Genomic DNA, 238992 nt, shown 5'->3' with positions numbered 1-238992 from the left:
GAGATGGTAATTTTTATTCTCGGGTCTATAATAAAAGTCTGAAAAAAAACTATCATTTTTATATCTTTTAGATGAAAATTATAAGACGTCAGTTAGAAACTATTTTTTTTTGCTAAAGAACAAGGAAATGACAACTTTTAACTTTGATTTAGAACAAAAACACAATAGAACTCATTAAGAAAGAAAATTTAAAGAAATTAGAATTCGTTTAGAAACAATACAATTCATTTATAAGGAAAAAATTTAAATACTTCTCACTAATACAACAAAAGGTCCTTCAAATACTTACTTAATAATCCCGTGTATTTCAAACCCAAACAAAACTCACAACAATAGCCTCAGGTCGTTGACTATACTAGGGATTATAACATTAAAATCCAGTAATCATATCATTGTAATCATTTTAAAAGAGTTCACACTAAAAGGAGGAGCGTTTGTTATAAAAAAAATAATAACGAAAGGTTTCCAAGCCGTGTAAGTATTACAAAATAATTTATGAAACATATTTGATGCATTTAAAATAAGAATGACGTTACTATAATCGTTAAAGGAAAAAACAATTATTACTACTGGAAATAATAAAATAGGGTTAACATTTTAACTATCACATAATTATATTAACTTAAGTGAAAACATTCATCTTCCACTGCCTAAAATGCTTACCAAATTACTTAGAACTTTCTTTTACAATTTAGTTATAATGAGTCAGTTATATGGTTTAGACTTATCTTTTCTAGAAATTGGCTCTTTGAGAACTTATTGGTGGTGTTTCCTTTTTAATTCATTATCAATAAATGTTTATTATTTTTTAACTAATAATCTTCTGAAAAAATATAAGTTTCTATATCTTAATAGACATAAGGTCATAAAATATCAAAATTCAAGAAAAAATTGCAATTATTTAAGTGTTTTCCTGTCAGTCTGTTATCTGTTTGTTATCGATGAGTTCCCTAGTTGTATTGAACTTTGTATAGTAATGGTTGGAATTATTTGTCGGTTTCAAACAATTGAAACTTTTATTACTGTTTTAATAGGAATATATATTCTTTAAACAAGCGAGGCAATGGAAACATCGAGTCGTTATTAGACAAATAGACTAAATCAAATTTTAATAAATTTACATACAAACAGACGAAAAATATGTTAATTAGTGAGTAAACTATAAATAATTTTAATTCATGAACAAAACAAGAAAATATTTAATAGAGACTAAAAGTCTTTGAAAAAAATAATTACTACATATGAATGAAAAATATAATATGGTGGATGTAGATTTCTTACGTAACTATCGTTATAATTTCCAAATAAAGTCGAAAACTGACAACATAACTAGAACAAGGTAGACATAATAACATTTTCTCACATCTCATAAAACTGTCGTACTAATAACGGTAGGCGGTTATGAAAGAATATTGCATATTTAGTAACAAGTACCAATTTTTTTTTTTTATTAAATAGAACACATCGTGTAGGATTAAAAAGCACGTGTACGCAACGAAGGGATAAAACGTGATCACGTTTGTTATGCTGTAAGCATTCTGGGCCTGAGGATATAGAGATTAATTCTATACAAAATACTATAAACCGTTAAACATCGATATATATGATACAGTTGGATATTGTTACCGCAGTTTTTCGTTTATTGTATTACCAGATATTAAATTCATTGATATTTTAGATTAATTTTATAACAGCAATTTGCATAATTGATAAGTGGTCCTTGATTTCATTTCAGTTTCACATAAAGCAGTATAATGCCGATTCAGTGTTTTTTTATTCATTCATCACACTTAAATCGCAATAATAAAACGATAAACGCGATGTTCATGAAATCAATCAATAATATTTATCAGGATATTGATAGTTAAGTGTTTACTGGAATATTTAGACGAAAACATAGTTAGGATAATAAGAATATGAGATCTGTCTCCATTCATTTTTGTTTCATTAAGTAATATGTGTAAGTGTAGCGAAAATGTATAAACTAAAATATATATATTCTAAAGAAAGCACGCCTTTAAAAACTACATGCACCTTTTTCGCAGAATATCCACGTAATTTCATATTATAAATAATAGAAGTAAACAAAACAAGCAAATAAAATTACGATAGTGTATATTAAAATGTAAATAGCGTCTATGTTCATTTAATAACATGCTTCGATATTTATAAGAGGCTCCGGAAGCTCATTTTACGGCGGATGTGTTGAACAGGATGCGTTCTCTCTAAATACTAAACCGTGATAGAAATGTCTGGACACATACATATGTTAAATGCATATATAGAATTAATATTTGTATGTATTTTAACCATAATATAGATTGTTATAAAACGAAAAATTTATTAAGTTTTATAACATAAGCTTTTTAATGCTTTATTTTCTAGTAAATTTTTTTCGGATTGCCATTTTAAAAAATTAGAAAAATTTTGCTCGAAACAATTATAAATATTTTTTTCACATTCACTTTTATTTGTTACTATTATTTAAATATAAATGTTAATATTATTAAAATAGGCTTCAAATAGTTTTATCTTTAACAAATTATTAAGTCATCAACAATAACTTTCGTGATAGCGAACTCAGCTTAAATAACAATTAGGGTTATGAATGGCCAGCGTGGATTATGTCTGACAAGCGATACAGATAATAAAAATGAATGTTCACTACATTATCACATTAATCCGATACGTGGAAAAGTTTTATTATTACTAAACATTTCAAGCTATTATAAAGAACATTATTTAAATTTCAATTGTTATTTAAACGGTTTAAATAATGTAAAAATGTTCTGTGATTATATATATATTTCTATGAAAACAAATAAAAGTTATAAAAAAGAATGGATTTATTACATAATCTCTAAATATTTACTTTATATTCTATCGTTTATAGATATTAAGTAATGGTTTATTGAGGATCAAAATTCAAAACATTTCCTAGAAGAGAAATCACGTGTATTTCTTGTTCATTTCAATAACACTTTTAATCTTTTCACTATTATATGTTATCTGGAGTATTATAGCATAACCAATAAGGAATATTTAGGTTTTGTTTAGAATGACACATATTTAATACAAAATGGCAGACGTCATCTTAAAAGTAAATTTGACACAAATTGTTCACGCTTCTCATATTTTTTCGTAACAAAATAACAAGACGTTGTAATTTGATAACATCAAGGTGGTTGTTATAAAAATTCTTAAACATAATATCGACTAAAATGCTATTCGTTTTACGCTGTCCCCTGGTTTTACTCGCTTAAATAAAAGTTTAAAAAGAAAATACAAGCAAACAGAGTAAAGTCTTACAAAATAATTTTCATTTTCTGTCCATTAAATAATTTAGTATTAACGATTTAATTGGAGCCCAATATCATTACATTGTCTGAGTACTCATTTTAATTGGTAATACATAGTTTTTTAAATACTCTTCAGAAACAGGGCTATTGCAGTAATTTCTAATGGATCGCTAAGTGCTTTCAAAGGGTAGGCAATAGCAATAAACCAATGTGCAGTGCGTCTTAAATAGACATATGTATATTATATATACATACTTTACTCGTTAAATTATTGCTGAAAATAAAATATATATTCTTAGAAACTACACAAAACACGATTTAACCTTATTGATGATGTTGAATAGATATTATTTATGTAGTAATGAATTCCATTGAAATAATTAGACAACATAACTCATTCTGTGAATTTTTATGTCAACATTTTTTTTTTATTAATTGTTATAACGATATGATAGAATGAAATAAATAACACTCTATACATCCAAAGATTCGTACAGGCACTGATTGAGTCCATTACAACCCACTTATTATTTACGACTTGTAAAAACGATTTCCAGATGCCGTCATTCATTTACCGCGGGATATCAGAGGATTTTTCCACTTGCTAATAAATGTATCACATAAGAAAAGACTAGTGGAATATAGGCAAAAACTATAAAAATATTTCATAACTAATTCCACATGGGTTATATATGTGAGATCTACTATAATTTCAATGTTAACGATATAAAATTTAATAAGGATTTATTAAGCTGAATCTTTGTCAAAATACATAAGCTATAACAATGATATTGTGTATGCCAACGTTGACGACAGTATTAAGCGTGTAACCATTATTGATTAATAGAAATTTTAATAAAAATATGAAACTTTTGAAGAAATTGATATGCTCGTACGGTTATAAACGGCATAAATCTTGTTGAAGTAAGTCGCGTTTATGACAGCAGTGTAATGATCAGCAAGAATTATGACCGATAAAAAGTAAACGCTCAAGCAATAAAGTCCCGCGGCTCTACTTCTCATTCACTTATCTTCCTTAGAAATTCCGTACTAAATTATTGTCTAATATAAACAAGGTAACATAAAAATTAATAAATTTAATGACAATTAAATTTAAACTGTATGTCAAATAGTAAAAAATGTATACAGCTTTTTTTAATTGCGTAAATTCTGAGGTTAAATCTATAAAAACTATCATAAATTAAAGAACGAGAAGCAATAGCAATGAATGCATTTAAGTTTTCGTTTGAATCGATTATAAAATATTTTTGTATTGTGTCAATTCAGACAATACTTAAATCCTAGGAAGCAATGAAATGTAAATTTAACTTATCTTTAGTTTTTGAGGAGTCACTTAACAAAACCTCATAAAGTTATTATCGATGTTTTGGTACTGACCCAACGTACTAAAGATATAGTTACTGTAATGTAATTAAAATCAAAAAGAAGCTAGGAGTTAGGCATTTATGTTGTGTTTATTATTTATATAAATAACAAGGACCTTTCATCATTGGTTAGGTCAATCTTAAAGTCCATTTAAATAACATTGGTGGCTCGTTAAAACCAAATGTCAATTTCAAACTTAACACTTCAAAACAAGTTAAGCGAATTGTAAATCCCGCGGGTGTCTACCTAAACGTTAATTAACTAACAAATTAAGGTACATGTTTGTTACATAATCAAAACATTAGTACAAACAAATGTTATTAAAAGTAAAATTTATTTTCTCTATTTAAAAAATTGAAATTCTATTTCAAACATTGAAAAGCAACAGGTACTATGAAACGCTGAAAAGTTCGAGAGTAGTTCGTATTTTAATGTAGATAGGGTTTAATTTTGGTTTTATTTCGTGTTAGTCGTAAGGCAAAACTTTAAGACGTGTATAGGATAACGTCCAAATAAAATACCTATGGAATTATATTACAAAAAACTGCAATGTTCTGCAAAAAGGTGGGGTTCTGTAACCTAAGCGTGATGATTGAGTCAAAGGTGTGAGATGTACTCTTCTTGTCTGGCTACAAGCTTTCTCACTCGTTTTTGAAAACATTTTCAGAGACGAAACGTTCCACGTATTTGTGCCATACCTCCAATCTCCATATAGTGAGCTTATTTTTTGAGAATTTATTATATTCTTCGGTATTTAGGATATTCCACCCAATTCCCTACCTGATAATGATAATAATCGCCGACCCATGCTTCGAAACAAATATTGAGTGGCACTGCTTTAATGCAATCAGCATTCTTAAAGAACAACAGTCATTTTAGAACCATTCAGATAAGCTACGTAGAGCTTCGACCTCTTCCCTAGGATTCTAGAAGTGAGAATGTACACTTAAACCAGCGGTTATCTATTTGAGTTCTTGATTGTAAATATGAATGTATAGGTAAAGCCAAGTATTTTTATTATATTCTTTATTTTCCACATATGCAATTCAATTGTAATCTGGTAGTTCTTAACAACACTCAACAACTATTATCACACTCGTTCATTTTTTACACCCATAGTTGCTGATGACAAATAAAGTCATTAATCTGGTAACTGACCATGACATAAGGTATATAAAATTCACCCCACTACTTATCATAAAAGTCAATCAAATTATATATAGATATATATGTAATTGATTCTAATATTAAATAAAATCATCCCCAAGTAACTGCTACATGAGTATTTTAAACTTACGACCTCCCCTAACTCAGTTTTGGTTGTTTGATGGAAGCGACAAACTATAGCCAAGGAACTAACTTTACGGGGTCCACTGTGGCCTCATTGTACAGTATCAGTAACGTAGTTGGGAATTTAATGCATATACATATACCTCAATTACAAATTGTCTGTAAAGGTTTCTGACCATTCACTGGAAATACTAGTACAGCGTACAGTAATGGACTCATTAAAAATATTACCCTATCTTTAATGTGCCTTTTAAGTGAACATCTGTATGATATACTATTTAAATGTTTTATGTATCCACTTACATATCTACTATGTATATTGAGATGACACAAAGTCGAGATAAATAATGTTTGCAAATACATCAACTATAAAATAGAGGAATCTGGACCTAGTTTAGAAAATATGTCAACCTTAATTATAAGTATTTACTGACAGTTATACAAGTATAACATAGCATAGGTACAAGTATTGTTACTTGTTACTTGTTGTTATTGTTACAAGGTGGCTTATTATGAATCGATTGCTTATTATTTTGATAATAGCTCAAAGGAACTAAAGCAATATTTTTTAATAATTAAATTATTCAATATATGTTTTTTGATAGAATACCTGTGAAACCAGTTACGTCGGACTGTTGGTTTGATCTTCGATTACTTAGAAATTGCTATGTATAACAAAATCTTATTGTACTTCTAAATAAAAAGGTAAACGAAAATATTTTGTATAATAAAAATGTTTATTTTTTTTAACTGATCCAAACCAATACGCAAAAGCCAGTAAGTAGGGCACTCTTAGTTATCTTTATAATCAGCCGTCATATGGTTTGTCCCATTTTTTCTCCGATGTTTTACTGTAAGTTATTTTAAAAGAAACGTTCCTGTGAGTCCAGTCTATTATTCTTCTCATTACTTTTAACTATAAGCTCAGAAAGATGCAAAATCAATCTTCACCCCAAAAACCTAAAACCAAAATTTAAGATCATTTTCATCATATTTTTCACAATCGGTCCATTTTTTATATTTGAATAGTTTTTGTACAAAACGTTGAAGCAAATTTATTAACAAAACTTTCATTTTAATTCTCATTTCTTGGATTTTCTTCTGGTTGTAGCAAAGTCATTGAATTTTTTCACAATCGATCAATGTTGGAGATGATTAAGCATATTACTCTAACTCGGTCGATCTAGATATTATTATGAAAAGTAGGTATCTTTTAAGCCATAACTCCATTGATTCTAGACGTAGACGACAACAATTTCAACTCGGTATGGCGTGTTTCTCTCTATACATATCTCTATTAAATAATTTTATGTAATAATTAAAAATGTAGTCTTTTCCGTCTCAATAGGCAATAATGACTTTGATGTCAATAGCAGATTCAGTGCGGATTATCATTTAAAACTAAATGGTAGCTTTATTTTAAAAACTTAATTTATTATAATCAACAGTGTCGCCTTGATTAACGAAATCTTCCTCTGATTATCAACAATAAGTAGCATTACTATATTGACCATGAATTGAAGACTGGTACGTACCTAGATCAGATCTTGTCTTAGTCTGTACATGTTGCATAAATTAAATTTTCCACTACATAGATCTTCCTAATTGCTGCTAAAAAAATCTGTATCTCCAAAACGTAATCATACTATTTATATTTGGGTTACGCAAAATTTGACTATTTAATTCAAGTGTCATTAAACTTCAAGAAGATCTCCTCACGTCACTGTTTGGATTTATAAGTTATTTCTCTACTCTGCTACTTATTGTTTCATACTGGAATCAGTTAACTAAAAGTTCAAATTCTTGTGGTCAAATCGTTTAAAAACTTTACCATTTTTTAAAAATTTTGTACAAAAAAAGAAAACATTTAATTATTATTTTTTTTATTTTATCATTCTAAATTCTACTTTCAAAATATTATATATTTTTTAATTACCCAAGAAGGCTACAAGCATTTACTGTAACTGCAACAAGTTTTATTTTATAGTTAGTATTAGTGCTGTGGTATACGTATTGTTTAGTTTATTAATAAATATTTATTTTTTATATTTATATCAAATATTCGCAAGCTCTAGATATAATTTACATAGGATGGTTTAGAACAAATCGTCACTGCTCGATAAGACCGCTTTTTGTTTGAAGTATTGCTTATTTTTTATTGTTATTGTATTTACGTCTTGGGAACAGTTAAGAATATAAAAATGAGTAATATATTATTCTCTGACTCCTTTTTACAGTCACTCTACTTTAAACTAATGTAAAACACGATAAAATTTAAAATAGTATCTCAAAAACAATAATTCAGATGAACACGAGATATGAAAATGCTACCATTTTATGTTTAAAAATATTAGATTTAGATATAATTAAAAAAATAGCTATACATCATAGATGGCCACAACAAGAGATAATTAATAGTCTCGTTATTGCCAGAAGCAATAAACAAATTATTAGGAACTTTGTCATCTCCATACTCCGTCACCAAGACGTACCCATAATTTTTTTTAGAAACAGTAGTTACTCGTTAAATATTCCCGTATTAATTTGTATTCTTTTGTAATTATTACGAAAATACAACTATCGTGTCTGATAAAATCGTCAATGATATGTGAGCGATAGCGTGTACATACTTTTGATATTCGTGGTAAAAGGTAAAATATACTAATATACTATAAAACTTCATGAAATGATTATGAAAATCGATAGTGTCGTAGTCTCTTATTATTAGATCTTGGTAACATTGAAAGATGTATCAGGCTAATGGAAAAAGTCATCTTAACATACCCAGACAATTTTTATTGCTTCAATTTCAGTCACCTTGTTTAATTTTTAAGAAATTCAAAGATATCCTTGTTCGGATGAAATTTTGCTATAATATATTTAAATCAATAAATCCAGATATCGTGTCGCACTGTGATCGAATTATACCTCCGAGCAATAGAAAATCCTATCAAATATATAATTCAAGACAAATAAATACCTAACCGTCTCGATTACCTATTATTACTGGCAACTTATTGTAATACTTACAACTTAATACACTATTGGTATCAAAGATATCGAATTCCGTCGGACTTATCAACAAAAGAAACAGTTTAGTAAAGATTCTTTTAAACAGTTCGCAATTAGTACTTTTCTTAAATCATTTTACATTTTGCTTAGTCACATTATCATTTGTTAAAGTTCGCTGTCTCAGTTTAACAAACGTTTTAGTATCAATTCATGCTACATATTTCATGTTGTGTTTTACATTAGATACTCCCACCGAATCTGTACAATATGCCAGAAATTTGACAACGAAAATTGATTAATTACCCAATGTGACCGCCGTGCTCAGTAAACCGCTGGAATTTTGTTGAGGGTCTTTATACATCGATTAACCTCTGTTATCTTAAATTTGTGTCACAAGAAGCAAAGACATTATCGGATAACTTAAGTAACGCGTCAAGAACTTCATGAAAATTTAATTAAACCAAATTACTTATAATATTTTTGAATCATTAATGTGTTAATGACATATTTATAATATTAAAACATCATATTGTAGTTTCCATTCCATAAAAGGATTTGTATAGCAAAAGCCACGTTTTCCTCCATTTTTCTCTCGACAATAATTATTGTCTGGTCTGAGCTAGGTATTGTACGTCGTACTATTGTGATAGCCGGCTACTTTTGTTCGTTTGCATAAAGAAACCACGGCCAGCCATCATGACGTCCAGCCTTATAAGGAAAATAATGTTGACGCTTTAAGATTTATAGATTGATATACATTTATTGAATCTAATTGTAAGAACAAGTTGTAGATAATCACAGAACGAAAAGCAAAAAATGTCAATCACAATTTCATCTGTTCTGTTCTTCTTAATTTAAAAAAAAGATAATCTCTAGTACTGATAAAACATTACATTAAAATAATCGGAATTATTTACATGAGTACAGTTTATTCTCACAGAAAAGAAAACCTATTTTCTTTGTTGTGAGTACGGAATATAGTTATATCGATAAGAAAACGTAAAACAATAAAAAAAAATGAGTTTTACTTGTTGCTGTATTTCACATTGATTTTTTTTTTATTTAAAAGTAATTCATAGATAATATAAGCATTTTTCATCCATCATGTAACATGCAAATTATTATTTGTCAACTTGTCACCGATGAAAAGCTTTATCTGTTTTGCCCAAGTTACGAAACCCATGGATTATTCATCGATACGGTTCAAGGGTCAAACTGATTTGGTTACATAAATCGTAAAATTTTATATAAACAAATTGAAAACAACATCCAGGCCACTGTATTATTGTTTTAGGATAAAGTTTTTAACAAAAACAATAAGTTTAATCTTCCTAAATAAATATAATATTATAATTTGTTTAAATAAATACTATTGTTTGTTTTTTTTGCCATTTTATACAAAGTAACCTTTTTAGACGAGCTATGCTATTCTTTTCCAATAATTGTTATCGACTACTAGATGGCGCTGGTTTAAATTTGTCGGATAAAACAATATTTAAAAACAAAATTGTATAGAAATATTTTCTAAAAGATTACAAGCTGTCAGACATTAGTTCCACCCCTAAAAACAGCCTCAATTCTTAATAATTTCTTATTATTTGTGTATTAAGCAATTTATAGAAATAACAAAGTTTAAAAGTTTAAAATAAAACAATAGCAAAAAGTCATAAAATTAATTTATTTGTAAAATATAATACTTAAATGGACACGTCGTAATATAATCATACATTAATTCATTAACAACAAGGATTGCTTAGATATGCGTTAGTTTTGCAGCCAAGTAGAATAATGTTTACTCGAAATTACATATGATAATATTTTAATAGGATAACGTATGAATATATTAAAATGGCATTAAAGTTAAAAGCAAGTGATGGCGTTGAAGTAGCATCGCAGTACCCGCCCTCGGCCTGTGCCCTGACCCCGTCTCTGAAGCCCTGACTGTCGAACAAAAATATCAATATCAATTCTTACATGAACATTCATTAATACGTATGTTAAAATAAAATAGTAGGAACTTTTGCGTATTAAAATGTAAGCACATGAAGTATTTATATTTTATTTATATGTAACAAAGCATTCGAACGCAATATACCAATTGGGCGTCCTAATATTGGTACTTTTGATCAAAATTAACAATAACCACAACTAATTGGAAAGCTCTGTAGTTCCTGACGCATAGAGAACTTCTTAGTTTCCTATAATAAGTTTCATAACAAAGTAACTTTATCATATACCTAATTTGTAATATATACTTATGGGTATTCAAATCCCAAATGTTTTCGATCGTAATAACACAAAGAAGTTTATCCGATAGCCTCTAAGTGTGCAACATGTGATTGATCGATTTCTAAAGCTCATAATACTCGTTCAAAGTATAAATTTAATCTTACTTTCATTTTCAGTTTTGCTTGTGGTTTTATATAATACCGTAAAAATGATTTCGTATCTTCAAAATACATAAAATAAATGTCAATTAGTTGGACAATAAACAAAGTGTTGGACATTAAACTTACGAAACGTAATTATACATAATTGAGTCTCTGACAGACATTTAGAATTTTATAAAAATATAGCTAAAAAAAAAAAACTCAAATTATTTTATATAATACACAAAGACACGAAAAGGTTTTATATGTAAGAAATATTTTGATAGCTTGTAATAGGGTGCTAACATGAAGGTAGATTTTAATTTTATTTTTTGAAATTAATAAATGAAGAACAAACAATTGTCAATAGCGGATAATCAAGAACAAATGACTCAAAATCTAAGAGGTCGAAAATGGCAAAAATAATCATTTTTACGGGGCAAACAGTGGTCAGCCGAAATTTTATTATGGTTGAATCTGACTCCCGTCCGACTTTGTCACACTAAATAAATTCAATTAACAAGAGTTGATTGCACTTTTCTTGTGTTAAAAAAATTTCGAGTTCAGGTAGATTTTTTTTCGATAATTCCTCATGAAAAAAGGAGGCACTTAATATATTTTTTTTGTCTTTTAGTATTATAATTTTTCATGGTAAATATTTTTAAAATAACTTTTATAAATAACTAGCTATATGCACTAGAAATAATAAATCTACTTCTGTAGCTTGTAGTCCTATCACGACTTCTAGCGCCATCTCGTAGAACTATTAGATAATATTTGGAAATAGGACGTGATCTGACATTGTATTTTGCGAAGAACAGCTAGATGCCACGACAAATCACCTTAATTGTTATCCACGTCTTTTTCTTTAAAAACAATCGTAGATATTGTTGTTACATTTAACTAATCTCAAAAACTTACAGAGTTTATATTTTATTACAATCTTATTGAGGATTTTAATAAATATCTCGGATATCATCGAAGAAATAGAAAGCAGATAAATAATATGAAGCATTATAATAATGATTAATTTAATTCAAATAAAAGCCTTTACCTTCTTAACTCAAAATTGATATTCATTATCTTATAAAGATCGTTAAGACCTTACGAAAGAAGTGTGGATGCCTCAACATAAATTATTTTTTTAACAAAATCTTCTGGTGTTAATTATTATAAATCACATATCAAAACGAAACATTTTGTAGATAGCTATTTGATTTAATATAACACTGGATTTAATTTGAACGCGTCGGGTTCCCACAAATATTGTTCGGCCATTATTTGCTTATATAACTTTAGAACAAAACAGATCAACTTGATATTACCATAAATTACATATTCGTTTAAAGCGTTTATTGTTTGTAAACATAAACAATTTTAGTTATGAAACAATTATGTTGTAAACAGCCTCCCAGAATATACTAGATATATTTTATCTCTGTTATTTATATTAAATAACTTATTTATATTGTTATATGCGATATATGTACTTTAAAGTCTCTCTGTTTTAATAATAATATTTATTCTGTTGTAGCAATAAATAATATATGATTTAAAAATAAAATAACTTTTAGTTTGTACTTTACAGTTGTTCTGCAAACAGTTTGATGGTTTAATTTTGTCCTGAAGTACATAGGTACGCCTTTTAAATATAAAACTCTCAAACATAAAACAAACAATAAATACTTTCTCAGTTCTGGTAAAACTTATCTGCATAGAGTGATTCCTATTCCAACATAATTTATTTGCGCTCTCATTAATAAAAAGATCATAAAAATAAATCACCCAACAAGTTACTAACAAAACTATTTGGTTGTGAAACTCATTAAAGCTAGGTCAAATAAGCAATAATAATAAAAAAAAAATCAAATGTCATTACCACGTCATTGTTGTCAAAATTGGCTATTCGTAGCGGCGCTGTCCGGGGACCTTCGCGGTCAGTCTCTAAACGCTGCCCCACTGCCTCATCATGGAGAGCTTTCTGAAGAGCTATCAGCAAACGGTCCAGAACCAAAGCTGCTCGCTTCTGAGGCACGATTATTTGCTGGAATAAACCCTTTTACTTCAATTAGTTCTTGTATAATGAGATCTAAGATTTTCGCTAGTTTTATTCATTTAAATGAAACCAATATTTTTATCATAATATCAAACCAACATGTGTCAAAATATCACCTAAAAGAGACATCAAACATAGCGGCAGGATACTCCATCAGGCAAGTAGCGTAGTATATCCGAAAAATATTAGTTTCATTTAAATAGTTCTTGTATATATTTCCAATATATTGACGTAAATTTTGTATCTGATGGCGCTTTCAAGGTGCTGTATTGATTGACGTATTCAAGAAATAAGGCTATACAATGAATTGATTTGTACTGTATTCACGAACAATGTTTTAAATAGATTTTTTGTAAGTCATTTAACATAATTTAGTTAATGTCTAAACAACGTCCGCTGGTGTAGGCAGAACAATAATAATGACGCTACAAATTTAGTAACTATTTTACCCCACGCTATCTTTCAGACTCAGTATTTTGCCACTATATGAAAAGAATATAAATTATAATTTAATAATACTACATATTTAAAGTATAAATTTCGTGTATATATGACCCGACGTAAAAAAATACATTGATTAGAATATTAGAAAATTCTGTTGATTAAGGATCATGTGAAAAATTTATATTTCGTCCTAAAAAAATGCGTTTTTTCTGTATAACTTAGGAATGATTGTATTTGAGCACTTTCATCTAGAAAAAATACATAATAATACTCACATCCGCATATTCTCTCCTCTCCGCGAGAGGATATTCATCATCAACTAGCGGAGCTGGTACAAGGGCAGGAGCAGCCAGTACTGCAGATAAGGCCATCAAGAGTAACGCCAAAGACTGCATCATGATATCATCAGTTCTGAAATTATATATAACATAAATTATTGGTCCGCTTCGTTAATAGTATCTATATGTTTTTTATTATATAGAATACATTAAACGTACTACTTTACGAAGAATAATGAACTGCGGTATTTTGACATGAAAATAAATTAAATTAAAAAAAGTTTCTATAACAAGAAATTTTCATTGAATGAAAAACGAAAATCTTATCGATATCTCAAAGTAACAAACATTATTACTAACAATTATATTTAATTTGTAATTGCGAGTTCCTTTTTTGATATTATTGAGCAAAGTGCAACACAACATGTTCCATTAATTTAACGAAGACTTTTTCAAGATTTCAAAACTATCATACGTGCCTTAAGATTTTTTTTCTTAAAAAGTCCCTTATTAAGTGGGGCCTGAAATAAAAAGCTTCAGAAAAGCAGTACAAGAACTTATCAAAAGATGGAATAAAAAAAAATATAACAAAGATTAAGAATTATTAATATTGGTAGGTTTACAGGACAAGTTAAATAGTTAAACAACAGTGCAGGTCAAAAATTCATAAAATATGATATAATACGTGTCCGAACAAGCCGTTACACGTAAATATAAAATAAATTAAAATATCTATTGGTATTAAAAAAATTGTTTTTGGATTTTCTCCTTCTATTTTATCATTCTACATTTTGCTTGACGTTTCCATTGCTTTACAGTAATAGGGAGCACGGTTTTATTTAACGAAAATATAATTTATATTTAAGCATATCTTATTGTAACTGAACTTGGAAAATAAGTTTCTTTCGTATAGAGATGGTCACTTACAGTATTTTTTTAAATCTTCTAGTGAAGTTTTCGTGTGTAGGTTTAAAAGATTTTAAGCTAAATTATATCTTTTTTGGACGTTTTGTATTTTGTTATTCAAAAAAGTAGGTCCGTAACATTGCAGGGAGATATTGGATTACATCTTTACAAGGTTTCGAATATTTGTAGAGCTGTTACAAAACAATTCGGCGAGTGTTGCCACCTTTCTTCTTGTCTTTTATCAACAAATCAAAGCAATAAATTATTGTCTTTTAAGGAGCCTATTTCCTAGCCTCAAAGATCCGAAATACTTCATGTTGTGTTATTTATTTATGATTTTCTCGTGTACAAATTAAAAATTAAACTATGTTTAAATATAAGATATACTACTAAGCTATGTATTTATATTGTGATTATAAATTTAATTCATCAGTTTTTCTTAGTTTTTTTTTTATATATATGCTAAAACCCATTTCATTTATTATATATATCACACCATAACATTTTTACATGACTATCAATATCAGACATAAATCTTACTTTTCACTATTATGTCTCGAGTTTTGTTTTTGGCAGATTTTTCTAGATCAATCGTTGCAAGATCTAGAATAGTAAAGATTTGACTCAACATACTCATTTCATGATGGTTGCGTAATATATCCCTTTTACTTGTTATTAATTATTTGTTTGCGTTACTTTACTTATACACTACCCATTCCTTGTATTTATTTGAGTAATTTTGAGTAAATCGAATTGTTTATTGAATCATTGACTCTAATCTGTGTTACGATAAACCTGCATAAACTATGACCTTTAATTCTTCATTTACTTATTGAGTGTCAGCTTAAAGGAGGTTTATTTTAAGTGAAAATTCTCTAAACGGAAACTTTGTAACTGTAAAGTTACGGTGAATTCTTTAACAACAGAGACTTAACACAAATAATCTGCAACGCTGATGGAATTTATATTCACAAATATACTTATAAGTCACAAAAACTGTATGATATTTATAGCATACAACAGAATTAAAATAATTGAATTAAATACAGAGATAGTGAATGAAATAATAAGAGTAGTAAAATATGATTTTAAAGCTATATGAATGACTCAATCAAAAACATGCGCGAGATAATTTTTAAATATTCACAATTGCTGACTAAGCGCCAAAATGTTTAAATTCAAAACGAACCAATTCGAAAAAGCCGTTGGCGCTTTAAAACGACTTAACATAAAATAGATTTAAAAATTTGTTCATCTTTAATACTTACTTATTGTAATTATTTTATAAAAAGAAAATGAAAGGGAAGATATCTATATATTAACATTATAAATAATTTAAATTAAATAACATACTATCTTGTCATATGACAATCTTTTTTATTATTTACCCCTTGAACTTATGTCTCATCTTCCTATGGTTTCGATTATTTTAAAGTTACCGAAAAGTCGTGTAAATCATAAAAATATATATATCTTTATTAAAACTTGTTACTAAAATTATTTAGTTGTTTATTCTTTTAATACGTTATATTAATATACTTCTCACTGTTATATTAACAATACATTAGTATAAAAAACATCAACTTCGAAAAAGGTCATCCCTTTTGTTGTAAATAGATATACATACAATACCTTTTACTTCCAAATTCGGATAAATAGACAATTTTTCCTTATATTTGTAAATAAAAGACAACTCAAGTATATTTTCGTCAAAGAAAAGCTGGTTTTTATGAATGTTCGAGATGTGAATTAATTCGATTGAACTGTTAGGAGCAAAATATAAGAAAATAAAATGTTTTATTTTACTGTAATTTTTTTTTTATCTCTATACTCTCAGTGTTTTTATAAAAACTCTATTATTTTATATTTACAGTAAACTTGATGTGTAAGGAGTTTGATTTCACTAAAAACCTTTTTGCAAAATTAGGTCTTGACAATATTAAATTTTTTACAATATCTTCATAGATTTTTAATTTTTTTTAAATTTTATGTAAAACTTATTTACATCCAAATTGAAATTATTTTTTTTATCGATTATATGATTTTTTGTTCAGAATAGCTCGTATGAACTGTTTAATGATTAGTCTTTATTTTGCTGTGTGAAATGTCTTTATCAATTTAATATTATAGTTATTGTAATGCATAAAAACATTAATAAAAGTATTTAAATGAAACTAATATATTTCGAATATACAACTCGAATTTTATTATTTTAAAACTACATAATTTCGACGTTTCAGTTACTTTTCAGCAACCGTGATCTCGTCTCATCTGCCCGTGATAACGGTTGATGAAAAGTAACAGAAACTTCGGGATTATATAGTTTTAATATAATAAAATTCGGGTAGTATACCTAAAATAAATTAGTTTCATTTAAATGAATAAAACTCGCGAAAGTCTTAGATCTCATTCATAAAAGTATTTGATTATGATAGTGAAAAAAATAAATAGTCATATAATGATGGATAAGACTTAAATAACAAAATTGGAAAGTAAAAATGGAAAATCATGGTTTTATTTTAAACTATGTACATAAATATATAATTAAAAGAAATTTATAGAAGTTTTATAAGCAGCCTTGATAAGATATCGTTTAAGGACAATGCAAGAAGGTCGAATAGGCCATAAGTTAAGCTAGACTAAGTAAACTGATAAAATGTAAAAGAAAGCTCGTTAAAATTCCATAGCTTTTCTTTCTTTATTAAATTAAAAAAAGTAAATGTGCTCATTAAAATAAGCTGATGATGCAATAAGAAGTAACGTGAAAAAAGTGAGTGTTCGTATCCTTAAATGTGAATTCAATGAGGGTCTGAGGGGTTTTTCAGGGTAGCGGCTAAAGCCGTGTCATGTACCAGTGACAGGAGGATAAAAAATGACACACTTATTCCCTGAGAGGATCATCGGTGTATTGTTTCATATATCCCATTTAACTCGATATCCCTCTAATGTTTTTTAAGATGATAAATAAATTGCCCCCATCTGATCTCACAATCATCTGTGATTTGATTTTAATTTCGTAATTATCTGTGGATTCAAGCAATTATCAGAGGCTTGCTTGATCACTGTTAAATAAAAATTAATTCATTTTAAATGTTTTAGAATACTCAGATAACTGTTATTGAATACTTTGTCTATATATTTTTTTTATAAATATTAATTCTTATTTTTTCTCATTATACACACACTACACTATTGATATAATTATAATTAATTTGGTTAATTTTTTTACACACTACAGACATTATCAAAAAAAAAACTCACAAAAATTTATAAAAAAAAAATATTCAGAGTGTTGGAAAATTTTAATATGTCACAGTAGCAAAAAGTAGGCCTTATCATCACATCCATTCAGTTTTAATTTTATTTACATTTAGCTCCAATTTAATCATAAATAAAAACAACTGTGGACTGTTTTTTCAGAACAAAATATATTTACATGCCCGACTGCACTATTTTATAAAAAAAAAAATGAAAAACCTCGTTGAATTAATCAAAACGTGTAAATAAAAATTAATTAAATTATTAGTCATAGATACGATATTTTACTTGAATTCTACGTTTATGTAAGAAAGAGTTCCCAAAAATTATTATTTCTAAATATGAAAATAACAAATAAAAATAACATTAATTTGTCTTGAGATTTCTTCTTTGAAGTTATATTACTGTTACCATAGAATACTTTATGACCAACCATACAAAAATATGAGTTTTATTTGAGGTTATTTATTCTAATAAAACTATTGTTACCATATACAATAAAATATAATATATTTGTAGTTAAATTGAATTATGTTACAAGAATATTCAAATTTAATTTGTTTTTCGAAATTTTTATATTATACTTTATTTCAGTTTATTAATTAATACATTTTAATCATAAAACTATTTCAAATTGAAGAGTTCATATTTTCAATTCATAAAATAATTTAATCTAAAAATACGTGTAATAAAAAAAAATTAAGGTATCTGATAGTGATTGTGTTTATTGAATAGAAGCTAAATAAATCAGCTGGGAATCTAGTTTTAAACAGTGTGGCTTTTGAGTGTGACTGAAAAAAAAAAACACTATTGGCTTAATGAATAGGCATTAGACGTTCACATGTATTAAATCTTGTACCAAAGTTTTTAGAGCAATTAAAATGAAATATGTTGCTGAATTAATAAAGATTATAAAATTTATAATGCTGCATGTAGCTGGTGTACACGTAAGTGGTAAAAAAATAAATAAGTTAAACGTAAAATATCTTAAGTCATCGATTCTCATTAGAGTATTAACTTATTAAAAAAAATAAGAATGGATAATATAAATTAAACTATTGATGTTCAAGACGATCATTTGTTAATTTTATTTGTTGTATTATTATACTCATGTTTCAATAAACAATTTGTATATTTTTAATGACACAATGTTAAACTGAAGGTAAGCGTAAAGCATTATTACTCTTGAAAGTGGTGTAGTTTTATATCTATTTTATTATTAAAAGAGAATTAACAGTTTTAGTAATATAATTTAAAAGAAATATTTCGTTAAAAGTAAAATTGGAAGTTCAAACAAAAATATTCAGTTTGTATACATAACAGTGCAAAGCCTACATAACCATCTTATTTAGACCATTATGTATACTTGTGTGTTGCCAGACCCTAATTTTAATTTTCCCGATTGGAACGATGGTATGAATAGTTAGCAATTAATAGGTTTATTTTCGTTTCCACGCTTCCCAGTACTGCCTAATCGTATATCAAATAGAAGGTTTTCACCAGAATAGATAATTCTTTTAAGACACTTGTAATGTAATTAATTTTTTAAAATACTTGTAATGTAAAAAATATAAATATACTCCGACCAGCGGATACTATTACATAAAAAATAGTATTTGAAAAGGTAAAAAATAATTTAAATTTCAATAAACAATGAAATTTTATACTTACTCAAAGTCACAATAATAACACCTCTTAATGTTCAGTGATGAATCTGGTCACGTCGTAAGTTAGTTGAGTGAGCAAGTAACGCGCGCGACGTCTGAACTCTTTGTATAACGTCGTCCGCCGTCGAAGCCTTTATAAGGGAAGGACGAGCGAGTGTTTTATTGCACTTTTCTGTATAGCTAGTAACTACAGAATACACTAACAACATTGAAATTAATACTTGTCAAAATATTTACTTATAACAAAATCGGATTATTATATTTTTAAATTTAAAATTTATCTATCATTCACATTTAACTTTCTTGATTATATATTATTATTATAATTTCATATTAACCAAATAATTTCATTTAAAAGATGAACATTTTTTTAATGTTTGAAATTATATATTAATTTACAATTGAAAAGAATCATGATATTATATATTTTATACAAGACAATACACGTAATAATTAAAATAATTTTAACTTATATGAATAGTTTTCTAAATTTTTATATTATTTTTTTAATTTCTAATCCACTTTCATACAATGAAATCGGTTTGATCAACCCTGTTCTTGATTACAAAAGGGATAGTAAAGTGTTGTAAATTTGAGGACATATTTCTGACAGACCTGACAACGCAAGTGCAATGATTGTCGCATTAATTATTTCTGTATTTGAATTTACGAATTTAATAACGGAATTTTGTGTGCTTGATCAATTTGTCATGTTTTTCTTGGGTATTATCTATATTTGGCATACAGATACATGAAAATCACATTCATCAATGCATTGTTGGAAATTATTCCTGTAAATGTATCCTTCTTCCAGGAAATAATTATACTCTATCATAAATCTCTACATACAGCCTTTCTTATTAGTCAATGAGAAATGTTGACCACAAAATTAACAAATCTAAGTAAAAGTTTAACTGTATTTTCTCAATAAATATTCTTGCAGGTTTGTTTATTTTAAGAACTTCTGAATTACATGCATGCATTTGCAATTACTATCATGCAATATTATATATGCATGTCGTTTTATATCTCTGGTTAGTATTCATATAATTCTTTGTTTATTATTACATAACGTAATGCTGTTAAATGATGACGCATACCTTAATTAAAATTATTACATCTGCCTAATAAATTTACCGCCACACAATTTTATTGCTTGATTCGTCAAAAAAATATTGTAGGAAGCTCCACCTCCACTGTTTGATCTTGAACGGAATATGAAATGTATTTAAAGATATCAGTTTCAAAGAAAACCATTCTGAGAATATATTAAAATATAATATGCTTAAGTTATAAAATATATTCGGTGTTAATAATATCATTCCCTGAGTATATTAATAAGCCCTAAATCCTCAAAGAGCCGCTATCAGTATAAATGAAAAAGTCATGTTTTTATTACAATCACATGCGTGTGAACTATTGTTTATTAAATACATATGTTACTTTATATTTTTTTTGTATCAAAACATATTTTTCCTTTGCAGGCATTTCATATAGGAACAAAGAACGATAGGCTAGTTATCTCGGCCAATGTTAGTGATGCCTCTTACGAAGTGGACTACTATTAATTAGTAAAAGTAACATCCGCTTTTTTTTGATAACTGATCGGACTGAAAGTCCAAAATTCTAGGAGCTAGAAAAAGTATAAAAGTTTCACTCGTATTTCAAGTCGCTTTGCCGGCCCATTCGTTCCAGTTATTGACACTTTCAAAAAAATTTATAAATCTAAAACGAAATAAAATGTTTTTTGTTTGGTCTGAAGAAAATATGTATTTACTTATTTGTTAATGAATAAATACATATGATTTTTTCATTCATTCAGTTTGATAATATTTGTAAATCTATGGTTGCGTTAAAGTGATAAAGCATAACTGTATTGTTTTGACTATTCCGCTTATGTGCTAGCTCAATAGATGACGCCTCACCAACACTCAACGTGAGATTACGCTGTGTATTTTGTTTCAGCCGAGGAGTGAGACATCGGGTTGCTTATTCCTTTATACTATCTTTTCTTTCTCTGAAAGTAAAGGTTTGTTCTGTATCAACTGAACTTTGTACCGCGGGTGGAAAGGAGGTCTCTTTAGTCTCCCATGCCAACTATACATGAAACTGGATCAGTCCTATATATAATATACACTTTGTTGGGGGTTGACATTAGAAGTAACAACCTACTTTGTCACTGTTTTACACATTCATTTATAGTCAGATCGAAAGCTAGAAAAAATAATCAAGAGCAGCTCTTCTCTTTGTGTAGACTGTACGGAGATATTACATTGTAACTTGAATACCGTCCACTACCATCTTGAAAGGACCAAGTCAGTCTTACTATTTCTGTCATAGTCCTCTTGATCTTTCCCTTAAACCACCCTGGCTACATATTAATTTTTTCGACCCGAGCTGGATCTACCACAGTTTTAATTAGATAAGTTTTGTACAGGATGATGAGACATGGGACAATAGAGGACGTGAGTTAGGGCTCTAACTGGAATGAGAGAAAAGATAATATACCTTAAGAAAAGGTGCAAACTACCTCTAAACAAAAAAAAGCGTTTTTTAGCAACTTGTTATTTTTTTTATCTCTCGACAAAGCGGAAGAGAGCTACATCAGTAAGTTTCCCTACTACGTCTGATAAACCCAATGAAACGTAAGTAAATTGTGACTGCAAAAGATTCACCATACAGATAATGGTCAAAGAATTTTATGCACATCGTGCAATTCATGCAGAGCGCTGCAAATCTAGGACTTAATATATCAAATGAGACGGCCATCGTGATTACCGCTCTGCTCTCAAAAGTTATAGAGGATATTATCACTACACAGGCATTAGACTATTTAGCAGAGAATTAACTTATCATTAACCAAAGGCATCGCAAGAGATTGTGTTTTGGAATAAATTTCAATGTAAACCTTAAATAACCCCGAATTAAAATGGGTATCAAGTAGCATCTAAATACTTTTTTTTTTTACCCCAGAACACAGGCGTATCTCAATGCAAAGTATTGTTAACATTTCTGGTCCGGCCTCCGGGGCTCCTCACTAACAGCTACATGCATTGACTTCGTATATCGCCAGGAAATTCTTATAGTAGATAATCTTACACTTGCATAGGATCATCATCATCATCATCAGCCTATAGGAGCCGACTGCTGAGCAAAGGCCTCTTCTCACATGGAGAAGGTTAAAGCATTAATTACTACGGTTGCTCAAGACGGGTTGGCGATTTCGATCTTATAATTTGAAATTATAAGACCAGGTTTCCTCACGATGTTTTCCTTCACCGTTCGTCAGTGGTGTCTAAATACTCTTAGAAAGTACATATGATTCGGAAAAGATCACATTGGTTCTTGCCAGGTTTCGAACCCGCGCCCCCACCTATGAGAGGCGGATCTTTCACCTCCAGGCCACCACGACATCGGATACTCGGTTCTTTCAAAAATCCAAAAATAATAGTCACAAAATATTCGCCATTTCATTTATGATTTAAAAATTCATGAGGTAGAAAACGTTCGGTGAACCTATAAGATTGTTGCGCCAAGAGTTTTGTAAGTACCAAAACTTTTATTAAAAAAGTACTTTAATATTTTAATAATCGGAAATTGTATCTCTCATTTCTTCATAACTAAAAAAGTTTAAATATAACCCTTAATACCCTATGTGAGGCCTGATAACATAGAACAAATGTTAGGAAACAAAGCATATCAAACATTCGGTTTTTATAGCTATCCTAAGGACACTATTACTATTATCGGGTTAGAATTGCAACCTTCGGACAAATGCGTTTTTCGGGAGGCCTCCATTTGACCTTCAACAGCTTTTCCTTTCCTCATAAACTAAGTCTAATTTATGATCCCTCGTGACCTCTTTTCTTAAATTTATGTAATGTAGATAATAAATGTAAACCAAAGCTATTGTAATATGTATAAACAAAAATAAGACAAAACCTTTTTGACATAAACAAAGTGACCTGTGCTTAATTTATAATTATTTTTTATAACGATTCAATTCTATTAGTGGAAAGTATATAATAATATGATAATAGATAATATAAGAAATAAACAGTATCAATTAAAATTGTTAATTTTATATTGCACATGAGGTCACTGTGTCCGCGACACGGTCTCTCAGCATCACTAATGCCTCGGACGTGTAACACAGCGAGGGGCTGATAGCTTTCGGTGCTCAATATCTGATATTAAAACAATATTGATGTTATCGATAAAGATACGAGATGGTTTTGCTTTATAGATTATAAATTTTATTATTTAAAAGTCATTAAGTTTCTACGATTTGGAAGACAGATCTATCAAAAAAATAAAAACTTTAATATTATGACAGATGGTGTTTACATAGAAACCAAATTCTTTGATCATAATATATATTTTTTATTGGCACAATAGGTATGCTTTGAAAAAATTAAATGAATAAATTATTTCTAGCTTAACATTAATATTTCAAAAGGTTATCAAATATATACGAACATATTATTAGAACGTGAACTTAACATTGTTGAATTAAAAAAACCGTTCATGTACCCATCTAATTGAGATTCTGAACTGTTTGACATCCGAGGGAACACAGATAAACAAACCTGCATTCATCATTAATCTCATTTTATTCTACTTTATAAAAATTATACTCAATACATAATATGTTTAATAAAAATTATAATTTGAATAATATGTTAATTAAGACGAAACGTTCTCTAGTGGCATTATTGTTATTATTAAGTCTTTAGATTATAAAGCTGATTAGTAATTTTTATTTAATATTAAATGCTTACTTTAGTACTTTTCAGTTCAATCTGAATACAATTACTATAAAAAGTTTATCCTTCTGATACCAGGTGAGCCCTTATCATCAATTGATAAATGTTCACAGGTCAAGGACAATTTTATTTACACATCTTAGAAGAAAGAAAGTAAATTTACGCGTCAATAATACCAGTGAAAATTTGTCCCTTTCTCTACGAGTGTAGAAAAATATAAAAATACAAAAAAAATATCAAAAATACTACGTATTAAATTAATAATTAGAAATATTTCATGATACGAGAACAAAAAACCAGAAAAAATAATATAAAGATATTAATTAAAAACTATAAAAAAGACAATTTTATGAGACAAAATAGTAATACAAAAAGAATCCAATTAAAAGACTACAACTAAAAAACAATAAATTAGAAAGATTAAGAAAAGTAATATTTATAACCCATTAATTAAGAAAGTGTTGATTACAATGACAATTTAAAATGTGATAAGTGGAATCGAGATCAGTCAGAATATTTAAAAGTGGAAACATTTTGCTTAATTTGTTTTGGCACTGAAAGAAAAAATAGAAATTTCGGGTAAAATAAAAAGTTGCAAAAATAGACATATGAAGACTTTGCTGGGATAGTCAATTTTATGCTTTTTGTTTGTATTAAAAAACATATATATATCTTTAACATTCCTTTTCCTATTATTTAAGTGTATTTTTACATTGTACAATTTTTTAATAAGATTGTTGTACTTTTTACTATGTGGACGTTTATTAATGAAGAAAAAAATTTTTACTCAATACCACATAGGTTTAAGTTTGTAAGACTTTTATTGTATTATTTTACAAATATGTATATACATATATTATCAAATCGCTAGTAGTCCTTCAAATGATAACTGGTAACATTTTAACTGACGCCTCAAAATGGCGGATTATATATTTGTTATCTGTGTGAACAGTAAAGTGCGGTCTGGTGATTGAAATATAATTCTATTTATTCCGTATTCGTTATAGTGAATATTTTATAGTAGACACAATGTACGTTTTTCCTTATATATATTGTGAAGATATTCGACACAAACCGTTTTTTTTATCAAAGTTTAATGTTTTTGTATATACAGGGCACGAAACAAATCTCCTTCAGTTACATCGGAAAAAGAAAAGAAGAAACCAAAGGATAAAAAGAAAAAAGGTGATTCGGGATCCAGCAGTAGTGAAAGTAGTGGAAGGTGCTTATATTTTAAAAGTTTTAGTTTAACGTTTGAGAATTTGTACTAAAATAGGTTATGCGGCTTCTCGTACACGGTCTATATACATTTTTATATAAATATATTCCAGTTCTTCGGAAAGTAGTTCGTCCAGGTCTTCATCGCGTTCATCATCAAGTAGTTCTGGTAGCTCGTCACGATCTTCTTCAAGTTCCAGCTCGTCCAGCAGCAGTAGCAGTAACAATGATAGATCCAGAGCTAAGAAAAAGTAAGAACCTGCTACATATCATATTAATAAATAAGATAATTATAGAACTAAATTTATGGCTTAGCATTACCAAAAAAGTAAATTGAAACACCACAAAATGAAGTCAACTAGCAAGAAGAGATGAAATACATGTATAGTCATTATTTATACACATTGTTCTATCATTTATAGGATTTCACCAAACAAAAGTCCAGTTAAAGATAGAAGGGAGGGAGCTGATAGGGATAAGGCGAGAGATAGATCACCTCTGAGTGATAAAAAAAAATTAGCACCACCATCAGCTAATGACAAGGTCAAAAATAAAGAGAAACATGAAAGGTACTGTTGTGTTTTTACTTAATTTTATTTGATATAATTTATTTGTGATACTCAGTTCATAGAATAAATTAAGTTCCCTTTAAAAATGTAACTCGTGTTGCATTACTATCACAACAATGCTATAATATATAATCAGTTGTAATAATTTCAAATATTCCTGAACATCACTGTCATGTTATAAAATATAGTTGTAGTAATTACAATACAATAGATCTTGGGCTCACTAAATATTCTATTGCTACAAATAATTTTTTAATAATTATCTTTAAAAATATATTCTTCTAGGTCACCAGGTCGTAAAAAACGTGAACGTTCACCACCCCCGCGTCCCACTAGAATACATATAGGACGTCTAACATTAAATGTAAGCAGAGATCATATTCATGAAATCTTCTCAACTTATGGCACCGTAAAAGCTGTGGAGTTTCCCATGGACAGACTGCATCCTCATAATGGGCGAGGGTATGCTTATGTGGAATTCAGCAACCCCGATGAAGCCGAAAACGCTATGAAGCATATGGATGGAGGTAAACATTGTTTCCAAGTTAAATAATTTAAACTAATAAAATATTATCTGGCTCATTAAGTGAATAATCAGGTCTTGTCCGAAAGTAAATATGTTTCATACAACATACATTTTATACTGGAAATACACTTGACTACTTGCCAAATATCATTAAAATCAATTCAAACCATTTAGAAGTGTGTACATAATGAAAGGACGTGTATTTCTATACTGAAGATACACGACACAAAATGTTAATGAAATTGCTGACATTGAAGTTATTCCGTAACAAACATTAGATTTATTTGTATAATTCTATCTTAACATAAAATATACGATCCAATATAATAAGCATCCGTTGAGTTTCTCATTAATCAGTGGTCACCGATTCTGTCTTAAGTTATAATGATTATATTAAATTAAGTTGTAAATAAATTTATTATAATATTGTAGGTCAGATCGACGGTCAAGAGATCACAGCGGCGCCCGTGTTGGTGCCGTCCCGTCCGAGACGGCCTTCGCCTCGTCCGCCGCCACGACACGCTCCGCCGAGACGACACTCCCCACCACGGTTAGTACATTATATTATTTATATAATGCACACGAACCTTTATAATACTCGATTAAAAGAGAGACCAAAATAGCAACTTAATAAAAAATAGAAGCCGGCACGTATCTTGACAAGAGACCATAGATGCGAGGAATACGATTTTTAGGTGTCATAGTTATGATGCGGGAAGCGGGGAATGTGACGGCACGATGCCGTGCGCGTGATTGGATGTTCGCTTCCGAGTACACTTGCGATCACTTACATTGGACCCACTGTTTTTGTTGACGTTAACAGTTTTTGTTATTGATAAATGATAAGCATCAAAAGTGATCACTTTTTGTTGCACTCAGTGTACGTGCGCAAACTTATCCCCACTACGCTAAAACCTTGCCATGTTACGTGAACGGTGAAGCTATACTACATTATTTTAAAGCTATTTTATATGAATGAATGCTGTCCCACCAGTGTGTGACAAATATGCATAAAATATTTATAAGCGCATATTCATAGTTTAACTGTTAATCAAAGACTAACTTCATTTTTGTATTACATAGTAAATATTTAGTTCATAGTAACAAGAACTCTCTTTAGGCCTGCAGCGCCCACAAAGTTCGTTATCACCACTTTGGGAGAAGCTGACCTAGTGTATCAGAACGCCCGCCCGCCATCGGAATCCCTACACCCCCCGGACCTTAATTATGTTATATAATAATGTATGTATGTACTTCAACCTCAGGTACCGTCGTCGTAGTCCTCCGCGGCGTCGCTCTCCTCCTCGTCGTCGTCGGTCTCGATCACGTTCCCCGCGCGTCGCCCCCCGCAGACGACGCTCAAGGTCCTCCTCATCTTCCTCCCGGTAGACATACACACACATGCTTATGCCCTTATTACGATACACACTGCCACATACAACAATAACACTGATATACAGTCCTGACTTGACAATATGAAACAATAGACAGTGTATTTCTTCACTCCAGTTTTTCCACATTGTTGATATTGTAGAATGTGAGACCTCAAATTGTTTACACAGATCAACACTGTTTTCTCCATTTTTCAGTCTCGAAGTAATGTCCACTTTTTCTATAACAGTAAAAATACGTCTTGGAGCCATATTTGGAAGCTTGAGAAACATTTTTTACTCACTGGAATTTGCTAGCTAACCGATTCATAATTTTAACTTCCTGTATGTGCTAAGCAATTCTACATGCAAACAAAGCATTTACTTGACCATCTACAAATTTAAACAAAGAATAAAAAAGCTCAATAGTTTTATGAATGTTTTTTGGTGCTTTTGCCGACTCAGTCGCAATGTTCATAGGGGATTTCTAGGAATTTGTCACAAATGGTTTATAAAAACAAGTCGCTATACCCGAAATAAACGCTATATCAGAAGTCGCTATTACCGAAAGAGTTTCATACGAAAGTATGCTTTAAATTCAAGGGACGTAAGTTTGACGTCGCTGTAACCAAAAAGTCGTTATTAATGAAATCCACTGTACCCTAAAACTGAAGTCAACAGATTCACACATCACACCCGACATTCCAGATACTTATAGGTGAGTATACAGTCAATACACAGATTAGTTTTATAGTCAAATGAGGGCCGGAAGAGGTAAGTATGATTTTGTAAATATGGTAAATTAATTACAATAGGAACATTGACTTGATGATTTAATTATTTGTTTCTTGTTATAAAAGCTTGCAAAATGGAAACTGACCAGAGTGAGTGATCAGTGCAAAATAAACTAGACGTATTATGACAGTGCAGTGATTTATGTATCTTAGTAATTTGTTTTGTAACAATAAATGGATTTTGTTTATAAATTCCGAAACGAATTATTTTTTTTTATTTGATTCCCAGATCTATTGTTCCTGTTACAAATGTCAAGTGACAAATTTTATATTTTTCTAATAAACTATGTTTGAGTGCGATTGTATTAAAAGTTAATGGTAATAATATATTGTTTTATTTTCAATACATTATCTAATGTAATTGGACTAATAAGTAAAAAATAACTTATGATATTTATTTGGTTAGTTTCAACTGCTTATAATCTTATGGTATGTCGAGTAGTCTGTCACAAGTGTCTTCCCCTTATACAAGACATTGGGATCTAACAAAGATAATTCCTGAAGTGTTCTGAAACAAATACAGTTTACATATATATGTATATATATATTAGCATAAAAAATTAAATTATAATATGAAGATTTCAAACAACTTACGGATAAATAACTTTCATGTTTTTTGGTCCTCTCACAGGATTCCAAGCCGGAACAGGTGATTTGTTAGCCAACATAAGTCCGGATACAGCTGTATATAAACCATACTCTTGACAAATTTGTTCCTTAAAAATAATATAAAAACAAATTATTTAAAACCTTACCGGACAGATTAAGCCTTTGAGCAAGGTTATTTTAGTAACATGCATGTGATCTTGTTAAAATAGCAATGAGTTAGACACTTGACAATTTTAATGTTATTAAATTTGCTTTATTAATGCAGAAATTGTCAAAGGGGACTAATAATCAATTTGGGGTTTTAAAAATATGCAATGTAAAATTGAAACTTAGAAACATTATTCTACTCTTTTTCGAAAGTTATTATTTAATGAGTTATAACTTAAAGCATTATTAATTATAATAAAAATTGACCACACTAAAAGGCTACATTTATAATACCAGATTTCGAGGTTCCTCTGAAATACATGATTAAAGAAACAACTCATATTAAACTAATTTCACTTCCTCTAAAGACTCAAACAAGATATATATAAATATATATATATATTTATATGTGTGTGTGTGAATATTTACCCTCCATTCAGCCAACATACAGTCAGCATTACTTAATGCTGTGGCAGCCTCATCAACGTCATAAGTGCCAGAGAAATGCGGCAGATAATTCTCATGGAGGAAGTTCACGAATGAGGATGGATGACTTAAAAATTGCTCAATAATGTCCTTCGGATTATGTGTTAATGTCTTGTGTCCATTTTCTGTCACAGTTTCTAGTAAAAAATAAGACGTTTTGTTTAAGACATCAGATTAAATATCCTAGCAAATAAATATCATACAAGTAATTTGCTATGTGTATACACATTTTTAAAGAGAAATAAATAAAAATTTTCACACACCTTTAGGATTTAAGACTCTGCCTACTCCGTGTAATATACTAACTGTTTGATCTTTCCCTAATGTCATAAACTTATTTGACACATTCTTTTTCCTTCTGGTTGTTGTTTTAGATTTGCTTTCCTTTTCTTTTATTATGCTGGTCTCCAAGTTACATGTAGAACCTGGTAAAAAATAATAATATTTATTTTACTCTGTATTACTTTCAAGCGATATAAGTAAGTTTACCTTTTAAACAAGCAAAGTGCAGATTTAATATTGCTGATCTGACATCACCTCCCGATGAATTTACAACTGAATCTATAATTTCATTGGTTGGATTATTATATGTTGAACTGAATTTACTATTCATGATAGCAGATGCCCTTTTAAGAGCTGCTTTTAATCCTGTTAATGTAACCGCATTAAACCTAAAAAAAATTTAACTAAATGCCATGAATTATACTTAAACAGAATTCAGTAAAAATATTTTTTTACTATTTCAGAAAATATTTACACTATAAAGCATCAACATATGATGTATATAAGACAACATGCAATACTTAAAAGATGTGATACAATACTAATATTTTAATAATTTATGGAGTTCTAACTTTAAATCGATATTTAAAGTTGAAGAACTTACTTATGGTGTAACGATTACGGAAAACCAAAACCAAGTACCAACACTTTTTAAATATTCTAAGTAAAGTGGTTGAAAAACAAACTCGGTAACTAACATATCTTATGTAATAGTAATAATAATAATTTTGTTCACTCTTAAATTAACAGCTGTTAGTACTAAAGTAGATAAAAATGTACAATCTTGCTGTCTTTATCACTAAAGAGTGATCTCTTCCGGACAATCAATAAGAATATTTAAGAGTAAAAGTGTATGTATACTTACATGATATGATGAATTTGAAACTGTTCCTTTAAACTTGAAGAAAACAGGTTAAAAGATGTGTTTTTAGTATCAGTGTGTGATTCCGAACATATAAACACAATTGGAGATTTCGCTCTCTGTTTATACTGACTAAAAGAAATAGCAGGAATTAGTGACAGTGTTTAATATTGCAAGCTTGTTGGTATACATCAACACATACGTCAACACTTCCGTAAACTCAGCGGGAGTTCTCATAAAGATATTTGGAAAATCCTCAACAAGGACCAACTTGCAACTGTTATTATCTACCAATGACGTGAAATTTGCAGAATTGATAATAAATTCTAGGAACTTTTTTGTTTGTGGCTCTTTGAATTCATATTCTCCTGCAATATGAAATACATTTTTAGTAGTTTGACTTATTAACTATAAGCTATTATTACTCTTTGCATTCACATATGAAAATAATCAGTAAAGGTACCATATTCAGAAGGATATTCAATATCTAGGGGTGTTATCCATTCTGTGATCTTTATGTTATATTTGGAAGCCAGTGTCTGAATACTCGCAGTTTTTCCACAACCCACCGGGCCAGACAAAAGTAGTATATTGTTGTTGCTTTTCAAACAAGTATTCTTCATCCATTCTTCAAGTTCGAGTACTTTTTTATTGTTAACTGCTAGATCCTCTATATTTACGGGATCAAAATTTTTCATCCAATTACTGTCTCGAACATTGTTAAAAATATTTGTATTACTTGCAAATTGTAGATTTTTCTAAAAATATTGCTTTGATTGATATGATAGTTATACAGAAAACATAAGAAAGAAAAACTGAACTCTCACCACGTCGTCTTGACTTTTTACTTTCGGCGAATCAAGTGCAATTTTTTTTGCCGGTAAATTATCATCTAAGTCGAATACGGGTTTGAACCACTTTTTCCCCTGAGAAACAAAAAACAATAAATGTTTTATAAATTTATTATGTATCTTACATTTCATATTACCTTGCTAGGTCTAAGCATATTTAATTTTGTTCTTCAAGTTTAATAACCACGTCGATAACGATTATTTTCGCATAAGGTTTACACTTTACAGCTGTTATATGTTATTGTTTTTAAATCTCGTTAGACGTTGGCAAATGGTAGTCTGTCACGTTCGGATAAGTCCTACAGCATTATTTAAATTATAAAACAGAAATATCGTAATGAAAGTTTACATAAAATGATGGATATTACTTATTCATGTATATTTCAAAATAAAACTTATTAATAAATCATAAATATGAAACTACGTAAAAAGCCATCCTTTTTAATTTAACAATTTAATAGAAAGGTTTTAAAATCGATATAAGAAAAAGTCAATCTAAATTTCGACATACATGCGAAAAATATAATTTTATTTTTGTGTATTTTATTTCATTGCTTTGACTAATTCTCTAAAGTCTAAAGTATACATTTGGTGGTATAAATAGTAAAAATAAAAAGCACTTCAGAAAAAATATTATTAATATCAAAATATTATCTACGATATTAATATTCTCACACAACATATGAAATAGCAAGTTGAAGATCTATATTTCTTATACTAATATTAGAAATCTGTACAAGAGCTTTTAATATGAGAGGTGTCATACAATTTAGAAATTATCCCAATATATAGTGAAAAGTTGAAAAGATATTTAAGACACATTGCATGTAAATTCACAAGTTTGGAAGATCTTTTCAACAATATATTACATTCAGAATGGCACAATTATAAATAAAACGTTTATTATAGGTGTAACTGCTATTAACAAATTATACAATGCAGAACAATACTGAAACTGTTATGGCTTATTTTTTAATGTGGGATCATCGAGAATTTTTAATTTTAAATCTAAATTCACACTCATCCGTCACTAAATTTTGTACCTTTCAATTTGACGTAGTATGATCTGACATTGACGTTTTCAGTAAATGCACCTTGTTACGTAAAATCCAATATTTTCTATATTTTAAGGTAAATGTTGTAAAATTGGTGCTGCACGTAATAAAATGACTTTGTGTTTGCAATACTAAATTAAGTTTTCCACAGCCATATTACCTTGTTCGTATTCTGGATCCAAGAAATCTTGGGTTACATCCAATTTTTCTAACAACTGCGTACTTTTCAGTAAAAGATGCAAGCTATCAAGGCTTTGGGGGCTGCAGCCCCGGCTACAGTTATGTCTGTAGTAAAAAAAGGTGCATTCACGCCTGTAGTGGAACAAGTACGTCGTACTCATTTGCCGGCACCAAACCCTAAGGAAAATAGACCATATTCTCCTTTCCAAGATACCAGTAATGCGGGAGAATATGCTGTGGCAAGATTAGATGATTTATTGAATTGGGGAAGGAAGGGTTCTATGTGGCCCATGACATTTGGATTAGCTTGTTGCGCTGTTGAGATGATGCACATTGCAGCCCCCCGATATGATATGGACAGGTTAGTTACGAAGAATAGTCTCTGTCACAGCTGAGGACTATGCAGTAATGACGTTTTAATGTTATAATTAAATTAGCTAATGTTATCAGATACTTTAGTTTGTAACAATCAATATATATTCAATGAAAATGTTTATGTTGCTTAAGTTGAGCAATATTTATGCCTGATAATTATTAAACACTTATAAGCCTATAACTATTCCCTGCAGTTATCGTTTCCAATTGTTCACAATGCCGAATGTATTGATAATTAGTAATTACAATGCAATTTGATAAATGATATTAATCGCGTTATTCTCAGATATGGTGTTGTGTTCCGAGCATCCCCTCGTCAGTCTGATGTCATGATAGTTGCTGGTACTTTAACCAACAAGATGGCTCCAGCTTTGAGGAAAGTGTATGATCAAATGCCCGAGCCCAGATGGGTTATATCTATGGGAAGTTGTGCCAACGGTGGCGGATATTATCACTACTCTTATTCTGTTGTAAGGTAAGAAATTTAAATATATTTTACCATGTTTTTGGTAATAATTTTAATTTGATATCAATGAAAATAATCTTATTAAAATGAAAATATTTTACATTACAGGGTTATATTTCCTTATTTTGTCTTATTAATATAATATGCTCTATTTGAAATTTCAATTTATATATATATATTTTTTGATTTTTTTAAGTTTTTTACACCTTCTATTATCATTTATATCAGGTATTAATATTATATATTTTATTATTTTTTATATGTGAACTATTTTGGCACATGCTTGTCACCCATTTCTAATATTTATTAATTATTTCGTAGTTAAAAATTTGCATTGTATTAAATCATAGCCTAAATTTGTATTCTCCACCGAACATTCTGTTTTCAGAGGTTGTGATCGTATTGTGCCAGTTGACATTTATGTTCCTGGTTGTCCACCGACTGCGGAAGCTTTGTTGTACGGTGTTTTACAATTGCAAAAGAAAGTAAAGAGAATGAAAACTGTTCAAGTATGGTACAGAAAGTAAAGATCTTGTACATTAAGCAAAATCCTACACAATATATAATTTTGGGACCTCCGAATGCCTCGTAATAATTTTTAAGGTAACCCTATAATATTTGTGCCCAATAAATAAGTAATTAGTCACGTCATAAATTCTCTTTGAGTATTTCTTTTTGTGAAAAAGTTACATCAATTAAAACTAATATGTTTAAGTAACAAATCACTTTACTTCTATTACGAGGTGCTAAAATATAGGTTTGAGGTCCCATGCATGGAACAAAAGTCAAATCATTTTTAGTGTTATCCTGTTTCCAAAAAAATCACCGTACCCAAAAAAAGAATTGTTTTGTATATAATATTATTATTTAAGCAAAATATTGTGAAGACTCAACAAATACAGTTGTCATAGAATCATGTAAATGAAAATAGAAATAGATAAAAGCAGTGGTATATTATTTCACTTTACCTTTTTAGTTAGACTTCCATTTAAATTAATGAAAAATATCTTTTTAACCCAAGGAAGAACAATGTTCTAGATGTGTTTCAAAAATGGAACTCCTCTTCAGTAAAACAATTTTTTTTTGAGACACCTATGAATTTTTTAAGCTTTTTTTAATCTTAAAAGTAATTAAGATATTCTTCAAAATAACCAGTTATAATTAAGAGTTTTGCATTCAATTTATAATAGATGTGTAAATAAAAATGTGACTTGATAAAAAAAACATGATGATGTAACGATTGTCCTTTGTATACTTGTAATTTCTGAGCAATTATATATATCTGTAGGCAGTTATTACTAAATTCAGGACTGTTTAAACTCAAGCTGAACAAAATAGAAGACTTTTTAGTTAGGTTTGATGTTTTGTATAGTCACACATTGGTGAGCTTTTCATCTAGAGACGACGTAATTAATTCGTTAACGTATTGATGTTATTGCAAAAACAAAAAAAATGATAATTTTATCTTATTAAATTATTTTATAAAGTAAAAGTTGCAAAACGTGCACCCAGCGACCGTTGAATACTCGCATTGCGCGAGTACGTATAGAGTAGAAAAAGAAAAGCAAGTTGGTATAAAAATCAAAAGTTTTAATGGTATTTTCTGAATCGCACCAAGCTTTCATTTACTTTTAGTATACAGAATGATTTTGTATAAACAATGCATTTCTTTTACCCTTCATGAAGTCATGAGAACACAATCATAAGTGCCTTAAAACAGTTTTCAATAATAATAATCATAATTTTAATTTTGTCTGACTCACGCACATTAATATAAGTCTTTAATGGCACATGTCGAGTTCATTAATATAAACCATAAAAATATCTCACGGAAGCATCGGTAGCTTGATAACTATTAACAAACTAATTTCAAAATAAGTTTAGGAAGTAGATAACACGATAATATGATTTTTATTATTACTGTCTTATATTATCTAGCTGCAAATAGACACTACTTTCAAGTCAGACAAAATGTAATTCACAATATAATAATATCACATATTTTAAATGCATTAAGAAGAAATGTCAACTGCTATTTGTAAAAGGATTATTAAGTAATCAATGTCTATGAACGGAAGAAATTATATAAATAAATAATCCTCCACTGGTACAATTGAAAAACCATTATGAGATTTTTTTAACGGAAGTGTAAATTATAACTCCCGATAGAATAATAATTTATGGGATTTTTTTTCCTTTGTATGACGTTAAATAAACCAATTCTATATTTTAACACTAATTTACAAACTAATATTTACATTTTATTTATAAGGTATATATAAATATGTATAGTTATATCGATAGCGATTCCAATAATCCTATCCTTCACATAATCAGCAATTTAATGTATAATTAACTAATAATGGTCACAATAACAACTCGATAGATATTTTCCATGTAAATAAACAAGCGGTAGTGTACAGGCTGGCTCGCTCTCACGTCCTCGAGTCCTCTTCGTTTATATTGCACATGACACTCGCGAGCTCGCCCCGCCGCCTCCTCTAGCACTCGAGAGCAGGACGCGCCGGGGCGGGGCGGCGAGACCGGCGACCGTAGGTTTGCAAGCGATGTAATAAATAATTTTCTAAAACGATAATGCCGACTACCACACGCGGGAGAATCAGACGTACTCTCACCGGGCGGCATCGGAGGTTTCCGCTATGTACATTGAGGAGCGAGGCGGTCGCTATCATCGCGGCTCCTCTTTCTTGAGCAGGTCGAGGGGCGCGAGAGGCGCCAGGGAGGGAGCGAGCGGCGCCAGCGGGGCCAGCGGGGCGTGGGCTCCGAGCGGCGGCAGCGGCGCGCCCGGTAACGTCCGGTGAAGCAGCGGGCCGGACTTGAGCTGCTGGTGGTGCGCGTAGGCGCTCAACATCTTGGCGCGGTCCTCCTCGGCACGAATCGCCGCCTCCACGAACGGCGCGAACCTCATGTGCTGGAGGGGGTCGAACGCTACGCGGTACGGGTCCCAGTGAGACGGTGGCGGGTAGGCGGGCAGGGTGGGCGGAGGTCGCGGTGGTTCCTTCCGCTCGTCCTTGGTCTGTTCCGGGACGCCGTTGCGGAGCGGTGAGCGTGTCCTCGCCCGCTCCATGTCTCGCTCTCGCTGCTCACGAGCCTTCCGCCTCTCTCTGTCCTCGCGGTCCCTTCTCTCTCGTTCCTCTCGCTCGCGGCGAGCTCGTTCCCGTTCCTCATGTTCGCGGCGGACCTCGGCGGCGGCGGAAACGGGCGGCCGCACGCCGCGCCAAGAGTCGTGCAGCGACATGGGCGGTCCGTGGTGCATTCCGTGTAAGGACGACGACAGCGCCAGCTCCCGACCGTACGCCGAGAGACCGAAAGGTGTGGGCGCGCCCGCGTAAGGACCGGCGCCGTACCTTCCGAATGGCGACACGCCTGAGACGCCCAAATGTCTATCGACGGGCGCGGCCAGAGACACGGGCGTGAGCGACGGTCGCGCGGGATACCGCACCATACCTAGAGGCGTGTGGTGCGGCAGGTACGGTCCCGGCGGTAACTCGTACGGCGAGCGGTAAGTGGGCGGCGGCGGCGCTGGCGCGGGGAACGTTCGTATTTTATCCTTGTCGGACGAGTTGGATGCCACGTTATTTCCGCTGGTTTTCTCTTTTTGCTGGTGGTTGTAGATCTCCCAAGCTATTCTGACGTGCATCGCGTTCCATTTTCCAGTTTTCTGTTCAACAAAATCGTAATATTCAAAATGTTGAATTCAGTGAAGGCTTTACATTTTAATGCCATGCATGAATAAAAGATATAAGCATGCATGTAATGATGTGCGAAAAGGAACCTACCGCCATAGCGGGACGTGGTGGTGGTTTAGTTGCGGACTCGTTTGCGGCGGACACTACGGGCTGTTAACATGATGCGATGCAATGTTAATGATGACAGAGCAACATAAGAGGGAAGCATTAAGCTACATAAAACATAATGACAGCAATAATATAAAAGTACAATTTGCTATATAGAACCATAAAAACCCGGTGAAAATTATTTTAAAAGTTAATCTAAGTTAAAAAATTAAAAATATAAGACTAAAGGAGGTTCTCTATCTATGTAATTGTTTTTATATAAATAGTTGTGAAGTACTATACTACTGTAATTTTATACATATATATGAAGAGTACCTTAACCTCGAGTATATTAAGGAGTATATTCCACAATTTATACCTTCGGGGCGTAAGTCGTCAGCGGAGCGGGTGGCACGTAGGGAGAGGTCGGATGCAACAGACTTGAGGAGTACGGATACCCGAGGCCCAGACCAGATCGATACAATGACGTCATCTTCACATCCTTAAACTGCTGCACCAACAATATATTCATTTAACATTATATGTATTTTATAAATTCAAATGTACATACATGCAGAGTTTGTCGCTTCTTTAAAAATTGAACGGATTTCTATGATTTTGACGAAATAAATGTGAATGTTTTATCGTTATCTGTATCTGTGATTCCCAAACTAGGAGATTAGGAATTGATTAGCGTCTTTAGGTTTCCGTCAAAATTATTTTCCTAGATAAATTCTAGTTTCGATTAGAACTAATTTGATATAGAGACATGCAGTGTGTAGCGTTAGTCTCACCAGTGGCGCGTGCGGTACGAGCAGCTGGTGCGCATTGTGTGGTGCGTGCGGTGGGTGTGGTGCGGGCGGTGCGTGCGGCGCGTGGTGACCGTGGCCGTGCGTGGCGGGCGGGTGTTGGTGCACGTGCGTGTGCTGGTGCTGGTGGTGGTGCAGCTCGGTGCGAACACCGACACCAACAGCACCCGCCGCCGCCAGAAACCGATTGTCTAGTTCTCGTCTCAGTAGATCTGCACCGGGACCTGGAAATTTATTAATTTTTATAAGAAGAGTCTCGTTTCGTAACTATATACCTATTTAGGAGAGCTATTCCATTCAGCTATAGCCATATTATTATTATACTGGTAAAAAGTTTAAAAATTTGCTTTTATAAAATTTTTCCTGAACACTCCGAGGCGATGAAAAGTTCTTGAAGTAGTGTTCTTTAAATCTAAAATCTTTTCTTTTCAAGTTGCGCAACTTTGGAATTATATCCCAGTTTCTTTTTTCTATAACTATCTAAGGGTACTTTACTTTAAATTTCCTCTAAGTAAGTATTTTTCTCAACGTAACTTATAGACAACATTTATACTTACTGTAATTTTTCATAAAATCTTACAATGTATTTATAAAGTTAAAAATTATATGAAGTCGAACTACTTACTAGATTGAAATAGTGACTCTGCAGAGAAAGGATTCGGGTTTGGTGGGGCGAGAGGTGCTCCGAATAAAGGTGGTGCCGGCGCGAAACCAGCACGCTCTGACCCCGCTGGCCTGCTGAATAAGCACACGAATGATAAGCATATTGAAACAAGTAAACCAGACCCATTGATATAAAATTTTAGCTATTAAACGATGTCATGTGTCGTCGTATACTCACGTTACCCCCCAATGGGCTGGCGGTTTTGCACTGGAACTGATACTGGGCACAGTAGGTACAGGGGCCAGCGAGTGTGCTAAATGTGGTGCGGAGGGTGTGGGAGCCGTAGGGGTTGGAGCGGCCAGACCTGTTAGACCTCCCAGTGTACTTAGACCCGTGCTCAGTGGACCCAGTGTACTTCCCAATGCCGAGACTGGTCCCTGTTTTATAAAACGTTAGTGTTAAATTTACTTATTCCAGACGTAATTAGATTTTGTTAACTGTATCAAAGTTAATATAAATATGTGTTGGTAACTAATTTAGAACAGATAAAAAATTTAGGTAAATCATTAATATGTTTATAAGACTAGGTGTCACCGAATTTTTATTTTGTTACTACTACTAAAATCAAAGAAAAAAGAAAAGGAAACCTCCACGACATTAACTTCTTTCACTTTCAGTCCACTTAAAATCAAAACCAATTTTAAAAAAACTTGATATCTTTGTTACGTAAAATAAATAAAATATATAAATACAACTAACAGCCAATGGTGCCGCCAGTGGTGCCGCAAGTGGTGCTGCGAGTGCTGATGACACCGCCGGCGGAGCGCCCGCGCCGCCTGAGGCTGGCGTACTGCGAGACAGACTGCTGATGTTGCTGCTGGAACATATCGCAAACACATTAGTGACCAGACTCTATGGTTTAGACTTGACTTGAACAAAACATTCATCCTGAACCTGAACGATTTTTTTTTAACTTACTATTACTTCCTTTTTATTGTTAAATTTTATTATTATTCGTAAGAGACCTGTTATGTGTTAACGTGATTTATTATCTCGTTATGATAGAAGTAAAGGAAGCAGGAGTGGAAATTCAAAAGGGGGAAGAAGGGCGATTTTACCTGAAACTTTCACGTTCTCTGCTGGGGCTATGCCCTCGGGGCGAGTACGCGAGTGGCGCGTGTGACCCCGCTGCGCCCAGTGACCCCGGCGTGTGAGGTCTTACTCCCTTTGGCGTTTTGGGCGCTACGAGTGGAGACGCTGATAAACTCGTCCTCTGAAATCATTATCGCAAATGTTCAATAATCTACAATTTAACTTTTTTGTTGTTTTTAAACCGTTATATGATATAGTAAGCCATGCTTACCGTGTCAGCAGTATTTCTAGGGGACGCGGCCGCCGGTGGTAGGTATGGACTATGTTGCAACGTAGGGGCGTAAGGAGCGTATAATGTTGGGTAGGAGCTGCCGGTGTACACAGCCGGGGGAGGATACCCGTTTGCCGCCAGAGCAGAACTAACTGTCGCGTTCTCGGTACGAGGCGGCAATTCGCTGGACACCGGTAAATGTCTAGAATCTACAATCGGGGGTATCGGATGATTGCTAACTTGACTACTGCTCGACGTTATGATGGTCGGTGCGCTCGAGGTAGGCGATGGATCTATGTGATTTATAGGCTGATGTAATGATACAGCCGGCGCTAAGGACGTCGGGTGCGGATGAACCGACAAGTTTAGACCTGGATGTTTTATACTCGGAGTAAAACTAGATAGTGAACTAGTGGTGGTCGTAGTCGAATGTAGCGCTGTACTCATGTGGTTTGATGTAGAAGTAGATAAGAGGTTTGAACTACTTAAAGCTAAATTATTTTGATGGCCAATTAGGTTATGGCTGTTTACGGGGTGACTGAAATGTACCGTCGTCGGTGTTTGCGTTGATGTTATGTGATTCGCCGATATATGATTGGCCACACTGAACGCCGTATGATGATGCGGTCTACTCGCATAGGGCGGTTGAATGGAATGTTTCTGTAAACTCGACTGACCCTGATAAGGCATCGAATGGCTGTGAATACTGGAACTTAGACTCGAGTTTACATGACTAGACCCGATCGTCGGGGTAGGATAGTGACGCGACGTCGGCGCCGAGGGAGACATGGATCGGCTCGACAGCGTCTGACTCGGAAGACTGCTTGGAGTAGATGCTGGTGGCGGTTGCAATGATAGGCTCTGCGGCACACCGTTTGACACAATACGATTTGGATAAGAGGTAGGAACGGAAGGATGAGGTTGAGTCGCAGCGGGTACATTCCGCACGTCGTGGCCGGGCATCACAGGGTGAGATTGTGAGTGGGGCAAACGATTCGGTAGACTAGGATGTAAGGGAGGCGTCGAAGTAGGGGCCAGGTGAGGTGGTCGGGGGGCGGTGTGGTGTGCGTGGAGATCGAGAGGTATCGGGGGCTCCTGGGCGGCTGGCTCCGGTCGCGTCTCATGATTCGTATGACGGTAGTCGGGCAGAGCGGCGGCTGCGAGGGACTGGTAGGCGGTGTGTGAGGGGAAGAGGGGGGAGGGGGCGGGAGGCGCGGGCGGAGCTGGAGTGGGACTGTCCGCTGCGGCACGGGCACCCGGTTGCAGCTTATTGTTGCTGGCCGGTCTCTCCGGCGTGTCGGGACCGGTGGCGCCGACCGGCCGCGCTGGTATTTGCGTGGCAGCTTGTCCGTCGATTGCCGGTATATGGGCTCCGTTGGGGCGGTGAGGTGTGTCTGCTCGGAAGGGCGGTGGTGGTAAGGCGGGAGGTGGCAAGGCCGCGGGCGCGGGTGAAGGCGCTGGCTGCGGTAAGGGTGCGGGCGCGGGGCTGGCGCTGCCGCCCACGGGTGCCCTCGACAGAGCCAGTGCGCCACCACTTCCGCCCCGTGCTACCAGCTCGTTCTTGGCGCCGCCACCACCGCCATTACCAGTTACCCGGAATAGAGAGCCGGCGTCCGATGCCTAAAGAATATTTTGCACATTATTGATTTATACAACATAATTTATAGACAAATTGCTTTTAAGCGAATTTATAGTAAAAATTATATGCAATATTGTAATTAAAACTTTAAAATAATCTTACATCATCCATAGATGCATCATGATATCTAGGGGAGGCATTTCTGCTATTTTCTGGACTCGCCTGTAACAAGAAAATTCATAATTTAGATGTTTTATTAATAGTCAACTTACATACGCAATATAAGTGCTATAAAAATGTCTGTATAAAACCAGACAACAAGTTATAATTTAGGACTAACAGCTTGTTAATTTACTGAGTTGTATACACTGGAGACGAGTTCAATGTAAATGCATGTATTTATATTTACAATAGTCAAACTACTGTTTGGAAAGTATATGTTCTAGTGACGTTCATTCTGTAGTCAGTTCAAGAGCTCACGCCAACACCTGGTGTAATGCAGGCATTAGTATTCACAGTTATATTCGTGTATGCCCATTGTTCTTAACTAATACACAATATCCGCTTGTTTGACTGCGCTTACCAGATATATGATACCAAGGCATGAGTGGAATAAGTGAACTCATTCTAGGTCCTTGTTCATACAGATAGATATCTCAATATTTATGAGATGATTAATTGTGAATAGAATTAAACGTTGTATTATGTTAATGTTAAAAGTTATAATCCGACTACATTAAACCGTCTTGAAACAATGAAAACCCTTATCGGAGATCGTTAAATTTAATGGTTTAGTTTATAAGCAAAACATTTCTTTGGATATATCATTTACAAATAGCGGTGAGATGAATTACAATCTCTAAGAGGTAATGAAAAGTAATTACTCGAAGGCATTTACGACTGGTCGAGAAAATGGCTCAATAAAGTTATTTACGTATACGAATCATGGTTTACGGGCGGAATATAAATATATAGTATTTTAAAAACACAATACCCTTTTTAATGCCAATTGGTCATTAAAGGCAACAGTCTCTCGGGACATTAATTAAATAAAGTGATATAATTTTTATTTAATCGTGTTCGTTTAATTTTTATGTCTCTTAATTAATGGTAAGACTGGCGACGGTAGCATCTCAATGACAGGATGTTTAATGAACCCGAGTTCATTATTCTTCAATATAAATGTACACTGTGCAGCATAAAGAAATCCAAGAATCCAACAAATTGTAGGTTCTTTCTTACCCACGAGTAGCGGAAAGAGATAGTGAATCGATTGCGTGAGAGGAACAAATCGTTTTTGGAGCGTACCGGCAATTGAATGTTTAGTCTTATCCGGCAAGGGTGGGTCGATGGTCGACGGTTTGCAACAATGGAGTGATAAATCAAGTATGGAGCGCGCGTGCCGCCGTCGGCCCCGCCGTCCGGTGGCGGCACCGCGGGCACATCAAAGGGAACCGCGAGCGGCGAGACTCAACTGCAGCCCCGCTTTTTGTCATAGACACCCGGCTATTACTTAAACGATCACGCGTACTGCCGTCATTTATACCTTTGATATGTTAATGATCAACAACCATATGATACATTTGTTACTTCTTTTCATTGTTTGTTTGAAGCGCCGTTTAAAAAAAAAACAACTAATCTCATTTATGCATTTTATAATTTTCTTTTCTTAATGTTTGAAAGAACATTTTCGATTAACATACAAAATGTGTTCTGAGAGATCAATATGTTAAAACCTGTACTGTACTGTACAAAACCTGTACTATAATAATGCATATTTACGAGAATATATATTTTTTATTACCTCTCGATCAATAAAATAATGTCCTATAATAATATAAAGCAAAATAAAATTTTTCAATACGTGAGAGAATATATCAAGACATCACAATTTATAATTAATAAAAAAAATATTTATATTTAGCGCAAGTCAAAGGTCAATAGGGTCATTTATATTGAGATTTAGCTGTTAAAAGTTTTATGACTGAATAAAATTCGTTAAATAAACATCGAGCAAGCATATTTCCTCCAACATATGTATAATATATAAATAAAAACTGAATATTTGATGTACCTAAATATATTTTCTGCATTTTAATTATCATACAATATACATATGTATATATAATTTTTATTTTATTCTTCTCATATAAATACAAATACATATTTATTCGTATGTTCCTCAAAGATAAATAAATTAAAAAAAAAAACATGTATATTTTATGAATAGTCTTATTAATAATACAATACGTATGTTATGGTTCTTTGTAACAAATGAATGACTACAATTATGATAAATCACCGCATACATAACACTTTCGTTTTCATGAAACATAATTTGAGCGGAGAAATAAATACATACAGTTGGCTTCTTGTCAAAGCGACATACCATTATGTGAATGTTATTAAAATAGATAATCACACAGATATTAGCGATGAGTGATGTCGTGTCGACAAGCGATAATAGTTCCTCTGCAACCGATTCCGAGGGAAACACGCGAGTTTAAATAGACCAGCAATAAATATAAACGACCTCATTAGTCAACGCTGTCAAAATAGAAAAAAAATATGCTTGTAAAATTAACTTCGCATGACTACAGGTAGAAAAAAAAAACAACGCGGGCGATTTCTCTCAGTAATGAATATTCTACGGAACGCGGTTTAATTTAATATTAATGTTTTCAATATTTAACAAATTGTACGCTGTTATTGTTGACTCAATTTATTTTATCAGATGGGGGTATTTTAATAACGAACTCAAAACAGATATTAAAGATTAATCTGAAAACTTCAGCCGCAGGCTAGCAGTGTCCGCCCCCCACGAACCCCGCTACCTACCATTGTTGAGGAATGGGAGGAATGGGGGGAAGGGTGAGGTTGAAAAAACGACGTGATAGCTTTTCGCCCCTCATTCGAAATTCTAATACTTTTGCAAACTTTTAATAGGATAGGACTTAAAATTCAACGAGAATTTAGATTCGCAGGAAAGTTCAAACGTCGGCTTGTGATCATAGCCTTCGGCAACTTTCTAATATGTTACGGTTTCTCTGTTATGCATTTTATCGCTTTAACAAGCATTTAATAAAGAAGGACAATCAATCATTTTTATTATTTGAACTTATATAATAAAATCAATATCCTAGCGATTAAAGTCTGACTGACGGTTCAATTGAAATTTATACACTATTATATTATTTTTTTTTTAAAGAGAAAATCACGATTTCTTCTAAGATAAAGAATTATTCCATATTTAAATAACGCGGAAAAACAAGAAAAAATACGTCTATAGTAGATTCCAAAAAAACTCTAATTCTGATCTGGTTTTCTAAGAAAAAAAATAATAAATACTACTTTAAAGCAACTATTTCGCGATTTCCAGGTAAGATGTTTTATATGACAAGAAGGTAATAAATTTTGTTTAAATCTCGCGGAAGCTACAGAATACATTTTTACGTGGTATGAATTTTAAATACAATAAATAATTCAATATAATAGACTTCGCATGGCTAGTGATAACTTTGACGAGGTCAGAGATTTGAGTTATTTAAATTATACACAAATAAATTTAAAAGCTCACATATAATTTATTTTTTATGACATATAAAAAATATATATTTTTTTAATTTAATCTGAACCAAAAATACAATGAAGTGGTATTTGTAATACGTATTTTTAATTAATATTATGAACTAAATTAAACGTTATCGTCTTTTATTCCTTAAATATTCGAGATGCACTCATGTATACAAGCTTAATTAAATAAAAGTAATACTACTTTACAATTACCATTCAATAATAATAATTTAAATTTATTTACATCCGTGTCAAAAGACAAATCGGAGCGTTAATTTATCTCGTGTACAAATAAGTGTCATATTGACATCAAACATTGACGTAGACGAGAATTAGTCTGATAACAGAATAGAAAAAAAAATTATATATCAAGATATATTTATCAGGCACGACGTTGACTTTAATAACATTATGATTTCAATACATAACCAGTTTGTACGACGATAATCACGTTTCGAATAACAAAACATTTATTTTGCTTTATAATTTTACATATCATAATTTACTACGATATCTGGCAAAGCTCCATCTAGATGAGATCTATATTCGTGATTATTTATTCATTCAATTAAGACAGACGATAGTTTAAATAACGTATATCCGCGTCAAACAATAAATTAATTGTACACGGACCGGGCACAAATTGATATAATCTTTGGAGTATTATAAATAATTTATCGGTGCGTGTTAGCGATAAATTTAAATTTAATGGCTGGGCAATAGAAAGTATAATTAGGTAGTTACCAGTGCTGTAACATTTGACCGCATTCGAGCGTAATGGCGGTACATGCTAAAATTGGATAGCGCGTTTGTTTTGGATCTTATTACTGAGAGAAGTAACTATACTATAAGGATTTACTTGTTAATTGTTATGAATTAATGTAAGCAGGAAATAATTCGTCATTCACGTTCAAGTGTTGATTGTACAAATATGATGCGATATATTTATTGAGTAGGCGATAATTTACGTCTATACAAGACTAATAGAGCTGAGGAATTTAAAAAAAAACTCATGGTTTCGTAATTTAGTTATGTTATTTTTATTAAAACAACCCTATTAAAAAAAAATATATATATAAAGTTATTCCCGAGTTTATCTAAGTATGACAGTTCATTGCTAAAATGTGTATGCCATATCATTCCTAATGTTCAAATAAAAACTTTATTACTGTCTCTATATTATATTGTATGACATCACTGACACCACTTTAAAATAGAATATGAAATGTGTGTGTAAATAGTAAATGCATCAAACGCTCCCATAAAAAAAAATGGGGACTGGCAACAGATTTATAAGATAGAATAAATTGGAAGCTGTCCAATTTACATCTATGTAGAATAAGTTTGTTTGGAAATCGCATTCATTTTAAAAACGCTGTGCCAACGAATCTATTGGTGTAATAAATTTACAATTCACGTTATATATATCTGACGTGTTAATTTGTACTAGGCCTCTGTATATTTTTTTTAGAGTCGTATTTTTTATTTCTTGATATGTGACCTATACCTCTTTGTCAGTAGCATTCTTGGCAGGTGAAGGTTTCGGATTATCTTTTTCCGTTTTAGCGGCTCCAGGAACTTTTTGGTTTTTAAATGTTATCAGTGGTTTGTTATAACTCTTCTGTTTATTGCTTTTTTTCTTGCCTTCCTTTTTACTACTGCCTTCAGCATTGCTTTTAGGGGAATCCTTGATCCTCACTATGGTAACTTTTAGGAACTTTTCTAAAAAATATTCAGTATCGTCACTAACTTATATTTAACAGCGCATTAAACTTTTAATACTTTTCAAAGAAACACTTGAAAGCCAATAGAAACACTTGTAGTTTAAAAGTCAATTGGTTCGATTGAGACCGATGTCATAAAATTAATTATATTGCACTTTTCACTTTTAAAAAAATCCAATTAAATAACACTGCAATCCTTGGAACACTGTAATCCATAGAGTGGTATCCGTTCAGGGAGTTATGATTGAGTTGAATTAATCAGACAATAAAAATAACAATGGAGCGTGATTAGTGCGGAGACAAAGGCTGTCGTTTGTGAGTTGTGTACGTGTCATTGGTGCGACGGCCGAGGCGAGAGTGCGGTGCAGGCGGCACGCTCTCGGCCTTCGCCCCTCGTCCCGCGGACGTCGCCGCGCGCACGCGCCGCCCGCCGCCCGCCCAACAAAACGCTCCGTTGAGCATTTCTCGCTATACAATACACATGTAAACGGCTTTCGAAAGCCAATACATGCCCACCGTAAATATACCATTGAGAAAATAAATTTCGCGAGACGGGATTAATACCGGATTTGGCTCATACGTACTTTATCGAAGAGATCGCTTCGAACAATATAAATTGGATAATAAAAATAAGAAAACTCCGAGCTGTCTCATTTATTTTATATGATAAAGATTTAATGTGATATTTCTTTGAGAACAGTTCACACAAAGCGCATTATATATTTATGGCATGAATAAAATTTTTAAGTTTCGAAGAAACCATTATTGGCTTATTCACCAATTACATTACGGTAAAGTCGAGTGATTTTCAGGCCGGCACAGAGGTATCGAAAACGATAATAGCATACGACCGTGACTACGCATATTAAACTTCATACATTTTATAGCTTCTACATGGAAGCAATAAATTCAGAGCATATATAATTTATTTATATTTGTTAGTAACCCAGCTGCTTTACGAGGATCATTATTACACTATTGTAGGCTAACCGATACTAACAAAATTGATGTAACGCTATTCGATTTAAGATGCGAGAGATTCGATATGAAAAGCTTCAAAGACTGAATAACAATGAAACCTGAATGGTATAAATTATTCACACAATGGTTCAATTGCCGAAAGACGCAATAAAGAGCTCGCTTCAGATAATATTAATTCCGAATAAATTATTTGAAAGAAATAGAGAGAAAAAAAACCGGATAAAAGCATCCCCCCTCGCTTCTTATCTTCGGGGAAACGTTTGAGTTTTAAACAGGGAATGTTCGTTTCCTTTAGAAGTTTATTGAATTGTTTTGAAATGACTTTTAATGTTATTTGAAGTAACAGAACGGTGTACTTAATGTATCTTTTGACTTATTAATTTCCTTACTACGGTGAATTCTTTATTTGAGTATTAAAACAATAAAAAACTTTACATTGCTATTTAAAATGATCGTTTAAATTATTCGTATTAAAAACGATCATATTCATTTAGTATAATTGAATTACATGTTAAACTTCTTAACATAAAAACTATAAAGATCTATCTACATATCGGTGGGAATCGATCAATTAGTCTGTAGTAATTCATGACAGCTCCAAACAAAACGATGACCACAATTATGGCGATATTTAAAGAGCAGTTAATTTATTATAATTACAGTAAACAACGACTCAATTATCACAAATGAGAAACGGTTGGCTTTATTTATTCATGGATCGGATTACGTTCATATTCATTAACGGATGTCATAACAAAATATCAGTGTTATATAAATCCAGATATTAAATGTGGTCGCCAATTAAAACCATCTAAGACTTATTAATCTTTTTATAAATGTATTCATTTTGATTTATTCAATATCAGGCTATTTAATATTTATATTATATTTTTTGATTATGTATAAATTTTAATATAAATATAGGTATAAATGAAATGAATGCGATTTGAAGAATGTTTAAATGAAAATAAATAAATAACAGAATATGATCTCAATTCAAAAGTGAAAGCTTCGCTGAATGCGGAAATTCAACGTCTAGCTTTGAGTAAATATTTTTTGCCTCACATAAACGTATAACACATTTGAAAGCATTAATAAAATAAACTGGGTCAAACGTTCTACTAACTTTTAAATACGAACATAATCAATGTAATGTACACAATATAAAGATAAGAGTTCGGCGAATTGAACAAGAATTAATATCGCTGTTAATAATTAATTTAACAGCAATTATTTTTGTAAGCGATGTGGATCGCTTCCGGAATCGATTACTCAGATTGGTATCGGTTTATTTCCACCCCAGCCTGTTAATGATGCAATAAAAAGGCTTATCGATTCAACCGTTAAGGACGTGCGGGGGCAGAACAATTTATAAAACAAACAATATAGCTGAGAGAACTTTGTAAATTAGTGTACTCGATTGTGGAGTTATGTAACGACATGATTTGTTAACCGCACGCTTGCGGAGTGACAAAAGTAATTAACACTTACGATACACTAGAGCGCCGCTTTACGGCACCGACCCTCGGGGCCGCGGCTTCTAATATGGGAGGGAGAGGGTCCGTGATAACGATCGCAGCTATTTCAGCAGCCGTTAAATTACCGCCTCCGCTTTATTTGTCCGATACAAACATTTTAAACGTCCATTAATAACTTTAATATCATAAATATATTAATTATAAAGACATCAATTAATTTGACATTACATTTTCAATATAATTTAGTAAGATTTAAAATTTTATTAAATCATCATCAAGCGAGAGTCGATCCTTATCTCTCAATAACATACTAATACAATAATGTGATCCGTGGGTGTGATATCGTCAGTTGAATGTAAAAACATTATAAACAACTCCAACCTCCAACAACAATGTATGTAAAGCATAATGAAATTAAAATCAAAACGTTGATGAATAATTTATTATTCAGAATACAGGCTATGATGTGGATATGGTTCTACGACGGATAATTTTGTTGGGTAAACTGTGAGCATCGCAAACAAGGGGGTGGTTGAAATGCGAATGGGTGGCTGTGGTGTGAGAGCCAAGTAACGACCACCGGATTTATTTCGAACCTCATTCAATTTGCGGCGAGCGTATTGTTGAATTATTTTTGAATCGGACACATTTCACGAGTGCTTGATTTTATGTTGGCATTTAATTAGCCTTTCAATTCGATATCACTTGCTGTTTATATTTAATGCTTGCATGATATTTTTATTATGATCATTAAGTGATTTTTTTAAGAGAGAAAGTGCATTGCGAATGAAGTTGTTTAAAAATGTATGAGGACATCATCGAGGCGACTGCGGAGACGTTGCATAAGACATATTAATGAACGTTTGAGTTACCTTTAGTGCTTATAGAATTTAAATAAGAACCTTGTATTATGTAGGTATGGGTTGTACATTTATAGTGTTCGGGGAATACCGTGCTGTATTAGTATAAATTACATGATTAAATTTATTACATATTAATTTTAGATATAAAAATAACATCAGAACGATTTGGCGGCTTATATCCCTATGTTTAGTATTAGATATGTTAAAAAACTATCGGAATTCATCGGCTTGTGTTCATTTAATTTCTATGCAATTTCAAGCCCATTATTATCTGACACAGTACATTAATAGATTACTATAGACAAACGGGGAGGTGCGGTCTATGCAGCGAGGTGACATAAAATTTCCAACAACTGCGTCAAGTATCCGACGACATTATCTAACCGTTTGCGAGTGCTCTACCGCATCTCATATCTTTTGAATAATATTTTCAAGTGTTATATTGTTCCGCCATTGCGGATTTCTATTTTTAAAAACGTTTTATTTTTTCTATACGACGAATATTACTTAGTAAATGTGAAACATCTCAGCCGACAATTTAAACTTAGTGGAGTATAATTTCCATTTCAAGCTCATAATAGAAAAATATAATGGTTGCAAAACGAGCAAATATGAGTGAATATATCTAGATAGATAGAAATACAAGCGGAGGCGGTCACCGACAATCTCATAACAAATATGAATAAATGAGTAAGCATTAAGCTTCTGGCGAGCAATTCCGAAGCTTTTGTTGCCGACTCTCTGCCGTGCTAAGGATTACCAACGCCGCAGGTCTAATTTATTCCGCTAATGGAACGTTACCTTGCTCGATGTAAATTAATTAAGCTTGAACAACTTGATTATAAAGAATTTTGAACATTTCTATAACAGTAACAAAGTGCTTAATATATCTAAGAGAGTCGGAGTATAGTGACAGACGGACGAGTTTAATCGCGAGAATGCGCTTCAGGGTTGCCAACTGAGTTGCTTATACACTTGACAGCGTCGATCAACCTTGCTTCGAGTAGGAAATTTACATTGTTGAACACTCGTATCAGCTACTGTTAATAGCTATGCGAATTGATAATATATTGTATTAAGTATTGTGTTTAATGTCTTAAAACATGATTCCCCCCGAGTTTATTATTCACGACGCGTGGTATTAGTTTAAGCATTTGGTTGTATAAACATGTACCGCATGTTTAAAAATAAAGCTATTCGCTAACAAAGCACCCGCTGCATAACAGACTTTGGTCAAAGATAAAGAGAATTTCGACGCGCGCTTTGTATGCGAAATTGAATTGAATGTCATATAGAACGCATTCCGTATGCTCAAAGGGAGAGTAATTGCGATCTGGCAGCTCCATTTAAAATGAATTCGTACAAATCTGCTCTAAGCACAGCGTTGAGAGGCGACATAGCGTTGCGATGTTTGTAAGCAGTGTACACTCACTGTGCGACTGTGTAGGGCTCTGTTGGCGTTGCAAATCGTGAGTCCATCCACTCGTGTCGTACTGCAAGACTTGGTCGTTTGCCAGCCGCTTTGTTTTATCGTTCTTGCTAACTATTTGACATAACAACCCATTGTTTATATTTAATGATTCAGAAAAATCTAAACAATTCAATGACGATGTAAATACTTATAATACACTAATATTTGTATTGCATTATATTAAGTAAGCATTGTATTATGTTTGTTTTTAAATGTTAATATTTGGTGAAGTCGACAACGTAAATAAAATACTTACGCTCGTCATTTACACCATCCAATAAAAGTTTATAAACAGTTATAAATAAATTTTAATTTGAAGTTTTTATAGGAAACAAAATTAATTTAATAATCTCGCAAATACTGAGGGTTATTACACATATTACACTCTTAAAAGTACCTAATAAAATTATAAAGCCGTACAAAGGGCAACAACAAACCAAAAGATATAAAGAGAGTACGTAATAAAAACAGTTCAATTTTAGGGGTATTTTGTCGAGGTTATATCCATAAACTGAGCAGAGTCAGGGTGGCAGCACCCGCCATCCCCCACACCCCCACCTATCCACCCTAAAAGCGTTCGCGGTGCCGAGTAATGAATAAACTCGCTAAACACAATTTCACTATGAGAGTAATCGGGCTACTCTTCAACACTATACAAGTGAATTTTGCTACTAACCTACAGCTCTTCTAAATTGTAGTTATATAAATATAACTATCAAAAGAAAAAACAAACAGATATGCACATAGAACTGTAATTAATAATTCAAACATGTTAATAACAACGATATTATGTGATATCGTATTTATTTTGCGCTAGTATGTTAAAATAAAGGAATTAATGTATATTATATAGCAAAGAGTATAAACGGCAAAATGTTACTATGAAAATCCTTTAAAATATACTCTCTGCAAATTGAGTCTCCATTACTAAATAAACATGCATTAGAAGCTGGTATTTACGTGTGAAATTGTAAAACAAGTAAGATTTAAATATGCCGAGTATTTTAAAACGTTTGTTAAAGGATATGTAATAACCGTTTGTTTATCTTAAAGATGTCAGTGTGGAATGGAAAAATCTTTAAATTTAAAGACGCGAAGTAAACTTGAAAATTTCGTTTAACATGAAAGCTGTAAAGCGCTATGGAACAAAGGTATTAAAGAGAATTTTCAAGCTCGTTCCTTTGGAACATATAGAAAAGCGTCGCAATGGCTTCGCTAACTCATTTTGTTTTGTTCTTTGTATAAAAATGTAGTTTGTTTTGATATCTTTTCTGGCTAGCAGAATACTGAATTCAGTTTACGTTATTGTGGTCGTAATTGGCACATTGAGCTGAATAATCAAATTTAATATTCTCTTTATTATTATAGCCTACATGTACATTCAATCCTTAACAATTATTTATTCATTGGATGTGACGTAGATAAATAAAATTGATATTCAAATGCATATGAAAATATCTAACAATAGATTCATGCACAATAATAGTGTAACCGCAGACAAATCGCCGTAAGGAGTACACTCGCTGTTGAGTTTTAAAATAAATTTACATAGTAACGTGAGCTGAAAATAAAGAGGGGGAACTAAGCGAAACGGCGAAAAGCAATGAGGCGATGCATAAAGTCGCTTCGAGACAAAATATAAAACAACAAAGTGGTCGACGCATCTAGCCTGACGGCATAAAGGGGGCAATAATTCGACAACGTACGCTCAAATGCTGCGTACACAGCTTTAGGATACATATGAAATAAATGACCTGTCTTTTCACGTAATATTCGCATTCTGTTTATGACATAGTAAAACACAACATTATATTTTACAAACACCACATCAATAATCGTAAAGCGTCACGAGGGTGACGTCGCAAACGATTAATTGATAAAAGGTAGCGGCAAATTACTTTGTGTGTTTTATAAACTACTTGGTGAATACTTGGTGATCATCGGGCGTGTATTGTGCTAGATCTAAAGCCGTAACAGTGTGATGACACAGATAACAATAATATTTAGATTGTAATGATTAAATGACTTCACAAATACGATCACAATTCATATCAAACAAAAACATAATACTATCCGTAGTAATTGTTGTTCGAGAAAGCCGTTTAGTATGATGGACATGTCTAATGGAAAAACGTGTTAACGTAATCGATCCAAGGTCTGTGTAAGAAATTGCATGCGATTTAGTAGTGACAGAGTCTGGCCGGTTAATAAGATAAACACGAGGCGAGGACAAAAACCGCTTTAATGAGTTCGAGAGAATGTACATTGGTGATATTACAAGATCTCGCGCCACAGTAGGACCGGTTTTGTTTGTTCCAATATACATTATAGTTTTATTTGAAACTGTACGAGTGTATTAAAAAGATAATTTACACTATCTGACTATTAAATTACGCTTACCATTGAAAAGTGTCGTTGTTGTGAAATAAAAATCACTGTAAAATGAATATGAACGTCCGAAAATAGCTAATGAATACTGAAATAGTCCGTTCGTCGCTCTTGAAAAAAAAAATATTACGTTGTTTTTTTTATTTAAAAAGGTATTTCGTGTCGTGACTCGTGACCGGAGGGTGTCCTACAAATTACATGTTTATTATGACAAGCGACGAACGAAGAGCTCGGCCAGCAAGCGTCGGTGGCCAATTAAACGAGCACCGGCTAAGTGACGACAAATGACTTAGTAAATGTTCCGGCAGCGATCGCCTTTACTCGCTGCACTATAACGATGTCATTAATGTAGTAATAAATTTATCTCATTCTGTATTATATTCTTATTATGGTAATGATTTATTCTGTTTCTGTAGGGTAATTGTATTTTAACTAATAAAATTCAATATTGGTATAATAATATTTATTCTATAGCAATTGAAATATGTATCAAAGAACGAATACTCGTTACTATATATACCATTAGGATGAGCGTCTAAAGGTGAAATGTAAGCGTTATTACCCGCTCTCAGAGGGGTCGAGCAATTAATCCTAAAACCGCAAGCACAAACGAATCCGTCTCTCTGGTAATGCGGAGAATCTCTAGCGGCGGGGAAGCGTTTCAACATTTATTTAAACACCTGTCAACCCTCTTATCTCTACGGATCGCCTAACTTAGATTACTTTATAATAATTTTCCGAAATTTTACTCAAGACTCCAGACGGAATATACATATTGGTCCCTGTCAGATGTTGAACATTATTAATGGCTTACAACAGTCCAATTTATTTTGTTAAATTAAGGATACATATTTTTGTCAATATTTATTTATTGCTGTATAAAATATTATAAATGTCTTATATTAGTTAGTTTATTAGTGTTTTCTATATTTAAATGCGTTGGTTAAAATAAATTGGCAGGATATGAGGATAGAGCGCTATGTACGTGACCGTATTTAAAGTATTCCCGAGAGTTTGCGGTCTGCTAATTAGCTCCGGTTGCTCACGCCAACGTGTGAATAGCTTATCTGCTTATCTTCATACGTGACGGGTTTTCTTACTATCATAGTTAAATTCAGGATGAATAAAATATATATTTACATATTGAATACTGAATAATAATACACTAGTAGATTATAGTTTAAGGTCTAAGATCTGTGTGGGGGTGTTTAAAGGCATTTTGCAGTCAAAGCACGTTACGTTGACATGCATTTATCTGAGTTAGAGAGCACACCGCAGCCGACCGATGTTACAAACGGAATATCAGAGTGCATCCAGAGCGTACCGGTGATCCGTCGAGAGATATCTCGACCTCAATGTCGAGTGCTAACTGTCACCCGCCTAGGAATAATTACTACCCTTTGACTAACAGTCTTTGTTTCACATCGTGTTCAAATAGTAAATTTATTCATATGGTCGCTGATTTTTTTAATATAAGAAGTTCGTTTTAAAGCTACATTAACAAACTTTATAACGAAGTGATTAAACTCAACACGTTCTGAATGTAAAATATTTAAATTAAATAGAATATATATCGTAGACACAATATAAAAGAAAAATTATAATAATAGACTACAATAAAAATATTATACCAACTGAGTCAATTGAAACAATAAAAATTCGTCTAGTCAACATTTGTGCAAGGTCGTTGAAAATTTCGTCGGTTAGCCTCTACAATATAATGCGGTTGTTGGAAGTTTTGCGAGCGGGTAAGCCTCCGGACGTTAAAGCAGCGAGACGGGTGGGTAGACTTGTTATTACACCCTCTCACCTACGCGAGTGGTTCCGATCTGAGCCTTACTGTCGCACAAGATTAAGGCGCTCCTCTTACAGTTAACTCTCTGGCTCCCAGTCATTCTGGATTGCATAGAGCAAGCACTTCACTTTCAGTGAAGGGTTAATAGTACCAGTTACATTATATGACATCGTAAGCATTTTAACGAAGACATTAGGTACTTTGTTGCAAGTCTATTCAAGATGTAAATTTATATCCGAAGAGTCATTGAGATCGGTTTTTTTTTGGTACTATGAAGTTAAAAACTGACATCGAAACGTATATTAAAAAAAAAGTAATAATGTAATGTTATTTATAAAGACGTTCACATGTGTTTACGTCTTTAAACTATTATCTGGTGTTATTTTATTCGGCAGTGCCAACTATAAATAAAAGCTGTAAAGAAAATCCAGATAAGACGGAAGCGAAATAAGTTTAACAGACGGGAGAAAGCATTATCATTGGCTGTGAGCGAGGAACAAAGAAAATGTTGGAGAGAGAACGTACGAGAGTACTTTATAGGCGCGTAAATATGTTTTATATCCTTCCAGTGTCTGTTAAAGAGTGGCGCGCGTCCTCATACCATCGCCCGTCACCCCCGCCCCATCCGCCACCACCATCGCCGCCCGGAGGGTTGACTCGCTCTCGGAAATGCCGAGCTTTAATAAAACATATATTTTTCCGAGCGAGGAAAATACTGGGGAAACTCGCAATTTGTTCTTTCACTTTATGCTCGTTTACAAGACAAAAGTGGAACATTTCAGAAACATTATGTTAATCACGCAGTTATGTACATAGTTTGCTATAATTTTATTTAAGTTATTACTTGAACATTTTATATCTTGTGTATGGTGATGAATATGAGTACGAAATTGTTGCAACGGGTGATAACGAAAATAGGTGCGTAGTGTCGTAAAACTTTGATGGATGTCATGTGAGGGTTATGTAGTTGTTATGAGTGTGACAATGTATCACAAGTGTTGATAGGGTCGCGATGACACTTATCTAGCGTAAAGTAGACTCCGTACAGTCATTTATGAGAGCGATTTATTGAGGATCATATTGGTAGACCGCAGAATCAACCCTCCGTCTATGGAACTAATTATAACACGGCTTCATCACTTTTTTTCAGAATTATAGGTATTAAGTTTATTCATCAACAGAAAGAACGACTTGAAATAAGTTCAATCAAAATAAAAGACGTAAAGAAGCTATGAAAATATAAACGTCATTTGGTATAAAAAAAAGTTAAAAAGACATCTATTCAGAATCTAAATATCAGGAGATTAAATTATTTTCTTATTGCCAGGCATATTACAAAGAATCTTAAACGGCAGTTGGTCGAGAGAGCACTAAAGGGAGATTGGCGAATTGAAGTGAAACCACAAACTCCCACCGCAGCGCGCCAGACTCCTTACCATAAAATATTACACTAAATGAAAGAAGCTCTTTCAATTAACCGAGGCAGGTTTGCACAAGGTAAATCCTGCCAAGAGGCGCCCGCTACAACCAACATGGAAGATATTTCTTTTCTCAATATCACTTTCAAAATGTTGTTTATTTTCCATTATTTCTTTACAGCTTCTAGTTATGACAAATTAATATCTAAATAAAATATCTTCGTACTATTCAAATCGTTCTTTTGGTACTGAAAACAAATATGTAAATAATATAGGTCGTATGGGAGCAGAATAGAGATCTGGCCCTACTCATGTTCTTATTAATGCGCCGCCCGCCGACCCTGCGCAGATTGTGTTCACCTCAAAACCCCCGGACTAATCGACCAGAAGTGATATGGTACCTGATGAATGATTTAACAGATCTGCTGAATATAAGATTTCGTTTATCTCCCCCTTTGCAAGGATTACGGTTGGCAGAAACAATGTTTCACTAACAATACAAGTGTTTTATGATAATAGATACATTCAAGTGATTTATGTATCTTCTAATATGTAAATAATGAATAGTTTGTGTAATGAAATAGATTATTAGATGATTTATTATTAAAAAGACTTTTGGGTAGCAGGAAAATATATTTTGTATTAAATTAGTATTTTCCTCCAGAGTAATAAAATCAGTTACAAAATGTTCTAGTAGTTAATTGGTTTTACGGTCATAGTTTATTTCCTTGTTAAACTAATAAAGTTAGCAAAAGCCCACTTCCTGCAATTACTTATTCCTGTTATACCAGGGATGTCTAGAAAAGTTATATCTTGAGAGAAGTTTCAAACAGTAGGAGTATGCGATTATTTATACAATATATGATATAATAAAAGCATTATAATAATCACAAAAGAGACAGTCAATTTCTTGAATTATATAATAAAAAATTCATGACGAAGAAAGCAATTAATTATTACAAAGGTACTAAGACTATCTCTAAAGGGAAGCCGCACAATACGGGCGATTTCCAAGTTAAGTTGTTCTTTTTGTTCTATTAAGTTAGTAGGAAGCTATCAGTTGATTAAGATCCAATCTCGGAAATTGTGATCTTCATTTTCAATAAGATCGAAAGCGATACAATGAATCCGTATTTAGTCTGGAGAACTGTTTTGTTAAGCCAGCAATATTGTTAATGTTCGACAGTTGTTAGTTGTTCTATCGTTTCTGTTAAGCTAATACACGAGATATTCCTGACTGTGGCTAGTTTGTTCAACCAATTTATACAGCTTTCAGCTCGAATAACAGAACACAAATCAGAACTGTTGGATACCATTTAATTAATATTTCGTGTAACGTGACTGGTCCGTTTATTCTATTACTGTCCAATAAAAGATATTACAAATAAATTCAACAGATGTTTTGTTAATAGCTATAAAGTTTTTAATTTAATGCTGCTCCGTAATTTGTCGTTTTCATAGCAAAATGCGAAAATTTATTCTCTGTTTTGTGAAACATTCAAGTCAAAATTTATGCATATTCATTAACTAAGTTTTCATTTGAATTTATAATAGAATTTTATATTGTAATTATGCATAATGGCATACGATTATAGAATATAGAATAGACGAATAGCAATTTTCGATAAATACAGTGATATTGTTTTGTTGCTATAAATAAAGTAAAAAACATTATAATAAAAAAGCGACCTTCTTTGATTACCGACATCACATTAAACAGGACTGTAGTAATAAATTTTTGCATAATTAATCAAACTCTCTGTTATGCCAGTCTCAAATATACCAATAAAACATGGCAATAAAAACAAGAACTCACGACACAATAGAGAAAATGAACAACGCAGTAAACATTGAAGATTCATCGGCCATTTGTAATTCACACATCTTGTTAACATCATAATAAACCTAAATGCCGAAGTCTCGCTATTTAACGTGGCAGGCGTTCTGCAACGTACGGCAAGTCAAATAAATTAATGTAAAGCTCAAACTGACGTTTGCAACGGAACCTGGAAAGCGTCTACGTAATTACCCAAACGCGAACGGATTTGCATATCAAAGTGGTAGCATAATTGAACCCCCCCTCCCCCAACCCGCGTAAATAGCCGAGTTGAATCGGATCGAGTTAGTGGTGCACTTCGGCTAAGTGTAGCCAGCACTATAAATGCTACCTCGCTGGGGACTCATCGCATAAACCGGCCACGTGAACCGACCACTTGAGGATCAGGATGAGATTACTCGATAAAAGGAACGCTTCGAGGACGGTTCGGAAATTATTCAGCTATTTACTTCAATGGCGCGCGATTGACATATCTTTTTCGCTACGCTATTATATTGAATGTCATTTATATTTTATCGATGTAGAATAGAATATATAAAAATCATTACAAAATGCAAATTATATACAATGTTATGAATGATTAAACCTCAACAAGCAAATACTCTTGGGATAGTTAAATTAATCATCACGGCTGTATAGCCGATAGTGATTTCCTTCTCGGCTATCCATTAACTGGAATAATTGTGCCACTCAACTCACAATTCAATTACTTCAGATAACTATGAACACTTGGAGTATCTATCGAAGATATTTAATATATCGGAATCTAAATTATAAATAATCCATCGGCTTATTATCAAGATACGTGATATTGTTTATGTTAAATCGTTTATTGCGATAATATTCTAGATATATATATGGGGATTACAAATCAAACTACTAATACAACGTTTATAAATGTCAGCATAAATGATTTCTTAGTTAGAATACTTTCCACGCTGTATATAGAATGTTAAATTGCTGACAATGTAATAATAATAATGACGGTAAATATTTTAATGTAAAACTTACCCGCTAAATTACTTGTACATTTCTACTTTATAGTCAACAATTGGTTGTAATTGCTTTAGTCATGGCATTGTACTTTTATGAGTACATTCATAAACAAATAAATGTATATCATAGTAATTTATATACTAAAGTGCTATTCGTGATTTATTATTCTCCGTTTTATAATGTTAAAATATGAATATAAATTGAACATATATAATAAACAGCGCGATTGTACCGAGGTTGTAAACTATGAAGTGGTTATATTAATTTTAATTGCCACTTATCTGTTATTAGATATGATATTGGACAATAGTTTTATAATTCGAGTGGTATGAGCGTTCGATGGTCATTAATGTTTAGTACGTAAGTAATATTTGTTACAAGTCAAGCTGAAACGCTCTTTAATACAAAGGGTTGTTCGTACGGAGGCAGCGAAGCGGGCAGACCTAATTAGATTAAGTGGAACGTGGTTCAGTCCGAATTGCCGGCGCTTCAGAACAATGATATTAATCTAAAGGTTTGAATAGACGCCGCACCTAATTTTATATAGTGATTAGAGTTTAAAATTTTGCTTTTATAGCGTGTAATAAAAAACTTAGAAGCTGTTTAATATTAATATGAATAGGAATTTAGTTGAAAGCGACTTGTAGGCATAATTTTATCGTTGAATTTTGTTTTATATATATTTTATACAGCGTATGTTTCAGAGCCGATGCAGAAGGCGTAATTCAACGTACTTAATTACGGGCACTTCGCGACTGCGCCAATCTTGTAATTACAAAACAGCGACGGCGCGTAATCAGCGCCCTTTGCTACGTCGACACGCCGTGAAGCGTTCCACGTTTAACTCTTTTGACTCGCATTTCACAACCTGTTGACGGGTTAGTTAAGCTCCTAGACTGTAGAGTCCGCACAAAGCGAAACTCACTACAACCCTTCAACTACACGTTACAAACAAGACTATCTAGATGTAAATTAATATATATAATATTATTAAATTTTTTAAAATGCTTTGTAGAAAAAAAAAATCCAATTAAATTATAGATAGCTGCTAAACAATTCGTAAACAGGTACTTGAGTCGTCTACTCCCATGAGATTAATCACTTTATACGAGTGTGTGCGCTCGTAATAAACCCTGAAACGAGCAACTTCGCCACTTACATTACACGGACATTTATTTGCAACGTTGTTTCAACTTTCGCAGTTCCGAGACGAGTTAGACGCGAGTTTAATTAATCTATTCGTATGTGTATAATGAAATATTATAATAATTTTAATTAAAACAATACTTGCCTTATCATCGTCGCCTTCACTATCACACTGTAAAAGAGAATAAGTACAATTAAAGAGACATCGTAACATGAAACATTTTAATATCATGCTTGTATTAAATTTAGTTAACAAAGCCAAACATGCTTCTAAATAACTAATCAAACTTTCAATTTATAACATGACTCATAGCTCGTAGATCAACACTAATTACTCGTCATTCGTGGCTGTATTAAAGCTACGCCTACCTCTGTGTTATAATCAATGTACGAGGGGTGATCAATAAGTAATGATAATCGAGTATTTCTAGAAGGCACAAAACCCCAAATTATTTTTTTTCTGCTTGCTTATTTATCCACTAGTTCAGCTTCAAAAAATTTTATAAATAGGACACCATTACCGGAAGATACATTCATTTGAATACGAACTGTCGAAGAGAAAACATCAAAATGGAGAAAAATGAAATAAGAGCTGTCATCAAGTACCTCTGCCTGAAAAAAATGTCTACCAAAGACATACACAGCGACTTAGAGGAAACATTGGGGGAGTCTGCTCCTCCATATTCCACAGTCGCACGCTGGGCAAAGGAATTTAAGCTGGGCAGAACCTCCACTGAAGATGAACATCGCGAAGGACGCCCTTCCACGTCCTTTACTGGAGGAAACGTAAAAAAAGTGGAAGATATCGTGTTGGCCGATCGAAGGGTGACCGTAAGGCATGTAGCTGAGGTCACAGGGATCTCCTATGGCAGCGTTCAAAAAATCATTGTCAACGAAATGCATATGAAAAAGGTCTCTGCGCGTTGGGTGCCGAGAATGTTAACCGACGAGCAAAAAAAGAAACGAGTCGACATTTCGAGGGTGAATCTTCAAAAGTTCCAGGCCGATAAGGAAAATTTTTTGTCGCGTTTTGTGACCATGGACGAGACCTGGATCCACCACTTTGATCCCGAAACCAAACAACAATCAATGACTTGGAAACGAGCTTCCTCACCAACGCCGAAGAAATTCAAAGTGTCAAGTTCAGCGGGAAAGGTTATGGCGTCTGTTTTCTGGGATGCAGAAGGAATTATTATGGTGGAATATTTGGAAAAGGGGGCCACTATAACAGGCTCTTACTACGCAGACCAAATAAGAAGATTGCGAGAGGCTATTAAGTTAAAAAGACGCGGTAAACTGCGCGCTAGAGTGCTGTTTCACCAAGACAACGCCCCGGCTCACAAAGCCGCAGTTGCGATGGCTGCCATTGAAGAAATGGGGTTCGAACTGCTCGAACACCCTCCCTATACGCCAGATCTAGCTCCCAGTGACTTCTACCTCTTTCCTCGGCTCAAAGAACATCTCCGGGGCAACAAATTTGAGGACAATAGTGAAGTGATGGCCGCAGTAGAGGCATTTTTGGAGGGTCAAGACAAAGAATTTTTTTCTAAGGGAATCATGGGTTTAGAAAAAAGATACACTAAATGTATTAACTTGTTAGGAGACTATGTTGAAAAATAAAATAGTTTTTTTTATCTAATAGTTCTGTTTCATATTGATTATCATTACTTATTGATCACCCCTCGTATACTCATTTGCATATCCCGGTACACATCGTGTAACATTAACATAGAATTACATACCAAAATTATTAACGTCGTAGTGATTGTTTATATTAGTCTTATTATAAAACGATTAAGACTAATACAGCTATTAATAATAAATGAAAGCTAACGTAGTACGAATAAAAATGTTACTTTATTTGCTTTTATTTACAAGGTAATATATGAAAAATCGTAAAATACAATCGATATAAACGTTTCGAAATGAATGAAAAAAAGGAAAACGGCATGTAGTATTCATAGCGTTGGTGAGTTATATAGGCAGCGGTAAGGCTTCGACGGAGCTCCTGATTTAGTTGCTATACGAGCCGAATATCGAACAAGGGACGTGTTGCGTGATCGGGGTAAATTTGCACACAGTAATCGAAAATTATGGTTTTCACCTTTGAACAACTCCCCGTTATGGTGTTTACGACTTCACTCCGATTGAATCCGGCTTTTTATACCACAGTGCTGATGGCAAATTTATTTATACTAAGAATATTTGTCGACTATAAAATGTCATATAGAGACGTGACAATAACCGAAAAAAAAACCTGTATCGGAGTTAAATTGGTAATAAGAAATCGAAAAATACAAAAACAGGTGGCATGCTTACTCAGTGAACAAGAAGTTGAAAAAGCGAAGTGGATAAGCTCATGAAAGGTGCAAAATCCAATGTTTAAACATTAGACATAGACAACAATATTTATACTTACGATATAGCCTTTTCCGGAACTACAGCGGCTACTGGCCTGCAGGGAGAAAAGAGAAGGGGAGGTGTAAGTGGAATTTGTCATACAAAAACTTGCTATCTTTACCCACAGGCGGATAAGACTTGTTTAGTGATTTAAAAAAAACATATAATGGGATAACATAATAACTAAATCATATCTAACACAAACAAAGAACAGCGTAACCAGATAGGACAGTAGCATCAGCCGCAGAGTATAGTAAAAAAAAATATAACATTACAACAAGACCTACATGGACGTTGGCGACAGAAATGAAGAACACAAACCTATGCACGATAATTATACACATAAAAACATCGATAAAGCTTGTATCTGTCTGTGGACAAACTTGTTTTGGAAGCGCATGAGTAACTTGTTGGATATACGTACGTCACTAAGACGGTCGCGAGAAGAATCGGGATCTCGGGGCGCCACCGAGCTGCCAGTTAGCCGCTCTGATGCCCGTCCACTATCATCCGACGTGCCAGCGTCTTGGAGCAGCGTTATACCCTGCAGAAGGAGCATACATAAATACCACTATAAACGGCAGCGTCAGATACTATAAATCATAATATCCAACGCTCTATTGGACCGAGAATCCGTCGTGTCCTTTACATACATCGGATTTGAGCGATAGAAACGTTTTACGAAAACTCGATAAGACAGGGACCAAAATGGTTATACCCATAACGTTCCGAGACTTAACAATAAAAAGACCATTCCATTTATCACATTACGAGTCTCTTTCACGGGAGGGTTAGGAAGAAGTCGGGGGGGAAACAAATCTGCCCAACGACGAGAGCTCGACGGGACGGATAAAAGAAAATAAAAGGACTAACTCTCTGTAAATGGATAACTCTCCGACCACCCTCGCTCAGTGAACTTCCATGTTTTTATTACTTAGGATAAGTTAGTCCGCAATTTGATTTTGCGCTCCTTTTGCATTTATGCTCTTTGTGTTACCAAGAAAATTGTTATTGTCAATTAAGTTTACTGAATCGTTTCAGGTAATATAAATTAAGAGTTATAAATTAATTTTGATTAGGAATATATCATCTTTATTTTATACTGTTTCAAAATTATTTTATTAACATATTAAGTGATCTTTTTTTTGGAAATCTCTATAAAATGATATTTGTTTTTTATTCTGCTATTTATTCATGTAATGTTCTGATATCAAACAAAATTAGATAATTTTATAAAGTACGCTTTCCCCAACAGAATACAAATATTATTTTTGTTTATTCAAAAGGAATGAAGGGGGACTTTGTTATTGTCATCTTAAGAAGTCAGCGCGACATAATAAATTCGGATGCCGCATCAAACAACAATAAAACATACGCAAGCGATTATAGCCCCATTCTAATAATATAAGGGTTTACCCGAGACCCTTACATACATAAACGAGCCGAGACAAGTCCCACGTATATCAATTTAATCTATCTTGTGCAAGTAAGATCCAAATAATCCAGAATGGATCGTGTTGCGCAGATTGTAGCTCCGGATGTTAACCACATAATTACTTTCGCTTATTACCGTTCAGCTAGATAATGACGGGCTTGAAGATTCAAGACAGAAACGCAGACGTTGATGATATCTTATGACCGGACTTTATATGTTAATATAATGACGTTATGAATAACAAAAATATTAACGTTCCATGTCAGATGAGTTTGCTACTTTGTTTGATATAATATTATATATAATTAATAAAGCGTGAACTAATATAACGCTTGTTAATATTAAGGGTTTACGTTGTAAGTTTTAGTGGGGGGTGGAAGTGAATCAGTTTATAAATGGCATTCCGGTTGGTTAAGCAGGCGGGTGGCAGGAGGCTATGCCCAGCCGACGACACGACCGCTAATTGAAACAACGACCGCTGCCCCAACATTACTTATTCATGAGAACTCCATATAGCAACGAAACGTGCTCAAAGCGATAAATCATTCAATTACATTTTTTTTTCATAAATAAACCTTCTATCGTGTCACATAAATACGGTTCGTGTTCAAATGACACGATTTTTTTTAAAGCATTAAGTTCAATTTGTATTTACATATTCGTTTACGTATACCTTTTTCTTATTTAATTTGCATCACGCTTTAGCAATAATTTTTCAAAAGCCATTTAAATGTAATGGCTGTACTTTATCGCTGGCATTTCAAGTGATTATATCAGTTACCGACGTGTTTGAAATAAATGGAACAAAAAAAGTCATAATCAGCGTTTAAGGAAAGTTATTTTAAGCGATTAATTTAATATTGTCGATATGTTAAATACGTCATTGTGCAGTCAAGAGCGTCGGGAGGACAAGTGGCAGTGAAGCAAGGTGTGGTGTCAGTAAGTGGCGCGTTGCATAATTTATTTATGTCGCGGCACGCTACCAACTCCCTTGTTGGGATAGTATAGATAGTTGTCAGAGATACCACGCTTCTCATTACAGTAGCTCGGCGAGGCGAACGCGGACATATTTAAATTTATTCACTTATCGTGTGAAACTTATTAATGGTTTTATTTTATTATTTACGAATATACAAATAAAACTACTTACATTAAATTGACAGACCTTGTTTAGCAAGAAAAAAAACCATTACAAATGTAATTTTGAAACAGACACTCGAGTCTTTGACCTAAAAATAACTAGTACACCGGTCGTATAGCATTTTATTCATTTTTTTATATGGTAGTTAGTAACAGGTTTATCGTCAGTTTCGCGATAGATACGATCGAAATAAAGCTATCGGATTTCCGTGAATTCAAACAGTGAAGTTATTCGAGGCATGGTTTAATCCGGGAGCATCACATCACATCGGATCAATCAGGAACGGCGTCGACGTGAACGGCGCTCGACGTTAGCTCGCGGCACTACTAAATGGAATTTCGCGACAGACCGCCCCGAGATTAATATTACACTGCGGAAAGCCGAACTAATGGAACTGTGATTGAATTAACATTTTCATTGCATTGCGGTTTGATATTCCTATCACATATTACCTATTAAATCTAATATCTAAAGATAATAAGTTTCCAATATACCTATTATATATAATGATAGTAATTTTACATATATCTATATAGTGTTTCTTTATTTAATGCACTACGGAACGGTAATTAAGTTAAGTCACGCAATCCATTTAAAAATATAATAGATAATTGAAGGTTGCTCGAGCAAATATGTTTTTGTCTGTTCTATTTTATATTCATATTTACTTCAGAATCCATAAAAACGTTACTGTACATTATTTCACATTTATTTATTTTATAATGGTAAAAAAACAAATACTTTTATATCCTGGCTTACTTTTATACCAAAAATAAATAAATAAAATAGAAACATAAAAACAAATCGTTAAAAATTCTATAATAAACATTAAATTATTTATTACACAGCACGCACAATGTATGGAAGATATGTAGTAAAATTGTGCAATAAAATATTACCGAACACACGGATATGAGTTACGTTCTTAAAATTCCCGATAAGGTAAAACGGGGTCGCAGGCAAACTGTAATATAAACCCGGGGCGTGGTATAAAAACATTCCGGGCTACCGTCTGTGGCGACTCGCCAGTTCAACAACACAATAAGGATGCGCCACTGTCGAAAGCAATCAAGTCCTGTTCACTTCACCGCAACCAATTTCATGGGAAGTACATTTGTGCTTTGTAGATTTATCTTTGTATTATTTATAATAAATATATTTTTCTTATATTACATCTCACTACAAATCAAATATTAGTGAAACGTTTCATATATGTGTAAAAGAAGTATACATCAGAAATGTACACATATAGTGGTTTTGTTATCGAAAACCGTTCGTCGTTTTTGTATTTGAACAAAATTAAAATAATAACATTGCAAAAAAAACAAAAATTGATACCGAAATATTCTCACCATTAAAATGGCAATATAACTTCGTAAACTGTCATCAAAATTGTTTTAGTGAGGCCCGCTCGTACCTGAATCGAATTTACTCGGGATTTATAAAAATAAATTTAAATCTTGTTTTCATTTACACTTTCCAATGTCATATTTTACGTGTCCGCTACCGTCTCGTTCAGTTTGAAATATGTTTTATATTTTTAAATTTTAACATCACAAATTTAAAATTGAATTATGATATCAAACAGCACACCAAATACAGTATAATAACAAAATATTCTTACACAAACACGTGTAAATAAAACAATGCTAGTATTAATTATTACATAACAACTGAGTGCTTACTTTAAGGTGCTATTTTAGCACTCCTTTGTATACTCACGGTAAATCATACTATACGAGCACTGCCATTAATGTACGCTTTTTTTTTTAAATCACTCGCATTTATTTATAAAAAGAACTTAAAAGCCTCTCCGGCTTTTTACGCTCGTATCGCATATAAATTATTCTTAGAAAGAGGAAAGATTTTTCGCTTTATTCCAACAACAGCAAAAGCAGAGGGAGGCAAATTGGATGGGATTGCGACATATCTTGGCTGGCAGCGAACCGTCGAAATGTGGGGGTAAACTGCTCGCATTCCGCCAAACACTCCGCTGGAATCGGGAATGTGAACCTATTTGATGCTTCTGTATACAAGGATACTTACAAGGGGAATATCACTCGAGCATTAAAGAATTTGTTCTACAGATTTTCAAAAAGAATTATGTCCTTCAATTTGAAAGGAAATAAATTGAGCGGTTTTGATTTTTCCTTTGAATTTGGGTTTAGTAGATAATATAATTACAAATATCTTTGCAACCACCGGCTTTTCAGTATCGATAACAATGTTTTCAGCCATTTGGAAATTATAAAATATATATTATGTATCACTTATATCACTAGGTTCAAACACTCTAACTCTAACAAACAAACTTACGAGCTACGTTTATGAAAGTTTGCGAATTTTTGGTAATAATATGAAGTGAAATTTTGTTTGGATGGAATATAATAGGTGGATAGACGATAGTGAGGTAATATCAGCCGCCGCCATGCTGAACTCTCAGCCATTTTATTTTAATATCGTGTCGGCTGCACGCTCTCTACTATCCACAATTCGCCTCATCCTATACAGCTTTATCCACTGCAATATTCAAGCGCATTCTGATTCACAAGCTCCAGTCATTCTTGCTTCTTTTACCGCAATCAAGTATTCACACAAAAACAAGTGTTTTCGTTTTAATTTAGCAACCAGAGTATTCAAAGATTACTTCAAAATTAAAAGAAGAAAATTAAAAATGTATCTTAAGAGTACATTAAGGTCATTTTTATTTTTTTTTATATTTATATATATTCAGTAACTTTATAATGATGATATATATCGTGTGTCGTATTTAACATGCTTCTTAGTTAAAACGGAACTCGTTGACAGGCAGAATGGCAGTTTATGTTTTCATGCATTTGGCGTGAAAGCAAAGCTCGGAAGAAGAATGCCGATGGCATACCGATTTAGTATTGCTGCATTTAGATGTATGAGATCACTAACAACATTACATTAACGTCAGACACGATACGATACACTTCAAACAAAGCATTCGTTTTATATTTGATTTCTATAAGTCTTTTAGATAGTCGGTACTTTCACATTTGACATGAAATTTACATTAAATTTGACACGGTAATTCTATGTTAATGTAGAACTGAACAATATTAAACCATCGTCAAAACGAATTCGATATTTGTGTTTCAAGAACCAATTACTTATCTTTGTGATGGTTTATAAATTTGATAAGATATTTTGATGAAACTTACATGTGAATTGACATTGCTGGTTGCGTGGTTGCGGGTAGCATCGCCTGCAAGAGCAGCCAACGGTAACCTTGGCTTCGTGGACAGCGCGTTAGTACGAGGTGACGAAGCGGTTTTTATTGCAGCCTGGTGATAAAAGGAATAAAATATTTTATATATATAAAAATAAATATCAAGGGCACTAAAGACATACAATCAGACCGTTTCTATATTAACTGTAAAATATAACGCAAAGAAATAAAAAAAAATATTTAAAATAAAATTTTTACATATTAATCATTTACATTCAATATAAATTTCGTTGTTTTACGTTTGATTTAATATTTACAATGTTAATGGCTTCTACAAACGTAATTCCATTCGTATACCGTGTTATTATGAACGTACAAATAGTTAAGTATAAAGAATAAAAGCGAACAGATTATATATTGATAATTATATTAAATATTTCATTAAAATTTCATTTCGTTATTAATTAAAAGCATCGAATAATACAGCGGCATAAAGTAATATTTCATTTTAATAGGCTGGGAAGCTTTTTAAAATGTTTGGCAACTCAAAATGAATATGCATATAGCCGTGTCCCGTTATTGATGGCTAGTATAGAAATTGTTAATAGGTTATAGGTTGATAATATTAAAAGATATTAAACTGGCGGGTACAGAATACATACGAATGAGTTACTAAAAGAAATGTTTCTTTAAGAAATGTTAATAGAAAAATACTTTATTATTACGAGTCAAAGTACTATGACAAAGGTATTTTGAATATGTTTATCCAAGTATTTCTCCCACGGGATAACAAAACGTCGACAGAAAATAGCTCGACTAACTTCTGCGAATCAATGATAACTTTTTATGAGACTGAAATGAATTGTGTATGAAATCTCCCGAAGTTGCGATTTACGAATAACTTTTAATAAATTTCTATAATATTATGTTTTAATATTAAATAATGTACAGCTATATTCATAAATTAAAACTTCGAGAATACATAAAATAAAATTCATTGACGATAGGGCAGGATCATAAACTGAGGTTTTCATACCTAAAACGCTTTATTCAATACGGCTTATATTATCTGTTTGTGCATTTATTAAATCTTTGGTAAGAGATTTTATACGACATTGTTGTGATGTAACATTTTTTGATAATTTGGTATTAATTCTGTACGGACGAGGCTAAATAGTGGTTTTCATATTAACCATCTATACACTATGAAATCAGAGTAAGTGGAACTTTGTCAGTAACATTAAATTGCTATTAAAGACATTATCCAGATAATTTCATAGATAAGACAATCCGATTGTGTTTGAATAAAGATATTCCAAGTTAATAGTTATTGTATTTATTTATTGTAATAGCCATTACCAGGTACAATTCTTGACGTTGTCGTCTGGATACTTATCTAAACAATACAAGTTAGATTTCACTAATAACATAATACAAGCACACATGTTTTAATAATATAGGGTTTTCCATTAAGGGCGCTTGATCGTGCAGAACTTCCATCGTAGCGTGTGCTGTGTGGCACGTAGCGCCGTCCTGTTGAAACCACATGTTGTCCAGATCCATATTCTCGATTTCAGGCCAAAAGAAGTTGGTTATCATCGACCGGTATCGCTCACCATTGACGGTGACGGCCACACCATTATCGTTTTCGAAAAAATACGGACCAATCACGCCTCCGGCCCAAAATCCGCACCAAACAGTCACTTTCTGCGGGCGCATTGCCACTTGGTGAACCTCGTGTGGATTGGTCTCGTCCCAAATACGGCAATTTTGCTTGTTGACATAGCCATTCATCCAAAAATGCGCCTCGTCGCTGAAGATGATTTTTTTGCCAAAATCGGCGTCAACTTCCAACTGCTCTAATGCCCAGTCAGCGAACACACGGCGCTGTCTATGGTCATTAACCTTGAGCTCTTGGGTCAGCTGAATCTTGTACGGGTGCAGGCTCAAGTCACAACGCAAAATTCGCCAAGTTGTCGTCTGCGAAAGGCCGAGTTCCTGTGCGCGACGCGGAATTGACTGCCGCGGGTTTTCGAGGACACTGTCGCGCACAGCGGCGATATTCTCGGCAGATCTCGCGTTACGTTGACGCACGGGAACCGGCTGATTGTTAACTGACCCGGTTGACTCGAATTTGTCCACCAATCGACGGATAGTCGACTCGGCAGGACGATCATCGCGACCGTAAAACGGGCGAAGTGCGCGGAACGTTGCTCGAACTGAAGACCCATTTTCATAAAACAATTTTATGATTTGCACGTGCTGCTCGACACTGTAACCTGCCATGGTGGTTTGGGAGGACGGAATGAATATAACACACTGCATTTGACAGCTGTCACTCAAACAACATGGCCGCAATCAGCTGTCAAAGTTCAAGCGTCCCTATTGGAAAACCCCTTACATGTAGTTTAGAGTGATGGTGAAAGCGTAGCTCTCGCTCAAATGACATATAAAGAGATGTTATTTAATCAAGTCAAGACAAAACGAAAAGACTTTTACTTAAAGCCTTCCATTACGCTGTCAAGAGTCGAGTCTAAATGGAACGTAATGGTATGTTCGGAGACGGCGTTCAATAATTAGCATCGGTCAATAACTCAGTGGGCTGCGAGGTAATCACCCGACCGGCTCCTACGTAGTACGTGGCACACGGTGTCACACCTCGCCGAGGACTGTTATTTACTCTAATTGCTTCACTGACAACAAATTAATCACCGATGTGACAGCCCTGATATTAATATTATGAAATAATGACCTCTTAATACACTGTTACACCCAATTTGTTACCATCTAATTAGCATAATTTTATAATTCCAATGTTTAAACTGGCATTTTATAGTCAGACGTGTGGATAAAATACTATACGCTATAAGATAATATTAAATGTTGATTCCATAAGAATCATAATAAACCGTCTTAGGCATTACTGATAAAAATAAATATTGATTTTAATAGGCAATTTAAAAGTAATAATTAGGTGTGCTGAGGCACAATAAGTGTTTTTATGAATATACCAGAATAAATAAATAGTCTATGAGCTAAATATTGAGGATGATAAATTATATGATTATAGAGTATAAATTTTATGATCTAAAGACGAGGCAATCACTTTGAACGGTTCATAAAATAACTTCGAACTGTTTTTGTTGATATGTATATCCAACTACTCTTAGGCTAATCCCTACCAAACTAAGAATCCGGAACAGAACCTGACATCCTTACCAAATTTAATTTGGATATTAATCTAATGCAGCCGCGGGGCTGAACTGAACTTCAATTTGCCAGAGGTGTTTAATTAACAGCGACACGGCAGGTCATTAATTAAGTCATCAGACAAGCGGCCGTGGGTTAGTACGCCGGATTAGATACTGAACTGTATGGTAATGAACGATTATGGTCCTCAGCTCACTACAGCACATAATTAACTTATCAAGAGAAATGCTTCACTCCCCCTATAACTAGGATATAAGAGGCTTTAGTTTCGGATTACAATTTTCAAGCAAAGACCACTGAATAGAAATGTATACTTTCTTTTAAAGTGAAATACAATAGATATCTTAACAAAAGAAACTAAAGTAAGCAACCGTTACATAATAGCTTATTTGAGAAAAAAAAACGATTATTAAAATAGTGAACAAGTTTTGTTTGTAATAATACAGTAAAATGAAAAAAAGATTATTGAAGTAAAACTATTCTATTGTTACTACAATATTTATTATTGTATTGTGTATCTAAACGTAATAAAATCTATTTGTCCATGTAACATTTGGCCTTTAATAATATAAACACTTAATGATTACACCATACTATCATTGACACACAAATGTATTTAATATTAAATTAGATAAAAAAAATAAACACAGCATAATTTCATTATAAACAACATTATTATTAAAACTAATAAAAGATTTAATTGCCGTCATGTCAAATAAACAAATAAAATCTGTTGAATTCAATGTAATAAATCCAACGATTGTTGATTAATTACTTTTAAAATTGCTGTAATTTTTATATCGGAAAAGGGATTTAAAACAGGGGAATTAAATAAGGGCTCTAATTGGAATATTTTTATAAAATGGTTTCAGTAGGACAGTTGCGTGTCGTCGAGCGATTATGTCGCCACCTATGCCGCCCCGTGTGGGCGGAAGAACCCTATTTCAACTATTACCCTTGTAAACATTGAAGTGATACGATACAATCTATGTAGATATTTTTATTTGTGTATTCCCTAACACGAAAACATATTTCATTTAAATTATAACAATCAATAATTTGAATTTTAGTCATGTTTCTTTTACCCTATAACGAAATATATGTCAACAACGTTATAACGCCGACAATAATAAAACTATAATTGTTTTCAATCGGTCAAAATAAATAGTTTTTAAAATTCTGACTAATGATTGCTGTCTCTTTTCCTTGGACAATGCCTTTCACATGTCACGTGTTTGATTTTTCTTGGTGTTTGTTTTTAGGGTTCGAATTGATAATAATAGCAGGTACTAAAAGTATCGTTAGTGATCATTCAGGTTTAAAACTAATTCAAAAGTTGAAATACTCAATACTTTTAAAATCAACTAGCATAAACATATTTGTTTTTCATTGCTACAGTTTATTATTGGTATAACTTAGACCTTAAGAGATAACTTTAATATGAGAAGGTTATATTAGAAATAGACATAGAAGTCTTGGTACAGTTTCATGTAAAATTATTTATCAGATCGAAGATTCTTCCTCTAATGTCATGTCGTAAATATATTTTTACTTTACTAGCATAACTTAATAGTATTATTAGCATGTTGTACGGATGCTCATACAGAATATAAATAAATAATTAAGCATTGTAATGTGAAATCCTAAAGATTCAACAATGTTAACGTGCATAGCATTAAACAAGTCATTAAATCACAACGCCGGTGAACTTAATTCGGCACTAGTTCGACATACCGATTGTAAAATGAGGTCGTGATTAACATTCTTTGAAACTAACCGAGTTAATTCCTCTGAGGCCGTAAGGCAAAGTTCGAGACGGGAATATTGATTTAAATGAATTACGTTACTTCCACTTACTTACTAATGTTTCTAGTGTAAGCATATTAATAGAAACAGGTAAGCATAAATCTGTACTTACTGCAAATAAATTACCATAGTATAAACACTATTTGATTTTTTAATTGTTTATAAGAGCATAATTCTCTACGAAGTATTTTTTGTATAGCAGTAATTCAAAGCAAAACAAAAATTAAGAAAAAAAAAACAAAGCTAAGTAATGCATATCAGAATATGGGTTACGGACGTATTAGTTTGATCTTATGGAAAAAAAGAGTTCAATATATTCAATTAAGAATTGTTATACAGTATTCAGAACATGTTTATACCTTTGTGGGAAAATATCAAATACAGCCGAATATTCGACTACGCAAACTTTGCCAAATCTATTTCCGTATAATCAATCTTGATACATATATTTGTATTGTCATTGAATTGAAAGGATACGAGCGGTCTGAACTTCATAACTACTACTAAGTTGAGAGTAAACATTTACTTTAAGGTTGACGTATGGCTCTGTTAATAGTGAGATGTATTACTAATGTTTATATAATGTCAGACACCGAATGCTAATGTGCGCTAATATCCACTTCACGAGCGATAATTGATGTACAAGTATTGTCAGTACAGTTATTGTTTTTATAATATGATTTCTAGCATAGTTGAGTGTATAGGTTTTACATATTGCATCGTACTTGTTTTCAACAGAAACAAATGCTTCGTTTACCTATACCTATTAACGATGTGCATTCAATGAGCTAATGCTATTAGTTCCAATTAGGAGCTACGTTGTTTTCTTCAAACATTAAGTCTTAACAAGATACATAACTTGAAAAACGATAAAAATATTTTTTGTAATATTTTATTCTGTTTTTAGGCGAAATATCGAATATGTCGAAAATATGTTTAACTAAATTAAACACGAAATACAAAATGGGTTCTATGGAAATAAACGTTATATTTTTAAAACATAAATTATGTTAATTAATTTTGTGTCCTGTCTCATTTCATTATATTAAGAGTAATGTTTCATTTTGTAAGACAATATATGAATTCAATAAACCCTTCAAAAACACGTCCACCCGTAGACAAGTTTATTTAAAAGTATTTCATTAATTATCATTTTAGTCTACCCAATAATAAGGACTGTGAATAAAATATCAAAAAATATAAATTTTTAATCAAACTATATTCCGTAATTTAATGTGCATAATCACAGGTCACGGCTCGTTTAACAAACATTATTACCCGAGGTGTTACAGAACGTCCTTTGTATATATTATTTAAGGGACATATGTTTGTCAATGAGGTGGCAGAGAGGACAAAAAGCCTTCACTTCCTCGTGCAACTAAGCTAACCAAACTTTATTAATTCCAATCAACCGAGCATTCAAGTTTCGTATTCTATTACGTTCATAGAAATACCAACGGGTAACAGGAAATTAAAGGAATTTTAATGGTTGATTTATTAGAATGTTTAAAATTATCCTTAAATGGTAACGAAATAACATTATTATAAATAGAATATTAGAATTCCAAGTGTCAAATTTTATAAAATATATGCAATTTTAAAATTGAACATACTTTATTATTCTTAAATCTCTTAGGATTATTAGTGAAGTGCGCATACTGACTACTAGTTTTTCTGTGTATCAGTTGTATGACAAATAGAATATTAAATGACATCAAGCAAAAAGCCATTCATATCACGAACAACTAAACTCGATGATACTTTCATAGTTGGACTACAAATTGCATAGCTGTTGCTCAAATAAACCGTGAATTTTAAATGTAAATAGGTACTAACGTACAAAACTTTCCCCTATGCGCTGAGGACAAAGCAATTTTTCTGCAATATTCTTGAAGTAAGCAGCGGCCGTGCAGTCGTGTGGGTTGCTCTTAAAAGCTTGTTCGGATTTAGTATTTTTGCAAGCGTAAGCTAGGGCTTACATAATAGCGCTCTTGAAAATAAGGCTTATAGTAATAACATTTTATATACAAGATTTTTATACATAGAAAGTATTACATCGTGGCTTGGAATTGATGATTAATAAAATACAAATTTTCTTTTGTATACTTTCAAAGTGCTAAATATTAAGTTATGGATAATATACTTTTATTATATTACATAAATTGCACGGTTTGAACGCAGGTATACATATATTTGACATTTAACAATGATTTGACAATTTGATAATATGTGACACAACAAAAAATTTAATGAGATACTTGTAGATAACAGACAATGGTTCTGCAGAAGAAAATACGTTTATCTATTATTATTTTTTCACTTAAATTTATCATTATTTCCTTTAAAGTTACCACAACATTTTTTTATATATCTTTTATGATGTATAATTTTCTGATCATTTAAGTTTTTATACGATAGTCGTTATTTATATCCAATATAAAACGTATTATTATAAAGGTCGATAGTAAAAAACAATGTTTAGACTTGTTTTTGTAATATACCACACTATTATGAATATAATATTCTGGCTATATTTAAAACCAGTTGTTGACAGGGGGTAAATTAAAAAAGTGCTGGAGTGAGCGGTAATAAAAACGGAAGAAAGAGGTTTAAAGTTTTCCCAGGTAAGTATTTATGTCACGGTGTGCTAACATTAAGCTCCAGGGAACACTGCAAGGGGATGGGTCAGAGGGGTGTCTAGGGGCGTCGAGACACTCGGTCGCTGCTCCGAGTCGTCGTGGCTCGTCTTCTAAAGCGACAGCTATTGATTTTGTACAAGCATATACTGTAGCATGAAGCTAGTATACGCTTGTTACGCTCACTACAACAGCTTTGACAGGTATTGCCAAGTGGTAGCTTTGACTACAGCATCCCGAACAGGGAGTTGATCACCGCTTTAACAACGTAAAAGCATTGCTATGCGATTAACGTAGCTTAGTTAATTCCTCTGCTAAAAGCTTGGGAAACGCATCAAAAACATTTTAAGTTTATTTTATATTAAATATATTATTCTCATAATTTTTGTTTTCTCATAGTAAATATCTTTAAATGAAATGTAATGTTTATATAGCCATCTAGGACGAGTTCACTGACAGCTTTCAAATTATGCCTTTATCAATAAAATCCACAAACTAAACATAGTGTTCATTTAATACATTAGGTTTAACTTACTAATAATAATTTAAACGTAGATTAATGTAGAGATATAAAATTTTCATTACACCTTTCGTAAGTTCCATTAAAGTATCCTGTTAAATTCTTAAGTGAGGCTTATAAAGCCAAAAATGCTCTTCAAGTTGATTAAGTGGTATAAATATTCAAGTAGCGTAATCATATAAGAGTGTGGAACAATGACATTCTAAATTTCTGTTTGAACTAAATAAGATTCATGATTCGAAACTGGACACTGAGGTTGTCGTGGGAAAATAATTAGCCTCGAAGTTATCGTCTTTGTAGTTAGCCGCTTTACGGGCTTCAGATGACATGACCGTAGTCGTCAACGTAATCCTTTATTTTACAACCGCTTAGCCGAACGATAACAACAATGTTGATATTAGTGTTAGATACACTTTTATATAGATTATAAGAAGTGGTTATATATATTTTTTAATTCATATAAAACGCAATTATAACAATAGACCGTGTTTATCGCTTTGCATTTAGGTGACTGCGTAAATATCACTTTCCTTTTTTAAATACGTAATACATTAAAAAATAAAAAAATTCCAATATCTTAACCGTAATTTCGCATAATTAAATTAAATACTGAGAGATAAGGAACTTGCTAGAACAAAAACTTTAAAGTTCAACAAAGGATGTCTGGAGGTGTGGCGGCAATTTGTTCCGTATTTTATATTTTTTTGCAACATAGGATTTCAACAATTATGAAGAAACCTCACATTTATTTACCATATGTTGTTGATCCGTGGTCATAACGTTAACAAAAAACCTGTTTTCTGTAGAAAATTTGCCTACGGCTATTGTAAATGAAAATTGCATAAACGTTGCACACCGCATGTGGTGAATTAAATAGGAGCAACGGAACCTGTTTACGTTTGTAATATAACAGAGTACACCTTGAACAGCCAACAAACAGAAAACCCAACATTATATTATACGTTATAGAATGATAACGAGAATTATAGTTTTAATCAGCGTTGAATAGAATTCAATTACAGAATATTCTTGGATCGACTTTTGAGGACGGAGCGATAAATGAGCACAAACGAGCGAAAGCCACTTATACCAAATTTACACTTAGTGGGAGACCGCGAATGAACTTTACTATAGTGAGTCTTGTAGCATAACTGCCAGCTGCTTATTACACAATAAATTGAAGTTGATCTATTTGAAGTAACGCTTTTACTTAGTTTTCATCTCTTAGATCCGTAAATACATCGGGGTTCACTTATTGGGTCAATGCACTTCCGAGACAATGTCCGAGGCGATTACATAGCTACTTTTTGTACTGGAATAACAATATAAACAATTGCAAATACGTACATTATTAAGTGATAACGGACAATATGTTATATTAATAGACTATTTAAATCTATCTTAATTAGTATTGTAATGCCATTTGATTTATCATATTACATATGTGGTCAACGATTTAACTCCTATTGACAACCACTAACAACGTACGTCTCTAAAGAAATAAATAAAAGATCACAATTTAAACTGTAAATAAAACGTCTTAGCTGGGTCTGGTAATGTGAAGATATACTTCATGACGTTTTAAGATTGCAATTGTTTAGTTTTCGTGACTGGTGGCTATCCAAAACTAATGTATGAGTTAGTTAGTTGGTTTACCTCAAGATCCTCATAGGTGCGAAATGCCATTATGGCGAAACCATCAATGATGTCCTCCTCTCCGAGGGGCTCCCTCGACTTTTTCCTCCTGGCTGGAGGACGAGGTGGCTTTTCTCTCGCCGGAGACTCGTCCTCACCGCTGTCCCCATCCTTAACTTTACTCTCTCGCTGTGCTTGCATGCGCTGTGCCCGCTCCCTTCGCCTATTTCTCTGATTGCGCTGCTTTACTTCGTTTTCCATCGTTCGCACATTATTCGAAACACCCGACCACCGTGTTTCACTACACTAAAGTCCGCACTACACTTTTATCACACATGGTAAACCCTTGTTTCTATGCCGAAAAAATCGACTAAATACAAATCTTGCACTCAGAAAAAGACACTAGCTGTTTCCAATGGCGGATCATACACCGTTGCCGCATTGCAAGTAAAATGGCCGCGTAGCACTTGACGGGCTGACTTCTTTCACTTTTACGTAAACGGAGGCATAATTACACTTACACTAAGATATACTACATTACATTTTAACAAGAACTAAGACAATTAAACAATAAATAAGTTTTATACATAATTCTCCGTGTTCAGAATCAGTCAATAGTCAATACAATGAAAGGTGTTGCACGACGCCAACGCTACGTTGCGGTCGCGATGGGGAACTAAAGCAGTACTACCAACCTAAACACACACATTCCGCGATATCGGGCGTCATTGGCAATGTGGCGATGAGATTTACTCTTTCTACTTATATTCTGTCTCTTTCCTTAACGTAAAATGTGATACTGCATTCGTGACCTATTTTAATATTCTCAGTGGTAAGATTATAATATTATTAAACAAATATCTTGTTTCTGCTTTGAAGTATAACATAAGTCCATGAAAAAATATAATATAAATATAATGTTCAAATTTGTACCATTTTCTCAACTCAAAACCATTATTTTCATTATGTTGGACATTTTAATGTCTTTGTTATGTCCAATAGTTTTCAATTTTACATACAGAGTGCGCTAGTAGTATAAAACTAGTAAACCGAACAGCGCTCGGTGTGAAGTTCTTGCGTTTACAATGTTGACATTTTGTTAAGTTGCGTTCCAATTATTAAAATATAAAATTGAAAGATTTCTTCCAAGTAGCAACCAAAGATTCATCAAATCTAAATGTACTTTTATGTGAGTTTATTTTATATGGAAGTTATAACAATGAAATTGATTTAAAACATGAGCATTTCTTTGTTATGAATCATATTTAGCAAAATCTGTATATAGTATTTCTCCAAATTAAGGATATATGCAACTGATAATATTGAGAGTCATTTTACGTATAATGATTAATAAACAAATGTATTTGAAAAGTTTATGAAAATATAATCTTTTTTTATTGCAAAAAATGAATTCATAGAACTAGTAATATACTATATTTGTTTAAACTAGAGTCCTAATTGTTATTTTAATAAATAAATTGTGAAATTGCTGAAGTAAAAAGTAATTTCGAAACCTCAAATATAGCTTTCTTAACTTTCAAGTTGAGCTATTGTTTTGATTAAATTTGAATTTTTAGTTGTAGAAATAAGTCTACCAACATTAAAATAATATATTCTAACAATTTTATTTTCATATCTTATAAAATATGAACAACTAGACATTATATATTATATTGTGTTATATATGTATTTGGTTTTTGTTTAAGTATTTCATTAAATTGCTGTGTTATTAAGGTAATGTATCTCCATACGTAATCTCCTGATGTTACAAACTGATCAGTTGTGATTATAATAATTATGAATAATTTATGACAATGTTGTCAAATTAATTATGTTGATAAGAGTGAGCAATCACGATGGGTGGAGCTTTGTATTTCAGTTCATCGCTTTGGATCATATAGTTTACTTGTGTTTCTAAGATTCTATCGACTTGAAAAAGATCAGAATTAAAAAAAGTGGCGGGAGCTCGTTATTTAAAGAAGATTTTTTTCTATCATAAATGTTAGTGAAGTGCTTAAAACATTTGTTTATTTTTTAATATTTATGCTTATTGAAATTAAATTAAATAAAGTTATGCCTGTCTAATTTTATAAATTTAATTACTTAATTATTTATTTTTATTGAAATTATTTCAATATTTAAACATTCAAAATGTGTCTTAAAATATTGACGTTTTCGTATTTATTTGTTCTTAAACGAATAGCACGAAGTTATAACACATGTGGCAGTATACTTAAACTTTTATTATTTCAACAACTTACTAACCATAACGCCTCGTGTACACGAAAGGGTCTGCATGGAATAGGTGTTCTTGGATTATATATTATTTTATAGTGTTCTTCAAACATACGCGCCCCTTCTCTACAAAATTGATTAGCAAGGGTTCGCGTGAATTGATTTCAGGGATTACCATTTTTATTGCCCCTTATAACTTTAATAAAAATGCAATATTATTTTAATGATATTTTGCTACTTCGAAATTTGTCGACTTCGCTGAGTATTTTTGTTTACATATTATTTATAATAGAGCTGAAGTATCGAGTGGTATTATGTGTTTAATGTTTTATTTATATAAATAAGTAAAGGTCAAATGAAGAATGAAAGAAAGATTAAAGGTATTCTTGAGACAATTATATACTTCGCTTATTATGTAACGTATAATTTAAAACACAAATGTCATTAATAATTATTTTGAATTTTTCTATGTCTGAATAATCGGATCTATATAATTAGGACCTCTACCAAACGCCAATGATGTTTGATGGATTACAATCGTTCAGATTAGTTATCTTTGTAATACTTCAAGCCGATGTAAGATTTACATTATAGCGTAATATTAAATACATACATTTAAATAAAGGTAAAGATAAAATTGACGTTAAAATATTAATTACAAATAGAAATAACGAGTACGTAATTTGACTTTATTTCACTTTACATCGTAAAAAAAAAGAATTCAAACTTTTTAAAGAAGACAGTATAACGGAAATAAAATTTTATGTTAAATATAATAAGACGTATGTGTGCTTAACTAGTTATTTTACAATGCATTTTAAACCATTTGGGAGTTTAAAGACAACTGAAACAATTTTTTCGGATTTCCTAGGCGATTTCAATTATTTTAACTACATATTTCCGACGTTTCGTTTACTTTGGTGCAACCGTGATCACGGCCAGACGAGATGTGAAATTTAATTATATTGAAAATTTTTTTTGATTGCCAATGTAAACAATTTATATTAATTGAATGTTTTTTGGATCTGTGCACAGATTATCAACAATGAAGGAAGCTAATGTGAATCGTGCGATCATATTCGCTAGTTTGGTTGGTATATTGGTATCCACTTACGCCATGTACGTGGAGCTGGTGGCAGATTTGAAGCCAGGATACAAAGCTTTGTGCGACATATCTGAACACGCTAGTTGTTCCAAAGTATTAACATCCAAGTGAGTGTTCAAGTATCCAAGTGATTTATATAATATCAAATTATTAACGAAATGTTTTCAATATTTAACACAAAATGTACCTATGTATAATATTTACACAACTTACAAATTATTTATACGAATCAATATATTTATTATTCACGTATGTTAAATAATGTTATGAAGTTATCGTAGAGTGATTATTAAAATAAACAAGAGCATAAAAAATACCTACAGCGAAGCGTGTTTTTTTTTTAAGAAACAGGGACTGACAATGGCTTTTTTGTCGTAGGTACGCCAAGGGTCTGGGCCTCGTGTCGCAGGACTCACTGTTCAAAGTGCCTAATTGTGTATATGGGATTATCTTCTTTTGTATTATAATTTTTTTGAGTAAGTCCATAATTTTATTATTTCTACGATATAAAATTTACTAAGCGATACCACTTTTAGATGAATGGTATTCGTAACTTGATTACGCTTTATAGGATTAATTATTAAAGTTGAAAACGATGTTTAACTTTGTATAGGATTTCACTAAAACTTTGTCCATAAATTTATTATTATAATGAACTATGTAATTAATTATAAACAGAATATTTTACTAACTATTAAATTTATAAGAACATTACCAAAAAAGTTATTCTAAACAAAATTTTATTTTAACATATTTTTTTTTTTCATTGAATTACGCCCGAATTTTATCGGTATTTTCGTAAACGTCGCCGCCATATTTGTCGTTTTATGTTGTTAAATGACTTGTCAATAACTCACTTACTTAATACTTGAAGGGAATTCTCAAACATCTCATGATTTATTAATATTGTTGTTTTAAAACATCTGCCTGAGACCGCTTTAGCTCGTAAATTGTTGACTTACATTATTTTAAAAATTTCTCATTTATTTTTTACATAAAAAATGTTTGTAATCATCGCCTTTCGCATATATCAAAAGTTTTACGTTTTCTAAAATCCCATTTAACAGTGAATAATTATCTTTTTAAAGCAGACGCTGTAATTAGTAATATGAATCAGTATGCTCATCCTTAGTTCCCAGCGACACGCTAAATGAGAATCGTTGGCAGGGTTATTCGTAAATCTTAGGTTATTGTATGAGAAACGAGAAACGCATCGTATGTAGTGTAAGGTTGCAAACTTGTATTAAGCATACTGACTAAGAAATAAGATTTATATAAGGGGAACAATATAACAATTTCGGCATCTACTATTTAGTAAGTTTGAATATGTTTTCATTTGCTTTGATTCTAGCTTCTGTAAGCAACGCTAGTCAAAAATTACTTCTCCCTATGTTTATTTTAACGACTTTTTTTACAATTTTTTATATCAATACCTCATTGTATTTATACAATATGAAGGAATACATTTAATGACACTAACACCAACACTTAAAACTTCACCCCATTGAACCCCCATCCTAGTAGGCATTTAACTTTGAAAAAGAACTTTAACATACATGTACTAGTTTTTGCCCGCGACTACGTCTGCGTTAGTTTCAGAATTAGAAAAGTTTAGCTAAGAAGACAGTAGATTAGATGAAGAACAGTAAGAACGACTTCCGATTACAGTTTTTAAATATAATAATACGATAAGAATAATACACAAATGCTGTGAAATTCGATCTATTATGGGAAAATTCCTTTTAGATTAGTTCTCGTGATTCAGACATCATGGGGGAGAAATTGGTAAAGCGAATCTCACTATATTTGGTAGTTCACGTTGTTAAAGTTTACAGTTGGGATGAATTCAAATTGAATTGTACATTGAGCTATGAAAGGGAAAATCGTTTTGAATAACAAGAAGATCGAGCGCCGTTTCGTTATTCGATCATGAGTCGTTAAATTATGGAGTAGGAAAGCAATACTTTTTACACGTTTAAATGAAACTAAGTTTATCGGATACTGCGCGTTTTATATATATATACATATATTATTTTATCTCTACATGTTTTTCAAGGTTGTTAAAAAGTGACAGAAATGTAGGCAACGTGTCTTAATAAAATAATAAAAAAACGCATAGTATCCGAAAAACTTAATTTCGTTTAATTTAATTTTTTTCCTCTTGATAAATTGTTATATCATCCAATTAAAAGTGAATTAATATTGGTATAGAAGATTCGGTTTTATGTTTAAAATTTTTCACTTTAAAATTTTAAACACAGTTTTTTCGTATAATATTGTGTTTTTGAGTTTTGAACTAGTTAAGGTTATGCTAAGACTTTCGTGTAATAGTTTTGTGAAGTAAATGAAAAATCTAAATGTAATAACTCTCTCTAAACCCTCCAGATAAAGAACAACTATCAGTTAAAAATGATTTTCATATAAGTTTAGTATCTTTACGGACTAATGTAGTAAGCTTTAAATCTGATTGAATATAATAACATAAATTATTAAATTCTCCATATTACTTCATTTCAAAAGTAACTCAGAGCTGTTGTAAAATAGAACGCGTATAAAATTTACAAATAAGTAATAATTTATATGAACAGTTATTTGATACTCGAGTATTCCACAGCCAGTTCTCATTTCACTCCGATCTACAGAGGCACGACTTTAAACCAATAAAAGCTATTTGAATATATTAAGAAGAGATTGCGTGAGCATTTATTGCTTGCTAAATTGTAAACGCCACGAAATACGGTCGTAAACGTTTGTTTTATTTTGTGTAGTTACCCTTAAAACAAGTCGGTTTAAAAACCTTCTCATATTTGATTGAAAAACCGTAAACCGTGTATGGTTTACGCGTTTAAGATTTTTTTTAAATATGTGAGTTATCATTTTCCAACTGCTTTATGTTCTTTGAATATACATTTTATTAATTTTGATGATGTTTGCAATTTTTTACATCCCATTAACTGAGAAGGTTTTTATGTTAAAAGTCAGTTTTTTTTTTTGTAGGAAAACTGATCGTCGATTTGACATTTCTTTGTTTTTACTAAACTTGACGTACGGCTGACGGAAAGGCAATTTAAGAATCGATGTTGGTACACAACGATATTTAAAGAAACAATTTCGGAACACATTGAATTAAAACATCGTTGCATTAGCATAAATTACTCTCGTAATACCGTTTCAATAACTTCTGTATATGTACATACATCTCACTCAAAAGTCACATGTTTCTGTCTTGTTATACATTTAAAAAATACATTCACAATTAACAATTCTAATTGCCATGTCCTTAACCGTTGTAATTTGTTTTGCTAACATCTTCGTTTTAAATTTACATCGTAATAAAAGTCAATGGATGCCATATGAGACGTCAAATTGATTCTGTCTTTGCCAACGTTTCCGACTGTACGGAATTGAGACTTCCAACCTGTCTCAGGCATTGGAATGTAACATTTTTTCATTTTTCTATTCTCGGTTAATTAATATTACTAGCTTTAAGCACGCAATGTGTAAACTATTATAGTTTTAATTATAGTAATCATGAGTTAACGGCAAGTTGTATATTTTTTTTACTAACGTAAGCTGACACTGTATACGCGGCATTAAAAGGCTGGCTTTTTTAAAAGTGTATTATTTAAAAAAATCGTTTTGATACCACGTACCTTATAACAAATAATAATTTTTTTTTATTAATAAAATTCTGTGATATAAAAAAAATTATAAGTATGTATATTTTTTTATCCCTTTTTCAGGTACATTCAACAAGATTTCTGTTGTAAGACTCCTACTGTGTCTATCTGCGGTCTCGCTGCTAACTTGCGTCTATTTAGCTTACCTTTTGATTTTCGTATTGCGTGATTTCTGCATTGTTTGTGTTTCCACTTACTTTATCAATGCTGCAATCGCATTTTTTCTGAACAAAAAACACGCTTTATTGTGCGCTAAAAAAAGTATTTAAACTTGTTGATTGATTTTATTAATGCATGTACTATTCTGAATGGTCTCAGAAACATTCCCGTGTATTTAGAATATACTTGTAACGCCATCTACACTAATTCATACAAATACTCATTTTGTAACAGTGACATCTTCTGATAATACTTAACATTGTTCAATACCTCCATTACGCAAAAGATGGCGCTGGCCGTATATAAACAATTTTAACACAAATTATTACCCTTAAAAATTATTTAATTTTGTTAAAAGTTGTGTTACAAGTTGAGTATTCGTTAAAAACAGTAATATAAAATATATTATACGTGTGTATTTTATTCCAATATACATATTTATCAAATTAAAAAACCTGTTTTATCTAAAATCCTTACGGAACAAATGGCCTAAAATTATTTAGTACTAGTACTGACTGGGACAGAACACTAACAGGAAAGCCGTCGACAATAAATGTTCGGTAAATATCCTTTGTGTTATCAATTTGTCGTAATCGCTGATTGTACTGAACATGTGCAAAAACGGTGACTATTATCCCATGTACAGTGACACACACAGATTTCCTTGTTAAGTTTTATTGCGTTGTATCGCGAACGTGATCGCCATATCGGTCGACGCCGACGCACCGAACTGCCGATCCTTCTTTGATTACACTTCGTGACGTTATTGTGCACACGGCCTGAAGTTCTGACTTGTGATTACCCTAGCAATATATACTAACACCAACTCTGTGCTCGCAGCACAGCATGGATATGTGCGAGCACAGTCATATTATTTAATTAATATATAATTCATTAATTTCTCTTACAAAAATGAATTTCGTATATCAAACTAATAAAAGTAAGTACGTTTTATATTTGGGAACACGGTGTGGGCAATTAATGAGTATATTGAAAGTTACAAAAAAAACTACCTTCCTTACCTTAACTTTAAAATTCAGTTTAATTAATCTAAACGAGCGTTATAATGATGCTTTTGTATTATTAAAGTTATTATAATTTCGGTTCAATTAATTAGTGTGCTCATATAATTGTGAGATTACGCGAACGTTTTTCACAACGACGTTTCTTTCGACCATAAACTTAAACTTGATGTGTGGGAGAGTCGAACAATGTCTTCTGCGGTCACAACTATTCACAGTTGCGATTTAGATATAGATAAAATCTCGATATTATGGAAACGCGAAATGTCGTACAACTGGAGAACTCCATTTACTTCTTGCGGTTAAACAAAGGATATTACCTACATACCTACATTCCGCAGTGTATTTAGTACTATAAAATATATCAGAATTTAAAAACATTATGATCGAATAATGAGAAGAAATTATCTAACGCGTGCATATTGAAAAATAAATAACAGTTCAACTTCATTTTGAATGTTAGATTTTTCTTCATAATTTATACCTAAATCTAACGAACGATAATGGTTATCGTAATATTAATGTTTTTTTTTGTAAATAAAATAAAAGTCACATAAACCACTAACAAAACCTGTACATGTATAATTGCATATTGCACTCCACTTGTTCGTATTCAGTTCAGTTACCTTTTGTTCCAAATATTTATTGACCTCATTATAGGCATTTAATTACAAAAGAATATGATTGAAACATCCAATAGTAGAGCTATAAGTTATAACATGTTTATGTTGTATTTTATTGTAGAACAAACATTATATTCAACAATAAACAGAAGACAGGAATTATTTGTATTTAAACTTACTTAAAATACTTATATATAATTCCTTTTTCGTCTTACACAATTAATATTTTATAACTATATATTGAATATTATCTAAAAAAAAAAAAAAATTGAATCATGATTTAATTGTATAAATTACGGTACTTGCTAAATACACGATGGATAGTTACATCGCGTTAAAAGACCGCTCAGGACCCACAGTGCCTATTAAATATTTATTGAGCGTGAAAATGAATCATGCATTTAAATAATGTAGTCTTTATAGTCGATAAGCACTTCCAAATTGGAAGTTAGACCCACGCTTCTATTTAAATTGTATATAATCAGTTGCCGAACATTTTGCCAGCACCTGATTTCGTTTATAGTATACTGTATACGCCTTTGTTTGCCACCAACGTTTAACACTACTTAACGAGAGATCAAAAATCCGAAGGCCAGATATTTAATTGCAAAATTTGACATGAATGACATTTGACATATTTCTATTTAGTTTTACGTTTCGATCACATAATAGATGGAATTGAATATGGTAATTGTAATCATTTGTACCGCTTAGTTTAACACACGGTATGTTGTATAAATAAATTCTATGTTAGGAATGTTTACGTATGTATCGGCATGTTTATCTGTCAACAAGTGGGTGATAGACGCATGTCCACTGAACCATATTAAGTAGGGGCAGATTCAATTAAGCGAGAAACACGATCGGCCTGGTGTAATTATTATCATAATTATAGCATATTTTGAAGCATTACGTCGGTTTTATAAACAGGGTTCGGGTTAATAGTTGTTATTATGAGTAGTTATTACATCGAGCTAGAACAATACAGGTTTTAGTTTAATGTGTGTTATGCTCCTGTTATGGTGATAATGATACCTTTCATATTACGCAACCTACCGTTTTTATGGAGGAGCAAATTATTTATCTGCACATAATTTCAAAGAAGTAATATTACTTAATATTTTTTTTAATGAAAAATGTTATATATACATTTTATATAATTGTCATTGAAATCCGGTCTTAGGACCGTTTAATTTTTCTCAGGCAAAACTATAAATATCAATGCCAAATTAAGGTCACTGATGTCAAAAACGCAACCATGAATACCTGTCTGAGAAGTTAAAAGATGAAGTCAATTTTCTGCCCAATACTAATATTCACCGTGTTTAATTACGTTCCGACGTAAAAATATATTTTAAATAAAAGGTTCTCGTTCTATTAAATGCATATTTTTCTGTAAATGTCTGTTCATAATTCAAGATATTAATGGCGCCATACAATATAGATAGTATTAAAGTGAGCGAACAAATAAATTAAGTTTTATATTGATGTAAGATTTATTGTTTCAGCTGTGTGTATAACTCCTGATGAGGTCATGACTCATGACGATTCTGATAAAAACTTCTCATTACGATTCAAACTATATCATTGCGTAATAGAACATAATTCATTGTAAACGGAATTAGCAAATATTTTATAGGATACGTAAAATATAAGTACTGTTACTAAACGATGTTTAGTAATTGATGTTATGAAATAAGCGATAATATTCATGTAGAGCGGCGCCTACGCCTCATTTGTATGCATCTGGGCCCTAAGAGTGAATTGCCTGGAAGCAAGTCCTCCCACCTCACCTCGTAATAATTAATTTAGATCGAAGCTTACTCGGACCGATTTTGAAATTCACTATACAAATTAAGCGAAATTTCTGCATTATGTAAATGTTGGATATCCCATTAGTATTGTAGATAAAAATGGTTACAAGCGGTTTTCGATCAAATGCGTAATAATTAAGGATTTTTTATTACGAAGTATTGTATGTTGTTTATAATTTTGTATTTGTTACAAGAATTCGGCGAAACCAAATGCAAAAACCAATAAAATATTATACTTTATTGTTATGAAAGCTCACTTATATGTAAAAAACTCGTCAAGGCTTGAACCGATACCATAAAAGAACACAATTTTTGAGATATAATCTTAAAAATATATGAATTTGAAAGGTCCATCGAATGCAGCTATTTCGAATTGTTAATTTACACCTCTCATATAATAGTATAGTTGGAATGTTTTTGTTTTTTAAAAGCCTAAACTATAACATCAGTAGGTTGTTTCAATGCAGCTTGATTACCAACATAAATAAGTCGTTCACGTATTAACCGTGATCCTCGCAGCCCCCCACTACAACACGAGCCTTCCTTCTGACAGCCGCACTGCTCTGTGACGGTCGCGCGTCTTCTATCGATAACACGCCAATTTTCCGATCCGATGTACTCACTTTTCTGAATGAAAAGCCAGTGAATGTGCAAGTGATGTTGAATTTATTGATGGTTATATTTGATACTATTGTGTTTCAATGTATGAAGTATTGTAAACAAGTGTGATTTTTTTTTTTTTTGGAGTCCACGTGCCGTTTGTTTTCGTTCATATGAGGTATTGTTTTTTTATTGTTTTTGTTTTGAACACTTATTAATTTTTATAAATTTAATGAATGATATGAATTTAATAATGACTAGAAGAATTCTATTTCGAAGAAAATTTAGTTCGAAATAGTTTTGAGTTGAGTACTATTGTTAGAATTTATAAGATGCTGGATTTATATAATTAAAATTGCGCATGTTTTAAGAAATACACGAAATGATTCGAATTTTTTGGCATGTTACATATGTTTAGGAGCAAAAAAATATATATAAAAATTTGTTAATTTTCTAATATTAGATATGACATAACATCGATGTTACCAGGTATGTAAATATAAGAATGTTACGACGCACGACTTCGAATCAAGTTTATTAAATATATTTATACACATATGTTAAAATAATATTAAGTATTTTTTACGTATGTACATTTTAATTTCCAACATTATACATATAAAATAAAAACTAATTTCTTCAACACTTAAAAGTATTTCATAAAATGTTGCCCTCGGAGTAACCTAGTTTTGAAACGACCAATTTAAAGTTTTTTTTCTTGGATCTCTTACTATGGAATGAGCAAAAAACCTTTAGATAACACTGTCACCGTATACGGTAAATGTGTTTCCCGCAACTTCCTGAAGCAAGGACGTCGGATACAATTAACATATTTGTCATACAACACTACTTATAATTATAAATACGTAGTTTGGAATTTATTAACATATTTTATCAGGGCTATGCTTATTTATTTTGTTGTAAACAGCCTAACTGTATTATCGGGTTTAAAGTTATATACGCCTGTTGATATTTGTTTTATATATAACCATTTTATGTAGACAATAGAAATAAAGTTAGGGTATTCTATGTTCAATTATTTTTAGGACACGAAATGTTAATGATATAATATAAAAAGTGTGAATATAAAATCTATAAGGTTCTATGTATCTAGAAGGGTCGTTTCAAATTTGGTTGGGTAGAGAATGCAGTTTGGACACTGGAGGTGAGCTTTTATAGGGGCCTCTTAAACCTACACCTGGGTCGCAAGTCCCAGCACTGTTGAAGCTCCTCTCCCTGCAACGCGGTGGACCCGGCAACCGCCTGGTGAATCCATGGAATGCTGAGAGGTTTCGTGTCATATTTAATGACATTTCCAATTACAACCGGGTGTTTTTTGTAAACAACCTAAAACAAATATGCCTCAAATGACAGCATTTAATATTTTATCTTGATGATGTTTTGTTTTATAATAACTGCTATAGTCAAACTACTAATATAATGAGATCTAAAACTTTCGCGAGTTTTATTCGTTTAAATGAAACGAATATTTTCCGGATATACTACGCATGCTTTATTTTTGTTTAAAACTACCTAGTCCCGACGTTTCGGTTACCTTTCAGCAACCGTGAGCACGGGCAGACGAGATGTGCTCACGATTGCTGAAAAGTATCCGAAAAATATTCGTTTCATTTAAATACTACTAATATAGTTATAGCTGGACTAACACAAGTTATATTTTTTATTAATTAGTTAAACGGAAGACTTTCATTACAAACCTCGGGATGACAGAGAAATGCTTGCTAAATAATTACGTTATATTTAAACACAATCAATACAATTTGAAGCTGAAATAAATTTACTAATTAAATAAAGAATTATTAAATTTATCTTTCTTTTTAGAAATTATATCTAGAAATTTATTGGACACATTTTTCCTTTACATTCATTTCAAACCTTCGAAATATAAAATTCAATATGCATGTGAACTGATTTGTTTAAATAAAATGTATTTTAATTAATAAGTATTCGTGTTATATAATATATCTTTCAGATTTAAATGGGTATGTAATTTTTTGTGAGGTTCGTATTACCTGGACCTTATTCCCGGATTGCCAAAACGCTGGAATAAAATTTTAATTTCTCTTAAGCGATAGCCAGCAGTTCTTATTTATATCGCTAAAGTTTTGAAGTTACCTTAATTATATTCGGTACCAACTGACCTCATTAGAATATTTATGGGACCAATGTAAAAGCAAAATTGTTTCGCTACAATCATTTTTTTTAAACATACAAGGTTGTATTCAATCTGTATTCTTTTACTAAACAGCCATTATTTTGTCCCGGCTTAACACTGGAGGAATGTAGATTAATGCTATGAATATTTCATGCATTGTTTAATATTTTTCTAAAACCGGTTTAAATTATAAATAAACATTTACACATCACTGTTTTATTAATTATGTGTATTTGCATATTGGAATTGTTTGATGTCTTCATCAGCAGCAATAAAAATAGATACGTGATTTGATTAATTGAGAACATTATTCTTTGCATTCACGATTGCCAAAATATTTAAAATATAAATGTATACAACAATCTAATCTCATGGACTGTAACCTTTTTTGTTACATTCGAGTATGACCCATTATTTTTCTTGTAATTATTGTTTGCGGTTGAATAATGATACTTTATGGTAGATTACAACATTCAGCAAAGAGGTTTATTTGTTCAAAAACAAAATATATAGAAGCAATTAAAATTATTATTTCATAGACCTTAAAGTAAATGACTAGATGATTAGCAAGCGGAGCGTATCTGAACATAGAAGAAAGTATAAGCAAACATATGCTAGATACGCTTTAAAAATAAACTCATATAAAAACGTAAAAGGTTCCGCTTAAGAATTTGTACTAAAAAGTTATTTTATCTGTCTGTGGATCTCTAAAAATTACATAGTCATGATAAATCCTTTATGACTATAATATCAGGCAAAAAACTGCACAAGAAGTACATTGCAGAGGCGTTATTATATTAGATTGTAAAATAATGACAGGTGTTGTTTGTCATTGTTGCGCCTACGCATGCTTTTGTTGATTGGTTTCAAGTTTAATGTTATTGTAAACGACAGACATCCAGATCGTTGATCTTTATGTATCGACTCTGGTTGTCCGTATCATAAGCTTCAATCTATTATATTTTTATTGAATATATACATATATATATATATATATATATATATATATATATATATATATATCAGTAACTGTAAAAAGCTTCGTTTAGAACGGAATTTCTTTAATACTTTTGATGAAGTTATGGGACAAGTATTAGCCTTCAATTTCACCGACGTACTTTATACCTCAATACCAAATTTCATTAGAGAAACTGCAGCTGTTCTTTACAAATACAGAGACATAGTTACTTTCTTTCTTGTAATAGCAATATTATTTCATTATAACTAAACACAGAATACTATAAAACAACAAATCATTGAAAATATGTTTAAATATGTAGTTATATTCGCTTAATATAGCTCGTGTTCATTAAAATATCGATGTACAATTGTCATTTAACAGAAGACCTTCTTGATGGTCGAGTGAGACCGCGTTTTAACCTTGCGTCCGTTTTTGTTATAACAGACGGTTTAAAACATTTATAATAAATATTTTTTTTATAAATACAATTTTAATTATATATTTTTTCTCTCGTAACTCGCAGCTTTATCGAAATTTATCGTCGACATCCTCCTTCTAAGACGTTTATGGGAAAAAGTAATACGTGCTATGACTAAGCCTAGCTGTTTACGTAAAATTCTTGAAGTTTTATAGTAGTTTTATAGTGACTGATTAACAAACTTAAATATACTCACGCAAAACATAACTTTCTCCTTTATAAAAAATAAATATTTTTATACTATGAAGTTTGTATAAAAGTATAAAATATTTTTATGTGCGTCATTTGGAAAGTTTCCCTAAAATTATTAATATAAAATAATACTTTCTTTGTGTCTTGTCTATTCAATCTTTATTAATTTGACTTATGACCGAATATGAAATTTCACTAAGACTTCAAAACATTTGTGGTTTGAGATTCAAGAAAGGCACTATTAAAATAAATTAGTAGTGAAAATTCTTGACGCGTTCGTTGGCATGCTTCCAGTAGCATACAAAGGTATTCGAGGTCGCCCAGTGACCCTAGATGGCTGTAGTTTTTGCGAATTTAACGACCTCAGAACCGCCTGGCATTCGGAAGCCAGGGATGTCATTGAGTGTTGACTTAAATGGATTGATAATAAGTTAATAGTATCAATGACATCTTCTATATGACATGATTTATTATAGTTGGCAAGTTTTTATTTTGCAAGACGCTTTAGATACCGGGTTTTTAATGAAGTTGAAAGACCAAGTTGACTTCGTTGTGAATAAAGAAATTTGTTATAATTTATGACAAGTTCAATGTTTTTTTTTATAACTATACAGCAATTTAAATTTAAAAAAATGAGTTTTTTTTAAATGATTACTGATTTTTGACACTGATTGATTGAAATATTATATATTTATTTGCATTTTCACGGTTTTATTTTACGAAATTCAGGAGGGGCAGTTGGATAAAAGTTTTATTTAATTTCTTCTATTTATAATATTGGAAAATTGCAACTGGAGAAAAAAAGTTTATGCCTACTTTAAAATATTTAAAAAAGATTATCTTTTGCATTTTAAATATTAAATTTCATTTAATAATAAGGATTCAATTAAATTTTGCTTTGGAAATGTGTTGGTACTTTTTTATGATACAAAAAGTAAAATACAAAATTTTCAAATTATAAATACATTTTCATTTATACAATATTAAATATGAATGAAAATAATACATGCCATTAATATTTCTTCCAAATATAAAGCATTTTTATGTTATTTGTTGACAGTTCGTTGACAGATATACTCATAAATACAAAGCCGGATGGCATGAGATATGTCATAGCGAATACAAGAAAATTTACTGGAAACATTAGTCATATTCAAACAATGACTGTATCAATTAATTGTTGGCCCATGTTAGAATTAAAACAGATATTTTTAATTGTTTCTTAGTAAATTATTATGACTGGATGTTTTAAGTAATTATAACAAACTTTTTCAACAATTTTATTATAATGCAATAAGGATATATAAACTTTTTTTATTTTGTATGGAGAAAATGAAGTCGGAAGTGACAAAAAGGTATAAGTTGATCTACTATTATTAGTACAGCAATAAGACGAGGTAAATTATAACATAAGTGAGGGAAAATAGTCTAGAGGAAAACAAATATCTGACCGAGTAACTTGTAAAAAAAAATAAGTAATATATAGTGGTTACAACGAAGGACAGTTTCCATTGTGAGTTTGGTACTGAGTCTTAACAAACATGTATTTGTACTTAAGGATGGCAAGGGTCTCAATTTGTTTAGTGGTTTGTAAACAGATTTATATAGAAAAAATAAAAATAGTTTTTATTTTTTATTTTTCATCAATAAATTAATATCTTTTCCTATGATTATATAACAAGATTTCAAAATGAAAAACTTAGAAAGCGATAGAGTTTAGTTTAAAAATACGCTGGTATGACTTACAAGATCAGTAAAAAGATTAACAAGGATTTTTCTCACGTAGGCTTACTAAAATAGGCGAAGTAAAGCACACGCGACCTTGTGTTGTAGATGTTATAAAAAATGTGTACATGTTTCTTAAAAAGACGTTGCTACAGTAAGAGAGACTTGAATGGATATGTCACGTCAAAAAGAACTTGTCCAAATATTAAGGAAAATTCACTGCGTTTCAAAAAATAGTAATGTAATTAAAAATTTAATTAATTTTTGTTACTGGCACTTAATAAGGAACTATGTGAGGTCGTTTATTATGAAAAATAATTACTTTGCGATAGTCTATGATTTTTAAGCTTCCGAATATTAGATACGAAAGTTTATAGTACAAAGTTTCAATTATATCACTAGTATATTAAGATAGAAAAGTTAACTGAACCTCATCCAGCGCTTAACGGCTTTTACACATAGATTTGTAAATTTTTGTTTACATATAACCCAGCTGTTAAATTTTTCGTAACGTTAAAAAGAAGTTGCCTCAATAGGCTTCGGTAACATGACTTGTGTAAATATTGTTTGTTTAGTACAAGTGAGATCTCTTTGATAATGACCAAATTACATACATTTATTTGTAATAATCATGCTATTTAAATTATAATTTACATTAACGTGGTAAATTAAATTTTATAATATTTACGAGCGAAACTATCTTGTGAGTATTGTTTTTATGAATATATATATAAATATAATTAATAGGGACTATCGGTAAATAAATGATGTCGTAAAGCTATGTGAGTTTAATCATACTTTTTTAATACTAGACTATGGCAATTTTAAAGTGCGTATTGTGTCTTAAAAACAGATTTTCAGTGCAAGCAACTTTTTTTGCACATCGTTGTGAGAATATCATCGTTTAAATGAAACTAATATTTTTCGGGATGATCACATTTGCTGAAAAGTAACCGAAACGTCGGGAGTATGTAGTTTTAATAAAAAATAAAGCACGCGTAGTATATCCGAAAAATATTAGTTTCATTTAAATGAAAAAAAACTCGCGAAAGTCTTAGATCTCAGAACATCATCGTGTTCCGGATCCTGCTTATTGGATATCAAATATGCATGACATCGCTTTATTCATTTACAAATTAAAAGAACGTTATAAATACATCGTACAAGAAATTCTAATGAGAAAAAAATGGTATCAAAAATAAATACGAAGCAAAAGATAACTACAACAAAATTCTTCCTATAACACATCTTAAACACCTTCGTCATAATCACCCAGAACATTCTTTTATGCCTATAAAAAAGTATGTTTTATATGAAAATCGATAAAGTATTTTGATCGATGATTTAACATCACAGCATAATTCCTCGTAATCCATTACACGGAGTTATAAATATCACTTAACAACAGTTTATTAATTCTCATAAATATCGATTCCGCTAACGCCATTGTGCGTTCGGAACATCATGAATTATTTATCAAACCAAAATCTGATATGGACGAGTTAGATACGATTTCGTAAACAGAACCATCACCTACAAGTTTGGATAGCATACGAAATTAAAGGCGTGTTTTTTTTAAATATAATTTATTCCTCGCCACTCCCAAGTTACCGAAATTATATGTGAAATACCTGTCAGAAAAGCATTCGTATGATTTAATTTATGACTCGATCGAAAGATTTCAGTGTTTTGACACTTTAAATTAATCTCGGATAACTTTTTATATAAGAGCACAAAGCATTGTTAGATTTGGCGTACAAAAATTTGATAATTAAACTTAATTAATGGAAACTTAAATTATTTGTTAACCACATAAACCCGACGTTTCGGTTACTTTACAGCAATCGTGTCACAGGCAGTCGAGATGAGTGTCTATATACAAAATACAGTAAAGTAAACATCGAATCTTATACAGTAGAATATTGTTAGTGTACATAAAAAATCAATGAAATTGCTACCAAATTAACAGCTCCCGGCCTTCATGGTCAATTTGGTACTTGATTTGTACAAATAAAGTTGCACATCAGATGTTAACCTCTTAACTATTGCGTCGGATAACGTTTACTGTATTGATATGCGAAGAATTTAACACGCGTTCACTATAAAGAATGTACATATGTTGTGTTATTAATAAACAATATCACTATTGTTATTATCAATAATAGCTTTATATGAGTAATCCGACGTTTAAAGCTCATACGGAAGAACAATCTGAATTTATTTTGTCATAATATTAGTAAATTTAAAAAATCTTTTAATGGATAGCAGGAAGTGTTATTCATCGTATTTGGTCGTTTATATGAAATTTAATTCGCTACGCTTCTAGTTATGGTTTTATAAGAAGACGGATGTTTTTATCAAATTAATTTAGGTGCTATTAAACTTATTGTTTGGAGTATAATATGTATTATCAAAATTAATAACATAGAAAATAGTTGATAAAGGTCACAGGAACAATTTATAGAGAAATTAAATTATATATCCTATTAATAATTTTATTACGATATCTTAATACTATATTAATGCCATGACAGAATAGACTTTTATGTTTTTTTTTCGAATAATGTACCTTATGTTTGAGATAGTATAAAAATAACATATTGAATAATTCGTTAGTTTTCGGACTCTTTATTTCTAGAGGCTTAAGTCTAGTTCATTCATAGTAGGTACATAAAGGTCAATGAAACTAATTTAGCTTATCGGTATTATTTATATGTAATATCATAAAGGAACATATTATTTACAAAGTGCTCATACACAATTCTAACTAACCATACAATTTTTAACCATCGATTTCCTTAGTTTGACATCATGGTTTATGATAGTAAAATAATTTTAGCCTTGAACTAAATAAAACAGATATTACATAACGTACAGTATATACAAATATATGTAGAACGATTAATAATAAAATGCAAGATAATAGATGTGTGGTAATAAGGAAGCAATACGCGTCTTGCAGTCAGACAGTTAGTGTCAAAGGTGAGTTTCCTAAGCAATTATGATTTATGGCTCAATATCCACGATACATGTATAGTGGCTTTGTTGTTTTCTATGTTCATCAAATAATATTTCCTAATAGAAGTACTGTTTGTGTGCCATTGTGTATCAAGTACCGCAATTTTTGTGTTACTTGCAAACAATTTCTTTCAAGATGAGAACACATTTGACACTTTAAAAGTTATTGTGCTCAGGAGTTATATTAAAATAAACACTCAATAGAATTTCTTGAGGTTAGACAACTGTTCAGATTTTTTATTAACTTGCAAAGGGATAGACCAATTACTTTTCCAATTACATCAACTCTAACACGAATAGACAAATCGTTGTGCGTAAAGACAATTTTAGCTCTGGGACATTTCAATACAAATTCCTAATATTTTAAGGCTTATATTTGATTGAAGAATATATAAATTTAACATCTGTTATGTCCGGACATGATTCTCTTTCACGTGTACTAATGGCATGTGTTTACTGACGACACTCAACTTGCAAGGTCAAGTAAGTGTATGTGCGATATTGAGATGTCTTACAAAGACATTTACACACTATCCAATGAAAGATGTATTTGAAACTTTCCTAAACAACAGTTTTATATAAATACGTTCTTTATATAAGAGTATTAAAAAGTATATACACGCCTCTATATCTATGTATGTTTATCTTTATTTCCATTACCATTCCATTTATTTGACTGTTATTGAATAGATCGCGAAAGTGTGTGCAGAGTATTATGTTAAGGAAATCGATAGATAATAATATTCATGATGAAATTGAGATGATTAATTAATATTTGTAAGCATTTAGTTTAATCTTGTCAGTGTGGTCTAAGCTTAATTAATAGAAAACACTATGTCATAATACGGGTTTATACAATTATTATTTGTGGTTGAATTTGAAATCTCTTCTTCTCTTCTAATACAAGAATAAAACAGATGAAATCTATATGTATATACCTTAGGAACGGTATTACTATTGTAATACTAATTGGTGCATATTTTACGTACTGCAATATTATATTAGTACAACCAGTGATCTTTTAGCATCTGATGAAAGTAAAATATATTTAAAATATACAAATAATTCTCTGAAACTTATATTAGTGATTTATTTCTTAATGTGTGTATAGCGTGTCGTAAATATTAAATTATGATAATTTATCGAATGAAACCTGTCAACGTTCGGACATTAAAGAAACCGATTGAACAAGTTTATTCAATGCAGATATTATTATTTGATTAATTAATATTTTAACATAATACCAGGTACGTTAAATATTTAGAAATATTAAAATTATCTTCATATGCAAAGGATTTTTAATTTGAATTTAATGAACACACGCGAATTGATTCAACTATTGCTGTGAAATAAAATTATGCATGTTACTTAAAATATTTTTTTATACAGAATTTATATAAAATTGACTTTTGTTATTTATATTGATCGGATATTTTTGTTTACAGATAGTAATGATTTAAGATGCCGAGCACAGCATTGTACCGCGAAACGTCCGTGTCGCCCGCCGGCAGAACGACGTATGAGGAGGCTTTAGCCATTGTGAGTACCTTATATTGGGTTATATCCATTTTATAGAATCTTAAAAATAATAACACAAAATTTAAACCAATCTTTGTATATGAAAAATTGTTTTGTCTAACTCATTTCGTTATTCATTTAAGTAGGACTAAAATGATACGTAAATAAGGAATTGCAACAATTTAATGCTTTTGTCCGTATTCATATAAATCTCTTTGATTTATTTATACATTGAGTCATCATCTTTTTCACTATCATTTCAACAATTATAAAATAGTTTTACGAGCGATTTATCTTAAAATTGTTTTTTGTCGCATTTAACTGTCAGGTAATAATAAAAATATGTAATAGAAAATTTTTTACTGAGGTAGGATTGTATAATGTTTTTATATGAAATACGAAGGATGACTTAAAACAAATTTAAAGTGATATTACTACTTTATACTTAGATCAGTCGTGGTGGCCTGGAGGTTCAGGTACGCCTCTTATGCATGAGGGTGCGGGTCCGAAACCCGGCAAGAACCAATGTGCTTTTTTCCGAATTATATTTATTTTCTAAGAGTATTTAGATACAACTGACAGGCGGTGAAGGAAAACATCGTGAGGAAACCTGGACTTTTAATATCAAATTATAAGATTGAAATCGCCAATCCGCCTTGAGCAAGCGTGGCAATTAATGCTCTAACCTTCTCCATGTGAGAAGAACCTTTGCCTTTGCTTAGCAGTGGTCACCGATAAGCTGATGATGATGATACTTAGATTTCAGTTTCGCAAGTGTTTAGTCTGATGATAATTTTATTCGCAACATAGCATGTCTTAATATTCTCTGTTAGGTATATAGTTGTTGAGATATACTTTATAAAACCATTTGTAAGTTTTTCCTAGATGATGGCCGTGGGACAAAGGTTTTAACCTCACAAACTTAGCTTTACACTAACATCAGACAAATTCAACCTTCAACATTTCAATGGACTGTTCAGAAGTATAACAACTCTAACCATCTGTATGCACGGTTATCTTTATTGTCTAATCATAAATATAATTTGAAAATAATAACTAATCAATTTAAAATTAAATTCTACATGGAAAAATGTAAAAGAAAATGTAAATATAATACCTATAGTTAAAAATACGAAGCATATTACAATAGTGTTATCTTAAATTTCACAATTCGATAAATCAATCAAAACATAAGTCACAGCTTCATATAAAAGGCATTTTCAAATAAAATATGAGCGATAATTTAATTTAGAAATTTTGTTCAGTTCGGTGAATAAAATACAAATATACTATTAATCTTTTAATACCAGTTCTTGAGTCGGATAAGCTAGAACTTCTATAGATTTAAAAACTTTAATTACATACATATTCAACTATAACCATTAAAACGTTGTCAACTATATATTACAACAAAGTTTTTGGTAAACACGTATTATTGTGTCACATTAAGGCCGGACGGCCATTTAACCTTTATGGTCACCATTCATTAGGAACTATTTACATGATTATTTGAATCTGATACTCTGTGAAACAGTTAATTACATTTCATAGCTGACATTTCTGTACTTAAGGTATCTTAAATTACAAACGGAAACAATTCTTATAAGTCTACGTATATATTAAGATATTATTCTTTTAAACATACTTTTCATTTTTCGAAAAAAATATTAATTACATTAGGTATAAATAATACTAACAATGAGATCACAATGTCTATAGTAAACGGATACCCCGTTCTTAACAGCCAAATAAATGTAATGGTAAAGTGTGAAATCCGGCGAAATCTTATCGAAAAACTTAATAGTCTTTCCGCGGCGTATCAAAAACGAACGTATTGCCCCATTGTGTGAATGGAAAATGTCCATAACAAGGCAAACGGACGTACTATCCGACTGCATACAATGGTTTAGTAGCTCAGTGCAGTTCTCAGTATCTGACGGCTTCGCGTTAATTTATCTTACAATATAATAATCAACAAATATAAGTGCGACAGTGATGTGTGTAGTGCTGTACGTTGGAATGATTAACGATAATTTTCGATAAATTATCGATTTTAAAACTTTAAAACAAGTGTATTTTACATGTTTTCGTTATAGTAACGTTTGTATATATTCTTTATTTCGTGTTCTCACGATTTGTTGTATCAGTATCAGTCACGACGTTATGTAGATATATTATATATCGTGAGTTTTTTTTTTGTCTCGAATTACTTCGCGATAGTGGATCTGTCATGTTAGTCTATACATAAATTTTATCATTTACATGATAACCGTTTCCCGTAATTTCGTATTAACAATGACAAATAAAAGCGTATATACTTTTGCCGTATATAGTTAGTTCTCTTTGGATCATATACTTGTAAAGTCTGGTAAGGATGGGACAAGTATTTAACGAATAGCATTTAAAAAAATCGATTGGTTGGTTTATAATTTGGTTACAAGATCTATATTATAACAGACAATTACTTTAAAATGGTTTTAATTCCTTTAAAACAGATAACAAAAAAGTAACAATTTCATAGCAACAATAAAACTTACGTGCTCGCGTTTTAGATGATGACTATTTAATTTCATTTGAAATGTCCGTTTCGCGAAACCGGGATCAACGTTTCTTAATAATCTGTCAAAACGAATTAAGTAATTAGTTCCAATCGCTAGCAACACTTGATAGATCCCACGCAGGTACGTTCATTACGTAAAACCCATTCAATGATCAGTGACAATAATAACAGCGCACCATGTCCACAGTCTGTGATAAAAACTTTGTCTCCATTGTATCAAAATACCGTGAAAATATATTTAAAAAAAGAATAAGAAGTATTTTTTAATTACACGTCACAGTTCCACGTAGAAAATTATTATAAGGTATCATGAATAAGATTTATATCCGGTAATTAAAAGAATAATTACATTGAAATTAAAACAAAAACTCCTTTTTTTATTTAAATCATGTCTGATAATCGGTGCGTAATTATATTAAATGCAGTACGTAATAGGTTTTGCAAATTGTTAAGTCTAGGCTGAGTAAGGTTTCCTTTTGCAGATTGTGTAAGAGCACATCGATATCCGACAACCCAAACACACTTTGTAAATTTAAGAATAGCCCGCTCACCTTGTTAGTCCGTGGGAGCGCCGTTTTATGTAAATTCCAACCTAACTACCGCATTTCTAAATTATGTTCGGACGTTTAACACATTACCGCTGTTTAGATTTTAAATGTTTATTTTATAATGTCGTGAATATTGTGCTTTTAAAAGAGATAGATATAAATATTATGAGTAAATTGATCAATTATTCAACGAATTGTATTTTTTTTTATATATCAGTTAAGAACATATTTCATCTTTGATACTTTTATGACTTGTGAATTTTATGATTTCTATAGTTATTGAATAATAATTATAATACATAATCATTGGCGTAATCATAACCAAACCGGCAGTTTGGAATACGATAATGAAATATATACGAAGATTTAGAAGCAAGAAATCAAAAGTCACTCATACGAATATGATATTTAATTCACAGCGAAATGTATCGCATTACTTTAAATTTTCCAGTTGTATAAAAAATGCTTTATATGTTCGTTTGTTTGTCCGACGTTCCTTGGTTGGACGTATCGCTTTTCGTCTGCCACACATACGAACTGCGGCTATCCGACCGTATGTTTCCGATCATATCAAAGTGCTTGATCGATCGAATTGATTGATGGAACGGTTAATGAACATCGTAGAATTTTTTGCACCTGTATATCCAGGATTAAAAAAAAATAACTTTCCGTTTTAAAGACAAACTTACTATCGCATTACATATAATTGTTCAAAGGATTTATTAATTTTGTAATATTAAAAAAAAAATACTACAACTGTCATTGTCACTGTCACTGTCAAATCATAATTTTATATATATTTTGTGAACATTTAACAAGTCATAGTTTCATATATACTAAACTGATTAAATAATGGGAACGAATTAATATATATAGCTAATTTAAAAATTAAACACTCAACTGTCAGCTAATATCATAACATTCGACTTACGCACTTACTGTGATGTATTTCCTTAATTTATGATATATATTTCGTGGTCAATGTGATAGAGTACATGATGAAACACTATTGTAATGTGTATTTAATGTATCATTCGATGACATTAAGCGCTTTTTACGATAGTTTCCAATATAAAAGCGAAAGAGAAAGGTGTATCTCGTAAAACATACGCTAAACACATTATGATTTGCTAGGAGAAGTATTTATTGATATAAATAACTTCGTTAAATGGTACGCTAGATTTCATTTGAAACTTATCTGTGAAATCAAATTGTCAAATCTTTTTATATAACTAAATGCTTGCATGCATGCACATATGCAAGCCTGTATGCAGGCATGCACGCACTCAGTCACAAGGATATATTAATAAAATAAGAGAGAACTTGCAGGATAACAAGTGATTACTCAGTTCACTACACCACACCAAACAATAGGTACATAATATCCGTATCACACATAAATTACAATTGAAATGGAAATATATTTAAAACCGCGAGTAAACACGATTCAGTTGTAAATGATGTGTGGAAACAATACATTTTACACTATACCTCCCTATATTACTGTAATGTTGCAAGAGAAAAATTAAGAAAATTAATGTATGCACTTGTAACACTGTCACATAATATTTCATTATATCAGACTGGATTTTAAATAAATAAAACTATTTAGCTTAATCCAATGACAACCATAGATACATATTACCTTTCATATATTGCTTATTTTTATATGACTTCTTTATAATATATGTGATTAAAATATATACTTAAATTTATTGACATAAATAACTGTTACTGTTTATGTTGTTTCATGAAATAGTCATAACATTTGGCCAGACAGATATTTCACATATATATCATATATATAATTAATCATTACTTATATTATAATTATTATGATTATATATGAAAAATATTTACACAGTATAACCGCAGGGGCACTTAAATGAAGTAATCGTGCTTAATCATATGCCATGGGTTATCCGTTGATCGATTCATGGCTAGCGTCATAAAAGGCAACAATATTTGCTGTGTAACCTATTTATGAATACAATAGCGTAATTCGTGAACCTCTGTTATCAAACTGATATATTTATATAATAATATGAATTGCTTGCGTGTAATTTGTACAATTCGAATATAAGTATTATAACTATTGTTTAATCTGAGTGCATTTATCTGCATAGAGTGCATGTCTGCATTGGGTGGTCTAATATTGAAAATTCCATATCATAAGTTACATGAATTATCGGTGTATTTTGAATATAAAATATATTATTATTATTTCGATTGCTTTTGTACAATTAAATATTGTTTTTCCAAACACAATAGCTTTTTAATTGTAATTAGTAAATTAAGAACGTTCAGAAACAGCTCATAAACAATATATTTGAAGATTATTTTCGCACTTTAATATTTTAAAACAATTTTATAAATAAATTGGAATTAAAAGAAGTCCTTAATCATGGTCTAGTATGCATTAGTTACATGTTGTCTTAAAATAAGACATGATAGATTCACGAGTCAAGTCATCCTATGTACACGAGATTATTAACCAGTGTCTATATATGAAGTGTATAGTCTATGTCGTGGATGCAGCCTTGCGGTAAGGGTCAAATGGCCGGTCAGTGGGCCACATTTTTTATTACACATATTTATTATATAATATATATGATTATTTTGAACTTAGCATAGTGATTTTACAATTATTTATTATTTCATTGTATCCCAGTTAATATCGACAGTTAATATCGAACTTAAAGTATTTATGCTTAATAGTTAGCTTATAAGAAAAAAATATTACAATAGAATATTTTGTAGAAACAAAAGATGTTCACTTGTAATTTTTTTCTTTCTATTAAATGTGCTATTTACGTATAATAAAAATAGCTTCAAACCAAGAAGTATATATATACTGTCTATTTTTTTCGACATCACTAGTTTAAAATACTAGAAGATTTATAGAATCTGCAGAATTTATTGCAGTTATAAAGATTGATTAAAATCAGTTAGATGATAAGAGCTTGTAAAGTGTATTATTTCAAATAAAATATTTATTATTAAAAAAATATATATGAGGTATCTTTGTATGACGATTAGGTTGAGGTTAAATAATTCTCTTTTCCTGAGTCCTATTACTGTATCATCTAAAAATAAAAAATATATACCTAGGTAACACTGAAATTTTTTTGAAAATGAAAAAAGGCTTAATCTAGAAAGCTGCCAATACTTTTATTGTTTTTCGAAGTAATCTCCGTTTCTTTCTACACATCGTCGCATTCGATGGAACTACCCAGAAAAGCAGTGGGCCCATTCCTCCTTAGGGATCTCTTTTAGGGCATTTTCGAACGCTTTCACCACATCTTCAGGGCTCGTAAAGCGAATACCTCGAATTTTATTTTTTTTATCTTGGGAATAAATAAAAGCCTCAGGGCGCCAGGTCACAACTATATGGTGGATGACTCATAATCTCGACACCAACATAGTCAAATACTCAACTGTCCATTTCAATAGTCGTGGTGAAAGAGGATCCTGCTTTGAGGGCGCTGCTGTCGATTTTTTTCCAAGACAGCAGACAAACAGCGATTGACATACCATTTTGCAGTAACTATCCTTTTATCTTCTAGCACTGTCGCGAAATGACCTTTCTTATCAAAGTATGAGGCAATCATCTTTTTTCTTCCTTTCTTTATCTTAGTTTGCCGATCCTCGAAAGGAAACACTCACTGAGCTGATAGTCTTTTGGTTTCGGGTTCGTAGCAATATATCCGGTTTTCATCAGCTGTAACGATGTCAAATACAGCATTTGAGTCACCGCTGTTGAACTTATCTAACATTTGGCCACACGAGTCCATACGAAGGTGTTTCTGGTGGTCGGTTAAAGTGTGGGGAATCCATCGGGTTCATAGCTTCCTGACGCCTAAATGTTCGTGTAATATTTTTTGAACTTAACTCTGCCAATGCCTAGGATTGCCCTTATCTGCTAATAGGTCACTCTCTTATTTTATTATATTATGAGTCGCACAGCACTAATGTTATTTACAGTAGTCGGTATTAAAGGACGTCCCTCATGTAGATCATCGTTTAGATTGCTACGTCCCCGTTTTAACTCGTTAAACCAATTGTAAATAGATAAACCAATTGTAAATCGCGCCTCTGCGCGAGATGGAGCTTCATTAATAAGTGCTATTCGCAGCCTATCGTAGCTTTGTTGTTGAGTAAGTCTACAACGAAAGTCATAAAAAGTCATCGACCGAAAATTTTCTCACGTTAGGTTCATTTTCAAGTATAACAAGAGTTTTAGATTTGCCGCCAATTTACAAAAACAAATGACAAATGAATGCAATATACTATATGAGGTTACCAAAGAGTCCTAAAGTTGTAATTGAAAAAAAAATCATTTGCAATGTTTCTAACGGGCCAATTCTAAACATTTTTAGTGTTACCCACGTATATATCATTTGGGGATAAACGATTCAAACGATTTCAAACGATTCAATATTAAAGAACCACATTGTTTGAACCCATATTTGGAAAAATGCTTCAAAAATATTCAAATGTAACACTTTTGAGTATCACCAAATATAAACATTTCGTGCATCCAAGTGTTTTCTCCACAGGTCTTATAAGTAAGGCTCTTTATGGTCCTCTACTCCTACGCTGTAATTTTATTAGTTCATAAATAACTTTGCAATTCTAAAAGGAAATAACAATCACTTTCACTATTCACATTTCACACTTATAATATTTAATAATTTTAAATATTGATTTTCCTAAGCTGTAAGTGACGGCTTTATTATGCTAATACTTTTGCGCATTTCCTTGTTGCTCAAATCGGCATTCTACGGCAATCTTATGTACCTAAATCAAAATCTACTATTGTCATAGGTTCATTTTAATATAAATTTTATATACACCAGTTACCCTACAGTAGTTGTATGGAAATTTGTTATAACTTATACGTGAAAAAAACAATTACTTATTAGTTAATTATTCATTTAGACCTAAGAATAAAACTTTTCAGTACTATTTAAATTGTAAACTTATACTTTATAGTGTTTATTTAAATTTACTTACTTACTTAATCTATATCGATGAATAAATTAAGTGTTACAAATTATTTTAAGCTGATTATTTCACAAGCGCTTAAAAAATGTATTCCTTATTATATTGCAATATCTTAACGATTAAATCTCTATCAATCATGAGTAATTTGCATTCAATTTTAGCCACAATCTGTCGCCGTATTCGGTATGACCTAATTGAACAAGTGTTACTAATACTTAATATCGCAACAAACTCTACAGAGAGAAACAGCTGATCGGCCAAAGATTATTTCTTATTGTTGACTATTAAGGAGTAAAAAAATTAATATTATTGTAACGTTTAATGGAATCAATCATTCACGTAAAATATTTTATCTCCGGTTAGAAATTTCATATCAAATACAAGTGATTAAAAGCGCTGTTCAGCGTTTCTATTGTTAACATGTTGCTGCACATAATTAAGTTTGTAAAGTACTTTAGGTCTGATTATGTTACCCTAAATTGATTTTAACACATTGTTCATATACAGCTGAGACTTCAAAAGATTTTCGTATGCATTGTACGCTGCAAGGCACTCTGTATTTGAGACCTTACACAAATGTTGCCCCACGGTGATATTGATATAATTTTCTGCTATTTGAATTTAATCTCTAAAAAAATCAAAATAAGATTGAGAGTCGCTTAAATGTTGTTAGAGCGTGTCGACAACTGAAATTTCTAAGTGTTCGTATAAATTTGCGTTTTACCAACGTTTTACACGCGCGTGTTATTATTTTTATTGGAAATCTTTGTTTACGGGTCTAGAAAGACGTTTAAAAAAACGCTCACCAAACACGTTACGGTGAAGAGAACTAAACCTCATTGTTTCGAAGACCTGATATTGATTCCAGCCGCTGGCAGTTGGTGAGGTTGAAGGTTGCTTGAACAATAAACTACACGCAAATTAATTGCACAATGGCTCCATATGTATTGAACGGTCATATCAAATGACCGGACATAACTGTGTTGTGCATAATACCTACCAAACATACCAATGTTCTAAATGCGTAGATTTTTAAGCGGGTATTTTTGTGTCAAAACATGTCTTTTGTGAAGACAGTTTCGAACTGAAGGGTTATAGGTTCCTTTTAACAATTGTCCGATTGTAATACAACATATTTCCTTTATATTATCCATAATAGATGGCGCCACTACACCATTAAATAACGGTCACCGTAATAATATTTAAGTACCTACTGATAAAAATGAAACATATATTTAGTTTATAATAAATGAATAAAAATTATTAAATTACCATTCCTATGTACGATAGTGATGATTTGTTTTTATGATTAATAATTAATTAAAGGGACATAAATAAAGGTATTGAAATGTATATCATTCAGAACACTATTGAAATATTTTTTTTTAAATGAATATTTTCTAGTTTTTTATTGCTTTTTTTAATATAACGGTCAGCAGGTTTTAACTTAATCGCCTTTACCATTTATATATTCGTGTGTACAAATATAAAATCTAAAAATATTGATTTGTTAGGCGAATTCTTTTATAAAGGAAACAAGGGAAATCAGCAAATCAATTATTTATAGCAAACGTATACAACAAATTACAAACATTTATTTAAAGTCCTTGTGAGTACAAGAGAAACCTCGAAATTGATTATTTTAATATGAAACACGCGAGCGTGGAACACCTGAAAACGTTCACATGACCCATTTGTGTACAATGAGATGAGTTACAAATACAATGCCTTAATCGTCGCGCTGCGCTGAACACTGCAAGGGCGCGGTCATACTTACTGGTGACATCTGACATCTGACGTTTGACGTATGACGTATGACATCTGACGTATTAGGTGCTAAGATGTCATTTCAAGGCTATTATGTTTAAACTTTTGTCCTCCAAATAATTTAAATTAGATGTAACCTACATAAATTTATAGCTTTTTTATATTTTGATAAAACAGGATTTTGAAATCCTTCGCTTTTATTCACAAAAATGTTGCAATGTAGTTATTATATTTTACTTTCTTTAAATTTATTATTTAAAATACGACTTTAATCATGAATATCAGATCTAACAATTTTTGATATAAAGATCAACGCGTAAACCTAGATATGTGTTCAAAATGGTCGAGATTATTTTAAAGCATGAAAATAAGATTTTAGTCAAACTTAATTACTGTGTTGACTTTAATGTTCCGATCTTCTTTTTATGAACACAAAAACAATATATTCATAACTTCTCTATCTTCGTCCTTCTTATCCCTTCTTTTATTTCACTTGCACACATTGATGGTATATATTTTTTTGTTAATTTTATCTCTCAATAATTATATCCTGATTGCACAATTAAGTGCTTGAGTTCATTGTTTGATATAACAATACACACTAAGTTTAAGCCTTGAAAAATATATAAAACGATCAATATAGAGTGAGTATAATTGATTTATTGAAAACTTCCAAGATTTATTATTCCGATAAATTGTTAAATTACACCGGTTTTCGTTAAGTTCAATATAAAGTGAAAAATATATTGACACATAATTATTACTGGTTGAATAATTTATTTATTAAAAGCGATTATTTTTTCTTTAAAAAGTTATGTAGTATTTTAAAATGTAAAAAAAACTTAGGTAAAATAGAATCAAATGTATTTTCAACATTGATACGTGTATTTTATGTTATTGATTGTATGTAAAAATATATTTATTTTATATGAAATAGTATTTCGATTACATAATTTAATGCATTATGAAAGTAAATATCACGTGGGCAATAAATAATGGCCTACGATTCCATATTTTTGCATAGAAAGGCTCCAAGTCAGTCCCTGTTGGCGCCATTGTGAATAAATTATAGGTACGTACAATGCGTTTTTCATTAGAATCACCGCGAAAACTATCGCAAATATAATAAATATTGCAAATAATAATTGAAATTTTGTAAAAAAAATATAAATAATTTTTAATATTATATATATTGTATGTGTTATTAATTCTATATTATATATATATATATATCTCAAGTCTGAACTGTTTATTGTGATACTGTTTAATATGAAGGGACTGTTCGTGCGGTACCACCGGAAACCGATTATATACGTGGAATACTCATTCAGTTAGGGCTGACAGTTGTATAATATTAAAAAAAAATATCTCTAAATTTTCTTTTTTAATTCAATGAGTAATAAGTAAAATTAAAAATAACAAACTCTTCGTCTCATTTTCATGTCAACATTATATTCAAAAATGAAACTAATATTTTTCGGATAAACGAAAAATATTCGTTTCATTTAAATGAATAAAACTCGCGAAAATCTTAGAACTCCTTATCTTAAAAAGTTATGATTATATCCGGTTGTAATTTCAAAAACCATTCCGATGTCTAAGATTTGTATCAAAATGTATATATATACATATATATATCTGCTGCTCTTGAATTTTTTTAGCGTCCATATTAAATTTAAACGTCTCTATCAGAAAAGCAATTTTGTAGTAAAGGGCTTAATGTAGTAATAAAGTTCATTAAGTTATTTTATTAATTAAACAATTATTGGTATATTTTTGTGTATGGAAATATTTTCATAAAATCGTCAACCCTAGGAACAATGCTCTGCCAAAAGAAAATGTTAATCCGCTTGCGTTGCTGATTGTACACTTCGAGTCCAGTCAATAATCGGTAGCACACGCGATTTTACCGACAATTAAAATAATATTATAGGAAAAACAGTTTTAAAAGGAATATTCAATTAAAATACTTTGATTATTGAGATATAATTATGTGTTGAACATGTATTAAATATTAATTCTGATAATAAGTGGAACATTGAACAAAATTCAGTGAGTGAGTGAGTGAACATAAATAGAATCCTTTATTAAATTATATGTATCTTAATGGTGACAGTTTTTACATATAGTGAAAATGGCGCCATCAAGCGGCGGCCGCGAATACTATTACATTATACCTCCAAATCGCCAAATCGACTTGAAACATATTTTAATAGATTAAGCTATCCGGTAAGAGATGGCGCTGATCAAATTCGTGTTAAAGTAATCTTTTTATTATATTAAAGATATTTCTGGTTACAGGCCGAGCCGGGTGAAACCATAGCCACAACCAAAGAAGGTAATAAAATAATTTTACACCTATCTAAATATTATACAACATTTAACCTCATCTTTGAGTACTATTTTTGCAATAAAATTGGTCATAATATAACACAAAATGCCAAAGAATCACGGAGTCAGTAGTTTCAATATATGAGATAGCATACAGCAATTGCATTAAAGATTTTCCTTTATCTTAAAAATAAAATCCATAAAATTGTGTTCGTAAAATTTAATAAAACATTATTTTTAATATTTTATAGAGGAATGGGTGACTCGCAAGACGAGCGAAGTTACCACAACCAGACAGATTGCTACGAGGGTGAAACGAGAACTGGTGTTGGAAGATGGAAGAATCCTCAGCGACTCCGGACCAAAGATATCTACCTCCGTCAACGAGGACACGCATACAACTAATTATCAACAAACTGAGGTTATAAATTAAACCTTTTTCAATAGGCAGTTTTCCTCACACTAAAGTAAAAAATCGTCATCTTATGAACTGAATTATTAATGAGAGAATGTTAAACTAAACTGATTTTTAGATAATGTTATTGAAGCTTTAATATATAGGTTTTTATTATTCTTAAAAATCATTCGTCATCATCATAAGCATGCTACTTTATGGCCAGTGACAATTTGTTAAACGTCAATTAGCAGATTAATATTCTTATAAACCTACATCGATATCTAATGAGATTTGTATAAACCTTAATTTATGCTTTTAGTATTTTTGGATACTGAGTAAAGGAATATTTTGTTACAGCATAGAGTACCCGAAGATCAAAAAGATGATGAAAATGCGAAGCTGATGAAAGGAAACGGTGGAGTTACCATTCAGGGTATGTTTAGTGATTACGACTTCTTAATGTCAATACGAGATAAAGACAATAAAAGTTTAATATATTTTTAATAGGATTAATAATAAAAAAAAATAATGCATAGAAAATACAAAAGCTACATTTAAATTTGCCTTAATCACCACTCATGGTAATAATTCCTATATTTGTCTTATTTATTACGTTATAAAATTTGAAATGAAAATCCTTTCAAAATAACCAAATATATTTTAGTCTGGATTTTAGAGAAAAAATTAACTTAATAACTTTTGTGTGAACGACAGCACTAGACGAGGTCCCTGACGCGATTTCCCCAGCGGGTACTAAGGTGCTGGTCTCGTCCCTCGTTGTGGCAAACCCCGAGGGGAAGGTTCGAGAGAGTCATGACCGACGCGTCCTAACTAGAAACATCACTGAGAGGGTTAGAGAGACAGAGGAGAGGATCCATCGCGGGGACACTACTCATGACGTGAGTAGTTTTTTTGTACTACTAAAATACTTTAGCAGTCTTTAGTAGGAGTGTTATTTTTTATTGTAAGATTACTATTTTTTTTACTTTTCAAATTTATTGAGCTCGGTGTAATCGTTTGTATTATAAGGCTGTCTCAATAATTGTGTCATAGAAGATTGAATGCATGGGTCTTGATAAACAAATTTGTTTATAAATTTTTTAAAGTAACACAGTTATTTTCTTCAACCACCTATTTTAAAAAATTAAACCTTTTTCTCATTGGTGTCAATTAACTTGCCTATCACTTTGGTGAAAATTAAAAATTTATAAAACTACTGTTTTTTTATATGCTGAAGGTATATGAATACGTTTTATTACGTGTCTTTTCTAATAACTATGAATAAATATAACAATGTTTCCGTAAACATTTAAACATTTCGCATGAAGGTACGCTAACAATGCTTTTTATGACTATAAATTTAGTTCGCAGGTTATTTTTCATCTCGTCTGGTTTTTTTTTTACATTGAAAGCATATCTTGATAGTTGTAAAAAGTACTCGAAAGCCTACCGAGAAAGGGATGAAGAACTCTAGTTTTATACTATTTCTATCAATACATAGGGTCAGACTTTTATCTCACACTATTTCTTTTGATTTTAAAATCGTTAGCAAAGAATGAAAATGTTCAAACTTATATTTTCAACGGCAGTGCAATTTGACGGAGTATATTAATTGAAAAAACTATCGCAATATATTGAACCGAAATTGAAGAATAATTGACGTTGGTTTAACTAAACAATATAGTTAACAAAGAAATTGTGTTAACGAATTTCAGATACATATAATTGTGAGGCGAACAATAACAAGAACACAATAAGTCGATTCATCTAACGTATTATTACCTCATTTATAATTATCTCATCTTATTAATTAATACATTAGTTTTGAATTCACATTTGTTGTATTTGTATTATTAATCTAATGTTCAGCGAGAAGACAGCGTTTAAATATTAGCGAGGTAGCGAGGCGAGGAGAAACCCAATTAATTCTATGTGAAACTGTAAGTAAATTTGTAATTTATGAAAAGTATCTGTCCTCTAAACTCTAAAACATATGTGTACATATAACCGCTGTTACCTTTACTGTAAACGCGACCTAATCGATAAATATAAAACTATAGATTCACGATAGTATTGAAGTCTTATCAGAAGACATATTGATAGGGCGTCAAGAATCCATTCAGAGCCTTGAGCACGTTATCTCAAGCTAATGGATCCCTGGGAAATACTGGACCTGTCCTGTCTTGATTTTTTTCCTCTTTTAGCATAAACTTTATAATATATGCCATTAAAATTATCTAGAGCCGTCAAAACATGCACTATATAACAAACAAAATATCAGAATAATGTAAAGGACTATTATCTGACAAACTCTGTGTATTAAATAAATATTCATTGAAATTACAATGTATAATGTCATGAAGGATAAAGTCTCGGTGATTTCGTGAGTTCCTTTATCTTATCGGAGGTCATCTGAAGCTTTTTGAAGGTAAACTTGTTGATGATAAGGGCGCCCGCATACCGGGCAGTACCTGTTATGTTCCGATGCTATCACAAATGGCATACATTATCGTGATACCAGCTCAACGTTTGCAAGTTATTAACTCATAAACTTCATAAACTATAACATCCGATAATGTTTTCTGATAAGCAATCAAATATAACATTTTGTATCGGATTAAATGAGCACGGGAATTGAGAACGCATTTCAATATTTAATAATGCAAATATCTCGATGTGTGATCTGAAAAGGCGTATGAAATTATATTAAATTATAGGTAAACGGCGTCTTTAGTTTTTTATAAATGTAAAGTTAATTTTACTATTGTTTTTTTGTTTAGCATCGAATTTATTTTATCTAGTTTTTTCAGAACCGACTTATTAACAAGTTATCCTGAAGAAATATAAGAGAATCATATTAACATAAACATTAAATAATAAAATACGTCTCACAAATAATGTTTCGATAAATTATTTAATATACATTGCAATATATGTATATAAATCATTAATGTATTTTGAAAAAATAACTTAATCGTGGCAGTCGGGAACTCACTTCCTTTCTAAACATTGAACAAAATTGTCCATCAAATAACATGTTCACATCGAGTTACAAAAGTACGGGTCGGTAAAACGGCGGCGTTTATTGAGATGAGCGCACACATAAATCGATGGGGGATTTTGAAACTATAATTTGTTCACGAACGAACCGCCGCGGGCGCGCGCCCACGTTACATTGCAACTTGCAAATGTTGGATAAAAATACGTTAATTTTATTTAAATTACTTTAGGAATGCGACTTTGAACGTTTTCGTATTGAAATTATGACCTGACTTTTAATTTTAGACGTCATTTTGAAAAGTAGTTTTAAAACGACGACGTGGATAACTTTATGATGAGTGCTAAATATGTACCTACGAACATATGTATGCTGGTACGTGTTAAAGCTGTTTGTCTATAAACCGCTAACCTCATGACATAACGATACAATCACTTGCACAAGCGCCCGGACGATAGTATTGTTTGTTATTCGGTTTCTCATTCGATGAAGGATTTATATGAATGCAGTGAAAAGGAAAGTGAACTTAAAGCGCAACAAAATAAGTATACTTATCATTTGCTTTCCTGCCTTCCTAATGAAATTAATCAATACAAAGCCTTTACAATAAAATAAAAAATAGAAAACTATTTTTGATTATTTTATTCAAATTGCATATACGTGGTTTGTACAAAAGAAATCAATCGATCTAGCCATTAGTTTGTTTAGTTTTTTCAAGCAATTTGTACACGCGTGCTACTTAGGCAAGTAATTTTCGACTTCAAGTGTTCCAATGATGATTGGAATAAAAAATCAAATGGAAGAAAGAATCCTTTCAGAAGTGCAATCTGTTTTTTTACATCTTTATATAGTTTATGGCTCTGGGAATGCTTTAATGGAAAAAGTATATTTCTATCAGCTTAGGTTGACTTTATTGCGATTTATATTTGAATAAAATAAACAAACAAACATTCCACGCTAAGTTCAAACACCATAGAATGGAAGTTATAGATTTTGTCATTGGCTATAACTATCATAATTTATATTAAGTTATAATTTATAAGCTATGAAGGGCGAAGTATTGAGACAATAATTTAAGAATGTTGATAAAATCTACAAGGTCCGCAAGTACACAGACACACATGTGATCGCAGCCGGATCCAATCTAAGATAGCGCGACACGGAGATGCGAAAAATTATCTTCTCATTCGTGTTCATTGTCAAACTGTATTTACTATTAAGGCTAGGTTTACACAAGTGAGGGTGATAAAATATCTATCAATAGCATTAATAGATTTATGAAATGAGTAGATAAAATCGATGTAATCTATCTGAAACTGTCCTAGCGGGTATATGTAGGTAGTGAATATGAAGTTAACGAATAAGTTATGCTAATTTGTAATACATATATGTAATTATAATATATGATTTGTTTATAAATACTAGAAACTTTATAAAGATATTATAAGTGAAGTCACAAAAAATATTACGTAATTATTACTGATTAAAACCTCTTTATTTATATTTAAAATAAAAAAAAACTTATACTATATATTATAGTCCTTGATTAATATTTTGTTTTTTATTCTTAAAATGATATGCTAATGCGAGATATTATGTTAAATATTGCTATATAGGATTTTCTTAATATTGTCCATATGAAGCAAATATATGTTTAAGATTTTACCGAGACCACTATATGTAAATAAGTTATTGAATTTCTTAACCTTTAACTTTGGACATACAGATTGTATCCTTACATATTATAAATGGCTTTTATTGCCTAATACGAGATTCGACCGATATTCATGTTATGTGCAAGTCAGGTTACGAAACGCATAGAAATATTCATATAAATATGTATGGAATTGTTAATACGTATGTTTCGTATGGCGTGTGTTAATAATTTAAAGTTAATTAAAGTTGTAATCGAAACAGTACTTGAATGACAGGCACTGATGTTTTTCTCTCAATAAATAATCAATATGAATACCGTTTCGATATAACAAAATGTAAAATATTATATAATAACGCTTGTAAATATATAAAAAAATATCAAAGCGGTTAAAGTGTTGTCAAGTTATTGACCTTTCTAACATTGTCAAGTTGAAAAACCTGTTGCTAATTATCGCGAATACGGGGTTTTAGCGGTAAAATCCTACAGGCGGTATTACTTAGTGCGATGGGTGAGAAACTCTTATATTCCACGTTTCTAAAGCATCAGAGAAATAAACTGAATACAACAAATGCTTTAATATTATAAATCACTTGGCCTAGTGTCATTTCATCAGACAGTGTGTCAATTGTCACCGATGTTCTTCTGTAATATAAATTGTGTTTTTTGTTTTTATAAATTAATATAACTTTTGACCGCATTTAAACTTCCAAATATTATGAAATTTTCACTTAAAAAGGCTTTACAAAGATTTTTGCGTTTAATATGTACGTTGTATAAGGATGAAATGACATAATCGTAATTATCACATTTTTGTGCTTTCATATTTGTTATCTCTCTGATAATAGATAAGAGAGATTATTCTACTTGCGTTAACTAAGAAGTGGAAATGATAATCTTCGTCATATATGGTTACTAGCTTTTGCGACACGTTTTTAGTCATTAGGGTTATTCTCTGCCACTACGACTGAACCCAAACACTTCATGGTTCTACCTGTGTGGTTTTGGGATCGGGGTCGAGGTCGGGATCTGTATAGGGACCGAGATTCGAGATTCGGGATCGGTATTAAAGGTAGCCTGTGTCCCTCAGCGGTTTAAGTGTGAAAACGTGACAGACTGATAGACAGACAAACAAAGTTACTTGCAAAATTATAATATTAGCAGGGATACCTACTGTTCTAAGATCTTAATTGAAATTAAGTAATTTGATGGTTTCAATAATAATTTTGTTCACAATGAAACACCGAAGATTAATATTATGTTGCTGAAACTCGTTGGCAAATAATTCACTACTAATTTTAAGCGTCTTATACTTGTGATAACTTTTAAACGAAATGTCTGATTTGGATGAGACAAAACTTTTACTTTTACATAAATATCCTTGATAACATAACGCTTCGTTTTGATAAGGATTTATATAACGATACGCATTTAACATAGGTTTTTCTTCAGACGATTTAACATTATATTTTTTAACACAGAAGCGGATATTGTGACTAACAAACGAAAGTTACATATATGCTCTTCTGGACGTTTTTCTAGATCTTACCTTACCTTCTTCTATTTTTTTACTTTTGCTTACAATAAGGAAATAACACACAAAGCTTTACTGTCTTTTTATACGTTTGTCCTGAATAAATTATATATCAGCCACGTTTATGCCGTAGCTACAAAAGTATGCTGGTTTTATAAAAAAAACTCAGGGTAAATTAGTTGTCACAAACAAACTGCGACCAAAAATGTTATCAATACAAGAAATATTAAGTGAAAAGTAATAGTTTATAGTGCTGCAATAAAATCTAGTATCTAATAGGTACACCTAACTCCGCTATTAAAATTAAGCTGTAAATTTCTCGTTGGACCAGTAGGGGCGGGAAGTTCGCGGATCGAAAGCCGGGTACTGCGTTATTATCCGTTTACAGACAGATTGTAAGATACAGCTCATTTAATAATATAGTCACTAGCCAGAACCGCATTAGAAATAGAAATATTCTTAGAAATTAGATTAGCTTTGGAAAACCTCTTAAAGATACTTGTATCATAAAAGATAGGAATCTGGTTATAAGACTCGACTGTGTAGAATAAATTATGTGTTAACGTGTTACAAAAACTACGTTTGATTTTAGACAATTTATTTTAAATTGTTTATTTTAAACTAGCATATAAAACAATAGTTTAATTTTTAACATTCCAATTATACCTTTTTACATATATTATTATAGGTATATGTTAAATGCCTATCTGCTTTCGTATTTCGCCTCCAAGCGCCGTTAATATACGTCTGCCATACATCGTGCTCTAAACAGTACCTACTGTTAATGTTAAACGTTCTAGGTTCTATTCACTTTACTTCCTCTATCACCTCTACTGCTCTATAATAATGAATTGGCCATCAAATTGTACTCTAATTGAAAAAAAATATAATAAACAACATAACACTAGTTTGATTCGTTTTATTTTTAATTGGATACACATCTCATTGACTTGATTGATTCGAGTTAATTTAATTAGCAAAATTTTCATACATAATTAGAATTTGAATAAATAAGTTAGAAAAAATGGGGGAACCGTATTTTTCTAAAATACTTTCTACACGTCAAGTCCAATAGAGTAATTTTTTTTGTATAGCAAAACGGTACTTACATTTTAATTTTGATACACATATGTAATATAATAATATAATTTTTAATAAAGCAATCCGATCCAGTTGTTAATAAGTTGTGCTATAAAAACTTAATGAGCGACAGAACTGGTGGGATTCGCTGAAAAACTCTTGTTTTGCCTCGTGGCCAGAAAGATGTATCATTACGTAACCCTGCCGACTTATTTCCGTTTCTTATTACTAATATTGCGTGTTTCGCTAATGTAAGCTAATAACACACGAACTAGATGTCTGTAGGTAATTTATGGTTCAATCTTTTTGTTCTGACAAGTCTCGGTTGAGAGCCGTACCTTTATTATAGAATGAGGAATTATAATTTTGAAAGTAAAAACACAGTACATCGACCTTCATTATTTATTTTAAATTAAATAATTTGGTTTTATTTATAATTTAAGATCATTGATCACATATTGTTGCTTTTCTTTTGAGACAGGATTGCTTCTAACTGCTGTTACGATATCCATCTTGAAATCAGAGTGTAAAAATTGATTTTGATTAAGGTGTAAACATTTAATGAGGTGACGAATTACATGAATTTGAATAATAAAATATGCTTTTTATTATTCGCTTATAGTAACTTTGAAAAGCAAAAGTTGTCCAAATATCATGTTGTTGAAGTGAATTTTAAAGAGTTTTTCTTTACTTAGGACGTTTTCACTTCTCCGACCTTTACAAAATATGTACGAAATCAGTTTGACATCTGACTACATTAAATCATCCAATCAATCAATTTTATTGATGTAACTCCGGTCATAAGCAACGATAGATAACACAATAATATTCGAACATTTGAGACGGTTAACAAAATTACCGCATTCAGATAGGCCTACCCTTCTTTACGAGTACTATTAAGATAATTTGCTCTATTCATAATATTGAGTGAAGCATTCAAATCACAATGGCCGACCTCAATGCGTGGAAACTGTCACGCAGCTTTCCTTGACGCGCCTTTCTTGTTACCGCAATTACATACGCACAAAATGACTGGAAACAGGGAACTAAATGATTTAGCAAAAATTCGTAATGAGATACAGATTAAATAATATGAAAATAATTCCAATATAAGCGATCTCCTTCAGAATAAATAGTTTTTTATTTACAATATTCTTTACATCACTTCACATTTCAATAAAAAATAAGTTTATGTGGTAGAGTTTTCTTTCAAAAATCTTATTTTAATAATATATTAGAATTTTTTTTTTGTTTCAAAACAATGTACATTTTTTTATGGTGTTCTCAATACTTTTTTCGTGGACAGAAAAGCAATCTTTTACGCATTTTGTTTACTGTACCTAGTTGTGAAGTCAGTTCAATTTTGTACTATCGTAAAGAAATTGGGCAGACCTACTAGAAAATAACAGGCCACAGCTAATATGTATATATAGTTAAGATTGGTCGTGCTGTCTTTATTAAAAGCCACTGTAAAAGCGAGTTAACAACTCATTAGGAATACTCTTTAATGCCTAATAAACAAGAATTTGCATTTGCTGGTCCTTTTGCTGGTCATTTGCTGGTCCTTCGTATAAGTAATTATTTCATTTCACAACCTGTCTATCTTTTATATTTATGAAACTTGCTATGGTTATTTGCAAAATTTTTAACTTATTCATGGACATCTTGGTTCGGCTAAAGGAAATAGTAAAGACACTTTTATTAGACGAACAAAAAGTTGATATTGCTTTCAAGGATGAACTAATATTAAAATATGTCGATTCAGGAAAATGCAGATCGAATCCTGAATACTTTTTTTTATTTAATAAGTTAATTATTTGTTCATGTTGACCGATAATAGTCGTAAATTTATCAGGTATCTGAGCAACTGTTTGTTAATATTTAACAACTTTTTCAACGGTTTTATTTCAAGGTTTGTTGTATTTTATAAACAATAATAATAATAATTAAGAGGTGATCACGGGAAACATTCAATTTTTTCTTATTGATTTACTTACCAATGTTATATTATGAAGTTTGTGTGTATTGAATATTGATTCCACAGATAGACGATCTATATGTGGAAGGATTAAGACATCAAAGTTTGTGAGTCTTCCACTTATAAACTACGGTATGGGTTTTTATGAAATTTAAATGTTATATATGTTTTAGACCAAATTAGCACAATATATTGCTTGAAACTTGCCACTCGCATACAGCAAAAACTTAGCGATGAATCTTAATAGTGCGAGATATAATCTTCCTCATTCTTTTTAGAGTAACTGCTTAGAAAGATAGGTTCAATGAACTTTGTATTAACACTGTTCATATATTTGAATTAATTATCAAGTCTTATAATTTCTTCAAGGAATCGCTTTATAATTTTTTTTAGTAACGGATAGGCCTACAACTGAATTACAATTTCCTAAATGTTTTAAAGGTTAATGACCCGGCGATTAGATAAGACATAAAAAATATACACTCTTCATTGCCATGATTGCTTTGTTAATATAAAACAAGCCATAACATAAGGTGCTAAGGTTCATTTTTATAGAAATAGTAACTATAAAATGTACTTGAGAAATCATTTTATGACTTTCTTGTAAAAAGCTAACGTTACTGATGTAAGCGTTAATATTAAAGCGTGTTTAAGATATATTGTTCTCATTTTGAATGTTTGACAGTCTTACAATATGAAAATAATTTTCAGGTATTTCTCAGATGTTTTTCGTATCAATTTATAATACGTAAATCTTGAAAGTACCTTTTATCAGCTATTTGGCTGTTAGGTTAGAGATGATAGTATAATAGTATCAAATGCGATATCTGAATAAAAAATTAAATAAACATAATCATATTCAGTACCTATAAATATTTAAACTTATAAATAATCAAGCGACTTTGACAAATTAATAAAGAGACTTTAATTGTAATCTTAACTATTTATTTCATTGTAACATAATATGGAAAGCTAAAAGTTCAGTAAATAAACTTGTGACTTTTTATATTTAACATCAATAAAATTATATAGAACCTCTTGCTTTACAAACAAAATACTTTATTAATTTTCGAAATAATTATTGGTCCAATTACGATGTTGTGTAAGAAACTGTAGGTAATTAATTGATTTTGTAAATATTTACCGTTACTTAAAAATGTCTTTCACTCTGTGGGTAATAGTTTTTTTTAATTAATCATATTAAACTTGTAACGATTCCTTCCGCTTCACTGTGCCGTGGGATAAATGCGTGTTCCGTATAATATGAACAATAAGCAATTGCCTGGTTTCATTGCATGCGGCGCTAACCATATTAACTATTGTATCTTACGCTTCAAGACATCGAGTCCGAAAAGGCTTACGTAGTTTCACTAAAGAATACCATTCTAACATTAAGTCAATGAGCAAATTAAAAAAAAATACATTCATACATAAAAATCATTATATATTAATCAATAATCACAAGGCGATATGAAATATTTAACTTGTTAAATTTATAGTTTATAAATTATTTAAAGGGTACAGCAAAGGTTATAAAAGTATTTCCTGTTATATGTTAAAGGAAATACAAGTGAGAATATGTTAAAATGAATATCATTGTCAATAAATAAATAAGGAATGTTGAATGCCGACGAATTTTATGTTGAAAGTTAAATTAAAATCATGCCGTAATAGCCAAAATTAGATGCTTAACTAATTTGGTGTGAGAGATCTATTATAATTTATATCTAATAAAATCCTGGTAACATGTGACAGTGTAAATACTGTATAAGATGGTTTAATAGTTTCGTAATCCATTCAGGTCGCTTAATTATAAAATTGTAGTATAAATATAAAAATAATATACAAGCAAAAAGACTTGCACCTGCCAATGTTCTGTCTAGATAGCGGTTATATTTAGAATAGCACTTTATTTAATTCATTCCTGAGGTACTCGATAATAACGTCCAGTAAGTACCCTCACATCTTTCATCGGAACTTTTCACTCTAGCGCCCCACAGGATAGATACGGTCTATTTTTTTATAAGGGATGTATTTATATTTTAATTTTATTCACTAATATATACATTCTATAAAACGATTTACTATCTTAGTTTTGTTTTTTTTTTTTTTTTGTAAAAGTAACAAGATAAATGAAAACGTTTATCATAAAGAAAAGTTGTAAAACCTATCCTATCCTAATTAAATCTAAGTTTATAAGACTAAATGGTTATTTGTAAGTTTAAATAAAACCTTTTTAGCACATATATACTATTTGATGTCACATTAATCGTGATATGAAATAAAACCTTCTCGGATGTGAATATTCTGATTTTTTTTTATTTTTATTACCATTTTTGGATACACAAAGCTCGCTAGTTTAAAGGAGGTTCGATGTTATCAAGCTTACAGGAGATAGCATGCTCTGTTCGCAGTGGCTGTTGAGGCGTCGTAGTGAACGCGCGTATTTCGATTAAGGAACTTGTAATTTACGTTGAGGGATATTAGTTTTTATTTTGTGAGTGCTTTGTGACTATTTAGTGAACTTTAAAATAATTTATAAAGGATTGTGTTTTGGGTAAGAATTTGAATATAAATATATATGCACACAACCTATTTTTATTTAAAGCCATGTTTTTTAATACGCTTAATGCAAAGGCGCAACTAAATAAGCTGTTTGCTAGGATCTTAAAACAAATTTGGAAATATTTTTTTTTATAATTCAATTAATATGTTAATAATTTATATTTAGACAATATTATAAGTTTTGTAAGTTTCTAACGGTAAACTTCCAATAAACATGAATGCTTGTTACCAATTATCCTCCACTAAATCTGTTTTATGAGCACTTAAGCAAAAAATATATTTCAAATTAAAATAAGTATAATTTTAAAATGTCATATATTTCATCGTAAAATATACAATATAAGACGCATCTTAAATATATTATATCACTTAATTGTCCTCTATAAAGTTCAATAAGGCTTCAGCGAGTTTGCAGTTGGATATCGAAGGCTGTCCGACCGGTACGAGATGCCACCAGCTTAAAATGAACCCTCCAACCTGTTTACTGAGCACATTCTATCCGAAAAATTATTAAATCATTCTATATTGTATAATATATAAAGACAATTTACCTAATTCCGGATAACATTTTTCATTTCGTTTATGAAAGTGTTTGGGTATAATTAAATATATCGGTCATAAATGAATGCACTGAATTGAATGTTAAATTTTTTACATTATTATTATTCTATATTGTGTATTAGATTAAATTTCAGTGATGTTACCTAATAGTTGTTTGATAAATATAACGGGTTATCTATTTCTAAGAATTGTAGAAATTAAATCTAAGATGGACGAGTAAAAAGCAAGAGATCGACAAGGCTGGATAAAGTATTGATATAAAACTGGATTTTAGCGTTGGCAAAAACTTAACAAACGGCCATATTTATTCTCATTTGGAAAAATGTCAGCTTTGTTTCCATGGCATTTGTTAGATGACTAAGGAGTGGCTAGGGCACGGAAAGGTGAGGAATCACTTTAAAACAGACTTAACTTTGAGAACGAATGTTTTATAGAACATTAATGAATATATTTTTTGTTAGGAAAGTTGTTTCTAAACATAAACATGACTAAAACTTTCTTCAGATATAATAGATTACGTTTATTGCTTGTGATTTTACTTTCACATTGAGTAATGATCAAAAAGCAATAAAATAAAAGCAACCGGTTGAAATATGACCGAAACATTCGAGACTTCGGTAACTATTAAATAATACTCATACTCTACTGTTATATTTTTGACATTATAAAACTGTTTAAAATATTAAAACGTTAATTCTTCGTGTACTTCAGGTCTTTCTGCTTTGAAAGAACACGCGTGAACGGGAAAATTTGTTTCTTTTCGTTCTCTCGAATCACTGATAGCTAAAATGATTTAAATCATAGTCTTTATAATATTATTTTGGAGTATACGACGAAAATTTCCGGATATATTTCGAATATAAATTCTATTGATGACCGATAATTATACCGATTTTGTGTCAGTGCTTTTAATCGAAGAGAAATCAAACATTATAATATATTTTAATTGCCCGATTAAGTATCAAAGTTGTTACGTAATTTGAAATTTGTCTTTAAAGTGAAACTATATTAATACGTAATAATAATATTCCTTTAATAACCTATTTAATGAAAAATGTATATAAACACTCTTAAAATGTCTTCTGAAATAAAACTCGATTTTTAAATCCCTTTAAAAATGAGCAAAGAAAAGCTGAGAAAAGAATATAAATAAAGTAACAAAATGTGTGTAAATCAATTCTGCTAAAAGTTTTTTAACTCGGATTAAAAGATACATTATAATACAAAGGCTTATTTTATTGGAAATACTTTCACAAATATGATTACATGTAGTTATTATAGTACTCGTCGTAAAACAGCAACGATGTTAATATTATATTATAATGTAAGAAAAGTGTATGTATTACAAAATAAAAGTTATTTTGATAAACTTCACCGTTCGGAAACCATTGCATACTCAGATAGCTGCTAGTTGACAACATGGTAATGAGTTTGGAATCTCGAAACTACACATTTAAAGGGAAGAAACCTGAAGGATTAAATTTCATTTCAAAAATAGATATTACGAAATGTAAATAGTAGAAATTCTTTGTATTAATTGATTTTTACCTTAGAAGTTTTATTATTTTAAGTACACCACTTGAAGTTGAACATTATATAAATATATTTTATATTTGTTAGAACTATTAATAATTTTAAACCTACAAAAGAACAAGAAAATACTTTTAAAATGTGAAAAAGTTTTCCCTAACTTCGTACGAGGTAACACTTCGTCTGTTTGATGTTAAATACAATATAGAGCTATTTCGGTAACGGTTACTATAAATCAAAAATGTCAAATATAGATAAAGAATATATAAAGTCTAAGCAAACATGTTTTTTTTTCTTGTAATAAGAACGAAAAAGATATTTTATTTAAGGCTACATAATTATTATAATCTAAAGGAGATTTTTTTATAGAATTTCATCGTGCATATATTACTCAGTCATCGGTATGGTAACATAACCTTATTAGAGATGACGTTTCAACCAGTCACCTTTCACCTACTCTTGTCAAAAGTCAAGTCAAATAGAAAACAACGTGATAATGACCGGGGCTGCGTGACAATTGTTATGCAACAAGGCACAAGCACAGTATTCAGTGTTGGTTGTGACACTTCACTTCATTCACCTGTTTTGGGGTTAATTTGAGAGTTCAAGATACAATAGATAGATACCTTTGTAACCGATGCATAAGTACTTACCTATCTTCGATGCAGAGGCGTTCTGAAGATATTCTTTTCAAACGGCTGGCAAACGTTTTGCGTGATTAAAGAAATGTTATAGTTGCAATTATTATTATTCAATAGTTATCTGGTATGAATATTATATTTATAGGTAATAATGTAAACTGCATGCTCTAATGATCGAAATGGCCTTGAGAGTTTAACGACCAGAGAAAGGTTCGAAGTATAATCTCTCTACTATGCTCTATGTCGTAACAATCGACTTGGTATATATAGATTCAACTATCACTAGTTTCACGGTCTTGAAGGAGAAAACTATACTATTCTTTTAATTTAATTTCAAATGTTTTGTCTTCTTCGTATTCTTTTCGTTGTCCGTTATATTAATTCGAGAATAGTTTAATACATAGGTGAGAGCGAATTTTACGATGGTCCGTACCTGTAACTTAATATTTCTTCGTTTATTTGAAAAGCAAAAATCTTTCACCATTATTGTTAGAAATATACACCATTTGTATATTAGTTTTGGTTCTAAATTCAAAATTTAATGTAAGCTTATATTAAATTCTTATCGAAGGCTTGTTTTCGTTAAAGCGAACTTGGTGTGGGTGGTGTGTGTTTAATTTAGCGAGTAATTGCACAGTTTAGCCGAGTGACAGGAGTCCAGATCATATCTGTCTGATGTATCGGCTGTATGCTGGCAGACTGCGCCTTGGTGCGCGTCATTACTTCAACTACTTATGTTTTAAAGAAAAAGAAAGAAAAGTAATATAAACTACAATTATAAACGTACAGGCGTTGTATTTTTAATTATAGAGAACAGTAAGGCGAAGAATAATTATATCTCATAGAGAGGGCTCAAAGGTTAACCAAAACTAGTTGGCACTTAAATGTTTTTATGAACCTGTAGTTCGTGTCATTTTTATATATATATACATTTCGTTTTATTCAAGTATTAATAATAAATAAACATTTCCATATGAAGCTCGGCTGTAATAACTCTTGTTACGTGCGGATGTGTTTAGGCGTGAAAGTATTCAGATGCATATCACAGTGGGTGTCGAGGGTATGAATAGAAGCTATAATTATGCAATATTTGAATTTGATTTATCTATTGTCTCACGACCTTCTAACACTTTTATATATTTAAAATTTTAATAATATCTTTTAATACTCTCGTATACACATACATGTATTGGCAATTGCAGTTAGTTTACGTCTCCTGTAATTTTTTCCAATTTCAAAAAAAACTCCGTGCAACTTTTGTCTATTTCCAAATAATATCCGTTATCTGAACGTGTAACTAATCAGACTTCAAGGCAAATCCTTATAACAATGACCGTTATATTTCGCGATTACACAATATATTAGCGAACAAATGTTCCTTGTTTTCTAGTTTCATACATTTTGACTCTTAATTGAAATGTGAACAAACTGTAAGTGAAAGCGTTTATGTAACAGAGTAACTAATAATACGTTTTGGTTATATTTTTTAATTATTTTTTATTATAACATTTATCTTTATCTTAAATATTATTTTAATGTATTTTATTACTGAAACGACAGAGAGCTTTGTAACGTTTTTGGATTCAATCATTAACCTATATTATATAAAACAATCGGTTTGTAAATGTAGTGTATTATTTGCAAATAAATAAAAAAATAAATGGAAAATTTATAATTAAATTTTTTTAGGCATAATAATTTTAAGTAAATAATTAATTTAAGATATAGATATTCAAGCTTTTCTAATTTGATTATATGAAAACGAATTCGATTAAAGTTGATGAATCATGATAAAAGTGAAAAGTTATTATAATTTAAATTTATTACGCGTGGAACAATATTAAGGATTTATCACAAAGTGAGAGTGATGAATGATTTCTGTATTAAGTTGTTTATATAAAAAATATTATGATCATTAATGATTATTGATAAAAGATAATTAATTTTTCATATAATTTCATTCATTATACGTATATCATTAAACAGATAAGATCTTAACAAAATAAAAATTTCTTTCTATATAATTGACCTAATATTTCAAACGAAAGTGTCTTGAATATTTGCATAATTCTTATCACCAACACATAGTTTTGGGTAGGCATTTCGAACGCTGGACTACTATTTAAAAACAGAAAATGTTCATATCAATACTGTTCGACAGTTATATTACATAGAAATATATTAAACCCAGAGGTATAGAACGCGAAAAAAGTCAATGACCCGCAATCAACTGTAAAGTTAACAGTTATCAAAACATTTAATTTGTCCAATCTTTGTACAGGTCACGTTTGATATTGAGAAGGTGTAAATTAATTGGGAAACAAGTCTAGCTGTTTTATTGTTCTGTTCAATATCATTCACATCTTCCGCTATTCCATTACATGATAGAATGGAAAATCTCGTTATTTCCTAAAAAAAAAATATATATATATTTTAGTACATTTTTTTTTATAAAGGACGTAATCTTGATGTTTAGAGATTAGTAAACTTTTTTCTAATTACTGATTAGTTCAAGCATAAAGGATTAGTACACAAAAGATTTCACAATTTGTATGCGTTATAATCAAGACTAATACGTAATATGTAATAAAGTATCCCTTATAAGTATAAGGGATACTCTCTATGTAATTTCTTTACTGCTTTAAACAGCTTCAATAAATGCTACAGTCTTTATAAGTAGCTGTTATTTAAAATATCTAAACATCCTTCGGCCAATTTGTTAGCACAACCGCCAGCAATGCAATGAGGAAGCGACGAGTTGTCGCGCCCGTCGGGATCCGACCACTTTGTGGTTAGGGTTGCCTAGTTTGGATACAACTTACATTCTACGTGAGACATTACACCTGAGCTATACAGTGAATTCATGTATAAATATCCCAATTATATATTTTTTTATTTAATGTAAACGAAGATTTCAGACCTTTTTTCTTAAAATAATAATTATAAGTTCTGTTTTCAAAGCCCTTACCCAGTCGTTTCCAATCACGGCTCAAAAGTCAAGGAAGATCTATCTCGTAAGCGAGCCTTTGATGTTATCCTGTGATTATCTGCCATCAGCATAAGACTAGCTGGTTATATTTAACCTTAATATAAATAAATATCAAAATATATTATTATTATTACTTTTAAGGAGTATGTACATAATAGGTTGAAAGTTTTATATCGTTAGGAATTTGATTAGAACATCCCGTTGTTTCTTCTGGTTAATGTTTTAATGATAGAATGAGTAAGTATAAGCAGTTAGGAATTTAGTTTCCATTTTATGTTTAGTATGTTACATTGCTATAAAGTTTACGTAGCATCGAGTAATAAAGAAAGACTTATATAATTAGTAAAGACTCTTCATTGGAGTACTGTGAGATTTACGATTACTCGTAGGTTAAGGAAATTTATATTGTTTTGCAGGTCAATGTTTTTATCGATAAAATCGAACGGATATCGATAAGACCTTCGGAAAACGATTATTGAAACGATATATCTCTAATCGATTGTTAAATTAAATATGTAGGAAGAATATTACATTAATGTTCGTAACCTCGTGGTTGTGAATTCCGCAAACCTATTTACGTAATGATATCCAATTTCATTTTGAAAGCAAATCGTAATCTTAATCGCGACCTTAAATGGTTGACATAATGTATCGTATTTAATGTAAATGTTCGATACAATGTATCGTATTCACAGAGTATAACCGAAAAATTAATCGATTATGACATTTTTTTAACGAGATAAACTCTCGAACATTATCAGAACTTACGTCTAAAGGAATTATATAAATATCGTACTTAAAAAACTAAATTTTTCGATAAATCTAAGGAAAAGTTAAGAATATTCTGTCACTTTAAGATTTAAGACAAATTCAAAAGTAGTAAGACAAAATGTGTACAATAGAGTTACACAGAAAGACGGTAAAAATCCACATAAAGAAATACATTTTCCTAGAAATAATATCGTATTACGTTCTTCAGGGCCCAAGATCGAAAAACCTCTTAGAATATCTGGAAAACTTATTGTATACCAGAATTTATACGCATTTAACAACACATAAATCATTATAGTAGCCTTACAAAATTAAATTTATATCTCAATGTCAAATTTCCTTTTCATAATACGCGTTAAATTAATGAATTTCGTTTATATTTTTTTAAAGTTAAAATAAAAAGTTTAGAACTAAAAAACAATTGTGAGACAGATCTGTAATGAATTTCGCAAGTCACGTATTTAATTTATTTACGTTTTGAAATAAGTCTGATTTAAAAAAAAAAAGTAAAAATATATTTCTATTTCATTGTTTCCATCGAATAATCGAATTGTTTAAAATCTAAAAATTTGAAAATAGAAATTTTGTTTAAGACGACTGTGAAATAATAAAAAAAATCTATACTTTCTGCAAACAGACATGAAAGTTTCTAAGAAAATATTGCAATATAACTTTCATTTTGGAGAGACAAATAACTGAAAAAAATATACGCAAAGTGATAAATTGAAGATATTGTAATAAGACAAGTTGATTAAATTAAAAATTATCAAGAATTAACATTTTAATAATATAGTGTTACATTGTAAGAAGTCAGTTTAGAATTTTTTTTAGTTGTATTATATTGTAAACTTGTCAGCGCCAGCTTCCTACGTTACAGTGGTAAGATATTGAGCTAATATATAGAATGTACTGCCTTTATCATGTACTTAGTTGACAATAGATAATATATGTTCTTCTTATCTAAGAAAGTAATTATGACTAGTTATTTTAAATACATGTTTGTGAGGAAACAAGAATTGATAACATGTGTGCCTTATAAGATGACTTTGAATTTATCGTTATAAAGAACTATTGACAGCCACCTGTCTGTTTGTATGGTGTTAGATGTTTGTCACCCACACAGGCTTCCAAGCGCTTTCATTATACGCCTTTCAGCTAATTATGCAACGTCACATGCGTGCATGCACTGTACACAATAAAGGTTATCGACCAGATGCTTACAGTTATGAATTGGAAAATCGATAATATTGGAAATTATTACATTGAAAATAAATAGTTGCTTCCCTCGATGTTAATATATAAGCGTTGATTGCTTAGATGTAATAGGCTTTCACTTAATTTAATTCCAACCTAAGCAAGTTCGCGTACACATAACATAGCTTAGAAAATTCCTTGAAATAAATTTAATAATTATGTGACATCAATGCGTATATTTCCCTACATTTAATTTCCCGAAGGCAATGAATGCAGAAACAATTACCATACATTAAATCGACCGGAGATATGTTAATTACAGTTTATATCGGAAGGGAAGAGGCACGACATTACACCATTTCCTTGTGAACTAACTCTCAATACACCAACAGGTTTTTGCATATGAGCAATTTTTGATATGAACCATCTTAAATATTGTATACATTCAGAATATGCTTACCTTTTATGTTTAAGTTATATAAGGTTATACATATTTTTTTTGTAATCCATGTTGGGATGTTCCACCATGTTTTTTTCAATTTCTTAGCAGCAACTGAAAACTGTAAGCAATTTTAAACAATTATTAGTTATTTAAACATAGTCGTTTACGAGTTTATAATACACAGTATTTAAAATGAACCATCGTTAATGTTTGACTCTACAATATTATTAACACTTTGAAATCTTTATTTATTTTTCATTATTTGATGTGTGTTGAATTGATTAGGGAAGCTTTAACGCGAAGAGAAAGAAACACGTTACCTTCATTTGGACATCGGCAATAGTTTTAAAAATGTACTCGCTTTAACCTCACTATTGTTTACATTTGACCTTTACTTGAAAATTTGTTCTAAATGTCAGAGACATATTACATTTTTTTTTGCTAACATAAATTAAAAAAGAATGAAGGTTAGCTATTATTTTTGAATTTTTTTTTTACTGAATGTGGAGTTAAGTTTAATAAATACTGGGAATAATCCCACGGGAATCGTAAATTTTCCGGGATAAAAGCGTGTATACTTGTATTTATAAACAACCTATTATATATTATACAAAGCAGGACATAAAAAATAGGTTGCTTTCAAACTAACTGTTCAGTATTTATTTTCTCGGAAGTACACGTACGTTTCTGCAGCCAAAATGAGCAAACAGTTATTAATAAAGCGAGGCCTTTTGAATATAAAGCGATAAATACATTCAAAATTTAATTATAGTGTATGCGGAAGAACATTTAATAACGGGTTCAATATTGCACGGTGCATTTAACGGGAACTATAACGTAATTTTGCTTCCTTCAATACAGTTAAGTCGGCATACGCATTACTATTCAGAAATTCCCAGGTACCCATTGTTCATTGAATCTATACTGCTTTTCTTGAATACTCTGTGGTACGTAATCTCAGTTTCACGCTGGTAAGACTAGAAAATAGAGATACTTCTATATATAATAAATTAGAATAAATATTAATATGGTTTCTATATTATATTTTTCCCGCGGGATCGTTCGTCGTGGATATGAATGAAAAAAGACTTATGAGTTAGTATAGACTATGTATAAAAATATGTATTTACATCCATCCACTGCTAGGAGTGCTAGCATTTTAACTTTTTTCTATAAAATCGATTTAGAAGCTCTTTTCCATACGCCACACGTACAACACATAAACACAAGTGTGCATGTAGATACTGAGAAACACACCAGTTATGGAGTTTTTATATTTCTGTGAAATACTACTAGTTTATAGAATAATTAATATATTTTTTTAAACTATATCATTGTAGAGAAAATTTTGAATTTAGAACAATAAAAAAATACATTATATTTATTTTTAAAATTTTATAAAAAAATAGAATTGTTTTACTAAGAATGACCGAGGTTACGACCAAATAGGTTTCATTAAGATTATAATTTTTGCTTTATATAAATAATAAATTAAACGCAAACTCTGTTGAAATAAAATAATTATATTCCATTAATTCCTACAGTACAAAGGTGTACAAGAAAAGAACGACGATCACACATAAATCATTCGAAGCATTAAATTATGTTCGTATTGATGTGTAACTTTAAACTTACAAATTTAAATACAAAGGTGGTAACTAACAAGTATAACTAAAGTTTGACTGACAATGACATTAGCAGTCCATACACATTCAACGCGACTGCTGAACGCCCATTCACATCCTGTCAGACAGTGCTCCCACAGATTATATTGCCACTATGGAATTCCAAAGTACGTGATATGTTACTTCATTTTAAGTATTTATGTCGGTATTTTATTATATATTGACTACATATCATAGTCCATGATGTATACGAGGCTTGAATGTAACAAACTTTAATATATGTTGTTTTAGGAGTGAGAAAGAAGGAATAGCATTACAAAAATAGAATTATATGTTATAAAAAAAATAATAGATAGTGGCACTTGGAAATGGAAAGTAACCTCTTTAAAAATAAATAATCTGAATGGGTAGAAGCAAACATAACTCTTTAGTGATCAGCTAGGAAAAAAGTGTATTAAAGCTTAAATATAATTTTATTTATAATAGCCTATCAAATATTACTGTTTAAATTAATAAAATCCCACACACTTTATTCCTTATTATATTTAAAAAAGGAATAATTACTTAAAAAAAATAAATAAAGACGAAATTGGTTCAAATCCTTTCCAAAAAATTTCCTATACGGTCATGATACAAAAATTTATAGCATGTAATATATTACAAACAGGTTGTCTTCGAGGAATTGAAGTCCGCCGAGCTGAGACTTGAATACATAATGCTTATCAAGTTCACTTGGACCAGTTGTCAAACCAATGTGTCAGATATGATATCAATTTAATTAGCTTCTAGCAGAAATAGAAATGCAATTCCTACAAGATTTACCGTGCATGCCAAATGAGTTTCTTATGTGTATATGAAAAGTTTGTTTTGTCAAAGTCTTACATTCTCTTCTCTTTATTTGAGCTGAAAAGCTGAAGGGTGACAGAATTAAATATTGTTTACTTTATATTCGTAATATACTTCACTTTAGCATCAAGCTCGTTATTTCTCCATAGCCAAATTCCTCTGCAATTTCAATATTGATATCTGTCTATTCTAAATTCTGCTTTGACAAATTGTTGTTTAGATAATTAATTAATGTGATATTAATTTACCTTTTCAATGACGTCTGCGTTCGTCACTAACATAACAGTCTTAAAGTAGTAGCAAGCTTTTTATTTGTACTATGTACATAAAACATTATAACTATTTGATAATCAATTACTCTCCTTTTTATTTCTATATTATATTTTACCAAAATTTTATAACAGCTATGTATATTATCTCCAAACACAAAAATTAAATTTATAAAAAATTAAAAATATATTTATTTATGATAATAACATCGTAAAAAAAACATTCTATGGTTTTGATTTACATTTTAAAGGTATTTAGGTTAAAATTTAATTCCACAGAGTTTTGATCACATTATAGTAGCTGTAAATGATTATATGAATAGAATTATATTGGTGAAAGGTTAAAATAGTGAGTTAAATTAAGGTGTGCCCACTAGAGCTGCGAAGGTGCAAAGCAATCCGCTGGGAAAAATAATTAATGTACTAAGTAAATCTCATATAATAATTCACGTAGCAAAATCTAAAATTCATTTTTTTTAAATAATAATTAGTAGTGTGTTATTATTACATTAATGGGTTGTTTTTTTAGTTTTTCAAGCGATATGCTGTGATATATTTAACGCAGCAACGTTTATTTGAAAATTTTATATGTGTAATAGAAAAGAGAAAAATTTTATAAAAAAAATTATCGTTGAGTAAAAATTTACGATATGTAACTTTTTTACTAAAACTATGGTCTTCACATTTATAGCATACCACTACATAAATAAAGATAACATGCTCATAGCAATAATAAATCGAAGTGTGTACTATAGGTTAGTATTATCCCATTACTTACTCTGTCCTTATAAGGCCCCGGGCTATAACTCATTAACTTTTCTATTGTGTGCTTACAATAGAAATATTTCAATCCCAAAGTTACTATTCTTAATAAAATATAATTGCTTTACAATAATGTTTTTTCAAGCGCAGTGTAAAAAAAAAATTCCTGCTTCGGCAATTTTTTTTCTTTCTGGTTTCATTTAATTAACGAATCCAAATATAAGCGTATGTTTCAAAAGTAATTGATATATATTTTAGATGTACGGTCGTATATAGTTTTATGATGTGAAAAACAAAAATCGTTAACCTAAAAAAATATATATGAAAAGTCTGAATGTACTGAATTTCTAAGCTCAAACGGACCGGAACAAGTTAATGCGACAAAACTATGACTTTCACGGACATCACCAGCAGCTCGTTCACGTTGCTCAAGTAAGTTACGAGTCGAGTATTGGAATACGCGAATCAACTGTTTTCTTTCCCGTGAAACTATATAGGTTATGATGTTTATATCTCAAGTGTTGATGAAATCGCATTTAAAAAGCTGGTCGCAGCGGAACTTGTTTTGTTAGTTCGTGTTTTTGTACCTTCTATGGTATAATCCGGAATAATGTAAATTGTTAGCCCTTAGGTGTTCTTGTTTCATTCTACTCTAACAGCTTAATGAAAGGTATAATTGCAGCTCAGAAATTCTGGTTGAATGATTGATTGCAAATACGAAAATCTTGCATATAAATAGGCGTCAGTTCAAAAATGGTCAAGAATACTAATATCGGATTGTAAATAACAAGCAAAATCTAGGCATTTAATAATTATACATAAATATTTGTATGTATATTTTAGACTAAAATAATTCATGATATTACCTAAATATGCTAATGCAATCATCTTTCTGATCTTTTATTTCGAATTTACGTTTCATATTGAGCTATTTACATCATTGATCAGTCAGGTTTAGAGTCAAGACTTATTTTATAATAATAGTGATGGCAAAACATTAAACGATAGGTTTAGAGTAGGGTTATTCCGGTTCTCTCGCAAAAATAGCAGATACGAAAGTAGTAACTTCAAGTTGATATTCTATAAGAAAGTGGCACGAACTTGGCAAAACCGGTGGGCTAATCTGCTGGTTCTAAATGGACGGCTCAAAAACTGTTCGAAAAAACAGGTAGAGCCTCAAATAACTAAAGCCAATCGCAAAGTTGGGAACAATAGCTTGCCCACGCTGAATTTGGCTTCATTCCTATGATCTAAAAGTTGTTTAACGTGTAGTTGCAATTTAATATAATGTTATTTAGAGAAATCGGGTTTTGTTTTGGTCTAAATAATTATTCAACTCCAATAGTACCGTGTAATGTTGATACAAGGACGGTTATGTCAGAGGCACCGGCTCGGTTAGCATCTTGAAAGTAGAAGGACTTTGTTCGTAATTATACAATGGTTTGCAATATTTTGAGTAAATTGTTTGTAAAATTTTGTGGAAATAAGACTTTAATGTCCATTAATTAATTTCCTAATTCATTATAATGATTTCAAAAGCTATTAAGTTGAATATTGTATTAGTTTGTTTATTTAGAACGTTCAAATACTGACATTTATTACAAACACTATGTTCTAAAAAATCTGAGATATTTTAAATGAAATAACCAAATGAACAAAGTTTGTTATAAGAGGAGATCAAAATTTATAGACGTCTAAATGCGATGAAAGGGCAAACCGTTGGATATCTCAAGGCCGAAATACAGGTTGCAAGATTGGGTGGGTCTTTTGTAGTTAAAGAATTTATCATCAACATATTTTATTAACAAATATGGATATAAATATAAAAGTGAACGTTAATTTATGCTAAGATTCAAAAGATTTAAATCTTTTTATATAAATATTTATCTATATATAAATAATTTTATACAGAATTTTTTTTTATAATATTAGCATTTGCATTGAAACTATATTTCGGCTACGTTGCGCAGTTTGTAGTTAAATGTTACATTGAATAATTCCAAGTAACGTAACAAGAATTTATCTGACACGTTTATATACAACATTTACAATGAGAATTCTATTTGGCATTGGCTTTAAAATATAATTTCGTATCACGATAAATCTGTTTCTAAATACCGTGTACCTGTTTCATTGTATCATAAACTACGAGTTGGCCGAAGGTCTGTCATTGGAAGGGACTGTTCTGACCCAATAAACAACTTAACTAATATTGAGCCAGTATCACATATATCGTATATCGGAATATGTCTATTACCTCATACGGTTTTGCTCCAAGAAACACGAAACATTTATACGAAGTTTCACTTGGAGTTAATGGTTTTTAAACTAAGGCTATGTAACATTCGACATTTCTTACATAATACATTTTTGAGTCAAGTCACGGACCTAATAATATTCATCCATTAGACGAAACCAGTCTAACAACATGACAATTTATACGGCGAGACTAAAAGCCAGACGTAGAATGATTGTTAGTTTTCCAAGAACTAATCGCGTGTTTCATCTCCAGATGTCGCTAGAAAGCCTGTGACACGGAGAGAGATATACATCGTATTAATTGTTATATCTTGCGCATACGTGAGTTATATTTGCAAAATAATTAAAGTTATTTACATACATGTACATACATACGTATTTATTCTATATATTTAATCAATCTGTGAATTATCTTAACTCTAGAATTCACCAGTAATTCAATAGCCCATTTGCCTGATCGTAATGCTTTAGATATATAAGCTGAATGCACCGGTATTGCTAGATATGAATGAAAACCTCTTACACGCAATCTCCTGCGTGGGTTAGATCGGTCGTTAGATAAAGGGAGTATCTCATTAATATCTCTCTTCCTTAATGGTGTTATGTTGAACGAGGAGGATTTGTTATAAGTAATTTCGCAATATTATATAGAAATAAGGCAATTAATTGTCAATACAATCGCGATGTGCACGTGCGATCAAATCGTCAGTGATATGAATTGTGTACGTTTGTATGATAAATGTCCCTGATTAATAAATATAATTTCAAGAGCTTTTCTATTAGTACTTTTAGTATAGTAGATGGTGTGAACGAACTCTCTACAGACTGATTATAATAACGCACAACGGTTAGATGTTAATTATTTCTCATGATCACTTTAAAATCCAGATAAAGACTGTTATTAAGAATCAATTCCGCTGATAGCTCAGTGCGATTAACCTTTAGGCGGTTAATGCTGCGATTCTATGACCACTTCATTACATTCGTAATTATTCACGCCATAGTAAGACGGAATTGTATTTTGAAATCGAAGTGACTTGGATAAAGCAAAGCCAAAGTTATATAATTCGTAATACACTGAATGAATTCCTGTTCCAAATATTTTGTGAATGAAAGATGTTAAAATTGTCGCTGCCATATTAAAATTACAAAGCTCCTACTCGGGTGCATACATTCATACCAGTTTGTAAGGTGAAGCAAGGCATAGACAGTTTGAAAGTTATATATAATTATTCTTTATTATAGAAAAAGCTGGTTTGTACTCAGCACTGCGATGCCAAGACCGTACAGCATAGACAACGGCGCTTTGCCCAAGCTACTAATCGGTTTTCCGTGTTGTTTGTACTTTTATTTTGTAATGAAAGCCTTTATTTTGTTACCAAGTCAAAGTAGCGGTTCACAATACTTAATACACACAGAGTGTTTATATTATTTAATCTATAATAATAAATATTTATTTCACGATAAGGATATACTTGTTTTAATAGCTTGATATTTACTTCGTAGGCTTTAATGAATCGCGCCTACTTAATATTAAGCAAACGTCCCTTTATATCTAAATCTATTACAATAATAATGTGTACTGTGAAGTACTTTGCAATAAAGATTAGTCTGAATGTTATCTGCGTCAAACAATTTCAATATAAAATTTATGATAAAGGTCTTAGTATATTAAAATATCATTAAATTCATTCATCACTATTCCGATCTTAATGAATGCTTTCGAGATAAAAAAAAGTTATATATAATATAGTATTTATTCTTACTGTAGTTTAATGTTATTTTGTGAACTCAAATCATTAATTATTTATGTTATAGAATGTTTTGCATACTTTTGTTTGCTTCGTAAATTTATTTAAGCATACATATTTTTCATTTATTTACGAATATTTTAAACTAGGATGTGACTTTTGTCGTATCTTCCAAAAAAGACATAGCCTTGTACATTTATGCAAGGACAAATTGTCACCGAGATTTCCATCTGTTGAACGCGTCTCGTTTTATGGAATTCATTGAAACATTTTGTTTAATATTAACAAAATTCTTACTTCATAACTTCATTTTTGGTGATTTGATTTGAAATATGTACGTTGTCAATGTCATACTTTAAAAAGGATGACTAGTTGTTGCTGTTTTGTCAACTTTCGGCTTGTCTTGGCTTAATGTGTAATAATATATAACGTACAAGCTTCTAAAATTTTTAAATATACATACATACATACATACATTCTAAAACACCAACTTTCTTATTTCAATATTAAGAGTGGACATACCGCTATCTTTACATTTGAGTAATTGTGGTGTATGAAATTATGAGCATTGTTTCGAACAATACTTTAAAAATTTCTCTTGACCTCTATACAACTCACTAAAAACCCGATTAAAATGTAAAACTCATTTTTTAAACTTTATTTTCTAAACATATCACATGTTTACTAACTTATTCGCTTCTATCAGGTTCTACTTGCAAACATTTTTCTACCTGATAAATTTTGAAAATGATTGAAAATAAAACACGTTTTTAGTTTTTTATTAAAACAACAAAGAGTGTATTTGAATGTAAACTTAATATATGTATGTGGTTATTATTCTTAGCGACAGAGTTAATTGATACTAGAATGTAGTAGTTTTTTAAAACCTATTAGTCTGAATTTTTGTGAGCCATACCATGCTAACTTTTGGCATTTCATTGCCGATAAATGAATGTGAAGAATGAAAGAACTGAAATTAATGTAAAAATTCACACCAAACGTATAGATTTATAATGGTACGGCTAGGTAATTTATATAACCGTAAAGATAATAATCTAATAATGGGCCAATGTTATCAATTGATAACTGTTCTTGGACGGAACATAAAATTAAACCACGATCATTTTCTAATGTGTTCTTTAAAACAAATTAATAGAAAGTTCAACTAAATTTTAATAGATGTATGCATTGTCATTGTTTTCCTTACACATTATCCAAAAAAATTGTTGTAAAGAAAATTTAAATTGCTATGGAAACGGATAATTAATCAAATGTCACAAAGTAGCCTCTGACGCAATGATTTCGTTATAGCGGTAACGGTTAATTCGCAAATATCATTCTGCTGGCACGTACCAGATCGCATATTATGAACAGCACGAATTCTGCCCACGACTTACCACTTCATCACAGATAAACTTCGTATAGAATGCTTAACATTAGCAACCTACCACAGTGTTATTACTATGAATCTCATCAACTATGTAAACGCTGAACGAAGATATTTAAAATACAAATCCTTAAGTTGTCTGTCGGCGGACTGTCAAGACAAACTCGTATTAATCGCACTGAATATAATTTAGTACAAAATTACATTGACATAAATTGTTATTTGAGAACTACTAACATGCATTAACCAATGTCACCGGGAGTCATTATTATGGAGAGTATTCCGAACATCTAGAATCTGTAATCGATATAATCTATTACTGCAAGAGTAGTTCTAGTTGTCGGAACATTATTGCGTTACTGTTTATTTCAATTGATAGAACGCACCGCTACATTTCGTGTTATTGAAACGGCGCTAATGCAAACATATGAACGGGATAAATATCATCAGGGAAACCACTTTGTATGTCAGCGGCGATGACACGAAGATTTGCATCCTCAAATATTTTCTCCATTAATTTATATGGACGAGTTACAGAGGAATCTTCATCATCGTATTCGATTTCGTCTGATGGTGCTATGTTTTCTTTTACAATAATCACGCCATTTTCAGCCAACGCTTGATTACATCTTTCCAAGAATGTAATTAAATCGTAGTCATTTAAATGCCCAAGCACCCACTGGCACCAAATCATGTCGTATTTTTTTTGTAGCTTAAGATGTTGAAGCCCGATTTGGTACAACGTTCCCAATTTAGCATTGTTTTCGCCAAGCAATTGCTTTGCCGTGGTAATGAACTTTTCGTCTTGTTCCACTAAATCGACCTTCACGAAGTAATGCATCAAAAGATTCTTGCTGACTCTTCCAATACCGGCTCCGCAGTCCAAGGCTAAATTGGTTTTCGGTGGTTGCTCTAGTGACAATATGTAATTTAAAAATTTCTTGGACCCCTCGATGTCAATGTCCGTAATGTGGCCGAAGCCGCCGAGCACTCCGTCTATTGTTGCAGGTACATTAGCCCAGTATTTTGCGGCTTTCTTATAAAATGTTGTCTCCGTCATTGTGATGGTTGAGTGATGACGTTTCTTGTGTCTATTGTAGAATATAAGATAATTTCACACGTGCGTTACAGTTTTTATATCGATTAAATGATACGCTGATTGTAAAATGAAAATGTAGCATTTCAATAATACTGAACCAAAAAAAATTATAATTATGCTTAACATTTATGAATGTCAATAAAATCTCTCATGTTGTTATTTTTGTTGAAGGCCCTCATAGCAGCAGTGAATGAGACAAAGGAAGATGACTTCCGTGATGCTTTGAAGGTCCAGACGGAACAGCAATTGGCGCTGGTTCCGCGGGGACCAACCCTCGTGAAAGACACAGTCGCATACAACACTACTATAACCACTGATGATACGGTATTACACCTACTTAATTTATAGTAAAGAAGCCTAGAGATTCGATGTAAACAAAAACTTCTACCCGTAAAAACCTATTGCTTGTCAAAACAAACGATTTAAAGTTGCCATTCTCTTTGACCATATTGAAACTTGTAATTTATATAACAAAACTTTATAATAGATACTGAATTGCACAGATATTTTTTTTTTGTTGTCAATGAGTTCAAATCATAAATATATATAAATTGTAAGAAAAAAATCATAAACGATAATAACCATATGCTATTAATTAAAATTATAGTGTTGCTAGCATGATCATAATTTCGGAAACCTCAGAATTAAAAAACGCTTTAATATTTTTGTAATTATACATATTCTTTTTATGTTATTTTGGTTATAGGAGGAGCTTCGAGCTTTACGCCCAGACGGCACCATTGTCACAGAAACGAGGCACACAAAAGAACAAGAACGACTTTGTGACGAAGAGTTATCCAAAGACGAGGTACGTGACAGTGATAATGCATTCACATTTATAAGAAGTAATGTGGAAGTAAAACTATACATGAAATATTTAATTGTTGCAGGCTAAATCAATAAAAAGTGACGAAAGCCTGGTGGAAGAAACAGGGGGTACAGAGCGACGTAAGAGAGTTGATCTCGAACAATCCACGGACCTGATGGCGGGAGGTCTAAGAGTTGGTACCCAAATACATTCCAGAACACGAACAGAAGAGGGTATGTATGATTTTTATATATTATAAAAATTAGAAAACTGTGATTGGGGTTGCCCATATAAAAGAAATGGCCATAGAACAAGTAAAATTTCCTATAACTGATAACATAATCCCATATGTTCATAACGACTTTTTCATCCTATTGAAGTAAAACAGCCGATTCATTCGGCAGACAGCTTTTTATTCGTCGCTGCCGATGTAATAAATTAAATTTTTGTTTTTAGTTGAAAGAGAAGGCCAGCCTAATATGGAAGATGACTGGGAAAGTTTATCTGTAAGAATGCGACGACAGCGCCGTCTACGTCAAAACGGTGTGTATTCAGAACTGTGATATTATACTACTCGTCGGTAGATGACGCTGAGAGCTATTGAAGCTTCTATTGTAATTAATGGAACAGTTCGCGCTAGATGGCGGTATCCAAAACTTAAGAATACCATTTTGCTACTGTCTAATGTAAATCAATATATATCATAAAATAATGATACTTAATGAGATCTAAGACTTTCGCGAGTTTTATTCATTTAGATGAAACTAATATTTTTCGGATATAATACGCGTGCTTTATTTTTTGTTAAAACTAAATACTGCCGAAGTTTCCGCTGAATTGTTGTAAAAGGCTGAAAAGTAATCGAAATGTCGGGAGTATGTAGTTTTAACAAAAAATAAAGCACGCGTAGTATATCCGAAAAATATTAGTTTCATTTAAATTAATAATGATACTTTCCTATACCTCTCAGTAAAGTTGTAATGACATTATAATTATAAAATATAATAAAAGTTAATCAAGGTCAATTTATAACATCGTGACAGAATGTATGCTAACTTAAACTTTAACCGTAGGTATTAATTGTGAATATCACAGAATCATTTGATATATGATACGAACATAAAATTTGTCAGTCCCTACTATAATTGTTACACGCCATATAAAATAAAGTAAAATAGCAACTCAAGTGAGATGAATCATTGAAGACACCGACATTGACATAAATCTCACGATTTTAATCGTCATACCAAGATTTCTGTTATAGAAATTCATTATATAGCCAGTATCGTGCTAATCATCATTCAATTAGCTTGGTGGAAAACAAAAATAATTAAGTGTTATCGAATACTATGCAATGCCAGCGACAGCGTCCGTGTTACAAGATTACTGGGTACCTCCTTAATTTTAGATATTTTTTGGATGATCGCAGACGCGCATGATAGGTCGGTGTAGAGAGTCGTAGGTAAGCTTATGTCTGTCTTATGGCTTATGTCTGGTCCTAGGCTGAAATGCTGATGATCATGTGCATTAAAATTAAATTTATAAGTTGATTTTATAGTTTAATGAAAAAACTATGGACTCCCATACAAAACTTCGTCTCTTATTTCAAACCCTGCAAGTTTTCTGTCACAAAAACAAATAAGGATTGTTTTTTTCCAAGCTCCGGTTAATGTTTATAATTCATATTAATTTCAACAAAATTTGTTTCGTGGTTTAGACTTCCAAAAGTTACAGACACAGACAAACGTATTTAAACATAATTTCAGCATAAAAATTCGCTTTCCACGGTTTTTTTTTTGTTACCACGACATGTCTGCGCTTTTGCTATTTATGGAGAATCCTTATCTATTTTCAGAACATGGAACGTAACTACGTAATAATTATAATATATTATTTCATAAATATTAATATTGAGAGTATGTTATTCAATATCTACCCACTAATCTGCTCCGCTGCCATTTAAAGTAACTTGCAGAAATTTATAATAATTCGCATAAATTATATTTATACGCACTTCGACAATTATATGGCTATGAATAAAATATTACGTCTGCTAGTTTTTGTTATGTAACTTTATACGGAACTAGAGACTGTGGAAGTTTTATTGGCGTTTGTTGGATCGCTTATATGGTTTTATACGCGTGAAAATATATTTAATAGCTTCGAAGATAAGCACTTAAGAAGCACATACAGAAGCACACATAAAAATATCTTTAATTTTCAATTCCTTTTTCATAGTTCTTTGAATATACAGCAAGGTATGAAAGTGCAAATTAAGAGATTTCTTTCAACTGAAACATTTTTATTTCACCATTGTCTTTCACTCTGATTAGATTAATAAATGATTCTTTTTTACTCTAACTATTATTTCTTGGCTCTGTATTAAGTTCTTGTTCGTAAGATCTGAAGTTTTTTATTTCTATTTCAACATTATAAATGTTATCTGTTTATAATTTGCCCTCCCTATCAAATCGCCTTTAATAATGTCGTCACGACATCAACTAGTATTTTTATTTATTGTATCGTATAATACACTTCGTTCTGTTAGATATGCCCTCGATTCTTTAGAGCAGAGCAATTAAACATTGTCAACTTACAATATCTTAGAGTCGTTACATATTTTGACCTCGACTTACAATGGACTTGTTTCATACCAAGTTTATAAAACCCATTGTATCTATTATGGCACGAACATAGTATAAAGTAACAAGGAAGTTTGAAATTTAAAGACCTTTGTAAAATTTACTATAACATAGTCAATGCCTTAAATGCTTGAAAGCGCTAAGCCATTTCTACTCGATTATTACTCCATTGAAACAGAACTTCAGAAGTCTTGTTTACTTTTTAAATGTAGTTTGGAAATTTAATTGCTTTAAGTTGTACGTGAACGAAAAGTCTGTGTCCATCAAATACCTTATATGGCGTCTCATTGAGCCTACGCTAGGATCTGAGGTCAGGCGGCTTGTGACACGCACAATTAGACGAGATACTGGTAGAAAATATTGTGCTTTTGTGTTTTGTGCACGTTTTTGCAAAACGAGAGTTATTTGGACATTATTTTGCAACGATTCGTAAGTCAGCTTATATTTAATTTTAAAATATTTTTGATTTTACAAATTATGTTTTTTTTTTTAATAATATAGCATGCAGGTTCTTTTTGATATTTAAATATATTTTTACATTATAAAATAATTGCTTCCAAATATAAATCCGTTTTATTTTCATTTAGTAAAATTTTCTTTATGTATTGAATTTCAACCTTCAATTAAATTTTATATTTTAATTATATATATATATTTATCACAAAAATTATACGAGCTTTACTAATAACGGAAACGAAATACATAAAATGCGACCTGGGCGTAATTAATTTGATTTTTATTAATATCTGTGAAATCTCTTCTCTTTAAAAAGCCGTACGTTAAAACGACTGTCGCAACATCAACTTGTAGATTTTGTTTATCGATGTTCTTGACGATTTGACGACGAAAAATTTAGTATGTCGAAAGTCGTCTCTCACATTGATGTTGGTTAATATTTTAAAATATCTTTTTCATCGATAACGTAACGTAATTAAAGTACAATTTTCTTTAAAATTCCTAAATTTAATCTCATTTGACATGAAAATATAATATACCTGTATTTAACGTTCTTTCATTTTAACGTAACATACTATTTTGGCTTGCAATTAAATATCAAGTTATTCTCTGACAATACTTCAATTTATTTTTCAATGAATCATAAACAAGATCACCTCTAAAGATTATTTAACTTTGTTGAATATAATATTAAAGATGTAAAGAGTTGCAACACCAAAATACATATTTTCATAATTGTTTTTTAAGTAAATTTAGTAATATCTATCTAAAAATAGTAATTATTTTTTTTAAATTAAAATGTTACTGTTATATTCTGAGTAAAGTTCATAATTATGGTGTTTCTATTCATCAAACTATTTATCATAGTTTCCAAATTAATAACAAAATCATATCCAACTGACTTGTAACTCGTAATTAATTTAGAATCACTCATTGTGTTACGTAATGCAAGTACAGTGACCTAGAAACCATAAAAGACAACAAGTGTTACCGCTACTCGTAAATGATAAGTAAAATGTTTCAGTTGTTTGCATCTCGCATTGACCTTCAGCAGTTTGGCAAACTTATTGACTTATAATTACGCCATGGCATGTGAAGATGCGAGGTGCGGCTCCATCACTTCACTCGAAAACGCCGCGCGTGCGCACGTTCCCGTCGTACACTATTAACACGTCGTGTATTTTCAGAACACGATAAAGAATACGCAAAACGACCGCTGGATATTGACATTGAAGAGGAAACGCGCAAGAAAGAAACATCTAAGTGGCTCGAAAGTCATTTCGGAAGTGACTCCCGTTCTTCGCACGATTCCATAGCTGAAGAAATAGGACGGCGACCAGAGCCTGGTTATTATGTGAAGAACAAACCTGAAGACGAAGGATATTACGGTAAAACGTCATCAGTGCCTCCACCTCCTGTTTATGGGGATCGAGTGCTTCGAAAAACAAAGTCTTCAACACCATCGGATGAGCGGCCAGTTGTATCAGGAAACCGAACAGGAGGATATTTTAAAGGTGTAGCGGATTGGTCTCAGCGACGAGCCAGCAAACCAAAGATGCCAGAACCACGAAGCTCATCTCCATCGCCTCCGGCAGTACGATCACCATATGCTAGCAACGACCGACTGATTGACTCCCCGAGGCAGGTTTATAAACGTGATTATCCCCAAGGTAGATCATCTCCTATTCCAAGGCGTCAACCTCCCTCACGTGATGACTCCGCCTACGTCTCTTCTTCTACTATGCACAGTCCACCACGTGGATCACCTTTCCGTCCTGTAGAAACAGATCGGTCATTCCGTGAACCATCAATCGAGGACGAATACAGGCCTCCCAAAGCACCGGAACGCAAACGTCAGTCAAAGCAACGTTTATCTGAGGACCATCGTTATGATAGTGGCTACAGAAGTTCCTCACGAAATGATAATTCAGGTCGGTCAAGGGACAGTCGTGATGAAGGTACTAACGAACCACCACCAGATTATTCTCCCCCAAGAGATCGGCGGGGTAGTTCAGACAGAGATAAAACGCCACCACGTAGACGAGATAGGGACGAGCGTAAACAAAATCAAAAGACGCGATTCGCTGACAACAGCAGGAGGCCGTCACCGCCTCGCAAATCAGTTGGATCAGCAATCGGTAACTCCATAAGAAAATTAGTAGGCAAAATTCGCTCTGCGTCTGCCGAAAGAAAACCTAGGTGGCGCCAATCGCGGACTCCGTCGCCGGAGCATTCATCGCGAACGTACAAACAGTACGGCGGTGAATTGGCGCCCCCCACCGGCCCCCCGCAGCGGTACTACCTCGGCGAGGATCCCTTCGCGCCCAGCATCTATGGCCGCGAACACAAGTACGAGGGCAGTTCGAGACGAGCGCCTGCTGCCGACGCCCGTGACCAACGAGAAAGGTAAGATTCTTATAATTACTCAAATTCAATACTAGAACCCTATTCCTTACACATAAGTGATGCAAAATATTTTAGTAAGCCTTAGTTTTTGTATAATATACCCACATGCTTATGATATGAACCTTATATAGAAATCTTGTTCTACAAAAGTTTCGTTCCAATTATTAGTCACATATTTTGTGAGTATAATTTAATTAATATTTCCTACTTCATAAATCTAAGGAGTCCAAAACGAACCCAACAAAGATGTAGATACTAAAATATTTTATTTTCTTTACATTTATTCGAGAATTAAAACTGGCGCTGCAATAGATTTAATTAATTTTCCTTGTGGCATTCTGTTGTGGTATCAATTACAATTTATAATTGTGTCTTTGTATAAAGTACTATTCAAAGACTAGAATATCATTTTAAATTATTAATATGCGAACATTTGAAATGAATAGTATTTAGATTGACAACCGCCGGCAAATAATTCACATATCAAAAAGCCAACTGCCCAAACATTTAAAACTCATATTATTTTTAACTTTATCTAAATCTTAAATAGTTGGAATACATATTTGGTTGCCGCGTAAATTCAAAGATGTTCCGAGTCAATAAAATACGGATATTAAGTTACATAATTAAGACTTTCGTAAATGTAACTCGAAGGTATAAGGTGAGTGAAATAATAAGCGTTTCAAATTCCGATACAAACACTTAAATAACCAGAACAGCCTCAAAGGCTTTCTTTTTGTTATGCAAATTTTAAATAATAAACAAATGTAGAATTTTAACTCTCAACGTTTCTTGCTTATTTTGAAAACAGCGACCAAGTTGCATACTAATTAATCTGTTCTAATCCATATTCTGAAACCGTTTCGTTAAATTGATATTTAACTGGCACTCCTTCAGACTAAAGTTATTTGAAAGAGAAAGTTTAATATTTCTGTATAAATATAGCTTTAAATATTTTAATATTCTACAAAAGGATCAAGTTAGAAAATAAATTTAAACTTTTATATCAGTATTATCTGCTTCGTCAAAACAATCTCGATTAAGGTTAGCTCAATCGAGTTGAGTTGCTTTTCCGGTATCTTGCCATTTTATTCTGCTGTCGTCCTTGCCGTTGACTCGCCCAGTATGGTAAAATAAACGTCGAGCAAAACAGCCCTTATTTAGCTCACTGTGCTGAATTAGTCATGTTTATCTGAAACAGTGAATTAATAAGTATTTGTTTGTAATGACGAATGACTCATTGCAAGAAAATGTTTCCGACAGGTGTAGGTTTCGGTGTCGCATGTAGCCTGTTAGTATCACTGCTTGTTCTAAGTCAAGCGTAATTTCCTGGTTGTTTTTTACAATAAAATTTTTCGTGTCATTTGTAATTGTAAGTCATTAGTGATGGGAGGTAATTTTTTAAACATAAACTTTGATATATAATTATAGTTAAAGTCATAATATTCCCTTTGTATGTTTTTTACTTAGACGTTATTAAGACATCAAAGTCAAATGACCCTAACGTATTTATGATTTTGGCAGCGAAGTGACATAGATGTACTCATTATAATGCAGGTAAACAAAGAGATCGTTAGTGGTGTGGGAGGAGATTCCCCATTGAAACCAATTATATACTAAAACACAATTTATGATTACATTTTTTTATGATACAAGACGATAACAATGAATAATGCGTGGGCGGCTGTATTTTGATCGTAGTTGTTAGATAAAATTTTGATGATAAATTGTTTTGCTACATTACAGGGGACAGTTCTCGAGTACGTTAGGACGGTTCAGTCATTCGACTAGCCGATTGAATCCTAACAGTGAAGTCGAGGAAGATTATATCAGAAGTGCACAGACGCTCCCGCGGAAACTGCACGAGCGCAAGGAAAAGACTTCGGATAAGCCCAGTTCAAGCAAATACTGGCAACGACTTACATCGAATAAACGTTCAACCAGTGCCATTAATATTTCAAATAACGTAGGTTCATCACCAGACGGCAAGATAAACGGGTATCCGCCAGGTCCAGCTAAACCGGCAAGGACCTATAAAGGTCTCAATCGGAGTAAGAGTTTTGCTATGGGAGCTCCTGAACAGGAGACTCATCCCCGATACGTAACTGGTATGAACAGAAATTATTCAACTATGTACAAGTCTAACCCACATCTGAGCAGACTCGATGAAACTCCGGAGCAACTCAAAAGTCCCGGAATAGTTTCAATTATAAACCGAAGTCAACGTGATCTCGCTGATGCTGTTTCCCGAGAAACTGAACGCAGACGTGATGGCTTATTCGGTGCTCGTTATGGTAAAACAATACCAGTAACAAACGGTCATACGAACGGATATAGTAAGTCTTTCGAAGAGCCAGATAAAAAAAAGATTTTCCTCAAAGGACTTCGTGACAGGGCACCGGAATTGTACCAAACATTACATGCGGACGAGGATTCTGATGGAAGCCGTTTGTCTCCACGATACAATACTCCATCACCACATTATAAGGAACGTACTTCGGAAGAGCGTAAAATACCTATTTATAAAACGGACTCAATCAACAGAGAAACGAGTCCTTTCGTGTCTCGTTTAGAAACTAGATTGAAGTCTCCAGCAAATAGGCGTGAGAGTAACAGTAGTGATAATTATTCGGAGACATATCGATACACAACCAGATCCGGAGATCCCGAGCGACCGAGCGTTACGGACACTGTTGAAACTATCAGCAAAAAAGTTATTCCATCAAGAGACGGTCGATCCAAAGAGATCATTGAATCAAGGGAACTCAATTCGGTTACAAAAAGCCGTGGATACAAGGAACCACCGAGTGTAAAATACTATGAAAATGGTTTACGTAACTCGTCCGTTGGATACGAATCTAGAAATGGTGCTGCTCCACTCTACACAGAACGAAGGAGAAGCAATTACAAGGTTGCTGAGAAACTTAGAGATTATTAGATGCTATGAAATGATATATATGTATATATATATTGCCATATTTTTCATATAACATATTAAATTAAACAGACTGATAAGTTCATACATTATATTATTGAGAATATTTTCTATATTAACTGCATTCATTAACATTTTCTTGTTAATTCGATGTTAGTTGCTCTATGTATAAAGTCGTAAAGCTTTACTAATTTTATTGTATCATTATCATTAAGTGATAATTATTCCGTCCAATCTTCCGAATGTTTTTTTATAACTATATAAATGATTATTGATTTGTGAATACTGTAGTTTTTATAACGATTTCGAATATTGTTAGTTTAATAAAATAATTTTAATAAATGTACTCATAAAATAAACGTGTTAATATACACTAATGTATTGTTTTATTTGTATAATTTGTCAATTTGATGCTGATAAATAATTTAATGGCTGGATTTTGTACATTATTATTCCTTTAAGTTTAGCTTTTATAGCTAATAATAAATAAAATAAATTTTCTTGAGTAATCTTTTAATAAAGCGTCAGCTTTCGTATATTTCGTAAGTTGAAATAATAAAAGACACCCTATTAAAGTGCTTCAATAGAATCGAAATGGAAATTTAAATAAAATTTTAAATAAATGTTGTTGTTTAAAAGATTTTGTTACGAGCTTATAGATTTAAATTATATCTGTTTAGGACTAAAAAGAATTTAATTTTATCGAGAACTAAACTAAACATGTTAAATATGAATAATAAAACCGCTTTATAATCAGTAAATTAATACTCGGTACAAAAAAGAAAACAATTATAAGTGTACTAAATAAGATAAAACCTAAGATTAATAATAATTTTTGTCTAAACCTTGTAAATTTTATTTTCTGTCATCTTTAGTATTACGAATATATGTACATATATGTAATTTTAAAATTACGTGATACTTAATATTTGCCCAGGTGGGTAAGTAATAGCACTGTTATTGTAACACCCATTCCTTAATTTGATATAAGAATTAATTAATCATGTAAATTTAGACGGATTTAATGAATTTAAAAAAAAAAACATGATGACTTTTTGTATTACCGTGACTGTGTTAATTTATAAATTAAGCTAGTTATAAACATAACGAAGGATGTTTTATTACTTTGGTCTCTATTAATCTTTGTCATGTCTGTGTACTGCCGTGACATCTCTTGAATTATTTAGGAACTACTTCATAGTTTTATCTACAATAGTGCAATACAGTCAATAGTTGTAACAAAGATGGCGCTTTTTGGTCACGAATACGGTTAAATATAAAATAATAAGTGTAAATAATTGAAACTTAAAACCATGCACATAAATACTTGATTACCTACAAACGTCTTAAATATATAAATATAATAATAAAAATTAGACATTTAGGGTAAACCTTTTAATTAAATAAATAAATATAAATGTCGCATAACTTAGGTAATGCATGTAGTTTTCTTTTACAACAATTGAAAGGGTTTTATATATACAAGTTATAATAAAGTTAATACTACAACAAGTCAATGACTTTTCAGAGCATTTGTTAATTTTAGAGTTTTTAATAATTAAAGACATGTGGAATATGTTCAAAAGGAAATTTGTTTATGATGTACTTAATCAAATTTGTTGTTTAACAATATCTTTTACACGTAAAAATAACTAGGAGTACAACTTTAGCTCCTCATTGAATTTGGTTTGATGTGAAATAAGCACTCCGGGCTGTGTGAGAACATGTTTAACATTTAAGCCGCCACTATGTTCTAGCCATTAGTGTCGTGACCATGGAAACCATGGCTAACCACGGAGGTCATGGTAAATTCAAGGCTATTTGTAAAGTGAAAGGGTTTTCACTGTCTTTGCTGCGTTTCGGATCACTAACTAAACACTGATGTAGGTACATACCTAATTTATTGACATTGTTTTTTTAATTTAACTCTAAATTTGTTTGTTTGGTTTCATGTCATGTTTTACAATATGCGCCAATTAACTTTAACGTATATAATTTACATATAGATTCATCTATTATCTAATATATATTATAATAATTAATTATTATGGAAATGTAAACAATATGCACCGCGTTAATTAGTTTCATTGTACATATAGTAAAATATATTTAAAGTAGGGCACTCATATCAATGGAATAGAAAAAGCTATGAGAAGAACAGTGACCATTATATGTAGAACCCGATCGTGATGTGTTTTGATTAAAGTAATATTTGATAATTAAATAATGTCAACGTGGAGATAACATTAAGAAAATAAATTGAAGCTAAAGGTCATTTGTATCGAGATAATGAATTCTTCTAAGTTGACCATTATAAGTACAAGCTGGTTAGAGAATGAAGGGCACCAAATGCAATAGTTTTGGTAACCTCTCATAGTTTAATAATTGCTTTAGTATTGATACCACGTGTCCGGTGTTCGTGTTTGATTTTGAAATAAAAATGGTAAGTATTCTTTACATTGATAATTTATTTTTTTAGTATCTCCTGCAGTTTTTTCTTCAGCCGTAGATGTCTACTTTAAATTATGTTCAATTTCCACATGTTATATTTTGAATATTTATGTATTATAATAAACTAAGGGTTTCGAGAGTTATGGCTCGCCGATCAGTAGTCGTGTTTAAATAATTTAAATTCTATATTTAATAATTTCTAATGTTCTAACTCATTATTAAAAAAAACACTTAATTTTTTTTGTTATTGGGTTCAATTTATATTTTCTTCAATAAATATTCCTTTATTTTATAACATATTTAGCTTTTTTTGAAAGCATGGATTGATAAATAATTTTATTAACGTTAAATTGATTTTCATTTCGTAATATTTCGTCCTACGAGGTCGCTTTAATTTAGAGCCATGTCATGTCATCAAAGCTTATCAATATGGATCGGAAACAGGAATAAAAAATTCTTCATTACTTCCTGTATTCAAATAAAATAATATCTAATCTTAAATAGCCGTGTTTATACAAACTAAAACGGTTTGCAGCGAGATGAAAATCGACTCGATTCGCCTTATAACCAAATAATAGTGAAATAAATATATATAAGTATTGTATAAAGAAGAATATTATTACATAGCAGGGAAATTGTTGGAAAACACTAGGTACGCTGTATATAATATTTGCCTTCATTTAATTTCCAATCATTGATGCGTTTATACCTTTAATTCCCGGTCACCCTTACACCCTTCGCCCGTTAGAGCAAGCTTTCTTATACTAGAGATTTTGTGCTGTCAATATTATTCAAATGAAAACTTTATAATAGATAGTTTTGTTAGATATTGTAATGGAACCGATGTCTGTGAGGTTCTAACGGTAGCAGCGTTCGGCGAGAGTTATTCCGATGCCTAAAAAAATAAAAAAGTTATTAAAATTGGTCAAAGCTTCCATCCGTTATAATATCGGTACCAAATTGAATTTTCCGTGGAGTTGCAATTGATTTTACCTTTTCATTAGAAAGTGCTAACCGTACTCCGAAAGTCTCACATATTTTTAGGCTGTTTCAGAAACTCCTAAAAATAATATCATTAACTTAATTTATCCAGAAAGTGAAGCATTTTATTTACAGAGTTAATACTTTATAATAATTTCGATGCACATCCTTTAGATTTTAGTTTAAATTACTACCGTTATCTGCGTTTTGCATTTTTTAATTGATACAAATATATATGCTATGCATTTGTAATTTAATCATATTCAAGTAAACCCTTTTATTAACCATTATCATCGAAATCTAACTTAGAATCTGATTTCAAGTAACTAGAATGTGTAAAAAATTTTGACAACATAACGGCTGAGATTGTGGCTTGTAAATATATTTTTTTAAATTATTTCTTCAAGAATTTGGATAGACATACAAAATTTTGTCGTAGAAATAAAATTATTATTATTTTTTTTAGGCGAAACTACATTCAGTTTTATTTTTGATTTTTCTAACAAAACTCTCGGACTCGGCGAACATACTTTACGTGATGCCATTCTCTGCGACATCTCATTACATAATGTTGAAACCGATCGGAACAGAACTAGCTTGGAGAGGACACAACGTCACTGTTATTACTTCAATAAGAGACAACAACCCTCCTCCCAACTATCATCAGATTTTAGTTAATGATACAAAAATGTGGGACCTTCTTGGTAAGTTATATCTTTATAAGAATTTAATTAGTTTAGCTTTTGGGGACGAGGGAGATTTTTAAGGCGCAAGAGTTTTCTTAAATATTAACCTAATTGAATAATTTTATGTTAGATTTTTGGGTACTAACCAATTTTTTGAAAAACAAACAGATGATTTTAATTCTCTATTTCTTTGAGAATGAATAGACTTCTCCTAGTAGTTATAATAAAAACCTTTATGACTCAGTCACTCCTTAGCATGGCATATCGTTTTCACAATATATTTTGGGTCTCACAATTTTTGTGCAAGAGATTTATAAATCATAAATTATTTTTTTCAGGTGTGGAGAGACCTAACATTTTTACTATGGTGGATTTAAGCCCCGAAGAATTTCACAGCAAAATTATATGGCCTGGCGGAATAGCTTATACAGAAAATGTTTTTCAGTCACATGAATTTATAAACTTTTTAAAGAAAGATAATGTTTTTGATCTAGTTATAAGTGAACAGTTCTTTCAAGAAGCACTTTATGCTCTCGCTTATAAATATAAAGCACCTCTAGTACTAGTCACGACTTTTGGAAATTGCATGAGACACAATTATATAACAAGAAATCCTTTACAAATGGCTACAGTCACGTCAGAACTACTAGTTGTAGAAGATCCTACAAGCTTTTGGGGAAGACTGCGTAATTTGTTATTCAATGTTTACGATTATACTTTTTGGAGGTATTGGTATTTGGAGGAGCAAGAGAAATTAGTACGAAAGTATTTACCAGAATTGACCGGTAAAGTACCTTCATTGTACGAAATGCAAAAAGAAACTGCTTTGATGTTGATTAATAGCCACTTTAGCTATGACACACCTGCAGCAATTTTACCAAATATAGTTGAAATCGGTGGACTTCATTTTACAAAAAGTAACTTAAGCCTTCCCGAGGTATGTTTAAAATATATGGTAAAAACTGTATAAAGAATAATATGGGTTAACATACTATTTATATCTTTAAAAATTTTTTAAGGATCTTCAAAAGCTCTTGGACGAAGCACAGGAAGGTGTTGTTTATGTTAACTTTGGTTCAAATGTAAGAAGTATTGAATTACCGGTAGAAAAGAAGAATGCTTTTTTAAATGTATTTCGCCAGTTGAAACAAACTGTGTTGTGGAAATGGGAAGATGATGTGTTAGATGACAAACCGTCCAATTTATTTACCCGTAAATGGTTTCCTCAAAAGGAAATTCTTCGTAAGTGAATTTATAAAAAATAAATAATATGATTCATATGCTTTTAACTAAGAAAATATGCTACATCTGATATTTTTATTAAATTAAAAACTGAGACTTATATAACTTCTGACGAGCATACTAACTTTTACAACAGTGCTTTAAAATATATAAGTAATAAGTAGTTCATTTAATAAATGTTGGTTCATAATTCCAGAGCATCCTAATATAAAAATGTTTGTCTGCCATGGTGGTTTGATTGGAATGCAAGAGGCTATAATCAATGGAGTTCCTGTCGTCGGTGTGCCAATATTTGGTGATCAATTTAACAATTTATTGCTAGCTCAAGAAGCGGGTTTCGGTAAACTCTTAATGTACCATGATATAAACGAAAAAACATTGAGTGCAGTTCTCAATGAAGTGCTCTATAATGCTTCCTACATGGAAACTGCCAAAGAAGTCTCCCGTAGATTTCTGGACAGACCTTTATCTCCTATGGATACAGCTATTTATTGGCTTGAATATGTAATTAGAAATAAGGGAGCGGAATATTTAAAGAATCCTGCTCGTAACTTGAGTTGGATTGCTTATAATATGCTTGATGTATATTCATTTATAGCTATAATTTTAATAGTAATAATGTGTGTCTTTATAAAATCGTGGTTTTGTATAAAGGCGTCAATAACTTGTAAGCAAATATCAAAATCTAAAAAGCAGTCATAACAAAGTTTTTAGGTAGTGTTCATATATGTAAAATTTCATAAAATTATATATAAATTTCACAAATAAATTTCAAAACAAAACGAAAAATTCTTGCTGTGCTTGCAGATACTAATGAGAACAGTGATGCAAAGGTGTAATGGTATTTTTTTTTCAAATAGTCAATAACGTCTCTTGTATAGACTTAGATGTCAACGAGAAACACGCATAATATGATCCCTGTTCAGATATTCAGAATTAGATATAATTCAATCGACTCCCGGAAATTATATCATATGCTAATAGCAGTTTCCGTTTATTCTTAATATAAATTACAGTTATGCTAATTGGAGGAATTTCAAAGCCTCGGTTACAAAGGAACCCAAACAATTATTGGTCTGATGGGCACAAAAGCAGTTCCATGAAATAATTTTCTGTGAACTGTAGACTGTAGTGTTAATGTTGAATTTTTCACTATTTATTTCATAACAGTGTTGATTGACAAATACTGTACAAAATTCAAGATGATTTCATTTTTTCTTCAAGGTAAATGACATAAAAATTATAAAATACATTGAAGGAAATCTTAGTTTGTTAAGCATTAGTAGACGTGCAGTTGTTATTATTATTACTAATTGTATAAATGAAGAATTATACAGAATTAAGTTATAGAAAATTGTATACCTACTATTAAAATATTGTCCTAGATGTAATTCCGAGTTGTGTTATTTGAGTTTACTTGATTATCTTATAGGTATTTTATCTTATAACACTGTTTTGTTACGTTATCAGATCTGTTCATTTGAATAACGAAATTTAGATCATCGCTGAAAATTTTAATGATAGTATTTTTTAATTATCAATTCACACGATGCTGGTTTGAACTTCGTATTGTTTGATGTTTTTATAAATTATTATTATGTGTAAGTTGAGAAGAGTTGGTGGAAATGTGTGTAGTATCTTTTCATATATTACAATGTATAGTTATATAGACTATGTCTTATTTCACTAAGGAACTAATATTTTATATGAAAATAGATAAATCGAAACAGGTTTTTTTTTAGTTTGATTACAATCCTTTTATAGATTAAAACTATACTTATAATTTGGTATATTCTATATTGCTATTTAACTTATATCGTTTAATATATGAAATGGTCATTCATTAAATAATTAAATATGCGGTTTAATTAGTCTTCAAACTAAAAATAAATAACAATTGCATAAAAATAATGATACCTAAGATATTTCTAAATATTCATTTAAATAAAACTAATATATTCGGATGTACTAGCCGTTTTTAATTATTTTAAACTACGTGCTCCCGACGTTTTTTCATTTTTCATTTCGGGTATTTTTCATCTCGTCTACCCGTGATCACGGTTGCTGAGAAGTAACAGAAACTTCGTGAGTATGTTGTTTAAAATTATATAAAAACTCGTAGTACGTCCGATAATATTAGTTTTAGTAGTATAAAAACATTGAGCGTCGGCTCAAGTGTGTATAAGACGAGAACGGCCACTCATGCTGTAATTTTTTACTTATAGAGGACAAATCTAACTTAAGTAGGTTAGCATGATGTACATATTCATTAATATTACTACAAATAGGATCTATTTAATTCAAACCAGTAAAAGAACCGAATAATTTATTTTGTTTTATAAATAGACTACCGAAGTTTTTAGGACGGATCTTCAAACGAGCAATATAAACCTTATGTACCTGCTTTTTAATTAGAGAGTGGAATGTTTGCTTTTATATATTTTTTTATTTGGGACGGTTAAAACTTCTATCTCATTTAGCTTAATAAGCCTTAGATTAAAGTTTAGGCAAGATATAAAAGGTTTGTATGTCTCGAACACATACAAAACAAAGTAATTAAAATTCATTCACAGATTTATTGGGACCAGTCTTGATTTTAACGGCTTAATGGATATTACAGTTTAATTCAACTTTATTTTTATATTTGCGTTTATTTTAAATGTAAATTTATAGACCTTTAACATTTCCCGTCACATGATGCTGGAACTGATGAGAAATTACTCACTTAAAGTTATTGCTGTAACTGCAATAGTGTAAAAGCACATTTATTCAATAGCTGTTCTATATGTTTGCTTCTTTATAAACATTTTTATTTATTTATACATTTTTTTTAATTTTCAAAAATTACAAACTGGAGACTTAATGTTTACTATTTGCTATTATTTGTTTTCCTAATAAGCAAAGTTACTTCACTTGGATACATTGGATATCGGACTGTATAAAAATAAAATTAAATATATGAACAAATAATTTATTTATATAGGTATTATAAGACTTGTTGTTTGACGTTTGTGTTGATTGTCTATTACTTAAATCTTCTAAATAAATGTATGACGTAGTATTTACAGTATCTTCATAAGGTAGTATCCAAATAGTTAGACAATTAGCACACAATATATATAAGGATATAATTATCGAAATTACTCCATGAATCCTGTTTCTGTCCGATCAATATGAGAATATCTTGTTAGCTCAGGACGAGGGCTTCTATAAACTCTCAACATACCAAGACATTAACGAGGAAACTTTGAGTGGTACGCTCTATAAAGAGCTTATACTTTATATAGAAATTACCGAAGAAATTTCTCGAAATTGTACGAACTGTACACCTGGAACATGTATTTAAATAAAGAATCATTGTTCATATATGAACATAAAAGTTAAATCTTCTATGACGTGAATTTAGTGTGAAATAGTTTTCATATTAGGATGTAGGGTATACAAACATTGCAGAGGATAACAAATAACAATAACGCTGTCCTAATTAGAACAGCTACCAGGGAATACATTTCTGATTAATGACACATACAGTATGCTTTTGAAAGTTTTATACATATAATTTAAATTTAGGATGAAACATCGGATTTCGTACTCTATCTAGGCAGCTTTTTACACGCATTTGGAATATTGCCTATAAAACTATGTGGGTCAGATATTCATTGGAATATACCATATATGTCATGGTCTAAAGTATATAATGCGTAATACAAAAAAATAAAGTTCTTCAAACGCCTATAGACAAAATTACAGGATGTCCATAATATAGGTAATCGTTTGACAATAATTTTTTTCTTATTTTTGAAGTCTTCAATATTATGTTAATACTCGTATAAATTATGTTTTTATGCTTATTATTAGGTTCAAACTTTTTCCTTTAAATAATAAGGAAGAGAACCAGAAAGACTCGTACTTTTTATCGTTAAGTATTTTGATCACTACTTTAATTAGAGAGCGTTACATTAATTATTCTTTAAAGAATATACGGTGTACTCTATCCACAATACTTTAATAATATAAATAAGAATGTCACTAAAATATAGCTAAAATTAGTCAAGAAATCCAAGCAAGATCCAGAAGAACATTTCCAAGTCCAACGAGAAGAAAAGAAGAAGCCAAAAGACGGAGAACTAACTGTCTACATTCAAAAAGTTAGCAAGTAACAAACATCACATTCATTACTTATGTATGCATAACACTGATAGTATAAATATTTTTAGAGGTATAAGAATTAGGGTTATATATAGGAAAGGCAACAAGTTCTCTAATTTTAGAATCGTCAGCATACAAATACCAGCATTAAACATAACTGATGTTATTCTCGTATCAATGTTCTATGTGTCATATATTGATGTTACAAAATTTGTTTTTAATATATACTTGTAATGTACTGTATTAAACTTTTCTCTCTTGGTGATAATTAAAAGAGCTAAATTTTATAATATTGATGATAAGTGTTTTACTTTTAACATGGTTTCCATGATGAAATTAAATTTTGCATATCTTTATTGTAATTGTTTGTCTCCTGATATACTTACTTCTAGTCTATTTACATAGGCATCAGTATTATGTTCTCCATTAATATCAATAACGGACTTGAAAATATTTTATGAATCCTTATTTTAGTTTCAATTTCTCATTTTTATAGGCACAAACGAAGCGTAAAAACTAAGTAGGTATCTAAAACATCCGACTCAAGTAAAGTACATATCTATTACTTCTAGATTTGATTAGATAATTGTCGAAAGTCAAAATTCCATAGTCTAAATACAAGTTATTAGTTAATAAAGTGACAATGCATCAGATACAAGATCTCCTAGTAATGTTTGCGATATACATTACACACGACTCACCAACAGGACATGATAAAAGATTAAAATATATAAAAATACAAAAAAAATCTATACATTACTGAATTTCTACGTAACAGAAACCGTGATCTTAAATAATATTTAATATATATATATTACTTTAAAAAATGTTACGTATACACATATGTGTATACGTAACATTTTTTAAAGTTTGTATTTAAATATCCGTCACGTATGTTTTGTGTCATCGCTGCTGTCAAAATAATAGTTTATTATTTTGTATAAAATAAATTACCTCATTGCCTTGGTGAGCTTTTACATAACGTTAAGGGAAATCCGTTCAGTATTATTGTGTTGTCAAATGTAATTAAGTGTTACTGATATGTAATAAACTTACTTAGTAGTTTAATTTAACGCAAAATTTAAAAATTCATTTCACAATTAAAATTAATATAAAATTGACTTGAATGGATTTTAAATTAGTATTTACTTGTAGAAAGATCACTAAAGGCTTAAAATTATTAAAAACTATCGAAAAGTGTTACATATTTTTACTGTTTTGCACATTAATAAAATCCAATCCCCCATAACTGAAAGTCATGCTCAGGACCCAAAACTTAGGCATAGAATTACCTGTTAGAGCGACGAGGGTAACTTTTATATCTGGGATTCGTTCTTCTTGATCTATCGTCATAGTTTCTTGTATAACCGAGACAGCGTATGAATTTTATATGCATTAACCTCTGTAACTGAGATAACATTGTTTTGTTTGTTTACTTACTTATTCTTATTGTACCCGTAAATTCATTTTAACTCAAATTTAACTCAAAGACCTTCGGTTTTAGTTTTGCTGTAATATCATACAGAATTTACTAAAATACTATCATCTAAAAGACATAATTTAATTATTAATTACTCTTTTATAAGTGAAATAACCTATATAGGTTATCAGAATATCTGACTTCTATTAATGGGCCCTTCTGTAAATGAGATGTTTATTTATACCTGAATATCTGAGACACTATTTAAGTGGAATTCCTTTATAATTTTAACTTTGCAGATCTCGTTGACGTCTCTCTTAATCAGATTTCACTGTATTATATCACTTATTTGATTATTATTTTAATATGATTTATTAAATTAATTATTATTATTTATGTAGCAGAATGGCTTAGTGAAGAAATCTTAAATTTTATCATTCTTTTTATGTCAAAATGCAAACGAGTAGACGGCGTACATGATGGAAGGTAATCAACGTCGCCGCCTATGGAGATCTGCAATATAAGGGATGTTGCGGATGCGTTGCCGACCTTGATTGTGGAAGAGGGAAAAAAGGGTGAGTGAATAAGGCAACTCACTCATCGGACGAAGCGCAGCCATTAAAGACTACTTCACACCGATCTTCTGTGAGAGGGTCGTACTTCCCCGGTCGCGCCAGCCCATGTTCGAACTGTAGTAACTTGACCAGAAATAGGCTCCACTGTTTTCTTCCTTTGCCCCTTTACCTATGGTATAAAGTAGTAGCTTTACAACAATGTTAATTTGATTTTGATCTTAATAGTATTATTATAGCAATCATTGCCTTTTATACTATGTCCTGGTAACATTCATTGAACTGGAATTATCAAATCAATATAATCTATTTAAAATATTTGATTTGAGGCTATACGCTATGATAATATAAAAAATTATACTAATTTATATATGTATAGATAGATTCATAGTAATCTATCATCTACATATGTATTTAGATATAGATTAATAACCTTAGATATTTATTAAATTCTATTTCATTGATTATACACGGAAATTCTCATTGAAACTTATATACATATATTTTAAAAAGCTGCGACTACCACATTAATTAAAGGAATAGTTACAAAATAAACACTCTGGTAGGTATAAAAAAATATTAACTTACTTTAGCGTCATTCGACACGTACACTACACGAACGTATTAATAATATGAAAATTATAATGAAGTTAACAACGCCTACATTGTTAATTTCATGAGGCATTTTATATAAAGTCATAAAGATATTGTCAAAAACAAAGAAAACATTCCCATATGTTAAGTATTGGTTTAAATGGTGTTAGAACTTTAGTTTTAATAGCAACTACTTTCGGGTGTTTTAATAAAACGGTTTATTGTGATATTTAATTAACATTTAATCACTGGCTTTAATATTGATAGCTTTCAGTTATTTTAATAAAACATAATATTACTTTATCACAATCACAATTACATATAAATGTATAAAATTTCAACACACTATCACATTTTACTAATTAATTCAGTTAGTGAAATGTTAATAGCTAGAACATTGTGCAAAGACAAAATACCTACAAAGAGTAAGCCCTAGTTCAAACACAGTATGTATTCAAAATTTAGTGCACACTTGATGAAGGCTTCGCCGACCATACGATGGGAATTGACTGACGGTTTTAAAAATGGCAGTCGTTTTTAAAAACTACCCTCTTATAGTTTCTATTTACATTTGCAACAGTGAGTCAATTCACAAATTAATTTAAATGAATACTCGCGAAAATCTTAGATCTCATCACAAATTAATATTAACATTTATTAAACAATATACTACTACAAATCAGTAAAATCATAACTATATGTAACACATTTGTACATATATATACAGAAATTGAAGTTTAACATCGCAAGCAGCATTCATTTTATTAATGTGGACATTATTCTTTGTCTATTTAAACCAGCCTTGGCTACTGTTCTGTAAGTAGACGTAACAGTATAACTTAACATATACCCTAAACTAAAATCACACGCTAATTTCAGTTTCTATTATTTCTAACTATAAATCATAATTAGGTTAAGCGTGTGACGTTAATAGCCTTGTTTGTAATACAGCTTCGGACATTGATTTAGAGTGTAAATTAGTTTTAATCAATTCACTAGAATTTAAATTTCTAGGAAAATTTTACATGACTGCATTTTTTTTATTTATTTGCAATTTTTAAGAAGTTGACGTCAGCAATGCTGCCGTCACTATCACTGTTTTTAACAGTCGGCTTATCCATTTTCCATTTTCATTTAACTAATAAAACACTCACAAACACTTTTACTACTTTATTTCAGACTTTAACTTGCACTTGTAACTAGATAACCTTCCTCCTGAATGGCTCTCACACTACCGTGTGCCTTCTGCCAACGTTTGCGAATATAAATGATCTTTGTGAAATCATCGCATTTACTCTTCATGCATCTTAGTTATTTAAATAAGCACAAAACATTACATGAGTTTTAGTTATTAATAATTTAAACATCCAATCTTTATATTTTATAGAAAACATAATTTATTAACCTATGATCTATATTACGAATTGATAACTACTTAATTTTCTTTTTAATAAAAGTCACAAAATGACTTATGTTCACATATTACAAATCACGGTACCAATTAACATTTACTGTTCTTTAAAACAAATAATACAACGATCTGTAGAACAAATAATTTTGTTAAAGAAATCACTAACGCCTTGACATTGATTATGACACGTCTAGCCTCTGAAGTAAAATACTTATGAAACAACTATCCCTTATGGTTTTAAATGTCGTTGCGCCGACATATGTATATATTTTTTCAAATTAAATATTTTAAAAACTTTTAAAGCAACTTTGTATTAATTTGACAATAATAATTTAGTATCATATTATCCGTGGGTACTTTACAATGTTTATCAGTGAGTGACAATTTTGTTGAAAGTTTTATTAGCAATACTGAAACATTGATAATAAAATGAGTAAATAGTAGCATCTGTATAGAGATATTAATACAAAATCTACGTCAGTAATGTTTGTTTACTGGGTATATATCGTGTATGTACCTATAGTATTCTACAATGAACACTTTAAAACGAAATAGTTTGGCAACAGTGTATTCGTTGCTCTAATATCGATAGTACGTGTTCATTATTTATAATATAATGGTAAGTGTTATTTACATTTGATCTTTTTATATATTTTTTTTTTGTTTTCTTTGACATTAATTCTCCATTTTACAGAGAGTTTAATAATGGGCATTAGTAAAATATATGGTGTTGTAATTTTCAGCCTTCTTCATGATTTTAGTGTCAGTTATTTTCATATTACATTTGGCATAAAATCGCACTCACATTGTGTTCCTCGTTGCTGAACGTTGACCGCCCTCTGCCCCTTGGACTTGGCATTATTTTGGCTTGCCCCTTGGCTTTTATGTATATATAAATATATATATTTTTTTATTACATTCAATTTTCTTTGGGATAGCGATTTCATCAATGTGTTAAAATGTATAGTTTTTTATAACTTAAAAAATGATGGTCCCATGAAACAGAAGCTTCGTTTAGTTCATTCAGAAAATTTGAAGAAAGTATTTGAATTATTCGGTATAATGTAATGAATAAACGTGATATATTATATGACATGTTATATCATTTCGTCATGAATAAATGCGTAAAATAATATTATATAAATAAAATAATATTATTCACCTCTATCTTGATTTAGATATTCCTCTATATGGATTGTAGAACACGCTTTAATATAGTTTAAGCTAATATAATATTTTAACTATAATTGTATTAGATGGAAAATATACAGCAACATCGTGTTTATTTTTCAACTGGGATTTGTTAGCTGGAAAAGTAATATTCAAGACAGACTCTGCATTTAAAACACAGCCAACTGAAAATTTTAAAAATTCTAACTGTGAATGTTTCATATGGGACCAAAATTAATTCATTAATTTGGATTTTAGGTTTAAATAAGACATTTTTTTTAATTAAAATAATTTAACTTTGAATTTTCAAAGGTATTTCGTTTTCGGTGTGGCAAAAAAAAAAGAATGTATCTCTTTTTTGATGATTGGATTCTTTGTTTTAGTCGCCATAACTGTATTTATAATTTTTTGGTTACTTATTGTGATAACATTGGATTTCAGGTGCAGACATTATGTGTTTTAACATTTCTTACGTTTTTCACAAAACTCTCGGACTCGGCGAACATACTTTACGTGATGCCATTCTCTGCGACATCTCATTACATAATGTTGAAACCGATCGGAACAGAACTAGCTCGGAGAGGACACAACGTCACTGTTATCACTTCAATAAGAGACAACAACCCTCCTCCCAACTATCATCAGATTTTAGTTAATGATACAAAGATATGGGACCTTCTTGGTGAGTACATACATTTGAAATATTATCCAAAATGTTCTTTCTTATTATGATATTCTATTTTTTTATGCTATCGACATACATGCCTTATCAAGTTCTGAATATTTTCATTGGTTTTTTCGAAACGTTATCGGTATATACATCATTATCAGTTGATTTGCTTGTGAGAACTACAGTTAGACTAATTGAGGAAGATACAACAAATATTTAATGAGCTGTTATTATGTCGAGTTTTAAAACAGGAAGAACAGCGTTTCACCTTTCGGTGAAAATATTCAAAAGAGTCAAAAATGGTTTCATTCAGATCAATTAAATCATAAAATGTTTTAACATTGTTTTTTGGCACAAGTTATATATTAGAACTATAGTAAGAATAAACCAGAGTTAACATATTTTTACAGGTATCGAGCGACCTGTTGTTTTTAGTATGGTGGATTTAAGTACAGAAGAATTGTACAATAAAATTGTATGGCCCGGGTTAATAGCTTTCACAGAACTTACATTCAAATCCCGTGAATTTATGACTTTTTTAAAAAAAGATAATGCTTTTGATCTCGTCATAAGTGAACAGTTCTATCATGAAGCGTTGTATGCTCTGGCTTATAAATATAATGCACCTCTAGCGCTAGTCACGACTTTTGGAAATTGCATGAGACACAATTATATTACTGGAAATCCTTTACAAATGGCTACAGTTATGGGAGAGCTACTCGTTGTAGAAGATCCTACAAGCTTTTGGGGAAGATTTCGTAATTTGTATTTCAATGTTTATCACTATATTTTTTGGAGGTATTGGTTTCTGGAGGAGCAAGAGAAATTGGTAAGAAAATATTTACCAGAATTGACTGGAAAAGTACCTTCGTTGTACGAAATGCAAAAAGAAACTGCTTTGATGTTGATTAATAGCCACTTTAGCTATGACACACCTGCAGCAATTTTACCGAATATAGTTGAAATCGGTGGACTTCATTTTACAAAAAGTAACTTAAGCCTTCCCAAGGTATGTTTAAAATATATGGTAGAAACTGTATAAAGAATAATATGGGTTAACATACTATTTATATCTTTTGAATTTTTTTAGGATCTCCAAAAGCTCTTGGATGAAGCACAGGAAGGTGTTGTTTATGTTAACTTTGGTTCAAATGTAAGAAGTATTGAATTACCGGTAGAAAAGAAAAATGCTTTTTTAAATGTATTTCGCCAGTTGAAACAAACTGTGTTGTGGAAATGGGAAGATGATGTGTTAGATGACAAACCGTCCAATTTATTTACCCGTAAATGGTTTCCTCAAAAGGATATTCTCCGTAAGATTTCTGTTACACACATAATGTATTTATCTTAACACACATTATCATTTTAAAAGGGTATAAAATTCTTTATTGTTTAAATAAATATTAAAATACAAACTATTTGTTAAGGTCTTTTGGTAAATCTTTCATCCCGATGCAACACAATAAACACAAATCTTAAACTTTAAAGCATAACCACACATAAAAATGTTGCTTCCAAAGGAGCGTGGTTATATTTTACAAAGTTTCATCTAAATATATAAAGTTTTACGTAATTGAAAGTTATATGTGAAAAAGGAAATGGAATAGATAAAATGATTTATTTTAGTTCCCCTTTTCAGAACATCCTAATATCAAAGTGTTTGTCTCCCATGGTGGTTTGATTGGAATGCAAGAAGCTATAATCAATGGAGTTCCTGTCGTAGGTGTTCCTGTATTTGGTGATCAATTTAATAATGTTTTGCTAGCTCAAGAAGCAGGTTTCGGTAAACTCTTAATGTACCATGATATAAACGAAAAAACATTGAGTGCAGTGCTCAATGAAGTGCTCTATAATTCTTCCTACAAGGAAACCGCCAAAGAAGTCTCCCGTAGATTTCTGGACAGACCTTTATCTCCTATGGATACAGCTATTTTTTGGCTGGAATATGTTATAAGAAATAAGGGAGCGGAATATATGAAGAATCCTGCTCGTAAGTTGAGTTGGATTGCTTATAATATGCTTGATGTATATTTATTTCTAGCTATAATTTTCATAATAATAATATGTGTCTTTATAAAATTATGTTTGTACAGTAAAAATCTCTTCACTGTAATGAAGGTATCAAAATCTAAAAAAATTGTGTAGCTATATAAAATACAAAAAAAAAAATACGACGACTTTTTAACTTCACAAGCTTTTTTTTCAATGAAACAGTTTGTTATTATTTTATTTACTACTTTAATGTGGTGTCTATTAATGAATGATTGTATGTAAAATTCATGTGATATCCTTGTATTTTTAAATTTTGGACTTGTAAATATAATAATAATGTTAAAAACACTTAAAACAAAATTTAAATTCACACCTTGTGAATAGATCAAAATATATTATTTCAGCAGTACACAAAACATACATTCACATAAATGAAGTTAGGTTTTTGAAAATATCTCTAAAGATCTAGTTAATGCTAGTATAAAAACTCTCCCAAATACAAATTTGGCTGCAATCGAAGACAGTATCATCGAGTTCCTTAAATTTTGCCAAGGTGTTGAGTGTTCCTAGACAGTCTATGCAAATATAATGTTTAAGGCCTCAAGTATAACTTTTTTTACTATTGGGAATAATCAACAAAAACTAAAGCTTTATTCCACGTAATTATTAAGTTTGGTTGATATAGAAATAATATAATTTTGAATTTGAATAACAAAAATATTCGAAGCAAGAGAATTAATAATATAAACACAAAGTATCATGCCATCTTAGCTTCCCTAATAAAGTCAAAATAATACGAGAGAGATTTATCAGTCCGTATGCACCCTGTAAGTTTCGAGAAAGTAGCTCCGAAATCAATCTACTACTGATATTCACATGTTAATAGAATATAACAGGAATGGACTGATTTAATAATCAGTGCTATTAAACCAATTGCTGAAATCAAGTAGATATAATATTGTGGCATTTATTGTCCCTGTGCAACATTAATTAGAGCTTTAGACAAATATCACATTTTTTTTTCAAAGGAAAAATAAATTAGAAATTAGAATCAGATATAATATTGTAAGGTTTTTAGGCAAATTCGAAAATGTTTCTTAATCTGAGGATCTTCACAGGACATTAGGAAATATGGAGAATTTTAAAATGTGGGTTTAATTTTACTTTTAATACTAGAACGACAAGTGAGGCTAGGTAAGAGTTGCAAGTGAGGAAAAATGTATGGGTCACGTTTTCTATCGCCGCTGTTGCTTACCCTTCTTGAAGAGAACTTTTTTTTGAGTTGAGCGATACAATAAAAAATATTTTGAGTACATGCGAGAAAAAATCATCGGGCAACACCTTTGAATAAATGAAGAGTGAAAATTTTGTCTCCGTGGAATTAACGACTGCCCGTGTGGAACGGAAGATTCGTTATCTACAAGAAATATGATGGTAATTGAAAACTAACATCGGCTTAACTTATTCCTTTTTTAAATTTAATTTTGACTACAATGTATGCTTAAGTAGTTTTGTAGTGTTTTTTGACTATCAGGCGAGCGTGAAACGCACCCTTTATAACTAACTTAACTACTAAAAATATCTCCATATTATGTAGTGACGCTGTTCACGCCTTATTTCTAAATGTGGCGTCTTTTTCGTTTCTAAAAAATATATCACAGCGGTTTGGAAACTTAAGAAAATTGATCGTCTTCCTACATTAAAAAATTATTTTACCTCGTTTTAAGCTTAACTAAATTTGATGATGAACAAGGGGATTTCTTATGAAATGGGTTAAAAATGTCTTAAAGGTCATCAATCAGATATATCACTTACTGAGATTATTAAATTTATTTCTCTATTATTACCAACGGTCGCTGAACCTAAAATATAGGTATACCTCCTTATTGATCATTTTCATCAGGTTTAATATTAAAATGATTGTAAATTTTAAGGGTGAAATAATAGATCACAAATGGAAAAATTTACAACAGAATCACTCATTACGCTTATTAACTCATACATATAACGATGCATGTTTAAATGGGTGTAAAATACTATATATGGTTTTGGTCTGAGTTGAAATCTTGTTTTTTCTTATCTGAATGTTTCATTGTGCAAACATCTAAATCTGAAATCGCATATTCATCCTTTACGTACATATGTGTTTAGGCTACGGCGGGGATCATCGGGGCTATTTTGTTTGTTTTGTTAGTTTATTACAGTCGAAACAAGGCTTTCAATTGTGTTGGATTTGATATTTTTATCGGAATATAAAAAAAAATGTCAGTAATATTTAACTTCACGCAGCGGTGGATTTACACTAGGGGCAGTCGGGGCAAGTGCCCAGGGCGGCAAATGTTTTAGGGTGGCAAAATTTTGAAAGTGATAAAAATTTTTTTTTTAGTTTTATCGAGATTCCCCAATATAATTAATTAATTCTATTAATTTATAATTTTTTGTTTAATTGATAATTCAAGAAATTCAATTCATTCATTATTTATGAATTGTAATTTTGGCACTTTTTTAGTAAAAATTAATAATCAAAATGATTTAATCAATTTGTTTCCTTGGAGATTTCAAATAATAATCGATTTTTATATTTTCTGGAATTAAAGAAATTTAATTAGTATTTATTTTTGAAAAATTTAAAAAATTTCAGAATTATTTTTTGCATTTCTTAAAACATCAACTTTAACAATCAATCAATTAAAAAAAATGTTATAAGTTATCGATTTCACTTATTAATTTTAATTTAAAAGAAAAATCGTATATTTTTTACACGCTTTTTATTAGCTTCACTTGTATGTATGTTTGTATGTTTGTAACCGACTTCTTTGGGCTCGATGTTGACCCACTTTAAACGGCCAGATTTCGTTCAAACTTTGTAGATTTATCGAGGACCGATGACAATACACTAATTTGGTAAAATTATTCCATTTTTCAATTTGCAAAATATGATTTTTGTAAATTTATATAATTTTCATCTATAGTCGATACGGTAAGAAACTTAATTTTAATTTATTATAATTTTTCTCTACAGCCGATAAGACAGGACTTGATGTTAATTTTAATTTCCAATAATTATCTTTAGCCGATTTCTGTAATATTGACAAATTTTCGAATACTAAGGAGAATTTTCATTCTACAAAACAAATAATAGTTTGAAAAAACTAAAAAATCACACTTTTATAAATAAACCAAACTAAAAAGTAAAAAATAAATAATAGTTTAAAAAAACTCAAAACACGCTTTTTATAGAAAATCAAACTAAAAAATAGAAAATAAATTTAAATAAAGAATATTGTTAAAAATTTCAATAAATATAAATTAATAATAATGTGAATAAAAAAAAATTATTTTATTTAAAAAAAATTGTAAAAAGAAAATGAATTTTTCTGTGCCATTGATTTTAGATAAAAATTATAGCTTCTATAGTGCACACCAACTGTTAAGTTGGAAGACAACCTACGATGTGTATCAGCTGAAATCTCCGCTACTTTTCAAGTTATATTGTCGTAAAATATGGAAAAATATAAGTATATGTATGAAATAACCTGATAGTTTCAATATATAACATTAGTTTTCATACCTTAAAAAAATTATTAAAAAATCAGCATGAAAACGTCTTTCTACACGTATTTCCCCCCTTAAGTAAAATTCTAGTAATAGGGCGGACTTTTTTCCGGTGCCCAGGAGCGGCATTGAGTTTAAATCCGGCCCTGGACTTCACGTGTAAACTGATACTAAGCAGCATCTTTGAAACAACCTTGAAATCAACATTTTCGTTATAGCAAATATAATTTATATATCGCTATATTTTTCTTTAGAGTATAAAATAATAGTTTGTGTTTATTTAATGATAGCTAGGTTTTTTGCGTGAACACATTTAAAAACAAAAGGGATCGTGGTTGCTATAAACTAAATGAGACGTCGGTAAAATATTAAAATAAAAATACATGGCTATATCCAAAAAATATGGTTTCATTTATTTGAATTTATTTTCATGTGTCACCATAACTTGATTGGTTGGCTGGTTGGTTGGTTGTTTGGTTGTTTGGTTGTTCGTTTTCTTTAGAGTCACGATGTATATAAAATATTATTATTGACTTGTTTTATAATACCTAAGTTGCATATTTCCATTAAAATTTTTGACAAAAATATTTCTAACAATTATGTTGTCTGTCGTGCGATTGACTATTTATTAGACAACATAGCTTTTGGAGTCGGTATTTATTAGCAGAAAGAACAAGATGATGATATAGGCAACTATGATCCAAAAAATTATTTGTTATTTTAAGTAACCTCTATGTGGATATAAATTTAAAAACCTATTTCTTTTTATAAGAGGTATCATGAATTTTATTTATTTAAAGTTGTAATTTATATATTCGTTATTACTATTTTTTTCCTGGAAATTATGTGTATTTGTCGCGGCAACATAATTGAAACAGAATAAATACACCACGCTATTATTCTAGCAAGGCTGCATAGTACATATTTAGCGTACTAGTATCATATAACATTGCTTCAAGACAATTAACGTTAGAGTCGCAGTGTCATTTACTATATAAGGACTAATTATAATTGTTACTATTCAATATACATACCTAATCTTTAAGACGTTAAAGAAAGACAAAAGACGATATTTAGACTAAAAATATTGTTTTTTCTATCTTATTACTAGGCACACAACAACTATATTAAAAAAGACAACTCATTGACTGAAATTAATTTTCAGTCTTACTTCAACCGCCTTAAAATGCTATTAAATTGATAAGACACCATAAAACAGATAGTTTTTTTTTAATTGTAGTTTATAACGACTGGAAAAGTCATAAAGCATATAAGTCCGTCACCTTTTCCTAATAATTTTTAAATTACAGTACATAGTACATTTCAATAAATTTTTAAGAGAAAAAACAGATAAAATATTTCTTGCAAACCTCACGAAATGTTTAGCTTATACGTCAAAGAATGTAGTGAAAGGTACTAAAACACAAAGAAGATAGAATAATTTTTAAACAAATAATTATGAAAATTGAATTTTTTGATTGGCTTCGTGTCAGTACGGAATGAGTGACTGAAAATTTTATATAATAAAAAAGCACCCTAGTGGGGTTCTAAAAACAGATATTCTGATCTATTATCATTCTATATATAATACTATTCACTTGAATAATATGCATGGTACGAATTGAATTTAAAATTATTTTATGGGTTATATTCTACTACAAAGGAAAACAAGTAATTTTATAAATTAGGTATTAATAGTCTTCATAATGATTAAAGTTATAATATCAATATAATTACCTCATATTGACACACCGGTAGGCACATGTTTAAACAACAACACATCGTTACTGTAGGACATCAATCAATCAATACATATTATAAAAAGAAGTCCCTCACCGCCTCTGTCTGTCTGTCTGTTCGCGATAAGCGGAAAAACTACTGCACTGATTTTGAAACAGTTATCACCATTAAATAGCGTGAATCTCGAGGAAGGTTTTAGTATATAATTTGTTAAGTTTTTATATTTACTTGTGTGTACATTAACTATATTTGTTTAAGATGTCGTGAAAACATGAGCCTTCTGAGAGCTTTTAACGAAAACGCTGCCTAAAGTCTTTGAGATATAACAAAATAATATATGGTGGAATTGTGTATCTTATATAGGTATACACTCTGCAGAAACGTCTGCGGTGGCATATGTTTTACAACTCTTAAAAGTTGGCATTCATAAAGTGTTTATTGGAAAGCTATTTACATAAATACGGTATTAAGTCTTATGAAAATAAATTATTTCGTTTTCAAGCCTACATCAGTATCAGTAAATTACTTTTTAAATCATTTAAATCGGGTTTAATATTTCAAAAGTTATCATAATATCAGTTTAATGATTCTCAAAATTAAATTAAAAGGCTATTATATATTTTTTGTAAAGAGCCCGTGCGAAGCCGGAGCTGGTAGGTACCTAGTATACATATAATGAAACATTTCAATTTGCATTTATATGAAAAATACGTTTGGCTTTCTGTAATTAATTATTTTTTAACATAATTTTACATTTGTTACGATGCAAACTTTCATCAAATTATAATATTTTTCTATATATTCATTGGTTAGAGACGAAACCTCTTAGCATTCAATGGATTCACCGTGCGGGTGCCGGGTCCATTGCGTTGCAGGGAGTGGAGCTTCAACAGTGCCTGGGACTTGCGACCCAGGTGTAGGTTTAAGGGGCCCCTAACTAACGCGCGTTAAACGCTCACCTCCACTGTCCAAGCTCCTCTCCCTACCTAACCATATTTGAAAAGAACCTACTAGGGCTGCCTTCGAAGTACGTTCCAAGAACGAATTGATGTGAGTTCTGGACAGGCCCAAGTCTTTTAGCAGGTTGTAGAGAGATTTAGCCGTTATACCTCTCGCTCCCACTTCTACCGCGTATAAATCCACGACGAACCTATTTCGAGTGAGTTCGTTTGTGAGCTCGTAATATTTGTTGACCTTGATGGTATGGTCTTTGGGGATGTTGGTTTCCCAAGGAACCATAAGTACAATACAAAATATTAATATATGAATGTGAAGTGAATGCTCATATACTTGCGTGTAATTTGCATATTATAACTGATAAAAAGTTTTAATTTTCTTTTGAGCGAGTAATGACATAATTTTTTAACACATTTACACAGAAATTCATTAATTTAGTATTTAAATCTTATTCCATAGTTAAAACAAATTCTTGTCATATATCCATTTTAATTGCAATGATTATGTTATTTTCAAAATTAATAAGTCACCTATAAGAAAATTATTCCAAACCCGAAAATTTGTTTCTAAATATTATATATAATTTTGCCCCCTAGTATCGACGTTTAGTTCACCATTTTTGTTGAGATAATATAATAACAGAATAATAAAAAATAGCACTTATTAATGTACAAATAACTCAATTAATATTTTTCCTGTATTCCATAAGAAATTAAATGTGTTTATAATATTATTATATTATAATACGTTATTTTAGTCTAGTTATTAAAGTAAGCATAATAAAAAGTTAAAATCTGTAGCCTTACGCAATAACTTCGTTATGATATTGTTGACAGCAAATGTCATTTCGACATTCAATGAGTAGTAAATACTAAATATTACATTTCTTTATAAACAATAATTATATTGTAATTTAAGCACTAATGAAATGAAATATACTGTCTTAATTGTTATAAAAACTTATGAATTACTAGCAGAATGCAGTTTCATTAAATTGAGAATATAACCATTACAAGAAATTAACAAAAAGGATTTAGATTTAAGCTAAAGCTAACTAAAGTAAGTTAGTAAAAACTGTGGGTTTTTCAGATAAATAATTAGTCAGTTTTGAATAAAACTGAATGTATAACTAAGACTGTTATTAAATCAGGATCCATTTAAGTATATTAAATAGACTATTGGTTATTATTATTCTGTAAGACTTATTTATTCTAGGAATACCTTAGTGAAAAGAGACAGACTGTTTATCAAAGCATTGTTTTATCATACTAAGATGTCGTAGTAACAGTAGATACATTTTCTTCTGTAACATTTTGTAATTAAATTAGTTTTGTTTGATGTACAATATAGCATTTTACATATCTGGGTATCTATATATAAATTAAAATTACAAGATATGTATATGTTGATTACCAAACTCCTGTATTCAGTTTAAGTAATTACGATACAAATTGGTTATAAATAAAACTCACAGTTACTTGCATAATACTCCTAATGTAATGTTTAAATATTTTAATAATGCAATACTTTTAACTTTGATTTGGATAGCTGTAAAAACTGAGCAGTAACTGGTATATAAATTATTCTAATTATTGTGTACTCCTTTTAACTACTACCCACAAATTTGAATACAGCTATAGAATGAAAATGATCAAGGAATAATAATATAATTGTTTCATTGAAATAAGTACTAAAATCCTAAACATATTTTCACACAACTTAAAAATAAAATTGTGTTGAGTGGACACTTCCACATATAACATTGTAAGTCTATTACTACACACTTATAATGAGACTTATTGTGTTTACATCTCTAGAAACAACTTGCTTGTTAGGTACAGACGTAGGTTTTGTTTGTTGGATACATCATAATATATCACTATGCCGCTAAACATTATTTTCATCATTATCTCTGTTTTAGTACTTCTCTGAGCCATTTATTCATGAACAAGCAATTCAAAATATTAACATGTTACCCTATAAGTAAAATGATTATTGAATTATCAATAAATTTTGTGAAAGTGTTTACTTTTTTCTTAGGTATGATTGCTATATAGTAAAGGTACATAATAGATATCAGACTTTATCTGGAGGTATCAGAGGCAAACAAACATCAAGCTCTGTTACTTTATTAAGTACAAATGTGGTTATTGTGCTCTTAATAAAAATAATGTTACTAAACTCATGGAATACAAATACTTCTACATCTCAATTTTTTTAGTTGTATCAGAAATAGCAATACATTCATCTAATAATCTCTCTTTCCACAAACCGAAAAATTATTTGTTTGAAACAAAACACAATTATCTTGCATAATTAATGTAGTTTGCTACAAGTATCATTTACATATAATATCTATATATAATTATGTTAATAACTTTTTATTTATTCTTAAAAAAACATGGCAAAGTTCCAATTATTAATGGACATGTACGTCATTTATCTCGGAAGTCAGAGGGCAAACATTTTCATACGTTGCGGTGAAAAACTACAGGACAGTGAACACGATTTTCTGTATTTCGTGTGATATTAACAGTAGCAATATTTTTAATTTTAATGATAATTTTAAAATAACAACAGATTACGCCTTCATGTGATTTTCGTATGAAAATGGCCCATCTGGATAGAAGAGTAAATAGATTATAGTACTGCACGTAAGTTGGCAAGAGACGATAGATGGACAGAATTCGATTTTTACCGTGTGGCCACAGCCAAGAGCGACGTGAGTCGCGGCGGGCGGTGTGATTTGCGGTGGTATGTCACAGCTACAACGCGCGGTAGAAGCAAAATTATTTGTTTTGGTCGCGCTATATATCCACCGAATGAATATATCCACCGATGCCACCGCGCGCGCCGCTCTGAGCTGTGGCCGCCTCGATACTCGCTAGTAGATTTGTTTCACTCGCACACCGCGCAGCCCGTCGCCGCCGCGTGCGGTGCGTGTCTATCTGCGCCGCAGGTCGCGCCGCTGTCCGAGTCGCCGGTAGCTGTGGCAGACTTCATAGGTTGTTTACCATTTGTTTTTGCCGCTCACTGCTCACCGCGTCGCAATCCACGCCGCTCTTGGCTGTGGCCATGCGGTAAGGCTTTCAGTATCAATACATTTTGAGTCACGGGAAAAAAAAAGAGAGTCACGGGAAAATAAGTTTCATACTAAAGGGTTATACAATTAGGCAATTAATACAATATGATTCAATTAAATACTTTAATAATCGACTATGACAATAGGTATAATCAAATATAATAGTCCGAGAGCCAGTAACAGATTTTTATGACCAAGTTTCTCTCAAATGATAAAAATGCATCAGAAAATCGAACCATAAAGCCTTGTGAACGTCAGCTAAGGCTCGGTAGGGGGATGAGCGGTTGTAACCTCCCACGCTTGACGAAAAAAAATACCTTTACTCATTTCCTCTATCCAGGTCTTGGATCCAGCTTATTTTCGAAAAACTGTGAAGGATTGTGTAGGTTTTGCAAAATACTCGCCTCAACTAGCGTGTATACTTTAATACATATACTTAGGGAATTGGCAAGGCTTACGCTTAAAAAACTGTGATTTGTGAGCGTATTGTGTTAGAGGTTAGGTTGCAATCTCCAAAGATTATCCTAACTTTTACTTTATAGTAACAGAAATAAAAAAAGAATGGTAGTTTAGTACATTTTTTTTTGTAGATTATTTAACTGAATCTCGGAAGTCTCGAAAACTGGGGTTGAGGTCTCGAGTCTCGCAAATACGAGAAAATCGTCGAGACTCTCGGAATTTTCGTGACCGAGACTCCCGGGATGAAATCTGTACTCGCGAATACCTACTTAAATTGATTATTACAAGTCCTTTAATTTTTAGATTTAAGTTTAATAAAAACAACAGAAATCATCCAAAGAAATCAAACGGCAAACAGCTCCTAGTCTAAAACCTTGTTATGCTAAGAAAATTACTGTTTGTGTTAATAATACATCTCGTTGATAATATGAGTAGATGGTAAATGTTTCAAATTATGGCGACTGAACCTAATGTTAGCATATAGATTTTATATATAAATTAACCTTTTTGAATAATGCTTTATATTATAATGCCTGGAAATTAAAATAAAGTTCCGATGATTGTTACAAATTCAAACTTATCAAAAACAAATGTTCAGTTTAGTAAATTTACGTAACATAATTTGTTGGTATTTCTTTAATGTGCTTTATTAAATTTAATACAATGAATGAAGGTCATTGCGAAAAGATAAAAAGTTTTAATTCGCCGTCTCATGGCAGGAGTGGTCATTAAGAATCGAATACGACGCACGATAGACATATCATTTTAAATTATTTGTTTTCATCAAGACAACTCTTTATAGTTTTAAGGTTCTTGTCCCGCTAACAACATGGTAAGTACATTGTTTTAATAATATTGACACGTACAAAAACAGATTTTCTGACTAGTTCATAATTGTTTTGCCTTGAACGAAAAATTCTGTAATTATCTTTCTAAGATTAAATTAAATTAAATTAAAATTAAATAGTAACATCAGCTCAAAGGAATGTTTGAAATATACTTTTAGAATCTTTTATGGTTATTTGAAGAAATAAATCAACCAATTATTATAATTAAAAACAATATAGCGGCTGTTATAGAAATTACCAAAATATTTATATTATTGTGTTAAGAATTCATTATTCCCTAACTGTTATCTTTCCAGCTTCGTTTCCAGATGATATTATATGTAGTATGTTTGTCGTACGTAGATTCAGCAAATATATTATATGTTATGCCATTTTCTTCAATATCGCATTACATAATGTTAAAACCAATTGGCTTAGAATTAGCACGAAAAGGTCACAATGTTACTGTGATCACACCTATCAGGGATAATAATCCACCTTCGAATTATCATCAAGTTTTAGTAGATGATAAAAAAATTTGGGATATTCTAGGTGAGTTGAAGATTAGTTCTATGTATTATCGATAGATTTGAATTTTAATAAATGTCAGTACGACTCTTTTTTTATTACATTTATATAAATAGGTATAGATTTTGTAACATTAGAATTAAAAACCATTATCTTTGAGAGATTAATTTATATTAAGAAATGATTATTAATAAAAAATATTGTACCGTGAATAGTAAATTATTGTACACTCATAAGATTATTTTTTTCTATTTTGGTTTACAAATACTTTAATGTAAATATGTAAACAAATAGGTGGATACACAAACAAACATTGTTTACATCTCACGTTTTGAAACAAAATAATTTATTAATAGTTTTAAATACAGGATTACCTTTGCTTTTATTATCCGACTACTGCTAGGAGGGTTATGTTATATAGCTATGTTATTAATAATAATTATTTTTATACGCTATAAACCCGATAAATATGCCCATGTACTTTATGATTAATTTTTTTTTGGATATGTCAGTCATACATCAGTGTTTTTAGGAATGGAGCGTCCAAATATTTTTACTATGGTCGATATGTCTGCAGAGGAGTTCCACGATAAGATTTTATGGTCAGGTGGCGTAGCGTTTACTGAGTTAGCATTGAATTCTACCGAAGTAAGGAAGTTCTTGAAAGCAGACAATACTTTTGATCTAGTTCTTTGTGAACAGTTTTTCCAGGAGGCTATGTATGCTCTCGCATACAAATATAACGCGCCTTTAGCATTAGTGACTACTTTTGGTTCTTGTATGAGGCATAATATTGCAACGGGTAATCCACTTCAAATACCCAACATTCTAGCCGAATTCCTGGATATCAAAAATCCAACAAGTTTTTTGGGAAGGATGAGAAACATTTATTTCACTTTGTACGAATTTATTTGGTGGCGTTATTGGTATCTCGAAAAACATGAAAATTTAGTGAAAAAATATTTACCAGAACTGTCTGGAAAAGTACCAAAATTATATGAAATACAAAAAAACGTCTCTTTAATGTTAATAAATAGCCACTATAGTGCGGAAATTCCTGCTGCTTTTCTACCAAATATTGTTGAAATCGGAGGTGTTCATTTGACTCGAAGTAATACGTCTCTTCCTAAAGTAAGAGTAACTTATAATTATACCCGATTCTAATCTATCTCTTACCTTGGACACATTAAATAGTGTTTCTTAATTTATAGGATCTCCAAAAGATTCTGGATGATTCAAAGTATGGAGTTGTTTACATGAGTTTGGGTTCTAACGTAAAAAGTGCTGAGTTGCCAGACTCAAAAAGGGAAGCTTTCCTAAAAGTATTTGCTAGTCTTAATCAGACCGTTCTATGGAAGTGGGAAGATGATAATTTGGAAAATAAACCGGAAAATTTAATTACACGCCAATGGCTGCCGCAAAAGGAAATTCTTGGTACGTGTATACGTCACAATACTATATAGTTATTTATCCTGTCTTAAAATATGCAATTAAAGTAAAAAACCGAGCCTTTTAATAATAATGAAAATTAACAGACATTTATAAGTTTTGAATAATTTGAACTTATCGACTTACGTACTAGTTTGGCTTTCTCTCTATAATTATTTTTGTTCCTTCCAATTTTATTACATTACTAACTTCTGACCAAAAATTTTAAATACGTTTCGAGAACAACAACCATATCTACAAATTAATAATCTATCAAGGTTATTTTGTGATGAAGCCATTCATGATAAACCTCATGACTTGCTTTTATGTTCCCCGATTTGAAAAATAATTAAGACAATAGTACATTTATATATAGCACAGCTACTAGTTTTATAAAAATGCTGTCCTTATTTTAGATGGAAGGATAGATCTTAGATATTTTAATCTTATTAAATTCTCCGCACTGAAATAACACGCTTAAAACCCGTTTCCACTTTGATATGTGTGCATTCACTATGACGTTGCTTTTCGTCGTTTAGACATACAAAAACTATTAAATATAACTTAAATCAACATTGCTACTATAAAATTATTTTTATATATGTTTTTAAAAGGTAAATTTTGAGTTAAATAAATCTTTATTTTCAGCTCATCCGAACGTCAAGGTATTTATATCCCATGGCGGTTTAATAGGAACACAAGAAGCAATATTTAATGGAGTGCCACTTGTCGGCGTTCCCATATACGCTGATCAATATAATAATTTATTATATGCAGAAAAAGCTGGTTTCGGTAAAATTTTGCAATACCACGAAATTAATGAAAATCATTTGTTTCAAACTCTCAGCGAGGTTCTCACTAATGATTCTTATATGCAAAAAGCTAAGGAGGTTTCTAGAAGATTTAAAGATCGCCCTATGACACCTCTGGACACAGCTGTGTTCTGGTTGGAATATGTTATAAGAAACAATGGCGCCGAGTTCATGAAAAACCCGACACGGAATTTAAATTGGTTTTCATTTTACATGCTCGATGTTTATGCTTTATTCCTTTTGATTGTCTTTTTGTTTATTATGATTTTTTATAAAATTGTGATGTTCATAGCCCAGATGTACGTTGATTATAAAGTTAAAGTCACTATTGTAAAAAAAGAACAATGATATAAGTATGTTGTTGCACATTAGGTGCATATAGTAAGGTCTATCATTGAATAAGTTCTCCAGTCCAAAGCACTTCGTTTATATGAAACCTTAAAGTTATACGAATCTCGCCATAACTAAAGCTAGGATCACACTGTCCACTGTAGATAACTGTTCCATTTATTTTATAATCAAATAAATTATTTTTCAAGTCAAGCAAATAATTCATGAGAACATTATTTGTCACACTCATTATGAATAATTTGAAATGTATTGATTTTTTTAAAGTTTTTGACTCGTGTTATTTATAAATTAATTCATTATATTTTGTTCAATATTGTAAACATTTAAATTATTTATTATTACATATTTATACCACAAAAGAACATAGCTTTTCTACATACATACTTAAAATTTTACGTAAAGTTAAACCATTAGCCTATTTACAGTATTTTCCATATATAAAATGTTCCATAATACGTATGTATCAGCTGATAGTCTGTAACGACAAAGTTGCCATTAATTTATACTAAAGCTCTCACGAAATTACCTCATACTATTAATTACTCACGATAATTAAATAGAGAAAAGAAAGTATTCAGTTCAACATTGTTTAATATTTAATGCATAATTTAGTTAATAATTAACAAGGAAACTTCGAGGGAGACTAATCTAGATTGCTCGTTTAGCTATTTTTCAAGTCAGTATTTTGCGTCGATCTTGTGTTGTACGAGTTTTTTTATACACCACATTTTTATATTCCCGCCTTAGCTGTGCCGGCTTAACGTTGCAGGCTTTATTGTGCAACCAAATTTCTAGCAACTGTTAAAAATTAAAATGTACAATGTTATCATGTCTATTAAATATAGTATAAAATTATTTATTTTTTATTGCAAATTATTTTCTGAATCCTCTCAGAGATTATTATAATAGTAACGTGTTTGTATTGTGAAAAAAAAGACCTTGATTGGCTTTTTGTCTGGGTTAAGTTTTTTGTGTCTAGTGTAAAGATTAACGAAGGAAGCTGAGTTTTGCTGTTAAAATAATAGTGAAAATATAAAGAATAATGATTATTCCTATTCAAAACTATTAAGAACTCATACTTTTACTTAAATAAAATAATCATTAGAAAAATTAAAAAAAAAGATTATTACATTGTGACATAGAAGTTAACATTTCAGTGATAAGTCGTAGAATGGAAACTTCCACTGGTAGTAATGACGGATATCGACTCAAAATAATCTCTAAGATTCGTCCTTAGCTCGGGTCTTATTTGGGAATTGAACATCTGATACGGAGCATTCAAGGCCATTATTTAACTCACACGCGCTTATTAAATATTAATGTCCGGCCTTTTACATTTCGATAGTATCGTCGTAACACGCAGCCGCTCTTATCGTAGGTCAGTCAAGTAATACTCGTAAAACAATTGTATTTGACTATAATTATTGTACTCGTATGCATTAAATTTGTTTGAAAATATGATTTTTATTTCAATATTGATCAGTTACGATACATTCTTACTTAGTAATTTTGAAATTTCCTTAATATATGTTTTTTTTCCCTCAACACACACTCATCAGTTGATAAACAGTCATGAGCCAACCGTTTTTGTTATTTATAAACCCAATACGTAATATTCCCTGGTATATAATTGGTACAATCATTAAAATCTGCATCAGACTTAGACTATACGGTGTATAGCCTGCTATATAAGTTAAATATTATGATAATTTATCAGGAAGATAACAAAAATAGTATAGTATAATATAAAATAGAAGAGTTATAATGTGATAACCCACAAATCGTATTGTGTGGATTATAAGTATGTTGTATGTTGGTTAGCATCTTCACACCACATACTGAGCGTGTCACGTTTATCTTTCGACAACATAAACGTCCGTTAATACTAATATGAAAAGATTTACAAATGAAAAACTGTCAACAGACCGTATGTATGTATGAATGTGACGAGCAAACCTGGAGTAAGCATATGTATATACAGATACGAAACTCATACATAAGTTAATTTTATATAATAATGCGATAAATGTTTTATTTTATTAGTCAGGAATGTGCATTTGTTTTTTTGTGTTGCTTTATTTATAATGTTTTATGTATTTTATATCGAACATCAAATAGAAATGACATTCAAGTAGGTACTTATATAATGAATGTTTGTTTAAAGGGACTCACTAAGTAATTAGTTATTTCTATAAATGCTTTGGAACAGTCGCAAATTTTATGAATATTTAGAAATTTGAGTAGGTAGACTCGTTCATTTTGTACCAGGAGCCAGATATTTGATAAACTTAGTCTTGCCATAATTATTATTTTAAAGAAAAACTAATTTCTTTATTGTCCATTAGATTTAACATAATTACAGTGTTTTATTTTCATATATTAATATCATATTATGAAAAATATATAAATCTTTTTCTAAGTAGTGTCCATTGGCTGCAAAACAGTCGTTAAAACGTGAGGTCAGTTTATAAAAGCAGCACGCATTCACTTCGCGGACAACAACAGCTGTTCGCTGCCGATCATGTAGAATATTTTAGGGACTCCCAGCAAAGCCTTACTGTTTAAAATTGATCTTAAATCACAATCGAGAGGAATGACGGCCAAGATTCTAACCAAAGTCCAAGATTCGGTGGATTTAGTTATATCCGGCGTGGCTTAAGGAACATTCTTGATTATTGCATGTGGTTTTGCTTAGGTTCTCAACTACCTTCCCAAGAATGGCTTTTATGAAACGTTCAGATGACTTGGCACTTTTTTCATAAAAATATGACTCAGTCGCTCATTTGCAAGCACACCATGAAATCAGCACTGAAGTTGGATAAAACTCACATTGCACTCTGTTGATTAATTGGGAAGACTTTTCAGATCATCAGTATTGAGTATACGTAATAGTTTTTAAAATAATAGACATAAATTTATTTGAATATCGTACGAATATAGTAGACCAATATAAATGCCATAGCAAAAGTAGTACTTTCCCTTTTTATGTTTGTAAATTTATATTTTCAGTAGGTAGTTAAAAATCGTTATAAGTAGATTTTGATCTTTTCTTTTGAAATTAAACTGTTTCAATTCTTGCTGGAAACGATTACGATATTGGAAAAATTACACATAGTTGTCGTTTCTTTTATCTTTTTCTTTATTAAATGAATTTTATATTTTAGGTATTTGTTTGTTTATTACTTGCTTAAATAATATATTAGGAAATTTAATAAAAAAATAATTCTTGAAATATTCCGTAATTCAAAAATTCTCCTACTATTATGTCAGGTTCAATTTAAATAAATGTTAACCTAAAAAACTAACCTTTTACAGCAATTTGTTATACATTAATTAAGGAAATCCTATTAATCTTGTATATAACTTTAAAGTCATTATCCATTTATTTATTTAAGTTTCATTTAATTCGTGTTTGTTTAGGCCAAATTAAATGTTTGTGCCAAATTTAGCAACCAAATTTTCTTGCAGATACATATACATAGACATACATTACATAGACATACCTTTACTTTTTTTTCCTTTTAAATATTTCTATTTTAAATGTAAAATAGTTGTATAATAAATTTATCATTTATCTGTCTATTCCTCAGAGCACCCTTATCTCCGAAACTAAAATATTTTTAATATAAAAAAGTGACACAAAAATATTTTTAATATAAACTGGTTTTAAACAAACTTAATTGAAAACAAACCCTGGTTATTTATATTAATTTGAAATAGTTATGTAAGGAATTAATATTTTTTATACATATTTATCGATGTACATAAACTATAGTAGTACATAAATAACTTTAAATTGTTTATTATTAAATAAAAAGAGTTTTAAGATTAGCAGGCAAAACTAGTACGCTGTGTGTCGTAATTGCTATTTTATTTTTTATGATTTTTAATTGTGTAAAAGTGAAAAGGTATATAGGCTTTCATGTTTAAATTGGGCTTTGATGTATGTGCTGTTTTAAAATTTATTTAAAAAAATGCTTGCATTGGTGGTGCGCTCAGTAAAAGGTAATTTAATTTCCGAACATTCGTACATCTATAAATTCATATCACGAGGCAGTTTAACCAGGACCACAGGAGCCATAAGTAGAGGAGTGGCTCTCGGTATTTCAATATAGGTTGAACAATACACAATTTTTTTGGACATGAAGAAATAGAAATAAGAAGAATAAAGCAAGAAATAGCTAAAAAAATATATATTCTGGATGTTTTATGCAGAGACTATATTTAGAAATAAGAACAAAGGTATTGCTAAGAAATTCAGATGTTGTATATCTATTTCAAGACTCCGTTGGATTTGGATAGTTCCTAATTAGCCGTCTAAACCTGAAACTGATATAATTGTGTATTTTAAGCTTACGTTGACGTACAAATGACGTAAATGTTTGCATTTTTTAATGAAAATAGTGCTTATCCGTAAAATTTTGTTGTAACAATTATAGCTAGGGAATATTTATTTTTGAATATCATTAGAGGTCTTGTGTTTTATAGAAAATTATTTAGTCTGATTATAATATCGATTAATTATAATTAACTATAGTAAATATTAACTAAGAAAATTTAAAATTGTACTTCAATGTACTGTAAGTGATTGTCGATATGTTAAGCTAATTTTGCATATTTGTAATGTTTTATTGAACTAAATACCTTTTCGGATTTACTACACGGATTTTATTTTAAACTTACTTTATTATTTTTAACTTAAACTACACGATCCCGACGTTTCGGTAACTTTTCATCAACCGTGATCACGGGCAGACGGGATGTAAATGTCTGTCAGTCGGTCCTGTTATTAAATACACTTATTTTTTTATGTTGTATAATATCCTTGTATGTTACGGCATTCTTTATTTATTCCAAGTTTCTATGCGCTATTCCGGAATTAGTGAAAGCAGAAACTTTTATTTTATCTTATAAATGTGTTTTTCGAAAGCATTGAACTGGAATAAGTTTCAACTTATATTTCTATTTATTATTAAAGTAATGTATATTTTTCTTCATTTTATTTTCAAATAATTTAATTTTTTTTCTTATAATACTTTGTTTGTTAGTTCATTTTACTTATTTAGTTGTATTTAGTTTTGATAATACATTCCTAAAATACTATATTTGTAACCAAATTTCTATAACAACTAAGAAAAATTTTAGAAAAACATGATCATGTTTGATGAAAAAAAAAAATGAAAACAAAAGTGGTAAACAATAACGTCATTTTATAAATATTTTTATTTATATTAAATCGTTAACAAACATTTGTTTAAAAAATATATAAGATAATTTCGTAAAACGGGATGTTCAAGTCGTAATTTATAATTTGCCTCATTGTTATACAAATCGATTCAATTGTTTTCAAAATTTCTAACAGCCTTCTTTGTTTGAGTGTCGATGAAGCTTAATTTTTCATTTAATTACAAAGTTTGGTTCGGCTGGAACTTCTTGACAAAGGCATTCATTACCATGACTTAATTGATTTCTTTTGATAGAAATCACGTTGCAATGTTATAAAATTATAAACATTATTTATTTGTGTATATAAAATGCTGCAGTGTCACTTCATTCTCAGTATTTTCGTAGTGAATATTTCTTTTTAAATACAACAGGACTAAAATATATGAAATACCTTTCGCAAGATTTTTATTTTTGGTTAATCACATCACATGAGAAAACTTCGGTTGATCACGACAAAATATATATTGTTACGCAAGTAATAGGAAAAAGAAATACGAGAATTATATGAATATGTTAAACTTATAAATAGCTTGTGCTTTTAAATGTGCCGTAGCATATTAAAAGTTTTAGGTAGTATAACAGTATTATTGTAGAGGTAACGGATAGCTTACGACAGCTGTCTTGTATTTAAGGATCTAAAACTACACGACTATTCCATTAAACCTGAGAACGTATTGAATGTTAGATGTTCTAATTTTAGATGTTCACGGCTTGGCTTCTGATTTTATAATATGCACTTAGCTTGGTTTGGCATTTTATTCATACATATTGAATGACAGAACAGCTAGTAGCGTTCTGCTGAATCATAAAATACAAAAGTTCGTACACATGAACAAAATTTTTGAAAGAAACTTTAAAAAGATTATCCTTTTATCTATCATTTTTGAGGGAATAATAGTTCTAATTCTTATTTTAAATGTCTAGACTTCTACTCAATCAGACGTAAAAAATATTTTTTGTGAACTCTGTCACTAAGAAGTACAAAGAACTTTATAATCTTGGTTTCGTTATCGAATAATATCAAAAATATTAAAATATAACATTTTCTATAAAATATATTATACTTTTTACTAACATTTAAAACTTACACTATTTAAAAAGAATCTATAATCCAATCAGCGAAAATAACTGCCGTTTTCTCATTGCCGTACTTGACTTTACTGAACAACAATGACCGTAGAAATGTAGAGAGTGTGAAAGAAAAAATCTTTCAAACCATTAATTTAAGAGTACTTTTCGCACTTTTGAGGTACTACAGTACTAACAGAAAGGGTAGATTGAATAGAATCTATAAGGAACGTTTAACAAAAGGTTGAGATGCCAGGATCAATCTTACTGTACTCAATAGTCGTTTGTCATGCAAATATAGACTGAATAATTTAGTGACTATACACCTTTATGTATTATTAAGATATTTGCTTCCATATATCCTTTTTGAAGTTCCAATTTTTTTTATTATTATTTTATACATTTATAAAGTATCTGAGAGAGAGAGAGCCTTGACTAATATATTTTAAATTAATACTTATTTTATTGGATTGGATAAAAGAAGAATATCATTGTAATTCTAGCCATACGAACATTCAATGATTTACATACAAAATCCCGACTACAACCGCTAAAAAAGACTTAATCAGCACAAAGCACGAAATTAAAAGTTAATCAGTTCACTCGTGCAACTTTTTAAAAGAATGTTAACATATGCCTGAAATAAAGGTAAAAAGAATAAACATTTCTAAAATTCATAATGCTTTACGAGCATTTTCTCTCGGACATTTCTCTAGAAATAAAAATGCGAAGGCCACAACATTACATTGCTCGCCTTAATTCCGCATTTATTTTGCAGCTTATTTCCTAGGTATGCTTAGAATATATACCACAGTGAGGCTTTCTGAAACTAATTGGAATAAAGGAGTCGAATTGTTTTTGTTAAACCTCTGGTCTCATTTTAGTAGCAACTAGGTATATTTTTTATTATTATTTTATGTTATACAACCTTCTATATCAGCAAATGCCAATAGGCTGATAAATAGAAAAGAACTGAATAATTCAAAAATGTAGTGACATATTTTTGTAATTAATACGAGACGAGTGGATATTATTTAAGACTCTAAGGCTCATTTTGATAATTATTTTTAATTTGATATCAATTTAAAAACCAAAACCAAGGCAGTAAAAATATGAATAAAAATACAAGCATTTTTTGTAGATTTCAATTATTTTTCCAAAAAAAGACTTGATCTTGAGTTATTATTGTGTCAAAATTTATTTCTAGCTATAAATATAATATTATATATATTTCAAACATATTTATTGTTGTATTAAAAACGTACATTAACCTTTCACGTTCACAACTCTTTATCATTGAAAAGTTCATATATTAATAATAAAAATAATTTTATTTGAAAATTATAGTTTTTTGTTGGATACAAAGCTTCTTCAAAAACATTTCGGACTTTATTTTTAAACATACTTTCTTTGAAAATTTAAGCTACTTTTGATGAAGCAAAACTTGTGAGCTTCCATATTGCTATAAAATAAATACCTTTTAGAGAACACATAATTATTTTGTTCTTATTATAAGAAATATTTTTTTTAGATATAACATGTTTCTTTATTTTTATTATTATCGATAAACAAAAAAGTTAAATGTCTAAATGGATATGTTATATTATTAAAGCTTTACGTAACGATATTGTTGACACTATATTTGCGTCCTCGTTTATTTCTATTGTCACCGGAAACATTCTTAAATATACAGTTACGTTATCGGTTATTCGCACGCCCACGAACACTAATAGATTATCGTATCTTTAACGCGCTAGTACCCCTGCCGCGTCAATAGTTACGTTAGCGACAGAATACGACGTGAACATAGCAGCGTATTACAATAACAGTGTGCTGTCACTGGAAAACAAAAGAGGTTGTTTTTACCAACAAAGTGAATTAACAATTTAGAGATAACAATAAATACACGTAAATATATGAGTAAATATGAACGTGTTCAACCAAATCACAAACACATAGTCATTTAGTCCTATATCGCATTGCGTAGAACAAACACCCATTTTATGTTTAACAAGTGATAACCTCTAGTGCTGTTTGTTAATACAATTTTGATAAAGATACTGTGCGATTCCTGATTACATAATGGCTCTTAACTATAATAAGTTTCCTCAACTAATATCAGCGTTTTGTAACTTGAACAATTTTAGAACATTGTCAACGACTTGTTCGAATAAGGCAAAAATAAATTTTAACTGGGAAGACCCTTTGAATTTAGATCGACTATTACTTGACGATGAAAAGGCAGTTCGAGACTCTGTGAAAACGTATTGTCAAGAGAAACTATTGCCTAGAGTGGTTCAAGCTAATAGAAATGAAACGTTTGATCGGGCTATTTACAAAGAAATGGGTGAGTTAGGTATTCTTGGCTGTACAATTAAGGGCTACGATTGTGCCGGAGTATCATCGGTTACATATGGACTTATAACAAGAGAATTGGATGGTGTAGATTCGTCTTATAGATCCGCTATGAGTGTACAGAGTAGTTTAGCAATGGGTGCTATTTATATGTATGGTTCAGAGGAACAAAAGCAAAAATATTTACCGAAAATGGCAAAGGGTGATCTAGTCGGCTGTTTTGGTCTAACTGAACCCAATTACGGTAGTGACGCCGGCGGGTTAGTAACAAGGGCGAAATATGATTCTAAATCGAAATCTTATGTCCTGAGTGGTTCAAAAACGTGGATTACGAACTCTCCTATAGCAGATATACTTATTATTTGGGCTAAAGATGAGGATAATAAAGTAAGGGGCTTTATTGTGGATAGAAGCCTAGTAAATAAAGGTCTAGACACGCCTAAAATTGAAGGAAAATTTTCTTTAAGAGCTTCCCAAACGGGTATGATATTGCTCGACGAAGTAGTTATACCAGAGGAGAGTTTATTACCCGGGGTATTGGGTATGAAGGGGCCTTTCGGATGTCTCAATAATGCGAGATACGGGATCGCTTGGGGCGCTCTCGGTGCGGCCGAATCGTGTTTGCGGATTGCTCGACAGTACACATTAGATCGGAAACAATTTGGAAAACCGCTCGCTTCGAACCAGCTGATACAAAAGAAAATGGCGGACATGATAACTGAAATAAGTCTCGGTTTTCAAGGTTGCTTGCACGTCGGTCGTCTAAAAGATGAGGGTTTAGTAGCTCCCGAAATGATTTCTCTTTTGAAAAGAAACAACTGCGGCAAAGCTTTAGAGATTGCGAGAGTAGCCAGGGACATGCTCGGTGGTAATGGAGTGTCTGATGAGTATCATATAATAAGACACGTTATGAATCTTGAGGCCGTTAATACTTATGAAGGGACTCATGATATCCACGCCCTAATTTTAGGAAAAGCGATAACAGGAATACAGTCTTTCTATTAAAAAAAGATATAAGCTAACTTTCTGTAAAATATGTATATAATAAAAAAATGTTTGTATTATTTTGTTTCTTTTTGATATCATTTTAATTAAAACAAATATGTATAATGTATCAGTTCAATATCAATCGAATTTGGAGAAACATATTTTTTTCGTTTCGATATCATCCATAGATTAAGAGTCTAAAAGATAATTTTAACATATAAAAGAAGATAATGATAATGGGAAAAAAATATTACAATAATTTTAATTTATAAATTAATTTAAAAAAATTGTCTTGGAGGCGCCGGGTATCGATCCCGGTACCTCTCGCATGCTAAGCGAGCGCTCTACCATCTGAGCTACGCCCCCTGTTACAATTATTCTAAAATAGTTAATTCAAATATTTTCTTACATAAAAACATTTTGTTACGCACTATTTGTATAAAGTTTCGTTACAATACATTTTTTTTTGTTGTTTCCTTATGCTAACTTGGTTTTTATAATCCCTTTGGTCATGAACTACAACTATATATATCTTAATAACATACTATTTAAAATAGATAATATACAGATAGATAGATAGAGATAGATAGAGATAGATAGTAACGATATATTCTTTCCAATATTGATATTGAAGATTTTGTAGCTTACGTTTTTTGTTTGAGATATCGTAATTGGTATCCGTTTTATATATACAGGCGAGATAAGTATAACTCTCAAGGAAAAAAATACTCCGGAAAAATCCCTTCGAAAAGTGAAGATGTTGTTTTTGTAACCTTTTCCTCTTCAAGCTTAGCTTATTTTTTCTTTGATAAATATTACTTAACATATAACAATGGAAATTTACAAGAAAAATAATGTGCTATGTTTTAAAATGACTTATTGTGATACTTTTAACAAAAACTAAAATAGGTTTCCTTTTTCAATTCAATAGAGATATCTCTATTATGAGTGATTTTGAAATTTGAATCAATAGAGGACTAGTTTATAATTTGGAGCTCTTGTGAACACTAAGTCACAATATAATGATTGCTTGCTTCCTAAATGTGACTTCATTATCACACCCTGTTTGTTTCTAGCACAATATTAGTACTAATTTCATTAATTGCATGTTTATACTCGTGTACTGTATTCGGAAATGCATTTGATTGCTGCTTGCTTGATGCTTTTCGTTGCAGCAGAAATTTATAACAGTAGAAATTTACACTGTGTATTAAATGTTTATATTATTAATACTTTTATATGATTTTTCAATGCCGTGTTTTAGTTTAGATGCAATTGTATATTACTAACATACTCAAAACATTTGATGGGATTCAGAAAATTTTGTAAATTGACACAGATTAACCCATTTTGGTGCTTTGTATCCTATTAATTGCTAAATAGCATGGCCTAATACTTAACCATGTATGTTAATAGAACACTCTCCTACAAATATTAGAAAAGCAAAATTGCAGTTATGATTAAAATTATGCTCAAATTTTTACTTCTCTTTGTTTATAGATTTTTAAATTTTGTGGAATATAACATGAAGCTTATTCATTTTGATAACAATGTCATAATTTTTTCATTAATTAAAATAGTTTACCTTATAACCTTTGATGTAAGACCCACCTTATTGTTTTAAAGAATATTTGAGCAGCGCCTTGATTAAAGAGAATGTTATAAATGAAAATAGTCTCTAACCTCAGACGAGCCGAGAAGTCAGGCGAAGTCAAATCTCTGCGAAAAAGCTCCACAATTCATTAGCACCTAATGTCATTGCGAGCTAAACCGCTTACACTTTTGAGGATTAAGAATACATTTCAGTAACAAGGAATTCGTATAGTTTAAATTAAATAGTTATAAAGTATAACGTTTGATTTATTGTTATTTGAAGTTTGTAATTAAAAATAGCTTTCATATTTACTTAAAACGAATTCGTTACTTCTACAATTTGTTAAAATAACAAAGGAAATAAATTATTTTTTTTATTATAAAACATAAATTTCAATAAAAATAAATAAAATGTAATGGGTATTAGTTATAAAACTCCCGAAGTTAACTGAAATCTTTGACGAAACTATTTTAACTGTTCTCTAGAAAATGTTTAAAATCATGTAGACAGTTTCCAAGATAAATTGTTAAATCTGTAACATGCAAGTCGGTGATTTATTATCTACGTTGGACAAATACTCCGACATCTACTCGATGAAAAATTTGGCCAAGTTATATCTATCTCAGTGACAAACATTAGGAAATGAGGTATGGCATAACATTTCTCGGTGTAGAGGGGACAGATTTATTATAAAATAATTTGAGACATAAAAATCAGTATGATGTAGTATAAAATATGAATGGTTAGAAATATTTATCATTTAAGCGGATTTTGTTATCATTATAAAGTTATCATAGAGTCATGTACCAATCAGGTTGTACTGTTTTGCTTTCACGAGTAAATGTTTTTATGAAACAAATAATCTATTCTAAAATATTTAAAATTATGTTATTGACCTATTTTAAAATGTTTTTGTAATAAAATTAATGCATATTTTATCCTTTGAAACAGATATTAACTATTATTCCAATGTGATTTTTGTAATTGAGTAGTCAATAAATGATAAAATTTTATATTATATAGTAAGAAAACAAAAGAAAAAATTCAGGTTTTTAATTTTTATTTATGTGGCTGCGAATAAAACCAAAAAGGTTTATCTCGTACATAGGCATAGCATATAGACGCTCTACATTTAAACAGGTAAAATTTTTAAAATTTATAATCTGGACAGTTTTTTGAGATTAAAAATTCAGTTCCGTGCTCGAAATCTAAGGTAGGTAAGCCTTGCACAAAATTTGAATGTGAAAATATAATGTTTGTTGTTTCTTGACTTTTTCATGTCTTATAAATTAGTACAGACCGTGCTGAGTTATTCTGTTTTTTTGTGAAATAAAAACATGTTTTTATTTATTGATAACTGTAAATGTATGAAAACACAACATAAATATGAATTATTCATTAGGAATTTAATTGTAACAATGCAGCGTGGAATTAACTTCGCTTTCGTAAAGTATAACAATGAACTGTTTTAAAGAAATATAAATGTTTCGTTAAGGTTGCCAATGGCAGGTATAATTTAATTTCAGCCTTGGGGGAACAGGTTGATTATAAATTTAATTTATGTGGGGGTTGACGTTAGGAAAGGACACTGTTTATTATTCCTTGAGCGTGCAATTTATCGAGTGCTCCCTGACGAAAGATGATGTATGTGTTAGTTATGAATTACCTTGAGGCTATTTCCAAATTTATACTGTACATTATAAATGAGTCTTTTAGAATTAGATAAATATAGTTTACTGAGATAATAAGTTTTTTTTTTGTTAGAATATACCTATTTTTTTATAATCATTATAGCAATACCTATTCAATATTCTGTAAAGTCTACACGTTCGATTAATAAATAAAATATATAAAAATATTTCATGTCATGTATTTTAAGCCAAACTACCTACGACTACCTTGAAATAGATGGGTTACACAAAATTATTTTGTTTAAAATGTCACATTTTAATATTAACAACTGCAGATTTATTGGCGTTGTGATAACTGAAGTAGAAATATTTTATCGTTATGATATTATATTATATTGTAATAGAAATACTTTAACATATAATACTGTCTTATTTTTCTTATAAAATAAAAAAAAAACAATTGTTTTATAACAATACTTCTAAAATTACCGTCATGCTTACAATGAGTTTAAATTTAAAATTCTTTTAAAATTTACCTTTTTTAAGTTGTATTACAACCGGCTGTAGCGAAAATATATGGCAACTGAAGTTTCGCATAACAGCTAATTTCAATATGGAAACAATAAGTTAGGATAAAATTATCTCGTTATAGACTAATGACAATTCAGAATTACTCTAATCATTAAAATAAATACAATGCCCAGATTCTAATTATCTCTATTAATTGAATGATTATAATGTTATAGCTCAATCTAATATACACCCATATTTTTTTCAATTAGATGTCCACGATTCAAAAATGAGTAATATTATGTCACTAGTAAAATGCATAGTTTTTTAGGATTATTACAAAAGATACAATAGATAAATGTGAGTAGTATAAAAGCCTTTTATTGTAGAAATGAAAGAGAATATAACTTTTTAATTATATTATTTCATCATAATTATAAGATTTTAATATTAAAAAAAGGTATATTTTTTTGCTTGAAACATTTCTTTGCAAAGAATTTCAAAAGACATAATTTAGGAATAAAATACTCTGAACTAATTTTGAAACAAGTTTCATGGACAATCCAGTGTGTCCATGACGAGTGCCAAAAATGAACTCAAAAGGAATATTAATCTGTGGGTAAAGAGAATTCTCTCTTGGTACTGTTAATCAAATTCAACACTGCTAGCTAACTTACTTTGTACCACTTAATATTTTGTTCTTCTATACCAACATATTCTTTATCTAGTTAAGTATTTCGTGGGTATACATACTGTTTGTAACGAATAACGTAATTTTTTGTATGTTTATGTCGTTTCCTTATAGTATAATGATAGTAGTTCCTTGAGAATAAGCTGCCATGATCATTGTGGAATTTTCGTCAGAGTTATACATACGAGCTCAGAGCAAACAAATTACATATTTAGTTTCATTTATATATTGGTCAATTGCTACAATCATTACGATATTTACCGTAAAGATTTGTACATTCTATGTACAGCAGGAAATGAAATTTGAATGTATTTTTTTGAACTGACCTAACTACTGTAAACATTCAGTGTTCGCATTAAGAAAGCTTTGCCAACAGAACATTGTTGCTGCCCGAAGACAAATACACGAATTTATATGGTATATAATTTCTTGATATTTTGATTAAATTTCATATCAATTGTAATGTCACAATGAACTGTGAAAAAAGCCGTATTTTAAAATATAAAACAATTTATAATAATTCATTCAATAAGACAAAAAAGATAAAAATATCAATACCAAGTTGTTGAATGCTGGAGCTGGCCATTTTAATTTATTTATATTCACCAGGAACACATGAAATCGGTCAACCATCTCTGTAATATGTATGTACATTCTGATATACGTATAAGGGTCTGAATATAATTCATCTTCTACTATATTCGATATGTAATATACAATAATTTTATATTTTTCGAGAGTTCGTGAGAAACGACATAATAACCCCTTTTAATAGAAAAATATTCTCTTCATACTTTGCGATAAAATTGCTACATAATAACGTTTCTTTGGAACATGAATCTCGACTCCAAAGAGATCTATTTTATATACTCGTATTACGAAGGTATTGTTGCTCTGTATATTCAATTCTTTTAAGAATTTTATTATACAGTAAAAACATTTATATTTTTATTTTGCAACTTATATACATAGCAAAATGAAGTTGTATACAGCAATACCAATAAGAATTGAATAATTTAATTATAATTTACACATACATCTGCCGATGTAATCATTATGGTTTTACTGTTTGCTGAATTGCATATCATGAAAAAAAAAATTGTCTCTATGTTACCTGTAAGCAAAAAATATAATACTAAACAATCTCATTCCACAAGGAGCTTGGCTTATGTTTTATCTAGTATCCTAGGTGTTGCTGTTATCAAAACTAAGGAGTCTTGCGTTTGGCTGGAGATTTAGACTATCACTGTTTCTTGTACGGAAATAAGTTTAGGGGGGCTTGAAGTTCTCACTAAATTCTGAAAATCTCAGTGGTTTTTTGAAATTATAGCATACCTAATGTATCAAATAAAACAGAATCATTCAGTAGCACACACAAAAAATTGCCCTTGTGTATAATATAAAATATTAGACTGGTGATCGTCTAAAAATACGTAGCTTATCATGTTGTGATAGGCCCATAATGAGCTAAAATATTAGTTATCGTTTTTACGATCTTCTCTCCCCTACTGTACGGCAACCAATAAATATAGGGTAAACATAACAGTGTATATATTTATATTAAAAAAGAACATTTACAAAATGAGATCGAAGATTTTCGAGAATTTTATTCATTTAAATGAAACTAATATTTTTCGAATAAATCACGAGTAGTTTATCCGTAAAATATAAGTTTCATTTAAAAGAACATTTACAACTTTTGAGCCAGTGTAGCATTGATATGTGTATTATGACCATTTATACTAAAAATGCAATCGCCTTTATATTAACTCTAACCTGTGTATAAAATTACATAATATTATAATTAAGACACAGTGATTATTCTAAATATTTTTGTGATATCATCAACACAAAACCTTAGTCATAGTTGTCATTCCATATACTTTTTTACATAATATGAAACATTCATATATTTTATTAGTATATTTTCCTTAAATTGTATAATTTCTATATATGTATAATATATTTTGATTGAGTTTTTCTTATGCAAATTGTCTAAACTTTATTTTACGAACAAAATAATTAATTTGAAATATTATGTGCGTGGGATGTGAGCAATGATTTGTACTTAACGAGATATCTTATACATTGCTCAGTTTCAAAGCGTTTTATAGATTCGTTACACATCTGGCACCACGCAATTTCTTTGAAAGGGACAATAAATTTAATCTAAGCTTTTGCGTCAAACTCAGCATTAGGAGACTGGTATGACAACAGTTCCCCTTTGGCAAAAACAAACACAAATTTATGAAAAGTGGGAAAGTGATAGGATAATTATTATTGTTCGTGACAATTATTTTATGAAAAAGAATGTTTATTTTTGTCGCTTAAACAATTATCTATAAAACAATAATAATAATAATAATAAACTCTCAGCATTAAAAAAATATTATATATTTAGATCAAGGATGTGTTCCTTTCATTATGTCAATCGTGTAGTAGTATTTTTTTATAAAAAGCAGTGGAAGGCAATAAAATACATTTCGTCAGTAATGAAGAAACAATCATAATCTTAAAAGTCCACTTTTCATTAAATACTAAATGAAATATATGAAGGTTTCATATAATTTCATATCCTTAAACTTGTTATACATTTTTGTTTATAATGTTTTTGATGTTTGATATTTCAGTATGATTTTATTCTTTGCTTACACATAAATGTACAGAGTAATGCACAATTACGTCGTCTTGCCATTTATAGGTACACTTATAGGAGAGATGCTCGCGTTCGATGTTCATTAATTTAATTATGTTTATATTTAGGAAAGTTTTAATACATATTTACAAAGAATAAACATTTACAAATACAAATTATAAACATAGAGGATCATATCGAGTAGGAAGTGGAATAATAAGTAAAATTCTCGTGTAATTTTATTCTTTCAAAGCCGGCACTTATACCATCTCTGCTGCCTTTTCCAATAATGAAAGTTATCTATTGAATGGTAGTATACCTCGATTATTTTCTATATTTTCTCAGTGTTATGTTTTTGTGTCCTTTTTAATTTTTGCTATAGTCAAAAAAAAAATTGTTTAGAAAAAAAATCTGGATTGAATTGGCTAAGAGTAAAAATTGCTAGTTAACATGCAAGACAGGAATTGCATTAAGATGGTTTATAGCATTTATGTGTAAAAAAATATTATCTATTACCCTAAATTAGTTTAATAGTTCAATAATATAATGAGACATAAATGTTTTATATAAATTCTAGGAATAAGGTAGTTTGATTAAACTTAAGTGGATTTAATCCGCTTTTGCAGGAATACTCCAACGCTCAACACTATTGTGTTGTTCAATCCCACTAGCACTCTTAAATTTCTTGGAAAGATTCAATTTATTATAATTTATTAAATACAAAAACTTTGTTTTGATTAAAATTGTCGTTTGTAGAACTCCTTATTCCTTCCGCTTTTAAAATGAAACTTAATAACTTTTATTTCATCTCACTTCCTTACTTTTACATTTTTTTGCTTATCGAAAAATTTTGTTTTTTTTTTGTAAAAATATTTTTTTATTAATATTTATCTTGTATAAGTTTTACTCAAATACAATTTATTCCATTTTTTTTTTCATTTTTTTTTTATAAAGTAAATTAGTATTATTGTTTAATTGTGTGATAATTAAAATATACATAACTCTCACACTACGATATAAATAGCCAACATAGTCATGAAAATTTAAACGTATGTAATAGCTTTCGAGCAAGGTGTCATGTTGTAATTCAGTCGCCTGAAGGTTTATACAATAGGGTACAATGTAACATAAACAATGCGCCCCGGGTAAACAGCTTGAGCCCCCTTAATAGAATCTACAGACGACGTCACCTTAACAGTTAAGATATACTTTACTTTAGACATTTTCACACTTATTAACATTTTCGATTTCCCCCGGTTCTTATTTTGTTTATAGAACCAAAGAGAAATACTTAAAATTTATTTAATTTCAGTTATTTACTTATATTTTCATAATTTAAACATGGCTGTTTCAATACGATTTACATTAAAGAATCAGGCATACCAACATCCCAAAAGACCATTCCATCAAGAGTCAATAGGTATTCCGAGCTCACTGACGATCTCACTAAGAATAGGTTCGTCGTAAATTTGTACCCGGTGGAGGTGTGATAGAGAGCTATAACAGCTAAATCTCTCTACACGCGTACTAAAAGGCCTGTCCATAGCCAATATCAATTCATTCTTAGAAAGTACTTTGAAGGCAGCTTACTGGGTTCGATTCATATTTGGTTTGGTAGAGAGAGCAGCTTATACAATGGAGGTGAGCGTTTAACGCGCTTTAGATAGTGGCCTGTTAAACGTACACCTGGGTTGCAAGTCCCATACACTGTTAAAGCTCCTCTCTCTACAACGCGATGGACCCGGCACCCGCACAATGAATCTATGGAATGCTGATGGGTTTCGTCTCTTAATTGACGATGTTTTGTCACTATTCCAACATTTCACGCTTTTAATTTTCCAGTGATCGAAAATATATCGGTTCTTATTACCGAATAACATAAAAGCTTGCAAATACTACAAATTTTATTTTGATGTAGATTTCTGTTACTTCAATTCTTTTTACTAATTGTAAATTTTAATAATATATTATTTAAATTGTTACAAATTAATTAAAAACTTTTCGGAAGTATTAGTTAGTATATAAGTAATTTGTTTTTGTTTTTAAATCGGAAGAGTTATAATTAACTAAGAATGAGAACATATTCTTGTTCTTTAAATATGTATATACTTATAGGATATTAGGATACATCAGACATAGAGAGTTTTGTACTTTTTTAATTTAAAATTATACTTTTATATATATAATTTCCATTTATGTAATGTAATTTTGGCATAATAAATTATAAAAAGTTTTAAGTAATAAAGTTCAGCTGGATATAATACCGTTTTCTGAACTGGAATAAAGATTTGATGTTAATCTTAAACTTATGTGAAAAAAGTTTTCGGTACGGTCTTGTAACAGTTAATCAATTTACTCTCGGTTGGGTTCTAGTTAGTAACTTTGTATTAATTAGTATTTTGAACTTTAATATAATAATGTTCCTCCTCTAGTTTAGTTATTCCACTAGGATTAACATAGCTTTTTACATTAAATATGTTCGTAAGAATACAGTTTCGTATCTCTCTTAGTTTATCTATCGCTATGTTTGGTTTAATACCCGTACGAAAATAACATTTACACTGATATAAAATAAGATTGATTATATTTCTTTATAGTGTAATAAAAAAGTTTAGTTGAAATGAGAAAGAAAGCTTTTTCTAGAAACGACATCAAGTAAGAATTACAATACGAAGTAAATCCCTTCCCGGGATTGGAATAAGCAGATTTATTTACACGCCTGAAGGAATTTGCATTCCATTACAAAATCTTATGGACTATATAATGTAGACAATTTCTAATAATAATAATTATGCGCAATACACAGCAAGTTCTAGTTATAATTAAAGTGTGTAATAGATTTATTATGTAATAAGTGATCTCTGACAAAAGCTATGCCTTTTTAAAAGTCAAAAATGCAATCTTTATTATATTTATAAACCTTTAAACAAGAGAGACCATATTTAAAGTGGTTATCAGTACTGTTGCGTCAAGAATCACAATTAAGTGCAATGAAATAATTTGCAATGCGGTTTTTGTGAGATTTTGTAACGTATATAAATACGTTACAAACGTATATAAATACGTTACAAACGTTACGTTACGTTGTATAAACAGACCTCCTTTTTTGGCCTCTTTATAAGCTTATGTTAAACTCTAAAGGCTAAACAGAAGGTAAGCGTAATAGTATATATTTTTTACATTCTACACAGACTTAGTATGTCAATAATTTGGTGGATTGCATGATTTGAATGATAGATGATGAATTTGGATAAACATGTGTGATAACATGAGTGTCTTACATTCATAGCCCTATGATTGTTAGACACTTATGTATGAAACTTTTAATAATATTACGCTGTTTATTTCTTAGTAACTTTATTTTATACCGGTAATCTCTCTATTATTCTAAGAACAGTAGAAATATCAAATTGCAATGTCCCACAAAACAGTTAACAGTCCTACATTATGTTATAATTAAATAAGTACAAAAATACATTTTAAATAGACAAATCTTGTTCAGACATAATGAAATTTTCTCGCGGTGATTTAAACTTATTTGGTCAGACTATAAATAAAATTTATATAAGGATTGACGTTAGGACGGGAAAATGTTTATTATTCGCGGGATTCATTGACCGCTCGCTGATAGATAGCAGTGATATTTTCGCTCATTGTGATTGAAATACGATAATGTACACGAATGGAGGATTTTCATATTGCGTATTAGGTAAATGGCTGTTCTATTGTCCAAATACTGTGACAGCGGTCGGCTGATACGAAAATGAAAACCCCTGTTGTGTGCCCGACATTTATCTATCTGTTGAATTTTTTATATGTTGGGGTAAAAATAATATGAGTATTTACTCTTACTTTTAACATTTTAATACTGGCAACAGCTAAATAAACGTTATGAAACTTTTCTATTATTGTTATTCTAATCATCTGTAACTATTTACATAATAATATAATTTACTATAAACTAAACTTTATTTCAATAAAATTATGTAAATAAACCTGGAAAGTTTGTAACATAAACCTTATAATATAAAGAAATTTACTAAAATCGTATACTTAATATTTATTTATACTCCTTCGTTCGTTTAAAATCATAGTTAATTTGCATAAGACAATTTGATGTATAGTTTAAATGATGAATAGCGATAGAGGGAATATAAGATTGAACCATTACTTCCATTTGCTTCGGGTTACTCTTGCATATAATAGGCACTCTAAAACGCATTTGCGTAACAACCAAAACCATTATGATCTCCTGTTCCGTCTTGATTGCAGACTGATTGATCGTAGCAAAAACAGATGTTACACCACTAGTTAGCCGACCCATACTTAACCAAGTCACGTAGAATGAACAAACATTATGTAGTGAACACGAGAGTAACGATAATTTAAAATAAAACAACCCTTAATCCTTTTTATCGATCAATAAGAATTTAAGAATAAAATGTCCTTCAAGAAATTAAGACTATTTTTTTATTTAAGTATGAGATAAATATTACTATACCAAAGAAATATTATTAATTTGACTCAAGATGGTAATTTCAAGTTGATTCTTTGTTGACAAGAAACGGAAGGACCATTCTATGAAAAGAGTCTTCATTCTATTCTTACAGTGTTTATAAATTATTTTCTAATATTATCTTATATCTATCAAAAGTACTATTGTTTTTAGGAATTAGTTTTAAGAATTTGTCACTATGAAGACACATAATTAAGAATATTTATTTATAAGATAATTGTGTATATTAAATTTTATACGATCGCGGAATAAATATGATGCTGATTTTCGTTCTCAAGTACTGTTTTTTTGCAAAATCTGCTGATGGAAGCCGATACAATGTATCGAAGTTGTGTTAAAGATACAGAGTGTCATTCGTGATCGACAACCATAAAGTATTTCCAGTATCCATTACAAAACTTATTTATATTTTCCGTTTGCTTTTTTTTTGGTTGATAATTCCGAAACATTTATTAGTCCAATACCTTAATTAAGTTCACCATTGAGATTCCGATGCAGGGTTTCACTAGAAGATGCAACATTTTTTGACATATTCAGTACTTTATTTTCTTTAATATGTTTATATATGTGTATATATAAATAGTATTAAAGTATAAAAATCATAAACATTAATTGTGAAAGGTTTATGTATGTATGTATTTCTAAAAAAGTAGTGATTCATACATTATCTATTCAAAATATATTTTTCGATTGTACATTCAGATCAGATTTTTATTACAACTGAATTTTAAAATCAATTGTCTCTAAACGTTTGAGGAATTATTTTGCATACATTCACTTTGGATAGCAATCCAATGTTACCAAAGCTGTGTTACTCCTAATCCAATATATTGCATGTCTTGAGATGATGAACTAGTTTTGTGTTCACGTTCATAATATGGCTATTAAATGATATTTTGCTAGAAGGAATATAAGAAAAATAAAATTATACTCTAAATAAAAGGGCTTAAAATAGCATTGTAATACTTGCAAGTATCCTTACCCTTTTGTAAAAGTTTTTGATTTTTTAATTAAGAGTATAAAAATTAAGAAATAATTGTGAACAAGTTTCTATTTTAGGCTTTAAAATGAAAAAAGTAACATTAAGTTATTTCAAAAATCTAATTTCACCTCTGTTATTGTTATGAGGCCTAAGAATATTACAGGTGGTAATTAAGTACAATAGGGGAGAGAATATTGGGCTTTGAGGGACTTCAGATTTAATGGTGAAAGCGAAAGAAAGCTCAACCTTCACAAAAAAAAAAAACTATTATTGTGAATAAAATAATTTGATGTAGAAGTGAATAAAATAATTTGATGTAGTTAAGATAAATTTATCAAGGCTTAAATTATTTTAAATTGAATTCTAATCATTATTTATCATACATGTACAGTATGAGCAAACACGAAATAGAATTTTATATGAGTGTACTTTGTTGTTATTATTTTCATGCAAAATTTATACATCCTTAAGCTTTGTCTTCGAATAATACAACTAAAATTAGTGATACGTAAGTGCAAAAATCAGGAAATTTAATTTATAACTTAAAAGGAAAGATTCTGCATCTTTATTGCTCTGCAAAAACCTAAAAGGTTTGCTATATGATATTGTAATCAGACGTTAAATTTTATTTGAAAGTAATTAAGGATAAAATTATAAGGTATTCATTTCTCGTAAAGTTGTAAGACGTGCCCATAACAACGTTGTTACTGAATAATGTGAATTTTTCGGTGAAATTGCCATAGGCAGATTTAATTTAATTTCAGCTAAGGGGAAGCATGTTGATTATAAATTTAATTTATGTGTGGGTTGAGGTTTGAACGGGATACTGTTTATCATTCGCTGAGTGTTCATTTCATCGACTGTTCAGTGACGAATGGTTACATATTTGTGTATTATTGTTGACGCGACTGTGATGATATGAGCATGTGTGTATTGTGTAAAGATTTCTAATTGTGAGAATCTAAAGCAGAAAATCTTATAAACAATATTTTGGCAAGCCATAGCTAAACCTCGAGTAATTTGACTAAGTGATCTTAGAAGGGGTCTTATTATTTTTTATTGGACTTATGTTAGTTACTTGATTTTATTAAGAATTAAATGCACATAAACATAAATATGTTTTGTTTTTCAATTTTTAGTTAGTTATAGAGCATACTCTTCACATCGGTGGGGACATTTTATATATAAAGATTGTCGATTTTCTTTATTTATATTTAGTGTTAAGTAATGCTTAAATACTAATGCTTTAAATTTAATGTGTCTAATTATGATACGAGACTAATTATATTATTGTTTATAAAAAGGAATGACCTTAATTACATTATGTTTGATTTGGCATTCATATGTGACTAGCCTTTTCTATTCAAATTTGCTTAAACTTGATAAATCTGCAGGGTCATATTAAGTATCCTGATATGAAAATCTTATATGCAGGAAATGAAAAAAAAATACAGTTTAAAAAAATACAGTTACGAAAATAAAACATTAATAAAAACTGTTGGCCCACAGAAAGATCAGAACTTTGTGATTATTTAAATTTATCATATATTTACTCAAGAGAAAGCACTTCACAACATACATTGTCATTATTTAAAAGTAGTAGGTCATTTAAAAGTTATTTGTACACAAGGTTAGGCTTCTAATATTATGAAACAAAAGACTCTAATAAAAGATAATTACGCTCTAATTTCATAAGTTAGATAGTTTAAAGTAATTTGCATTTAAGCCAACCTGAATTACAAATGGACTAGGAAAAGCAATTAATACTTGGAGTGATCCCATTTCGCTTCCAAAGTAGATGCTCTTTTGAATTTTGCCAAACCACCTGAATTGAAAATGCTATTAGGCGATTCCATATACTTATTCTGATTATAATAATAGAAAAAGAGCTTGTCAATATTCTATATTTAAAAACACAGATGTATTATAATAAAAGTCTTTAATGAAACAAAATTCATAAAAAAATAGGGTTTACTCGCACAGATCCTTAACTGAGTATTATACCAGCAGTTTTGCTTAAAAACAATACAGTAAAAATGTCAAACTAAGTGAACTATCAATATCAATAATATTGTGTCATTTATAAATTTGTCCTTTTGAGGCTCCATTTCTTTAAACATTTGTGAAAAGGAACTGTTTCTTATTATTGTTATCACGGTTTCATTTCAAAGAAATTGATGAAATATAAGTCTTACTATATATGTATTTAATTATAAACTAACTAATGATGATATCGCTGTTTACTTAAATAAGTAAATGATAATATTCATTTAACATGAAAAGAAAATTCTTAATGATGTGAAGATAACGACATCAATTTATGACAGATTTGATTAAGGTAATAAACAGAATATTCAACTGAAATGTTTTTATGTCCTATAGACCGGAAACTAGCAAAAGTTCCACCTGAAGGTAAGTAGATAGCGTCGTTCATGGATAATTGCAATACAACGGATACATTTACTTAACCGGCCTTCAAGGTGAAGAAGATATGCCTCTAAAGGAGGCCCCCTAGGTTTCAGAACTCTTAATTATTTGTGATTATGGGAGCCTTGACAATACGAATTTACCGACATTGTAAGCGTTGTAATTTATGGGCTTGCAGTTGGATACATCTGTCCAATCACCATGCTTGGGAATAAGGTAAATATTAGTTATCTTAAACGAAGATATAATAAGATGTAGATCCGTTAAGATTGAATTCAACTTTTAAGCACACTTATAAGCACTCGCAAGGAGCAAACTTGTCATGTTTGACTTGCTAAGTTCTTTATGCGAGACCTGGAGTCAGCTTTATATTTATTTTGGTCGCCAATGGATTTTTCACAGGTGCTGCCATAAGCTAGGCTTCATATTTAAGCTGTTGCCAGCAAGATGCGCTGTAATAGTATTAATGAAGCTACGTTTGTGAATTTCCATTAATGTGGTCAGCAGTGCTGGGCATAAAACATTATTTTTCCTACAAAATAAAGTCCACAATGATGTCTGCGCATACCGAAGGATCACGTGACAAAAATCACATCTGTCTTCTTGGAAAAAATTCGTAAGATTCTAGAAATGCATCAATACAGCTGAAAGGTGGTTTAAAGCATGATAGCAGTCTAGATGAGAAGTCATCAGAAGGTCCAGCAAAGAAGGTGTATGGTTCTCAAACTCATGGACCCTGGTATATACTGATACAACTTGAGTTAAACTATAAGCCAGTGCAAATTTATGTGTGCTGCCTTTTATGCGTGATGTGGTGTGTGCTTTTAGTCATTCGTTGTGGTTTGCTTTAAAGTTATGTAGGATCACTAGATTTTTGTTAGGGCACTTCAGTCGAAATTAGTAGCCTTTTGAACGTGACCGAAAAGTTAGTCGCCTTCAGTATAATTACGGTGATACGTGTACAAACACACATAGACAAACCCTACTCTAGGTTGATCTGCTATGAAAAGGTCGTACCGACTTTTCTTGTCGAGTCTGCCCTAGCACAAGTTTCAGTCTTACTGCAGCTTGGCACTACAACCACATTAATTCTATTTCTCTAGTTTAGTTTTCTAGTCTTGTTCTTTGTACCTTATGTTATTTTAGAAAAATGGAGAATTGGGTGTTATTGATATACAGTAATAGTAAGAATCTTCATAATATTGATAATTTCAATAATCTGAGTGATCTTGAGAATAATATCCCACTTTGTTAGAAACCGCAGTGTTATATAACTATGTTTTTCAGATTAACTTTGCGTATTTTATACATTTTTAGTTGTCCTTCATATTTTATGATAAATGGTCAATAAAAGACACTACTTAAGGACTCTATATGAATCGATTATATATTTACAAACCACAGAAATGTAAGTTTAAAGCGTGGCGATTTCTTAACAGACATTTTGTTTGCAAATAATTATTACACGCGTATATAGGATGTAATTTTCAATATCTCGTCATCATCTCCAGTGAGATGTTATTATAAGACATCATTTATCGAATGACTGATCTATCTTAAAATAACGATTCTCTCCAGAGCATATATGTAAATATCTTTATCGTTATATAAACAATATTAAAGAAATAGTATTTTTATATGACGATATCCAAAGTAGGACTATTGAAACTTTCCATTTTTGTATGAAATTTGAGCCTTGAAATCTTCTTTTTTCTTGAAAAAACAATCTGTTGAAATTAATGTTAAAAAAACATTTACCTACCTATATAAATGCTCAAACAGAATAGTCACAAAAAAATTCCTATTTTTGATTCCATAATTTCTTTTGTGAGATAAATTTAAAAAAAGAGCATTGATTAAAAAAAGTGTAAAATTAACTGATTGAGTGAAACACTTCTCTAAATTATATACCGCTTAGCATGAAATAACAATAAATAAATTAATATATGCATTAACAATATCTTAGCCTTTAATAATATATTCAGAGACGGGCACTGAGGCGTTTTTTAAACAAAGGACAAGACGTCATATAATTTAAAGAATTGAAACATTTTAATAACTTTATATACAAATTAAACTATGAAAGATCGGATAACATTTCCTCCTCCTATACAATAACATAATATAAAGTAATTAGGAATCCCTTAATATTTAGATTTATAAAATTTTATTAATTTAAAATTTAAAATGGTAGTTAATAATGGTAGTTTTCGGTCAAACTATGATTTGTTTACTCTTCTTAATTGTTATTAAATTAAATAATACGAAATATATTGATTAAACATAGATAATATAGAAACACATATACGTATAAATATATTGTATGAACACATTTTAACGAATATAATAAGAATATAAATGTGGTAATTTAAATTAAAAACTTGCATTTATTTTAATAAATGGAGGTACATTGAAAATTCTTTGTTTTTCACAAAGAAATTGCTGGTAAAAGAGCTTTTTTGTCAATCAAAACATGGAGTGAACTTTAATTACAATGAGCTATGTATTGCAATTAATATCTATACCAAACAAGCCAAGATGAATGCATATATTTCATTAAAAATAAGATGAATATAAAATATTACGTAAATTTCAATTCAGGATTTATGAAAATGTTTATAGGATTTTGTTAACGAGTGTCGGAAATTCTTGTTATCAATGACGAAACCGAAAATTTGTGTCTTTATACTATTTTCAGCTACCTTATCATAGAATCATGAATTTTTACTTCTGTTTAGGCTTCTATAAAATGAAGGTGAGTATTACAAAATAAATAGAAGCTGTTAATAATCGTGGTTATGATTGCGTACTTCCAGTTTTTGCTGCATTAAAAACAAATTTGTCACATTTTTTGTAATTTCATATTCGAATAAATATCTGAAACACCAGTTTCGATTAATTATTCTTCTTTTAATAGATACACTGTTTGTATTAATATACTCGTATTATTGGTGAATAAGGTTATTATTCTTGAATTTTTAAAAATCCTACTAGTGAAACTTATACCAGCAATCCACGGAGTATGGAAGCTTACCATAAATAACGTTTAGTGCGGAGGAGAGGTGCTCAAATTGCTTCCACGTGATATATCCCGCAGTGCCAGTACATTTAGACATATTGGATTTTTCGTAAAGATGCGTTTGTTACGTTGTACAGGGTATTAAAGTAATGGATTTCTTTTTATCGAAAGTATTATAGAACAAAAAGTAAAAACTGGTAAGTTGAAACTAAAAGCAACCATTACCACGTTTTAGAAAGATTCTTTCACATTTTTATCATACATCCCCTTATTTTAAATCGTTATATTACATATTTTTCATTTATTACAAAAGTTAAAAACTTGGTATTTGTAAGACTTACACAAAAACAAAACTTTTTTTGGGTTTTAATTACTTTGGAATCATATTTAACACAGGAAGTCGCTATGAATGTTTTGACATTTATCAGCATGATGTTGAGATTATTTTGTATAGTTATTGAAAGTAGCAAGCGTATTAAGCCATAAGTAACCGTTGAGTCATAAATAACCGTGCAAATCTTATGCACACAGACGTGATGCATACCTTAGTCTTCTTAGTGGGGTCCTTTTTTTTTTGGAATACCTATATACATCGTATTTTAGGATTTACAGGTAATCAAATACATGTCCAACTATTATTTTTCTTTTTAGCATTTAACTCTTCACTGAGAGATTTTTTTCATTTATTGAAACAAGGATATTTTTTAATCCAATCAATTTGCAGATGTCTATATCTGTCTAAAGTCTGAGCTGTCTGTGATCTGTTAAAACTGATGGAGTGGCTAACTTTGTCTTTTGTATATTCACGCTCTGCTGATTTCTTTTTGTTTTTTTCTTGTTGAAATTGTGTATTTCAAAACGACATAGGTTCCTCGACCCTTTTACAGAAGCTCCTCTACATTTCTTTAATCTATGAGAAGTTTCAATTACAATAAAATTTGTATACATCGGTTTGTTGTAAGGAAATAATACTCTGACTTAGTCTCAAAAATTCTATCATATGTATGTGGTTTATACTTTGCTATGCTATCTTGTCTATTCTGTCAGTCACTTCCTTCACATAAGCAGGTAGCCGCTCAGCTGTTGAAAGCTTACGATGATTGAAACAATATTGGCGAGTCACGGGCAGGTTTTTGGTGGTGAGATCATATCTTTATTGACCATACATCGGTCTCTACGTATTTGTCATAGCAATCGTTGAGCTCTTTGAAACAAACGTTTGCAAACGGTAGCAAGAGGGGTGTTGTGATGGTTTTAATTCTCATTAAGATATTCTTACAAACAGTTTGTTTCAAAATAACTTTCGAATTCTTAATTAATATCTAATTACAGTGATCAATTCAGACAAATTTATAAGAAATTATAATTTTTATTGATAACTTGTCTAAATTATATTTGAATTAAATTAAAAATGTTGTTATACATGATATATTACCCACGTGAAATATTTACGTTTTCATTAGTCGGCTTGGTCTGAAAATGGATGACAGAGTCCGAACCAATTTACAGCGACACGTAACATTTTGCTAATTAAAACTGCGTTCGATGGACGTGCTTCGCATCACTAGCGGAAATGTGAATGGTTATAGTTTCCAAGCAGTATACATAATGTTCCTTAATATAATATTCTTTAAAATGTGTAAATAAACATAATAGAGCTTTTTTTTAAATATCAACTCTGACTCTGCCTCTTACTCTCTACTGCCGGATGGACATTAACCAAAACTAACTAAGAAATATGGGAAGATGCATGCAGTGTGCATTTCAAATTAAAAAATCACATTGAAATCGCTTATCCGTTTGAGAGCTGCGATGTTTTAGATATACACACTTTGACGTCAAACGTCTAACATCCTTCCCCTTTCGCGTCTGGTCTTAATAAATTGCTGAGACATTTGATGCGATAATTTGAGTTAGCGTTAAAAATCCTCATTTATGGACATACATATATTTAAATATAACCTTGCAACGTCCAACTAAACATCAAAATACGTAAATAAAATAGACACTCTTCATTGTTCCTAATTTATTATATTTTTTTATAATTATATATTTAAAATAATAAAAAAAATATATAAAGTGTTAATCCCTTATTTAAAACAAACAAAACCATACACCCGTACTACATGTAAAGAAAAAACAAAACGAGGAAAAAAAATCACGAAACAAAGAATTTTTTAATCAAAATTTTATGAAATTTAAATTAAATATGTAAACAATCCGTAGAAGCACTAGCGGATCTAAAAAATATTGAAATAACATTTACGCAATACCAGTGGAGCGAAATCGTATATAATTAAATTTCTCTTTTCATTTATTAAAACTATAAAACAGTAAACAGATTTCCTGAGGGCATAATTCAATTTATTACAGATTTATTTGATTAAATTTTTTTGATTGAGCATTTATATTTAATACAAGTTTTTGTAATTACTTGAATAAAAATTCAGTTAAATAATCTAGAACAAATAATTAATAACAGGGAATAAATATTCCAGAGGTCATCCTTATTTTAAGTAAGCATAAATATTGGTACTTTATATTATAATTAAGTAAAGTTGAGGTGCCTAGATTTTTTCTAGGAGACTTTCTAGATTTTATTTATAATTGTGTTCCAAACAATCCAATATCAATTTTCAGCTGGGTGCGAATTTTTGTACCCCACCCCTATTTTTTAGTCTATATTGACGGTTTATGATTTGGCTCACACAAATCTCCCACGATTTCGTTTTATTTATTTTAATGTAAATATTAGCATGTAACACATAACAGATACTAGAAGATTTATGAATAAAAACTTGAAACTCTCCGTAAAGTATTGGGTTTGATGATTCAAACTTGTGTTAAGGGCACAGAACGTCTTCTAGTTGACTTCACTGTAAGATTGATCTCCGTGAAATGACAGGCGAATTTTTGTGCGAATACGTGGAATCACGTTAATCCATTTATTTTTGCCATCAAGCAAAAACTACTGAAAATTTTATATTATGCCATACCAGGAAGCAGTAAAATTTAAACTTTATACAAATCACATAATTTTCATGTTCAATACAGCAAGGGTACAGAGTATCATATATGTATCTATAAATTATTTACTTCAATGTAGTTTTTTTCAATTGTGTCCTTGGTCCGAGCATTATGAATGAATTAACGTTATTACGGAACAAAGTCGATACCTCAATATTTTTTAATATTTTACTTATATTAAGCAACCTTATTGATACAATAATGTTGTGTTTATTCGCCGACATATTAAAAGTATAATTACATACAAAACCATTATGATCTCTCCTTCTATCTTGATTGCAGACTGATTGATTGTAGCGAAAACAGATGTTACAACCGACCCATACTCAACATCAAATAATATCTATAAAGTAAATATTAATGACAATATATTAACGTAAATCTTCATATTCTAAGATTAAGATTATGTTTATGGAATAATCACAAATATTAATGCTTTTTTCAAACTTTTATAGGACAAAAAGAAATGGAAATAGATTAATAAATACTTTTGTTTTAGTTTATAAATTTGATTCATAGGTTTATATTTTATTCATATTTTTTTAATGTATATTTCATAGTTGTAAAAATATAGCCTAGCGTCGCATAAATGTAGCATGGAAATATTTTCACTAACAGCAAAAACTTTAGAATTGCGTGTGACGAAATAGTTTTGTTTTGTTTTAGGAGGTCATAATTTAAAAGAATTCAAAACAATGTTTAAATTTTTAGTCTTACAAATACCTCTTTGCCACGGCAATATTTACTGCATTGCACGCCTTTTCCACAAGACATTATTTAACTACATAATAGAACCGCATGATATGTATCTCAAAGCTTCTTAGAGTTGTTTTACTAAAGATATACTTAATTGAATGTAAAATTTATATATTAATCTTAAGTATTTTAAGTTTATTGTTATTTGATTTTGAATGATTGTATATTATCCAGATCTAGTAACATTATAACATCAAAATATGTTATTGATAGGGACAGAAGAGCTTTATTGTTTTTATTACATTTTTGACTAATTGTTTTATTGGAATATAATATTATCATCGGGCTGCTCATGATAGACCACTTCACTCCACCCAAAGGTTTTCCTCAACCCCGCTGAGTTTATGTTGTATCCTTTTGTGCTTGTTGTTTCGCTACTATGGAATAATTTATTCGTGTTTCTATTATGCAGTTTGTAACGAACACGAAACATTTTAAAAATTAACACTTGGTCGTGTGAACTAGAAGATTCCTGATGGAATCGAGGTAATCTTGTAGTCTTACGTATAGGTTACAAGTTTTAATTATGTAATTCTTAGTATAAAATACATTTAAGTAAGTTTCGTTGATTTCCTGGAACGTCTGGCTGTCAGTGAAACGCATCCTATATAGCTAGTTGAGCTACCTGAAAAAATTTAAATTATTTTATCTGTAATTTGTTTTTCTTCTTGCAAAATATTTAATTTAACTTTTTTAAAGGTTTATAACGTTGTGTGATTTTTATAATATACATATATGCAAGAGTTCTTGATGACCAAACCTCCCGCATTTAAAAAAAGCTGAAAGTATCTCTGTATGACACAAATATAATTATCTAAGGACGACCATATACTAAAAATAGTGAGTTGAAGTCACTTCACTAGTCTGTAAAGGTGTTTATAATAGTACCTTTATATTCCTGAAAGGATAAAACTCTTTTTTTTTATTTGGAAATTACGTACACTTTACATACACAGTAGCTCCCTCAGCCAACACCCTTAAACTTTAACCCTTAAAAGTTAAATTTAGTATCTGGGGAAATAGAAAACAATATTACCTCATCAGCAGAACGATTTTAATGGTTTTAACATCTTGCTTAACAGATTGAAAGTCTGCTGTAAAGCTGGAGGATGCAACCGTTCAGGCACTTGTAAGTGAGATAATATGTTGGAGACAGACAGAGATACTTTGCAGCTTACATATAATAACTTAGGTCAGGATGTCGTAGGCTTCTACCCTCATAGATAAAAAAAAATCCACGAAAAACTTTAACGCAACCGATAATTCCTGTTAGTCTTTATATTTTTCCATCTAAAAAAATTCTGAAATCAATTTTTCAGCCTTCTGTTAAAATTTGGCAGTCGGAAGATCTAGCTCCTATAGTTGATTAAATTTATCTGATCGCATCATCAGTCACAGAGACAGCTTAATCTTGTCCTAAAACGAAAGTAAAACCAGAAAGCTGGTAATTATATAATATACAGTGATGGTTACAGTGATGGTTAGCTGTTAAGATGAAGTTTTGTCAAAATTCTATTAAGGCAGGCTCAAGCTGTTTGCCAGAGGCGCAATGTTTATGTTACATTGTACCTTATTTCATAAGCCTTCAGGGCAACTGAGTTACAGTATGATATTTTGTCCGCAATTTTCCGGAAGGTTTTGTAGTTCTAAAAACATTATGGTTATATTCTGATATAAAACTTTAAAAAATATGTTTCAATTCATTTTTTCTCTTTTTAAGTTTAAATATTTTTTTTTGTTTTAAAAATATATTTGCTTTACAAAAACCTATCAGCTGATTGGTGATATAAAAACAAAATTCATTTTTTTTTGAGAAATACACTTTTTCTTTGAAAAATATGAACTTTTTATTTCATATGTGGATTTATTTATTTTCATTTATGAACCAACCTTTTAAAAATTATTTAGATTTTTAATCTGTAAGTACAATGGAAGTGTACACAAATTGTTTATTTATTTTATGAATCAAGCGATACGAAATATATAAGAAATCAATATGAAAATTCTTTTTTGTAAGCATTAATATTATTATTGTAAAAAAAGGAATAAAAGGATAAATGTAAAAAAAAATAGTCAGTATATGCAGTAGAAAAAGATTTAGAGCAATGTGAAACTAAAATTAGGTATGTTGTATATTGTTAGCTGTTTATTTCAAATATATGAAATACCATTTAAAAAAATTGCCGTTTCTATTAATCGCTAATATTGCTTAATAATACTGAATTCCTGTCCATTATTAGGGTAGAGTATTTAATTACAGCCAAGGAGCTTATTTCAATGTGATTATATTACTTTCGACTTTCATTCATAAAAAATCGGAACAAAGAGCTGCCTCATGCTGGCTTTTAAGATGTCATGAAAAGAGACGGCTTCTTAATTCAAATATTAATTAACTGTTTTTTGGTTCCTGTTTATTTGACTATTTCAAATGCTTTTCATAAATAATTGATTCTTATTTATTTAAAATGCTGTGTATAATTTGAATTTAAATTGTTGGTTAGATTTTTATGAAATTTAATATAAAAGAGTAAGTATTATACCTATTGTAAATATACCATTGCTTATCAAATGTATATTTTAAAGTAGTGTATATAAATAAATATTCCATATTTTACTTTTCATATTAACAAAATTTAATTTAATATTATCAATTTAAAGTACGTGTCGCCTTTAGTACTACAAGTGTCGGGTGTCAGCAAACAACGGAACGCTAGGGGCGTTACTCAACTTCACGTACAATGCAATCTCTCTTACATTACTCTTCACATCTCACTGCTAGTTCTGTTACAGACTACAAATAACCTGTGTCATAATGTTGTATTAGTCACGAGTTCCAGTAAAATATAAAGATGAGTGATTTAATTAATTACTATCTGATTGATAATTGCTAGTATATATGATATAAATGTAGTGTATTTGATTTATAAAATTTATAAGAATGTTTTGTGCAGCTATGATCGAATTTATAGCCGACCGAATAGCAAAACATTTTACTTGGACTTTTTATCAAATAATATATTTATATATATCCATAATTTGAACCTTTCGAACTACAGAAAATGAAGAAAATTACAAAGGATATTATAATAATAATTTAAAATAAATTATCATACATTTTTGGCATATTAAAATCAAAAACGATATATCCTCAACTTAAAACAAATAATATTTAAATAATTGGTGAAATTTTTTATAATTAATTATAAAACTTCGCTCCTGTACAAACTTTTGAAACGCTGATTTTAACCATCAATCCTTTATTTCTTACACATTGATATGCAGGATATGTCTGACGGATTTCAAAAAAAACCCTCTAAAGGTTCAAAGCGTAAAACTTTCTTCTTGTCTATTTAAATATTACACTCTCGTATTTACGCTTTTTGTGTGATCAAAGTTCTTCATCCATATTTTCAGTTAGTTTTTTTAAATAATAATCGTTTTTATGAAAAAGATTATTTGTAATTTAGATTTAAATACAAAATAAATTTGACTTTTAAGGTCTAAAGTTGGTCTAAAGATTTGGAACTATTCTTATTTTTAAAAGTAAAAAAAAATCGTTTATTTACTTGTTGTACAAATAAATGGTTACAAACTTGTAGGAGAAGTAACAATAAGGAGTAATTTATTTATGCAAAACACGCTATTGCTAGTATTTGTTAAAATAATATGAGTTGTTGCAATTTTAAAGCAGATCATTTCTTATCGTAAACAGTTTATAAATATGAGTAGATGAAACGAATATTTTTCGGATTAAATTATTTATAAAAAACAAGACCAATGGACAGACATTCTCATCTCGTCGGCCCGTAATCACGCTGCAAAGTAACCGAAACGTCGGTAGTATGTAGTTTAAAAAGATAAAATACGCGTAGTACAAGCCGAAAAATATTAGTTTCATTTAAATGAATACTCGCAAAAGTCTTAAATCTTATTTAATTTAAGTAGATTATTGATTCAACTTGAATAATAGGAAAACTCCGAATTTTTGCCCAAGATATTGCAATAAATTAAGTGGTCTTGGATCTCTGTGACAAACAAGTAACAATACAAAATGTATGAAAATTAAACAGCATTTCATATGTTTTCAACAGACAGCCCTATATTCAAATAATACTCGTATTTATTAAAATGCCTTTCGTAGACAAATTCCAACATAAATCACAGTGGACTTTAATTAAACATTAATATTACATCGAAAACATTCTCATTGAATCTCATATTCAGTTGCCATGTATTGATTATACACGCTGTTTAAGTGTATTGTACAACTTTAATTATATGTCGTGTGAAGGACAGGTTACTTTCATGCTTATTATTATTGAATTATTTACAAGGCCTCAAACTAATTACAAACGGTTTGTGTATGCTATCAAAGACATGTAAACGATCAATCTAAATTTGAATTCAAGTTGAAATAAAAATTCTGATATTGTGTTTTTTCTTTTTTTTTTTTAATCCAAAGAGGTTTTTTACATTTATACGTGTATATTTCTACAAAGGGATTTCGTTGCTTTATCTGAACGTCTATATTTTCTTATAATTTGCCATTGGCAATGTTTTTTTGAATTTAAATATCATAACTAAAAACAGTAAAGTAGACAGTAATTTCACATTTTATTCTGAGAGGCATGAAATTTACACTCCATACATTTATTATATATTATAAAATATGTTATTAAAGTAGGAGTACATATATATAGTATCGAATTATTCATTATATACAGTACGTTTCTCAGTTGGTGTTTTGACTTACCAAAGAGATTTACAGTTAGAACATTCATCAAGTACATTCGCTTACGGAAGACCGACCAAGATAAAATTAATGATTTACTTCAAAAAGGTCAAGTTAGTAATCTTAACAGTCGCAAGTAAGTTGTCTATTTATTTATGTGGCTGCTTTGGGAGGTATTAAATCAAGTGTTTTACATTTTTCCACAGCAATATTTTCAACATAAATTCATCTAAGCGATTTATTTTAGTGAGTGTAATAAAGGAGGAGGTAGGTAGTAGGTAGGAGTGTAAAAAATATTGACAGGGAAAAAAGTTATATTATAGAGTCCCCTTCGCTGAATTGGGTCTAGTTTAGTCAGAAGCCAAGCATATTTTAATCGGAATATTTAAAAAGGAAGCCATCTTTTAGGATTTATTTTGTAAATCTTAATAAAATCTCTTACTCTGTTGCCAAGAGAAGTTTAATAATAAAATTTAATAAAAAATCAATAGAGAAGTTTAATAATAAAGTTTAATAAAAAATCAATATTGATGTCAAAAGCCCATTATTTTATAATTTATATTAGTATTATAACAGTTTACAGTTATTATAACTTTTAATAAATAATGGAATAAATTACTTGCCTTGTAATTACTTCAAACGAAAGTTATTAATGCACTTAAAGTACAAGTAAGTTACTAATGCTGGAGAATTTCATAATCTTTACATTTCACGATATGAAACAAATTACTGGTAATGTCGTTGTAGTATTAAAATGCATATAAATGATGGCTATTTTACGATCGATTTTCCACAACTCAAACTGCATTTTTTAATTTTTTGTTAACACGTCAAAGCATAATTAAAGCCTGTAATACATAAATTTTGATTCGAGTCGCGTGTGAAATGAGAACCTAGGTATATTTTTTGTACTTTGTTTCTTACCTTAGCTTTAGTTTTTATTTAACGACTTATAGATTAGGTGTAGCAAAGTGGTTTACGGACACTATTGATCGTATTATAATTTATAGTTGTTACCAAACAGTTGTTAAAACTTGATTTAATCACGAACAATGCACCAGGTGGCAAAAAAAAATAATTTATACATGTTATTTTTAAATTAAGTAAAAAAATCTTTCATATTTGTCACAGTTTTCTGTAACATATGATATTTTTATTGAAATTTAAAACAGTGGTTGCGTCTTTCTTTTAATTTTTTCATTCATTTGCAATCATTTGACAATCTTCACAAAACATTCCTACTGTCCCTGTAAACCTCCCTCATCAACTTAACTTAGCTAATATTTTTTTATTAATCCAATACCTTCTTGTCAGTTTCAGATGTACTTTAGCACCTATGATTCTCAGAGGAAAATGCAACTAGAATAATCAACTTCACAGTGTTAACTATAATTTTTTTAGTACCTGTTTTTTTTTATTTAGCATGTATTTGAAAGTTACATAAGTGCGTAAAATTTCATACAATTTTGCTTTTTCACAAGCATTGTTCTTAAGAGAAGTTGTCTTGTTAGACTGCTCTTACGAAATCTTGCCAATTTCTTCAGACATACACAGGTAACATATATAAGTTAGAAGATACCTTACACGAAATTTCAAATGAAGGTGACTGGCAGTCATTGATTTCCAGTAATATTAACAAACACAAGTAATAAATACTTAATTTTCTAGAAATAATATAAAACCAAATATTTCTAAAATTTGGAATTAAAATAACTTATTCTAAAGAGTTATGTACTGGTTGTCGTTCTTGAAATAAATTTGTTTGTTGTTTGGTAACATATTTTATCAAATTGATATCTTCGTGCCAAAAGTTTACGTGATGTAAGTATACGCCATCGCAAGAACTATAATAAATCACAAACTTGCATGGTTGGTGTTTAGATTTCAAAGTGTTTTAACTGACGATAATATATCGTTAAACTTAACTACGCATGAATATTTTAAATGTTACTGTTTCTTTAATACTCAACTATGATCTGCAGATATTAAATATTCTATTATAACTAAATAAAATTAATTTTACACAAAAAAATCGACTTCAAGCAGTGAACTCAAAAGAAAAAATAAATTTACTTCGTACACAGTAATAAGTATTTTTTTTAGTTAAATAGAAAATAATATTTAATAATTCTTTTATGATTATAATTTTGAAGTCAAGGTGCCAAGTAATACAATGACTGTGTAGTGATATTAGATTCCTATTATCAATTTTTATAACAACTGACGAAAACATTAGTAGGTAATTATCACGAAATATATGTTCTGTGGTGATTGTCAGTACTCGGTAACCACGCACTAGTACAACTACGCCTCCCTTCTCTGCATCGGCATGCAGTGCGCGTGCACGGTGCGGGAAGGCAGGCGTGCTTGAGTGAACCGCTCGAACGCGGGCAGACGCGTGAGAGCAAACGTCGTTGATGGTTGTGTCTTAATGCGCAATTTTCGTTCTCGCTATAAACTTGTTTTTTCAGGTTTTCATAAAACTAGGTATCATTTACAAGGTTAGGTTAAATATTCGTATTACTTATATTATACTTTCGTAATTGCTTCCATTCTCACATCTACCCCAGACTTTCATCAGATGGTCATACTTTAAAATACTTAATGAAAAAACTTAAAAACGTACTAGTTGCCCCTAAAATTTTTGAAAGTTCCCCTCGTTTTGTCTGTTCTGCCATCATCAGACCCTGGTTTCATTATCATGGAACTACTTTTGAAATAACAATTTTCCAAAAAAAAAAAAAACAATTATCAAAATTGGTTATTAATGACGAAGCTATCCGCGAACAAACATAAAAAAGAGCATGTATTATGTCGAATTGAGAAAACTCCTCCTTTTTGAAGTCGGTTAAAAGAAAGCTGTGTTTGTACAAAACAACAATGTAGGTGAAACTTTTTTCTCATTTTTTTTTATCAATGTAGAGTTTTAAAATCATATTTCACTAAATAATTAAAAAATGAGGAAATTTCGAGAAAATTATATTTGAATATACATGTTTCAATTTTAATCTGCGTATTAAGTAATAATAAATCAATCAAATGATTCACATGAATCAGATTAAAGTTGAAATCTCAGCACAATATTGAATTAAGACACAGGTCAAATGAACTAGACATTGGCAATGACTTCTGGCCATGGGTGCTCTGCCTCACATAAACCTGCTCTCACTTTACCGTCACATAAAATATGAACAATTTGAGGCCATATCATAAGGTTATGATATTGGAAATACTACATTTTATAATTTTGGCTTTCGTTATTAAAAAAAAAACTTCATTAAACATATTTAATATTTTCGCAATTACTGATTTAAATAAAATTATCATTTTCAGATATCAGAATTTTAAAATAATAACTACATTTTAACAATTCAATAACTTTATTAATTATCTTATATTTTTTGGAAGTTATAATTCTGCCACTCTGAGGCGTTTTCCAGTATTACATCGTGTTTCCTGAACCTGCATTTGAATGAAACTGTTGTTTTGAGATTTCTGCGAATCGACGGATGGAACATTTTCTAAGCATTTTTCTAAGTTGTTTCATTTCTAATCATTTATTTTTCTTTTATAACAAACCTCGATAGACTTCTATGATAAAAGAATCAATATATTAGCCCATTGACATCCAAAGGTTTTAGTTTTAGTTTTTGATTTGAGAATTGGAGTATATTAAAAATATACTTATCTGTGCTGATATTGTTTCAAAAGATAAAGCTGTATCGTTTATCTTCTACGTAATAATGATGATTTATAGTGACTCCATTCATTTTCTGGAAAGAATCCAGTTAATTTATTGGATTCAACTTTATTAATATCAAAATTATTTTGTCTGAATCTCATTATAGGCAATAGAGAGAAATATTAACGCCGAATTCTGAATTTTTTACGAAGGATATTTTTGAATCAAAGATTATTGAGACTCCATTTTGGCTTACTAGTTGTGGTTCGAAAAAAAAAACAGTTATGTGCCGTATAGTAACATTAGATTATGGAATATTGAGAGAAATAGGAATAAACTGGCTTAATTACAAATATGCTGTAAAATTTTTAAAGGTTACATAGACTTATTATAATTTAAAGATGAAATGAGAAGGCACTCAACAGTAAACAAATTTAGTTGTTAAATATATGAAATAGAATTAGTTATTTAGAGTATAATGTTATGTATGCTTAATGTTAAGTATTTGGAATGCTTTAAACAAACCACATAGATAAATTCCAAAAGATAGTCTGAAAATTTTTAAATTGTGAAAAAAATAAATAAGAAATTTATTTATGTATTTCAAAACCATCCGATAAAATCTTTAAAATAAATTGGTGATAATTTTCCAACTCTCATGCGAATAAATTTGGAAACAAAAGTGAGTTGAGAAAATATTACAAAAAGCTTCCGAACGGAAGGGTATGCAAAGTTAGATATTAAAATTTTAATGCACAGAAGCTTGAGCTTAAGAAAACAGGAAGCGATCGGAACGTATTAAATAGAGCTTCTAAAAAAGTTGTATTATAAAAGTGACAAAATTAGTTATAGGACCCTTGTTAAGATACAAATACAGATATAAAATTGTATTTATATAGATATACAAATAATGAAAATATATAATGTGATATTACGAAAACCAAAAAAAAAATATATGTTTATAGTTAAATTTGAAGTCTTAGTTCAAATAAATGTAAGCAAAATTAAAGTGTATACTCAAAATACACATGTTTTTTTTAACAAGGATTATTGACATGTACAAACAAGATCTTATGGCTAAAAAAATGATTTTTGAGGCTGGGATTGTAAACGAAGCAATAAGACAGTTTTATATGTCTTCTCTCTATGTAATTGGAATCACAGTTAAATCACTTTAATCATTAGTGTAATATTTTATTGAATTCATATATTTTTAGGTTTAAGTAATATGCTAAAATTATCAAGTAAGTAATTATGCATCTTTTTGAAAAACTTCCCGGCTGTATTTTAAGCTTTGAAGAAAACTATTTTGATTATATAAAGGTTTTAGTGTTTGAAGGACTGCTTGGCAAATTACCTTACCACAAACTTATTCGACTGATGTAAGTTTTGATGCAGATTGTATAGTTGTATTTAATACGATTACTAAATGAAGGCAAACCAGTTACATTAAATATACATCTTAGGTGGTCGTACTACCTTTTATAAAATCCGATCGTTCTTAAATTTAGTGCATTACCATACTAAATTGTTTGATCATAAAATAATAACAATCCTTTGACCATTAACCAAAAAATGAATACATTTTCTCACATTGCGGTGAAATAAAATGAGTACAAATTTCCGTACATCGCTTACTAAATAAAACGAATCATTACTTTTATTGTTACTTCAGTGCAGCCTATATTTCCAATACATGGAAGACGTTCTAACGTTTTGTGTGACCAAGCCCTCCGGGTCATGTTGCTATTCAATTTATCATGAATAGTGTCACGGATGAAATATTGGGCACAGAGTTTGTAAATAGTTAGCGCCAAACAATATTAAGATCTTAGGAAATTGTAAAAACAATGAGAAAATGAACGAATTTGCTCCCGTGGACAATAATATGCCAATGAAGAGGTTGATAGCCGAGAAAACCATTGATAGCTAAGATCAAAGCATGACTTATTTTATAATTGGAGAAATGTTATGTCGAGCTCGTTTTTGTGGCAAAAGTACAAGAGCAAGAAATTTAGATAGGACAAAAAAGGTAAGTGAATGTATTTTCTGCCTTATTAAAAAAATGCTATAACGTTAAATATTAAACGAAGAAAGTTCAGAGATCTCTATTAAAGTATCCAAGGAGGTTGAGCTTGTTATTTGAAAGAACTAGTTGAGATTTACTTTTCTGGATTGCGTAGGAACATGTTATTATGTTTGAGGGATATTAACCCTAAATAATTATTACAATTAAAATTATAGTACTCAACATTAACAATATAAAACATTTTAGACTAAACATCTAAAGCAATGTTTCGAAAATTTGCAAGAAATAATCGGCTTAGGGTTTAGACGATAACCCTACAAAATAACAAAAGGTGGCTAAGGTATTTGTCTTATAAATCATGTGATGGTATATATTATCTAAATTTACAGTCATGTGCCGGTTGCAGCAGAGCAAGTAGTCAAAAAGAGAGCTTACAAAAAGGGCTAAACATTAAGTTACTAATAGTTAGAACTAGTTCTTTTCCCCTTGTTTGTAGACATATACTTAGCCTACGGAAAAGTGTAAGAAATCATTCAACAATGGTGAGGCTGAAGTATATCGGTTTTTTTAATAATTAGAAATAATTCTAAAAATACTTTTTTAAATAAATACCAATGGTATCAATGGAATGATAAATCAAGGTCATAACTTCTGCGTTTTGCATATTTAAGCCACCCTAAAAAAGTTGTGTAAAATTGTTTTTGTGTGTTCGAAAATATAATAATCTGGACCATAATATAATGTGTGACAATGCAATGGTAGTATACTCTTTTTTTACGTTTGATGTATTTAATATTTGGAAAGCATATGATTCAATTAACTTTGTTTACATTTAATGATGTAGAATAAATATTTTTGACAGCAGAATATTTAAGAAGGTAACTAAACGCTTTTAGAAGAAGTATGTCAACTACGAAGATGACGTCGCCTTAGAATTCTATTAAGAGAGGCTCGGGATGTTTACCCCATTGTTTATTTTACATTGTTCCTTATTGTGAAAGTGTTTTGGGGCAACCGTTTTATGATATGGCATCATGCTTTCAGTTTTCTGCAACCTTTGTTCGCCATGAAATTATTTGACTTACCTGTGTGTATTTTTATATTTTTTTATATACATGTATATTCTTTTTAGTCTTAAATTGTTGTGTTTAAGAAGTCAAAGATTATTTTTTAAAAACCAAATAATCCCGACGTTTCGGTTACTTTGCAAAGATTATTTGTTCTTTTTTGTTCTATATTATACTAAAATTGAAATCTTTAATTATTTAACTTTTAAACGTATATTATGTCGGCGTATAAGGTATTGTAAAGTGCTTTTATTAGTATCTTATCAATTAATAAAAGAGACCGCAAAACGGTGCTATTGTTGTTGTATTAAAAAATCAAAAATCAGACGTTTCAAGTTTATTGTTATATAGAATTTAGTTTGTGTCTTGGTTGTTAGTTTTTACCGTGACACTAGAACTGTTTGTGTGAGCGATAAATCTCAGAAGTCTGTTCGTGCAAAACCGTCAACCACCTTTGCATATGTTATATATGGCCACTGGTTTTTATTGGACTGTCAGTGCTCCTAAGATGTTCTATCTAAAACTTAGATTATAATTTAACAACGTAACATTAGAAACTTGAAATGAATGTGAGAAAGTTAATATAAAAAAATGAAAAATATGTTTTATTCAATAAGCCTATGGTTAAGACGCCTATATGTACGTGTTGTTAATAACCCAGCAAGAGGACACAGGTTGTTTATCACCTGTAACTCAGCTTTCAGAGTCATATGAAGAGTGTCGTAATGTGAGCGAGTTTGCATTGTACGCAGAGTTAGGAAATGACTTTATCTTCTTTCTATTTTTTGTCACTCTCGTTGTGGAATGATGAAAACTACATTAGAATGTCCTTCTAATAAAACCGTAAAAAAGCGTATGTTTCATGAATTTAAACAATGATCATTAAATCTCTTTTTTTGAGTCTAAGAGCTGACGGTATTAATAATTTCCATTTTTTCCATAAAGCTGAATAAAGGGATTAATATGAAAGTTTTATGATTTCATTAATATTTAAAAAAAGTATTTTCAATGAGACTGAATTCGTTTATAAAATACTTTATAAGTTTGAAATATTGTTTTTAATATTATTAATGCCTCCTGTAATGAAAAGAAACAAAAAATAAAACATTCCATTTTAATTAATTTGAATTAAAAATGAAAAATTAAAATTAATTTGAATGCTTTATAATAAAGCTTTATTTGTTTTTAACGAAAGATTTTACACCCAGTTATATACACACGTAGTCATAGACAAAGCTATCATACATTTTTGTAGAAAGCGGCAATGTATGTTAACAGAGGATGCCAAAATTGACACTTAGATATCGTAATAATTTTCCTTACTGAATACAAGAGTTAAGCTGATCTAAAATTCCCTCGAATAAAATGATAACGTACATTTATCAAGAATGATATATTAACACCCAGGAATTACATTCTTCCTTATTTTTCACTGTAAATCAATACGTTAACCAATGTAGAATTCTCGATATCGCAACTTTTTAAATATTTTAATTCAGTATTGCAATTTTACGAAACATTATATTGTACAAGTTTACAAGTATTGCACAAGTTTAGAGTAGTTTTTGATGTTTTTTCTTCCTTTTGTCTGTAGTTAACGTAAGTTTTTTATTGCCATTTCATATAAAGGATATAAACAATATTACATTTCTGAAACAAGGAATGAAAACATTATTAAAATTACAAAACTATCTCTTTTTATTTTTTATTAGTCTTATTATAAGAAGAGGACAAGAAACGAAACCTTGAAATAAGGGATTTGTATCTATTACGAATAATTAATTTTATTGCAAAACCTGATACATTTAACATTGAATATTTTAGTTAATATTTCTTTCTAGAGAGCTTTTTGTGCCTTTATTAAGATGTAACGAACTCACTTCGCTATTTTATGAAAAAAGAAACACTGAAATTTAAAAAATATATAATTTTTGTTTAATTTGGCGAATCTTTTTTTTTTGTTTACCATATTCCCATTTTTCTAGAAAATATACAAAGCTTTTTGTTTGAGAATCGTGCTTTATCTTGTAGAAAGCTATTTTAATCCCGTGTTAGTCAACAAATAGTAAAGATTTCTAATTATTATACGGTTCCAGCGTCTACAATTGTTCGAAGTTCAGAATTCAAAGGAAACAAAGTTAAATGCGGATGAAAAGTTTTTAACAAACTGCAGCAAATTGGTTGTCGTCTTTTTTACTTTTGGTTTTTATTTGAGATGTTATAAGCATACACAAAGGAAGGCGTAATATGATTAATGATATATAGAAGTCGCTTAATTAAGAGTTCTCAATTTTCTTGTTGAACTATTTGAAATGGTTGTCTTATTCATGGATTTTAATACCGAAAAATAAATATAAACTCACAAATATATAATAAAAAAGCTCGGAGTTTAGTGCGATCATGTATTATTTTCCTTACTTAATGTTTCGACCAGTTTGTACTGGCCACGGTCCCAAGCTGACTGTTGAAGGGACGTAATTCTGTATCCGAGGCCAAATTATCTGCATCCATCCTCGTATTTATAGCCATATTTATGTTACTTGAATGCGATTGACGGTTATTAATCTGAATGGAAGGATTCATCTCAGGGAGTACTAAAATCCTCTTTTCCTATAAAATCTTCCTGTTTTATATTTTTATATAGATCGAGAATGTTGTTTTTAATTAGAAATGGCTGTTGGTAAAGGGTATTTGTGGACGTTGAAACTCAATTCAGTTATTTGTTCCTGATTGCAGCGTGTACTGAACTATTTCTAATTACTAGTTTTGCCGGTTTTTTACTACTGGAAAATGTTTTGTGACCCTTTCCGCATGCATTGTTTTGTCTGTGTAAGTACTAATACAGGTGCAATATATTTTTTTATAACACCAGCCGTTAGTAAGATTAGTACATTCTTTGGTGAGCCATCCAATTTATGTACTTTTGACTCCCGTTGATACACTGTTTGAATTAATGAACTTTTATGCTTTATGATCAAAATGCTCCGTCAAGACAAAAAGTACAGGGCTCTACACTTCAACGCCATATATCGGAAGGTAAGTGGTAATCTTCCAAACAGATTTGAAGCAAATCAATAACATTGACCGGTAACACGTTTCTACTCCGTCTTTCTTTCATTACATTCTGACACTCCTTAATTAAAATGTTATTTAACAGTGACGCAACATTTTTTTTCTTTTACGAGGGGAGATTTTTCAAAGATTTCCGACCGGGGGGGGAACACGGCCGGTTTATATGGGATTTCCATCCAGTAAAACCCCTTGACGTTTTCGGCGCATTGCGTTAGCTAGTATAACGGGGACGACCTGCCATTCATCCGTTCACTACGCACGAGCCTCTAGGGACTTCGCCTTCGGTTGGAGAGGTGGGCCCCACCCACACTCCCTTCCGTCTCTAAGAGCTGCCTGCCAGAAACGCAAGGCCTGCAGCTCTTCACTTGCCTGGATCATCAGGCATCGGATTACCCCTCCGACACCCGCAGGCTCCTCTCACTGGGGAGGCATTCGACGGGCATAAGCCCGTTGCCTACAACCCAGCCTTAGCCGGCGCATCGGCGTCGAGGAGGGATCATCTTCCCTTACTCTTTCAGCAGTCTCCTTCCACGAGATGACAACCCCACAGAAAGAGACCACCGCCGCCCATGCCCTCTCACTACAGACCATAGCCTGAACTACGGCCGGCACGTAACCAACCACGTAGCCAACCTCGGTGATTAGTTGACCACGCTCCGTTTCCCACGCAGGGCACTCCGCTTATGTATGGTCGGGCGTGTCATCCGTGCAAGTGCAATGGTACCACGCCGCCAACTGTGATGCAACATGACGCAACATTACTGTCACTCCTGGTTCTTTCTTGGATCTGAATGAAGGGGAACGAGTCTTTTCTCCAAGTCGGTGTTCTGGCTATACGTTTACGTAGTACTGAAGTTATGCGTTTGCCCAATCGACATTAAGAGAACCATTTTGACTCACCTTGGGTTGTAGAGGCAAATCGGAATTATTTACTTTTTTCAGACCGTGATCTAATAATATAGCTCTTACACTTAAGACATGTAACATGAAATTGTTTTAAAACACATATTATTATAACAAAAATATATTAAAGCGTTTAAAACATATTAAGTTTCGGTTGCTATCCACATATGTTACTTAAATACGTTCTATCGAATTAAATTTAAAGTTACTTTAGAACGAAACTACCAAACTAAGTTTAGCGTGACGTCTACTAAGCTGGCTTCACTTCTGAATCTGTAAATCAGGGTACTGATATACGTAAGACATTAATAGAATTACGAGGTGGACCAACACATTCAATCACTAACTATGTATAGCTTAAGATTTAGTTTTAGTTGTTTTTCGCTACACACCATTATAAATACCTATATCTGATAATGTTTTTATTTACAATATATTACAGATTGTATCTCACTTTGATACAATTAAACTTTTCATATCCTAATATTATAGTGAAGAATTAAGTTAAAGAATTTATTTTAGTGTGGTCTGAGAATTTTCTCTTCAAGACAGTTTGCTGTTTAACTATTTGAATAAATAGTTATAGTTTCCACTATGGATGTTTATAATATCATAATAGTAATAAATTCTTCATTGAGACTAGTTAAGACTTAACTAGATGACTGAATATTATAACCTTACTTGATACCAACCGTTCTCTCTGGAATTTTAGATATTTCATAATTCACACATCTTTGGCCGTAAAATATATTTTATGATGTTTCCATATTGAATTTAGCTACTTTTTTCTACGGCGTCATCTCTATAATAATATTCAAATTTGGATTTGAATTTGAAATATATTTCTAAGTAGTAACAGAAACAATAAAGATTTCATTTGTTTTTAGGAACGGGCACAATTATAAATAATTTCTACAAATTATGTTCTACTGTAAAAGCATATAATGTTTCTTATTAAGTTTGCTTCGATTTCTTGGAAAGACTTTTGTAGACTAACGCAATTACCGTTCGTAGAACACAACGGTAATTGTGAAGCAAACTTTCTAAATGATAAATTTGTATTATTAAGCTGGGTCTTAATATTCTTGTAACAATTATAAACTGTCAGAGTAACATATTTTGCATTTCATATCTTGCTGTTAAATAAAAAAGTAATTTTTATAAGTAAGTACTAAGATTAATGTTCTTCATAATTTTTTCCTATGGTTTTAATGGCTTAAAGTTATTGAATAATATTTTATGTCATTTTTTATCAATATTTTTGTATCTGTATTGCTTGCTATTTATTTATTTTTTGTTCTTACTTTTGATTTGAACGTAATAAAGTAAGTTCTTTACTAAGAAAATAATATAAGAAAATTTATAATAGAGTTAATTTAACATATTCAAATCCCGCGACACTCAATATTCAATAATAAAATAATTTTTTTGGTTAAAATAATTGTAAGGATTATCATGAAGCGTTTTTTTTTGTAAATGAAATAAACGAAGTGAAACTTTTAAGAAACAAAGTTTGCGTAACATTTTTCCTGTTTCCGGCTGACCTCATTTCCTTTCTATAATTTATGACTACAACTACTGGTAATTAGGAGTTAGTGAATTATGAACTCAGTAGGAAGATAATTTTGTGATATAACCAACAAAACCGATAATAAATGACAAACGAAACTTATAGAAAATTGTTAAATATTTATACCTAAATATACTGTACGAAATGTATTGAAAAAATATTATTTTATAAACGATTTTTTTTAATAAACTCATCTTAGTAATAATTATTACCTAACTTTATTTTATTATTACTTGTAAGTTGTGTACAACACAATAAAAAAATTCAAATTTGATTATTTTTTTCTTAGCATAAACACTATACAGTGTAACAGCTTAATACATCAACCCTCAACTTTTGTCAAAATCACTATCTATTACCAAATTTTTTTCTTTGGAATGAGAATACCTACTAAGCCTGCGGCTGTACAGAGCCACTGGGAGACTGAGTGGGTGCTGGCACAAGCCCGATCCGTATTCTCTCAGTTCACCGATTTCTATATTCTCATAACGTGGGTAGGAACGTCTTATCACTGGAACCGGATATTAATTTCAACACAAATGTTATCGATTTTGGCTAAATTAAGAAACTGAAAAAAATATACTCTAACTCCTTCAGCAATACTCAAACAACAATATATTCGTTCAATTATTATTTTTCTATTATACACGTATATACTTTTTAATGGCGGATTGGAGAAAATGTCAAATAATCTAATAAATTCCTAAGGAGAAGGAGTTGTGTGGACTAGTTATAAATAGATATTTTAAACAAAGAGGTCAAAATAAAGAGACCAAATTAAAAAAAATACGACACATTTAAAGCCCTTGTTAAATTGTCTCTTTTTTTTAAATAAAAAAAAATGTGTGAAAATCAAAACATCGGGTAAACAGTAAAATAAGTGCTATTTATATTTAAAGCTTACCCTAGCATTAAAACGGATTGCCATAAAAAATGGAAACGAAACAAATTAAAACTATTTATTGCAAAAGTTTGTCTTACAGACTAATTAAGTGTCTATTTTAATGTTGAAATATGACGAGTTTTATCACTTATGAAAAGAAAAGATATATAGTGCAAAATAATTGAGATTTGTCTTTAAGTTTTTGCAAAATAAAACACAAAGTGTGTCTGTTGTTACATCTGTTATGTACGCGCTACATATTATAAAATAAATCGCCGGGGCAACATCGTTGTATGGATAAAATATAATATAACGAGTGACGCCGCTGACTACGCGGAACCAACACCAAGCCGTGTGAACCAGAAGATTCCTGATACCAAACAAGCTAAGGAATGGGTTTGCTATCCTAACATCGGGGCAATCATGTAGTCTTAGGTATAGGTTATAAGTTTTAATTATAATATACATATAAGTATGTTTCGTAGTTTTCCTGGAACCTCCGGTTGCCACTCTATATAATTCATTTCAAAAGTAGTATACTTCATTCATAATAATAATTAATAAAGTAGTATATTTTATAAAATTTACAATATCGGATTGTACAAAAATGTGTGTACTTCTCAGTGTAACAAATCGAATAAAAAAGGATCCTTTAAACTAAATTTTTTTAAGACTCAGGTTTCGTATCTCAGATAGATCAATTTAAATTTTTGGAGGTGTAGGTGGGGTTGGGGGGGGATGTGTTTGTTAACATAAGTTTAAGAGTATCGGCCGCTATTTGGGAAATAAGGAGCAAGGAGTTTTCTATCTTTTTCTTGTGAAATACCAGCCATATAGTAAGTTTATAACATGATTTGTGGTAAATCTATAACTTTATTCCTACCACTTCTATAAATGACAATAAAAGAGTTACAAACAAAAGTAAATAAATATTTTTATTTGTTTTTGAGTCTTATAACTTTGTTCAGCACTCTGAGTTTAACCAGGGTTTTGAATACTTTAAATAAAACCATGAAAAATAACCATTGGGCTTAGTGTATAATGTGGTTTGCTTTAAATCACATCATTTTATTAATAAACGATTTTGAACATTTTAATATGTGATTTAATCATTTAGTTTAAATAAATATTTGCTTTAAGAGAATAAGATTACAATAAATCATGTTCAATTTGTTCCATATTTAATATCTGTCAAAAGCAGCATCGCAATTTAGTTTATTGAATAATCAATGGACTCAATCGACTGTAGAACGCTTATCAGTCATGAAACTCGTAATTTCGTGGTTTCAGGCGGTGGTAAATAATGCAATGCGTCACATTAATAAACGCCTAGCAATCAATAAAGTTTGGTTGGCCATACATATACTCGTAGGTGCAAACAATATTGTTTTTTGTGTTCTTGAAAAAATGCAGTGACACTATTTATCTCATTTTTAGTAAAAAGAAGAGCGTTTAGATAAAAAATGAAAACAGCAACTGGTCAAACTTATTTTGACTTTTGCGACTCTTTGTCCTATTGAACAATATCGACTATTTTAACCAATCAGGCTGTGTAGGTTTTTCAATATGGGTTCTTTTATGGGCTGTTAGTGGTTTCGGAATTATTCACCTTCTACGAATGTTCGGAAATGTTCTCATGGTATAATGTTATTTTAAATTGGTCTTTTAAATCTCGATTTTCGAAACTTAATATAAATACTATTTGTTATCAAATGTGTCCTGATTCTGAGTAATGAGTCCTTAGTCCTGAAATTGCAATTTATGATCTCTAGTTTTATGTGGCTTTTACATTTTCCTTCAAAACTGGAATAATGGAATATAAGAACTAGCAAAAAGAAAAGAATGATTACTATCTGACAATTTTATATGTAAGTCCGTTTTATTTGAAACATTTATTTTGTTGAAACGGTAAATCAGTAAGTACCTATTTATAAAGAAAACTATTATACTTTATTATATTATGTTGATCTTGTTTCTTTTTTGCCCATAAACAAACATTCGCGGTTTCACAGTCAATTATTCTTTATTAATTAAAACGAATAAATCCATGGATAGGATAAAATTATACGGACTGATTAGAAAAAGCAAAAGATCACGTAGGGTAGCAAAACTCAATTAAAACTTATGTAATACCTTTACACACGAAGATAACTTTGATAGCTTTGTTCTGTTTGCTGGTGTTTGATTTTATCTTGAGACGTAACATTTTTTGTCTTCCAAAACATTGGAGTATTTTAAAATCTCAACAATAATTTTGTATAACAATGGACTTCAAAATTTAATTTGAATACTACTAATATTGTGACGATAATTGTAGAGACGATAATTGTTTGGTGAGTGTTTGTCGTGATGTTTGGATTTGGTGATATTATTTGTGAATTGTCCGAGATAAAAATGAATAGAAGTGTGACATTTGTATTTAATAAATTTTTTATCTTGCGTATCGGAATAATTGGTAAAGTTATTAACAGGCTTTTGATTAATTTTATAAAATGACCTACCGTTGAAATTACCAGAGTTTGATTTGGCAAATGGTGCTCAAAAAACAACAGGAGCTAATAAAACGAAAATACTATAAAAACTATTTATATACTTAAACGTTTAGTTGCTGTTGCAGACAGACTTTCATTAATTTTATTTCTTTTAGTGTCAGTCTAGGAATAAGTTTAAAAAGGTTTTTATTAAAATTAAAGTATTTATTTGTTTCAGAAAATAGTTTAATAAACAAATAAATCAAAAAATCTGCATAGGTGTAGTGAAATATTTAGCTATTTTGCCGTGAGGTTTTGTACAGAAGAGGCATCTATGTGAAAGGAAGATTGTCCATCTTCACTTTAATATTCTTTTAGAAAATTTACTATTGAATTTGAAGTTGATTTAAATGTTATTTCTTTTCTTTTGTCCTCAAAAATTTAAACAGACTTATACTACCGAACCTATTTTTAATATGTACTAAGAAAGTTTTAAAGCTTTAAACATAAAAACTAATGAACAATATAAAATTGAACTAAGTACTCATGATCTTAAATGAGTAAAAGACGTTTCTTGACTTAGCTTGATGATTTAAATGCTTGTCATTTGAAATGATAAATTATAAAATGATCTAATAATAAAATTGAATTATTGATCAAGCACATGACCTTTTATCCTCACGAAAATGATCAGTAGTTTTTTTTTAATTAATTTAATTTAGTTCTTCTACTTTAACTACTTGCTTCTATGGTTTGTTAAAAGCATGAGTAGGCTTTTCTTGTTTATCATACTAATGATTTTTAGACATTATTGTTATATACCACATGGATCAAAAAAATTTGCAAATATTATACATATTTGTGTACTTGCATAAGGTCGCCTAAAATCAACATTCTGTCAAAGTTATGTTGAGAAGGTAGGGAGGTTTTGGCGCTATCCCAAAGCAAACTTCTTTTGCTAAGAATTCACCACAACAATCCGAGTTCGGTCTTGAAATTTACAAATTCCTCTGACAAATCTCTTATAAAATCACCACACAAGCCGAAACATGTATGTTTTATTTATAGTATATTTGTAGTAGTTGCTATAGACAGGATTTCAAAGTTTTGGATAATAATGATGACTGCAAAGCTAAGAATTTCGAAATTTCGAATTGTAAATAGGGATAGGTAAGTTTGCGAGGATCCAATTCTAGGTTTTTTTTTTAAATAGGGTAAATGTCTATAAAACAGAACTTCGTGCTGATAATTTCTTTGCATAAAGAAAAAAATTATACATAGATATACATAAAATATATATATATATATATATATATATATATATATTCAGGAATCTATATACTTGTAGACTATGACATTTTATGTTTTACAACAGGAAATTAGAATCCATAACAAATATGAACATTTACAGTGTTCAAATTTCCTTTTACTCAAAAGAATATTATAACAAACACTTTGGGTCTTTAGACATATTAAAGTATCTATAGAGGGGAAGATTTTGAAATTAATATCATTAATCATTACAGACTTAATATCATTATTATTTTTTTTTTTTGGGAAAGATTTATGTTTTTACTGATTTTCGATAATATTCCGCTTTAGACAGTGATGTTGAAAACATAAAAGAAATGTAATCAAATGTTAAAAATAACATAATATAAAAAAATAAATTTTAAATATATTAGCCCCTTTCCAAATACTAATTATAACATTTGTAAGAATTTATTGTACCTGAAACAAAGCAATTCTAAAATATTTCCCTTGGTCTTAATATCCTTGTCAATTTTTCTCTTAACATTTTTATGTCACATTATTTATAATGTTTTTTATGTTAAATTTTGCAATGTAATCCTAGGCCTCGTGTTTTTGTTGTGATTTCATATATTAATATGTTAAATGAAATAAAGGATCTATTACTGTTGTCCTTACTATATGAATTATTTTTAGTTTTGAAAAGCAGCGGGTTTTTTTAATAAAAAAAAATCCCGTTTTTCTGAGTGTGTGGTCACGTATAAATTTGTAAGTTTTATTATTATTTTTAAACTATAATTTCAAAAACAAATAAATTAAGACCTGAATTGAATATTATATTGTCTAGCACTTAAGTTAATATAGCTTTGAAAAGCTATCTTTTTGCTATGATATCCAGCTATAATCAGATATATATTAAAAGTACGTCGTACACCTATTTGTGCTTGATTATAATTTTTTGGAACTATGTTGTAGTGACGAAACCTATTTCCTTATAGTATTATTTCAGTTACTAAGAAATAAAACGTTTTAAGGCCACAAATGTGGTCACCCTATGTGGATGCTAACACTAACTCGGCATGTAGTTCTGTAGAGAGCTCTTCTGATTGCGAGAAAATCAACAGTTGCTCATCTTGATTAGTCGATACTGCTACCGAATATACAGCTCTAATTTATGCAGTTATTATCCAACAGATTTACATGAAGGTTGAAAATCTACTTTTATGCTTTGTATCTCAAGTTCCATAACACTCCTGTAATTAAAGAGAGAGTTGATGGTAATTTTTTATGTTATGACCCTAATGAAATTTTATACGGACTTTCTTTAAATTGGTTTTACATATAAAACATACATAAATAAAAAAAAATAACCTATATATATTTTTTGAATGATTAACTATGTACCTTTAAA

General features: G+C 30.6%; 12 protein-coding genes, 1 long non-coding RNA gene and 1 other non-coding gene across 28 annotated transcripts; 8 read left to right on the top strand and 6 right to left on the bottom strand.

The window, feature by feature from the left end:
* Window positions 1-10695: 10695 nt before the first annotated feature.
* Window positions 10696-20089, bottom strand: LOC116770259 (uncharacterized). Its single transcript, XM_032661662.2, has 4 exons — window positions 19970-20089; window positions 14132-14267; window positions 13236-13400; window positions 10696-10928 (listed from the first exon to the last, which is right to left on the bottom strand). Exons 2-4 carry the CDS (start codon window positions 14252-14254, stop codon window positions 10848-10850), a joined length of 369 nt encoding a protein of 122 aa, XP_032517553.1. The 5' UTR covers window positions 14255-14267; window positions 19970-20089; the 3' UTR covers window positions 10696-10847.
* Window positions 20090-25610: 5521 nt separating this feature from the next.
* LOC116770273 (RNA-binding protein with serine-rich domain 1-A-like) lies at window positions 25611-29412 on the top strand. Its single transcript, XM_032661683.2, has 7 exons — window positions 25611-25762; window positions 25846-25953; window positions 26063-26200; window positions 26372-26518; window positions 26804-27045; window positions 27477-27594; window positions 28310-29412. Coding segments are annotated over exons 1-7 (879 nt in total). The 5' UTR covers window positions 25611-25760; the 3' UTR covers window positions 28434-29412.
* Window positions 29413-29527: 115 nt separating this feature from the next.
* LOC116770392 (cell cycle checkpoint protein RAD17) lies at window positions 29528-32717 on the bottom strand. 3 transcript variants are annotated; one of them, XM_032661847.2, is made up of 10 exons: window positions 32583-32717; window positions 32422-32520; window positions 32058-32352; window positions 31797-31962; window positions 31598-31726; window positions 30940-31121; window positions 30714-30875; window positions 30394-30587; window positions 29803-29924; window positions 29528-29716 (listed from the first exon to the last, which is right to left on the bottom strand). In XM_032661847.2, the coding sequence occupies exons 1-10, from the start codon at window positions 32598-32600 to the stop codon at window positions 29617-29619; spliced, it is 1467 nt and encodes a 488-aa protein (XP_032517738.2). In that variant the 5' UTR covers window positions 32601-32717; the 3' UTR covers window positions 29528-29616. The 3 variants fall into 3 exon arrangements, with proteins under 3 accessions (XP_032517738.2, XP_061383754.1, XP_061383755.1); XM_061527770.1 differs by having other exon boundaries at window positions 32422-32700; XM_061527771.1 differs by lacking the exon at window positions 32583-32717 and having other exon boundaries at window positions 32058-32299; window positions 32422-32519.
* A 748-nt stretch (window positions 32718-33465) lies between these two features.
* LOC116770317 (NADH-quinone oxidoreductase subunit B 2-like) lies at window positions 33466-35467 on the top strand. 2 transcript variants are annotated; one of them, XM_032661737.2, is made up of 4 exons: window positions 33466-33576; window positions 33731-34041; window positions 34342-34530; window positions 34910-35467. In XM_032661737.2, exons 2-4 carry the CDS (start codon window positions 33737-33739, stop codon window positions 35046-35048), a joined length of 633 nt encoding a protein of 210 aa, XP_032517628.1. In that variant the 5' UTR covers window positions 33466-33576; window positions 33731-33736; the 3' UTR covers window positions 35049-35467. The 2 variants fall into 2 exon arrangements, with proteins under 2 accessions (XP_032517628.1, XP_032517629.1); XM_032661738.2 differs by having other exon boundaries at window positions 33528-33663.
* A 623-nt stretch (window positions 35468-36090) lies between these two features.
* Window positions 36091-80988, bottom strand: LOC116770329 (fibrosin-1-like protein). 10 transcript variants are annotated; one of them, XM_032661752.2, is made up of 15 exons: window positions 80344-80988; window positions 70508-70630; window positions 65168-65287; window positions 64763-64798; window positions 62489-62515; window positions 42836-42895; window positions 41095-42714; window positions 40850-41004; window positions 40491-40608; window positions 39969-40168; window positions 39753-39865; window positions 39113-39351; window positions 38698-38826; window positions 38322-38381; window positions 36091-38203 (listed from the first exon to the last, which is right to left on the bottom strand). In XM_032661752.2, the coding sequence occupies exons 1-15, from the start codon at window positions 80581-80583 to the stop codon at window positions 37211-37213; spliced, it is 4233 nt and encodes a 1410-aa protein (XP_032517643.1). In that variant the 5' UTR covers window positions 80584-80988; the 3' UTR covers window positions 36091-37210. The 10 variants fall into 10 exon arrangements, with proteins under 10 accessions (XP_032517643.1, XP_032517644.1, XP_032517641.1 ...); XM_032661753.2 differs by having other exon boundaries at window positions 38698-38829; window positions 39753-39862; XM_032661750.2 differs by having other exon boundaries at window positions 38698-38829; window positions 80344-80987.
* Window positions 80989-81041: 53 nt separating this feature from the next.
* Window positions 81042-87911, top strand: LOC116770330 (vitamin K epoxide reductase complex subunit 1-like protein 1). Of its 2 annotated transcripts, none has more exons than XM_032661759.2 (4): window positions 81042-81154; window positions 83593-83769; window positions 84041-84138; window positions 87406-87911. In XM_032661759.2, the coding sequence occupies exons 2-4, from the start codon at window positions 83603-83605 to the stop codon at window positions 87609-87611; spliced, it is 471 nt and encodes a 156-aa protein (XP_032517650.2). In that variant the 5' UTR covers window positions 81042-81154; window positions 83593-83602; the 3' UTR covers window positions 87612-87911. The 2 variants fall into 2 exon arrangements, with proteins under 2 accessions (XP_032517650.2, XP_032517651.2); XM_032661760.2 differs by lacking the exon at window positions 81042-81154 and adding an exon at window positions 82192-82323.
* A 3595-nt stretch (window positions 87912-91506) lies between these two features.
* On the top strand, window positions 91507-153797 carry LOC116769926 (serine/arginine repetitive matrix protein 1). 2 transcript variants are annotated; one of them, XM_061527622.1, is made up of 12 exons: window positions 91507-91738; window positions 101556-101649; window positions 113812-113848; window positions 114093-114262; window positions 114596-114671; window positions 114953-115137; window positions 144345-144497; window positions 144880-144981; window positions 145064-145214; window positions 145438-145524; window positions 149267-150485; window positions 152232-153797. In XM_061527622.1, the coding sequence occupies exons 2-12, from the start codon at window positions 101572-101574 to the stop codon at window positions 153421-153423; spliced, it is 3450 nt and encodes a 1149-aa protein (XP_061383606.1). In that variant the 5' UTR covers window positions 91507-91738; window positions 101556-101571; the 3' UTR covers window positions 153424-153797. The 2 variants fall into 2 exon arrangements, with proteins under 2 accessions (XP_061383606.1, XP_032517027.2); XM_032661136.2 differs by lacking the exons at window positions 91507-91738; window positions 101556-101649 and adding an exon at window positions 113602-113739.
* Window positions 142926-144156, bottom strand: LOC116769927 (N-terminal Xaa-Pro-Lys N-methyltransferase 1-like). The gene has a single exon (XM_032661137.2). It carries the CDS (start codon window positions 144132-144134, stop codon window positions 143475-143477), a length of 660 nt encoding a protein of 219 aa, XP_032517028.2. The 5' UTR covers window positions 144135-144156; the 3' UTR covers window positions 142926-143474.
* A 1927-nt stretch (window positions 153798-155724) lies between the features above and the next one.
* LOC116770410 (UDP-glycosyltransferase UGT5-like) lies at window positions 155725-160638 on the top strand. Its single transcript, XM_061527786.1, has 5 exons — window positions 155725-155863; window positions 157319-157556; window positions 157877-158475; window positions 158558-158780; window positions 158977-160638. Exons 1-5 carry the CDS (start codon window positions 155861-155863, stop codon window positions 159480-159482), a joined length of 1569 nt encoding a protein of 522 aa, XP_061383770.1. The 5' UTR covers window positions 155725-155860; the 3' UTR covers window positions 159483-160638.
* A 204-nt stretch (window positions 160639-160842) lies between these two features.
* Window positions 160843-166954, bottom strand: LOC133320202 (uncharacterized). The gene is made up of 4 exons (XR_009753636.1): window positions 165936-166954; window positions 164947-165093; window positions 164222-164337; window positions 160843-162109 (listed from the first exon to the last, which is right to left on the bottom strand). It is a non-coding gene; the product is annotated as an uncharacterized LOC133320202 (long non-coding RNA).
* Window positions 166955-167420: 466 nt separating this feature from the next.
* LOC133320201 (UDP-glycosyltransferase UGT5-like) lies at window positions 167421-171007 on the top strand. Its single transcript, XM_061527785.1, has 5 exons — window positions 167421-167545; window positions 168538-168778; window positions 169177-169775; window positions 169857-170079; window positions 170406-171007. The coding sequence occupies exons 1-5, from the start codon at window positions 167543-167545 to the stop codon at window positions 170909-170911; spliced, it is 1572 nt and encodes a 523-aa protein (XP_061383769.1). The 5' UTR covers window positions 167421-167542; the 3' UTR covers window positions 170912-171007.
* Window positions 171008-180660: 9653 nt separating this feature from the next.
* Window positions 180661-185352, top strand: LOC116770438 (UDP-glycosyltransferase UGT5-like). Its single transcript, XM_032661915.2, has 5 exons — window positions 180661-181383; window positions 181696-181930; window positions 182439-183037; window positions 183118-183340; window positions 183983-185352. Exons 1-5 carry the CDS (start codon window positions 181381-181383, stop codon window positions 184492-184494), a joined length of 1572 nt encoding a protein of 523 aa, XP_032517806.2. The 5' UTR covers window positions 180661-181380; the 3' UTR covers window positions 184495-185352.
* A 7245-nt stretch (window positions 185353-192597) lies between these two features.
* Window positions 192598-194207, top strand: LOC116770310 (glutaryl-CoA dehydrogenase, mitochondrial). Its single transcript, XM_032661729.2, has one exon. The coding sequence runs from the start codon at window positions 192874-192876 to the stop codon at window positions 194149-194151; it is 1278 nt and encodes a 425-aa protein (XP_032517620.2). The 5' UTR covers window positions 192598-192873; the 3' UTR covers window positions 194152-194207.
* A 219-nt stretch (window positions 194208-194426) lies between these two features.
* Window positions 194427-194499, bottom strand: Trnaa-agc (transfer RNA alanine (anticodon AGC)). The gene has a single exon. It is a non-coding gene; the product is annotated as a tRNA-Ala (tRNA).
* Window positions 194500-238992: the final 44493 nt, after the last annotated feature.

This window comes from Danaus plexippus (assembly GCF_018135715.1).
Source record: "Danaus plexippus chromosome 13 unlocalized genomic scaffold, MEX_DaPlex mxdp_15, whole genome shotgun sequence".
Lineage (NCBI taxonomy): Eukaryota > Metazoa > Arthropoda > Insecta > Lepidoptera > Nymphalidae > Danaus > Danaus plexippus.
This window is presented reverse-complemented; position numbering and strand designations above follow the sequence as displayed.

What these genes read in the sequence shown, in the direction of transcription:
- LOC116770259 (XM_032661662.2), bottom strand. Translation starts at nt 14,254, where the DNA reads ATGATGCAGTCTTTGGCGTTACTCTTGATGGCCTTATCTGCAGTACTG. An exon ending in AGAGGAGAGAATATGCGGAT is followed by an intron (nt 13,401 to 14,131) that starts GTGAGTATTATT and finishes GGTTTATTCCAG; the next exon opens with CAAATAATCGTGCCTCAGAA. An exon ending in ATTTTGACAACAATGACGTG is followed by an intron (nt 10,929 to 13,235) that starts GTAATGACATTT and finishes TTTGTTCGACAG; the next exon opens with TCAGGGCTTCAGAGACGGGG.
- LOC116770273 (XM_032661683.2), top strand. An exon ending in AATAAAGAGAAACATGAAAG is followed by an intron (nt 26,519 to 26,803) that starts GTACTGTTGTGT and finishes ATATTCTTCTAG; the next exon opens with GTCACCAGGTCGTAAAAAAC. An exon ending in AGACGACACTCCCCACCACG is followed by an intron (nt 27,595 to 28,309) that starts GTTAGTACATTA and finishes CTTCAACCTCAG; the next exon opens with GTACCGTCGTCGTAGTCCTC.
- LOC116770392 (XM_061527770.1), bottom strand. Translation starts at nt 32,577, where the DNA reads ATGAAATGTAAGATACATAATAAATTTATAAAACATTTATTGTTTTTT. An exon ending in TTTCAAATTCATCATATCAT is followed by an intron (nt 31,122 to 31,597) that starts GTAAGTATACAT and finishes AATTTTTTTTAG; the next exon opens with GTTTAATGCGGTTACATTAA. An exon ending in AACATGAAAGTTATTTATCC is followed by an intron (nt 29,717 to 29,802) that starts GTAAGTTGTTTG and finishes TATTTGTTTCAG; the next exon opens with AACACTTCAGGAATTATCTT.
- LOC116770317 (XM_032661737.2), top strand. Translation starts at nt 33,737, where the DNA reads ATGCAAGCTATCAAGGCTTTGGGGGCTGCAGCCCCGGCTACAGTTATG. An exon ending in CCCCGATATGATATGGACAG is followed by an intron (nt 34,042 to 34,341) that starts GTTAGTTACGAA and finishes CGTTATTCTCAG; the next exon opens with ATATGGTGTTGTGTTCCGAG. An exon ending in TACTCTTATTCTGTTGTAAG is followed by an intron (nt 34,531 to 34,909) that starts GTAAGAAATTTA and finishes TTCTGTTTTCAG; the next exon opens with AGGTTGTGATCGTATTGTGC.
- LOC116770329 (XM_032661750.2), bottom strand. Translation starts at nt 80,583, where the DNA reads ATGGAAAACGAAGTAAAGCAGCGCAATCAGAGAAATAGGCGAAGGGAG. An exon ending in GTTCCGGAAAAGGCTATATC is followed by an intron (nt 62,516 to 64,762) that starts GTAAGTATAAAT and finishes TCTCTTTTACAG; the next exon opens with TGTGATAGTGAAGGCGACGA. An exon ending in TGACGACTTACGCCCCGAAG is followed by an intron (nt 38,382 to 38,697) that starts GTATAAATTGTG and finishes TCATGTTAACAG; the next exon opens with CCCGTAGTGTCCGCCGCAAA.
- LOC116770330 (XM_032661759.2), top strand. Translation starts at nt 83,603, where the DNA reads ATGAAGGAAGCTAATGTGAATCGTGCGATCATATTCGCTAGTTTGGTT. An exon ending in TCCAAAGTATTAACATCCAA is followed by an intron (nt 83,770 to 84,040) that starts GTGAGTGTTCAA and finishes TTTTTGTCGTAG; the next exon opens with GTACGCCAAGGGTCTGGGCC. An exon ending in TTGTATTATAATTTTTTTGA is followed by an intron (nt 84,139 to 87,405) that starts GTAAGTCCATAA and finishes TCCCTTTTTCAG; the next exon opens with GTACATTCAACAAGATTTCT.
- LOC116769926 (XM_032661136.2), top strand. Translation starts at nt 113,617, where the DNA reads ATGGTGACAGTTTTTACATATAGTGAAAATGGCGCCATCAAGCGGCGG. An exon ending in GCGCCGTCTACGTCAAAACG is followed by an intron (nt 145,525 to 149,266) that starts GTGTGTATTCAG and finishes GTGTATTTTCAG; the next exon opens with AACACGATAAAGAATACGCA. An exon ending in GCCCGTGACCAACGAGAAAG is followed by an intron (nt 150,486 to 152,231) that starts GTAAGATTCTTA and finishes GCTACATTACAG; the next exon opens with GGGACAGTTCTCGAGTACGT.
- LOC116769927 (XM_032661137.2), bottom strand. Translation starts at nt 144,134, where the DNA reads ATGACGGAGACAACATTTTATAAGAAAGCCGCAAAATACTGGGCTAAT.
- LOC116770410 (XM_061527786.1), top strand. An exon ending in AAAAATGTGGGACCTTCTTG is followed by an intron (nt 157,557 to 157,876) that starts GTAAGTTATATC and finishes TATTTTTTTCAG; the next exon opens with GTGTGGAGAGACCTAACATT. An exon ending in GTAACTTAAGCCTTCCCGAG is followed by an intron (nt 158,476 to 158,557) that starts GTATGTTTAAAA and finishes AAATTTTTTAAG; the next exon opens with GATCTTCAAAAGCTCTTGGA.
- LOC133320201 (XM_061527785.1), top strand. An exon ending in GTAACTTAAGCCTTCCCAAG is followed by an intron (nt 169,776 to 169,856) that starts GTATGTTTAAAA and finishes GAATTTTTTTAG; the next exon opens with GATCTCCAAAAGCTCTTGGA. An exon ending in TCCTCAAAAGGATATTCTCC is followed by an intron (nt 170,080 to 170,405) that starts GTAAGATTTCTG and finishes TCCCCTTTTCAG; the next exon opens with AACATCCTAATATCAAAGTG.
- LOC116770438 (XM_032661915.2), top strand. An exon ending in AAAAATTTGGGATATTCTAG is followed by an intron (nt 181,931 to 182,438) that starts GTGAGTTGAAGA and finishes CAGTGTTTTTAG; the next exon opens with GAATGGAGCGTCCAAATATT. An exon ending in GCCGCAAAAGGAAATTCTTG is followed by an intron (nt 183,341 to 183,982) that starts GTACGTGTATAC and finishes CTTTATTTTCAG; the next exon opens with CTCATCCGAACGTCAAGGTA.
- LOC116770310 (XM_032661729.2), top strand. Translation starts at nt 192,874, where the DNA reads ATGGCTCTTAACTATAATAAGTTTCCTCAACTAATATCAGCGTTTTGT.